This window comes from Triturus cristatus, chromosome 12 (genome assembly GCF_964204655.1).
Source record: "Triturus cristatus chromosome 12, aTriCri1.1, whole genome shotgun sequence".
Taxonomy (NCBI): domain Eukaryota; kingdom Metazoa; phylum Chordata; class Amphibia; order Caudata; family Salamandridae; genus Triturus; species Triturus cristatus.
The window spans coordinates 1,835,829-2,124,186 of NC_140595.1; the positions used below are offsets into that span (position 1 = coordinate 1,835,829).

The 288,358-nt window shown below is 48.3% G+C and overlaps 1 protein-coding gene across 2 annotated transcripts; it reads left to right on the forward strand.

The window, feature by feature from the left end:
* The first annotated feature begins 41,602 nt into the window (after positions 1 to 41,602).
* ADAMTSL5 (ADAMTS like 5) lies at positions 41,603 to 240,259 on the forward strand. 2 transcript variants are annotated; one of them, XM_085637652.1, is made up of 12 exons: positions 41,603 to 42,435; positions 67,215 to 67,287; positions 74,863 to 75,047; positions 97,137 to 97,197; positions 138,761 to 138,869; positions 157,458 to 157,585; positions 166,643 to 166,766; positions 177,256 to 177,339; positions 216,137 to 216,300; positions 223,172 to 223,376; positions 224,328 to 224,399; positions 239,170 to 240,259. In XM_085637652.1, exons 1-12 carry the CDS (start codon positions 42,419 to 42,421, stop codon positions 239,475 to 239,477), a joined length of 1,530 nt encoding a protein of 509 aa, XP_085493778.1. In that variant the 5' UTR covers positions 41,603 to 42,418; the 3' UTR covers positions 239,478 to 240,259. The 2 variants fall into 2 exon arrangements, with proteins under 2 accessions (XP_085493778.1, XP_085493779.1); XM_085637653.1 differs by lacking the exon at positions 67,215 to 67,287 and having other exon boundaries at positions 41,961 to 42,435.
* The last annotated feature ends 48,099 nt before the right edge of the window (positions 240,260 to 288,358 follow it).

Genomic DNA, 288,358 nt, shown 5'->3' on the forward strand with positions numbered 1-288,358 from the left:
GGCATCAGGCCGAACATACCCAAGCAGGGGCATCAGGCCGTACATACCCAGACAGGGGCATCAGGCTGTACATACCCAGGCAGGGGCATCAGGCGGTGCATACCCAGGCAGGGGCATCAGGCGGTACATACCCAGGAAGGGGCATCAGGCGGTACATACCAAGGCAGCGGCATCAGGCGGTACATAGCCAGGGAGGGGCATCAGGAGGTACATACCCAGGCAGGGGCATCAGGCGGAGCATACCCAGGCAGGGGCATCAGGCAGTGCATACCCAGGCAGGGGCATCAGGCAGTGCATACCCAGGCAGGGGCATCAGGCAGTGCATACCCAGGCAGGGGCATCAGGCGGTACATACCCAGGAAGGGGCATCAGGCGGTACATCCCCAGGCAGGGGCATCAGGCGGTACATACCCAGGCGGGGGCATCAGGCGGTACATACCCAGGCAGGGGCATCAGGCGGTACATACCCGGGGAAGGGCATCAGGCGGTACATACCCAGACAGGGGCATCAGGCTGTACATACCCAGGCAGGGGCATCAGGTGGTGCATACCCAGGCAGGGGCATCAGGCGGTGCATACCCAGGCAGGGGCATCAGGCGGTACATCCCCAGGAAGGGGCATCATGCGGTGCATACCCAGGCAGGGGCATCAGGCGGTACATACCCGGGGAAGGGCATCAGGCGGTACATACCCAGACAGGGGCATCAGGCTGTACATACCCAGGCAGGGGCATCAGGCGGTGCATACCCAGGCAGGGGCATCAGGCGGTGCATACCCAGGCAGGGGCATCAGGCGGTACATACCAAGGCAGGGGCATCAGGCGGTGCATACCCAGGCAGGGGCATCAGGAGGTACATACCCAGGCAGGGGCATCAGGCGGTGCATACCCAGGCAGGGGCATCAGGCTGTACATACCCAGGCAGGGGCATCAGGCGGTGCATACCCAGGAAGGGGCATCAGGCGGTACATGCCCAGGAAGGGGCATCAGGCGGTGCATACCCAGGCGGGGGCATCAAGAGGAGCATATAACGGCATGGGTTATGATACCAGATGGAGCACAGGGGAAGCAACCTTTACAACGCAGTCATAACATCGCACTACATTTAAAACGCATGTCACTACAGCGCAGCTATTACATTGCATGTAACTACAACGCATGTCACTACAACGCATGTCACTACAACGCAGGCATTACATCGCATGTCATTACAACACATAGTACCCCTACACTATCCAAAACTCACCCTACTGTTGTACCCCCTGGAGTTAGAATAGTAATTTTTACCCCTACACTATCCAACACTTACCTTAAATGCAATGTAATGGTATGCGTTGTAATGATATGCGTTGTAAAGGTATAATGCGATGTAATGGAATGCGTTGTAAGTGAAGTTAAAAAAAATTAGTTGTAATGGCATGCAATGTAAATGTATGCGTTATAAAGGATGTTGCGATGTAAAAACTGCGTTGTAAAGGCATGCGTTGTAAATGTATGCATTATAACGTCATACATTCGGAGCACAGAGGGTCATCAGAAGGGGCATACCTGGACTAAGATGGCAGAGGTCACAGAGAGGCCCAGCAGAAGCAGCATTCTTGGACTCAGACCCCGCGGGGACGCAGAGGGGCATCAGGAGGGTCATACCTGGGCAAGGATCCCCATGAGGGCACCGGGGGGCATCAGAAGGGGCATACCTGGGCTAGATCCTTGCAGGGGCACCGGGGGCATCAGAAGGGGCATACTTGGGCTAAGATCCCCGTGGGTGCACAGACAGGCATTGGGAGGGGCATGCTTGGGCGAGGATCCCCGTGGGGGCACAGACCGGCATCAGAAGGGGCATGCCTGGGCTAGGATCCCTGCAGGGGCACCGGGTGGCATCAGAAGGGGCATGCCTGGGCTAGGATCCCTGCAGGGGCACCGGGTGGCATCAGAAGGGGCATACCTGGGCTAGGATCCCCGTGGGGGCACCGGGGGCATCAGGAGGGGCATACCTGGGATAGGGTCATCGTGGGGGCACCGGGGGGCATCAGAAGGGGCATACCTGGGCTAAGGTCTCCGAGGGCACAGCAGGCTCACTATGATGGCCGTGCCCAGGCAGGTTTCTCAGGAAAAGGCATATCTGGGCAGGGAGCATGAGTGTTGGGTAAACCGTGAGAGGGGCAATGGTTCTTCGAGAGAGTGCCCCCACGGCAAGGGGCATGGGGGGCTGGGTGGTGAGGGGCATACGTAGAAAGACGGGGCAGGGGACATCAGACTGGAGGGCATTCAATGGTTAAGGACAGTGCCAGAGCTCCCTCTGCCATCACGACATTCCCTGCGCTCATGCCAGGGCAGGGTCCCTGCCCGCAGGCCGGGGCTGATGCCAGGCTCGTCCCGTGCCAGCAGCAGGCAGCGGTGAATAAACAGCCCCTTCCAGGCGGGGGCCTGTCTGCGCCGCCAGCCCCCGAGCGCTGCACATTATCAGGAGTGATGGCTAATTAGCATTTTAGATCGCCTCCAGGAAGTGACGTTACAAAGACAGCACAAGAAGTAACTTTACTGAGATGATCAAATAAATGCAACGTGAATAAAGTAATAATGAAACCCCCCTGAAGCATCTCCAGAGCCGAGTCTGTGATGAGCAGAAGCGCCCGCAGCGGGGGGAGCGGGGGGGGGGGGAGCGGGCGTCTCATTCCTGCATCCCACCCCATGTAGGGCTTTTGCTCAGGGTCACAGGGTGCTCTGTGAGCTCACACCGCGCGCCTGGAAGCCTGACACGCTGTACGTAAGTCTGGGGATGCTGGGGTCTGGTGTGTCCCCCCCCAGTCCTGCACCCTTTACTTGTACCCCTCGCTGCACAGCCTGCTCTGGGCGTCTGCATCCCCTAGAGTGCTTTGAGGGCTCAGCTAGAGCGCCTGGAAGCCCGGAGTCCGCCCTCGGCCTGCGTGCAGTAATGGGGGAATGATGGTGGGAGCTGAGCTGAAGGTGGTGTGTGGCAATCCCTGCGGCACCAACGGGCCCACACAGGGTCAATGGCTGGCACTGACGGGCGCACACAGGGGCACACACATCGGCACTCACTGGCACCACACACAGAGGCAATCTCGGGCATCCGCAGGGGCAATCTCGGGCAGACACAGGGGCAGTCTCGGGCACACACAGGGGCAGACACGGGCACACACAAGGGCAGTCACGGGCACACACAGGGGCAGTCATGGGCACACACAGGGGCACTCACGGGCACACACAAGGGCAGTCACGGGCACACACAGGGGCAGTCACGGGCACACACAGGGGCAGACTCGGGCACACAAAGGGGCAGTCTCTAGCACATACAGGGGCACTCACGGGCACACACAGGGGCAGTCTCGGGCACACACAGGACCACAGCTGACTTGTATAAACACATACAACGAGGGCCAGGACCGGCTGTGCAGCACCGACTCAGCCCTCGATGTCCGTTCTTCTGTCCGCCTGGACAGAGCGGAGTATTGCCCCGAGCGTCAGAGGGAGCAGGGCCCCGTCTGCAGCCCTGGGGGGGGCCTGCAGTGAGTCAAGTCTCGGCGCTGTTTGCTGATGCAGATCAGATGTTGGAGAGACCTCTCGTGGCCAGTACAGATTCTGCAAGCAACAGCTCTTCAGAGACAGTAACCACCCCGTCTCTTTTCATCCTCTGTTGGTTGTATTACAATCAGGACCCCCGCACTTATAAGAGGATGGGCGGAGGAACACTACAGGAAACCCCGGGGAGCAGAAAATGAACTCCGTAAAACATCCACTCTGTTGCTCCGCTCTATCCTGATGAACAAAACAGCAACTCTGCCTTTACTTGCTTAAAAGCAGTGAGGGGCATATTAACAAGGGCTTTATCTCCGCTTTTTTTGGCATTAAAAGCCAAAGAAGCGGAGATAAAAATATCGCCCTAGCAACAACAGGGTGCTAACATGCAAAATCGCATGTTAGCACCCTTTTTCACTACGCTTCTCTTTGCATCTCTAATAAGATGCAAAGTGGGTGTTCCAGAGTAAAATAATAGGAGAAATGTCGCTAAGCGACATTTCTCCTATTATCAAGGATATCGCTAACCCTGTTAGAGACAAAAAAGCAGCCGTAACCACGGTTAACGCTGCTTTTTTTACGTCTGTTAATTTTCAGATTTAGCCATGTAATCCAATGGGAGGTGCATTACATGGCTGAATCCACCGTGGGCTATCAACAAGGATATCCCTGTCCTTGTAGTTTTATCGCTGCATTACCAGCAATAACCTCCTAAAATGCCGCTATGGCTGCATTTTTTATTGCCTAGGCGGTTAGCGTTGTTAATAACGCGATAACCAGGCGATGTTATCCAGCGATAGCGGGCATTAAAAAAATTAACGCTAAGCGCCCTTGGCGTTAATTTTCCCTAGAGTTCTTTCACAAAGGTGAAGGTGGAAACTTAGCTAGCAGTGAGAGAGGCGATGATTTTGGGGTCCCCCTAACCTAGGGGGAGGACCAAGCAACTGCCTTGAACACAAAGAGCACACCATGCTGAACGATTCGGGGGTGGTCCCATCCTCCTAGGACCACCCCAAGCACAGGTGTGGGCAAAGATACAATCCCAACCAAAGGCCCCGCAAAGCATCATGGGTGAGACTCTGGAGTGCAGTGAAGAACAGCACTCGTTACACCGCATGGAAATACCACGCATGCCTTTACAACGCGGGTATTACTACGCGATGTCAATTACGAGTACCATTACAACGCAAAATTTTACCACGGCTATACCTTTACCACACATGCCATTTCAACGCCAAGGCATACGTGCTAAAGGTCTACTTATGGTAAACGTTTGCAAGGTAAGTGACTCCAACCTACCCTACCGTAATCCCTAATGTACTTCCACTGCACGAGCCTCCCCCGACCCCCAGTCCTCTCCCTACAATAACACTACACTACCCTGCACGACCCCCAACACAACCCTAAATCCTAAGCCACTACCCTACACTACACAAACACCACAACACTACCCTAAACCCTAACACGCTACCCCCAGCACAACCCTCCTCCCAGTTCTGTCCCTAAAATCTAACACTACCCTGCACGACCCCCCTATATTACCCTAAACCCTAAAACACTACCCTACACTACACAAACACAACACTACCCTAAACCCTAAAATACTACCCCTGCATGACTCTCCCCTACCCCCAGTCCGTTCCTACACCCAAATACTACCCTGCACGACCCCCAACACTACCCTAAATCCTAAACCACTACCCTACACTACACAAACACCACAACACTACCCAAAACCCGAACACGCTACCCCCAGCATGACCCTCCCCCTTCCCCCAGTCCTGTCCCTACACTCTAACACTACCCTGCAGGACCCCCTCGAAACTACCCTAAACCCAAAAACACTTCCCTACACCACACAAACACCACAACACTACCCTAAACCCTAAAACACTACCCCCGGCACGACCCTCCCCCTACCCCCAGTCCGGTTCCTACACTCTAACTCTACCGTGCACGACCCCCAACACTACTTCGACACTACCCTAAACCCTTAAAAAGTAACCCCAACCCAAAGCACAATCCCCCTTACCTCTCTCTCCTCGTGGTTCCTCTTTCCTGGTTCCAGCGTCGACAGAGGGGCGGTGCACGTGGTTGTGAGGAAACGGAACAGCCCAGTTTTCTCAAAACGATGTGGATAACCATTAAATCGCATGCGTTTTAAAAGCGCATGCGATATAATGGTTTGTGTTGTAATGGTAGTCGTTGTAATGGCTGTTTACCTGCAGCGAATATTATAGTATGGGCTCTCCCCCTGAACCCCTGGGGTTTGAGGAATAGTTTCTTCTAAGTCTGGTGGGTCTGATGGAGGTGCCCGTCCCACCGGGCACCTCAACAGTGATCCTTGGTGGAGGGCAGCTCGGGGCTGCTCTGGCGTCAGGCTGCCCTCCTACTTGCGTCTGGACTCCTTGCGTCCTCAGGACCCCATCCCCGCCCCGTTTGTTTCCTCCGTGCTGGTGTCTGAGGGGATCAGGAGGCGACCTCAGAGGGCTGTAACCAAGGATCACTGTTGAGGAGCCCGGTGTGATGGGCACCTCCATCAGACCCACCAGACTTAGAGGAAGCCATTCCTCAAGTCACAGGGGCTCCCCCCCCCCTCCCAGAGCCCATACTATAATATTCACTGCACTCTAGAATCCCGCCCCATAATGCTTTGCTGGGCCTTTGGCGGGCATTGTATTTTTGCCCATAACTTTGCTTGAGTTGTCGTAGGAGGATGGGACCACCACCGGATCTTTCAGCATGGTGTGCTCTTTGTGCTCAAGGTATCTGCCTGGTCCTCTCCCTAGGTTAGGGGGAAACCCAAAATCATCGTCTCTCACTGCCTGAAATGTTTCAAAGTTCACTTTTGTGAATTGTCTATATGCTTTTTAGCACGTAAAGATAAAGTTGCTTTACTAAAGGGATGTGGGTGCAGGAGCTAGCTTTGCGACACAGCAGGAATCGGAGGTTTTCATCGAGTTGGTAAAACTCTGCTAGTGGAGTGGAGTCCACTGCCCACCGTTACACCAGTAAGCAACTGAAAGGTGACCAGCACAGCTTTGCAAATGACCGGCATTGCAACATTATACGTTTGACCTAGAAACAGTTTTTTTTGTTAAAATCTACAAATTATGCAGGAGAGGACTGTAGGAAATTGCCTTTCGTACATGGTCACCCCCACTTTTTGCCTCGTATCTGATGTGATTTCGACAGGAAGTGCATTGGGTTCCTGCTAACCAGGCTCCCAGTGCCAGATTTCTTTCCCAGTGATTGTACCCAATTGGCAAATACCTTTAGAACTCCCTCTAAGTCCCTAATAAGGGGTACCTCTGTACCAGGGGCAAGGAGGCTAAAGAGGGTCATTAAAGGCTGCAGCACAAATTGTGCCCCCTTAAGGGACTCCTCAGCACCAACATGCAAACTACCCCTACAGGCTGCGTGTCTTGGTGCAGACAAAAGGTAAAACACGACATGGCACATATTCCTGTGAGCTACGTCCACAAACGCTGCCTTGAAGCAGGGTCTAGTTTTACCATATAGTGCCCCAGGCCCATTCTGTCCACATCTGAAGCATGAGAATCTCAAATGTCCCTGCCAGCCCATAGACAGGGTTGTGCTATATTGGCCATACTGCCTTAAGCGTTTACTGAGGCAGACGGCCTCATGCCCATCTACAAAATTAGAAGTGTCTCTCTCCTCTGAAGACCAAGAACCTCAGGTCACTACTTTTCTGCTAAACAAGTCGCAGAGCCCCTGTCCTCTGCATGCAAATCTTACTGTACATCGAGATGATGTAGCAACAGCAGGATGCATCCGTCATCTATAAGAACAAGATGAGCTAAGAGTAGGAGCGGGAGCTAACCACAACCTTTCACCTGATGTTTTGCTAGCTTTGGAAACTATGACAGCAACATGGCTCAAAAATAAACTATAACCTTTCTGAGAAGTGTCACAAATTGTTTTTGATAAAATGTCCAGCTTTTGTAATGTTCTGCGGTCAAACACCTGCTAATGTTTTGATTCTGGCGTCAACAGTTCCTCATTAAAACTGTATAATAGGACAGTGCACTGACCAGCTCATTGATCACCTCACACAGTGTAATTAAAGACGAGATGCTCCCAGCTAGCTGATTTATCTAACATTAGATAAGGCCTCATTGTATTTTGATATTCACTGATTGATGACATCACTGATCACATCATCGAGTGAGTGTAAGCGTTTTCTAAGAGTTTATGAGTGTTAAACATATATATTAACCTACCACAAAAGTTAGAGTAGTGTACTAGTTGTACTACTAATGAGTGATACTATTTCTAACATGTAATCTGAGTGGCTGTGTAACTGTCTGTATCAGTGTGTGAGTGGGTGTCTGAGTGGCTATATGGGTGTGAGTGCGTGCATGAGGGGCTGTATGGGTGAGTGAGTGGGTTTCTGAATAGCTCTGTGGGTGTGTGAGTGGTTGTATGGGTGTGTGAACGGCTGTATGGGTGTGTGAGTGGCTGTATACATGCATGTGTGAGTAGCTGTGTAGGTGAGTGAGTGGCTGTAGGGTTGTGTGAGTGTCTATGGGTGAGTGAGTGACTGTGTGAGTGGGTGTATGGGTAGGTGGGTGTGTGAGTGACTGTATGGGTGAGTACATGGGTATCTGAATGGCTTATGAGTGAGTGAAGGGGTGTGTAAGTGGGTGTATGGGTAAGTTACTGGCTGTTTGGTTAAGTGAATTGTTGTGTGAGTGGCTTTATTGGAGAGTGAGTGTGTGAATGGGTGAGTGAGTGTATATGGGAGTGCTTCTATGGATGTGTGAGTGGGTATGTAAGTGGTTGGGTGGATGTGTGAGTGCTTGTATGGTTGAGTGGGTGGGTGTGTTAAGAGGCTGTATTGGTGAGTGAGTGAGTGGCTGTATAGGTGAATAAGTCTGTGTGTGAGTAGCTGTATGGGTGAGTGTGTGGCTATATGGGTGAGTGACTGGTTGCATGAGTGGCTGTATGTGTGAATGAATGGTTGTGCGAGTGGCTGTATGAGTGAGTGGGTGTGTGAGTGTTTCTATGGAGGAGTGAGTGTTTGTGTGAGTACTTGTATGGGAATGTGAATGGGTATGTCAGTGGTTGTGTGAGAGGTTTATGGGATGTGAGTGGGTGTGTGAGTGGGTCTGTAGATGATGTCATCAGTGATATCATCAGTGATGTCACTGACCATGTCAGAAGTGATGTAATATGTGAGGTCATAAGCAGTGAATGGGGGGGTGTAAGTTATATAATTAGAACAGGTAAATATAACTACTGAATTTCAATGGTTTTGTACATGTGAAATCTCAGCCTAACCCCTTACCTCCACCTATCTTTTCTGGAGTTAAGGTCCTTATGCAAAATTAAAAACATAACCATGGGCAAGCATCCAACCAAACAAAAGCTCCAGGAGCTGTTGGCTGAGTATGCCAAGGACCACCCGTCTGAGAATGGTAATGACCAACCAGAAGGCGAAGGAGGTGAGGAGGAATGGGATAGGAACCCCCCTCCATCACTTCCTAGGAAAGAAAGGGTCCCTGGACCCTTCTTCCCAAGAATTAATCTCTGGGGACCTAGAGGCCACACAGGCGGTACAGGTCCCAGTAAGGACATTGAGGGCAGCCTCAATGAGGAGGACAGTCTTTTAGCAAGGCTGGCCAAAAGATTGGATTTAGAGTCCAAACTCCTGGCTCTAGAAAAAGAAAGAAAGGAGATGGGTTTAGCACCCACCAATGGTGACAGCAATACAAATAATAAGGACACAGAGCAATCTTATGATCCTAAAATCCCCAAAGGGATTGTCCCTAAATATGAGGAGGGTGATGATATCACCAAGTGGATTACAGCCTTTGAGAGGGCTTGTGAAGCCAGGAGGGTGAAGAAGACTTTCTAGGGGGCACTCCTTTGGGAACAATTCTCTGGTAACTGCAGAGACAGACTACTGACCCTCTCTGGGCCGAATGCTGGGTCTTATGACCTCATGAAGAGAACTCCGATTGAGGGATTTGGACTCACCACTGAGGAGCATAGAATTAGATTCGGGGGGGCTCACAAAACCCAGAACCAGTCCTGGATTGATTTTGTAGACTACTCAGTAAAGACACTGGGCGGCTGGTTAACTGGAAACAATGTGCATGACTTTAATGGAATTTACAACCTGTTTATGAAGGAACACATATCAAGTAACTGCATTGATGAAAAGTTGCATCAGTATCTGGTAGACCTAGGTCCACTTTCTCCCCAAGAGTTGGGAAAGAAGGCAGACCACTGGGTCAAAACATGGGTAATTAGGACGTCCACTGATGGTGACCAAAAGAAAGGGGTCACAAAGCCTCCCCAGAAGAAAGATAGTGAACACTTCAAAGAAAAGAGTAAGGAGTCCCAGGTAGCCCCCCAAAAACCTGTCCAGGAGGGTGGGCCCAAAGACACCTCACAACCTAAGCCAGGGTACCAAGTCAAGAATTGGGATCCCAACAGAGTCTGTTGTCACAACTGCCAAAAGGCAGAACATCACACTAAGGACCCTAGCTGTCCTAAAAACAAGGCCCCTAGTGCAGCCCCAGGGGTTACTACTGTGACTCCAGGGGTTGCCAGTGTATCATTGGGGGAAGGTTCCTCAGATGAGGAGGTCCTCCTAGCCTTCAACTGGAGTATGGGCCCAAAAAGTAAGCTGGAAATTCCAGAGGGGAGTAGAAACTTCCACCACCTAATGGTGAATGGAATCCCAGCCACTGCCCTGAGAGACACCTGTGCCAATATGTGAGAATTTGGCCTGGCATATGCTGGCCACTAGTTATAGAGGCCACCTTGCACCAGTCCAATTCGACTCTTATGGTAGATAGGTTTAAGACAACCTTTTAAAGAAAGCTATCCTATTGGTAGCTGTGGAGAGCAGCATTCAGGCTAAGTCTCTAAGGAATGTAAAGCAGCTTGTTTTACCTTATAATTTCTTGAATTACCAAATGAAAGGACACCACACAGGTATATAAATCAAATATATATGTATTTATTTCTATACACACTCTACTAATCTCTTTATGAGATTAGAAGTCAGGAACACATTCAAATATCAACGTTTCACAATAAGTTAAGCACAAATATGGCTGGAGCCCTAGGGGCGTACCAGACCATATACTAAAAAAGAAGTTTAGGAAAGTCGAGTTGCAGAATGACAAGGCCTAGGGCCTGTAGAATTGCTGGTGCTTCACTACTGCAGTGAAAGCAGGTAAGTAACAGACCCACCGGAGACGCTTGCAGTGTGTGAACACAGCCGTGGGTTCCCTATCGATTATAATGGAGCAAGTCGCTGTTTGATTTTTAAAGTTTTAGGGTACTTCGAGGATGTCTACAAGCAAGCCACTTACCAGGTAAGTAATTCGAGGGCCAACACATACTAGGGCACCGGAGTGCACTAGTTACCTCACCCAGGGAAGCCGGGTGCATAGGTGTCTTTTGGTGTCGGGTCACGTCGCTGTTTTCTATGGAGACCAAAGAAGACTTGCTGCTTGTGGCGACTGAAGAAGTGTCCGGTGGAATCCAAGGGTGGATTCGAGATGCAGATGACCTGAAAATTGAAGGGACGGTGTTCACAGTCACTTGCCAGTGACCCCGGGCCAGGAAGATGGATGCCCACGGATGTCGGGTGACTTCAGGTGATCAAGGGTGTTTTGACTCTTCGCTCACGAGGTCCAGGAAGGATCGACGATGACCAGCAGCTGGATTCGGAGTGTCCCACGACGTCTGCAGCTGACTGCGGTGTCGGCAACCGTATTGGAGCCAACAAGCCTTGGCAACAGCAAGTCTTGTGTAGAGTGAAGAAAGTCGATGGTGCAGACCAGCAAGGTCTGAGGGATTCACCCAGCAAGGGTGAGTGAGGGCAGGCCTGGAGCAACCAGGGGAGCCCTTTGAGTCGATCAGAAAGTCTTTGGGGGACCCACAAGCCAACGGGCAAAGGATCGCAAAGACGCCTCTTGAGGAAATGCTTCACAGGAGCCCACGGTCACTCGGGACGGGGTAGGCCTCTGATTTTCACTGTAAAACCTGCTGGAGGCTCGGGCCACATGTGGTCCAAAGCACAAGTTCGCAGACTGTTGTGAAGGGGTTGCACTCGACAATAGTGCACGGTACCCGAGTATTGCTGTTCCTCGTCACTCGTGGGGTCCACTCGCCTCAGCTCTGCTGGGGACTCACAATGGCCGTCGAGAAGTCAGGAAATCCACTTCCGGGGCTGCAGGGACTTCGGACTCTGGCGGGAGCGGGAAAGTTTGCGACCGTTGATTAGAGTTTCTGGTGCCTGCCAAGTAGGGGAGTCACTCCTTGACTCCAAGGGAGATTCTTCTGTCTTCCAAAGGTAGTGGAACGTCGAAGGGCCAGGATTCTTCTTTGTAGAGCGTCGTCCAGGGTTATCTGTTTTGCAATGGCAAGGTTTGCTATCTTATACTGAAGATAGGGGAGGGACTGGCTCTATGACCACTCCTCTGGGAGGGTTGGGGTAGGGGGTGGTTACACACACTTCCCTTTGTCCAGTTTTGTGCCAGAGCAGGGACAGGTAGCCCCTGAACCGGTTTGAGCTGGCATATGCACAGAGGAGCTTACCGCTCCCCCAGTGCAGGACTTCAAAGCACTCTGGAAGTGCACCCACCCAGCCCCAATACACTAAATCCTGTCTGGAAGGTAGTGACACCTCCCTGTGACAGGATGCCTATTGTTGGGCCTCCTCCACTGCGAGTTTCAGTCAGCAGCAGGAGGGCAGCCCAGTGTCTGTGCTGGTGGCATCCATTTTGTGATGCCAGGGCTCTTTCAGATTTCTACCGTGTTACCACAGTAGGTACAGTTACTGGTGTGGGGGTATGATTCCAAGTTGTTTGACACCAAACACAACATGTTTTGATGCAGTCATTCCAAAGTTAGCATTAACCGGGAGGTTATAATGCACTTAAGAGTATATGGTTTAACCGCATCCACAAACAGCCACAAGGAATAGCCCCTGCCAGCTGCAGAGGGGTCCTGCTCATACAGAGGCACCCCCTCACATTGTAAACCAAGCACCCTGCCCTCAGGATTGATAGGGCCTGCCATAGGGGTGGCTGATAGGTTTATATGTGCGTGTATGGTGAGATATAGGAACCTATACCTCAGTGAGGAGTGCTAACACTACCTCACCCAGGCTGCGGTAGCAGGCCTGTGGTGTCAGATTGAGTATGCTTCCCAGGGGTGGTATAATACATGCTGCAGCCCCTGGTAGTACCATATACTAGGGGCTCATAAGGTATCACAGTATCCAATCACTAGTGCATCTAATATGCACACCAAGTCGTTTAGAGAGAACAGAGCGACTGGGGCCCTGATTAGCAGGGACCCAGCCTGACTATAGCCAGAAACCAGTGTATACATCAGGAAAAAAGTGGGGGCAACATAAGTGCAGATCCTACTCTCCTACACAACCCCCCCCCCCCCAAACGCAGGGACATTAAACTAACCTTGACCAGTTGGGTATTCATTTTCTAAGTGGAAATACCTTGAGAGTCCATCTGCATTGGCATGTTGGGTCCCAGGTCTATGTTCCACTGTATAGTCCATCCCCTGTAGGGAAATGGACCACCTGAGCAGTTTAGGATTTTCACCTTTCATCTGTTTGAGTCATAGGAGGGGCTTGTGGTCAGTCTGAACTATGAAGTGAGTGCCAAACAATTATGGCCTCAGCTTCTTCAGGGCCCACACCACAGCAAAGGCCTCCCTCTCTATAGCTGACCAACGTTTCTCTCTAGGGGTCAGCCTTCTGCTTATGAAAGCTACTGGCTGGTCTTGACCTTCATCATTAAGTTGAGACAGTACAGCTCCCACACCCAGCTCTGAAGCATCTGTTTGAACAATGAACTTCTTTTGGTAGTCTGGACTCTACAAGATGAGGCCAGTGCACATTGCCTGTTTGAGGTCATCAAATGCCTTTTGATAGCTAGCTGTCCACTGAACCTTTTTTGGCATTTTCTTAGAGGTAAGATCATTTAAGGGGGTCACTATAGATCCATATCCCTTAACAAACCTCCTATAGTACCCAGTCAGGCCTAAAAAGGCTCTAACCTGTGTCTGGGTTGTTGGACCTACCCATTCCATTATGGTCTGGATTTTGCTCTGCAATGGTTGAACCTGACCTCCACCTACAAGGTGGCCCAGGTACACAACCTGACTCTGCCCTATCTGGCACTTAGTGGCCTTGATAGTGAGACCTGCTTTTTGCAGGGCCTCCAAAACATTTCTTAGGTGGACCAGGTGATCCTGCCAGGGGGAACTAAAGACAGCAATATCATCAAGATAAGCTGAGCAATAGGTTTCCATACCAGTCAGAACTTTATTCACCAGCCTCTGAAAAGTGGCAGGTGCATTTTTCAAACCAAAGGGCATTACCACAAAGTGATAGTGCCCACCAGGGGTTGAAAATGCTGTTTTGGCCTTGGCATCATCAGCTAACTTGATTTGCCAGTACCCAGCTGTTAGGTCAAATGTACTGAGGTACTTGGCTGAGGCCAAAGTATCTATTAGTTCATCTGCCCTGGGTATTGGATAGGCATCAGTCCTGGTGACTGCATTGAGGCCTCTGTAGTCAACACAAAACCTCATTTCTTTCTTACCACCCTGGGTATGAGGTTTAGGCACAAGGACTACTGGACTAGGCCAAGGGCTATCTGAAGGCTCAATAACACCTAGTTCCAACATTTTCTGGACTTCAGTCCTGATACAGTCCCTGACATGGTCAAGTTGCCTGTAGATTTTACTCTTGACAGGCAGACTGTCTCCAGTGTCCACCTCATGGGTGCACCAGGAAGTCTGACTTGGGGTCAGGCTAAACATATGTCTAAACTGTTGCAGAACTTGTCTGCATTCAGTTTGCTGATGCTCAGTGAGGCTGCTTGCCAAAGCAACACCATCAACTGACCCATCATCAGGGTTCTGTGAGAGCAGGTCAGGGAGAGGGTCACTCTCCTCCTCCTGGTCCTCATCGGTTGCCATGAGCAAGCCCATGCCAGCCCTGTCCACATATGGCTTTAATCCGTTGACATGGAGCACCCTAAGGGGGCTACTGGGAGTTCCAAGATCCACCAAGTAGGTGACTTCTCCCTTTTTCTCAACAATTGTATGGGGGCCATTCCATTTGTCCTGGAGAGCTGCTGAGCCCACAGGCTCCAACACCCACACTTTCTGGCCTGGCTGATAAACAGTCAGGACAGCCTTTTGATCATGGCAAGCTTTTTGTAATTCTTGGATAGCCTCAAGGCTTTTAGTTGCCTTCTTCATGTACTCTGCCATCCGGGATCGGAAACCAAGTACATAGTCCATCACATCCTGTTTGGGAGGTTTGAGAGGTAACTCCCAGCCCTCCTTCATCAAACATAATGGGCCTCTGACAGGGTGCCCAATCAGAAGTTCAAAAGGGCTGTAGCCAACCCCCTTCTGTGGGACCTCCCTGTATGCAAACAGAAGGCAGGGAAGTAAAAGGTCCCATTTTCGCCTAAGCTTTTCTGGGAGGCCTTTAATCATTCCCTTTAGGGTTTTGTTGAACATTTCAACTAACCCATTGCATTGTGGGTGATAGGGAATAGTGAACTTGTAGTTTACACCACACTCCTTCCACATTGCTTTTAGATACCCTGACATGAAGTTTGTTCCTCTGTCAGATATAACCTCCTTAGGGAAACCCACTCTGGAGAAGACTCCAATGAGGGCTCTTGCCACTACAGGGGCTGTAGTGGTCCTGAGGGGAATTGCCTCTGGGTACCTGGTGGCATGATCCACTACCACCAGGATAAGCCTGTGCCCAGATGCTGTTGGAGGGTCAAGGGGACCAACAATGTCAATCCCTACCCTTTGAAAGGGAACCCCCACCACAGGTAGTGGTATCAGGGGGGGCCTTTGTTGTGCCACCTGACTTGCCACTGGCTTGGCAAGTGACACAGGAGCGACAAAACTCCTTGGTGTCCTCTGACATGTGTGGCCAATGAAAATGAGGGACACGCCTGTCCCAGGTTTGTTTTGGCCCAAGTGTCCTGCCCAAGGGATATCATGTGCTAGGGTCAAGAGGAACCCCCTAAACCTCTGAGGTATTACCAACCTCCTGGTGGCTCCAGGGGTAGGATCTCTAGCCTCAGAATATAGGAGTCCCTCATCCCAATAAACATTATGGGACCCACTAGCACTCCCAGCAGCCTCAGCAGCAGCTTGCTGCCTGAGGGGTTCAAGAGAGGGGCAGCACTGTTGCTCCTTACCCAGATCTTCCCTGGAAGGTCCCCATGCCCCCAGGAACTCAACCTGACCAGGCTCAAGTTCCTCTGGGGCAGTTCCTTCTTCAGGCTCTGCTTCTCCTCCCTCAGGAGGGGAATCTGAGATCTGAGACAGGGGAAGGCACAGCCTTAACCCTACCGCTCCTCCTCTTGGGTAGCATCTGGTCCATAGTTTCAGGATCCAGAGCTGGTTCAGCTTTATGCATTTTGGCCTGTGACCTGGTCCCAGCAAATACCTCTGCAGGTATGCCCAACATCTCAGCATGAGTCCATAGTTCAACTTCAGACCAGGCTGAAGTCTCCAGATCATTGCCCAACAAACATTCAACAGGGAGGTCTGCACTGACTACTACCTTTTTGAGGCCACTTACCCCTCCCCAGGAGAAATTCACAACTGCCAGACTATGGTTGGTCCTGACATTGCTTGCATTGGTAACCTGGTACAATTCACCCAGGATGATCTGTGCAGGATCCGCTAGATCCTCTGCCACCATGGTGACACTAGCACCTGTGTCCCTGAATGCCAAAGCCTGTTTGCCATTTATGATAGGCTGCTGTTTGTACTTGCCCCGATTACTGGGGCTCACTAGGAAGGACATATCAAGGTCTCCCTCACAAACTAGCAATGCCTGTGCTGGTACTCTGACTAGGCCAGAGTTCGCATCAGAACCCAGGGTCAACCCTACTACACCCTTATTCTGATTACCACCTCCACCAATGACTGCACTAGGGGGAACATGTGCCTTAGGGGTCGGAGTGGTGGTGGTTTGGTCTTTGGACTTGGTACAATCAGAAGTCTGTGCCCTTTCTGTTTACAGAATTTGTACCAGGGCTTCTTTTGGCCTTTTCCCTTTGTAGACTGTGAATCCCCACCAGATGCAGATTTTTGGGGCCCTTGTGAAGACTTCTGGTCTTTTGCCTTATCCCCACCTTTATCTGAGCCTTTAGGATCTTGCTTCTTGGTGTCACCCCCTTGGTTCTGGGTTTTCTGCCTCACCCTGGTTCTGACCCATTTGTCTGCCTTCTTTCCCAATTCTTGGGGAGAGGTCATATCAGAGTCTACCAGGTACTGATGCAACAACTGGTTTTGGCAATTATTAAGGATCTGTTCTCTCATGATAAGATTATACAATCCCTTCAAATCAGTAACTCTACTACCAACCAGCCAATCTTCCAGAGCCTTGGTTGCACAATCAATAAAGTCAGTCCAATCCTGAGTCTGTTTTTCTGGGTATCTCTGAACTTCAACCTGTACTGTTCAGTGGTTAAGCCAAACCCATCTATTAATGCACTCTTCAGGGCTTCATAGTCATTAGCATCCTCTTCTCTAACAGTGAGGAGCTTGTCTCTACCTTCATCAGAAAAGGAGAGCCACAAGATTGCTGCCTACTGTTTCTGGGGGACCTGTTGAACTTTACAGGCCCTCTCCATAGCAGTTATCCATTTGTGGATATCATCCCCACTCTGGTAGGGAGGAACAGCCTTGGACAGATTCCTATGGTCTGGAATGTAATCTTTGCTTCTAGGGACACTGTTGCTGCTACCAGGGGTATCTAACCCCTCTTTTCTAGAAGCTCTCTGGAGCTCAAAGGCTTCTCTATCTAAGGCCAATTGCTTCGTTCTGAGGGCAAGCCTAGCTTCCTTATACTGGAGCATCTTGTAACTTCTTTCAGAGGAGGTCTTTCTATGTAAGTATGAGTTCCTCTGATGGACAGTGTTAGAATCCGGGTTCTCTGGTTGGCGCAGGTAGGTACTTGTGTCAAGCAGGGAACCTTTCCTCTAGTCAGGGTAGGGGGTACACTCCAACAATAACCCCTGCTCACCCTCTAGGTAGCTTGGCGCGAGCAGACAAGGCCTATCTCAGAGCGTTCAGGTTAAGCATTTGTGAACACACCCACAGTAACTCAGTGACAACCCCACAAATGGACTCCACACTGGATATAGAAAAATAATACTTTATATATATAGTTTAGGCTGAGCACAATACCAGATAACGTAAAAACGGCCCACAATACTTATTAAACAAAGAGTTCTTGGTTTTAGCGTAGTTTTAAAGTTCTGTGCGCTTCGTTCCTGTCCGTACGCTTCGTACGTGGTAAAAACTGCTTGGGAACGGGTCTCACACGCACTGTAGGCGCTTCAGGATGAAGCGTACACCATACGGTTCGAACAGGCACAGAACCTTTACTTGGTGAGTTCGTCATGGAGGCTGCGCTAACATCAAGCGCGATGTACGGTGCGTTGTCCTCCTGGTGCGATGCGTACTACGGTACGTTAGACCTTGCGCGTGCAGGGCTTCAGGGGACGGTGTGTAGGTACGGTGCTTTCAATGTACGTCGCGGCGTTCGCGCCGTACCATGAGATCGGCAATCTTGATTCGAAGCGCTGGATACAAGCGAACAGTACGCTCCGCACAGGGGAGACGTACGCAACTACCGTACGCACCGCAGCCTTTCCAAAGCAGGGGAAAGGAGCGTACGCTGGCAGTACGGTTCGTAGGGGATAGTAGCAAGTACGGTTCGCAGTCATTCCGTTACGGTGCGAGCTACGGCTCGTAGGGGCCTGTTAGTCACGTTGCTCAGGCCGGACGATACCTTCCTTTGCGGTGCGAGCTACGGCTCGTAGAGGGGCCTTAGTCACGTTGTTCGGGCCGGACAGCGGGATACCAGCTTTCAGGGGGTACGCTGCGATCAGCGGGACGTACGCAGCAGTTCGAGTCGAAGATGCGGGGAAAACGGTCCGTTTTCCAAGGCGATCTCACGCCTTGTGGACTTCGTTCAGGGGGCAAGCTCACTCACAAGCCCTTGGAGATCTCTCAGCACAAGTCAAATAAAAGTTTCTTGAGTCTTTTCTTCCTCTTCTTCAGCAGCAAGGCAACCATTGCAGGCCAATCCCCCAGGTCAGGGACAGTACTACTCCATGCAGCTTTTCCAGTTCCTTCAGGTCGGACAGAGGTTTCTTCTTGGCAGGACAGGATCTAGTTTCTTAGGAGCAGGGCTCCTACATTTATACCACAAATCCTTTGTTCTCCTAGGCCAGGGGGGCCCTTGCCTAGTTCAGTCCAGTTCTGGAGCACTTTGTTGATGCGATGCAGGCTTCTTCTTTCAGGGTGCAGGGCAGAGCTATCAGACGCTCCACAGGGGGCGGAGCCAGCATTGTGGTGGCAGAGCACAGCCCTATTCAGAGTCCAGGTGTACTCCTCCCACCCATCTATTCACCACCAGGCTACCTAGCCCTGCCCATCTGGGTTTCCCCAGCCCTGTCACTCACACAAGCCAGACAGCAGATACACATCACGCAGAGGCAGGCTGAAATGGTTAGGCAAGCAAATGCCAACTTTCTAAAAGTGGCATTTGCAAAAGCAGAATATTAAAATAAACCTTACTAAAAGATGTACCTTATTATTCTGAGTTCAGGCATACTAAACTCGATTTTCTACCATGTTCCCTGGGTCTGTTAGGATCATAGGATGTAACAATCTTACCAGCCCATTCTGGACTATGAGTACAGGTAGCCTTACAATAGTGAAAAACGAAAATGGCTGTAATTTACTATTAGGACATGCCACACACATCAGGGCTTGTCCTACCGTATGCTTACAACGCACCCTGCCCTTGGGCCTACCATAGGGGTGACTAACATGAAGTTAAGGGAAGGTTTAGGGACTGGCAAGTGGGTGCACTTGCCAGTCAGCATGTCAGTACCAGACTGCACGCAGGTTCTGCAATGGCAGACCTAGACACATTTTACCAGGCCGCTTCTGTGGGTGGCACAACCAGTGCTGCAAGCCCACCAGCGGCATTTGTATTTACACGCCCTGGCACTCCTGGTGCACTTTACTGGGGTCTGATAGTAAACCAAATAAGCCAATCATGGAATCCAACCAACATATACATTTTACATTGGGGAGAGCATATGCACTTTAGCACTGAACAGCAGTGGTAAAGTGCCCAGAGTCATAAAACAGCCAACAACAGGTCAGAAAAAATGCAGGAGGAAGGCAAAAAGTTTAGGGATGACCCTGCAAAAAGGGCCAAGTCCAACAGACAGAATCCTTGTCAGAGTGATATGAGTGGTTAGATTCCCATGAAAGGGGACCTAGGCCTCTCTCCCACTCTGTCAACTCTCTTAGGGAGAATTCCTCTGTCCTGTTTAGACCTGTCTGGGTCTGGCCCTTCAATCACAGAATCCAGGTCATCTTGATTTTCATCATCAGACCCAGAGACTATGGCTGACCCACCCCCGATCCAGATCCATAGCTCCTATAGCTAGTCTAAGATCATCTGCTACTAGTAGATTTATCAGGTGTTGTGTGGAGGGACTCTGTCCTAATCCCATATGTCTTGCAACACACATGGCCTTTAAGTCAAAGAAGGTCATGTCCTTATACTGGGGTTGGGTGGACCCACTGGCTCCATCCCTTGAGGACATTCTAGTGTTATGCAGTGTTGCACTACCTACACTAGTTTGTGGCCTACTGATCCTAGCTTGAGCTGTAGCAAGGGTGTGCTATGCCTTCACAAACAACTCTAAGTTCAGTAGAACTTATTGATACTAAGCTTGACTTTTATATGTACCTTGAGTACCTTTAGTGGTTTTCAGTTAGTAATTCAAATAGAGATTTTCTGGTAAAACAATGGCAAGCTGGAATCCCACACGCTGCCACCAATGTGAGAAGTTGGCCTGGCATATGCTGGTCACTAGTTATATTGGCCACCTTGCACCAGTACAATTCGACTCTAATGGTAGATAGGTGTAAGACAACCTTTTAAAGAAAGCTATCCTAGTGGTAGCTGTGGAGAGCAGCCTTCAGGCTAAGTCACCACAAAGGTATATATATCAAATATATATGTATTTATTTCTAGACACACTCTACTAATCTCTTTATGAGATTAGAAGTCAGGAACACATTCAAATATCAACGTTTCACAATAAGTTAAGCACAAATATGGCTGGGGCCCTAGGGGCGTACCAGACCATATACTAAAAATGAGGTTTAGGAAAGTCGACTTGCAGAATGACAAGGCCTAGGGCCGGTAGAATTGCTGGGGCTTCACTACTGCAGTGAAAGCAGCCGGTAAGTAACAAACCCACCGGAGACGCTTGCAGTGTGTGAACACAGCCGCGGGTTCCCTATTGATTATAATGGAGCAAGTCGCGGTTTGATTTTTAAAGTTTTAGGGTACTTCGAGGAAGTCTACAAGCAAGCCACTTACAAGGTAAGTAATATGAGGGCCAACACACACTAGGGTACCGGAGTGCACGAGTTACCTCACCCAGGGAAGCTGGGTGCATAGGTGTCTTTTGGTGTCGGGTCACGTCGCTGTTTTCTATGGAGACCAAAGAAGACTTGCTGCTTGTGGCGACTGAAGAAGTGTCCGGTGGAATCCAAGGGTGGATTCGAGATGCAGATGACCTGAAAATTGAAGGGACAGTGTTCACAGTCACTTGCCAGTGACCCAGGGCCAGGAAGATGGATGCCCACGGATGTCGGTGATTTCAGGTGATAAAGGGTGTTTTGACTCTTCGCTCACGAGGTCCAAGAAGGATCGACGATGACCAGCAGCTGGATTCGGAGTGTCCCACGATGTCTGCAGCTGACTGCGGTGTCAGTAACTGGATTGGAGCCAACAAGCTTGGCAACAGCAAGTCTTGTGTAGAGTGAAGAAAGTCGATGGTGCAGACCAGCAAGGTCTGAGGGACTCACTCACTGAGTGAGGGCAGGCCTGGAGCAACCAGGGGAGCCCTTTGAGTCGATCAGAAAGTCTTTGGGGGACCCACAAGCCAACGGGCAAGGGATCGCGAAGACGCCTCTTGAGGAAATGCTTCACAGGAGCCCACGGTCACTCGGGACAGGGTAGGCCTCTGATTTTCACTGCAAAACCTGCTGTAGGCTTGGGTCACAAGTGGTCCAAAGCACAAGTTCGCAGAATGTCGTGAAGGGGTTGCACTCGACAATAGTGCACGGTACCCGGGTATTGCTGTTCCTCGTCACTCGTGGGGTCCACTCGCCTCAGCTCTGCTGGGGACTCACAATGGCCATCGAGAAGTCAGGAAATCCACTTCCGGGGCTGCAGGGACTTCGGACTCCGGCGGGAGCGGGAAAGTTTGCGACCATTGATTAGAGTTACTGGTGCCTGCCAAGTAGGGGAGTCACTCCTTGACTCCAAGGGGTGATTCTTCTGTCTTCCAAAGGTAGTGGAACGTCGAAGGGCCAGGATTCTTCTTTGTAGAGCGTCGTCCAGGGTTATCTGTTTGGCAATGGCAAGGTTTGCTAACTTATACTGAAGATAGGGGAGGGACTGGCTCTAAGACCACTCCTCTGGGAATTGCGGGGTAGGGGGTGGTTACACCCACTTCCCTTTGTCCAGTTTCGTGCCAGAGCAGGGACAGGTAGCCCCTGAACCGGTTTGAGCTGGCATATGCACAGAGGAGCTTACTGCTCCCCCAGTGCATGACTTCAAAGCACTCTAGAAGTGCACCCACCCAGCCCCAATACACTAAATCCTGTCTGGAAGGTAGTGACACCTCCCTGTGACAGGATGCCTATTGTTGGGCCTCCTCCACTGCAAGTTTCAGTCAGCAGCAGGAGGGCAGCCCAGTGTCTGTGCTGGTGGCATCCATTTTGTGATGCCAGGGCTCTTTCAGATTTCCATCGTGTTACCACAGTAGGTACATGTCGCCCCCTCTAGAAGGGTGGGATCATACTCCCACACCAGTTACTGGTGTGGGGGTATGATTCCAAGTTGTTTGACACCAAACACGACATGTTTTGATGCAGTCATTCCAAAGTTAGCATTAACCGGGAGGTTATAATGCACTTAAGAGTATGTGGTTTAACCGCATCCACAAACATCCACAAGGAATAGACCCTGCCAGCTGCAGAGGGATCCTGCTCATGCAGAGGCACCCCCTCACATTGTAAACCAAGCACCCTGTCCTCAGGATTGTTAGGGCCTGCCATAGTGGTGGCTGATGTGTGTGTATGGTGAGATATAGGAACCTATACCTCAGTGAGGAGTGCTAACACTACCTCACCCAGGCTGCTGTAGCAGGCCTGTGGTGTCAGACTGAGTCTGCTTCCCAGGGGTGGCATAATACATGCTGCAGCCCCTGGTAGGCCTGTGAAGTGCCTATGCCCTAGGTACCTAAGGTACCATATACTAGGGGCTCATAAGGTACCACAGTATCCAATCACTAGTGCATCTAATATGCACACCAAGTCGTTTAGAGAGAACAGAGAGACTGGGGCCCTGATTAGCAGGGACCCAGCCTGACTATAGCCAGAAACCAGTGTAAAGATCAGAAAAAAAGTGGGGGCAACATAAGTGCAGCTACTACTCTCCTACAAAATAAGACTGTGGTGCATGTCAGGTTAATTCTCTCAAACCAGTATATCCCAGGGGAAATCAGAAGAGTAAGGACTGTCCCAGGGGGGGTCACAGTTAGGTCTGTGGCTGTAGTGCTCCTAGAAGTAGCTGGGTGCCTTAGATGGAGAAAGGTGTCAGTCAGTAGGGACCTCCCCCTTAATTGTCTCCTTGGGAATGACCACCCAGTGGTTGGTCTGAGCCAAAGAGAGGCACTGGCCCAGTGCCAGACCTCACCCGAGAAACCTGGGGGGGCTGAACCTGCAGTTAGTGCAGCCAAGCCCCACAAGAAAAAGAGGAAGCAGTGTAGGAATGGTGGGCAACTGTTAGCCACAGTTCCAGTGGGCCAGGGAGATTCTATCCCAGTAAGGGAGAACCCCAAAATTGACACTGGTAAAGTACCCGCTAGCCAACAAAAAGACCTGACTACCTAGGCAAATGTCCAGCCTGAGTTGGTGGCTCCTCAGCTGGCAGAACAGAGGGTGGAGGAAGGGTGTTCACTACCAAGAGTGGTGACCCCCCTCCCTAAAACAGCAGACATGCCTCCCCAACCCAAGGAAGCCTGTGAGTTAGCTACTTCACCTATCAGGGAGGGAAGAGCTAAAAGGGTGCCCCCTGACCCTATTGGTCATGGTGGGGTTGCTCAATTTTTGGGTAACCTCTGTGGGTAAGCTGGGCCTTGCCCCAGCTAAGTTAGAATTTGCAGAGGTATGCACCTCTGAACCCAAACTAAAAAGATGGGGTGAGGACACTAAAGAGCTAGGAGAGGAGCATTGGGGATTAGGCCCTGAAACTGTTGAGGTAGGCCAGCACCCAAAAGGGACTGACCTGGACGAAAGGATGTAAGGCAGGGTAGGCCCTGCAACTTTCAAACCACTTCCCCTACTCTTCCTCGCCTGAAAGACTCGGAAGACTCACCCAGCTGTGGCTGAGTCTCCTGGCCTTTGGGCTGGGGGGGGGGGAGGGGGGGGGGGGCTTGTGTGAGAAAGTGGGTTTCTGTTGCAGTAAACCCCCCCCCTTTTTTTTTGTTGTTGCCAGACTACTGATGCTGGACCCGCAAATCCAGCCCACTCTGCACCCGCCAAACCCGGCCTGAGCTTGAGTGGAAAAATACCACGAGGAGGTCCCCCCCACGATCCTGACCCACGATCCAGCAACCCCTGACCTGCCTCAAGCCTCCTGATGACGCCTGCAGCCTCAATCCAGAGGATCTCCTCTACCGCGACCAGAGCGGTTAAGAAAATCCGACGTCCCAAGGCACCCCTGCACCCGACGCCCCACGGCCTTGTGTGCACAACCCAGCGGTGCCTAACCAACCCTCTACATCCCAACTTACCTCTCGAAGTGGTGGTCACTCCTGGAGGATCCTCGTCCCCGAGCCTGCAGTGTTTCTTTGTCCTGGAGAATCTTCATTGAAATCAACAGGGCACCTGACCTCAAAACAGCACCCTGCACCCGGCCGCCCTAGCGCCGCTGAGGGGGCCCCTTTGGTGCTAACTTGGTCCCCAACTTGCCCTGAGCTTAACCGTACGAGCTTTGCTCCCACAACCCCGTGGCCCAGCAGCCACCAACCGGAGTCCCAGTATCCTCCATTGGATAACATTGGGCCTCAACACTCTGCACCCGGCCGCCCTAGTGCCAATGGGGGTGCAACAACAGTGCATCACTGACCCTGGGAGACCCCTGAGTCTTGCCCCAGAACCCTAACATCAAAGACCAAATACTTACCTCGAAATCGATAACCTGTTTTGCCTCATAGGATAACATTGACACTTTTTCTCCCAAAAAGTTTCCGTGTCGACTTTTGAAAACGAAGAATATTCCTTAAAAATCACACAAATAACCTAACCGAATTTTCTCAACTGTTTGCCGGACAGGTCCCAGTGCTGAACCCAGGTGTCCAGCACTGAGTAAGAAAAGTAACTAAAAAGTAACTTACCTGTGAATTGAATTTCCTTCCATAGAATAACATTGGGGGTTCTTTGTGAAAAATGTTTCCGTCAACTTTTGAAATAAAAATATTCTTTAAAAATCGTACAAACTACGAATACGAAATTACTTACCTGTTTTAAGTAAATGTCCCAGTGCTGAACCTAGGAGTCCAGCACTGGATTACAAGAGTATCGCAAAAGTAATTTTACATGCATTTACTTTAAAAAGCCATTCATTTCAATGTACTGCATTTACTAAGTATTGAAACCTACTGCATCCCCTGTAAATCAAATCAAGTACAATCTTCATTGCTTTTTAACCCCTTCCCTGCGGGGGTAATTCCCCCGTGGTGTGGGGGGGGGGGGGGTGGGTCCGCGGCGCCTTTGTGCTCGAGACGAGCTCAGCTCGTCATGACTCACAGTGGAGCTGTGCTCATGACAGGCTGAGCTCGTCACGACCCCGCACACTGATTAATTATCCCGCACAGGCGGGGAATTAATCGCGCGTGGGCGGGGCGCGGCCGTTATGACGAGCTCAGCTCGTCATAAGCACAGCTCCACTGTCGTCATGCGCACGCAACGAGTTAAAACTGTTGACAACAAGTAACTTATTACTGAAAAGAATTGAATGCTTACCTGTACCAGGCTTGCTTGGTTCTAATAAAACAACAGTAAATCTTTTTATACAAAAACAATTGGCCTAGAGTTCAGTCCTTGAGTGTGTGAATTCATTTGCTGACTGAGTGTGTACATCAAATGCTTAACACTGTCCTCGGGTACTGCCTTACTGCTCGACCAAGCTACCACTTTAGAGAGTAAGGTTCTATCTAACTGTAACCTCTGCCTACCTCTGGAGACCCTTGGACTCTATACACACTATACCTCATTTTGGTGTAGTATATATAGAGCCAGTTTCTTACAACCTGTGCACCTTGTTTGTGGGTGGCCCTCCTTATCTGTAGCGCACCCAGCTATCAACTTTACCAGCACCCTGCTTCCGGTAGAATTCGGGCAGCTTCCGAAGAACTGCCAGTGGTACTTTGGACCTTGGCCCACTACCACTCCGAACCCTGAAGGCGAACCCCCAAAACCGGCTGCACCTACCTTTATGCATCTCTGATAGCATTGTGTTTAAAGGCTCACAACTTTAAAAGCGTTACTTACCTGTAGCATTGCATTTGAAAATAGTGCTTACCTTTGAGCAAAGTTCTTGGGGGCAGATTTACAAGAAAGTGACGCATCTGTGAAGATGCGTCACTTTCCCTGTGCAACTTTGAGAAACCCTTGCGCCACTATGGATGCACCGTATTTACAATACGGCGCACCATGGCGCAAGGATTGACAGATGCGTCAGAAATTCTGACGCATCTGTTGATGCAAAAGTCGCGCATTTCTGGAGTCTCAAGCATGAGGCAACTCCAGCAATGCAGGGGGAGGCCTATTCCCACTACACTGCATCACTCCTTATGCCTGCTTCAAGCAGGCGTAAGAATTTGACGCAGTGGCATCCTAGAAGTGGCACAGTGAAATCTTGTAGATTTCACTGCGTCACTTCTATGAGGCTTTTTTTGCGTTGGAACGCCCACCATGCATACATTATACCTGACGCAGGTTTAATGCAATGCTGGGCTTTACAACGTGACGCATCTACCAAGATGCGTCACGTTGTAAATGCGCCGCATTTTTACGGTGCTGCTGCATCACAAAAAGTAACGCAACTGCGGCGCAAAAATGACGCAAGGGGCTTGTAAATCTGTCCATTGGTTTTGAAAAAAAACTTAATAATAATAATATATATATAATTTGGTCTCGGATTTATTCTTTGTGTGTCCCATTTATTGCCTCTGTAAGTACAACAAATGGTTAGCACTGCCCTCTGGTAAGCCTAACTGCTCGGCCACACTACCACTAAAGAGAACGTTAGCACTATCGACTTTAGCCTCTGTAAGCCAATTCGGGACCCCCTGGACTCTTCACACTTTACTTCTTTTTAGGACACTATATAGAGAGCCCGCTTCGAGTACCAGGTCTTCAGCTTCTTGCAGAATTAAACAAGCATTTACAATGCAACGGTCTCGGCATTGTTAAAGTTAGAGCTATTGGCATTGCTCATGACAATGCTGTTTCTTTAAATGTTTTAAAAACAAAAACATAAACAAAAATAATGTCATGAGCAATGCCAATAGCTCTAACTTTACCAATGCCGAGACCATTGCATTGTAAATGCTTGTTATTTACAGTGTTTCGTGAGACTGGCTATTAGAAGGTGCTTCCAGAGAGGCCACAATTCCAGCCTGGAACAGAAATCCTTTTTTTTTGTGCCATAAAATTCGCCTTTCTGCTGGGAATAGTTACAGACCTGTAAATCTGCGCACACTCACGGTGCACCTTTCATTATAAAAAGACGACTTTCACGCCGCTGACCTCACTTTAGAAATCTGAGACCCGCCGCTCCCCATCCCCCCCTCCTCCCCCACCTTCTGAATCCCATCCCTATATTATTAGAGCCGGGGCAAGAGGGTGTTCTTGTTTAAAAAGATTCAGCATTTTTCGCCAGTGACAACAGCACCTATCTATCTATCTATCTATCTATCTATCTATCTATCTATCTATCTATCTATCTATCTATCTATCTATCTATCTATCTATCTATCTATCTATCTATCTATCTATCTATCTATCTATCTATCTATCTATCTATCTATCTATCTATCTATCTATCTATCTATCTATCTGTCTATCTGTCTATCTGTCTATCTATCTGTCTATCTATCTGTCTATCTATCTATCAAAACAAACCTCACAAACTCATATTTGCAATACACAATCGGTGCCTCCTTCTCGGACAAAGAAATTACTCGCCTTAAAAAATGGCTATCTACCTGTGGTATTGCATTTCAGCATTCATTTTGCGCTTCGTGATCTTGTCAAGGCCGCTAAGAGCTTTGGGGCATATTATCAAACCAGGCGATATGGAATTCCAATTGAAGCCCATGTTAGACGTCCTTCACATTTAACATGGGATTCAATTGGAATTCCATAGAGCATATTATCAAGCCCATTATCGCCGTTTTAGATAATTTTATCACCTGGCTTGATAATATGCCCCTTTGTTCTTCTAATCAAAGGGAGAGCATATCTATCTCAAAGTTATAATGCAGTTTATTTTAACAATGTGTATAAAATGTATTTATTTGTTTCTTGTACAGTGAATGTTAAGTGAACAATATCAAACAGGCACGGTGCTTATTTTCTTTCAAAACAGGCCCCCAGCTTTTTCTTCTATCAGGCTCTGCTCTCACATCATTTTTTTACCACTTGAATGGTCATTTCATATATTTCCTGATGTTCTCAAGTCCGCCATCGAACTCGTTCTGCCAATCTTTTATGTGCGGCAGAAATGTTAACTTCTCTGCTTCTTTTACTGCAATTAATTAAAATCCATTGGAAAAACGTTTTTAAGTCTTTATTAACAATGGCTTAAATGATGGCGGATATCTTTTTCCTTTTTGCTTTGAAATGACGCCGGCCCTGGAGGACTGGGTCGATCGGGAGGTATAAAAATTATGCATGAAGCAGCGCTGTCGATTATTTGAGATATCGGCGGCGAGCGTTGTATTGCCTCCATCGGGTAACTGTCCGAGCGCTGCCTTCAAACGCATATTATTAATGCCGTCGATACTGTCGAAGCTGTCAGCTTTATTGCCCCGGGTCTGCAATACTCCTCGGATCTGCATAATGCCCGCTGCAGTCTTGCCTTTCTGTCCCGTGTCTGTGAAAATCCATACGTCACTTTAATCAAGGGATGTGCGTTTCCCAACCGAGGCGAGGCGTGCACGGCTGCCCTGAGTGCACCGACGGAGACTGCTTCACCCAGGCTTATGCCGTGTACCATTTGCCACCCCACCGCCCCCCCCCTCCCCCCCACCAAAAAAATGAATGGGAGGCTTTTCCAGAAACTTATGTGGTGTCTGTGCACACCTCAAAGAAGGCAGGCTGAGGAGGTGTGATATCTCCGTGCACACTGTCACCAGTACAAGAGAAGTGCGCGTGTGTGTGTGGGGGGGGGGGCGTTGTGGCGTTCAGATAATTAATAGGGGTTCACTGACTGCTTAGGCCAGCCTCCCAGCATGTGCTAACAGGCCAGTTTCCAGGCTGGCTTGTTTATAATGAGATATAACGTCACGCGTGCCCCACACCTTTCACACAAAATACTTCTTCTGTCCTTGAACTGCAGATTCAGAGAACTGGCGACATTGTGGCACCCGGTCTCGTGCTCATTGAACGCGTGACACTCCATTGCCTGCACGGGTGACATTCTTCACTGCCTGCACGAGTAACACTGTTTACTGACTGCACGGGTGACACTCTTCCTTGACTACTCGCGTGTCACTCTTCACTGCCTGCACGCGTTCACTCTCTGCACGGGTGTCACTCTTCACTGTCTGCAGGCTCGTCGCTCTTCACTGCCTGCATGGGTGACTCTGTTTACTGCCTGCACGCTTGACACTTCACTGACTGCACGGGTGACACTTTTCACTGACTGCACGTGTGACACTCTTCACTGCCTGCCGGCAGAAGTCTGGGTGCCAGAGCTGCGTACGGCGTAACAGGTCTGGCGCGGAGGGCTGCGGCTGCCACCCTAACAGCGCAGAGGGACTGCTAAAGGGACTTTCTGTGTGTGGGGTGAAGGGAGACACCACCGCCTTTCTCCGAGGCAGAGCAGAAATGCCTCGGAGAAACGCAGCGTTGTTTTCGGATTCGGGGGCGTGTTTTGCTGTTATCTCCTCCAGCCATTGGCTGGAGTAGATAATTAGACTTTCTGCAAAAAACACGCCCCCCGATCCGAAAAGGACGGGGCCTGATCGGAGTGACGGGACCTCTTCTCCAATGGCTGGCCAGCATTGAAGAGGCCAGCCAATGGAGAACAGGGGAGAAGAGGGGCGGGTTCAAGCCCCTCTTCTCCAAAACATTAAATCTCTCGACTTCCGGTTCTGCCTTCGGTCCCGAGACCTAAAAAGACGAGGAGGCTCTCAGGTGGAGTGGGGGCCGGCCCACGCTTTCGTGTGTTGCCTCGGTCTGTGTACATTGCAGCCTTTCAGAACCCAGCGCATATGAAAACTACTTGTGAGGTGCAAGAGAAATATGTCATGTCGATAATTTGAAAACATGAATGGTCTGAGCTGAGATTTTGTTTCTGTGACATCTGAGTTATTTTGGGGGTTTGTGAGTCTGTCAGAAGGTTGCGTTGTATCCAATTAGATTTCCTTTTACCAGATGTGTTTGTAGCTGGTGAGGGGGTGCCCGGTGGCTGTTTTCCAGGCCTCAGCACTACAGTCTCCCTTTTACACACAGGCGTGGCGGGTTATATAGCGCCAACACCCTGCACAGTCAACCACAGGCGCCACCACCCACCTCCCAGGCTTGGCTACTTCACAAACCACATTCCTGATGCTTCTCCTGCCGCGTAATTACCAGAAGCAGCCTGGGCACGCGTCAACGTTTGAGCAGCCCTTTCCCCTGCAGCTATGACTTTTGATTGCATTTTTTAAAACCAGCATCCTCTTGTTGAATCAGAATGCAGACCAACATGCCTGACTTAGGCAGGAGTCTGCCAATTCATCCAGCTAACGCTGTGTGTTCCTGCTTCCTTCCACTTAAAACATTCTCCGATTCAGGATAATGTGGACATTTAATTCCACAGATGTGTTTATTCAAATATCTCTCCAATACAAGGTGGAAAACGTTTTAAAGTTTGCCTAACCATACTATTTTGTTCTGAAATGTGCTCTTCCAATACAAAAACAAGCACTGGCAAAGCCAATAGGTCTTGACTATGCAAGAGCTATTAGCTTTGCCAATATGTTTTACCAGTGTTGTACACCAGAGTTGCTGCTGTTCAGCATGGCTAAAAGTTAGTGGGGTAAAGGAGAGTGGCGTGGAGTGTCGTAAAGTGGAGGAGAGTAAAGTGCTTTGGAGTGGTGTACAGTAGAATTGAGTGGTCTGGAGTGTCATGGAGTAGCGTACAGTGTCATGGAGGTAGTAAAGTTGTTGTATAGTGTAAGGGCGTAGAGTACAGTGGCAGAGTTAAGTAGTGTGTTGTAGATTGGAGTGGCGTAGAGTGTCATGGAGTGGTGTAGAGCAAAGTGGCGCAGCATAGTGGGTGTTGCGTAGAATAGAGCAGAGTAGAGTGGCATTGAGCGAAAGAGATTGTCATACAGTGGAGTGGCTTACAGTAGAGTAGTGGAGTGGAGTAGTGTGTGGCAGAACAGAGTGGAGTAAAGTGGCATGGAGTGGCATAAAGGGGAATGGAGTACAGTGGAGTGGAGTAGTGTCTGTTAGAACAGAGTGGAGTAGAGTGGCATAGAGGAAGTTGTGTACAGTGGAGTAGTGTCATAGAATCAAAAACAACAGTTGATGGACAGAATGCAGAACAATGTCATACATTCATCCCAGTACAGAGATCTAGGCCTAAATCCATCGTTTTTTTGCTCGCCATGCTGTTCCAGTTTGAACGCAGCCATATGCAAATCAGTCTTGACCCTGTGCATCATGGGAACAGTCCAGCCCGAACTGCCAAGCCAGGTCCTCCCTGGACTGGAAAGAAGCATCCTAGGACCAGTTTCGGGGTTTCGCCCCTCTTCAGCCAGGATAGCTTGATTCCAGTAGCATGGAGAGCACGGGACCCACGTCTGGGCATAACCTTCCCACTCGGGGTGACAAATGCAAAAACAACAGTTGATGGACAGAATGCAGAACAATGTCAATTGTGTGTCTTTTTCTTTCTCGCCCTAAGTGCGCCAGGTATGCCCAGACGTGGGTCCTGGGCTCACCGTGCCACTGGAATCAAGCTATCCTGGCTGAAGAGGGGTGTAACACAACATAATTTCAAGAATCACTATCAGTCCAGTGACTCCTCCTTCAAAGTGTCGACGTGACCACGTTTCAGCCTTATCTTCTTAGGCCTCTTCAGGACAGGACGTCTGCTACTCGTAGGCGGCCGCGGAGAACTTCAGTTTAGCGAGGGATTGCCAGCTGACCTTTGAAGCATTTAACCTGTTTAAGTCGGGTGTTTGCTGATGGACTTGTATTAAGAAATTCTTGAAGAGGGTGTGCCTACCTATTGATAGGAAGGTATAGCACCTTGGTCGCTGTATATTGTTTCAGCGCGAGAGATCTTGCGCCCTCCACTATTCTCTATATTATTGCATAACCCCTGTCCTGAAGAGGCCTAAGAAGATAAGGCTGAAATGTAGTCACGCCGACACTTTGGAGGAGGAGTCACTGGACTGATAGTGGTTCTTGAAATTATGTTGTGTTACACTAGAGCTAGGCCAACTAGTATATAAGCCTATTAGTGTTTCACGTTTGACTACCTCTAAGTGGTTTGCCTAGAAGTATAAGGGGAACACTAGTGTGAATAACATCTTTAGGGTTATTGTTAATTGTTATGTGTTTTATGTTTGATTGTCAATGTAATGTAATACACATTGTGATATATGTCATTTGTTTCTCCTTGAATAGGCGCCTTGCCTGTGCGTGATGTAAATTGATTTTGATATACTCATTATGAATATTAATTATTTTTGAGAGGGTAATTAAATGTGCTCTACTCATAAAATTGACCAGTATTGATTCCTTTATAACTTTCTCTTTTTGTATACAACTACGTTCCCATACCCAGGTATTTAAGGGTTATTTGGGTATACCTCTGTTGCTTATGCGTAGAGGTTTGAATGGAGCGCACATTACAAAGATGAGAACCAAATTGTGGTCCCACTGAGGCATAAGGAAAGTGGAAGGTGGGAACATATGTACAAGGCCTTTGAGGAATCTATTTACAATGGGAGACTTAAATAATGAGGGTTGGTCTGGCAGCGTCAAGAAAGCAAACAGGGCAGAAAGGTACCCGAGTGCCCAGAGCAGAGCCCTGTGAGGCAACGGTCAACATAAAAAGCAAAACCTCTGAACGGGAAGCAGGAAAAGGGTCAATAGTCTTTTATGTACAATATAATACAAATGTGTTCCATCTGCAGGCATACATGGTCTTGGTGGAGGGACGCCTGGCTGCCAAAATAACATTACAAACTTTTGGAGGAAGGTCGAATGCTATCAACTGTCGCCGCTCAATGTCCACGTAAGAAGGCCTAGAGTTGACAGGTTCGGGTGGAGAGCCCTGCCCTGCTGCTGCAACAAAAGATCCTCCTGCAGGGGCACCTTGATTGGTGGATTGATGCTCAATTGGAGAAGCTCGGGATACCATACTCACCTTGCCCAGTCCGGAGCCACAAGAATGACTTGGGCCTTGACGCTCCTAATCTTCTTGAGCACTCTGGACAGGAGTGGTACGGGCAAAAAAGAGTAAAGAAGGCCTGAGCTCCACTCGAGATGAAAAGCATCTCCGAGCGAGAGTCGCCTTGGAAGCTCCAGTGCACAAAACTGCTGACATTACACGTTTTCGGCGGAGGCGAACAGATATAACCAAGGCTCTTCTCACTGCTGAAAGAGACCTTGCGCCACCTCCGGATGGAGACGCTATTCATATTGCGCTAGGCATTGATGGTTGAGTATGTCAATCTGGCGTTCAGAGAACCTGCTAGGTGTTGAACTACCAGGGATATGCCCTGCTGTTCCAGCCAAGTCCAGAGACGCAGGGCCTCTTGACAAAGGGTCCACGACCCCACCTCGCCCTGTTTGTTGCAGTACCACATGGCGGTAGTGTTGCCCATGAACAGTCACACTAGTTTCTCCTTGATGGAAGGAAGGAAGGTTTTCAATGGAAAACAAATGGCTCGAAACTCCAGCATGTTGATGTGGAGTCCGGATTCGCCAGAGACCACAGTCCTCTGAACTCCACCTCTCCCAGATGGCCACTCCCTCATCCAAGGAGTGATGCATTTGTCACTACTGTGTGATCTGGTTGGGTAAGGGAGAGGGGTCAAGTCACGGTTTGGCAACCACGACTGCAGGTCTCGTGCAGTTCCCTCTGAGATCTGGACCATGTCGGAGAGATTACTCTGATGCTGCGCCCACTGGAACTTCAGGTCCCATTGCCGAGCCCGCATATGCCATGAGGCATGTGTCACTAGCAGGATGCAGGAGGCCATGAGGTCCTGCAGCCTCAGATTCATTCTCAACAAAATCGAGGATAGAGTATGTTAAATGTTAAAAAAAATTGTAAAGCGCTACGTATATCTTCGGGTGTCTTGGCGTTAGGTTAACGGAGAGTAGAGGTGAAACAGAAGGTGGGCCGAAGGGTAAATAGCCAGGTTTTTAAAAGCTTTCTGAAAGCCTGTAGAGAAGGTGTCGATCTTATGTGTAGTGGCAGAAAATTCCATTGTTTTTGATTGTTCCTGCAAGGAAGCTACTTCCACCCCATTTAGTTTTCTTGAATCTGAAGGTGGTAACTTTGTAGGATCCAGTTGATTTCAAGTTCCTGTTGGGAACATACCAAGAAATTGACTTTCTCAGGAAGTCTGGTCCTGTGGCATGCAGAGATTTGAAAGTGAGGTAAAGTGCTTTAAATTTGATATTGTTCTAAATCGTGAGCCAATGTAGATCTTTGATTGCTTTGGAGACTGGGTGGTGTTTGAGGAGGTCAAGAAGTAATCTGGAGGCGGAGTTTTGTAGTACCTGAAGCTTCTTGAGATATTGTGCCTGAGGATTAATGTAATGTCTATTACAGTAATCCAATTTAGAGTGGAATAGAGAGGATATGGCTGTTTTCCTAGAATTAGTAGGACAAAAATGTATAATTGTTCTTATGATTCTGAGAGTGTTGTAGGAAGATTATAGAACTATGTTGACTTGTTTGCTAAAGTTCAGCTTATCATTGAGCATCACCCGAGGCTTTTATCCTTAGTGGTGGGTTGGGGTAACATGCCCAGTTATGATGGCCAGCTAGTGCTAGACCAGAAATGGGGATTATTTCCCAGAAGAATCACTTCAGCTTTATCTGAATCAAGTTTGAGGCAGTGTTGACTCATCCATGTGCCAATTTCTCTCATACAATTATGAAGCTGATGACTAGTATAACTGGCGTCATTAGCAGCAGATACAAGAATCTGCTTATCAGCCGCATATGAGGTGAGAGAGAAAGCAAAGGATTGAATCAGAGGGGCGAGTTGCCATACATTAAGATTAAATAGGGTGGGGCTAAGTGCCGATCCCTGTGGCATCCCACAAGACAAAAAGAAGGTGCTGGAGCTAAAATTGTCCAGTTTCATGAGGTTTTCCCTGTGCTTTAGAAATGATTTAAGTAACTCTAAGGCTGTGCTTTTTATGCCTAGGTCCTCCAGGCAGGAGATCAGCCTAGGGTGGTCAACGGTGTCGAAGGCCGCAGACAGATCCAACAGGATCAGAGCCGCCATTCCTCCTCCGTCTCGGATGATTTTAGTTCATCAGTGGCTTTAATCAGAGCCGTCTTGGTGCTGTGTTCCGATCTAAATGCAAATTGTGTGGGATCTAATAGGTTGTTCTGTTTGACAAATTGAGCCAGTTGACTTGTTCAATTATTTTTGCTGGAATGAAGAGTCTGGAAATAGGTTGGTAGTTAGATGGGTCTTCCGGGTCGAAAGTGTTTTTTTTCAAAAGAGGGAGAATGGAAGCCCTCTTCCAGGGAGTAGGAAATACACCTGTACTAAAAATAGAGTTGAAAATATTTTTTTAGCACCTTGACTAGGAGATCTGGAATCAGTTTTAGCACAGACGGGGGCAGGGGTCTGGTTTGGTGGTCTGAATGAGGTTCTCAGTCTGCGTCACTGTAACTGGAGTGAAGTTGGTCACGGTGGGCCAAGGGATATTGTTAGTCATAGAGCTCCCACGAATATCACTGCCCGTGTGTGAAGTTAGGGTCTTAGGATCGTGGAATACGTTTTATTTTTGTTCAACTTAATTTCTGAAATGTTGGGCAATGGTGTTGCAAAAGGTTTGACTATTACAGGTTCCTTTGATCTCTGGTTGCCTGATGAGACCGTTTACTACCTGGAATAGTTCCCTGCAGATTCGATCTGTGACACAAAAAATCCTTTTCTTTCTTTGATCAAAAGGGCTTTGTATTTGGCTTGAGAAAGTCTGTATGCTTCTTTTTCATGGAGTTCATAATTGAGTCTCCATTTCCGCTCTTGACGCCTACAGCATTGTTTTTCTAGTCCTAGGGCCTCTGAATACCAAGGGGCTGAGGGTTTTTTCCTGCATTGTTTGATCTTTTTTTGGGAACTGTTCAGCAGAGGGCAGCGTCTAACCAATTTATGTAGTCCTGAGTGGCTAGCTCAGGAACATCAACGGGTAAAGGCAGGGTCTCTATGATTAGTATCTGTAACTGATTGTTATCTATTTTAGTCCAAGCGCTATAAGAGGTTGTGTCTGGCTTATTGTTTAGATCTACGACTGGACTTGTGCCTTTTAAATCAAAAAAGATGGCGGCGTGGTCTGACCAGGAAAGCGGTAGAAGATTGAGATCAGTGATGAAGCTGCGATTAGAGGAAATGGCATGTAGTGCATGGTCGGCAGTGTGAGTGGCTTTTTGCACAAGCTGAGAGAGAACAAAGTCATTCCTGAGTCCTATAAATGCTATGGAATACTTATCTTTTTGATATTCTAAGTGGAAATTTAGATCCACAAGAACTGTAAAGTCCGTGTGACAGATTTCATCCTATGGTTTTAAGGAAGCTGCTTCTGGGGCCAGGCGGGCGATACAAAAGGGTTCCTCTAAAGGATTTCTTTCAGGGTAATTTGAACCAGAAGAATATACCCAGATCTCCTCATTATAGATAATTACAAGCCCCCTCCCCTTTTAGGCAGGCGGTCCAGTCTATGCATGGTATGTCCCCATGGGATAGCTGTAAGGAGATCCAGGGTTGAGGCACTGTTTGCCCAGGTTTCCGTGACAAAGATGACATCTGGTTGTTTTGAGTCAATTACTTTGGCCATTTGTATAGCGTGTTGTACTAATGATCACGCATTAATTAAGGCACGTGACATTAGGAAGGCTGCTTCTGTGAGTAAAGGTCACAGTGCAGAGAGAGAAGGCTTAGCGGTGGGGAAGGTGCAGGGAGATAGAATCTGCAACACTTACAGCACGAGCTGTTGCCAGACCAAAGTGAGGTTCCTTGAGGGCTAGGAGTTCCTTACCTGAGAAGTCGATTTTTCTTCTAAGATCTGAGGGTAAACCGGCAGGTGTTCCGGCGCTCGACACAATCTGGGCGCAAACAAGCTTCCCTTTGGTGCACCTGCTGCACGAACGCACTAATCCCCATATTAAATAACCCTCCATAAGAGGGTGGGAGTGTCTACATGCCGGCGCTGGAGAGTGAGCCTAATAATAGTTGGACAAAGTAAAAAGGGAGCAAACCGAGGGCCCAGCAGCCCACTTGCCCTGCACGGGCTCCCCTGTGATGGAAAGCACTGGGAAATAATTCATAAGAACTTAAAGGTGGAAAAATGTAAAACATAAAATGAATAAAATAGGGCACTGACCCTTTCAAGATGGCGCTTAGTGAAGCCAGGCAACTCCGTAAAACCGGTACCAAGGTGGCTAACTCACCCGATGCCTACAAGGAACTAAAATTGCTGGAGACCAATGCAGAATGGCCTGACTATTCTGGACTCGCAGCTCGAGATGAAGGTCCGAAACTGCACTGTGTCCAGAACTGCTCCGATGAAAGGGAGCGTCTGAGAGGAAGTCAGGTGTGACTTTGGCACGTTGATAGTGAATCCCAGCGAATGCAGGAGGTCTGCCGTAGTCTGGAGGTGGGAGATGACAGCCTGGGGTGAGCCCACCTTCAACAACCACCAGACATCGAGATATGGGAAGGCTGGCAACCCTGATCTGCGCAGATGAGCTGTGACTACCGCCATCACCTTGGTGAAAACCCGAGAGGTGCTGGTAAGGACAGAGTGGAGCACAGTGAACCTAAAATCTCGTGGCCTACTGTAAACCGCAGGTAGTGCCTCTGAGCAGGTAGGACAGGGATTTCAAAATAGGCATCCTGCAAGTCCAACGCCACAATTCAGTCTCCTGGGTCCAGGGCAGACAGGACCTGAGCTAGTGTGAGCATGTGGAACTTTTGCTTTTTGAGGAAGTAGTTGAGGACTCATAGAGCTAGAATAGGGCAAAGACCCTTGTCCTTTTTCGGGACCAGAAAGTAGTGGGAATAGCAACAACAGTCTACTTCTGGCACTGGAACCCTCTCTATGGCTCCCTTGGCCAAGACAGTTATGACTTCCTTCTGAAGCAAAGTCAGGTGACTGTCTGTCAGCCGGTCGTAAGTTGGAGGCATTGAGGGAGGGGTAGTTTCGAAGGGTAGGGAGTAGCCCCTTCGGACTATTTGGAGGATCCACCTGTCCGAGGTGATGCTCTTCTAGTGGTGGAAGTGATGACTGATCCTGCCACCAACAGGTCTGCCATGACATCGAAGGGCAAGACTAGGAGGGTTCGGAGGCTGAGGCTGCAGAGGGGTCTGACTGGACTTCTGTATGCACAACCCTCGGGTCACAATGTGCTGCGCCCGCGGCCAAGTGGAGGTTGCTAAACTTGCATTGCCTTGTGGCCGGGATATGGTAGATGAAAGGCAGACTGGGGACGTGTGGCCACTAAGAAGCTCGAGGTCTTGGCAGTAGCCCCTGCGTCCTTGAGGTACTCCAGCACCTTGTGTGCCTTGTCTCCAAAGAGACGAGTGCCATCAAAGGGCATGTCCATTAGCGAGGCCTGGGCATCCCTCGAAAAGCCAGATGTTCAAAACCAGGCGTGGCGTCGAACAGCCACCGTCGATGAAATCGCTCTGCCCAGCGAGTCAGTCGTGTCAAGACCACAACGAATGGCGAACTTTGCTGCATCTCTCCTGTCTGATACCCTTAACACACCAAAAAGGGGTTGGCAAAATATCAAAAAATCCTGTCAAAAAGTGACAAAGGGTAGCTATCTTCATGGATCAGCGCTTGACTGACGTGGAAAAAAAAGTACTGACCTCAGCGAGCCGAGGTGGTGCCTATATAGGTCATGTGGACGTCACTGGCACAGACGATGCCAACAATGTTACGTGGAGCCGACTGACGCCGCCTACAGGCGTGCAGGGGTATTGCTCGAAGAAAAATCAACCGGATCCAGTCTGAAACCTGGGAAATTCAAAGGTAAGGAATCTGCAGCTAAATGTCTCTATTAGATGTAGAGTGCAATGGTGTAGAGTGGCATAACATGCAATGGCATACAGTAGAATGTTGTAGAGTATAGTGGTGTAAAGTGCAGTGGTGCAAAGTAGTTGGAGTAGGTAAATTGGTGTTGGGTGCATTGGTTTTGAGTAAAATGGTTTAGTGAATTATGCAAAAAGAAACATTGATGGACAGTATACTGAACAATGTCATACATTCACCCCAGTACAGAGATTTGGGCCTACATCTATCATTTTTTTGCTCACCATGCCATTCCAGTTTGGACCCAGCCATATGCAAATCAGTCTTGACCCTGCGCCCAATGGGAACAGTCCAGCCCGAACTGTCAGGCCAGGTCTTCCCTGGACTGGAAACAAGCATCCTTGGAGGGGAGAGGTATACCAGTGGGAGGGGAGGGGTGCACCAGAGGGAAGGGCTCTTCAGAGGGAGGTCTGCACCAGAGGGAGTGGCTCGTCAGAGGGAGGGGTGCACCAGTGGGAGGGGAGGAGTGCACCAGAGGGAGTGGCTCGTCAGAGGGAGGGGCTCGGATCCCACGTGAAATAACACAAGAAGGAGAGACAGAGTAACAAGTGCTTTTTCCTGAGTTCAGGCAGCGCCGCTGTGAGGAGCTGGAGGGAGGAGCGGCCTCTGCAGCTGAGGATGAGACTGTCTCTGAAAGCACTGTCCTAGCAGCATCCCCCCTCCACAGCTCTGTCCTAGCAGCATCATCCCCGCCACAGCTCTGTCCTAGCAGCATCCTTCACTCCACAGCTCTGTCCTAGCAGCATCCTCTCCACAGCTCTGTCCTAGCAGCATCCTCCACTCCACAGCTCTGCCCTAGCAGCATCCTCCCCTCCACCGTTCTGTCCTAGCAGCATCCTTCACTCCACAGCTCTGTCCTAGCAGCATCATCCCCTCCACAGCTCTGTCCTAGCAGCATCATCCCCTCCACAGCTCTGTCCTAGCAGCATCCTCCTCTCCACAGCTCTGCCCTAGCAGCATCCTCCCCTCCACCGTTCTGTCCTAGCAGCATCCTCCACTCCACAGCTCTGTCCTAGCAGCAGCATCCCCGCCACAGCTCTGTCATAGCAGCATCCTCCACTCCACAGCTCTGTCCTAGCAGCATCCACCACTTCACAGCTCTGTCCCATCATCCCCTCCACAGCTCTGTCCTAGCAGCATCCACCACTTCACAGCTCTGTCCCATCATCCCCTCCACAGCTCTGTCCTAGCAGCATCCTCCACTCCACAGCTCTGTCCTAGCAGCATCCTCCCCTCCGCAGCTCTGTCCTAGCAGCATCCTCCCCTCCAAATCCCCTCCCTCTGACTTCCTACCTCGGATCACCCTTTACTTCACTGCTCTTTCCCTTCCGAGCCCTGCCCCTCACTGCTCTAAAATCCGAGCCCTGCCCTCAGCCCACCCTGTGCTTCACTGCCCTGTCCCCGAGCCCTGTCCTCAGTCCACCCTTTGCTTCACTGTCCTGTCTCTCCGAGCCCTGCCCTTACAGCACCTCGCTATGAGCCCTGCACTCAGCCCACCCTTTGCTTCACTGCCCTGTCCCCGAGCCCTGTCCTCAGTCCACCCTTTGCTTCACTGCCCTGTCTCTCCGAGCCCTGCCCTCACAGCTCTCACATCTGAGCCATGCACTCTGCCCACCCTTTGCTTCACTGCCCTGTCTCTCTGAGCCCTGCCCTCACAGCCCCTCCCTCTGCCCACCCTTTGCTTCACTGCCCTGTCTCTCTGAGCCCTGCCCTCACAGCCCCTCCCTCTGCCCACCCTTTGCTTCACTGCCCTGTCTCTCTGAGCCCTGTCCTCACAGCCCCTCCCTCTGCCCAGCCTTTGCTTCACAGCCCTGTCCCCGAGCCCTGTCCTCAGTCCACCCTTTGCTTCACTGCCCTGTCTCTCCGAGCCCTGTCCTCACAGCTCTCACATCCGAGCCCTGCTCTCAGCCCACCCTGTGCTTCACTGCTCTAAAATCCGAGCCCTGCCCTCACAGCACCCTTTGCTTCACTGCCCTGTCTCTCCGAACCCTGCCCTCACAGCCCCTCGCTATGAGCCCTGCACTCAGCCCACCCTTTGCTTCACTGCCCTGTCCCCTAGCCCTGTCCTCAGTCCACCCTTTGCTTCACTGCCCTGTCTCTCCGAGCCCTGCCCTCACAGCCCCTCCTTCAAGCCCTGCCCTCACAGCTCTCACATCTGAGTCCTGCACTCAGCCACCCCCTCTGCTTCGCTGCTCTGTCCCTCCGAGCCCTGCCCTCACAGCCCCTCCCTCTGCCCACCCTTTGCTTCACTGCCCTGTCTCTCCGAGCCCTGCCCTCACAGCCCCTCCTTCGAGCCCTGCCCTCACAGCTCTCACATCTGAGTCCTGCACTCAGCCACCCCCTCTGCTTCGCTGCTCTGTCCCTCCGAGCCCTGCCCTCACAGCCCCTCCCTCTGCCCACCCTTTGCTTCACTGCCCTGTCTCTCCGAGCCCTGCCCTCACAGCCCCTCCTTCGAGCCCTGCCCTCACAGCTCTCACATCTGAGTCCTGCACTCAGCCACCCCCTCTGCTTCGCTGCTCTGTCCCTCCGAGCCCTGCCCTCACAGCCCCTCCCTCTGCCCACCCTTTGCTTCACTGCCCTGTCTCTCCGAGCCCTGCCCTCACAGCCCCTCCCTCAGCCCACCCTTTGCTTCACTGCCCTGTCCCCGAGCCCTGTCCTCAGTCCACCCTTTGCTTCACTGCCCTGTCTCTCCGAGCCCTGCCCTCACAGCTCTCACATCCGAGCCCTGCTCTCAGCCCACCCTCTGCTTCACTGCTCTAAAATCCGAGCCCTGCCCTCACAGCCCCTCCCTCTGCGCACCCTTTGGTTCACTGTCCTGTCCCTTAGCCCTGCTCTCAGCCCACCCTTTGCTTCGCTGCTCTGTCCCTCTCATCACACTGTCCCACTGAGTACAGTCCTTGACCCCGCCCTGCCTCTGAGCCCCCGGATGCCCTTGGCCCCTGTTCAAGGCCCCCCTCAGTTGACCTGGACGGGCCCACTGTAGAGGGGGGAGGGATCTCCGCCGTTGGATGCATTAGAAATCCTTCCACAGAGGAAGCGGAGAGCAGCTTCGGGTCGCCCCCGGGCTCAGGCGGTGGTGGATCCGTCGAGACCCCCACCCGGGGCACGCGGACCCCCCCGAGTGCCGGGATGGAGCCGTCGCACAGGTGAGACCTTCCATCATCATCACCAGTCCCCAGCACCGTCCGGACCACTCCCCATAGGGCGCCTCATAATCGCCGAGGCAGGACTGGCGCACAGGGCGCCGGGCGTTCTCCGGAGGCTGGAGGGGCGGGGGATGAGGAGCCGGGTTGGTAGCAGTGCCGCAGTTTTAAAAGCACTGCAAAGTTCCTCGGTTTTTAGGCAACGATAAAGGTGTCAAGTTAACTCTGGTGATTAATGTACCGGCTGTAGAGAAATTGAAGTGTAGGCTCATCTAAGGTAGCCCAGAGGGTTAACATGCCTGCAGCAGAGCATGTGTACTACGCAGACCGCATAACTGTAGTTTATGTGCCTAGCTCAGTGAGTTACTGCTTTTGTCATAGATTTTTTTTGTTACTGTGCAGTTGATAAGTTACATTCGTAATGTAGCACAGTGAGCTATACACTTCCATCAAAGAGCTGCACGCGAGCGCCATGTTACAGGTTAGGAAGGTGTTTTTTTTACCGGTCTATTATCCTGATGTTGCTAAAAAACAATAAGGTTTGTTTGGGTAAAAATGTATTCTTACTATTAAAGTCAACTCTAAGAAAGTCCCCCTTTTTGACACGGTCACCCTCACTTTTCCCTGGTATTTGATGCCACTCTGACTGAAGTGCGCTGGTTCCTGCCAGCCAGGTCCCCAGTGACAGGGCTCGTTCCCTAAACAAGGTAACTGTGCAATTATTGCCCAATTGGCCAGACCTTTAGCACCCTTGTAAGTTCCTAGTGAATAGTACCCCTGGTATCTAGGGCACAGGTACTAAAGAGGGCCCCTAAGGGCCACAGCATATATTATGCCACCCCAAGGGACCCATACTCAAACTGCACACAGACTGCCAGTGTAGGATACGTGAAATGGTGCAGACAAAAGTGAAAACATGACACTGCACACATGCTGTGTGCAAGGCTCAAACACACATATACTATATGTAAATCACCCCTACGGCAGGCCCTTAGAACCTTATGACAGGGTGCACTATATTCCATGTGAGGGCACATCTGCATGAGCAGATATGCCCCTATGATGCCCAGTTCTATTGCTGGTCATTGCAAGTGATCAGGAAGCCATTTTCGGAGCATGCACCGGGCACTGGACATTACGAGTTCCCCAGCTACATGATGGCTTCACTGAAACCTATGGTGTTTGGTATCAAACGACTTGTCTTAATAAATCCATACTGATGCCGATAGGGGACTCATTAAAACATGCACCGAGAGGGCACCCTGAATACCTACTAGCCTCTTAGGGCCCTACTACAAGTTTGATGGTGTGGCCGCTGGACGGCCCCACCGCCAAACCCGCGTGGAGACTGCCCGCCCAATTATTACTTTTTAAGTCATTGGCGGGCTTTTCCTTTATTGTTCCCACAGAGGTGCCATAAAATAGGCACCACGGTGGGAATATCAAAGGAAGTTCCAGCACGGCATGGACTGAAAAGTCCATGCTGTGCTGGAACTTCTGTGCATGCAAACAGGGGGGCACATGTTGTACTCCCCCCTGTCCATCCACAAGGCGTGAGGCACAAGGGGACCCTGCAGGGCCACCTTTCTTTCCTCACCACCACTGTTTTCATGGAGGAAAGATCTCCATGAAAAAAGTGGCGGTGATGAAAGTCATAATATGCTTGTCGGGACCGCCGCGGTCCCGCCAATCATATAGGTGCTTCTGGACCGCCGCACTGCCAACAGGGAACTGGAGTAGGCGGTCCCAGAGTGGCACAACCACTAGCGTTGTAATGGGGGGGTTGCAAGACCGCCACCGCCTCGCCACCAGGAGTCTGGCTGTCTTCGGCCCACCAGACACATAATAGGCCCCTTAGTGTGTTGGATGACTGGTATTGTCCAGTCTGCCACCAAAGACATGTTTCTGGCCCCCTGCAGGTGAGAGCCCCCCACTTTTTGAGACCAGAAACCCTGCCTGCTCCGGAGGAAGGTGTTCATCCCTGCTCAAGCAGGATGGATAGTGAATCTGCATACCAAAGCTAGGGACTTAAAAGCCCATGCCGCCTTTGACATGCAACCCTGGCTTCCCCCAGGCCTGGAAGATGTCACCCCGTGCACTGAGGCCCATTTGGCACCAGGACAGGCGGGAAATTAGCTGTGCTCGGAGGCGTGATGCACTACTAAGCCAGTCACACATCTAGGGTGGGCTGTCTGATGAGCCCCACGAAACAAGGGTTCCACCATTTTGGAAATAGAGGTACAAAATACAGAGAAAAAAAACAATATCGAGGAGCAGAAATATCTAGTTTGAAATATCGTGACATACAAAGATTGTGGACAAGAAAATCGATTTTAAGGTAAGTAATATCAATGTTAAACATATCTAAGTTGTTAACATTGATGTTAAAAATATCTATGTTGTTAATATCGTTTACAAAAATATAATTGTTAATAATAGCTTTATTAATTAGCTTTATGTATTTTAGTATATATTCAAATTGTATGTTATAAGTTGTTTACATAAGTATTGTTAATGTTTTTTAATATAGTTAGTACATTTTTAGTTGTTTCTGCATTTAATAGTTTATTTGTATTTTTAGTGTCATAGCGTGTTGTGGAGTTTACAGGGGTACAGGGTGAGAAGCATATTAATTATGATTAACAATTAATAATTAATTAATTGATATTAAATATTTCATTGATACATAATTATGTTAATTGTGTAAAACATTTTTTTGTTTTTATTACGTTAAGTTTTAGGTGTGGGTTGTGGGGTTTGTAGGGATATAGGTTGGGAAGTAATTGAATTATATTTGTTTAATAATACAGATTTAATTATTATTAATTATTTAATTGATAATTATGTAAATTGTGTAATTTATTTATTTTTTATTAATATGTTTGGTGTGGGTTGTGGTTTTTGTAGGGGTAAAGGGTTGAAGGAAATTAGTTATAATAATTACGTAAACTGTGTAATTAAAAAATGCTTTAAGCTATATATGAGGAGCCGGTTGTTAGGTTTCTAGGGGTAATGTGTTGGAAGTTAATTAAATATAATTAATTTATTATCAGTTAAATGTTATTAATTGTTTAGTTGAAAATTAATTCAGCAAATTATGAAATTAAGATATTTATTAAAATATATATTAGGTTTTCATTATTGGGTTTCTAAAGCTAAAGGGTGGAAAGTTAGTTAAATATAATTCTTTTATTTTTAGTTAATTACTGTCATTGTTTGATAATTATGTAAAATTATTAATTATTATGATTTCAATATATATTTTAGGTGTGTGTTGTGTACTATATAGCAGTATAGGGTCGGAAGGTATTTAACTAATAATAAACATAAAGATAGTTATTTGTTTAAAATCTTTGCTATTTATTATGTTATGTGTTAATTGTGTTATACTTCTTAATTGTAATTAACATTATATTTGTTGGTTGTTATAATTGTAAAAATATAGTGAGGTATTTTAATTACATTATTATGATTTGGTTTAATATAAAATATTGATTAAAAAATGTAATATCTGTATTTTAAAAAAATATACATATAAATATTTTCAATTTAAATATTTATATTTGTTGTTACTCAATGTAGTTGTTAAAATATTTTATTTGTTTCAAATGAACTACTCTCTCTCTACTGTTGCACAGACTGGAGTGGGAATAGTACATTTCACCTCTCCGCATCCAGCACTTTCGCTACTGTTACACAGACTGGATTGGGAATAGTAAATGTTATCCTTCAGCAATCCAACACTTTCCCCTACTGTTGCATAGATTGGAGTGGGAATAGTACATTTTACCCTTCCTGAGTCCAACCCTTTGTTTACTGTTGCACTGACTGGAGTGGGAATTGTAATTTTTACCTCTCCGCAATCCAACACTTTTCCTACTGTGGCAGTGACTGGAGTGGGAATAGAAGTTTGTACCCCTCCTGAGTCCAATGCTTTCCCTACTGTTTAACTGACTGGAGTGGTAATAGTAGATTTTAACTCTCCTGAGTCCAACGATTACCCTACTGTTGCAGAGAGTAGAGTGTGAATAGAATATGTATTATTGCTACCATTTTCTAGTTTTGTTTATATTGTTTAATGTATATTATTATGATGTTTCTGTGTATTTAAGATTATATTATTTTTGTTTATTATTGTTTGTAATATATCTTTATTAAAATGTAATTTTTTATTTTTGTTTCTAATTAAATTGGTATGTTTTTTAATTTTTTTTCCAATGTTTGTGTTACACTTTGTAATGTATTGTGTATATATATATATATATAGCACTAGAAGCCTGATTTTGGCACAGTGAGGGACTTTTAAACCATTTTAGATCGACCGCTTGGCATTTAACAATTTTAAAATCACTATTGAACCTAAGTTATTTTATTGACCTGCACAGTTTTAGGTTGCAGAAGTTGGGGCTACAAATACCTGTTTTGGCTTACAACGGCTAACATGCACTTTCTTTTCCTGGGCTGTGTTCTCTGTCCGCCGCAGCAGTTTCCTGCCGATTGAGCAGAGGGACGCGGCTCCTCCCACACGGGTCACACCCACTTCCGGCAGGGTGACACGCTAGTGGATTGCAATCTCCACTACATAAACAGCAGGCTGCGCGGGACGCACAGCAGATGCGCCGCCGGCGCTCAAAAGGCAAGACCTTCTGCGCCAGTCCACGCCCAGCGCCAGAGACACTGGCCTACAGCTTAGCCATCTGACTGACCGCCTATTCTATACAAGCAGAGATCTGCGGATTCTAAACCATTCTCCGGTCACTATCACTGGGAAATGCACATGCCTTAGCTTGGACAAACTGTCCATAAAAAGGCATTTGAAATGTGCCAACGGCGGCTTTCTGTTGAATCATAGCCTAACTGCACGCAAACATCACTTTAACAACAGGCCTTGCTTGAAAATCGCCACTAAGCCCAAGCTAATACCTAGAGGAGCATTCATTAAGGCACCATCTCTGCCCAAACATAAAGCAGACATTGCTGAGTTAATAGATGCCAGGGCCTAGACATGCTCTTCATTACTGAAACCTGGGCCGATCAGGCATCATGACCTGATTTCTGTATTGCTATGCCTCCAGGCTACACGGTATCTAGACAAGATAGGAAGCACAAAAAAGGGGGTGGTCTTGCTATAATTTATCAAGATATATATTCAGCCTCCTTTGAGACCATTTCCTCTCTAGACTGCGAAGCCTTATTCTTTAGTTTTAATATAGCCAACCGTCTCTCATTCAAGGCACTGCTACTATACCGACCCCCTGGGACTAAAAATATGTTGCTGGCTTTCTTTAATGAACTTCTTGAAACCTGTGCCCTGGAGAACAACGTTGTCTTATTAGGTGATTTCAATTTTTATCTTGATGCTGTCAGGGACTCAAACACTATCTCCTTACTTGACACCATGACTTTGGCAGGTCTAAGCCAGATGGTCAAAGGCCCTACACATCAGGCTGGCCACATTTTGGAATACATTTTTTTCCAACTATGACTCATTCAAGATTAAAGAGATTCTACCACTGATCTGGACTGATCATAGTGCCATTATCTTTGAGTTTGATAAACTTATTTAGGGGCCAACCAAGCCTATCTAATCCGTCAACGAAATCATACCGCAATTGGAAACAGGCAGACAATGACTAGCTCAATCTCCAGATCTCACGCTTACAAACAAAACTACCTCACAATGCATAACATGCCTCAATTCATTTAAATCAATGGCTCACATTGAATGCCGATAAGATAGCTTCCCTCAAAAAATCCTCGAGCAATAGAACAAATCCATCAGCCCCTGGTTTTCGGACATCCTTAGATTAAAAAAACAGGAGTGTCGAAGACAGGAGAGATGCTGGTGAAGAAATTATGAGGAACATGAACTTGTAAAGTACAAAATCCTATTAGCCGATTATAAAAAACTGATCTTGTCTGAAAAGGGCTCCTACTTCTCTAATCAAATGAAGGAGGCAGAAAAATCCTCCAAGCAGCTATTTTGGGTGGTGACTAAATTGTCCACACCACCCGAAAGAAAGGGAAATGACCATTCTCAGGAATTCTGTAATTCACTAGCACAGTACTTCCAAAGCAAGGTGGAGTTAATCTTCACCACTTTTGATAACAGGGTAAAATTAGATACCTAAGTTCCAGTGTATATCAAGTTAACATTGAAGATGTCAAACTAGAATATGTTCATGATCTCAACCGTAGTATCAGTGATCCCTCAAAACGAGTGAAGTTATAATAGACCCCAGTCGTTGTGATCCAACGCGCTCTGTTTTCCAAGCGGCGACGCGTACGTACGGATCCGATGTTGGAAATAACAACATCGGATCCGTACGTACGCGTTGCCGCTTGAAAAATAGGGCGCGTTGGATCACAACGACTGAAGTCTATTATAACTTCAATCATTTTGAGGGATCACTGATACTACGGTTGAGATCATGAACATATTCTAGTGTGACATCTTCAATGTTAACTTGATATACACGGGAACTTAAGCATATCGTCAAGACAGGTTTTATCATTATTTTTTTGATTGGCTGACTATTGCCTTGATCCTTTGAATAACATGTGGTCTTTGCATATAACAAACATCTTGCCCTGATGAAGTTCCTATTCAAGGAACGAAATGCGATGGCTGTTGTCATGCTATTTTAATCTAAAAAGAAGAATAAAGGAATTTGGTGTGACTTCATCCCTGGTGCTGCCTCCATTTTTCTTCAAATCGTGTTTCTGGATCACCAGTGAGATCTTATTGCAGCAGGTCTCGGAAGGCTAATTGCACAGGACGTTTGTTACTTTTTTGGACATTAGGATTGTAGTGCTTAATTTATACTCATCTGCAGCTCCAGTGATTTTCTTTGTAAAATTAGATCCCTAAAATACCATAAGTCCACAATACCTGAGTGCCCCCACCTTCTTAGAATTCAGAGCAGTAACCGTGGATGAGATGACTAACCATATTTTAAAAACAAAATCGGGCTTTCCCCATGATCCTTTCCCTCCTATGAGATTTAAACAAGCTCCTGAGACCCTAGGCTCAAGTTGAACCTCCATTTTTACCTCAATGTTCTCAGAAGGTGTTTTTCCCTCTATCTGAAGAGGGCCTCGATTTTATCCCTTCTGAAAAAATCCGGCCTTGATGCACTTGACCCAGGCAACTATAGGCCTATCTCCCGTCTTCCATTTCCAGCTAAGTTGGTAGAAAAAGTTATGAATAACCAGCTCACATCATATTTACATGAATATACCTTGCTAGATAGGCCCAATTTGGATTCAGGGCAGAACATAGCACCGAAACGGCCCTGATAAAAGCCCCTGATGAAATCAGAGCAGTACTGGACGCAGGGGGTGCGGCAGCTCAGGTCCTGCTTGATCTGTCGGCGGCATTTGACACGGTAGACCGATGCTGCTTAACAGTCTGAACTCGCTAGGTGACCCTTGACCCTGCTCGCAGGTCAGGTCTCTGCCCACGCCCCACGGCTCCTCCTATGCGGCCGTGACTCCTGCCCCGCTGCCGTGAGTTTGCGGCTGGCGCACTCCTGTGCTTCCTGCTTATGGTTTGTTGACTGTGGTTTGTTTTGACTGTCACTGTGTTTTTTGACTGTTTATTGTATTTTCTGCTGTTTTTTTCTTCTATTTTGGGCTCTCAAGCGCCCAGTGCCCCTGCTCTGTTCCCCTGCTCCCCGCTTCCCGCCTCCCGCTGCTGCCCCCCTGCGGCCCCGCCCACTTTACCTTCTGTGTCCCGTCCCTCATCGCCCATTGGCCGCCCCGCTCCCGCCTCTCAGCTGCTCCTCCCTCCCACTTGGCCTCTTATGGAGGGCGCCGCGTGGCAGTGAGTGTGACCCATGACCCTGCTCGCAGGTCAGGTCGCTCCACACGCCCCGCGGCTCCTCCTGTGCACCCGTGACTCCTGCCCCGCTGCCGCCGCTGCCGTGAGTTCGCGGCTGGCGCACTCCTGTGCTTCCTGCTTATGGTTTGTTGACTGTGGTTTCTTTTGACTGTCACTGTATTTTTTTGACTATTTATTGTATTTTCTGCTGTTTTTTTCTTCTATTTTGGGCTCTCAAGCGCCCAGTGCCCAGTGCCCCTGCTCTGTTCCCCTGCTCCCCGCTTCCCGCCTCCTGCCCCCCTGCGGCCCACCCACTTTACCTTCTGTGTCCCATCCTTCGTCGCCCATTGGCCGCCCCGCTCCCAGCTGCTCCTCCCTCCCACTTGGCCTCCTATGGAGGGCGCCGCGCGGCAGTGAGTGTGACCCTTGACCCTGCTCGCAGGTCAGGTCGCACCCCATGCCCCACGGCTCCTCCTGTGCGCCCGTGACTCCTGCCCCGCTGCCGTGAGTTCGCGGCTGGCGCACTCCTGTGCTCCCTGCTTATGGTTTGTTGACTGTGGTTTCTTTTGACTGTCACTGTATTTCTTTGACTGTTTATTGTATTTTCTGCTGTTTTTTTCTTCTATTTTGGGCTCTCAAGCACCCAGTGCCCCAGCTCTGTTCCCCTGCTCCCCGCTTCCCGCCTCCCGCTACTGCCCCCCTGCGGCCCCACCCACTTTACCTTCTGTGTCCCGTCCCTCGTCGCCCATTGGCCGCCCTGCTCCCGCCTCCCAGCTGCTCTTCCCTCCCACTTCGCCTCTTATGGAGGTCGCCGCCAGGACGCGCAGCTGGCACGCCAAAGGCGTGCCAAAGGCAAGCCCGTCTGCGCCTGGACCGCGCCCAGCGCCAGAACCCCTGGATCCCGAGGCCGCCACAACACCAGACTACCCTACGACTCCAGCACCCTCCACGCACTCAACCCCGGGCAAAACTACTCCTGTTACCAGGCCTCCCCAAAGCTGACCTAAGGGCCCTTCACCTGCCGGAACTGCAGCTCCACCAGCATCCGGCACACCAAACCTTCTACCAGAGAACCCAACCACCTCCGTTGCATCCTCCTCAACACTCGCTCCGCTCGCAAGCACGCCATCGAACTCTGGGACCTCCTAGACTAAACTGCCCCGACGCGCCTTCCTGACGGAGACCTGGCTGAACACCACCTCAGCACCAGACATCGCCATAGCCATCCCAGAGGGCTACAAAATCTCCCGCAGAGACCGCACTAACGGAGTGGGAGGAGGAATCGCCATCATTCACAAGGACACCCTCAGAGTCTCGACCAACACCGACGACACCCTCACCACCGCCGAGCACATGCACTTCCAGATCCACACCGACCCCAACACCACCCTCAGAGGAACACTCATCTACAGACCACCCGGACCCCGACCGCAGTTCAGCGACACCCTCGCTGACCTCATCAGCACCCACGACCTCGCCTCAACGGACTACATCCTCCTCGGAGACCTGAACTTCCACCTCAAGAACAACAACGACGCCAACTCCACCACCCTGATCGACAATTTCGCCAACCTCGAACTCAAACAACTTGTGACAACACCCACCCACGCCGCCGGACATACACTGGACCCCATCTTCTCCGCAAGCCCCTACATCTCCTTCAACCACACCACCGAACACCACTGGACCGACCACAGATGCGTCCACTTCACCTTCAGGAAACCCACCACACACCAACGCACCCAACGGCTGCCACGCCGCTGCTGGGGCAAGGTCACCAAGGACCAACTGACCACCACACTTGCCCTAGGACCACCCGCCGACCCCACCGACCCCGACACTGCCGCCATCAACCTCAAACAGTGGATCAGCGACTGCGCCGACAACCTCGCCCCACTTAAGACCTCCGCAACCAATCACACCAACAAGAAAGCCGCATGGTTCACCGATGACCTCCGGACCTCCAAGCGCACCTGCCGGAAGCTAGAGAAGAACTGGCTCCACGACCGAACACCAGACAGCTACACCACCCACAAGAACGCCACCCGCAGACACCACACAACTCCAAAGAGCTCTTCAGCATCGTGAAAGAACTCTCCTACCCCAGCTCCAACACCAACGACATTCCACCATCACAAGACCTGTGCGACTCACTGGCCACCTTCTTTCACCACAAGATCACAGACATCCACGACAGCTTCAACTCCGACACCCCCACATCAACCGTCGAGACTACCTGCTCGCAGGCCCCCACCCGCACCAATCGCCTGACCTCCTTGTCCAACGTCAGCATCGAAGACACCATCAAGACCATGAACTCCATCCACTCTGGATCCCCATCTGACCCATGCCCTCACCACACTTTCAACACAGCCAGCACAGCCATCGCACCCCACCTCCGGAAGACAATCAACATCTCCTTCGAGACAGCAACCTTCCCGAAGAGCTGGCAGCACGCCGAGATCAATGCCCTTCTGAAGAAACCCAAGGCGGACCCCAAGGACCTCAAGAACTTCCGGCCTATCTTCCTGCTCCCCTTCCCGGCGAAAGTCACAGAGAAGATTGTCAACAGACAGCTGACCCGCTACCTCGAAGACAATAACATCCTGGACTCGTCCCAGTCCGGCTTCCGGAGCAACACAGCACCGAGACCGCCCTCATCGCCGCCACCGACGACATCAGGATCCTGATGGACAAAGGAGAAACAGCCGCCCTCATCCTCCTGGACCTATCTGCAGCCTTCGACACGGTCTGCCACCGCACCCTAGCAACACGCCTCCATGACGCCGGAATCCAGGAGAAGGCCCTGGCATGGACCACATCCTTCCTCTCCGGCAGAACCCAGAGAGTCCGCCTCCCACCCTTCCGATCCAAGATCACTGAGATCATCTGCGGCGTCCCACAGGGATCGTCCCTTAGCCCGACGCTGTTCAACATCTACATGGCACCACTCGCCCGCGTCGCACGACAACACAGCCTCAACATCCTCTCCTACGCCGACGACACCCAGCTGATCATATCCCTCACCGAAGACCCCCACACCGCCAAAGCCAACCTCCACAGAGGTATGAAGGCCGTCGCCGAATGGATGAAGGACAGCAGGCTGAAGCTGAACTCAGACAAGACGGAGGTCCTCATCCTCGGCCCAACCCCATCAGCCTGGGACAACTCCTGGTGGCCCACATCGCTAGGAACAGCCCCAGAACCCACCGACCACGCACGCAACCTGGTGGTCATCCTCGACCCCGCCCTCTCCATGACAAAGCAAGTCAACGCCATCTCCGCATCCTGCTTCAACACCCTCCGAATGCTCCGCAGAATCTTCAAATGGATCCCCTCCGACACAAGAAAAACCGTCACCCAGGCCCTCGTCACCAGCAGACTGGACTACGGGAACGCCCTCTACGCAGGAACAACAACCAAGCTCCTAAGACGGCTGCAACGCATCCAGAACGCCTCAGCAAGACTGATCCTCGACGTCCCCCGACACAGCCAAATCACACCCCACCTGAGAGGCCTGCATTGGCTCCCCGTCAGCAAGAGGATCACCTTCAAACTCCTCATCCACGCACACAAAGCCCTTCACAACACCGGACCAGCATATCTCAACGACCGACTCAGCTTCTACATCCCCGCCTGCAACCTCCGCTCTGCCGACCTCGCCCTCGCCACAGTTCCACGCATCCGGAAAACCACCGCCAGCTGCAGATCCTTCTCCTACCTCACCGCCAAGACCTGGAACACCCTCCCTACGAACCTACGTCAGACCCAGGACCTGCTAGCCTTCAGACGACTCCTGGCTCTTCAATCAGTAGCAGCAGCAGCACCCCCCCCCCTCTCCCCCCAGCGCCTTGAGACCCTCACGGGTATGTAGTGCGCTTTACATATGCTTGATTGATTGATTGATTGATTTCTGAAAAGGCATTGGCACTGGTCTCCTCTTTTTTAGCTGATAGGATACAATCAGTTGCCCTGGGCGCCTACACCTCTCCGTCCTTCACGCTCCCATGCGGAGTTCCACAGGGTTCCTCTTTGAGTCCCATGCTTTTTAATATATATGCATCTGAACCGGAGGTACTAATAGGATCCTTTGGGATGGCACTGACATCCTACGCGGATGACACCCAAACCATCGTATCCATCGGTAAAAACACCCAACCGCCTGTCCAAAGATTTAAGGACTGCATGATAGCTGTCAATTCATGGATGAACTCACATTGCCTTAAGTTGAACTCAGGGAAGACAGAGGTTATACTGTTCGGTAATTACTCCCCCTCCTGGTCCCAGATCTGGTGGCCAGATGACGTGGGAACAGCTCCGATCCCGGTCCCCAAGCCCAAAATCTGGGTATAATGATAGATGAGAAACTAGACTTTGAAGCACATGTCAAGGCAGTTTTATCATCCAGTTTCTTTACACTCAAAACAATCAAGAAAATCCTACCTCTGATTCCAACAGAAAGCAGAAAAACTGTAGTTACATCCTTAGTCCTTTCCAAACTGGATTATTGCAATGGGCTATATCTCAGTATACCCATGAAGCAACTTCAAAGGCTTAAGATGCTCCAAAATGCTGCGGCTAGGCTCCTCCTAGGGATTCCCAAATTTCAGTCAGTGGAAAAGCACCTACAGACTCTGCATTGGCTGCCAGTCAAAAGTCGTATCAAGTTCAAGACTCTGTGCATCACATATAAGGCACTACACGGTACCGGTCCTCAGTTCTTGAAGAGGTCACTGCACTGGTACTCTCCAAATAGATGCCTTTGATCACAAGGGGCATAATTGATACTTTCTCAGATACTTTTGCAAATCAAAATGGGGCGGTAGAAGTTTTGTTGTGGGGCTACAAAGCTCTGGAATACCCTCCCTATTACCATCAGAAACCTGCCCTCCTTGACATCCTTCAGGAAAGCCACTAAGACCTGGTTGTTGGATGAATAGTGCTCCTACTCGCTTCTTGACTGCTTAGCGCCGAGACACCGTTGGCATTCGTGCGCTGTATAAATTTATAACATAACACACACACACATATCTCTCTCTCTCTCTCTCTCTCTCTCTCTGTATATATATATATATATATACAACACAAGTCCTGTCCCTCTGAAATACACCCAGAGGAGAATGCCACAGGTACGGACCAACGCAGCTCAACAAAGGTTCCGGAAACGCGGGATCACAGTTCCATTTCTTTATTTGATAAACGCCCAATAGAACAGACAAGTGTCCGCCCCAGACGCGTTTCGATCGCAAAGTTTACAAAAAAACGTAAATTGTCATTATTATTTTAATAATATTTTAAATTATATATGTTTAAATAAACACACACACATATATATGTAATATGAGTATGTTTTAAATAAGTATGACATTTATATATAATTGTAAATTATTTAAATATATTTAATTTACATTACATGGCTGTTTGATGTTAATATATTTAATGTTTACTATGCTTAACTATATATATATTAAAAATAATATTTTTGGATTCGATATTAGTGTATAACGGTATTGTTTTTTTTTCTATATTTACATTATAAATATAGGATAACAATATTTCTGTACTTGATATTTTTGACAAATTATTTATGCTCCACAATATTTGTGGTTTTGATATTTTGTCAGTGAACAGGAAATAGGCATTCTGGGACAGGGTTATGCCCACTGCCTACAGGAAGTGGCCACATAGGGGGTGTAGGGACCCCAAGGGTGTGTAGCCCATTGGCTACTAACTTCACTCACCTTACCACCCGTAAATTGAGTATTCAGGTGCCCTCTCGACACCAGGAACTCAGATTTACCCGACAAGAAAATAAGAAGGACCGAGAAGAGCCGAAGAAGCGAGAACTGTGGACAACTAGTGGATATTGGTGCTAAACCCTGCCTTCCTACTCCTGTCCTGACAATCGCGATAATCCAACATGTTCGGCAGCTGTGCATCCTCAAAAAGCCTCAGAGGGCCTCCAGCACTTCACCAGCCATAAGCATCTCATTTGAAGTGGAGGAGCTACTTCCCTGCAACCTGCAGGCACCCGACTGCAACGTCCGGTTCACCGTTCTGCTGACCACCAGGTCCACCGATACAGCAGACGCCCAGGAGGAGGTCACAATGCTCCAAGAAGTCAGATTCGTCACTTAACCAAGTGAGAATATGCCAGGAACAACAGGAGCAGTCCTGCACCAATACCCGGGGTGCCAGACCCTTTGCAGCAACCTAAGCTTGTTTGAGTCCAATGCAGACTCTAATGCAGCAAAGACCGAGCAACCAATGAGAGACATCCACACCGCAGAGACAAGCACCAAGATTGGCCCAACTGTCCTGTTTTGTCCCCTTTTGCAGGTCTAATCGAGAACTGTGGGTGTCTTTGACGTGCGGTCACCAGCCGAGTAAAACCATCTGCTCCTGAGCTCTCTGACCCGGGTCCACAACAACCAACGGTGCTCCTCTACTCCTAGGATCCCAATAAACCGAGCCCCCCATTGGGAGCCCCTGGACTTGTCCTCTTCTGCAACCTGTTTCTAGGTTCCCCCCCAATTTTACTAAGGTGTAGCACATACGGCTACCAACCTCTCCAGCACCTCTGCACCCAGACACTCCAGGGCAGGTAAACTGGAACTGCTGGTGGTACTTTGGACCTTGGCCCCTAACATCTTAAGTCCTAAAGGGGACCCCCTAGATTCGTTTGCAAATACCTGCATGCAGTATATGTCTCTTTCTTCATAGGAAAGCATTACTGTGTAAAAACATATTTGAATTAACATTTTTACTTACCTGCAAAAACTGATAAACCGAAACGTACTTACTGAATTACAATGTTTTTAGTGTTAAAATAAATATAAAAATGCCTGTTATTTTTCTAAAAGTGGTCTTGAGTTCCTCCTTGAGTGTGTGCCCCATTTAGTGACTGTGTTCAACAAAATGCATGAACACTCACCTCTGAGAAGCCTAAACTGCTCGTCCACAATACCACAAAAGCGAGCATTTGAGATTATTAATTAGAGCCCTCTAAGTCAAGCAGGGTTGTCTTGACATTCTACATAGGATACCTGATTTTGGTATATTACAGTAAAAACCATCTCCCTACATCAACCTTAACCACTATGTCAAGTTCTGAGTCCTGAATTTGTGCTTCTCCAGACCAAGCACTATTAAAAAGTGGCGACCAGTATGGATGGCATGGGAATCCTACACCTTATAGGTCCTCTGCCTTATGTAACATTTTCTATACACTGATTTGCACACATATGACTCATTGTCTCTGTATATGTTTGTGATGTAAAGTGCTCTGATACCCGACACTAGTATAAGAGGTGATATAAAATGAATAAAATATATGTGAGTGAGGGGCTATGAAGAGATGAGAGGCCCTGTTGGGGGGTGATAGTGAGGGAATCATTGAAGAGCCCCAACAAAGATAGTTGTATCCCGGTGGACAGTAAGGTCATCATTTTCTATGCTTTAAAGTCTAATACAATAATGGCAAAAGACTTGTAAAAAGCACCATGTTTTCCAAATCTTCTTGGGGTAAGAACCCCTCAAAACCACGCTCTGTAGTGGTCAGTGTCGCTTGCCGGACTCGCTATGCACCGTACTGGGGCTGGTCTGACAAAATTTGCCAGGGGAGCTTTGGGTTTCCAGTCCGGCCCTGATAGTCACGGCCACTGAAATTCTGTCATTTTGAGGCTGCAGCGTTTTCCGCATAAATATGAATTAGTCGCATTTGCCACGTTATCCATCATCTGCTGCATAACCTAGATTTTGACCCCAAAAAAAGTTCAAGCTCAAATTGATCAAAACTTACTAAAAACTTGGCAAAGCATGTTGCCATGCAGCGGAAAGCCCTCCACAAAGGTTGACTGGTCATCTTTCTATACCGCCCTAAGTGGCATGGGTGTGCCCAGACATGGGTCCCTTTATCACTTTTACTGGAAGCAAGGTGCAACCAGATGATCAGCCCATAATTAGTGCAAAACCTGTCCTGGGTTGCTGGTGTTCCGGTTCAGGAAGCTCTTACCTTAGCAGCTTGGGTTGGACCGTTCCCATTAGGAGGAGGTTTAAGACTGATTTGCATATGGCTGGGTCCAAACTAAGGTGGCAAGGTGAACAAAAGAACAATGAGTTGGAGTGCTAGCCCGAATGATTGCCAGCAATTACCCTTATTGAAAGCAGCTTCCCATCACCATTTTTCTGTTTCATGTATCGCCCTAAGTGGCATGGGTATACTCAGATGTGCGTCCCTTGCACACTGTGTCAATTCCTTGTTTACCGATTCAGGGAGAACTTGGCTTGGCAGTTCAAGCTAGACTGTTCCCATGAGTAGTAGGTTGACGACTGGTTTACATATGGCTGGGTCCAAACTGAGGTGACTTGATGAACAAAACAGTGGGTTGGAGTGCTAGACTGAGCGATTGCCAGTGGTTAGTCTTATAGCAAGCATTCCTCATATCACCTTTTGTCTGCTTTCTGTACCGCCCTAAGGGGCATGGGAATGCTCAGAGGTAGGTCCCTTGCTCACTGTGTCAATAGAGCCAAGCTGTACCTGGGTAATGAGCCCACAATTAGAGAGAAACTGGTCCGGGGTTGCTTGTGTTCCGGCTCAGAGAGGACCTGGCTTGGCAGTTCGGGGTGGACTGTTCCCATGAGGCACAGGGTCAAGGCTGATTTGCACATGGCTGGGTCCAAACTGAGGTGGCATGGTAAGGAAAGGAACAACGGGTTGGAGTGCTAGCCAGAGCGATTGCCAGAGGTTAGACTTATTTCAAGCAGCCTGCCATCACCTTTTGTGTGTTTCCTGTACTGTCTTGAGTGGCATGGGGATGCCTATGTGCCCCTTGCTCACTGTGTCACTGGAACCAAGAGTCCATAATTAGGGCAAAACCAGTCCTGGGTTGCTTGTGTTCTGACTTGTAGTCCGGTTCAGGGAGGGCGTGGCTTGGCAGTTCGGGCTGGACTGTTGTAGGAAGCTGGCTTTTTATGTGGTGATAACAACGTAAGGGCACACCGTGGAAAAAGTCCAGATGACCCTTATTTGGTTTACAGTATAATCCCAAGTGCTCTATTAGTGCTAGTGTGGTCGAGCAGCTTAGGCTTAACAGAGGGGAGCGTTAAGCATTTTTTGTACATACTCGTTCAAAAAATGGTCCACACACTGAATAAGAAGTACGAGACCAATTTATAAAAAAATAAAGTCCAATTTTTTATAGGAATTTAGACACCAAGATCTTGGAACAACTTTAGTACATTCGGAGATATCGATTTTGGAAGAAAAATAGGAATATTGTCCAAATAACAGTTTGGAGGCATACACCTCAAACTTTACAATGTTAACCTATGGGAGGAAAAACACCCATCCCATCACCTTTTGTGTGTTTCATGTACCTCCAGAGTATCAGCACCTAGGGCGCCCCCATCCCAAGAAACTCACTTAGAATCACCATTCAGAAAGCACCCCTCCAGAATCTCAGCCCCATAGAGTAAGTGTCCTAGTGTCACCACTAACAGAGACCCCTTTCAGCGTTACAGGGCCCTAAGGAGCCACCATCCCATGCATCTCGGCCCAATCGGGTACATCTAGAGTCAGTGTCGACCGAGGCCCTCTCCAGAGTCCCAGCTCCATAGGGTACCTCTCCTAGAGTCACCGCAAGCAGAGACCCACTCGAGTCTCAGGCCTCTAGGGCGCCCCGACTAAGGGTTGTACGGGTGGTGCTCATACTGATAGTGAATGAGGGGCATATTTATGCGCCCTTTGTGCAGCCGGAGCATCACATTTTGTGATGGCCCGGCGGCGCAAACTAGACAATCATATTTATGAGGTCAAGCAAGCCACTCTGTGGGCTTTGAATTGCCTCATAGATATGGCGCATGGAAAGGCAGCGCAGATCTCTGTCTTGCCTTACTCTGCGCTAGGGAGGCGTTCCATGGGTGTTGCGGTGGGTGTTCCCACGCAACACCCATGGCTTTTGACACTTCCCAGATTTACAATATGATGAAAACCTGGTGATGCTCCAAAACCTTACGCCTCCCCAGGGGAGGCGCAACGAGGAGAAATAACTTTTTCTCATTGTTTTTACTCTTTCCATCTGTGCTGCATTCTGCAGCTCCCGTAGGAAGAGCAAGAGGCCTCTCAGAATTGTTTCTGTGCAGTAAGGTGCCCCTTCCTGAACAAAAACCATCCTGCCGTCAACACAGCATGGTGCAAGGGTGCCTGCATTGGTGCTAGGCTGCCAAGATGCCACCAGCGCAGGAGGAAAGGAAAGGAATGCACCATATTGGATAAATACGGTGCATCCCTGCCCTTTCACTTTGACGTAGGGTAGTACAGCAGGGTGACTTGCTGCACTGCCCAATGCCAAAACCCGCTCCAAAAACACCCTCCTCGTTACACCTCCCCCGAGAAAGCATAAGGTTTTGGTGCATCCTCAGGTTTACATGTTTTTGTAAATCTGGGAAAGTGTCAAACTCCTGAGGTGTTACGTGGGTAAATCCATTTTAATGCTCATGAAACGCCTCCCGAACGCAAAGCAGCTTTGCGTAGCCTCATAGATTATGAATTTTTATGGTTTGCTCTGCCGGAGCATCACAAAAATTGCTGCTCCAGCGCTGCAAGGGGATCAGAAATGCGCCTCTACGTTACTAAGGTGTGATATGTAAGGACATCTTTATGACTCCTTGTGCTGCTGTATTGTCACTTTTTGTGAGGCTTCAGTGGCACAAATCCCAAAATCATATTTAAGAGGTCACGCACAGCCAGTAGTTCCTGTTAGTATATTACTGGAGTGTAAAACTGACTCAAACAAAATCAATTAATAATTCATGTGAACATCGAGGTTGCATTACAATTCATCTTGTATTTACTAAAATTGTGGCATAGGGCAGAACAGCAAGTTACCTTGACGCGCTGCCCTGCATTGCAGGGAAAGGACAGGAATGCACTGTATATTTCAAAAATATAATGCAGCACACATAGAAAGAGGAAAAAACGAGACAAATTAAAGATATTTTTCCTCGTTTGCCTTACCTGGGGAGGCGTGCCTTTTTTGTGCATTCCGTGGGTTGGGAAATTTGGAAATGCGTCAAAAACCAAGGGATGTTTCTTGGGAACATCCACGCAACACCCATGGAACGCCTCCCTTGCGCAGAGTAATGCAATGCAGTGATTTGCACTGCGTTGCATTACTTCATATTTATGAAGCCACTCAGAGCCACGCAAAGTGGCTTTGCATGGCTTCATAAATATGACTTGAGGCTCTGCGTCATGCATGTACCAAGGTGCGTGTTGCAAGCATGACGCAGGGCCCTTGTAAATATACCCCAATGTTATTAAGGCTTGTGCTGTAGTACTGATATCAGTAATGCTTCCACTGATAGTGACGGAGTTACTGTGGTACTGGCACTGACAGAGATGCAGTGTTTGCGTTCACCCTGAGAGAGACTGGAAGCCTCGTGTATGAGGACGCCGCGCAGTGCAGCGCACTGTCTGCGCGAGGAGGAAAGGGCAGGAATGCGCCGTATTCAAAGCAGCATGGCACATTCCTGGCCTTTCTCAAGGTTCAAGGGTGCCGTATTCAAAGCGGTGTGGCACATTCCTGGCCTTTCTCATGGTTCAAGGGTGCCGTATTCAAAGCAGTGTGGCACATTCCTGGCCTTTCTCATGGTTCAAGGGTGCCGTATTCAAAGCAGTGTGGCACATTCCTGGCATTTCTCATGGTTCAAGGGTGCCATATTTAAAGCAGTGTGGCACATTCCTGCCCTTTCTCATGGTGCAAGGGTGCGTCCGTTGCATGCAGGATTGTTTTTGTGCAGGAAGGGGCACCTTTCTGCACAAAAAAACAATCCTGGGAGGCATATTCCTCTTTCTATGTGTACTTATGCCTCCCTTGAAGGGAAGGTGTACATTTTTGGCACATCCCTAGGTTTACAAGTTCTTGTAAATCTGAAGATGCGTCTAAATTTCTGGGGAGTTGCATGGGAACACCCACGCAATGCCCAGGGAACGCCTTCCAAGAGCAGGGTAACGCAATGTAGCGATATGCGCTGTGTTGCAATATTCAAGATTTTTGAAGCCACTCACAGCCACACAAAGTGGCTTTGCATGGTTTGAAAAATCTTACATAGAGTTTGCGTCACACATGTACCACGTTTCGTGGTGCAAACATGACACAAGCCTCTCATAAATGAAGCCCTCAGTTACTTAGGGCCTTATGATGACTTTGGCTGTGTGGGAGTGGGTCCGACACGCTGCTGCCCTACTCCCACACTGCCAAAGGCAAAACAGAATGGCCACCAGATTATGACTTTTTAAGTCGCTGGCGGGCATTTCTTTGGCATTCCCTCTGCAGCGCTTTTGAAACAGGCACCACAATGAGAACGCCAAAGCATGTTCCTGCACAGGCCAAAATGCACAATGTTGTGCATTTTGTACACAACGGTCCGGCACCATGTCCATGTCGGTTTGGAAGCCGGGGTCGACGCTGGCTGGGATTCTAGCCGGGGTTGGCTGCGGACAAGGTGCCGGTGGAGTCGGCGCCAGTGGAGGTGTCACGAGGTCGACCGGCACCGATCTGGATCCAGGCCTGGATCCAAGGGGGCCCTGCGGTGCCGAGGCCAGAGCCGCCGGCATCGAAGGCCTAGGACCCCCAACTGAGTCAGTGGGGCAAGAAGACGCGCCGGCGCAGTCAGGCTGCTCAAAGATGACGTGCATCGTTTCGTAAAATTGACGAAGCCGGGCATGGGTCGCTTCCTGTCCCGGGAAGGGAGGGAAGGCCGGAGTCGACCCTAAAGGCTCCGCAAGCGGAGCCGTGGGAGTGGCACCACCCACACCCTGCGTCGTGTCGGCCGATGGGAAGTCGAAGAGTGACAATGCTTCTTCAACTTCTTCTTATGCTTCGACTTACCTGACCCTGAGTGCGAAAACTTTGAAAAGGAGTCATGGTGACTCCTCAATCGGTCCCTCAACCTCCCACGCGACCGGGACATTGCGCAACGCAGAGAGAGCCGACTGGCGGGCCTCGAGGAGCTTTCGGGACCGCTCCCGCAAAGACTTCGGGCCATGGTTCGACAGTTGGAGCAGAACAGGTCATGGTCGCACTCCAGGCAGAAGAGGCACACGCGGTGCGGATCTGTCATCGACATCAGTCAGGTACAGGAACCGCAGGCCTTGAAACCGGGCATCCTTCGTGCACCAGGAGTAGGTTGAAGACTCAAAAATGAAGTCGACAAAAGTCGCAAAAAACTGTCAAAAAGTGACTGAGGGTACTGCTCTCTCCGGTTGTGCGCTTGCTGGCGCGAAAAAAGAAAGAACTGACATCAGCGCACAAGGGCGGCGTCTATGTAGCTACCGTGGCGTCATCCCCGCGACCACGGTGCCGAACACGGAGTCGACCTACGCCACCTAACGACGTGCAGGGGTACTGCCGACGAAAACCATTTCGGATCCAGCCTGGTGCCTGGGGGTAATTCTAAGGTAAGGAATCTATAACTAACTGTTTCTTTCAGATCATGGGGGGTACATGCACACAGGGGGACACAGAGGCACCAGGGGGCTGTTTCCTCACAGTCACACTTTTCATAGCGGTTGTACCGCCATGAAAACTGCTGCGTGCAGAAACTTTTATTATGCTTGGCAGGGCTGCAGTGGCCTCACCAAGCATATTGCGGCCCTTAAGACAGCCACAGCCAGGGATCTCTGCTCCCAGAGATCCCTGGTGGTTGTGATGGTCTCAGGGTGGCCCGACCGCCCTAGTCATAAGGTCAAAAGACCGCCACCGCCCGACTCGTAATAAGTCCCATAGCCTTTCAGTGGTAATACTGGCAGTAATAGCGGATAGGGTATTATAGTATTTTCATTGGAAATGGCTGAGTTATTAAAGATTGTACTGTAGTTTTGGTATCGGTAGTACCACACTGACAGTGTTATTGTTGTATTATCATTGGTAATGGTTGAGCTATTAAGGCTTGTACTATAGTATTGGTATGGGTGGTATCACACTGATAGTGACTGAGTTACTGTAGTATTGGCAGTGATAAAGAACAAGTTACTAAAAGAGGCCCTGTTGGTGTTCACATTGATAGTGACAGAGTTACTGTTGTATTGCCGCCGACAGCAAGAGCCTTCGTGGGACAGCTCACCTCCTGGTTCTGGTCATCCTCGGTGCCTCCTGGTACCCGTGGCTGCTGCGACAAGCTTCACCTCTTCACCTGCAGCTTCATGACATCGCCTGGTTCCTTCCTGGTTCCTTCAGGGCTCCTGGCTGGTGACCTAGACTCTGTCCCCTCTGCTTGCAGGTATCCTCCTTCTTGATTCCATCCTTGGAATCCACCGGACACTCTTCACTGACTGCCTGTCAGCATCTTTCTTCAGGCATCCATAGGAGTCGATGACGAAACCCGACGCAAGTTCACACCTATGCACCCGCAGCCCGTGGGCTAGGTAACTTGAGTACTCCGGTGCTCACAAGGGTATTGACTATCCTAGTGTCTAGTTTCCAAGTCTCTAACTCCTAGTTCCTTCCGAAGTGTCCTAAAACTCTTAATTTCTAAATACTACTATTTCTATTGACTTTAACGCATTACGCGTGAGTGTTTCCACTCTGCACCTGAATCCTGTGGGCCTCCCACTGCCTAGCAACCGATAGGATAGTGTAGCCCCAGCGATGGCCTAGGCCTAACCTGTGTTCGTGACAGTGGTCCTTATACCACTTACTTAGTATATGGTTTGCGTGACCCCTAGGGCCTAACTGTATTACTTACCTGTGTGACTTATGTATGCTTAAATAAGACTGTGTTGTACTTACCTCGAATCTCATAAAGAGTGCTGAGGGTATTGTGACTAGAATAAATACATTCTATTTTATAATATATCTGTTGTGTTGTCCTTTCAATTGGTATTCAAGAGATTGCAAATGGTATAACAGCTGGCTTCACATGCCATTCAGAGTTTAGCCTAAGACTGCTCTTGTCCATGCTACCACTAGGATAGCTGGTCTATAAGGTTGACTTTACAACCAATCACCATAAGGGTTGTTTGGACTGATACAAGGTGTGCACTAGAACTAGTGACATCATATATCAGGCCAACTTCTCACACTTTGCTGTTGTTTTTCCCTGGTTTTTAATTTATTGTTTATGATATACAGGGGAGTCCTTACAGCATTATTCAGCTCTAGTTATGAAAGGCTGCATTTGCTTTTTTATTGTATATATATATATATATATATATATATATATATATATGTATATATATGGAGATACATATATGTTTATCACATATATGATTGTGTTTCCGGGGTCCCGCGCATAGGTGGGAATATTCTAGTGCTTATGAGTATTGATGAGGATCCCCTGGAAGAGAACTGTAGTTCCGGAGAGGATGGAGCACAGCTAGACAGCAGACCTTTAGCAGTCAGATCGTGAATTTCCCTCAACATTGTTGAGCGATCTGTTCTTAGTCTCTTTGCAGGTGGAGACCTGTGGGTGGAAGTAGGTCTCGACGTCGACCTCCTCAACGGCGACCGCCCCTGTCGGCGATGTGTCTTTGACGTCGAGCATCTGCCCTCCACCATCGTAGGTGAGACAGACTTAGACCGTCTGCGAGAGGGTGTCGACGTCGGCTGATGGACATGTTTAGCCGTACCTGGAGTCGTCCAGTTTGAGGGTGATATAGTTTTCGACGCCGACCTCAGCCCAGGAGATTTTGACGCTGAAGGAGAGCACAGGGGTATTTTTGACATCGATCCTTCCCTCGACGGCGGATTTGACCGGTGTCTTCGCTTTTCCCTTTTTTTCTTGCGATCTGACCTTATTTGAGAGGAGGGCTCTTTATAGGGATGTCCTTCACGGCCACTTCCAGACTCCTTTCCTCTCTCCTGCATTGCATGCAGCTTGATCCTTTCGCGAAGGGCTCTTCTGGAAAGTTGTTGACAGTAGTAGCACTTTTCAGGTCTGTGTGTAGATGGTAGGCACACAATACAGACCGAATGCAGATCTGACTTAGCCATTTTCTTCCCACAGGAAGGGCACATATTAAATAAGGATGGCATTCTGAAAGGAAAAATTGCTGGAAAGCCAGAAAAAATGATGGAAATAGTACAATAAGTACTAAAAACGTCGACTGAAGACAGAAAATCTCACTTGAAAAGACCAATTAGTGACAAAAAAACACTAACTGACGAGCTCAATGCTCAAGGATCCTCACAGAAGGAGCAGGAAAAAAGAACTGACCTAACTGTCACCTGTGGGGCATGATGGAAGCCTGGAGGTCTTAAAGGCACGGCGCCAGTTTTTTCTCCGAGTGTTCTATATGCTGCCTTCTAGGCTAATCTGCCTGATATGACCTTGCCTTTTTCTTTGAAAATAAAGGCTATGTTCAAAAACAAGTTGGAGGTACATTTCTCTGTGTCGTGGAAATGTTATTTTATATTATTTACATATTTCAAATGGAAAATACAACGCAATATTGGCATATTTGAGCCTAAAATACTTTTTTAGGCTGCATATTTATATACATGTGTGTATATTATACATATATCCATATGATATATATAAATATTTTTTTTTTATTGCTCCGAGGTCCCCGCATGTGGGCTGTTCAGAGAATCGCTGAGTTATTAAGGGTTTTACACCGGCAGTGATAGTGGCTGCCTCATAGTGAGCGAGGCAAATCAAATCAAAGAAAGCTTTATTCGATTGTGAACAAACAATCATAAAAGCCTAATAACACGGTTTCATATATAAAAATTCATATAAAATACATATATGCATTTATTTATAAATGAGCGAGTCACTAAGGTCTGTGGAAACATATTCTGCTCTGAATCATAGAACAAATGGGTCTGTTTTGGGCTGGGACGGACAAGGAGTAAGCAAGATAAGGAAATAACGAGGTAGGCGTTACCTTGTGACCGTTTTATACCCCCCCACCACCCGCACCACCACTAACTTCACTCTTTCTGCTTCCATGCAGGTGGAGTCACCATGGGAGAATCCTGCTTCTAGTCTGGTGCAGTGTTAGTGTTGGAGAAGTGAACAGTGCACAGGTACAGTCAGGGGAGAGTAGCGTACAGGTGTCAGGGGAGAGCACTACGCGGGTGTCAGGGGAGAGCAGCACACAGGTGTCAGGAGAGTGGCGTATATATGTCAGGGGAGAGCAGCACACGGGTGTCAGGGGAGAGCAGCACACAGGTGTCAGGGGAGAGCAGCACGCAGGTGTCAGGGGAGAGCAGCACACAGGTGTCAGGGGAGAGCAGCACGCAGGTGTCAGGGGAGAGCAGCACACAGGTGTCAGGGGAGAGCACTACACGGGTTTCAGGGTAGAGTCAGCATAGATGGGTATTTGGGCAAAATTGAGTTGTAAATATGGGAGATAAAAATATCGGGAAAAATATTGTGATACAAAAATATTGTGATGCAGAAATATTGTCAAGCATATTGATTTTTTTTCAAGTAAGTAATATCGCTGTTAAGTACATTGTTGCTTTTAATATCATTTCCACTAATATAGTTGTAAAAAATGTGTCTTTTCAATTATTTTTATGGACCCTATTATAAGTCTGGTGGTCCGAGGAACGCCAGACTCGTATTGGTGCAGCAGTGGCGGATCCAGCAATCGCCACACCGGAGGTCCGACTGCCCAATTACAACTCAGGCAGCTGGACCACCGGCTCTGTGAGGGAACCGTCGATCCCTGGCGTAGGAGCGGCGGTCAAAGGTCGCAATATGCTTGGCAGGACCGCCTCTTCTGTCAGCCAGGCATTTCATGGCGGTTCCACTGCCATGAAAACCCTGGCAGAGAGGATACAAGGCCCCCCTTGTGCCTCAAACATATGTGGATGCATAAAGAGGGCATAACATATGCCCCCCAGTGTGCATGCACATAGGTTCCAGCACGGCATGGACATTTGAGTCCAAGTCATGCAGGAACCCTGTGAGGCATTCCCATTGTGTTTTTTTTTAAAAGGCACACTGTCTTTGAAAAGGCACCGCAGGGGAAACCGCCACGCCACCCGCCCACTGAAAAGTAGTAATCTGGTGGGCGGCGTCGACCTTCGGTGGAGCGGTGGCGCGGCGGTTTGTACCGCTGCGCCACCGCTCTGCTGGAAGGTCGTAATAGGGCCCTATGTGTTTCAGATCACATATTAATATCATGTGTTAATATTTAGATCATTGTTAAAATTATATATATATAGGAGCTTATTTATAAGATTTTTTGATGCAGTGCAGCGCAGCAAGTCACCTTGCTGCACAGAAGTGCATGACAGGGTATGGAAAGGATTGCACTGTATTTAATGGAATACAGTAGATTCCTGTCCTTTCCCATGCACTGGCGCACAATGGGCTGCCTAGCCACGGTGCAAGGGTGCCTGCGTTGCATGCAGGATTGGTTTTGTGCAGAACGGCACACCTTGCTGCACAAAAACAATCCTGGGAGGCATATTCCTCCTTCTATGTGTGCTGCAAAATGCAGTACACATAGTAAGAAGAAGAAACAAGGAGAAATAGAGATATTTTTACCCTTTTTACGCCTGCCCTAGGAAGGTGTAATACGTTGACGCATCCTCAGGTTTACAAGTTCTTGTTAATCTGGGGGTGGGTATAAATGTCTTGGAGTTGTGGGAACACCCATGCAAAGCCCATGGAATGTCTTCCCAGGGCATTGTAACGCCACTCAGACCCACACAAAGTGGCTTTGCGTGGCTTCAAAAATCTGACTTGAGTTTTGCGTCGCTCTTGCACCACGCTGTGTGGTACAGGAGCGACACAAACCGAGTCATAAATAAGCCTGATAGTTTGTAATTTTAAGGGATTTATTATTTTCAACGTAACTGCTGAACAAGTTACTTACCTTCGGTAACGACATATCTGTAAGAAACATAGGTTAGTTATAGATTCCTCACCTTAGAATTACCCCCAGGCGTCAGACTGGATCCAGAAAGTTTTTTGTCAGCAGTACCCCTGTGCGTTGGAAGGTGGCGTCAGTCAACCACAGCAATACCAACCCCGGAGGTGGGTCTGCGAACCAAGTTCACACCAGAAAGTCCTGGAGAACAGAACTGCAAAAGAAGCCGTCTCTCCGGACTTGGCTATCTAGGCAGTAGTGTTTGGTGAACGTGTGCAGCGATGCCCACGTACCCACAGATGTCATTCAGGGGGACTCCTCGTCCCAAAGCAGTAGTAGCTGCCATCGCCTGGTGGAATGGGCGCGCAGCCCCACTGGAGGTTCCTTCTTTGTCAAAGAGTAGCAGGCTTTGATGCACAGAACGACCCACCTGGAGATGGTCCGTTTGTGCATGGCCCGACCTTTCTTAGCGTCCACGTAACCGTGTTCACCCTGACATAGGGTCTACAACCCCACCCCGCTTTGTTTGTTGCAGTACCACATGGCGGTGGTGTTGTCCATGAACACCTGCACTACTCTTCCCCGGACAGAGGAAAGGAATGCCTTGAGTGCAAGACGAATCGCCCGAAACTCCAGAAGGTTGATGTGGAGCCCAGACTCTGCCGGAGACCAAGGGCCTCTGATCTCCGCCACCCCCATGTCGCCGTCCCATCCCAGAAGTGATGCATCAGTCACCACTGTGAACTCTGGTTAAGGAAGGGAGAGGGATCTGCTTTTGATCCAATCCTGTTTCGTAAGCCACCATTGCAATTGGTGTGCAGTGCCCGCCGAGATCTGGACGCAATCAGACAGGTTCCCCTGATGTTGGGCCCACTGGAACTTCAGGTTCCACTGCAGAGTCTGCATATGGCATCTGGCATGATCCACAAGCAGGATGCAGCAGGCCATCAGACCCAGTAGCCTGAGAGTCATCCTGACCAAAACCCGGGATAGAGGCTGAAAGATCGGAATCATAGCCTGAATATTCCAGACTTGCTGTTCGGGAGGAAACACCCGAAACTGCTCGTGTCCAGAACCGCACCAATGAAGAGGAGCTTCTGAGAGGGGGTCAGGTGTGACTAAGGCACGATGATGGAGAACCCCAGCGAATGCAGAAGGTCGGCCATAGTCTGGAGGTGGGAGACGACAGCCTGGGGCGAGCCCGCCTTCAACAGCCAGTCTTCGAGATAGGGGAAGACTGGAACCCCTGATCTGCGCAGGTGAGCTGCGACCACCGCCATCACTTTTGTGAACACCCGAGGGGCGCTGGTAAGGCCAAAGGGGAGCACGGTAAACTGAAAATGCTCGTTGCCTACCATGAACCGTAGGTAAAGCCTGTGGGCTGGCAGGACGGGGATGTGGAAATAGGCGTCCTGAAAGTCCAACCCTACCATCCAGTCTCCTAGGTTGAGGGCAGGCAAGAACTGAGCGAGCGTCAACATTTTAAACTTCTCCTTTCGGAGGGCCTTTGTCCTTCTTGGGCACCAGAAAGTAGTGGGAATAGAAACCACGACCTACTTCTAGGGCAGGAACGCGCTCAATGGCTCCCTTTGCCAAGAGTGCCAAAACTTCCAGTTGGAGAAGGTCCATGTGATCCTCCGACATGCGATGATACTGAGGTGGCATGGATGGAGGGGTAGTCTCGAAGGTGACTATTTGCAAAACCCACCTGTCCAACGTGATTGTGCGCCAGTGGGGGAGGTGATGGCGGATCCTGCCACCCACTGGCATTTGGTGGCCCTGAAAGGTCGGACTAGGAGGGTTTGGAGGCTGCTACAGAGGGGGTTGTGGTGGGCTGGCCCCCACAACCACAGCGGTGGTTCCCACATCCCCCGCCACGCTGGGGCTGAACAGCTTGCGTAGCCATGAAAGGGGCAAAATGCAGACTGCGCAGGGCAGGTGGTGGAGAAGCCCAGGACTTGGCTGTTGCCCATGAGTCCTTAAAGCGCTATAGCGCGTTGTCTGCCTTGTTGCCGAAAAGGCGACCGCTATCAAAGGGCATGTCCATAATTGTGGATTGGACATCCCCCTAAAAACCAGTTGAACGCAACCAGGTGTAGCGTCGAAGAGCTACTGCCATGGAAATCGTCCTGCCAAGTGCATCAGCGGTATCAAGCCCACAGCAGATGGTAAACGTCACTGCGTATCTCCCTCCGGCAACCACTCGAGAGAGCACGGCCAGCACTGAGGCAGCACTTGCGCAACGGTATCCCACACAGAGTGGTTGTAACAGCCCAATAGACATGCGATGTTTACCGACCGCAGTCCCTGTCCGCAGGAGCCCCTGAGGTGGGCCTGGACCAGGTGCCCGAAAGGATGTCCGTGAGGGCTTCATTAAACGACAGCAGGGGCTCCAAAGAGCTCGCTGCCGGTTGAAGCACCTCTGTCAGGAGGTTCGTCCTGACTGCCACCGTAGGAAGCTTGAGGCGGAGAGCCTCAGCCGCCCAACGCAACACCACTGCATATGACGCTCCCTCCTCCGTAGCCACGGTAGGAAGAGACAACATGCCATGGTCTGGTGAGATATCCAAACCACCGGCTTCCCCCAGTTCCTCTCTCCAGTCTTGCTCATACACAAACTGGTCTGTCAAAGGGTCCCTAGTCCCCTCCCATTCCTCCTCACCCTCCTCTGGCTGCCAATCTGGTCTCAAAGAGCCAGGGTAGAATTGGGGCACAAAAGTACCCGTCGGTGTCGGATCCGGCGTCGGTTGATGCCGGTCCGACTCCGTGTCTACCTAGAGGTGGAGGCCAGGGTAGACGTCGGCTGGGGACACAGCCGATGTCGGTGGCAGACGTGGTACTGGTGGAATCGGCGCCGGGGGAGGCGTAACACGGTCGTCTGGCGCCGATCCAAATCCAGGCCTGGATCCAAGGGGACCCTGTGGCGTCGAGGCCAAAGCTGCCGATGCTGAAGGCCCAGGGCCTCCAGCCGAGTCCGCGGAGCCAAAGGCGCGCCGGTGGAGTCGGGCTGCCCACAGATGGCAGGCATCGCTTCGTAGAAACTCCGAAGCTGGGTAAAGGTAGCACAGGGTCCAGGAAAGGGAGAGAAACCCGAAGTCGACCCAGCAGGCTCCGCACGCGGAGCCGCAGGATGGTCACCACCCGCATGCCTCGTCACATCGGCCGACGGACGGGGAGAAGTCGAAGAACGATGATGCTTCTTCAGCTTCTTTTTGTGCTTCGACTTACTTGACTCCGAGTGCGAAGACTTAGAGGAAGAATGGTGGTGGCTCCGCAACCGGTCCCTCGACCTCCTTCGCGACCGGGACCTCGAACGACGTGGAGCCGACTGCCGGAGATCGAGTATCTTTCGGGACGGCTCCCGCAAAGACTTCGGGCCATGGTCTGGCAGTCGGAGCACCACTTGGGGTAGTGGTCATGCTCCAGACAGTAGAGGCACACATGGTGCGGATCCGTTACCGACATGAGTTGGTTACAGGAACCGCAAGCCTTAAAGCCGGGCAACCCTCGTGCACCAGGAGTCGATGGATTCAAATAACAACGAAGTCGACAAAAGTCGAGAAACACTTCAGTCAGAAATAACTGGGGGCACCGCTCTCTCCGGATCTTCGCTTGCTGGCGCGGAAAAAGAAAGAACTGACGACAGCGCTCGAGGACGGCGTCTAAGTAGCTACCACAATGTCATCCCGGCGACCGCGACGCCGTCGACAAACGCAGACTCAACTGACGCCACCTTCCGACCCGCAGGGGTCCTGCTGACAAAAAACTTTCCGGATCCAGTCTGACACCTGTGGATTCTAAGGTAATGAATCTGTAACTAACTGTTTCTTTCAGATAACAAGAGCGGTTTACAGGTGTCAGGGGGGAGCAGCATATGGGTGTGAGGGGACCACAGTCAACAAGGGAGGGCAGAAGAGGTGTCAAGGAGAGCAGTTTATAGGTGTCAGGGGGAAGCAGCAGAAGATTGTCCAAAAAGAGCAGTGGAGGTGTCAGTGGAGAGCAATACACAGGTGTCAGGAGAGAGCATCATACAGGTGTGAGGGTACCACAGTCAACAGATGTCAAGGAGAACAGTCTATAGGTGTCAGGAGAGAGCACTACATGTTTGTCAGGGGAGAGAAGCTTGGAGGTGTCAGGGGAGTGCAGTAAACAGATGTCAAGTGAGAGCAGCAAAAGTATCAACAAGAGCAGTTTATAGGTGTCAGGGGGAGCAGTATATGGGTGTCCAAAAAGAGCAGTGGAGGTGTCAGGGGAGAGCAACACACGTGTCAGGAGAGAGCATCATACACGTGTGAGGGAACCAGTCAACAGATGTTAAGGAGAGCAGTCTATAGGTGTCAAGGGAGAGCACTACATGTTTGTCAGGGGAGAGAAGCATGGAGGTGTCAGGGGAGAACAGTAAACAGATGTCAAGGGAGAGCAGCAAAAGTGTCAACAAGAGCAGTTTATAGGTGTCAGGGGGGAGCAGCATATGGGTGTCCAAATAGAGCAGAGGAGGTGTCAGGGGAGAGCAACACATGTGTCAGGAGAGAGCATCATACAGGTGTGAGGGAACCACAGTCTACATATGTCAAGGGAGGGCAGCAGATGTGTCAAGGAGAACAGTTTATTGGTGTACAGGGACAGCTGCATGCAGGTATCAGGGAGAGCTGCATACAAAAGTAAGGAGAGAGCAGCTGACATTCTGCAGGGGAGGGCAGCATACTGGGTCAGGAGAAAGCATCATACATGGGGCAGAGGAGAGCATCATGGAGGTGTCTAGGGAGAACAGGACATAGATATGATCATGGAGAGAGACCCAAACAAACGTTTGATGGGAGGAATGCTTCCAAACAGTGTAAACCACTAGCAATCCATCTGGGTATCATTCCAACCCACCATCTGTTGCCCCCTGTGGCACTCTGGATTGGGCCTGTCTTATGCAAATCAGCACTGCCCCAAGGGGAGCAATCCACTCCGAACTGCAACTGCAGCATGAGGCACCACCCCTAAACAGGGAAAACAAGCACCCCCAAACTGGCTTAAACCTTGTTAGGCCTCATTAGTGAGGTACAGCTTGGATCCTGGGGCACAGTGAGGAAGGGACTCATGTCAGGGCATACCCGTGGCCACTTAAATCATTGCATCAAACATAAAATGGGTGAGAGACCCCGAAAACCTAACCTCTGAGTCTGCTCCTATTCCAAACCTTCACGCCAAGTCTCTCACTAGTCAAAGTCCTAACAATAATCCTAAGCCTGACCATAAACCTAAATCTAAACTTAAACATGACCATGTGCACCCTGGCAGGGGTTGGCATAGGAGTCTACGTGACCTGGCAGGGCTCGGGCTAAGGATCTGTGGCCTGGCAGGGGTCAGTGTAAGGCTGTGTAAAACATGGCAAGGGTGGTCTAGAGGGGTCTGTGTGGCCAGGTAGCGGTCACTCTGAAAGGCCTTAGTGGTCACTCTAAGTCTCCCTGTGTCCTGGCAGAGGTGGGTTCAGAGGCTCTCTGTGGCCTTGTGGATGTGGTCAAGAAAGGTCTGTATGCCCTTTCAAGGTTGGTCAAATACCTATGTGTGCTGGCACTGGTCTTATGATCTGTGTGGGCGTACACAGGTTGGTGTAAGGCTATGTGTGGTATGACAGAGGACGGTGTAAGCCAATTCAGTGCCCCAGTTTCTGGCTGTAGTGAAATACTTAGTAAGAGAACTAAATCACAGTTTTTGGGGCCACCACAAGCCCCCAGTAAGGCTAAAGCAGCCCTAATGCTTGTCTTCCCTTTCTCTTTTTAAACAGGGGACCGATGGCTGGACCCAAGGACTATCTCTATTGCATAACCCACACCCACCAGGGCTTGGACTCGTGTCTCAACAATCCCTGCGTCCTCCTGCACCTGGGCAGTGGGGCCCCTGGGGCAGCTGGAGTGCCTGCTCCAGTGAGTGCGGTGAGGGTGTTGCTGTGAGGACACGGAGGTGCATAAGGTGAGTCTCAAGACTGTACAGCAGAGCTACTGAGAAGGGGTGACTGTGAAAGATGCTGGGCTGGCCTCCTCTACAAACGGCCTCAAGCGTGATGCCAGAAGATGGCAGGTTCGGCTCAGCGCAACACTCAAAGAGTGCCAAGCTGGCATCAAATAAATCCTCCAAGCACTGCACAGCTGGCCTCAAAGAGCTCTTCAAAGTAGTGCAAATCTGGCCTCAAATATATCCTCAGAGCAGTGCAAGGCTGGCCTCAAACACATCACCCATGCAGCGCAAGGCAGGCCTCAAACACATCATCCATGCAACGCAAGGCTGGCCTCAAACACATCATCCATGCAACGCAAGGCTGGGCTGGCCTCAAACACATCCCCCATGCAGCGCAAGGCTGGCCTCAAACACATCCCCCATGCAGCGCAAGGCTGGCCTCAAACACATCACCCATGCAGCGCAAGGCTGGCCTCAAACACATCCTCCATTGAAAGCAAGGCTGGTCTCACACACATCATCCATGCAGTGCAAGGCTGCCCTCAAACACATCATCCATGCAGTGCAAGGCTGGTCTCAAACATATCATCCATGCAGTGCAAGGCTGGTCTCAAACATATCATCCATGCAGTGCAAGGCTGGTCTCAAACACATCATCCATGCAGTGCAAGGCTGGCCTCAAACACATCATCCATACAACGCAAGGGTGGCCTCAAACACATCACCCATGCAGCGCAAGGCTGGCCTCAAACACATCACCCATGCAGCGCAAGGCTGGCCTCAAACACATCATCCATTGAACGCAAGGCTGGTCTCACACACATCATCCATGCAGTGCAAGGCTGCCCTCAAACACATCATCCATGCAGTGCAAGGCTGGTCTCAAACATATCATCCATGCAGTGCAAGGCTGCCCTCAAACACATCATCCATGCAGTGCAAGGCTGGTCTCAAACATATCATCCATGCAGCGCAAGGCTGGCCTCAAACATATCATCAAGGTACTGCTAGTCTGGATTTAAAGACATTCTGCAAGCAGTGCAAGTCTGGCTTCAAACCCATTAGAAGCCTACAGCTCCACAGACGGATGGAGAATAAAGTGTCACTTTCAGCCTCACAGAGTCAAGCACTCACACCATCAAGGGCTCTTGTGCAATGTGCAGGAATCAGCATTACGCACACTGATGAGTAGCTGAATTAATCAAATCTTCTGCAGGCCTGGGGGGTGGGAAGGAGAATAGATGAAGGGTCGTTTGCCTTGAGCAGCTTTTCCCATTCTATGGGTCAGGATCCACTGGTGGGTCAGGCCTGTACCATGTTACCAGACCTGCATGCCCAGTGGCTTGAATAATCTGCTCGATCTACCTGTAATGTGTTTGATCCACACACTTATTTATTTATTTATTTATTTATTTTATTTATTTATGTGTTTTATAGAGCGCGAACTTGACCCGTTAGGGTATCAGAGCGCTTTACAGGAGAGCAAAGCAATATACAGACAGATTTAGAGTCGATCAGTTACAGCTCAAGTAGCAGTATAGTGCAGGAATATATATACACAAAGCAGGTATTTACATTTTACATAACCGATTACAAAGAGCGACAAACCATATTTACAGAGTACATTTTCAATAATTCTGACCCGGTCCCAAGATTCTGGTGTTCCGGGAGACCCGGTAGTTAGGGGGGAGGTAGTGGGCCGTCATAGGCTATGCCAAAGAAGTAGTTGAGGTAGTGTTAGACGAGAAATTTGCCCATAAGGAAGATTTTGGCATCCTTTTTGAAGTGAGACAGTGAGGGGATTCTTCTGACGTGGGGTGGGAGAGAGTTCCATATTCGTGGAGCAGCCCCTGAGAAGGCCAGATTGTACGTTTTATTTTTCCGAAAACGTGCAGGTTGGAGCAAGAAATCTCTGGCGGATCTGGAGTTTCTGGTTCCTCCGGAGATCATGAGTTTCTGTGTCAGATATGCGGGGGAGTTAGAGTGTAAAGCTTTGTGCGTGATGCATGCTAGTTTGAGCTGTATTCTTGCCTCCAAGGGAAGCCAGTTGAGAGCTTTCAGGTGTGGGGAAATATGATCGTATTTCCTAGTGCCAGTCAGTAGTCTGGCAGCCGCGTTGAGGCAGGCTTTTAGAGGTGCCAGGGAGATCTTGGGTAAGCCCGAGAGGGTTGAGCAGCCATATTCCAGTCTAGAGATGACGAGTGCTTGAACTGCCATTTTTAGGTCGGGGGCATCAAGGAAGGGTTTCAATTTCCTAAGGTAGCTCAGATGGAATCTGGCTGTTTTAGCCATAGAATTTATGTGGTCCCTCATGTTAAGGTTTGTGTCAAGGGTAATGCCCAGGGATTTAGCCGAATTCACAATGGTCGCTGGGCAATTTAAGGCTGTAATAGCCTTGATCCATGATTGAATCTCTAAGTTGGCATTGGGAGGGGAGATCAGGAGAAATTCTGTTTTCTTTGCATTGAGTTTAAGTTGGTTGGATGCGAGCCATTGTACGGTGAGTATCAGGGCTTCGTTCAGGGAGATAATCTCTTCGAGAGAAGAGGTTTTGATGTAGATCTGGGTGTCATCGGCATACATATGATAGGAGATGTTAGCTGCGCGCAATACTTCGGTAAGCGGTTCAAGGTAGAGGTTGAAGAGGGTGGGGGACAGGGTTGATCCTTGGGGGACTCCGACTGTGACCGGCGATGGTGATGAAAGGTTGCCATCAATCAGGAATCTCTGTGACCGGTTATGGAGGAAGGAACTAAACCAATCTAGAACAGTGCCATCTAAGCCCATTCTGAGTTTGAGGCGTTCGAGTAATTTTTCATGGTTGACTGTGTCGAAGGCCGAGGATAAGTCCAGGAGGATTAGGAGACAAGTTTTGCCTTGGTCGAGGGCTTGGAGGGCATCATCGACTATGTGAAGCATGGTGGTTTCTGTGCTGTGCCCAGGTCTAAATCCGGATTGAAAGTCATCAAGGAGGTGGAAGTTGTTGATGTGGTGACTTAGCTGCTGTTGCACACATTTCTCCAACACTTTGGCTAAGAGGGGGATGTTGGAGATGGGCCTGAAGTTGTCTGGGGAGGCTGGGTCCAGCGATGGCTTTTTCAGGATGGGGAGGACTTGGCCGGCTTTTAGAGAGTCTGGCATCATTCCCTGCTGAAGGGAGGCATTGATTATTGAAGTCCAGCTGGGAATAATGGATTGGGCGACGACCGTAAGGCAGTTGGCAGGGAGCGGGTCATTGAAATGGTTGTTCGGTTTTAAGGTAGAGAGGATTTTGGAGGTTTCACATTGCGTGATCCAGGCAAATATTTCATTTCATCGAGTCACCTTGTTCTTCATTATCAAATATGAGAACATCTTTGAATGTGTGAGTCCAGAATGTCTGCTCTACGTAACTATTTTGTTTGATTTAACAGATTAAATTTTAGCTCCATGTATAATAAAAATCTAGCCCACATAAAGGGTACACGTGGCCCCTCATTTACCTCTTGGTTGTTCAATAGCATTGTCATAACAGTGGGGGCATAAATGTTTCAAAGTTTGTGTTTGAAAACTGTCACTTTTGAAAGATATATTACTAAAGCACGAGTAAAGTCACTTACAGGCCGCGCGTTTCAATTGAAATGGCCATAAACTCTCCCACTAACATGCAGCGTCACTGATAAAACTATACAGCATACAAACGAGAAAGTGGAAATTGGGTTTCAGAAAATATTTATCGTTTGCACATCACAAAGTATTTTGATTTGTTTCGATCCTATTAACATATTTGTTTCTATCACACACCAGAATTAAAACAAGCATTGGCAAAGTCAAAAGGTCTCGGCAATGTGAGAGCTATAGGGGTTGTCAATGTTAATGTCTTTAGGTATGTGTTATGGAGTGGAGTGGATGGATGGATGGATGTGGTGTGGAGTGGAATTATGTGGGTTGGAGTGGAATAGTTTGTTGTGGAATTATGTGGAGTGAGATTGTGTGCCATGGAGTGGTATTGTGTGTTGTGAAGTGGCATGTAGTTGAGTGGAATCGAAATTTGCCTAGCACCATAAAGGTAAGTTTCAATTCTATTAAGGACACGGAGGCGTGGATTACGCTTTGTGTTTCTCCGCTTTATTAACAAAAATCTCATAACTGCCAGAAAGACGTATTTATAAAAATCTTTGAATGCATTAAAAGTAACACACGAACAAAGAAAACATCAACTCCCATAAAACCAAGGGAGGTGTCCAACAACATAGTCCAAAGCTGGAAAGACAATGTCTCAAGGCGTGGCCACAATACTGTTTCAGAGATAACCTGTCACTTTGGGATAAGAGGAGGGCCCTGGGAAAGGAGAAGCACAGGGGTGCGGGAGGGAGCAAGCGACAGGAGGAGGAGGGTGACTGGGGGACAGGAAAAGTAAAACTGCGGAGTGGGGAGAGCAATTTCACAACACATGCAAAATAACAAGACGATGGGCATCAGGAGGGGGGGGGCAATCAAAGCCCCATGACGGTGCGAGAAGGACAGGGGAAGCAGCCACGGGAACCAGGTTCCAGCACAGCCCCACGCATCAGCCAACCCCGAACGATGCCAGCAGCATCCCAGCCCTGCCCCCACACCCAGATCATCTTTTCATTATTTACCAGGCCCTTTGCCATAAATGTGATACGGAAGTTACCCCCGACACATGCTGGTATCTGTTCATCATTGTTCGCGTGAATCAGCGATGATTTCCCAAACACTGTGCCGCATGCCTCGAGCGCCTATCAGTTTAAATAGTGTTGGCATCTGGTGGGCTTCTTGTTCTAAATCCGTGATGTAGTCCTCTCTGTGTCCCCGTAGCCGGACACCAGGCGAACACAAGAGTCATGGCCACGCGCACACACACAACATACAAGATGGTCGCATGTTTAGCACAGAGATGCCAAGCCTTCAAGTAGAGCATGTTCAACCTACAAGTCACTGCGTTGTTTGCGTCGCTTTCTGTTTTATGTCGCTCGAGATCATAGAGGCCTTGTTTTGCATGATCGTATTTCACGTACAATATACGTGTGAGGAGGAGGCCATGCTTTACTTCCGGATGAAACAGTTGTAAGTGAAGGAGGCGCGCATCCTGATGTGCGGAACGCCCAGCTGCTGTCCCTTTTTAGTGTCTCCCCGGTGATCTTGAAGCTTTGAAATAACTATGCAATACCGGGTATTATCACTATCTGATAGCACTCTTTTCGAGACTTTCCACCTCTGTTAAAGCTCATGACTCCTGTGAGAAATATGACTGAGTATGACAGACCCTGCAGCGGTCTCTCACCGCTTCCTCTAAAGCCTCATTAGGTTTACTCCCTCAGAGAGCACGAACCTGCAGGGATGGTAAACCATTCTGAGATTACTTATGCAATTATGCGTTTCTAGAAGTCTATCTTCCAAGCAAGTCATGTTGCAATGGATCAGCCCTAACTTTTGTAAACAGTTCTTTTGCCGAAGATGGTATTTGATCTGCCTGTCTTTACAGCCTGGCCAGAGCTCTGATGGAAATACACAAGTGAAGGCACCTACTATCTAGAGTGCCTGTCTGCGCCTGAGAAGTGCCGGTACTCTCCTACTGAATGAGGTGCGGGGTGCTGACAAGTGCAGGCACTCCGTACCGGACAGTACCTGCCCATTTAAAGCACTGAGCCCAACACTAGTCGCCGTCAGCGCCTGTCATTCAGGGTCCAGGAGGAAGAGCTCGAGAGCGGGTTCCATTCTGCTGCTGGCAGTTGAAACTCTCCACAAATCAGAGATTTTCATAATATCTAAACTGAATATATAAATTGCAGCTCAAGCCCAGGCATGACATTTTCCAGGCTGCTAATACATTACGTTGTTTTGAATTCATTTTGTAGAACAGATTAGTAACAGCTTTGTGTTGCATGGTTTTCACCCTAAAAATATACTTCTAAGGTGTAGGTGCCTAATTCAGCTCTATTTAACTAGAAAATTTGAAAAATTCATAGCCTTTTAGCATTCAAAGCACTTTTGATAAGTAATTTACAATTCAGGGCAAAAGGGAGATATGGTTTAGCACATTATTAGCGTTTTTATCAACATGGTGTGCCTGGCTACGGTTTCTTATTCCAAGACTTTCATTTACATCACAGCTTCATTAGACACGCTCAGCTTTAAAAACCCAGGGGCATATGGACAGGGTAATGGCGTGGAGAGGCGTTAGCTGTCCTGGCCTACCTCCTCTCTCCGCCACTTCAGAAACGCAAGGCGGCACCATATTTACAAGAAGATGGTGCAGCCCTGAGTTTCCCCCTGCGCTGGCGCTGCACTGAGCGGCCTAGCGGCAACGCAGGCACACTTGCACCATAGTGCAAGGGTGCCAGAGTGCAGGGGAAGATTGTTTATGGGCCGGAAGGAGAACCTTCCTGCACATAAACGATCATTGGCCTTTTGCTGCTTCCATGTGTGCTGCACAAGGCAGCACACATGAAAACAGCAAAAATGAAAAGAAATTAAACATTTCTCCTCCTTACGCCAGGGTAAGACCAGGTTTTCCCTGGTCTTAATTCTGACGCTGCCTCCTATTTACGCCTCCCATAGCAATAGCGTGAAAGGGGGCCCGTATTTACAAGGCAGCGCTAAGCCACGTTAAATGGCTTTACGCTGCCTTGTAAATAAGGCGAAGCCCCTATCGTCACAGGAACGTAGCAAAAAGTGACATTCCCGTGGTGATAGGGGCTTGTACATATGCCCCCAAGTCTGCAGTGGAACACGCCATCCCCCAGTGCACAGGGATTTCCCAGAAGCCACCGCGAGATGAACTGGCTGACGCCAGCGTCAATATCGTTAGAGAAGCCTTGTAGGCAGGAAAGCCGGGTGGCCCGGACGCATTTTGGGGCATATTATCAAGCCAGGCGATAAAATTATCGCCGCTTTAGCGGCAGAAAACTGCCGCTAAAAAGGCGATAATGGGCTTGATAATATGCTCTATGGAATTCCAATTGAAGCCCATGTTAAATGTGAAGGACGTCTAACATGGGCTTCAATTGGAATTACATAGAGCATATTATCAAGCCCATTATCGCCGTTTTAGCGTCAGTTTTCTGCCGCTAAAGCGGCGATAATTTTATCGCCTGGCTTGATAATATGCCCCTTTATTTTTAATAGGTTTCACATTACACAAACATTGTAAAATAAATAAAATCACAGGCAAGTGGCAATCTAACACCTGCACTAACGTTTTTGCCAGCAATAAGAATCGAACAGCCTCACCTGGAAGCAGCGAAGTGTTTCCGATACTGCAGGCAGCTCGCCAGGTCTGGAAACGTGGATTACCCAACCAGCCTCATCCGCGCAACTCCTGCTCCGTAAAACAGCTTCGAGGAGGCCCCGAACTAAGGGGCATATTTACAACGAGGCGATAAAAAATTATTGCCGCTTTAGCGGCCGTTTTCGGCCGAAAAGCGGCGATAAATTTATAGCTATATTAGCAAGGTCACGCTAACGCATGAAACCTTGCTTTAGCGTGGGGATCTCTAATGAGATGCAAAGTGGGCGTTCCTTACCTGACATGATAGGAGAAATGTCGCTAAGCGACATTTCTCCTATCATCAAGCCCCAGGCTATGAAGCTTACCGTCAGGAAAAGTAGCGATAACACCTGTTATCGCTACTTTCCTAACACCTGCTTCAGGACTGACTTAGCCATGATATCCTATGGAAGGTGGATATCATGGCTAAGTTTGTGAGTCCCTATCAACAAGCTAACGTGAGATTATCGCTGGGTTTCCAGCGATAATCTCACATTAGCCAGTTAGCGCTAGGATTTTTATCGCTGATGAGATAAGCATTGCTAATAGCACGCTATCTAAGCGATAAAAATCGGCGCTAGCCGGCGATAATTATCCGAGCGCTAAGTGCGCTCAGCGATAATTATCGCCGGTTGTTGTTGATATGCCCCTAAGGGGCATATCAACAAGCAGGCGATAAAAAATTATCGCCGCTTTTGCGGCCATTTTCGGCCGAAAAGCGGCGATAATTTTATCGCCTAATCAGCAAGGTCACGCTAACGCGTGAAACCTTGTTTTAGCGTCAGGATTCCTAACGCCCAGCTTTGCATCTCTAATGAGATGCAAAGTGGGCGTTCCTGACCTGGCATGACAGGAGAAATGTCGCTAAGCGACATTTCTCCTATCAGCAAGCCTAACGCTATGAAGCATAGCGTCAGGAAAAGTAGCGATAACCCCTGTTATCGCTACTTTCCTTACGCCTGCTTCAGGACTGATTTAGCCATGATATCCTATGGAAGGTGGATATCATGGCTAAGTTTGTGAGTCCCTATCAACAAGCTAACGCCACACTTCGTGAGATTATCGCTGGTTTCCAGTGATAATCTCACGTTAGGCAGTTAGCGCTAGGATTTTTAACGCTGATGAGATAAGCGTTGCTAATAGCACGCTATCTCAGCGATAAAAATCGGCGCTAGCTGTCGATAATTATCCGAGCGCTAAGTGCGCTCAGTGATAATTATCGCCGGTTGTTGTTGATATGCCCCTATAAATGCAAGCAAACCCTTCTCCTGCCTGCAGACACAGAGAGGATTACAAGCAGCAACATTAGGTAGGCGTTTTCAGAGTTTCAACAATTCCATTAATGCATTAACATGACAAAAATTACTAGTGCTATTGCATTTTGAAATACACGCTTTGCAATTTTCTTCTGGATGTCCTTGCATCCACTGTTATGCCGAAAAAGCTCTTTCAGAACGGTCCGTTTTATCGAGCGGAACCTTCAAAGCGTTTCCAGTTGGAAGTTTATAAACAAACAAGTTCAAATTCTGGCAAAAAATGAACCAAAACGAACAGAAGGACATATCTATTATTTTACTTTTACTTTGATACTGTGGGCCACGCTACACTAACTCAACGACTGTTGGCCAGCGGGGTTAATGGCGCCGCTCTGGCCTGGCTGAAGTCCTTCCTCCACCGGCGCACTCAAAGGGTGGCTTTGCAACCGCACCAATCCTCACGCAAGCCTTTGTGGTGCGTGGTGCCACAAGGGTCGGCCCTTAGCCCGCTCCTATTTAATATTTACTCTGATAGCCAAATGGGGAGTGAAGGCGATCTCTTACTTCCGTTTTAAGGATCAGACCGAAGACTCTTTCAAGCGCTTCAAAGGCTGCTTAAAAGGCATTGCAGGCTGGATGAATAACAATAAACTTAAATTGAATGGCGACAAAACGGAGGTGATGTTTTTTGGCAAATCTCATCCACCGCCGGCTGCCCTCTGGTGGCCTGAGAAAATGGGCCCGCCACCTGCACCAGCGGACCAGGCAAAAAATCTGGGCGTAAAATGGCAGGTTGATTTATCTTTCTCGGCCCAGATTCAGCAGGTTACAGCCACCTGTTTCCGCAGCCTGAGAAACATGTGGAAATTTATACATTTATCCACACTACAGTTACTGCCCGCCTGGACTACGCTAATGGCCTTTACACAGGCTTAACGGCCTACCTTGTAAAGAAACTCCAAATGGTTCAAAATGCGGCTGCGAGATTAATCAAACACGTTCCTTTTCGGCAACACATCTCTCCGCAAATCAGAGAACTTCACTGGCTACCTGTAGCCAAGAGAATTAAATTCAATGCCTTGACCTTAGCATTCCGGGCATTTCACAGATCTTGCCCTGCATACCTGAAACAAAGGTTGGATGTTTACACGCAGTCACGTGTTTTGAGATCCTGCTCACAGAATTTACTTTGTACCCCCCGAGTAAAGAAAACCCGGCTGGGCGGCAGATCATTCTCGTTTGGGGCGTCTAAATTGTGGAATTCTCTCTCCAACTCTCTACACCAGATTTCTTCTGAAATACTGTTTAGAAAGCCAGTCAAAACCTGGCTTTTCAACCTGCATTAATTTAATCGCTCCCTGTTCACCAGCCACTACAGCGCCGGGACACCTCCCAGGAGGGAGCTGTGCGCGCTTAATAAATGGCAGTATTATTATTAGTGCAACATTTATGACGAGATAAGAACAAGATTTACAGCCCTGTTTACAGAAATGGAGCAACGGAGCTAGTGAAACAAGCATTGGCATAGCCAATAGGTCTCGCTTTTGGGACCTTATAAGTATTTAGTTATGCAGCACAAAATCCTTGGTGCAACAACATCAATTGTTGCGTGGCTAAACACTTATAAGGTCCCAAAGGCGAGACCTATTGGCTATGCCAATGCTTGTTTGTAATGTGTTAAATATGACTACAACATTACATTCTACCAACTTGACTTATTCATGCAATCTAGGCTTGTAGAAAAAAATGCCTTTACTTTAACTGCATAATATGTCTTTGGGAAATAAAGTGACAACTTTCTAAAACAGATTGCAAGACAAATTGTGTGGCAGACTGCTTACAAACTGTGTGACAACCGGATGATAGACAGGAAAACACTTGAAGCTCCACATGCATGTGCACCACCGTGGGGAGCGGAGGGGGTAACAATTGTCCTGTTGGAGTAGCGATGCTCCGGGTTGGGCAAGTCCAGCTTGTGTATGCTGCTCTGTTACAAAACTAATAATAAACGAGCCGATTGGCTTTGCCAATGTTTTTTTTTCCTGGACCTCCGGAGCACTATCAAGGCAGAGCAGGAGACACAAACAAGAAAGGGGGAAGATTGGGGAGGTGGGGTACAGGGAAGGGGGGTAGATATTTCGAGACAGTGATAGAGTGAGAAAGGTAAGGATCTTTCTCTCTTAGCGGCTTCACATGTTTCACATTCCGCGCTGGGCTGGAAGCAGATCACCTCCATTTGCCAAACAGAATGCAGTCTTACCATCATCAGAGATGGCACTCGCCCGCAAGGGTCCTTTGACAGCAGCAGCTCAAACAAACAGCATTAATGGCTATTGTGATCGGGTGGGGATTTCTCCCGCATCAGTCTGGGGGAGGGCGAGAGTCCACATTCACCGACTATTATGCTATTTTCTGCAAAAAAAAGTGGTCAAATCCTGGCTGCTCATGTTATGGTTTGGGTTCAAAATCCACTGAAGCGGGGGACACACCTCAGAGGAGCAGCTTTTCACGTGAACTTGTGAGGCTGAAACTCAAAGGGGGGCCCATTTACTGCAAATATTGTAACAAAGGTAGAGGTGATAATCATACTGCCCACATCACAGCACAGAAGTGCACGCCGTCAATATAAGCCTCATGCAATTTCATACACCCCTCCCACAAATAAATCTGAACAGCTGTCTTCTTTATGCTCCACACTGGAATAACTGCCTTGTTTTATATTGACATTACTTCCACTGCTGCAACCGTACTTAAGAAGAACTGTTCAGCTGAATGACAAGTGGTGCGGTCACTGGAAATAAACTCCAATATAAATCTTTCACAGGTACCCACACAGCATGCACACAATAATCAGAGGCTCAAGTCAAAAGCAGTACTCCTGATACGCAAACAACGTGTGAGCAAAGAAAAGCATGTCTCATACAGTATTTACAGGTAGAAGCTCGGAACAATGTTAGACTTGAAGGACAAGGAGTATTGTTTCTTAACAAAATGAAACAATGGCGAAAACCAAAAAGGATTCCGATTGGAATCAACATACGGGACGGAAACAAAAAAACAAATGCTGATACGTACGTTTATTATTACAACGGCAATCGCTGCTGAACTCCCATCGGGTGAACGCATGCAGGAAGAAAGCCGACTTTTTAAAAATAAATCGCTGCTGAACTCCCATCGGGTGAACGCATGCAGGAAGAAAGCCGACTTTTAAAAAACATTGGAAGTAACAAAATAGCAGGAAAAAGTGAAAGGGGCAGCGGAGCAGAGCATTGGGGAAACAAGTACGCGAGTTGTATGCGCGCGCGCGCACTGCGAAAGGGATCACGATGCATTTAATGACCCTTAACAGGAGGAAAGACAGATGGCGGCTGCGCGCGTGCGCGCGCGTGTAACCGTGAGCTTGAGGCCACCAAAAGCCTGTGGTAGCACTTTGAAAACCCACTTACTAAATGTCTCGCAGCGCTTGCGCTGGCTCAGGCCAGACCTAAAAACGAGCACATGTATACAGTGATTCAAATCAAAAGAAAAAGTAGTTGAAAGGAGGAGGGGGCCTCTTGCCCCGCGTGTTCTCCTTGTGTCTGGTGGCATGGAGACTGCCAGTGGAGTGGCGCTATATGGCAGGGCACAGCAATATGCTATCTGCCAATGTAGAAAGAACAATTGATGGACAGAATTCAGAACAATTTCATACATTCACCCCAGTACAGAGATCTGGGCCTAAATCCATCGTTTTTTTGCTCACTATGCCATTCCAGTTCGGACCCAGCCATATGCAAATCAGTCTTGACCCTGCACCCAATGGGAACAGTCCAGCCCGAACTGCCAAGCCAGGTCCTCCCTGGACTAAAAACAAGCATCCTAGGACTGGTTTCGGGGCTTCACCCCTCTTCAGCTAGGATAGCTTGACTCCAATGGCATGGAGAGCACAGGACCCACGTCTGGGCATACCCGTCTTCTTTTTGCTTTTGCCAATGTAGAACACAAACGCTGCTGCATCCGTACTGAGGCCTGTTACTGGTGAGCACGGAGAGAGACACGTGCTATCAGAGGCCCAGAGGCACACCAGGGCTACTCTGACAAGGTGAGAGGAAACAGCAGCCAAGGCAGAGTGCCTGAGCTTTGGGACCCCGCCTAGAGACACTCCTGGCAATAAGCACGTGGCAGTGGACTAGGAATGTGGTACCGGTCCATCAATCAATCAATCAGGGAGTTTAAGCGCGCTACTCACCCAGGAGGGTCTCAAGGTGCTGCGGGGGGAAAGGGGTGGGAACAGCTCCGGTCAGCTGAAGAGCCAGGTCTTGAGGTTCTTCCTGAAGATGTGCAGGGTGAGGGCACGTCTGATGTCGATTGGGAGCTCGTTCCAGGTTTTGGTCACGACGTAGGAGAAGGTTCTCCCACCCGTTCGTGCTCTGCAGATGTGCGGGGGTTCGGCAAGGGCAAGGTCGGCTGTTCGGAGGTTCCTCTTGGGTACGTGGAAGGAGATTCTATCGTTGAAATATTGGGGTCCGGTATTGTGGCACCATAGCCCAGGTAGTGAACGTTTTTACAGTGGCCCCCTAGAGAGTGCGGTGCTGGGAGTGTCCTCCACGAGATGGTAGCGACTATATGGCACATGCATCAACAATGCCATTTGCGATTCCTTATTAGCGAAAAATAAGGATTCGCTAATAAGTAATAGCAAAAGGCTATGCATGTAGAAATCACTAAAAAAATAGCGATTTCTAAACATTCCTTAATTGCGACTCGCAAATTGCGAGTCGCAGTTAAGGAATACCTCCCCATTCATTCCTATGGGCCTAGAGGCTCATAGGAATGAATGGGAAGACATTCTCAATTTGCAATTCTCTATTAGAGACTCGCAAATTGAGAATGCAATTTCAAGGGTGCCAGGGTGTCAAAAGGACACCCTGTTGCACCCCTGAAATCTGCATATGAGCACATCTTGCACACACACATGCCCCAAGGGCATGTGTGTGTGTAAAATGGAACTTTGAAAAACGCACTTTAGTGCATTTTTCAAATATTTTGCAAATTACCATGAAGTTCAACTTCATGGTAATTTGCTTCCCCTATTAGCGAAATCGCTAGTTTTTTTACTTTAATGCATTGCATTTAAGGAATCTCAATTTGCGATTCCTTAAATGTAATGGCAATTTAAGTAATCGCAATTTAGAAATTAATTAAATTGCGAGTTTTGCATTTGGGATGATGCATCCCAAATGCAAAAATACCGGTCGCAAAGGGGCAGATTCTCAGAATCTGCCCGTTTGCGACCGGTTTTTGCTTTGATGCATGTGGGCCTATGTGGGAAGCCAAGAACACTGTGTGACGCGGAGGAGCCCCCACAATCGTATATACACTGCCTGTGCGCTTGAGGTCATACTTTCTTCCTCCTCCCCCTACTCAATCCTACTCCCCCTACCCCGCTGGAAAATGGGCCTACACTACTAGCAACCTGAACAGTTCACACTTATGGTCTTGAACCCTGCAGGAGGCACTATAGCTACCTGCTATCTCGGATAGTTTTCTGAGGGGCGGGAGTGGAGGGGTACACAAGGCCATCGTTTAGGTGGCTGATTACAGATTGGTGTTACAGGTCGCCACCTCTCCTTCGTCCATAGTTGGTCTGAACGGAGTCCCTAAAACCACACAGCGGCTTGTAGTGGGCACAGAGGCGCTCATACTGTGGGAGCAGTACAGCCTGGTAGCAGACCTGAAATCCCGGGCGGCAGAGCACGGGCAGAGTGGCGAGTCACACCTCAGTTATAATCAGCAAGCCCACCCCCCCATTGCAGAATGGGTGAGAACAAACAGAGAAGAGGCACTCAGCAAACGGAAATGCATCGATTTACTGCTCCGGGAACAAGCGAAGCACCACCCGCCATGGAGGGTGTGATCCCTGAGAAAGCTGCAGAGCCGTCGGGGCCTTGCATTACAACCTGAAATTAAATCTATGGCTCTCGACATGAACCTGCTTCACACAGACCTTCACAAAGTGGCCGAATGATCCATGGAAACAGAGACCCAGATAACTGAAATGCAAGAGAAATTCTTTCAGCTGAAGGTGTTGGTTACAGCGCTTGAAGTCCACTCAAATACAATAGAGGTGCGGCTGGAAGATGCAGAAGAGTGTCCCGTAGGTGTAATCTTAGATTCGTGGGATTCTCTCAAGGAGCTGAAGGAGGTAAACCAGAGTTATTCCTAGAGGAATGGATTGCAACGGCATTCCCAGACACAAACTTGTTGAAGTTCTTTGCAGTGGAGAGAGCACAAAGATCCTTGGCACCGCCGCCACAGACAGCAGCTCCCCCAAGGACTGTAATTGCCAAATTCCTCATCTACAGGGACTGGGACAAAGTACTCCAGACAGTCGGAAAAAAAAGGGAGACCCGAACTTTGAAAACCAAGTCATACGCATGTTTCCGGACTACACCAGGGCTGTTCAGGTACAGCAGCAATCCTTTAGCGGCGTGAAGCAAATGCTGAGAGCAATGCGACTAAAATACATGCTGCTATACCCTGCCAAGTTTAAGATGATCTTAGATGGTCGCATGCACCTCTTTGAAACACATGAAGAGGCATGTTATTGGTTGGAGATCCAGGGTAGTGACCGAATCCCTGCGACGCCATCGAGACGGGACCGAGATGTCCCAAGGTAGGGGGCTGATGGGGGATTCATACCCCCTAAGGAGAAGTAGAGGCAGACGTTGGCCACGATCTGGTGCGAGAGTGGTGGTGTGATCGGATGGGGCATTGGACTTGGACTTGGAGACACAGCGCCAAGAACGCGAAGAGGCCAGAGCATTGGTCAAGATGGTCACCTTGGCTGCGTCCTCTGGTACGGAGCCAGATTAGATGGAAGATCCTGGCCGCACAGTAGGAGATACTGTTGGGGTCTGAGGGGCGCAGAGGAGACAATATATGTGTTTTTCTGGAGGGTGTCTCAGTAACACTCTTTGGAAAGAAACAGAGACTTGTGTGAGAGTAGGAGCCAAACAAGGTTCTGAGTAATGAAAAAGACACTTATCCTACTGCGGAACCGAATACTTGACCTGGATAGCTACGGTTCCCGAGGCTGTTCATCCTCCACTGGGTCCAGCGGACAGAGATGGACTGGGGCATCATTCATGGGGCCAGGAGTCACACGCTAGGTGGCCTGACCTTTGCCCCCTCATCCCCCCCACCCAGTTTTGGTATTCTACCTTTGATCTTTATTGTTTTTCTTCCGTCCTTGTGCAGAGTGTGAGTGATTGTGTGATGAGTAGTGGTGATCATAGGGCACAAAGGAGTGGGACGGTGAACAGGACACTCTCACGGGAGTCTAACACATGACCGTTCCTACTTCTAAGTGTTAAGTACATACTCAATGCCTTACACCACCTCCAAACACACCCTGACATTATATAAAGCTGTGAGATTGGGTGAGCAGGTTAGTTTAAATGACTGGGAAGACACTAGTGTTATGGGGTGTTTACCCGGGGTGGGCAAAGGGGAGCTGTTCCGTAGTTACAGTTAAGTTCATGCAGCAGCAATTGCACATCACATTTTGTGGAAGTTGGGAGGGGACGGGTAGAGGGGACAGTGATTCCTTGACTTATTCTTGGGATGGCTTATTTAGTGCGCTTCATTAACTTTAGACCCCGGGTGGGCCAGGTCCCGGGGGCAATGACAAATAGAGATGAAATGACATGAATGATATCATCAGTGTTGTCACTGACCATGTCATGAGTGATGTAATATGCGAGGTCATAAGTAGTGCATTGTGGGGACGCAAGTCAAACGTTACATGACTCACACATGTCTTAGGAGGACGAATCGCATTCCTCCAGGAGACCCACTTACTGGAGGCGGAAGTACAGAAACCGTATTAAACATGGCTGGGGCCATTATATTCCTCCACCTATTCCTTCTATGGCCAACGGGTGTCTATATGGTTGGCTCTGGGTGTTCCGTTTTAGATGCGGGGTCAGGAGGCAGATGTACCTGGGAGGTATACACTATTACACAGCATATTAGACAGGTAAGAGCTATGTGCGCTTAATGTCTATGCCCCAAACACAGATGATGAGGAATTTTTGGGAGCCCTAGAAACTGAAGTACTATCATAGGTTGAAATGCCTATTATTTGGGCAGGGGATATTGATTGTGTGTTGGATAGTCAGTTGGACTGACACCCACCCCGGATGGGTACGAAACCTTGCATGGTGCCAGTGCTGCGTGAAACATGACTAGACTCCACTTTGTTGATGTGTGGAGGGAATTCCACCCTACGGAAAAGGAATATTCTTGTTATTCATCCGTTGACGATGCGCACAGCAGGTTGGATCGGTTCCTACCAACTAATGGGGGTGATCTTGATGAAGCCAAAGTCAGTTTTCAGGTGAGGTTCCTCTTTCACCATGCCCTCTTGATATTAGAGTGCGGCTTAAGGGGCTGCAGGCCCACAATCTCTTTGTGGAGGTTCTGGCCAGAGGCGGTGGGGTACCCAGAATATACTATAGAAATGGCGCAGCCCTCCAGGGCTTCACTGCTAGGAATTTGAAATCCGCCAATACACATGGCATAGAGTGGGGTGTTCTGAAGGTAGTTGTCAGAGGTGTAAGCCTAGGAAAAACCTATGGCATTAGAAGAAAGTTGGAGAGAGCGTTGGGAGAGGGAGAGGAACACCTAGCGGGACTGCAGACGAGTGTCTGCAGGAAGGGGAGGGAGACGAGGGGTTGCTTGCAGAGTCCCATAAAAAAGTGGCAATCATCTGGGATAGACTAGATTGCCATGTACGGCGGAGCTATAGATAATGCCTTCATAGGGATAGTGATCGATTGAGTCACATGTTGACCTGACTGCTCAAAACAGAGTGTCACCCCCCCCACACTTATTTCTACTCTCCATAGACCAGACATCTTGGTAGCTATGGGTCAAGGGACCGATCACCCAATTATTATGTGACCACCTCGCTGGGGTATATGCTGCTTGGGAACACGCAAAGGTCCCCGGAGTAGAAGAGTTCCTAGTACAAATAGACATGCTCCAGTTGACGGAAGCTCAGGCAGAGGGACTTGGAGAAATCATAATTCTGAAGGAGCTCGGCGGGGCTCTTAAAGATATGGATAGAGGGAAATCGCCAGGACCTGATGGTCTACCGGTTGAATATTATCAAGCATACTCACCCACTGTGCTCCCAGAGCTACTCGAGACCTTTCTTAAGGCACACAAAACTGGTGAACTCCTGCCAAACATGCGGGAAGCCATTATAATCATGCTCCCCAAAGCGGGTAGCGACCCTACCGATCTGGGAGCGCACAGGCCGCTTTCAATGTTGAATGTGGATGTTAAACTGCTTGTCAAGGTTCCAGCTATACGGCTGAGTCTGGTTATTACACACTTAGAGATGATTAATGTGGTTTCAACCCTGGTAGGGGAACACATATGAATTTAAGACGACTATTGCGTGTGTTTTGAAAGGCAGGAGAAATGCTTTACAGTCTTAGAAATACTTTTGTATTTGTCAATCAGAAACAGTAGCACTTGGTAATGTGAAAGATAGACAGTTGTATGCAATAGGTAAATCACAATGCAATCCTATGGGAGGGAAACAGTGTTAAGCATTAGTAGGTAAGTACTGGACTTACAATCCCAGTCTTCGGGGGTTTTGGGCCAACACTGGGCAAGGTTCAGTTTCAGGTAGGTACTGCACCTACAACAGCACTGGAGTGGCTGGGTGCAGAAGTCACTGGGCCCAGTGTAAAGTAGTAGAGCCTGGAAGCACCTCGAGGAGGCACGGATTGAAGGTAAGTACCCATGGTTTCAGGGCACAGGCCCCGGGGGTTGAGATCAGCACGGGGGGGGGATACAAGGCAGCACCAAAGCTACACCACCAGAGGCACAGGGACAGCTGGGTGCAGGGTGCAAAAGTAGCATCGGGCGCCCAATATGCTTCATTAGAGGTTGTTGGTCGCAATAAAGAGGCTGGAGGCTCGGACCAGGAGGCTGGCTGAAGGTGACCACCAGCTGGGCAGGTAAGTTGGAGAGTTGGGGGGAGGTCGAGGCACCTTCGGTTGGGCTCCCCAAGGCCGGAGGATGCAGGGGTACCTTTTGGTATTGGATCTTCTGGGTTGGAGCCGGTAACAGTAGGGGGGACCTTACGTGTAGAGGCTGCAGGTGACTTTGTGGGGTTCATGAGAGTTCAGCTACCAATGGAGACGAGGTCAGGATCACTGGGGAAACTTCACAGGACAGGTAAGCCACTCAAACTCAGGCCCTGGACTTCAGGTGCAGAGTGGGTCAGGATCGCGGATCTGCCTGGATTTGGTATCATTGAAGGAGTTTCTTTCTTGACAGGGCTGCTGTCCTCGGGAGATCTGGTCTTTATTGAAGAGTGGCAGTCTTCCTGGGGTTCATGGAAGTTGATGGCCACGGGACAGGCGTCGTCTTCTCCACAGGCTTGAGAAGCAGGAGACAGGCCGGTAGGGCTGAGGCCAAGGCAGTGGGTGTCTTCTTGTTTTGCTGCACAGCGTCCTCTTTGCCCATCTTCTTCTTAGGTTGCAGGAATCTGAGGATCAAGGTTCATGTGTACCCCTAGATACTGAATTTAGGGGTGCTATATGTCCTGGAAGATAGTAGCCAATGGGCTACTTGCCTTTAGGGTGACTACACCCTTCGAATGCCCCCCCTTTGGGGAGGGGCCATTCCCCTATCATGATTGGGTGTAATCCCTCCATTCAAGATGGAGGCTTTCCTAAGGAGGGGGTCAGCTCGGTCCAGGGCATTTTAGGGGTGGTCCTGGCAGAGAGGGGACACACCTCTCCCTACTACCGATTTTCCCGCTGACTTTGCAGCCAAAAGTGGAGCTTGGTCATGGGGGCAGGCATCTCCACTATCTGGAGAGCCCGTGGCTAGCATAATAAAGGGGAGGGAGCCTTTGAGGCTCACTACCCTGAATGCTGTTCCTATTCGGGGGTTGGTGTGAAACACCTCCTTGGGGGTAGGTGTAAGCACGTCCACCACAGCAGCCTTTGTCCCTGACCCACGAGAGCACAAATGCTCCCACCTCAGGGGGTCAGAAACATGTCTGTGTGTGGCAGGCTGGTGCAGACCAGTCAGCTGGACACAAGGAAGATGGTCGTTTTTCAGGGGGCATCTCTAAGATGCCCTCTGAGTGCATTCTGTAATAAATCCAACACTGGCATCAGTGTGGGTTTATTAGGCTGAGGAGGTTAATACCAAACTCCTTAGCATTCAGCAAAGCTATCATGGAGCTGTGGTGTTCGTAATCACAAACTCCCAGCCCATGTACTTGATATGGCCCTACTGTACCTACAATGTCTGTGAATGGCATAGACACTGTACGGACATATTGCTCATGCAGCTGTGCCCTCACCTGTGGAAAAGTGCATCCTGCCTTAGTGCTGTGAGGCCTGCTAGAGCGGTGACTTACCAATGCCACAAGCAGTGGTTGGTGGGCACGGCACACAGAGATGTGTCCCATGTCGACACTCAAGTTTGTCTGCACCAAAACACAGTCTGCAATGGCAGTGTCTCTGTTTTTGTTGAGGGGCCTCTGAGGGTGTCGCAATACAAGCTGCAGCCCTCAGAGGCCTTCCCTGGTCACAGGGCCCTTGCAACCACTGATACCTTTTACAAGGGACTTACAGGTAGGCCAGAGTTGTGCCAATTGTGGGAACAAAGGTACAGTTTTGGGAAAAACACAAGCACTAGGAACCTGATTGGCAGGGACCCAGTGCACACTCAGTCAAAGAGCATCAGCTATCAGGCAAAGAGTGGGGGGTAACCATGTAAAGCGGGGCACTTTCCTACACCAGGGCTACAGCTCTTCATGCTGCCCTGATTGCCTTGGACATAGAGATGGCGTTCAATACACTGCCCTAGACATATCTATGGGAGGTTCTCCGACGAATGGGACTCAGTAAAGGATTCCTGGCGTGGGTGCACTTACTATACAAGGCACCAGTGGCGAGAGTACGCGTAGGTATCAAAGTGTCCAATGCCTTCTGTATTGTAAGGGGTATGGGGCAGTGTTGCCCCTTGTCGCCAGTTTTATTTGCCCTGGCTATGGAGCCGCTGGCGATGTATCTTAGGATTCTTTCTGTGCTGGAAGGAGCCCCTTCCTGCACAAAAACAATTCTGCATGCAATGGAGGTACTCTTGCAACATTCTGCAAGGATGCCTGCATTGGCGCTAGGCTGACGAAACCCTGCCAGCGCCGGGAAAAGGACAGGCATGCACTGTATTGCATAAATATGGTGCATACCTGCCATTTTACTTTGGAGTAGGGCAGCGCAACAAAGTGACTTGCTGCGCTGCCCTTCGACTAAATCCCGTAATGAGGGCCTGAGTTTATACCAGTGATACTCAAAGTATGGCCCGGAGGTCGCTTGCGGCTCTCCTGACCTTCACATGTGGCCCTCAGCTGAACAACTGCATTGGGCTGTTGTTTAGTTATGAGAGCTCTAACTTTCAGAAAGATGTTAAATAAAGGGGTAAGCGTTTATTTACAAGATAACTGAAGCAAAAGAAGCAAATAAGGTATCCAGCACCATCTAACTTTGAGATCTCTTGCAAAAAACGTATACAAAAATGACAAAATCTCTTCAAAATTCAAAAACGTATTTAATTAACATGCACAAGCGTTTCGCTTTAGTACATCAAATATCGCTACATTGAGAAGTATTTTTTTTAAAGTGATAGTTTTCAAAAACTGAACGTAGAAACACTTATGCTTTCTCCCACCCAGACAACAATGCCAGTAGTAAACTAAGGGGCAAGTCAGTAGTCATGTGGGCCCCTTTGGGGGCCTGGGCTGTTATTAAACATGGGCAACATTATAGCTTTTTAAATCAAACACAAGAGAAAGTTTTGTACAGTGCATATCCTGATCACATACAGTTCAAGGTTCTTTAACATGTGATAATGAAGAAAAGGGAAACAAAGTTAAATAAAACTATTGCCTAGCATCACACAATTTGGTAAAGTGGGGAAGCCGGGACCGAACATATGTTTTCTGGTTTCTCATTCTGCAATTCTATTTTATTCCAGTTCAGCAATGAGGTTACTTCCTTTTTCCACACCTGACTCTCCAAAGGTAGCGACAGCAAGTAGAGGAGGATTACCCGAGGTATGGGAGAGGGACAGAGATTCAGATATTGCACAACACACGACTGTCAAATCTATGAATCTTCTTGAGACTAGGGGTTTATTTAAAAGGCCGTATGGAATGAAACCTTCAAAATAACTTCACGACTCCCTGACCACACCATGTACATGCTTCGCTTTCCCAACACTCACCTTACCGGCACCCTGGCCCCACAAAGCACTACTCCTACCCCGCTGGCATCAATGCGGCCCTCGGACATACCATAGACCATACGTTGTGGCCCCTGCGAAGATATTTGTGAGTACCCATGGGTTTCACTGTGTGATCCTGCTGATGAGGGATGTATAATGCAGTGACAAGCAGCAGGGTTTCTGAATGTGCCTACAAGGTGATTGCCCTCCTGTACAGATCCATCGGAACATGCCTGACTCCTCAGACTAACATGTATGTTGTCATCCTTCCAGGCTTCAAATGGAACGCCGCTGCACAGGGGACGGGAGGCAGTACCGAGTCTGCGCCATGCAGGTACACATTACGGCTTAGATTTACTAAGGCATTCACACATTTTTTTGTTGTTGGATGTGAGAAACTGTGGGGAGTGAGAACCACACACAGTTTGGTTCTTGGGGGAGATAGACACGTGAACATGTTAAAACAGGGATAGGAGCCCCCGGGTGTACAGCATTGTTGAGCCCGCAGCAGAAGTGGTGTCGCCATAAGAGGTGTGGGGGATGCTCATGATGTTTTATCCCAAGATATAAGCAGGTTTCTTTGATGAAAGAGTTGTGAGTGGAGGGCAACCTGCGTTATTTTCCTCTGTAGCTCCTACTGTGAAGGATATTGAGAATGGCGGATCAGCCGTGAGAGCTATTTCTATAAATATTTTAATGCAAGGCTGACCCTTGGTTATACACACTAAAACACTGCGGTTGACACAGCTCATGTTACTTGCTCACTGGATACGGAACTCTAGAGAATGGATAGAAACTGCTTGGCTTTCTCAGAGGATCAAATAGCATCTATTTTATCTGGTCCATCTTTACTCCCAGACGCCCCCTTGATAGGCACAACAACAGCACGGGAGGAATGGGACAAACTAAGTAATTTGAAGAAACGCCACATAAGGGTTGGGCTTCATGGCACTCTTATGACAGAGTATCTTCGAGCAGGGGCAGCACCAGCTAGTTTACTAGTACGTCTGGAGCCAAAGATTTTTCTTGAGGATAAGAGGTTCCGGGTCGATTGGAGTTACATTGCCAATAAGTGTACCCGAGACTGGCTTATTAACACGGCCAAACGGCTGAGTGAGGAACTCCTGAAGGAAATCCTAGAGTTAAATGAGGCAATTAAGGTTGACACCACCATTGTGGATGCCAGGGAACAACTTGCCAGAATCCAGAGTGATTTGGGGGAGTACAAAACTTATATGGTGAACCAAAAAATCAAAGGGCTCAAACGGAATCTAGAGCGGTACACGCACAAGTGGGCTTTTCTATATACAGAGGATAAATATTACCAGTCAAACGCTGAACAGGTATATCAACCTCCAGGTCAGAGGAGTGGAAGACGACAGGGCAGAAGGACAACCCAGAATTGGTCCTTCGATAATACAAGCAGCGAAGAAGACGAGAGTAGTGCCCAACCTTCCACCTCTAATCAGGGCCGAGTGACATTCAATCTCCAAGATAGATCAGATGAGGATCTAGGTGCATTATTTCGTTCTTTTTTAGGACAGCACCAGGCAGGCCAGGGGAGGGGGGGGGAGGGGGGGAGGTGGTGTTCAGAGGGGGCGAGGCAGGGCCCGTCAGAATTTGAACCAAACATGGCAAACCTACTCCCCGAGGATTACATGCAGCAGAGGCATGAAACCCCTGTGAATGTGGATAGAATTACCCAGGAGAATGACATAGTGGTGAATCTATCGGATTATGTGTTAACAGATGATGAGCTGTGGGTCCTTAACAAGGGACTAGGGTTTGTACCCGCAAGTGATGAGGAGGATCAAGCTGAGGAAGTTCTTTGCAGATAAGGAACATGATCCTCCCTCTGTGTTCTCCACCAATTTACACCGTCTGTCACTTTTTTGCCCCCCCGAATAGTTTGATGGGCCTACAGGTTTTTGAAGAAAAGGTCCTAAAGGACATTGACAATTTGGAGCATGCCGAGAAGAAACAAGGGTTTAGTAATATGAGCAGGGCTGAATGGACAGCAGTTAAATCCTTACAGAACAATGGATCATTGACCATCAAACCGGCTGATAAAGGCTGGGCGGTGGTTGTGATGAAAACCAGCGACTATGAGGCAGAGATACTGAGGCTACTTGGGGCACGTCAAAATTATAGGCCCCTTGCACGTGATCCTACAAGAGAATTGCAAGAACTAATAATCATACCTGTAACAGAGGACAAAGAAAGGAAATGGGTTACGTCCAAAGAAGCGGATTTTTTAATAAACTTGAAACCAAGGACACCGGCATTTTATATACTGCCAAAGATACACAAAGCGCAATGGCCCTCGCCGGGCCGCCCGATAGTTTCAGGGATTCAGTCTGTGCTGGAACCGTTGTTGCAATTCTCGGATATTTTTCTGAGGGAATGTGTAGTTACTCAACCATCATACATGCAGGATACCACGGATGTATTGAATATCCTGGAATCCTTTGACTATGACACTGAACACCAATTCCTGATTACAATTGACATTGAGTAGTTGTACACAAGCATACCCCAGGAGGCCACGCTGGTGGCAGCGGTGCGGGCACTGGGGGCAAGTGAGAGGTTTTACGACACTCCTCAGTCATTCGTACTCCAATGTGTCGAAATAGCTTTGACCAGAAACTTTTTTATGTACAAGGAGCAAATGTACCTTCAAGAATCTGGTACTTCAACGGGGGCAACTTTTGCCCCCAGTCTGGCCTGCATCTATGTAGGCCACTTTGAAGCCAATTACATTAATCACTCATCTAATCCCTTCCAGAATAACATCTGTCTCTGGAAGAGATTTATAGATGATGTGATGTGTATCTGGTCTGGCACCGAGTTGAGCTTGCAGGAATTTCTGAGCTGGCTCAATGGACTCGATGAATGTCTGAAATTCACATGGAATATGAGTAGAGACACGGCCACTGTTGGAAACAGCCCACTCCCACTCCGCAGGGTGGTGGTGGACTCCCCGAACACACTGTGGTAGCTTGGCTCGAGTGGTCAGGAAACAGGCGCAGTGCTAAGCATACAATATACCCATACAATAACCATGCGTGCATCCGTTCCAAAAACGACTCTACACCGTAAAAATTATGAAAATATTCTTCTTTATCTTTTTCTCTTAGTTGCTGATTGGGAAAATAAATAAGTCAATCACAATATACAAATTTTAAATAGTGCAGGTCAAATAAATATTATCTGAAGATTCAATAAATAGGGGTGATCATAAATACAAGGGACATAAATATCAGTGCAGGTAATACAGGCAATTAAATATTTTGAGGCAATAAATACTTTACCAATAAATATTGTACACCATCAAGTCCTGTGGACCTATAAATATAGTGAAGCAATAAATAGGTAAAAACTCAATAAATACAGTACCCCCAATAAATAATTAAAAGTATACAGCAACACTCATGTAATCAGTTGACATTTCAATTCCTAAGGGCTGATTTGGCCCAGGCACAGCTTGTAGGGTTGTGGAAGGCTTGAGGGGGGCTACTCCCTGGCTGAGACAAGGCTGAGGCCTAAACTGAGGTAGATCAAAGGGGGGAATACCAGTGCCCTGGCTTTCTCTCTCCACACCACCTCTCTAGGTTAGTCCCAGTTCACCCCAGGCACAGTCAGGTTGGTTTCAGCACCTCCCTAGCCCCTTAGAGCAGTCTCTCAGGTCTCCACAGGGCCTTAGGCGCCCTCTACTCCACTTACTGCCCTTTTTCTGATGTTCCCACGCCGCTGGAGTCGTGTCGACGCCGTGAGGCGGTTCCGGTTCGGTCTCGGCGGCCTCGGCACAATGTCAGTTCTTTGACGACGCCGGTAGGCGGTTCCGGTCCGATGTCGGCGGCCTCGGTTCAATCTCGACCTCCGATTCGACGGCGTCGGGCAGTCTCTACTCGGTGTCGACTTCGGGCGGCTCCGGTCCGATGGCGCTCTCGGCTCCGATGACGTCGGCCGGCCTGGCCTCGATGTCGACTTCCGGCGACTCCGGGGTGCGATCCTCACCCCCGACCTCCGGTGCTCCTCCTCTCAGGTTCCGGGCGACTCCGGAGTGCGATCCTCACTCCCGACCTCCGGTTCACCTCTACCTCGGTCTCCGACGACTCCGGAGGGCGGACTTCACTCCTCCGATGACGCCGCTCGCTCGACCTCGGTTCACTTCCTCCTCGACCTCTGGTATTCCTCACGACCTCCGTCGGCGCCCTCTCACGACCTCAGGCGGCTCCGGGTACGACGTCTGCTTCTTCAGTCAGCGCCGCTTCTCCACCTCGGGCTCCAGGTCTTAGGCTACTCGACGCCGGACTCCAGGGAAACCAGTTTCCAGGTCAGGATCTTGCTGCTTTCTGCTTCTAAGGCCTGTTCCTGCTGTTCAGGTCCTTAGGATGAGTTTTTCTGTCTTCTTCCCACACAGGGCTATAGGCTGGGATCCATCAGTAGGGACTAGTATCAAGGGTGGGTTTATGGACCCCACTCCAGGCACAAGTTTCCACCCCTGCTGCTTCACTCCTTCCTCCTTCACTGTTGTGCTGCTCTCTCTTCACCAGTCAGGTGCCAACTGCCAGCTCCAACTGCCAACACTCTCTCTTAACCTCCCAACATTCCAAACCGCCTCCAACTGTCACAGGGTTCTGGAATCTCCTGGAATGTTCTGGAAGGTGCTGGTAGGTTCCAGTGGATGCTGGTGATGTCACAGGTGGCCACCATTTTGTGCTCCAGGCCCTCAGACAGAAGTTTCAGGGGTAGCTAAAATGGCTCCCTGAATCTGTAGCAACACGAAAAAGTCTGGTGGTTCCCAAAAAGGAAAAATTCAAACAGGGTTTGAGGCAAAAGTGGGACAAAATAAATAATGATGAGGAGGGACCACCCAAAGGGCTGACAGGTCTAACACGCGTCCCCCCCAGCTGAAAGTGGGGAGAGCTACCCAACCCCTTGGGAGTTCTCATCACTAAGGCGGAAATACCTTGAGAGACCGTCTGCATTGGCGTGGTCCACTCCAGGCCGATGTTCCACCTGAAAGTCCATCCCCTGTAGGGAAATAGACCACCTCAACAACTTGGGATTCTCCCCCTTCATTTGCATCAGCCAACGAAGGGGTCTGTGGTCGGTCTGAACTAGGAAGTGCGAGCCAAACAGGTATGGCCGCAACTTCTTCAGAGCCCATACCACTGCAAAGGCTTCACGCTCTATTGCACTCCACTTCTGTTCCCTGGGAAGTAATCTCCGGGATAGGAAGACCACGGGTTGATCCAGACCCTCTTCGTTGAGTTGCGATAACACTGCCCCAATGCCATGTTCTGATGCATCTGTCTGGACAATGAACTTCTTGGAAAAGTCTGGGGCCCTTAAGACCAGGGCCTCGCACATGGCTTTCTTCAATCTCTCAAAGGCTTGCTGACAAGCCTCCGTCCAGACTACCCGTCGAGGTTGTTTCTTGGACGTGAGCTCCGTGAGGGGGGCTACGATGGTACCGTACCCCTTCACGAAGCGGCGGTAATATTCCGTGAGGCCCAAAAATGCTCGGACCTCAGTCTGTGTCTTGGGGGGTTCCCAGGCCATGATGGCCTCGATCTTCGCCTGGAGGGGTTGCACCGCTCCCCTACCCACCAAGTGTCCAAGGTACACTACCGACCCCTGCCCGATCTGGCACTTGCTGGCCTTGATCGTCAATCCAGCTTGTCTCAGGGCCTGGAGAACAGCTTGCAGGTGACGCAAGTGATCCTCCCAGCTGTTACTGAAGACGGCTATGTCATCCAGATAAGCAGCAGAGAAACTCTCCATTCCGGTGAGGATCTGGTTTACCAGGCGCTGAAACGTGGCAGGTGCGTTCTTGAGCCCAAAGGGCATCACACAGAACTGGTAGTGGCCATTGGGCGTGGAGAAGGCTGACCTTTCCCTTGCTCCATCAGTCAACGAGATCTGCCAGTACCCTGAAGTAAGGTCAAAGGTACTTAGATATTGGGCAGCTCCCAGCCGGTCAATCAATTCATCCGCCCTAGGGATCGGATGAGCATCAGTTTTTGTCACTGAATTCAGTCCCCGGTAGTCCACACAGAACCTCAGTTCTGGTTGGGCACCCGGTGGTGCAGCTTTCGGTACTAACACCACCGGACTAGACCAGGGGCTGCTAGAAGGTTCAATCACTCCTAGCTCCAGCATCTTAGTGACTTCACTATGAATGCTGGCCTTCACCTTGTCTGACATCCGGTAGATCTTGGACTTCACAGGTGGGCTGTCTCCTGTGTCCACGTCATGGACGCACAGGTGAGTCCTACCCGGGACAAGGGAGAACAACGAAGAGTACTGCCCCAGGACCTGGCGACAGTCCTCCTGCTGTTCAGGAGTTAGAGATGGGGAGAGAATCACTCCCTCCACCGACCCATCCTTTTCTTGAGACGCAAACAGATCAGGGAGAGGCTCGCTTTCCACGTCCTCTCCTCCGTCAGTCACCATCATCAAGATGACTTCGGGCCTCTCGTGGTGGGGTTTGAGGCGGTTGGCATGCAGCACCCGCAGGGGCTGACGAGGGGTCTTCAGGTCCACCAAGTAGGTAGCCTTACCCTTCTTCTCCAACACCTCAAAGGGTCCTGACCAGCGATCCTGGAGGGCACTAAGCTCTCCCGGTTCTATCACCCACACCTTCTGGCCAGGCTCCAACTCCACCGGGTGAGCATTGTGGTCATACCACGCCTTCATTACTGCTTGGCTGGCTTCCAAGTTGTCAGAAGCTTGCTTCCACAACTTGGCCATTTGGCTCCGGAAGGCCAGCGTGTAGCTCACCACATCCTGGGGGAGCTTTCTGGGAGTTCTTTCCCATCCGTCTCTCACCAGGTTAAGAGGTCCACGTACAGGGTGCCCATACAGAAGCTCGAAGGGGCTGAAACCCACTCCCTTCTGTGGCACTTCCCTGTAAGAAAAGAGTAAACAGGGTAGGAGGACGTCCCATTTCCTCCGCAGGCTTTCAGGCAGACTTCTGATCATGCCTTTTAAGGTTTTGTTAAACCTTTCCACCAGACCATTGGTCTGGGGGTGGTAAGGAGTTGTGAACCGGTAGGTCACTCCACACTCCTTCCACATTGCCCGCATATATGCTGACATGAAGTTGGTCCCCCTGTCGGACACAACTTCCTTGGGAAAACCCACTCGGGTAAAGATTCCCATCAGGGCCCTAGCCACAACAGGTGCTGTTATGGTCCTCAGAGGTATTGCCTCTGGGTACCGTGTGGCATGATCCACCAGGACCAGGATAAACCTGTGACCAGCTGATGTTGGCGGATCTAACGGACCCACAATGTCGATGCCCACCCTTTTAAAGGGGGTGCTAACGACAGGAAGTGGTTCCAGGGGAGCTTTCAGCTTCACCCCTGTTTTCCCACTGGCTTGGCAAGACACACATGTCCGGCAGTAGGTATCGGACGACACTTTCATCTGAGGCCAATAAAAGTGTGGGACAAGACGGGCGAAGGTCTTGTCTTGCCCCAGGTGTCCTGCCAATGGTATCTCGTGAGCCAACTCCAGAAGGAAGGCTCGATAACGTTGAGGAACTACCAAGGCTCGTGACGATCCATGTAGGGGTGCCTTGGGTTCACTGTAGAGGAGGCCATCCTCCCAGTAAACACTGTAGTTCCCTTCAACGTTCCCTGCTGCCTGGGCTTCGGCCTGTCGCCTCAGCCCCTCAAGGGTAGGGCACTCCCTCTGGCCCTGGCAGAATTCCTCCCTGGACGGGCCTCCCTCCACGTGCCACTCGGCCGGGATGGGTAGGTCCTCCAGGTTGGTAACGTCCCCCTCCGCAGACTCCTGGTCCACCACCTCCGGTGGCCTATCCGTCCTACGGGGTGGAGACGCCGAGGCAGGCTCCTCCTGTCCTCGGTTCTTCCCTTGACTGGCAGCTGGCTGGGCCTTTGTTCCAGGCTCCAGCCGAAATGAACTCCCTCTTCGGGTAGTCGCGGACCTTGTGCTAACACAGGCCCAGTCAGGTGTACCCAGCATCTCGGTGTGAGTCCGGTATTCCACCTCCTTCCAAGCGTTGTGCTCCATGTCATTCCCCAGCAGACAATCGACTGGCACGGCAGGGCTTACGGCAACTCGAAGTGAACCTGCAACCCCCCCCCATTCAAAGGGAACCTCGGCCACGGGATAGTGACCTGTTCTGCCGTCAGCCATCGCGGCTGGGTGGAGTACATCGGGAATTACCTGCTCTGGAGACACCAGTTGACTACGCACCATAGTCATACTGGCTCCTGTGTCTCTCAGAGCCTCCCCTCTTTGGCCGTTGATGGTGATCCACTGCCCATACTTTGCGGTATTTGCGGGCACCTGGATCTTAGGAACCATCTCCCGTTCTCCCAGGGACACTAAAGTGACACCCGCCCACTCCCTTCCCTTAGTTAAGGGCATCTCCTCCCCGAGCACTGCACTAGCTACTCCGGGGGTCTTTCCTCCAGTGGGAGGGGGTGGACGTTTCTGGCACTTCGGATCTCCTTTATAGTGTCCAACGCCACCGCACTCGTAGCAATGGACAACCCTTGGCTGCTGACTCTGGCCAGGATTAGGGTTTCTGGGTGGGTTAGCCTTAGAGGTGAATCCTGTTCCCTTCCCTTGGAAGTTATTTTGGGGGCCTTTGGAGAACTCCTTTTTCTTTTCCCCTCCCTCTTTCTTCTGGGGGGCGCCCTGTCCGGCCTTTTGAGTATCCCCTCCAGTCCCCCTTGTGGACACCCGGGTACTAGCACAAATGTCCGCCTCCTCAGCAAGCTTCCGGGGACTGGTCAGCTTGCTATCCACCAGGTGTTGCCGCAGTTCAGGGAAACATTTCTCGAGCAGGTGTTCCTTCAGTACTAGGTCAAACAACTCCTCGTAGTTCCTCACTTCACTGCCCTGAATCCAACCTTCCATTGCCTTCTTTGCATAGTCCAGGAAGTCCACCCAATTCTGCGTGCCCAGTTTGTGACTACCCCTGAACTTCTGTCTGTACTTTTCAGGTGTTAGTCCAAACTTTCTGATGAGCGCCAGTTTCATGGCGGGGTAGTGGGTCTGCTCATCCTCCTCGAGGGCCAATAAAGCATCCCTACCAGCTGGAGGCATGTACTTGTACAATCCCCCTCCCCAGTGCTTCTCCGGAACCCCATGGGCCCTCAGTGAGACCTCATAGGCCGCTAGCCACTTGGCGATATCGTCGCCCACTCCATAGCTAGCCACTATGTCCTTTGGCAGGTATGGTTTAGATTCCCTGGTGATCTCTTGGGTTTGGCTGCCACCATTAGGAACAGGTTGTGCCCCGATTCTCAAGATCTGAAGATCTATTTCTTTCAGTCGCAATTCATGGGCCATCCTCTGCTCCTCCTTCTCCTTTTCCAGCCTTGCTAAGTCCCATGTGAGCTGTCTTTTCTCCCTCCGGTCCGTTAGCTCCACTTCAGACAAGCCACCGCTAGAGGCACTGCTGCCCTTCCTGGAAATGGTTCTGGGCCCCGCTGACAGGTTCCCCACCTCAGGTTGGTACATCTCAGCCCCCTCGGGGTCAGGCTCTCCATCCCTGTCTTCCTCCTCAGCCTTGCTTTCCCTGCGTGCCTCCCCCCAAGCCCTTAAGCTGGTTTGGAGTGTACCCTTCTTTGCTCCTGGGGGACAGTACACCCCCTCCCGCTGGCAAAACTCCCTGAGTTGGGCCACAGTGTACGTTTCTAGATTTTCTAGTACAAACTCCATCTTGCCCACTCAGGTTAGAGGACAGGTTTTGTGCAGTAACTATGCAGGGGGGTACCTTTATTAATACCTCCTCCCACCACCAGAGTAAATTTGGAAAAAACAAAAACCCACAATTAGGAAGGCCGCTTTGAGAAAACTCCCGGTGTAGGCCTATGGACTACCCACAGTTATTGTTGAGTATACGTAGGCACAGCTCGATCCCACCACTGAACACCAATTTATGTTGGAAACAGCCCACTCCCACTCCGCAGGGTGGTGGTGGACTCCCCGAACACACTGTGGTAGCTTGGCTCGAGTGGTCAGGAAACAGGCGCAGTGCTAAGCATACAATATACCCATACAATAACCATGCGTGCATCCGTTCCAAAAACGACTCTACACCGTAAAAATTATGAAAATATTCTTCTTTATCTTTTTCTCTTAGTTGCTGATTGGGAAAATAAATAAGTCAATCACAATATACAAATTTTAAATAGTGCAGGTCAAATAAATATTATCTGAAGATTCAATAAATAGGGGTGATCATAAATACAAGGGACATAAATATCAGTGCAGGTAATACAGGCAATTAAATATTTTGAGGCAATAAATACTGTACCAATAAATATTGTACACCATCAAGTCCTGTGGACCTATAAATATAGTGAAGCAATAAATAGGTAAAAACTCAATAAATACAGTACCCCCAATAAATAATTAAAAGTATACAGCAACACTCATGTAATCAGTTGACATTTCAATTCCTAAGGGCTGATTTGGCCCAGGCACAGCTTGTAGGGTTGTGGAAGGCTTGAGGGGGGCTACTCCCTGGCTGAGACAAGGCTGAGGCCTAAACTGAGATAGATCAAAGGGGGGAATACCAGTGCCCTGGCTTTCTCTCTCCACACCACCTCTCTAGGTTAGTCCCAGTTCACCCCAGGCACAGTCAGGTTGGTTTCAGCACCTCCCTAGCCCCTTAGAGCAGTCTCTCAGGTCTCCACAGGGCCTTAGGCGCCCTCTACTCCACTTACTGCCCTTTTTCTGATGTTCCGACGCCGCTGGAGTCGTGTCGACGCCGTGAGGCGGTTCCGGTTCGGTCTCGGCGGCCTCGGCACAATGTCAGTTCTTTGACGACGCCGGTAGGCGGTTCCGGTCCGATGTCGGCGGCCTCGGTTCAATCTCGACCTCCGATTCGACGGCGTCGGGCAGTCTCTACTCGGTGTCGACTTCGGGCGGCTCCGGTCCGATGGCGCTCTCGGCTCCGATGACGTCGGCCGGCCTGGCCTCGATGTCGACTTCCGGCGACTCCGGGGTGCGATCCTCACCCCCGACCTCCGGTGCTCCTCCTCTCAGGTTCCGGGCGACTCCGGAGTGCGATCCTCACTCCCGACCTCCGGTTCACCTCTACCTCGGTCTCCGACGACTCCGGAGGGCGGACTTCACTCCTCCGATGACGCCGCTCGCTCGACCTCGGTTCACTTCCTCCTCGACCTCTGGTATTCCTCACGACCTCCGTCGGCGCCCTCTCACGACCTCAGGCGGCTCCGGGTACGACGTCTGCTTCTTCAGTCAGCGCCGCTTCTCCACCTCGGGCTCCAGGTCTTAGGCTACTCGACGCCGGACTCCAGGGAAACCAGTTTCCAGGTCAGGATCTTGCTGCTTTCTGCTTCTAAGGCCTGTTCCTGCTGTTCAGGTCCTTAGGATGAGTTTTTCTGTCTTCTTCCCACACAGGGCTATAGGCTGGGATCCATCAGTAGGGACTAGTATCAAGGGTGGGTTTATGGACCCCACTCCAGGCACAAGTTTCCACCCCTGCTGCTTCACTCCTTCCTCCTTCACTGTTGTGCTGCTCTCTCTTCACCAGTCAGGTGCCAACTGCCAGCTCCAACTGCCAACACTCTCTCTTAACCTCCCAACATTCCAAACCGCCTCCAACTGTCACAGGGTTCTGGAATCTCCTGGAATGTTCTGGAAGGTGCTGGTAGGTTCCAGTGGATGCTGGTGATGTCACAGGTGGCCACCATTTTGTGCTCCAGGCCCTCAGACAGAAGTTTCAGGGGTAGCTAAAATGGCTCCCTGAATCTGTAGCAACACGAAAAAGTCTGGTGGTTCCCAAAAAGGAAAAATTCAAACAGGGTTTGAGGCAAAAGTGGGACAAAATAAATAATGATGAGGAGGGACCACCCAAAGGGCTGACAGGTCTAACAGCCACCTATCTTGATTTGGATATTTGTGCAAAGGGTACCCGACTGTGTACAAATGTACATCAGAAACCAACGGATAAAAACTGTCTATTGCATTATAGGTCGTTTCACCCCCGAGCACTTCGGGATAATTTACCTGTGGGGCAGTTCTTGCGTTACCGCAGGAACTGCAGTTTCACTGAGAAGTTTGTCGAGCAGGCAGCAGAATTGGCAGGCAAGCTTGAGAATCGGTCATACCCTAGGAAAATTGTGAATAAAGCCAGGAAAAGGGCATTAAATACACCTAGAGCTGCCTTGCTGGAGAGAAACATCAAGGAGAAAGGGGACTACCTACCGGTGGTTACAATATTTGACCCGTTATCCACAAGGATACAACAGATTATCAGGAAACATTGGGCTCTGCTGAGTACAAACAGTTTTCTAATGCCACCCCCTAGGTTTGCTTTTAAAAGATCCAGAAACCTACGGGATCAATTGGTACATACCCACCCAAGGCAGGAATTTAAAACAACAGGGCTCCCCGCAGGCCACCATCCATGTGGTGGGTGTTCTGTGTGTGGACTAACAGGGACAACCAAAGGTGTTCAATTGGTGAATGGGAGCATGTGGTATCTAAACAAATTTACCATTTGTAACACAACAAATATAATATACCGATTGACATGCCCGTGTGGGTTGCATTATATTGGATTAACAACCCGGAAGATCAAGATTAGAATTCAGGAACACCTGAGCACCATCAAGGCGGGTAAACTGACTACCCGCTTGGTGGGGCCCTTTCGTGAACTGAAACACCACTACAAGGACATCAAGTGGGTCGTGTTAGAGAAGGTGTGGGGAGACACATTCAGTATTGAGAACAGACTGGCCACGAAAGAGGCCCGTTGGATCTACCAGGAGCGGGTGGACCAACAGGGCCTGAATGATGTCAAGTTGCAGTAAACACCTAGATGCAGGGTTCAAGTGGTTGCCTAATACTGTGAGGTATACCAAATACTGCTCATATACACATGTACGATGTTGGAGTCAACCTTCTGATGCCATGCATTATGCAGGGAAAGATTGAAACCATAGTGAAACCTAGCAACTGCCACACATTTGTCCGCTTTAAGTGATAACTAATCTAATGGTAGTCACTGCATAAAAAACAAAAAACAAAGAAATAGTGCGATATCAGGTCCTTTTGGACGTTTGATAAAGATTGAATTTGTTATTCACAAATCAAGTGCCCTAAATACATGCCTTTGAATTTTCATTCATTTTTTAATGATTAATTTCTTAATGAATCATTTTCTAATGTTTCATTTTTTTATTTTAAATCTCTTAGTAAACTGTTGCTGCCTTGTGGTAAGCCGAATGTAAAGTAATAAGGGGCATGAATGAATGAAATAAGCTTTATTTCGATAAAACATATCTTAAAAAGCACATACAGATATAACATACAGAGAAAGATTTGTGGGCCCAAAGGACAAGCCGTATGAGAACAATGTCGTCATGCTTCCCAAAATAAGCAAGAGGTTAAAAATACATGTAAACACTATAAATAAGACAATTTAAAAAGAAAAGAATATATACAAGCAATAAAAAACAATCAGCCTACTTCATTAAGGGCTGCAAGAGCTTTAGTTCTTAAAAGCCAAGACCACCTCAAAAATTTTGATAGAGCACAGACATGGAGGGATCGCGCATCTGATTTCAAGATGCGCAGAGCTGTATGATGGTCACGTGTACCCAATGTTCTACATAGGGGTTTAAGCCAGTAAGATCTTGGGATTTTGTATTTGGGGCACGCAAATAGAACATGTGCAATTGACACAACTTTGGTCCTACAGAAAGGACAGAATGGTGATGTCTGGGAAGGTGGTTTCCAGCGTGCGGTCAACTCGCGGACCGGGAGGGTTCCAAACCTGAACTTGACATAAAGTGCTCGGTCATATGATTTTTGGATAATGTCAAGATAAGGCTCGTAACACACTTCGTCTTTGAGGTTAAGAAACTCAATGGTTCTACTACCACCAAGGGAACTAGAATTCCTTTTTGCAGTCACCCAGCTCCAGTATAATTTCTTTAACTCTGCTTTCGGGGGTGAAGTTCTATTTACCCATGCATCTTTAAGGCCAAGGTCGGAAAGCAAGGCCTTCACGTCTTTCAGCCATTTGATTTTATGCCAAGAAGGCATACACAGTATTTCGGTCAGGCCTTCCGCATATTTGGCTAGCTCAGGGGTCCGCCAGAGCCGGGCCCAAAGGAGTAAGGGGCGTACTTTTGCCAAGTCTTTCATTGCATGGCACCCTAGATCCAATAGTAAGGGCACTAAAGGAGTGCTCTGCGGAAGTGCCATCAATTCCTTATAGAAACTAGACTCGGATTTGGCAAGCTCATCAATATTATTTGAGCCCCATAGTTCGGCACCGTAAAGTGCCGAACTCACACCTTTTGCTTTATATATATCCAAAGCTGGAGCTATTGGCCTAGAAGTAGAGGTACGATGTTCCCTAAGGAGGGCACCAGTAACCCTCTTGTGGGTTAAGAGCATTTTCTGTAAATGGGATGACCAGCGCATGGTGTCTGTAATGCGAATGCCCAAATAGTCGAATTCTTTTACCCGTTCAAGGGTAACCGCGTTTAAGACTGGGGGCCTCCCTAATTTTCTAGGTGGATTCAGAATTAGGTATTTTGTTTTAGTAGTGTTTATAATAAGGCCTCTATCGCTACAGAAAGATTGGAAACTATCAAGAAGCGTTTGTAAAGGAGGAGCTTAGCACGCGATCAAGATGGCCGCGTGAGCCTAGAGCTCCCGAGACCCTCGCTCCCTCCGGCAGCTATCCTGTCTATTATCCTGCTTTTGATGCCCGGAATATTGGAGGGGAGCTGTTGCTGAGGCGAGAGTCGCTGTCCGGATCGAAATCGTCCACCGGAGACTGAAGTTGTACTGACTGGAAGTTTGTGGCCTACTCCCCGCACGGTGCCCGGGCCTTGCGTTGGCACAGTGCCCGTGCACTAATTGAACAACAGCGGCCGGGCTGGGGACGGGTCGGCGGAGGGGGGGTGTTTCCACTTTCACTTTCACTTTCGCCTTCCAGTCTCCACAGCGCCCGGACGGGGCGTGCGTAGTGCCGGCCACTGGTCGCATGGTTGATTGTATGGGCAAGGAGAGTGTCTACAAGGCAGATTGCGATGTCGACCAAGTCGGACGCCGACAAACAGAAGCCCAAGAGTACCAGGCGGGGCAGTTACACCCAGACTAACAACATGGACCGGTATGCCCACCAGAAGGGGTCTCCGGGCGGATCGGGCCCGATACTGGACGCCTCGAAGGACGCGACACCTCCCCCCACAGAACTGACCCTGCAAGATATTATGGGGGCCATCGAAGGGATGAAGTCCTCGATTGGGCAACAATTTGAGACCCTGGCACAAAAAGTGGATGCCATATCGATTGACGTCAATCTGGTTCGGGCAGACCTGGGGAAAACTAATGAGCGGGTTCAGTCCTTGGACCTCAAGACTGCCGGCCTCCTGGGCGACGTCTCCGGCCTTCAGCAGGAAGTCCGTACCCTGCGGACGGCAAATGATCACTTCGCCCGACGGTTGGAAGAGTTCGAAGGCCGTGCAAGGCGCAATAACGTGCGCATCATCGGGGTCCCGGAAAATTCGGGGGAGCAGTCGGTGGACCTGTTCGTGGAGGACCTGGTGGTGAACCATCTGGCGCCCAAAGGCCTCAGTAAGTTCTTTGCTGTCGAACGGGCCCACAGAGTCCCTGGCGGGAGGCCCAAGGTGGGGGCCCCTCCGAGGCCGATTGTCGCCAGGATTTTTAACTTCAGGGACCGAGATGCCATTCTGCAAGCATCGCGGGTGGCCGGCCCGCTGCCATTCCAGAACACTACTGTAAGTTTCTATCCGGACTTTACCCAGATGGTGCAGAAGCAACGGCAAGGCTTCCTGGCGGTCAAGAGAAGACTACGTGAGATGGGACTAAAATATGCCATGCTTTTCCCGGCCAGGTTGCGGGTGGTGTTCGAAGAGCGGACTTTCTTTTTTGAGTCACCTGACATGGTCGGAGACTGGCTGGACACATTGCCCCAAGGACGGTCTGGCGTGGAACGCTCCGGTGGCGCAGATGGTGGTGGAGATGAACACTGAGCCAGGACTTAAGTACTAGGACTCCGGTTCCTCCGGGAGGTTGATAATCCGGGGGGTAGCGGGGGCAGTAGGGGAGCCTTTTCCTCCTCTGGGGTTCTTTTCGTAGATTAGTAGTTTTAAGGGGCGACAGGCACACTGCAAGTTGGGGGGCACTTTAGAGCTTACGCAGGGGTGCAGGGTGGGGGGTGGATGTGGGTTGTTGTTGGGGTTGTTGTTGTTTTTTGTTATGCAAGGCGTAAAGATGCAAGCTGCTGTGACTCGGGTCTGGTTCCACGCGGGGGGTGGTGGTCTCCTTACATGTTGGGATGGGGGGTAGGGGCCTAAAAATACTCAGTTGGAATGTAAATGGCTTGGGGGATCGTATAAAGCGTGGGATTGTCCTGCAATTTCTGAAGCGATGTACCCCTGATATTGTCTTATTGCAAGAGACGCACTTGATTGGTAACACGTGCTATGCACTCAATCGTAAAGGCTATAAATTTGTTGCACATTCCGGGTTTTCCTCGGGTTCTAGAGGAGCGGGAATACTTGTCAGGTCCTCTCTGCCATTCGAGGTTGACTCCACTACCGTTGACGATAGGGGACGCTTTGCGGCAGTAGCGGGGCGGTGGGAGGGCAGGACCCTGGTCCTGGTGTCGGTTTATGTCCCCCCTGCATTGCAGCCCTCTACACTAGCGGACTTAGAGAGGACATTGTTGGATCTCCCAGAAGGAATGTTGGTGGTGGGTGGCGACTTCAATGCGGTTGGCTCTGGCCTGCTCGACAGACACCCGCAGAGGAGTTCGGGGGGGGCTCAGAAGTGGCTTCCTGATTTTATAGATACCCTTGGGCTAGTTGACTGTTGGCGATTGTTGCATCCCACACAACGACAATATACTTTCCACTCAGGGGCGCATGGCAGTCTCTCTAGAATTGACTATGTCCTTACCCTGGCCGCACACGCCTCCTTCGTCTCTGAGGCCAGGCACATGGCACGAGGTATTTCTGACCATTCCCCGGTGTGGATCTGTATGGATGTTGGCAGAGGAGTGGGTGGTAGGGTGGCCCCAATTAACCCGTGGTACTTCAGGGACCCTGCGACTCGTAGTGCGGTATTGAAGGCGGTCGACCGTTACTTTCAAGAAAACCTTGGTTCGGTCACGTCGGCGGTGTCCTTGTGGGAAGCGTTCAAAACAGTGATTAGGGGTGAGGCCCTCTCCTTGATAACAGCGGCCAAGCATCGTAGAGACGCGGAGGTCGCCCAGCTTGAGGCGGAGATTGCGGATCTAGAGTTGGCTCTGGAAGGGGAGGTCACGTCGGAGGTGCTGCACAAGTTGAGCCTTAAACAATCGGAGTACAGGGCCCTCGTGACGGATGCGGCCAAAGCCCTGAGTAGGGAACAGCGGGGCCGTCTGTACGACGTCGGGGACAAGGCCGGGAAATTGATCGCGTGGCTAGACAAAAAGGAGCGGGCCAATCGTGTTGTGCCGGACCTTGTGACGGAGGTTGGCGTTATGGTCACGGAGCCGGACGGCATAGTCCAGTGCTTTGCGGATTACTTCCACACGGTCTATACCTCCGTGTCTGACAGGCCAGTGGAGGATTCATGTGAGCTCCTGCGCGATCTTGCCCTGCCTTGCCTCTCAGACATAGACAGAGACGATCTTGATGGTGACATCACAGTCGACGAGATTGCGGGGGCTATCCGCTCTTTGCGCCCGGGCAAGGCCTCGGGTCCGAATGGCCTGCCAATTGAGCTTTACAAACTCCGACCGGACAAGATCGCTCCGCATTTGCGGGCTATGTTTGTGGAGGCGCGGGAGATGGGCTGCCTCCCACTTGACCAGCGCCTGGCAACGATCGTGGTCATCCATAAAGATGGCAAGCCCAGGAACCGGTGCAGCTCATACAGGCTGATCTCGCTCCTTAATGCTGAGCCGAAGATCCTTGCCAAAATCCTCGCAAACCGGCTGGTCAGGGTGGTCGGGGATCTGATCCACCCTGACCAATCTGGCTTCATCCCGCATCGTAATACCGCGTTGAATCTTAGGCGCATCCATGGAGTGATCGCGAGGGTGGGGACGATGCGGGAGCCGGCCATGGTGGCTGCGCTCGACGCAACGATGGCATTTGACACGGTGGAGTGGGCATACCTGTGGGCTGCGCTTGCGAAATTCGGCTTCGGGCCCGGATTTGTGGGCTGGGTAAGGCTATTATACGAAGAACCTCTCGCCAAAGTTGCAGTTAACGGTAGGGCGTCCCGTCCCTTCGATCTGGGGAGGGGTACCAGGCAGGGTTGTCCTCTATCGCCGTTGTTGTTCGCCCTCGCCCTTGAGCCGCTGGCGGCCTGGATACGATGGCACCCAGACGTGAGGGGGATTCGTTGGTCCCCTGACCACGAAGACCGCATTTCCCTCTATGCCGACGATATTCTGCTCTATCTTACTTCACCCCGGAAGTCCCTTATAGTTGTCTGCGACATACTGACTTCTTTCGGGAGGAACTCGGGGCTAACCATTAATTGGGGTAAGTCATATCTGTATGCCCTGTGTGGGGACGTCCCGGTTCCCCCCCGCGGAATTGCCCGATCCAGATTGCCCGGGAGGGTTTCCTGTATCTTGGGATTTATATCTCTGCCGACCCAACGGTGCGGTATGAGAGGAACCTGCTCCCTCCGTTGGCGCGCCTGCGGCGGGATGTGGCGGGCTGGCGGCGGTTGCCGCTTTCCCTCCTTGGCCGTGCGGTGCTATTCAAAATGATGTCTCTTCCCCGTTTTCTCTATGTCCTGCAGAACACCCAGGAGCTGGTTCCGGCCAGCTACTTTCGGGAGGTCGAGAGTCTGCAGCGTTCGCTGCTGTGGGACGGCCGCCCGCGTATAGCGATAGCAAAATTAACTCTCCTTTGGTACGACGGGGGTATCGCGCTTCCCGACATCCGGAGATACTATTGGGCCTCCCAACTGAGCGCGATCAATCATGGAGTCTACGGTCCGGCGCTTGGCCCCGGCTTTGCTATGGACCGGTGGTTGCTGCGGGGTGGTGGCTTTTATAGAGCACTTTATTCGAAGCCATCGGCTGGGTCCCTCACGGGGCCGACCGGGGTGGCGGTGCACGTGTGGAAGATAGTCACGAACACCCTGGGATGGAAGGATAGGCTCACCCTCGCCACTCCGTTGTATGACTCGGACATGTTGGGGAACCTCTGGCACTCTAAGGGATTCGACAAATGGGATCTGATCGGCATGTCCAGGGTGGGGGACATGCTGACCAAGGGGCGGATTAAGTTGTTCGATGAGCTGCGGTCGGAATATGCGCTTGAGGGCACGGAATACTTCCGGTATGCGCAGGTGCGCCATGCGCTGCAGTCGGTCCTCGTTCAGGGGGAAAAGGTGCCTGAGTCCTCTCCATTGGAGGACCGGATCCTGGACGGCCATATGCCGGAGAGCACAATCTCCCTAATTTACAAAAAGCTTGTGAACGTTCGGACCGATCTCCTCCTGGGGGTGCGGGACCAGTGGACTAGAGACGGCCTTGAGCTGGACGATGAGGATTGGCAGTACGCGGTCTCCTCTCCTAAGGAGGTCGCAATCCCCGCCAGGTTGCGGCTTGTCCAGCTTAAGATACTCCACAGAGTCTATGTCACTGGGCCCCGATTGGTCCATATGGGTTTTTCCGAGGACGGGCTGTGTAAGAGGGGCTGCGGGATGGTGGGCACCTTTCTGCACATTATATGGGAGTGTGGTGTGATTGCGGAACTATGGAAGCGGATTCACGTTGTTATGCAGGAGGTCACGGGCATTGTATTGCACCCAGAGGCGCGGCGCTGTCTCTTGAATGTGTGGGGTCCTACAGACTACGACGCGGCGCAGACTCAATGGGTGACCCTAGGTAATATGGTGGCTAAGCGAGATATTGCAAGATTGTGGGGATCCCCTAGCCCTCCCACCCTGGATGCTTGGAAGGACAACATGGACTGGTGCATGTTCCGGGAGAAAACGGTGTATAGTGCGCGGGGTAGGCCCAAGAAATGGCATAAGGTATGGGGAGGTTGGAACCAGTATAGGGGGTACATATGTTTGCCTCCTGCCACTGAACCACTAGAGGAGCAACTTTCCCCCTAGCCTCGCATCCGACTTGGGTATCTCTGATGCACCTCTGCTAGAATGTTAGCGCCTCTGCTTCTCCCTCCTCCTCTCAATCGGTGGCTTGAACTGATGTTGGAAATGGGGCCGCCCCCCCGCTGGGAGCTGACGCGAACTTATGATGTATATTGCCTTGCTTGTTGTGTTCATTTTAAAAAATTGGAACCTTTGTTTTTATCCTGTATGAGAGCTGTAGATGACTGCACGTGTCGATTGAGGAGCTGCCGAACCTCCGGGTTGTCGGCTGAATAGCTGTGTATCTGAATTATACGAATAAAGGTTTTAAAAAAAAAAAAAAAAAAAAAAAAAAGAAGCGTTTGTAAACCCATGGGTGACTTGGACAACAGAAGGGTATCGTCAGCAAACAGGAGAGTTGGAATGCGTTCGCCCGCCAGGGATGATGCGTCAGAAGGTGTTTTTTTTTAGATGTTCCACTACACCGTTCACATAAAGTGAAAAAAGGGTAGGGGCAAGAACACATCCCTGGCGGACGCCCCTGTTCACTGGGATTTTTTCTGTTTTCTGGCCCTGAGGGCCCCAGCACACTTGAGCATAATTTCCCTCATGGAGTTTTATTAATAGGGCCAGCAAATAAGAAGGAATATTCATGTTGGCCAGGACGCGCCACAAGGTATCTCGGGGAACAAGGTCGAATGCTGTTTTAAGATCTATAAAGGCAAGATAGAGACTGCCCTTTCCAAGAAGGACTACCTTCCAATAGATGAGAAACAGTCTAAAGACCTGTTCTATGGTGCCTGTCCCTACCCTAAATCCTGCTTGATAGTCTGAGAGGATATTGTTATCATTTGCCCAGCATAAGATCCTCTCCAAAATCACTTTCCCGGTCACCTTCTGGGATGAATCAATCAGGCTAATTGGGCGGTAGTTGGCTGGGTCATCTCGAGCGCCCCTTTTAAAAATGGGAACAACCTCGGCCCCTTTCCAAGATTCGGGGACCGGGGCACCGTTATTAATAGCATTAATTAGGGTAGAGAGGAGCTTCCCCCATCTAGAAGGATCTAATTTGAGGACGTCACCAGGAATGCCATCCGGCCCAGCTGCCTTCAGGGGGACGATGGCCTTGATGGCATAAAGCACTTCCCTAACGGTGAAGGGGTCAACGTTCAGTGTAGCCATAGAAGGAAGTGCCCCTTCAAAAGGAGGCATCCCCGTCTCTTCCGGCCGAGAAGAGTATAATTTAAGAAAATGCTCGAACCAAGCCGTGCTCGTAATATTACATGTTAAAAGTGCATGCGCTGGTCGGTTTTTGGATCTAATTGTATCCCAGAAGGAGCCAGGGTCTCGATTGAGGGAAGCCTCTCTTAATGCCTGCCAGTACTGTTCTTCCCAAAACTTTTTGGCGTTGGTGACAGTGATCTTATACTCCTTCCTGGCCATCTGAATCTTGGGTATAATCCTAGTTTTAAGAGCCACAATTAAGGCAGATTTCTTCTTTCTGCAATCTTGCGTATACCAACCGTCCATAAGAGTACGTTTGGCCACACCTCTCGGTGGGCCACCTTTGGTATGTACTCGAAATAGGTTTCCCAACTTATTTATGGTGTCTTGGAAGACGAATGAAACCTTGTCGCAAGTAGTCTCATGGGTGTTTAGCAGGGTCAGCTCATCTTGTGCTACATGCAATATTGACCTTATCAAGTCGATTTTCTCGTCATCCAACCTCACTTTGCGCCACTTAAGGCGCCTCTCACAATTGGCAGGACATACCTCATGAGTTTGCATAGGGCTGGGTGCTGGAGGGGGCAGAGTCCCATGTGCATCCTCCCATAGTGATTTAATGCTAAGGGATAGCTGATTGTGGTCACTATCATATGAGGGGATTATTTCCATATCCACCTCATATGCCCAGAGATTAAGATCGAGAAGTATATAATCGATCCGAGATGTATGATTTATCCTATTGTAAGTATGTGTGCCTTGGAGGTCAGAGGGTGTTCTACCGTTTGCCGCCCTTAATCCAAATTCTAAAGTCATAGTGTTCATAAAGACAACTGATTTAGTCCATCTCTTAATAGGAGGCAATGAGAGTATTGGGATGCCTCTTTTGGTATCATCCTCGAGAAGATCAGGGAGATCCAATGAGGCAAGGGGCTCAAAGGAGCAATTAAAATCACCTGCTACCAATATATGGGATGCATGGTGGCACTTGCGTAATTCATCCTCAAGGAATGTAAGTGCAGGTGACAAAGCACCACCATTTAGGCCCCTGGCATAGACATTGAAGATCTCGAGAGACCTCCTTCCCTGGGTTCCCTGTAGGGTGAGCCTCAAAATATCAGGGGAAACAATGTGGGCCTGCCTGATGGTACACCCAAGGGAAATACTAACCCAGATCAGGAGACCACCCGAAGGGCGACCTCTTCCTGTCAACGGTGAAATGGCCGGTATAAAGAACGTAGTATAACCGACCATATGAAAGGGCATTATGCTCCATGTCTCCTGGAAAATACAGATGCTATAAGGCACTATTAAAGAGTTCCAATATGGGAGATCTAATTTACTGGCAAGGCCGGCTACATTCCAACTTAGAACCCTAAAGGAAGAAACTTCAGTGGCTACATCTTGTGTTATAGAAGAAGTAAGAGAATTAAAAATAGCCTGTGGCGAGCTATGTGAGAAATGCGAGAAAGAATAATTACTATCCTGATGAGTTGGAGTGGGCTGTAGGCTAGACTAAGGGGCATATCAACAAGGGCTTTATCTCTGCTTTTTTGGCTTTGAAAGCCAAAAAAGCAGAGATAAAACTAGCACCCTATCAACAACAGGGTGCTAACATGCAAATTTGCATGTTAGCACTGTGAGAAGTTGGCCTGATGTATGATGTACACCTTATATCAGTCCAAACAACCCTTATGGTGATTGGTTGTAAAGTCAACCTTATAGACCAGCTATCCTAGTGGTAGCATGGACAAGAGCAGTCTTAGGCTAAACTCTGAATGGCATGTGAAGCCAGCTGTGATACCATATATAATCCCTTGAATACCAAATGAAAGGACACCACAACAGATATATATATATAAAATAAAGTGTATTTATTCTAGTCAAACCCTCAGCACTCTTTATGAGATTCAAGGTAAGTACAACACAGTCTTATTTAAGCATACATTAAGTCACACGGGTAAGTAATACAGTTAGGCCCTAGGGGCCACACAAACCATATACTAAAGAAGTGGTATAAGGACCACTGTCACGGAAATAGAATAGGTCTAGGCCTAGGGAATCGCTGGGACTACACTACACTACCAACAGTTAGGAAGTGGGATGCCCACGGGATTCAGGTGCAGAGTGGAAACACTCACGCGTAATGCGTATAATTGATAGAAATAGTACAGTTCTGAAATAAGCAGTTTTAGGACACTTCTGGAGTAGCTAGAAAGTCGAGACTCGGAAACTAGACCCTAGGATAGTCACTACCCTTGTGAGCACCGAAGTACCCAAGTTACCTAGCCCACGGGCTGCGGGTGCATAGGTGTGAACTTGCGTCGGGTTTCGTCGTGGACTTCTATGGAAGCCTGAAGGAAAGTTGCTGACAGGCAGTCAGTGCAGAGTGTCCGGTGGATCCCAAGACCGGGATCAAGAAGGAAGGGTACCTGCAAGCAGAGGGGACAGAGTCTGGGCCACTAGCCAGTGACCACGTGGAACCAGGAAGGAACCAGGCGATGTCGTGAAGATTGCAGGCGAGGAGGTGAAGCTTGTCGCAGCAGCCACGGGTACCAGGAGACGTCGAGGACGACCAGGACCAGGAGGCGAGCTGTCCCATGAAGGCTCTTGCTGTCGGCGGCGTTGAAGTCGAACTAGGACTCACCAAGCCTTGGCAAGCGGAACCCACGAAGAATGGAGGACTTGCTTCTGGTGCAGACCAGGAAGGTCTGGGGTGCTTCTCTTTTGCAGAGAAGCGGGAGCCAGTCTGGAGGAGCCAAACCAGCAGTGGAAATTAAAAGGTGTGTCGTCGCAAAGGCCGCTAGCCAACGGGCAAGCAACCGGACAGACGCGGCAAGCAGGAAAATGCAGAAGGGCCCCACGCAGGACTCGTGGAGTGTGGGGGGCTGATCTTCGGTGCAGATGGCGCTTGGGGTTGGGGCTTCTCAATCCCCGGTGCACAACTTCGAGGGTACATCAGAAGCTGCGCTGGAAGATACTCGCCACTTTTCCCAGGTAGCCGGTCCCACGTCTCTCGTCGCCTCCACGGATCTCAGCTCGGCTGTGGATGTGGATCAGGGTCGGAGAAGTCTGGAAGTCAAGGCTCTGCAGTCGGTCCCTCGTAGAACTTCAGCAAAGCAAAGGGTAAGTCTCTTGATGGTGCCTGTTTGCACAGGGTAGCCACTCCTTGGCCCCAAGGGAGATTCTTCAGTCTTCTTCTTTCGTCGAATGTCGAAGGTCCAGAGTTTGTGTTCAAGTTGCAGGTTCAGGATAATCTAATCTCCTGGGGCCCAGCTACCACTCTTATACTAATCTGGGGGGCTGGGTTGCCTGCTAGGTCACGCCTTATGGGTGGGACCTGGGAGGGGGGTGGTTACACCCCCTTCCCTTTGTCCAGTTTCGCGCCAGGACTGGGGCTGGAGTGCCCCAGCACCGGTTTGAACTGGACTATGCATGGGACACCTTGTGTGCCCCAGGCAGTGTCTAGTTTCTTTCATCCCTCCCTGCCCCAATACACTAAGGCCTGTCTGGGGTGGTGCTCGCACCTCCCAAGGCAGGAAACCTATTGTCCAAGCCTCCCGTGCCGGGATCACTCCCAGCAGCAGGAGGTCAGACTTGTGTCGTGGCAGCAGCATCCATTTTGTGATGCTGGGGCTCTGGTTAACATTAACCAGGTAAGTAGATTTCAACATGTCTTCTCCCTCTAGAAGGGAGGGATAATATCCTCATCCCCAGAAATGGGATGGGGGTATTATTCCAAAGTGTTAGACACCTTACACGACATGTTTTGATAAAGCCAAACCATAGTTACCATAACTGTTTAAGATTATAAGGCACTTTAAGAGTATATGGTAGGCTATATCATAGAACAGCTGTAAGGACATGGTTCCGAAAGCTGCAGACAGGCTCAGCTCATGCTAGAGCACCATCGCACATGTTACCAAGCACTCTGCCTCCAGGATTATTAAGGCCTGCCATAGGAGTGGCTGATAGGTACACATGTGTCTATATATAAGATAGGTATAGGAATACTACACCTAAGCAAGGGGTGATTATACGACCTTGCCCCAGCTGAGTGATCAGCCAGTTGTGTCATAATGGAAGGCCAGGCCAGGGGTGGCATAATACATGCTGCAGCCCCTGGTAGGCCTAGGATACACCTATGCCCTGGGTACCTAAGGTACACTGTACAGGGGCCAATAAGGTGACCATATCCAAATGAGTTATGCACCTAAAGTACATAGTATTAATTTAGAGAGAGAACAGCAGGGTTGTGGGTCTGATTAGCAGGTGGTGTCATGCTTCATGCTTCACTTTCTTCAGGGCCCTGAAGAAAGTCCGGGACCTTCACGGCCACTATTGGACTGAAACATGTTGGCACTAGGGTCTTAGGACCATAAGACTCCCAATAAGACCCTACATTTTTATTTTATCTTAATAACCCAGACAGACCCAAAAATAAAGGGATACCGGGGATCTGTCTGAGGTGTTTTATTTCTAAGCCCCCAGGTCATACACTTCTTTCAAGAGCTCCCAACACTGTGGTTGAGCCCACCCCGACTTTTAGGCGTCGGGGTGACCCGATGATGAAGCATGACACCACTAGGGTGTGTGAGGGTAACTAAATAAAAAGGAATTATTTCCTTGCTCACCCTTGGTGAAGAAAAAACAATTACCCCATACATGTCTTCACATGCTCTCCCCATTATAGTGCACCCATACTGACTATTGTTGGTCGGTTAGAGTAATTTAAAGTGGAATTGATGTTAATTAGGAGGAGTTACTCTAACTCTGAATCCTCTTTACCCTCCAGGGATTGAAAAAATGTCTTCAATATCCCTTGATGTGAATATCTGATTAGCAGGCCCACAGCCACATCTAAGTCGAAAACCAGTAAAGCAAAAGCAAAAAGTGGGGGTGAACATAGAAAGCAGACCCTACTCTCCTACACAACCCCCCCCCCCCCCCCCAAACTTAGGGACATTAAACTAACCTTGACCAGTTGAGTCTTCATGTTCTAAGTGGAAATATCTGGAGAGTCCATCTGCATTGGCATGGTCAGTCCCAGGTCTATGTTCCACTGTGAAGTCCATCCCCTGTAGTGAAATGGACCACCTAAGAATTTTGGAATTTTCACCCTTCATCTGATTTAGCCACAAGAGGGGCCTAATGTCTGTCTGAATCTCGAAGTGAGTGCCAAACAAGTATGGCCTCAGCTTCTTCAGGGCCCAAACCACAGCAAAGGCCTCCCTCTCAATAGCTGACCAACGTTTCTCTCTAGGGGTCAGCCTCTACTTATAAAAGCAATGGGCTGGTCTTGACCATCTATATTAAGTTGTGAAAGAACAGCTCCCACACCTAACTCAGAAGCATCTGTCTGGACAATGAACTCTCTGGAGTAGTCTGGACTTTTCAGAATAGGTGCACTGCACATGGCCTGCTTCAGGTCATCAAATGCTTTTTGACAGCTTACTTGGCATTTTCTTGGAGGTAAAGTCATTAAGTGGTGTCACAATGGACCCATAGTTCTTAACAAACTTTCTGTAGTACCCAGTCAGGCCCAAGAAAGCTCTGACCTGAGTCTGGGTAGTTGGAGGAGTCCAGTCCTTTATGGTATGGATCTTGCTCTCCAGTGGTTGAACCTGACCCCCACCAACTAGGTGGCCCAGGTATACAACCTTGCTCTGCCCTATCTGGCACTTAGTGGCCTTGATAGTGAGGCCTGCCTTTTGCAGGGCCTCTAAAACATTCCTCAGGTGGACCAGGTGATCCTCCCAGGTGGAGCTAAAGACAGCAATATCATCCAGATAATCTGCACAGTAATCATCCAACCCAGTAAAGACTTGATTCACCAACCTTTGGAAAGTGGCAGGTGCATTCTTCAAACCAAAGGGCATTACCACAAATTGATAATGTCCCCCTGGGGTCGAGAAAGCAGTTTTGGCCTTTGCATTCTCAGCTAGTCTGATTTGCCAGTAGCCTGCTGTCAGGTCAAATGTGCTCAAAAACTTAGCAGCTGCCAGTCTGTCAATGAGCTCATCTGCCCTAGGTATTGGGTGGGCATCTGTCCTAGTGACAGCATTGAGACCTCTGTAATCCACGCAAAACCTCATCTCTCTCTTACCATCTTGGGTGTGAGGTTTTGGCACAAGAACTACAGGACTAGCCCAAGGGCTCTCTGAAGGTTCAATGACTCCCAGCTCCAACATCTTTTGTACCTCAACTTTTATGCAGTCCCTGACATGGTCAGGTTGCCTGTAGATTTTACTCTTCACAGGCAGACTGTCACCAGTGTCCACCTCATGGGTGCACCAGTTTGTCTGACTTGGGGTCAGAGAGAACATATGTCTGTAGGATTGCAGAACTTGTCTGCAGTCCTGTTGCTGATGGACAGTGAGGCTGTCAGAAAAGACCACACCATCAACTGAGCCATCATCAGGGTTCTGAGTCAACAGGTCTGGGAGAGGGTCACTCTCTTCCTCCTGCCCCTCATCTGTAGCCATGAGTAAGCCCATGTCTGCCCTGTCAACATATGCCTTCAATCTGTTGACATGAAGCACCCTGTGGGGGCTTCTGGGAGTCCTAAGGTCCACCAAGTAGGTGACTTCTCCCTTTTTCTCAACAATAGTGTGGGGTCCAGACCATTTGTCTTGGAGTGCTGCTGGGGCCACTGGCTCCAACACCCACACTTTCTGCCCTGGCTGGTAAACAGTCAGCACAGCCTTTTGGTCATGCCAAGCTTTTTGGAGTTCTTGGCTTGCCTCAAGGTTTTTAGAAGCCTTCTTCATATACTCTGCCATCCTGGAGCAGAGACCAAGTACATAATCCACTATATCAAGTTTGGGTTGTCTGAGAGATCTCTCCCATCCTTCCCTTACTAAACATAGGGGTCCTCTTACAGGATGCCCAAACAAAAGCTCAAAAGGGCTGTAGCCAACCCCCTTTTGTGGGACCTCTCTGTAAGCAAATAGAAGGCAGGGTAAAAGGATGTCCCATCTTCGCCTAAGCTTGTCTGGTAACCCTTTTATCATTCCCTTTAGGGTCTTGTTGAATCTCTCAACAAGCCCATTGCACTGTGGGTGATAGGGTGTGGTGAACTTGTAGTTCACACCACACTCCTTCCACATTGCAGTCACATATCCTGACATGAAGTTGGCACCTCTGTCAGAAATGACCTCCTTTGGAAAGCCCACTCTGGAGAATACTCCAAGCAAGGCCCTTGCCACAACAGGAGCTGTTGTGGTCCTCAGGGGAATAGCTTCTGGATACCTGGTGGCATGGTCCACTATCACCAGTATGAATCTGTGCCCAGATGCTGTTTGTGGGTCCATTGGTCCTACAATATCTATGCCCACTCTTTCAAAGGGAACCCCCACTACAGGTAGTGGTATGAGGGGGTCCTTTGTGGTGCCACCTGATTTGCCACTGGCTTGGCAGGTGACACAGGAGCGACAAAACTCCTTGGTATCTTCTGACATATGGGGCCAGTGAAAGTGAGGGACAAGCCTGTCCCATGTCTTGTTCTGGCCTAGGTGTCCTGCAAGGGGAATATCATGGGCCAAGGTAAGAAGGAAGCCTCTGAACTTCAGTGGTATGACCAACCTCCTGGATGCACCAGGCTTGGGGTCTCTAGCCTCTGAATACAGTAGCCCTTCATCCCAATACACTCTATGGGTACCTTGAGCATTCCCTGCAGCCTCAGCAGCAGCCAGCTGTCTGAGGGGTTCAAGAGAGGGGCAGTCTAATTGAGCCTGCCTCAGATCTGCCCTTGAAGGTCCCCCTGTCCCAAGAAACTCAACCTGATCAGGTTCAAGTTCTTCTTGGACAGTTCCTTCAGGGCTCTCAGAATCATCCTCCTGTGAGGGCTGATCCAGTGCCTGAGGCAGGGGGGAAGGCACAGCCTTTACCCTACTGCTCTTTCTCTTGGTTTGTGACTGGTCCATAGTTCCAGGATCCAGCACTTGTTCAGTGGTGCACTTTTTGGCCTGTGACCTGGTCACAGCAAGGACATGTGCATCTATCCCTAGCATTTCTGCATGGGTCCTATACTCCACTTCAGACCAAACTGAAGATTATAAGGCACTTTAGGAGTATATATAGGCTATATCATAGAACAGCTGTAAGGACATGGTTCCGAAAGCTGCAGACAGGCTCAGCTCATGCTAGAGCACCATCTCACATGTTACCAAGCACTCTGCCTCCAGGATTGTTAAGGCCTGCCATAGGAGTGGCTGATAGGTACACATGTGTCTATATATAAGATAGGTTTAGGAATACTACACCTAAGCAAGGGGTGATTACACAACCTTGCCCCAGCTGAGTGATCAGCCAGTTGTGTCATAATGGAAGGCCAGGCCAGGGGTGGCATAATACATGCTGCAGATCCTGGTAGGCCTAGGATACACCTATGCCCTGGGTACCTAAGGTACACTGTACAGGGGCCAATAAGGTGACCCTATCCAAATGAGTTATGCACCTAAAGTACATAGTATTAATTTAGAGAGAGAACAGCAGGGCTGTGGGTCTGATTAGCAGGCCCACAGCCACATCTAAGTCGAAAACCAGTAAAGCAAAAGCAAAAAGTGGGGGTGAACATAGAAAGCAGACCCTACTCTCCTACAAGCACCCTTTTACTCTACGCTTCCCCTTGCATCTCTAATGAGATGCAAAGGGGGCGTTCCAGAGTAAAATAATAGGAGAAATGTCGCTGAGCGACATTTCGTCCTATTATCAAGAATATCGCTAACCCTGTTAGAGACAAAAATAGAAGAGCTAACCGCGGTTAACGCTGCTTTTTTACGTCTGGTATTTTTCTGACTTAGCCATGATATCCTATGGAAGGAGGATATCATGGCTAAGTTTGTCTGTCCCTATCAACAAGCTAACGTGAGATTATCGCTGGGTTTCCAGCGATAATCTCATGTTAGCCACTTAGCGTGAGGATTTTTATCGCTATTGAGATAAGTGTTGCTAATAGCACGCTATCTCAGCGATAAAAATCAACGCTAGCCGGCGATAATTATCCTAGCGCTAAGTGCGCTTAGCGATAATTATCGCCGGTTGTTGTTGATATGCCCCTTTGTGCCCGGGATTACAGGGCTATTGGAGGAGCATACAACTCCAAGATGGCGCGCAAAGTAAATATCATGCGACCGGCGTCCACCGGAAGTTGATGGGTGTGTCTGCACACCCGCGCTCGGGCATATAAATACGCCGGGAACACTCAGGATGACCGCTACCCGAGGCCCATCGAAGCGCTAAACTTGTGAAACTGAAACAGCAACACAGCATCCAAAAACCCATCACTGCCTGAGGGCAAATCGCCCCGGCAGGTACCCAAAACTCATCACTGTCAGACGGCAACCGCCGCGGCAGCCATCAAAAGCTCATCACCTCCAGAAGACATTTGGCAGACGAATACAAGACTCTGCGACTAAACTTGCTGACACTTCCGCAACCCAAAATGGACCGCAACCCGCGGCCTATCACAGCGCTGACCTTGTGATCCACCCTCTACTGTGACAAAGCGTCACACATCAATAAGACAACCTAAACAGCGACTAAAAAAACTCAAAATAAATGTGGAGTAATGAGGCTATTGCCTCGGTATCCAAAAACTCACCACTGTCAGATGGAATCTGACAGGCGAAAACAAGACACACGGAGGATGGACGAGTGCGGAGTGAGTAAGCCGAACTCCTACGATTGACCGGTAAGCGGGAGAGTAAAGGCCTGATGGGCGGCAGAGCGAGATAGACTAGGAGGCTGAGAGTGTTTTTAAAGACATCGAGAAACACTTCAGTTTGAAAGGGGGCATGATAGATGCTGACCGCTGGGGGGGAGAGTTGTGAATGTCCCCTTTTGCGCGGTGTAGGTCAGAATGGTATGACCTAGGGGTCACGCTACAATGAGTCAAGCTGCGCTTCCCTGATTAGCGATGAAGGCGTGCATACATAATCTGAATACTTTTACATCCAAGGTTGATGGAGAGCAATTATGGAGATTAAAAGTGTGCATACATATTTCACATATTTTACTTCCAGGTTGATGAAGAGCAACTGTGATAAATACACGGGGGTATTGGGGACGAGTACACAAACACCGGGAAGGTGGCTGCTGGTATGCTATAAGGGGGCAACCACTGGGTAAATATCCCTGATGTTCCAGTTTTTGTGAGCAGTAATATAAAGAAGTACACGCCTTGCGTGGAGCAATCTCAATGTATGTAACTCAGTGTTTTGTTTGGTGTTGTGTGTGTCTATTTCCTTTAGGTGTTTGATTGTGATTTACAGTGTGGCGAGGATTGACCCTAGCCCTGAAGAAATTGCCGAAAAGCACCAACAGGGAATTAAATATGTAGGCTTCTTGTATCAAAATAATGGAGCACAACAGTAGGTCTTGTTTTTAATGTGAGCAAACACACAGCAGTGATTAAAATTGGAAATAGTGCCAGTGATTGTTTAGCTCATTTTTATAGTGTAGGAGCTAGAAAAATTCCTTTCTATTGCTCTTATAGGAGGGGGTCAGGTTTAATAGGCACACAAATACATTTCTCGGGGTTTACCTTTTTTTCACACTTTTATTTCAATTGAGTTGTGCACATCTTTTCACATATATTTTGTATGGTGTGGAGGCTGCCGATGATGATAAGTGGAGCACACTGATGAGAACCTATCAGTAGCTCCCTGGATGGTGTTTCCGTGAGGTGCCTCCTCACCTTTCAAACACTTTTTTGTTGTTGGATGTGAGAAATTGTGGGGAGTTAGAACCACACACAGGGGCATATTTACAACGAGGCGACAAAAAATTATCGCCGCTTTAGCGGCCGTTTTCGGCCGAAAAGCGGCGATACTTTTATCGCTATATTAGCAAGGTCACGCTAACGCGTGAAACCTTGCTTAGCGTGGGGATGTCTAACGCCCAGCTTTGCATCTCTAATGAGATGCAAAGTGGGCGTTCCTGACCTGACATGATAGGAGAAATGTTGCAAAGCGACATTTCTCCTATCATCAAGCCCCACGCTAGGAAGCATAGCGTCAGGAAAAGTAGCGATAACACCTGTTATCGCTACTTTCCTAACACCTGCTTCAGGACTGACTTAGCCATGATATCCTATGGAAGGAGGATATCATGGCTGAATGTCTGACAGAATATCGACAGACAGAAAATCGACCTACAAAAATATCGACACAAAAATATCGATGACAAGAATATCGAGATCCTATCTACAACATGGTAAGTACAAAAATATCGAAAATAAAATATAGAATGTCAAAAATATCGTTATTAAAAATATAAAGTATTTTTTAGTTAAAAAAAAAAAGTAAAATAAACCAAATAATACTTATAAATAAAATAAACATAAATAAATATATGTTATAATGTTTGAAATTAATAATTAATATATATATAATGTAATAAAACATTAATTAAACATATACATATAATATATAATATATATACTTACTTAATAATACATTTTAATAATTGTTTTAATAACTTATAACTTGTTAAAAATTATTATACATTACAAATACATCATACACATAAAACAATAACATGAATAAAAATTAAATAATTATATATAACACATTTAAAAAATTACATTTAATTTGAATATTGTTAAAATTAATTATATATTACATTAGCTAAAATAATACAAAAAATATTAAATAGCACCGACAATAAAACTACTACTCCAGCTCCAAAAAAAAACAGTAAAGAAAATGTTGGATAGCGTAGAGCTAAAAATTACTATTTCCACTCCAGGGAGTGTAACAATAGGGAAAGTGTTGGATAGCGTAGGGGTAAAAATTACTATTCCCACTCCAGAGAGTGCAACAGTAGGGAAAGTGTTGGATAGCGGAGGGGTAAAAATTACTATTCCAACTCCAGAGAGTGCAACAGTAGGGAAAGTGTTGGATAGCGTAGGGGTAAAAATTACTATTCCAACTCCACAGAGTGCAACAGTAGGGAAAGTGTTGGATAGCGTAGGGGTAAAAATTACTATTCCCACTCCAGAGAGTGCAACAGTAGGGAAAGTGTTGGATAGCGTAGGGGTAAAAATTACTATTCCCACTCCAGAGAGTGCAACAGTAGGGAAAGTTTTGGATAGCGTAGGGGTAAAAATTACTATTCCAACTCCAGAGAGTGCAACAGTAGGGAAAGTGTTGGATAGCGTTGGGGTACAAATTACTATTCCAACTCCAGAGAGTGCAACAGTAGGGAAAGTGTTGGATAGCGTAAGGGTAAAAATTACTATTCCAACTCCAGAGAGTGCAACAGTAGGGAAAGTGTTGGATAGCGTAGGGGTAAAAATTACTATTCCCACTCCAGAGAGTGCAACAGTAGGGAAAGTGTTGGATCGTGTAGGGGTAAAAATTACTATTCCAACTCCACAGAGTGCAACAGTAGGGAAAGTGTTGGATAGCGACAGGGTAAAAATTACTATTCCAACTCCAAAGAGTGCAACAGAAGGGAAAGTGTTGGATAGCGTAGGGGTAAAAATTACTATTCCCACTCCAGAGAGTGCAACAGCAGGGAAAGTATTGGATAGCGTAGGGGTAAAAATTACTATTCCAACTCCAGAGAATGCAACAGTACAGAAAGTGTTGGATAGCGTAGGGATAAAATTTACTATTCCAACTCCAGTGGGTGCAACAGTAGGGAAAGTGTTGGATAGCGTAGAAGTTAAAAATAACATAGTTATAAATAAAATAATTATTTAAAATAATTAGTGATTTAATTATTAAATAACTCAAAATTATTTACAAATACCAATAAATAATTATTACAAACATAACTACCAAAGAATAATTAATTAACAATACATTAATAATAAATCCCAATAAATATTAATTAATAAATATTAATTACCAAATAATAAATATTAAACGATAAAATATTTTTCATAACCAAAAACATATGAATTATTAAAAAGTAAATACCACTTAAAATATATTTAACCATTTAAAAAAATATATACCCCAAAATACTATTTATGAAACATTAATTACCAATTAAAAAATATTGAACTATTAAATATTTTTCATACGCCAACATAATAAATATTACACATTAATTACCAATTAATAATTACTTATTAATATATTAATTAGAAATATCAATGCATAATATTTAATTATATTTAATTCCCAATTAATGATTAATCAACAACTAATTATTTTTCATAACCAAAATATTATAATTTAAAATATTTACCAATTAATAATTACTGTCCAATTAATTAATTATCAATACCCAACAACTAATTTAATAATTACTTAAATAGATTTCAATTACTTCCAACACTATTCCCCTATAAACGCACGACACACTCCACTAATAAAATAATACACTTAACATAATTATCAATTAATCAACTAATTAAAACTAATTGCCAATTAATAAAAATTAATTACCAATTAATACTTAATTAACAATAATATAATTATCAATACCAATAAATGAAAATAAATTATTAATTAATTACAATTAAATTACTTCCCACCCTATTCCCCTATAAACCCACAACCCGCTACAGAACTTATTAATATCAATTTATAATTCCTACAAATGTATAATTAATTCCATATAATTAAATTACTTCCCACCCTATTCCCCTATAAACCCACAACCCGCTACAGAACTTAAACGCAAAAAATAATTAAAATTAATTTATAATTCCTAAAAATTTATAATTAATTCCATATAATTAAATTACTTCCCACCCTATAAACCCACAACCCGCTACGGTACTAAAACACAAAATTGACTTAAAAAACCATTGTTAACATATAAAAATTGTATACATATATGTTAAAACCAGTAGAACACTTAACTAAAAACATATAACACATACATATTAAATACATAATAAAATACATAACAATAATATAAATATCGATATTAGTAACATCAATATTAGTAAAATCGATATATTTGATGTCGATATTACTAACTTCGATATTACTAACATCGATATTAAAATACTTACCTTAGGATCGATATTCTGTCCATAGATATTATTGACATCGATATTCTGTCCCATCGATATTTAAAACTCGATATTTGTGTAGGTAGATATTTTTGTTTCGATATTTTGGCTGCTCACCATCATGGCTAAGTTTGTGAGTCCCTATCAACAAGCTAACGTGAGATTATCGCTGGGTTTCCAGCGATAATCTCACGTTAGCCAGTTAGCGTGAGGATTTTTATCGCTATTGAGATAAGCGTTGCTAATAGCACGCTATCTCAGCGATCAAAATCCACGCTAGCTAGTGCGCTTTGCGATAATTATCGCCGGTTGTTGTTGATATGCCCCACAGTTTGGTTCTTGGGGGAGATAGACACGTGAACATTTTTAAACAGGGATAGGAGCACCCAGTGTGTACAGCATTGTTGAGCCAGTACTCAAGTAGTGTAACCATGAGTAGGTGTGGGGTATGCTCATGATGTTGTATCCCGAGACATAAGCAGGTTTTTTTGCTGAAAAAAAAAGTTGTCACGAAGCAACACAACCTCTTTGTGCTGCTGTGCTTCAAGGGGGCATTCACTGGGCGGGTCAGCATACACACCCACAGGCTTTGACGCAAAGCCCGTCCTACTGCTATAAGCTTTGTATAAAAAACCAACATCTCCTTGAAGCTGCCATTACTAAGGGGAAATGTGTTCGTTTCTAAATAGATTCTTGCATTGCATGTGTGCTGAAGTGCACAGCACACGCCCAGCGTGTGGGGTCCTTCTCAGTGCTTTAAATGGGCCGGTACTCACCGGTACTGAGTACTGGCACTTCTACATTTTCGGTGCCTAAGTACCGGAACTTCTCTTTGTCCAAATAGAGTACCGGTACTTATGGGGATGTGAGCCAAGTTCAGTGAAATTGGCATTTTCAAAAAGAAGCGCAACACAGCTGACACGAGTGGATCCGCTTACGTGAAACACTCTGATCGAGTGCTAATCTCGCCTTACAATGTGCTAAGTGAGACGCCTTCAGAAGGCATTCATGCAGAGCTGGCAGGAAGTTTGGGAGGGGGCCGACTCACACTGTGATTTGCCACCGGCTGTGAATCCTCGTTCGGCTATGTCACAGATAAGCACATTAATTGCCTGCAAAATGCAGCCTGGGTCGCAAATCGTTTGAAGTGCAGTTTGCACACGCTACTTTTTACCATGCCTCTGGATATTGAGCCCTTCATTTCTGCAAACACCACCAAAGAAGACAGCAGATATAGGGGCAGATTTACAAGCCCCTTGCGCCTCATTTACGCCGCCGTTGCGTCACCTTTGTGACGCAGCGGCGGTGCAAATCCTGCGCCATGGTGCGGGGTACTTACAACGTGACGCAAGCCCTGCGCCACATGTAGGCGTTCCTGCGCAGGTGGGGGGCGTTCCGGCGCAGGAACGTCTCCTAAAAGTGGCTGAGTGAAATCTACAAGATTTCACTCAGTCACTTTTAGGCCCATGCTGCGTCAAAACCCTGTGCCTGCCTGAAGCAGGCTTAAGGATTGACGCAGCCTTAACAAGATAGGGCCCCACAGAGCATTGCTGGAGCTGCGTTGCGCTTGCGACGCAACTCCAGCAATGCGCCACTTTTACGGGACAGATGCGTCACGCATCTGTCCGTTTTTGCCCCATGGTGCGCCGCATTGTAAATGCGGCGCATCCATGGTGGCGGAACCCTGACGCACAATAACTGGCGCATCCCTGCTGATATGCAGGGATGCACCAGTTATTGTAAATCTGCCCCAAAGAGTCCATTGGCAGGTAGTACTGACGAGAAAGTACAAGAGTGATAGGAGGCTGCACTCTTGATAGAAATCCGAGGAAAGTGAATATCCTCCAGAGGAGACTCGGGAGGTGGGAGTAGAACTAAACTACTGATGCCCTCATTAGAAGTGGACCCTTAACTCCAGTGGCCCCTGTAATGACCAAGGCGCGCAAATGGACCTCCACCTTCTTCATCAAGGTCAGTGATAGCTCACCAACTTATTCTTGACACTGGAGCCCTTTGCGCTGCCCATAACTCCGCCCCCTAGCCCCACCCAAAGCCCCGCCCCCTAGTCTACATCTCAATTTGGTGAGTACCTGCACTTATTTTTTTCCATTTAAAGCACTGGTCCTTCTGAAATGTGTCTAGGCAGGGGGATTCATGATGGAAGGGCAGGCTCCAGGAGCAAACCTAGGCGGTGGCGCCTTCTGTCCTGTCTGGCAAAGCATTTCTACTGCATCGCACACGGCAGACTCGTTAGAAGTCCAGCACAGTGGCCAACAGCAGTACCGTCTGACCATCCCCGCAGATGTGTGAGAAGGGAGGGGGAGTAACTGCTGAACTGTGACGAAGCAGCAAGGTGTGCGAGCACCTGCACTTCTAAACGTAACCACTAGATGTCACTCTTGCCCTAATACGTCAACGTGTGTCTGTAACCATTACTTTTAAAGCGAAGAACTGAACTACATCCACAAGCACCCAGGTAGAGAAACGAGTGTAGTGTAAAGTAAAGATTCAGGTATCTGGAAGCAGCCGTGCTCCTCACACGGCAGGAGCCGAGCGCCTCACACGGGCAGGAGCCGAGCGCCTCACACGGCAGGAGCCAAGCGCCTCACACGGGCAGGGGCCGAGCACCCCACACAGGCAGGAGCCGAGCGCCCCACACGGGCAGGAGCCGCGCACCTCACACGGCAGGAGCCGCGCGCCTCACACGGCAGGAGCTGAGAGCCTCAGACATGCAGGAGCCGAGCGCCTCACATGGGCAGAAGCCGAGCGCCTCACATGGGCAGAAGCCGAGCGCCACACACGGGCAGGAGCCGAGCACCTCACACGGGCAGGCGCCGAGCACCTCACACGGCAGGAGCCGAGCGCCGAGCACGGCAGGAGCTGAGCGCCTTGCACGGGCAGGAGACGAGCGCCTCACACGGATAGGAGCCGAGCGCCTCACAAGGGCAGGAGCCGAGCGCCTCACATGGGCAGGAGCCGAGCGCCTCACACGGGCAGGAGCCGAGCGCCTCACACGGGCAGGGGCTGCGCGCTTCACACAGGCAGGCGCCGAGGACCTCACACGGGCAGGAGCCGAGCGCCTCACACGGGCAGAAGCTGAGCACCTCACACGGGCAGGAGTCGAGCACCTCACACTGGCAGGAGCCGAGCGCCTCACATGGCAGGAACCGAGCGTCTCGCATGGGCAGGCGCCAAGCGCCTCACACGGGCAGGAGCTGAGCACCTCACACAGCAGGCACTGGTGTGAAAAGGAGGAGACCCTCAGTTAGGTGGTAGATATTCTGTCTCTGCGGGTGGCTGCGGGGCGGGGGTCGCAGTGAGCACTGGTAACCACAGGTGCATGCTGGTGCGGGCCGTAGGCACCCTCCGCACAGGGGCAATGCACGTGTACCACGCAGTGGCGGCTCCTCCGTTAAGGCGGAGGAGCGTCGCCTCACTACTTTTAAGCTGTGTAACAAAGGAAAAATCAAATGATAATAACTGAAGGTTATTATCATTGTATTTGTTCTGCAGCTGGGGCGGGTGAGGACAAGTCAGTCACTTTGTGAGCAGTAAAGAGGCCTTTACATCTTGTTATCTTATCACATTTGCTCCACTTTTAGAGACAGAGGTCAAAAATCAGTTTCTTTCCCTTCATCTACTTTTCTTTCTGTGACTCAAGTTACAAGATTTCAGCTCGCCATAAAGGGCAAGTAGGCTCTATAAATAGCTTGTCCTGATTAAATCTGGCTCGCCATAGCGAGCGGGAGAGTGGATTTTTCGAGCCCTGCACAGGATGTTGAGCCAGCACCGGGACTCAAATCTGGGGACCTAATTATGAAATAGTCACGCAGCACTGTGCTGTGCTGCGAGACAGTGAAAGAGCAAGAATGAGCCGTGTTTCAGGCAATATGGAAAATTCCTGCCTTTTCCCCAGGGCTTGGGCCATTTTGACAGCCTTGCGCCATGGTGCTAGGATGCCTGCTTTGCATTCAGTACCAAAAGCGAACCTCGGAGGCATATTCCTCTTTCTCTGTGTGCTGCCCTCAGTCCAAGCAATAGTGGCGGCTGCACAAATCAGCTGTTATGGGGCAGACTATACCCTGTGCTCCACGCCAGGGCCTCAGATGAGGCGCTACGCCCGACGTCTGCAGGTGACCGCAAATGGATCCCCTTTCCTCTATCGCTTGGATTGTGTAAGGACCACTAGACGGTTTTGAATATACTTCACATTATTCTAAATCTTGTTTTTGAGCACTCTCACTACAGATCCTGATGAATGCCACAACACATCTTTCAAGGGTCTTAGATAGAAACATGTTGACCTTTCGTAGTTACACGAGTAAGTAGGTTTCATTTTCCCTGCAGTATCCTGTTATTTTTATTCTTGGCCCAGGGACGCACTAATAAAGAATTCTGTGTACCATGTAGTCAGTATTCTGCTCACATTTTTTCCTTGTTTATGCTCTGCTTACCTCATCACTCTGAGCACATTATAGGATGCTTATCATACCTCTCAAGATAAATCTGTAGAGCTCGTCCTACTCAGTGAGAGGGTTGTAGCTCGCACCGTGACTAGGTATCAAGGTGCGAGGAGGTTCGCGATGATAAGCATGCCATCTATGGTGGGTGAGGGAAATCCTCCTTTAAAATGAATACTCCATAGCAGCTAATTCATTTTATTTTTCTGCGTTCTCTCTATTCTGCCTTCCCAAAAGACCCAAGAGTTCTGTTGTGCTTCATAGTGGTATATTGGGGAGTTAACCCCTGCTGGTCTGTAAATCTACCCCGGCCCTCCTTTTTGTGATCTGGTAACCTGCTGCACAACCCAGGAAATATTAAACTTGTAACCCGCTACACAACCCAGCAAATATTAAACTTCTAACCCGCTGCACAACCCAGGCGACATTACACTGGTATACTGCACTGCTGTAGGAAGCCTGCTCTCTGTATAGAGTACTACAACGAAGTACACTGCGCAGAGTCCAGTGAGGGCCCAATTGGTTTACAGAGGCAAAAGTAGATAATACTAACACTCTCTTGTGTGGTAGTGTGGGCGAGCAGTTAGGCTTATCAGAGGGCAGTGCTAAGCATGTGTTGTATTCACAGAGGCAATAAATGAGACACACACTCAAAGAAGAAATCGAAGATCATATTAGAAAAATAACTGTTCTTTTTACATATGGTTTAAACTCAAGAGCAAAAACCAAAGGAAATGATGGCCGGAGTGTTGAACATTGCAAGCACTCACCCCCATTCAACTGATCTGGGTTTAATCCATCACCGTTCTTTAGCCCAATCTGCCACCCCAGTTCAGACATGGCCATATGCAAATCAGTCTGACCCTGTGCCTCATGGGAACAGTCCAGCCCGAACTGCCAAGCCATGTCTTCCCTGGACCGGAAACAAGCTTCCTAGGACCGGTTTCTGGCATTTCAGCCGTCTTCAGCCAGGCTTGCTTGAATCCAGTGGCAAAGTGAGCAAGGGACTCAACGTCTGAGCATACCCCGCCAACTTATGGCAAACAAAGCGGTACAAAAGGGGGTGGTGATGGACGGAGCATCAGAACCAATCAAACACTCACACCCAGTCAACAGATCTGGGTTTGATCCATCATCGTTCTTTAGCCCACGCTGCCACCACAGTTCAGACAGGTCCATATGCATATCAGTCTGACCCTGTGCCTCATGAGAACAGTCCAGCCCACACTGCCAAGCCATGTTTTCCCTGGACCGGACACAAGCATCCTGGGACCGGTTTCGGGTTCATAACCCTCATCAGCCAGGCTATCTTTAATCCAGTGGCAAAGTGAGCAAGGGACCCACGTCTGGGCATACCCTGCCAACTTAGGGCGAACAAAGCGATACCAAAGGGGATGATGGATGAAGCGTTAGAGCGAATCAAACACTCACCCCCAGTCAACTGATCTGGGTTTAATCCATCATCATTCTTTAGCTCACTCCACCACCCCAGTTCAGACATGGCTATATGCAAACCAGTCTGACCCTGTGCCTCATGGGAACAGTCCAGCCCGAACTGCCAAGCCATGTCTTCCCTGGACCATCATCACCCCCTTTTGTACCGTTTTGTAACTGCAGAACCCAGGCAGCGTTACACTAGCAGCCTGATGCACAACTACTGCGCTCCTTACACGATTAAACTGGCAATTTATTGCACCATTTGAGTAATATTTGACTAGAAGCTTACTGCACACTCCATGTTAACACTGAACTGGCAGCCTGCTGCATGTTTCGGGCAACACTGAAGTGGCAACCTTCTATGTGCTTCAGAAACATTGAACTGGCAGTGTACTGCGTACCTACCTGGGGAAGGTCAATATACAGACAGTAGTGCCCCAAAGGGTAAGGTGTTCTTCTGTATCATATCCCCCGGTGGGGAGGTGGAGCACGCAGGTGCATTGTCCTAGAGATCGGGTGTATTTAAGTATCATTGGCGTCGAGGGAAGATATTCTCGTGGCATTGTGCCAGAACACTCTTCCTGGTCCAGTGTGACTGCTGGCTCATATTTCGGGGCATGTTTTTTCTGAGGGCTTTACCTAGAATGTGGATACCTCTCATGCCACCCTCTCTTCTCGCTTCCCTGCAGGCATGCCCTCCAGATGTCATTCCATTTCGAGCCATGCAGTGTGCCCTCTACAATTCAAAGCCAGTCCTGGGGAGCCAGGAGAGATATGAATGGGTGCCTTTCCTTGCAGGTAACGCCTTGCAGAGACTCCACAAGCACTCAAGTACATCTTGGCTGCTGGGATAGATAATACGGAATATGTTACTTACCCTGTAGACATCTGTTTGTGGCATGTAGAGCTGTAGATTGAAATGCTGTGCATATTACTGCCATCTAGTGTTGGGCTGGGACGTATTCAACTTGTTTTTGTTCGAAGAAAGGTTTTTGAGCCATAAGGTATATTGACTCCTCCCTTATGCAGTATTGTGCATGAACATCGGCTGAATAGTTAAATAGTTTTCTTGTTCAGCGGGTGTAGGATAGAGAGTAAAGTGAAGCATAAGGATGTTCATGTAATAAGAAAGACAAAATAAAAAAGGAAGTAAAGTATCTGCAACAACCTGGGGCTTCCAGGGAGGAGGGTGGATCATGTGAATCTACAGCACTACATGCCACAAACAGATGTCTACAGGGTACGTAACATATTGCGTTTGTGGCATGTCTAGCTGTAGATACAAATGCTCTGCACAGATTAGAAAGCAGTTTCCACTATAAGGTTTCGGCTAGTCGGTGGATGTTGCAGAACAGTGAAAGAGTGTACGAAGAACAGTTTGTCCCACCTGGGACTGCTGTTTTGCTAGTACGTCCACGTGTTTAGCAAAAGTGTGTAGCATGGTCCAAGTAGCAGCTGTACAGGCGTCCGTAATTGGTATGTAGGCTAAAAAAGCCACTGAAGCTGCTTTTTTCCTAGTAGAGTGTGGCCTTGGAGGTGCTAAGAGCTACCTTTTGGCTTTGGCTGAGCATGTCTGAATACACCTGACTAGCCAGTGAGCAATTCCCTGCTTTGAAATAGCTGTCCCACTACAAGGTTTGGAGAAGGCAACAAATAACTTTTGATTTTTACAAAATGTCTGTGTCCTAGCTATGTAATACATAAGGGCTCTTTTCATATCTAGTGTATGAAGTCCTGTTCTGTTACTGCTGTTGGGTGTGGAAAGAAAGCTGGTAATTCTATGGTTTGGTTGAGGTGAAAAGAAGATATTGCTTTAGGTAGGAACTTTGGGTGGGTTCAAATAACTAACTTGTCAGAATGTACTTTGAAAAAAGTTAACACTTGAATCTCACTTACCCCTCTAAGGGAGGTAATGGTGACTAAGAAGGCTACTTTTAATGATAGAAATTGCAAAGGACAAGAATGAAGGGGCTCAAAAGGGGTCCCCATTAATCTTGTGAGTACTATATTAATATTCCAGGATGGTGTTGGTGGTAGACTGGGAGGGGTGACTCTTTTCAACCCTTCCATGAAAACCTTAATTACAGGGGCCTAAAGAGGCATGGGTGTCCCCTGTTCTGCAAGTATGCTGCTACTGCAGCCACTAGTAAAGGAGTACTTGTGTAAGCTAGTCGTGAGCGTTGCAAGTTAAAAAGGTAGCAGACAATGACCTCTACTTGGGGTTTTAGAGGATTGGTCTGTTTAGGAACACAGCAGTTTACCACCCTACTGCATAACAAGTACCAGTGGCGGGGAGATGGGCTTCTCCGAGTATATCCATGCACTCAAGGGGTATATTAAGCTGCCCAAATTCTAGGATTTCAGGAGCCAAATGTCTAAGTTGAGTTGCCTTGGATTGGGATGCCTTAGTGTTCCCTGATGTTGCGTGAGCAGGTCCATCTTCTAAGGGAGATTTGATGGGAAACTAGAGAGAGCTCAAGTAGAGCAGGGAAGCAGGGCTGTCAGGCCCATGTGGGAGGAACCAGAGTTAGTGTGAGGGAGGTTTGCCGTAGATCTCTGAACACATATGGAGTAGTGGGGGAGGCGGATAAGCGTAGGCCCATTCATCCATAGCGCATTTCCTTCGGACTGTGGGTATGGGAATCTGGAGGCGAGGCTTGGATATTTCATGTTTTTGGAGACTGCTAACAGGACTATGTCGGAAAAATCCCACATTTGGAAGTTTGGGAGTAGGATTTGAGGGTGGAGTTCTCCCTCCTGGACTTGTTGCTGTGTCCTGCTAAGCAAGTCTGCAAAGTTGTTGTCCACTCCCGGTAGATGCTCTGCTAAAAGGTGGACTTTGTGGTGTATCACCCATCGCCAAATGCTTTATGCTCACATGGACAGTTGAGGCAAGTGAGTGCAGCCTTGTTTGTGAAGGTAGTACATAGCAGTCATATTGTCTGTTTTGTGATGAGTGTGGCATGAACATATCTTGAGGGCTATTTGAATTGCTAACAACTCCAGGTAGTTTACGTGTGATGTTTGTTGTAGGGGAGTCCACAGATGTTGAACAATCATGTTTTGTAGGTGTGCTCCCAAGCCTGTGAGGCGTGCATCTGTGGTAATGTTCACCTGTGGAATAGGGTCTTGAAAAGGCCTGTTGCAAATTTTCGCTGTTCAACAACTTTACAGCATGATATGCACTGGCCTTTAACAACACTAGATCCTCCAAGCGACCGTCCGCTTGTGACCATTCTAAGCTCTGTTGGAGTGGATGCATTTGAAGGCAAGTATGCGCTACAATGGCGATGCAAGATTTGTGATTCCTAACGGCACACAATTGATGGATGTAATGCAGAACAAATCAAAACATTCACCCCCAGTCAAGAGATCTAGGTTAAATCCATCATTCTTTTGCTCACCATGCCACCCCAGTTTAGACCTAACAGGCATATCACTTTACAAACTGGTATTTGACGATTTGGCTGAAAAAAAGGCAGCAGAGACTGAAAAGCTTGGATTCGAGCGGGACAGGATTAGGCTTTCCCTGTCACTCAGTCACTGAGTTTAGGACTGTCCCTAGAAAGGGCTGAATTTGTAATGGCTGTAGATGGGATTTTCCCAGGAGTATGATAAAGCCCAGATTGTGGAGTAGCTCCAACGGTCTCTGTGTGTGAGCAAGACATTGCTGTTTGCTTGTGCTTTTTATCAGACAAAAGATGTGGACGCTGCTCCTTCATACGTGAACTCTGACTGCAACTAAACATTTTGTGAAGACCCTGGGTGCCCGAGTGACCCCAAAGGATAGAACTTTGAATTGCTAATGTAGGCCATTTACCACAAACATGAGGTAACACCAATGTGCTGGGTGGATTGGTATGTAGAAGCAGGCGTCCTTTACATCCAGGATGGTCATGAAGTCACCTTGTCGTAGGAGCGGTGTGACATCTTGGAGTGTAACTATGTTGAAATGCTCTGATTTGAGGTACTTGTTGAGAGGCCACAGGTCTAGGATGGGCTGAGAGAACCTTCCATTTTTGGGGATGAGGAAATACAGTGAGTACACCCCCTAGTTTCTGTGGCGTTGTGGCGCTGGCTCCTCTTTGTAATAGAGCTTTACTTCCTCTTTGAGAAGACAGAGATGTTGAGGGGAGAAGGAGTATGGTCTTGGTGCCATGTTTGACGGTGTTGAGTGAGTTTCTGCAATGCCAGTGCTCCACAATATCTAGGGCCCAGTGATCGGAAGTGATATTGCGCCATTGTGGTAGAAACCCCTGCAGACTTCCCCCGACAGATTTGTGTAGCAGGGCAGAATAGAAAGGAAGTCACTGCCTGCTGAGGGCGGCAGATTTAGCCGCTGCTCCTCTACCTCTGCCTGTGTTGTTAGTCCCTCTTTATGACTACCTGAAGATCCCCTAGTAGGTGGGGTGTGTGGTTGCTGCCTTTGATAAGAGGTGTGCACCTCCGGGAAGTGGTGCTGGAATCCCTGCTAAACTATGGGCGTCAAAAATTGGTTCAAGCCGATGGAGACTGTAAAGCTCCCATTGCCTTAGCAGGGTCGGTATCTTTCTTTTGATTTTCTCCAGCGTCTGCTAAACTTGAGGGCCAAAAAGATGTTCTCCATCAAACATTAAGTTAATCAGCGGCTGTTGAACTTTCAGCATAAATCCGAAGATTCAAAGACAGACATTCCTCCTAATAAGGATGCTCGAGTTAACCCCTCTTGCAGCAGTGTCTGCCACGTCAAGGCATACCAAATGGATGTATGAGAGATGGTTTGGTCTTCTAATACTATTTCCTTTGCTCTTTGTTTGTTTTGGTCTGGTAGATGCTGTGTAAGCTCTCCCATCTCATCCCCGTGGACACGATCATACCTTGCCTAGAGCCCAACAGAATTGGCAATTCACCAATGGGTTGCAGATTGTGCTTGAACTCTCTTCCCTGCTGCATCACATGTTTTGCTTTCCTTATCCGGGGATGGGGCATTCCCGATGTCTTGTGCGCTACCTTTTTTACGTGCAGCATGGACTACTAGCGAGTCTGGTGGGATCTGACCAGTAATGTATGGTGGGTCAGAAGGCAAAGGCTTGAATTTTTACTGACCCTTGGTGTAACTACTCTGGCCTTTACAAGCTCTTTGAACACTTCCTGTGTTGTCTTGAGCATGCCTTTAACTATTGGCAGGAACTGGTTGGCCCTTTATATGTGTGTGTGTGAGAGGGTCATACAAAAAAATCATTCGCTTCTTGCATTGAATGAAGGTCTACCTTGTGGAAATAAGCTGCCCTCTGACGACCTCATGGTGCGAGGTGGCGTCATCAGCGGGAGAAGGCTTTACCGGGTACAAGTCTGGATCGTCTGGAGTCTGGAGGTAACACTGCATAGTCCTCCCATGGATGGGAGGGGAGTGGGCTACCTTCCCCATAGTATGAGTGGTAAGACCACTGTGGTGATGGGGTTTGTTGTGGAGGTGGGGGAGGCGATGGCAGTGGAGGGGGTGGAGTAGGGGGTTTAGGGGGAAGCGAAGGGTAAGCAGATGGTGGGTTCTAGGTGGCTCGTACCACTGTCATGTCTTTTTTCTGCTTATGAGGTGGTATAGGCTCCATTGTTATTTGTTCCTCAAAGGCGAGTTCTGCTGGATTTGAGTGGAGGCTTGGTGATAATTTATACTGTATGAGGATGAAAACCCAGATGCCGTTGGCGAGAGTCAAGATCCTCTTGCAGACATTCAAGAATAGTCTCCTGTACCTCTGAGTCCTCTGTAGAGGGACGACTATGTTTCATAGCTGTCTGGACTTCCAAGTTATCTTCGAGCTCGATGCTTGTTTCAGTTCTGAAATCGGTTTCCCTGTCGGTGCCTGTTTTGACTCTGATACAGGTTTCAGTGTTGAGCTTAGCCTTAAGCTCAAAGCGTTTTCGTGCTGATGAGTATTTCGGCTCCGAAGTGTCTATCTGTGTCAAAGATGTTGTAGAAAATCGTGAAGGGTTTGCTATCAGAGTGCTGACTCGGTGCTGGAGTAGGCTTAGAAGTCTGTGGATCGATGCTGAGCATCCCTCGAAAGCAGTGGCAATGCGATTAATGGAGAACGCGGGCTGGAAGTCCGGCAACCCGGAGGGGCGTGAGTGCCTTGTTCAGATGCGGTACTCACTGCATAGCCACCGTATTGCTGCATCGAAGCAGACTGCGGATCTTGGTATTCAGACTCTGATATCGACTCTGGCTTCGGGCTGAATGCTGTTACTTGCCTGGCAATTATTTCCTCTTCAGCTTCCTCTTGTTAGACATCTTCTCAGTACATATCAGGGATTTCCTCGCCCCTTCGTTGCTCCATTGCACGTTGTGCGATACATCGGTCCCAACGATTCTGGGTGTTTTTCTTGGACCTGAATGCAAGGAAGGCGGAGCAGGCAGCCTCATTGTGAGAAGTTGGCCTGGTATTCGCTGTCCACTAATTAAGGTGGGCACCGTGCACCAGTCCAAACAATCCCTATGGTGATTTAAGAGGTGAAAGATAACCTTAGAAAGCTATCCAAGTGGTAGCTGTGGAGAGCAGCCTTCAGGCTTAGTCTTAAAGGAATGTAAAGCAGCTTGTTTTACCAGAATGCAACCTTGTAGTATTAGCTAAATGAAATGAGAACCACACAGTAGTTATAAAAATATGTATTTATTAATATAACACTCTCTAGTACGACACAGTATCTTCTACACAAAGATACTCACAAAGCACACAATACTGTAGCACAGAAACAATAGTAAATAGCACTAGTAGACAGTGGGCTCCAGGGGGGAGACCAGACCATATACTAAAATAGTGGTTTAAGAACCACGACTCGAGCCAGGACAGTCTCTAGAGGATGTATAATCGCTGGGACCCCAAGGAACCACCCAAGGTGAGTAAGTAAGGACCCCACGGAGGACGGGTGCAGTGCGGGAACCCGACCGCGAACTGCGTACAATTCTATGGGGAAGTCGCGGTTGAAGTACTAATGTTTAAGGACCCTTACCAATGGACTTCGAAGAAACCCCGTGGAAGTTAGGAGGTTGGAGAGATACCCCACCCGTGGATACCGTAGTCCAGAGTTACCTAACCCAGGGAAGCCGGGTGCATAGGTCTGAAGTGGCTTCGGGAACCGCAGTCGATCTCAATGGGGGACTTCGAAGAAGAGCCACTGCTGGAAGGAAGAAAAGTGTCAGTTGGAATCCAAAGGTGGATTCTTGTCGGAAGGTACCTGAAAGCAGAGGGGACAGAGTCTGGGTCACTCAGGGGTGACCAGGGGCTCAGTAGACGAATGCCCACCGATGTCGGGTGCTGCAGGTGCATTGAGTGGGTTCTTGACTCTGCAGCCACGGGGACCAGGAGACGTCGAGGATGACCTGGAGCTGGATACGAGCTGTCCCACGAAGGATGTAACTGTAACCCACGCAGAAGGTCAAGAAAGGTTACGGTTCAGACCAGCAAGGTCCAGGAGACTCACCAAAGTCAGGGGAGTCAGGGCAAACCTGGAGCAACCAGGGGAGCCCAAGAAAAGTAAAGTTGACCCTCAAATTGACTCACAGGCCGGAGTCACAGGAGTTGCAAGAGGACCTCGGGCATTTTTCACAAAGCAGCAGCCCACGGAGCACTACGTGCGAGGAGGCCGGAGTTCTTTGTAGGAAATGGTGCCAGAGGTTGGGGCTACACCGTGCCCAATACACTTGCACGGGAAACAGCAACAAGCATATGCAACTGTATGGATATTGCAGCCCCCACAAGGAATTCTGACCTCAAACTCGGTGAGAGGGCAGCTCGGACCTCGAGGGACGTAGAAACCCACCTCCTGTGTTGCTGAAGCCTTTGGAGCCCGTAGGAGCTCAGTAGCAGCAGACTGGTCAATCAAGCTGTGGTGCCTGCGGTTGCAGGGGAGTGACTCCTTCACTCCAAGGGAGATGTCTTCGGTTGTCCTTGATGCTCCACAGGTCCTGCAAGGAGCCTATATGGTGCACGGGTACAGATGATGCTTTGGACAAAGTGGGAGACAAAGTCGGGCACAAATGAAGTCCAGAGTATCCAGACAGTCGAAGTTCAGTGGTTTCTGGTTCAGAATCTTGTCCCCGTCGAATCTAGGGTCCTACAGCCAGGCAAGCACTTTTGTACCCACGGGACAGGGTTGGACATATTCAGGGGACCCTCCCAGGGTGGGGTCTGGACAGTGGGGAGGTTACTCCGATGTCCTTTGTCCAGTTTCGTACGAGAGCAGGAGCCAACGGCTCCCAGGACTGGTTTGAACTGGACTATGCACAGGGACACCAAATGTGCCCCTCATGCAGACTTTCGGTCGCTGGCAAGCGCACCCACCCAGCCCTAATACACTAAATTCTATCTGGGAGGTGGTCACACCTCCCTGTGACAGGATGCCTATTGTTCCACCTTCCTCTGCTCAAGCTTGGCTCAGCAGCAGGAGGGCAGAAATGTGTCTCTGGTTGGCAGCAACCATTTTGCACTGCCCGAGACTAGAAGACTGGTACCGGGAACACCAGGAACCCACGAAGCTTGCTTCTGAGGGCTGGAATCATACCTCCAACACTGGCTACCGGTGTGGGGGTATGATTCCACAATTTTTGACACCAAACACGATAGGGTTACTCTAAGCCGTTTTAGAGTTGATCAGTACGCAATCGCATAATGCCACCCTATTTGTCTTAAAAGGCTGATACACTGACAACCCGGTAGAATGGACTCCGTAGGCCGCAGGGGTGTTCTGCTCATGCAGTAGCACCCTCTCACTTAGAACCAAGCACCCTGCCCTCAGGATTGTAAAGGCCGGCTAGAGGGGTGACTTATAGGTTTTAAGTGCAGTGACCCCATAGTAAACTTATATCTAAAGTAAGTGGTGCAAGCACCAACTTACACAGGCTGCACTGGCAGACCTGTAGTTCCGTGGGAGGCCTCTGGGGTACCTATGCCCTGAGTACCTGGGTACCATATATTAGGTACTGACAAGGGTACCCCAGTGTCCAATCTGGAGTGTACCTAAGTACATGACATAACAGTTTAGGGAGAAAGCAGATAGGCAGGGGTCCTGATTAGCAGGATCCCAGTCAGACTAGACAAAAACAGTATCACACGAAGCAAAAAGTGGGGGCAACCATAAGAAGCAGATCCTACTTTCCTACACTCATTGTGTTCTGGGGAAACACACAGGTTGCAGACAGTGTGCTGGTCTGTCCAGGAGTACTTGGAGTGGCACTGTGGACAGTATCTGAAAGGTATCTTTTCCATTACGCTGCAACCATTCTCGAAGGCGAGCAGAGGTGAAGAAGGCCCAGTCTGAGAGTGCCCTAGCTCGAGGAAATCCCCTTCGAAGCAGAAAACGTCGACTATGGCATCGTTAATGGAAGGAACAGGTGCACAGATTGTTCTTTAACTATCGGAAAAGGAGATCACTCGGGAGGCCCGACAAAGTCTGTCACGTGACGCCGATTCAGAGCCTCGAAGTAGCAGGTCCGAACCCGATGGCGGAAGAAAACAATCTAACTATAGAGCAGATGTTCATGCGTAATACTGTATATGAGAACAGTCTCTATATCAAGTGACTAAAAATAATTTCTTTGATCAAAAACAAGCTGTACACGTCAAAGCCCAACACTAGATGGCAGGAGTATGCACAGCATGTCTAGCTACAGCTACACATGCCATGAACATATCCTTCCTGGCTTTGCAAGTACCTGAGTACTAACTCTCTGCTTGGTAACACCTGCCTGGCTTCTGCAAGTAATCAAGTATGTGCTCTAGGCTGGACAACACCCTCTCAGGTATCAGCAAGTACCTGAGTACTCACTGTTTCTGGATTAATGTCCTGTCAGCTTCTGCAAGTACCTCCATGCTCACTGTCTGTCGAATAATGCCTCACTCTGCTGCTGTAAGTATCTTGGTGCTCACTGTGGAATCATGCTCATTGTCAGTAGACCAATGTCCCACTCTGCTTTGCAAGTAACTCTGTGCTCACTGACTGGGGAATAATGCTCTGCTCAGCTTCTGCAAGTACCTGAGTACTAACTTCCTGCTGCGTAATACCTACCTGGCTTCTAAAATTAACAGAGTACTAACTTTCTGCTCCATAATACATGCCTGGATTCTGCAAGTAATTAAGTATGGGCTCTATGCTGGACAAGGCCATCTCAGGTTTCCGCAAGCATCTCAGGGCTCACTGTCCATGCCAGTCCTCTGCAAGTAGCGGGGGACACACAGTCTGTAGAATGCCTTACTGATCCACTTCTGTAAGTACCCACATTCTCACTCTATGCTGGACAGTACTCTGAGAGGCTTCTACAAGTACTTGAGTGCTCACTGTCAGCAGGATGACTTCCTACCAAGCTTGTGCAGGTAACAGAGAACCCGCTGCGGGATGAGGTCCTGCCAGGATACTGCAAGCACCTGAGTAGACACCGTCTGTGAATGGATGCACTGACCTGCTTCTGCAAGTGACTGAACTTCAATGCTGGACAATGCCTGGCTTCTGATCACTTTCAAAAGGGTATTATCCTATCAGGCTTCTGCAAGTACCTGAATACTCACTGTAGGATAAGAGCGCAGGAAGTCTGCAAGTAGGCCACTATTCACTGACTGTGGGACAATGCCTTGACCTGCTGCTCCAAGAATACAAGCACCTGATCCATGCTGACCATTACCTTCCAGGCTTCCACTTGTCAGACCTCTGCACATTACTGAGTACTCACAGTCTGTGCTCGGCTCTGCTTCGGAAAAGCAGAGAACTCGAGAACCCTGTCGACTTTCTAAGAGCATCTGAATTCTCGAGTACCTGACTCCTGCATAGCCTGAATACATGTTGCCTGTGTTATGCCCTGCCCAGCTTCTGCACATTCCCAACTATACTTATCGTCTGCTGTATAATGCCACGATACGCTTCGGCAAGTATCATGTACTCAAGTACCCACCAAGCTTCTGTAAGAATGAAAGTACTCACTGACAGTACGATAACATCCGGAGCGGTTTTCACAAGTAACTGAGCGCATAACTACCTACCACCTCCAAGTAACAAAGTATTCCTGTTTATGTTCAGGTCTCCAACGCGGCAGGCCTACTGAAAATTCTCTTTCTTCCTCTGCATTTTTATCCTGTCGAAGTTTTATTAAATATTTGAAGATATATTTCTTTTAGAGTAAATCTCCCATTTTTGTCATTGGTGGTACTGCTACGTTATAGTGTTTTTTGCTTACTGTTTTTGTTTGTGCAAGTGGTGTACAGACAGTTGTATGGTCCGAGCTCGCTGTCTCATTGTCTGAGGCTACATCCACTGAAGAAGAAGCCCAGCAAAGGCTGAAACATATCAAAGGGGAGTTTGCTGGGTAGTTCAGCTAGTAGTTTGGAGCTAAGAAACAATGGACTGGAATGTGGCCAGAGTAATTATCAGTGGCGAAGATTATTTCAAGCACTCCACCCATTCCTTGTTTTGTTTTACTGAGTTTGGTTGTGGTGTACAAGTTACTCACCCTCAAGAACGTAATATCTGATAGAGACACACTCTAGCTGCAGATTCCTTAACTTTTGAATTCTCCCCAGGTGCAAGTCATGACTCGGAAATATTTCAGCAGTACCTCTGCGCGCCAGGGGATGGCGTCGGGCAGCTCCGTGATGACGTTGACTCCAGCCATGACGTCAGTGTAGCCTTATAAGTCCCCTCCGGCGCACGGACAACAGTTTCTCCTGTGAAATCTTCCACGCCAGAACATGGAGTCACTCTAGAAACTGGCTGTGGAAACAGAGTGAACAAAAACATTTAAAACACCATTTACGAACAACATGAAATGGAATGGCTAAACCATCCAAAGGGTTTAAGGTAAAAATCCCACATTGATCAACTATGCTTAGAGTTCGTGAAGCCCTGCACCCTGAAGCAGAACCATCCTTAAAAAGGGGAACACCCTCCACTCTCCAGACCAATCTCCAATGGAAGTGAGAGCTATGGCCATACCAATATGAGACCCATGAAACAACAACAAAATGTTTTCTGAGTCTCCAGTATGTGACATAGTGACAACTGGTTAAGGAATCTGCGGCTAGAGGGTGTTTCGACCAGATATCACGTTACCGATGTAAGTAACTTGTACATCTGATAGACACATCTAGCCGCAGATTCCTTAACTTTTTAATTAAATACCATAGTTATACACCCCTGGAGGAGGGTCTGCGAACCAATCCTACAAAAGTTCTCAAAGAGAACCAGCTGGTCAAAACCAACAACTAACTTAATGTAAGTAGGAATAGTATGAAAAGAGCCAGGCTCTTAATACTACCTGTGATCACTATCACAGAATATATAAATAATAGCCCACCCTATAGTCCCCAAAAAATCGAGTCCTGAGGGAAATAGGGGGGAAATCCCTAAATAACCACCTGAGAGTTATCAGATACGACCATCTATCCCCCAAGGGGAAAGAGAACTCATGGGCCAAAAGGGTCATGAACAAGATCAGAGCCTTGTAACAAATATCAGCGAAGAAACGTCCTGATAGAATCCATGAATAAGGACTCCCAGGACTCGTCCCCATTATACTAGGATGAATGAATCTCAATACAAAACCGAAGACTTATCCATACACCAGAACAATGATACCTCCCTGGCACAGAGAATATTTACTGGAACAAAATGAGCACCGAAGGTCACATCATACATTGTAAATATGTTAAAAAATGACACCAAACCGCTTCGAATCTGGTATAGGTTTCATCAAATATGCCAGATGTATAACATCTCGCCACAAAGATGTATATATATGTGGAAGGTCTCATCCACCAGAGACTCGAGTGGCCCGACAACGCACGAAATTCCGCTGGCCAATGTCCCCTGCTGGACCGCAAAGATCGGCAAAGCTGGTCCCTGCATGGCCACCAGAGCCACGGCCCGGCAGCCTGAACATGACCTTGAGTCAATGTCACCTCGAGGCACCAAAGGGAAAGGAGGAAAGAGAAGCAACCGCATCTCACACTAAAAACCTCTTTGTGTTTTTTCCTCTCTCTTTTTTTTAAACCAGACACGTGTAACACATGCACACAGCCGTGTATACACTGAATACATAATGGCGAAACAGAACTGAAATATCAGTTCAAAACACTTCATAATATTATTGAAAAAGGAACAGCACCTAACAACAAACCACCTGAGGTGTATCACAACCACAGGTGACCTGGCCTTAAGATAATGTCTCCTGTAAAAGAGAACCCTTGTCAGCAGCAAGCGCCTGCGGCCACACCTGAGATCCGAAACAAAACGCGATTGCTATTTCACCCATACAATATATATCGGCATGCGATCAAGGCCTCTCGTGGGCCGAAACGCGTCATGGCGGTGGATGCAGGGGCTCCAATCATCAACTTAGCACCGATTTATGGGTCCGCATTTGTCTGTTCCTTGGAATTGGAAATTGAATGGCAAAGGTTGCAGTACTATATATATAATCAGTATTTTACTGGTCATTGGGTCACCTATTTTGGTTTTATCTGATCGATTTTATATCCAATAATCATTTTTAGAATTCAAGAGTAAAGTGAGGAACAATTCACAACAAAAAAACCATGAAAAAAAGCACGATGAAAAAAACGTGACCAAATGTATCAAATGGGTATTTGACTTGTATTTATTGATGTCTGTTCAAACATGCTCAATAACTGTTACTATTTTGTCTATGTCTTTGCTGGGCAGGTCATGTGATGTGCCTACGTATTGCACTAGCACTTTAAAAAATGCACTGGAATTGGGCTCCGACATGTCATGTGAACAAGGCTCTGTGGAGCTGAAACGCGTCATGGTGACAAAGGGAGTGAAGTAAAATCACCTCGGCACTTATATTGGGTCCGTGTCCATCTGTTCGGTGTGGATTTTGCCGAATGTGGAGAAGAAAGTGATATATATATATACATATATATAACCTACTGGCGGATGCCAGTAGGTAGTTATTGTTAGGACCTATTTTCCATAGGAAATCCGCAACATTCTATTCCCAATAACTTTAGCGCCAGTTGACGAATCTTCGCGAAATTTTCAAACCTTTTGGCCAGCTCCGGTCCGCTCCTATCCTGAAAGTCTCTGGGTGATTCGTCAAGCGGGGGCCGAGAAAAAAGGGGGGGTCCCAAAACGTGTTTTCCCCATGCAATTTTCCATAGGAACCTTTAGTCGCAGCTACAGCCCGAACTGCTGAACGGAATTACACCAAATTTGGCAAAAAGGTAGCCCTTGGTTCATAGTCTTGCCTTTTGGTTAAATGGCGTAATACCGTTCAGTAGTTCCTGAGAAAATCAAAAGTAAAACCACATATATATCTATGGGCGCGGTGGATCCGCGCACCCTGAGCGTACCCTGCGTGCACCCTCCCGATCACCAGCTGCATGTTAATTGGCTGTCAACTTGCTGTCAACACTCCAAACCAGGAAGTGTTGGCAGCCATTTTGTGCCTCAGTAGAACCGAGGCACAAGAAATCCTTGAAAAAACGGGAAGATGCATGCAGGGTGCGCAGATCCTGCCGATAAAAAAAACAAAAAAAAAACGAAGCGCGGGCTCCCGCGTTTCGTTGGTAATTAGCCCCCGGGGGGAGGGCCAAGTCCCGGGGGCAATATTATTGTGTGACCCCCAGCCCCGGGGACCGCCACCCCCCCGGGGCTTTATAAAATTATGTACAGGGGGCTCACAGCCCCCCCAAGTCCCGGGGACCGCCACCCTCCGGGGCTTCTTTAGAATATATGCGGGGGGGCCAAGTCCCGGGGGCAATATTATTATGTGAAAGGGGGCCCTTGAGGGGCCCCCCAGCCCCGGGGACCGCCACCCCACCGGGCTTTATAAAATGACGTACAGGGGGCTCACGGCACCCCCGCAGCCCCGGGGACCGCCACCCCCGGGGCTTTTCACGCGCAAGCGCGCGAGCGTCGCGTAAAGTAATACGTTTATGTCACGTTTGCGCCTGGAGTCGCGTACCGGTGGCATACCTTTCATCACTCATTATAAAATACAGAGTACCATATTTGAAATCATTTTATAATGAGGGATGAAAGGTTATACGAGTGTATGATGAGGTGTATCAGATTGTCACGTGGATGATGTCATCAGTGATGTCATTTGAGATGTCATCAGTGACGTTATCAGTGATGTCACTGACCATGTCATGAATGATGATATATATGACATCATCAGCAGGGGATTGCTGGTGTGCGAGTTATAGTTAGTAGAGCTAACTATAACGAAGGAATTTCTATGGTTTTGTACGAGTGGAATGTCCAGCTAACTATAACACCCCTGAAACCTATGTTTTTTTCAGTGAATTTCTAAGGTTTATTAAATGCTAATTCCTAACTATAACATGTCTGAAACCTATGGTTTTTTCAGTGAATATATATATATATATTATCGCCTGAGGGAAAGAGGAGTATTATTCTGAATACTGAAGAGAGACTTTGCGTGATTCAACACTTATGGAAACAACTGAACACCAGCTGCTTTGATGTCGTGATGTCTGCAGCCAACAATGTTTGGGACGCCACTGGGTCCAAGAAGATCACATTACTTAATGTGCCTTCACTGGGGGCAGTACTCATCGTAAGCAGCGAGCACCAATGAGAACATCAGCGTCTGCATTTAAACTCTTTGCTGGCGCAAGGACTTCCACTATGAAACCGGCACTGATGAAAGCTAACTGCTGAAACGCGTCTGCCGAGGGGTTTCATGGCTCACTGGTTTATGCCTACGATTGAATTAAAATCAACTTCGCAACGCTCTCCTGCATGTGTCGGATTCATTCTTTAAGTGGAGTGAGTAATGGACTGAATATATATATATATATACATATATATATATATAATATATATATATATATATATATATATATATATATATATATATATATATATATATATATATATATATATAATTTACACTTATTCAAGAAGCAACAGCCATGATTTCTCCGGGACTGTTAAGTACCGAAAAGAAAATTAGACACATGCCTCAAAAAGACCGGTAATATTTAACCTTAGACAGAACAAAATAGGCAAGAACATTGTAGGAGAATAATAAGGAGACCATCTCATTCTAATAAATCCCCAACTATGTAGCGCATGACTGAAAACATCCTTAACCATTTCAGACACTACCTCTCAGACAGTCTAAGGCATTGAGCTTAACTCCAGTGTTCCAAGATTGAATATAGGAATTACCTATTCCCTCCAAGAAAGGAGGGAACCACGAATTTGTGTATTCCAAGAATACAATCCTAGTGTTCCAAACATCGAAACACTCATAATACAAATGAAGTCCGCTCAAGAAGAGAAAACAAACCGCACTAAATACCCTGGTTAAGAAAAAACAGACGAGAGTGAAAGGCAGCACGGAAGAAAAAGAATGGCTATGAGCCCACCATATTGTCCATAAAGGGCATATATTATAGTCCAAGAAGGGCCAATCCAATAGTAAACAACTAGACTACGTAAGTAGTACACATACAAGCTATACATTAGCAAACCAATACTCCACCCTAAGACGTATACCATAAAAGGTATGAACTATTGAGACTAAGCTCCTCATCAGAGTAAAATAAAAGAACAAAACAGCTATGCAGCTCAAGGGTCATCCGGAGATAAAACATAGTCAAACCCGGAGGCAAATACTCTCTCGGTAAGGAAGAAGTAGGGCTTAATATTTCAACACCACAAAGCACAACAACAGCAGAGGCAGGAAATAAACCTTTACCCAACTTAAAGATACACAACGGTAACTATATAGAAGGGAAGCAAAAGACCAGAAAAGGCCATACTACAAGCGAGCAGAACAAACACCATCAAAGGTCATACTGATACGAACAGACTTGAGGAACCTCGACTATCGCAACAAAGCGCGTCTGCAAAGAGCAGCAGAACGAGCCATGGCTCCACCAATAAAATCGGTGGAGTAAAAACTCATACAGACTGAGACAACTCAGGCAAAAAAGAATGGTAACCCCATCCACGCAAATTGAAAAGGGAAGGAGAAGACAGGCTAAGGGTTTGACCCACCCCGACTAAACCGAAACCTGCGTAGGGCTGCATCCGCTTGGGCTCCATAAAGATGAGCCCCATCAAATGGCATGTCAATCAAGACAGACTGGACTGCTTCTAAAAATCCAGACGCCCGGAGCTACACGTGCCAGCGCAATGCCACAGCAGACGGCATGGTCCGCCCATTGGAGTCCGTGCAATCCATTCCACACTTGATGAGCAGTCTGGCTGCCTGACGGCCATCTGACATCAACTGATGCAACTTGCCCATGGTAGCCTCGGGGAACAAGGGTACAAGTTGACCTGAAGACTCCAACAAGGTATGGAAAAAACGACTGAGGCCGCAAACCATATTAGTTGCGCGTAAAGCCGCACCACTTGAGGAAAACATCAGCTTCCCGCAAGAATCCTGTTCCCTGGACTCTTCATCAAGGAGGTGATGAGGGAGGTTCTCCATCTCAGGGGACGCCGTAATGGCCTGGACCACGAAGCTGTGGTGGGTCTGCTGCCGAACAAGGCAAGCGGGGTCACCAAGTGCAGGGCGGTATGTGTGGACAATAATGCGGAACACTGGCACACCTGACTCCGGTTTTGCCAATGCCTCCAATTAAATATCAGTAAGGGCCTCACAAAAAGGGAGCACCCACTCAACCCCCGACTGGTCAGGATGAAGGACCTCAATAAAAGGGTCTGTAGCCTTTTCCACAGTAGGCAGCGTGAGATGCAAGACATCAGCCACTCGCCTCAAAACCTCTGCCAAAGAGGAACTAGCTTCCGAGGCAAGGCCAGAATGTGACAAAAGGGAGGAAGCAGGGGACAAATCTAGCCTGCTTGCTTCACCCATCTCCGCAATCCAGCTGTCCAACCCAGAAGGGGCCACTGGCTGCTCAAAGGCGGTCATCTCATCACAACCTTCCTCAAACAGGATATGTGGATCCTCCACAGAAATGACTGGCCCTGCAAACGGGTTCATAAACGACAATGAAAGGCGTTGAGGCGACGCTGTGCCGAGGTCCACCAGGGAAGGAGGAGAAATGTCAGCCAGTATCTGACGAAGTCGTGGCGAAACCGACTCTACAGTGCACACCGACTCCAGCTCGGAGTCTACCGGCGCTGCAACAACAGGCACCGTAATGGCCACTGACGACTTACCGGAGCCGACCAACTTCTTACCGGAGCTGACCGAAGTTGTGCCTGAGTTGACCAACACCATTTGTGGCCCCAAAGAACCATATACCGGCGCCTCAGAGACTGCGAGGCTAGAACTGCCGCCGAGGGCGAACCCGACGGTGATGATGCAGTCACGGCACCTACGGCCTCCTTGGGGCCCACAGGCGCTCCAGAGGGAAATGAGGGCCCAAAGACCAGATGGAGAGCTTCCTAGTACTTGTGCACCTGCTTCCAGGTCGCCCTGGCTCCAGGGAAAACCGGGAGGCTCAAGAGTGACGCCAGAGCAGGAGTCTCAGCACTAGGGTGAGAGACACCTTTGTGGATCCACATCGCGAGTCCAAGATGCCATAGAGGGCCGGGCCTTCAACCCCTTGCGACGGCGCTTGCCGTATGATGTAAACGGAGACTGGGAACATTGCCGTTCAACACTGGGTGAGGAGTGGCATTCCCCGGATGACCTCTGGCCCAGGAGGAAGACAGATGACGTGAGCTGGAAGTCCGCAACAACCGCACCGACAGAAGCTTCATGAGCTGCTTCCGCAGCACCTTCAACCGCTGACAGGCATCACACTCGTCATTGTCGTTGTGTTCACCCAGGCACCACATACAGATAGATGAGGGTCAGTACCCGACATTCTGCGAGCACAGGACTCACAAGACTTAAACCAAGACAGAGCACAACGTTTCAGACGAAAAAAGTTTGCTACACCAGGCCGAAAAACGGCAGAGATACGCTTCTCCAGATCTGCATTGTAGTGTGGAAAAGAAGAAACTGTTGCCCGCGTGCCAGAGGGGACTTTTATGGCTCCACTGACGTCATGACAAAGTCGATGTCATCACGGAGCCGTACAACACCATCCCCCGCATGCAGAGGTACTGCTGAAAAATTTCCAGATCCAGACTGACGCCTGGGGAGAATTCAAAAGTTAAGGAATCTGCGGCTAGATGTCTCTATCAGATTGTTACATTACCAGTAGTGACCACAGTCGCTCCTGCTTTGCCCATTACTGGTTAGTGCCTGTATGATATATTCCAGGAACTAAGGTAAGAGCCACTTAGGATCTGCCGGTCTCTTCTCACTCTGGCCCTGGCACAGTGTGAACACCCGGTTATCTGAGCACCAGGAGCACCTGTTTGAAGTCATCAGTGCCCAGCGGCATAAATGCAAACCACAGGTCTTCAATTTCCAACCATCTCCTCTTGTACTTTTCACAGATCCGAACCATTGTGACCTGATCTGCCGGGCTGTGGGACACTCCTTCTACCACACCTTTGGACGGGTACTGGACGGAACCAAGTGCTTGGCTGACTCTGAGGGCATGTGCATCAACGGCCGGTGCCTGGTGAGGATTCTGGATGTACGGGGTGCTGGATGTGGGGTCTAAATGCAGTCAGTGCCTGGTGAGGACTCTAGATACAGAAGCAAAGCCTAGTGAAGGCTCTAGAAACGCAGTCAGTGTCTGGTCAGGACTTTATATGTAAAAGAAAATATCTGGAGATGCATCTGGATTCACTGGCAGGGCCAGGTGAGGGCTGTACATATGTGTCAGTGCCTGGTGAGGGCTCTACATATGCAGTCAGTGCCTGTTGAGGGTTGTACATATGCAGTCAGTGCCTGTTGAGAGATCTACATTTGCAGTCAGTGTCTGGTGCGGGATCTACATATATAGTCAGTGCCTGGTGAGGGATCTACGTATGCACAGTGTCTGGTGAGAGATCTACATATGCAGTCAGTACCTGGTGAGCGCTGTACATATGCAGTTTGTGCCGGGTGAGTGTTCTATATCCCTGGCAGTGTCATGTGAGTGCTCTAGATACACATGACGTGTCTAGCTCAGGTTGTAGATACATGGGCAGTGCCTGGTAAGAGCTCCTCACTGCTCTGGCAAAAGCACATATGCCATACTGTAAGATGGCAGCCTTCCAATGCCTTTAGCATGTGGTTCTTCTAGAGGGTTTCTTGGACATTCTTGGAGGAGCAGTAATTGATGCGGCACAGAGTGTCTACTCGAGGTTTGCTTCCTCTGCAGGGATTGTTGTGCCGTCCTCTTAAATCACTGCATCCATCATGGACCCTGCAATCGCCACCCATGCACCAGCTGTCGTGGACTGCCTTTGTCTGCACTGGGTGTGGTCACTCTTGATTTGATAGCAGGAACAGTACAGGTGGGTACATGCTCTAACATATCGAATGATGAGTGGAAAATCTTGGATTGTACACTACCTCCTCTAACAATGAGCTGTAAATAGCTAAAACTAAAGTCCTGAAGATTGCACACGAAGTAATGACAGTCATGTAACTCCGAAACATGTCAATGCAGCATAGAAGTGAGTTGTACTCGCAACAGTTTGTTGACCTTGTGAAGGATAATCTGGGGAATGAAAGTGATGTCAGAGAGTTTTAGACAATTTTAACAACTTTCTGTTCTACCTTCTCCTCAGCACACCACCTGTCAGGTTTTATACTATTACATTAAGCTGAGACATGCCAAGATAGGGACACCGCCGATATTCATTGAAAATGTTTGGCGTAAAGATGGCAATGAAGATGAATGTAACAGTAGGCCTGGCTCCTGGAGCTAGGACAATACACTTCCTCTAACTAGTCCCACTTTTGGATAACACTACTTGGGATCGAACCACCAGAAGGGGTTGATACTTGGAGTTTGTGGACTTAAGTTCAGGACCCCATTAGGCAGTGAAGAACAAGTTACTTACCTTTGGTAACGCTTTTTCTGATGGATACAGTATCTGCCTGTGGATTACTCAACGTATGAATATCCCCTTCGCCAGCATTCCGCGGAATTTTTTCCTAGCTCTCGACGCCGACGAAGACGTCGGCTCCGCTCGCGACTCCACATGACGTCACCGGAGCCATAAGAGAGCCTCGTCAGAGTGATGACGTCAGTCCCACCCTTTTTTTCCGTGCCTCCGAGGCGAACAGGTGGACCGACAACAGATTCAAAGTATACACAGTACACAACATTTGAACCAAAATACACAGTACAAAATCAAAAAGGAAAGCTAAATAACATCAGCATTTCCTATAAATGTACCAGATAGAAAAAAGATACAAAGTAAAACAATAAGTAAAACAATAAGTCAAATAAGGCATCCTTTTAGGTATACAAAGGTGGACAACGGGGAGGAGGGTCGGTCAATGAGGAATCCACAGGCAGATACTGTATCCACCAGAAAAAGCGTTACCGAGTAACTTGTTCTTCTGATGGATACATCTGCCTGTGGATTCCTCACCTTATGAATAGATTCCCACAGCAGTCCCACTCCCAGAGGAGGGTGTCCACCTTTCCTATACCAAAAAGTCCTGCAAGACAGAGCGCGCAAAATGGCCCTCCCTCCTCATTTCGGAATCCAAGCAATAATGCTTCGCGAAAGTGTGAAGGGAGGCCCAAGTCGCAGCCTTACAAATGTCCACTACAGGAACACCTCTGGCCAAAGCAGAGGTGGAAGACTTAGCCATAGTAGAATGAGCCCTAATACCCTCAGGTAGTTTCTTACCAGCAAGGGCGTAGCAGATCTTGATGGTTAGGATGATCCACCTGGACAGAGTGCGCTTGTGCACAGCTTTGCCTTTTGAGTGCCCAACGTAGCCCACGAAGAGCTGATCGTCCAACTGTAAGTCCTTTGTTCTGTCCAAATAAAAGCTCACCGCTCTTTTAGGGTCCAGGAGGTGAAGTCTCTCCTTCTCCTTGGAAGGGGAAGGGGGAAGATAAAACACAGGGAGAGTTATGGACTGCCCCAGATGAAAGGGAGTAATTACTTTAGGCAGAAAAGCAGCCCTGGTCCTGAGGACCATCTTTTCAGCATGTATCGTCAAAAACAGGGGTTTTGAACTAAGAGCTTGAAGTTCACTCGCCCTCCTTGCTGAGGCTATGGCTACAAGAAAGACTGTTTCAAGGGACAAAAGCCTCAAAGGACAGCTATGTAAGGGTTCAAACGGGGAACCCATCAAAAAAGTCAAAACAAGATTAAGATCCCACTGGAGCATAATAAAGGGAGTAGGCGGAAACCTATTGGTAAGGCCTTTGATAAATCTCAAAACGATAGGAGACTTAAATAAAGACGGCTGATCAGGAAAACACAGGAAAGCTGATAAGGCCGACAAATAGCCCTTAACCGTGGCCGCAGTTCAACCCTGCTGAGCCAAGGAAAGAGCAAACTGAAGAACATTGGACAAGTGGGCCCTTAAAGGGTCAATGGATCTCTCTCCAAACCCTTTAACGAATCTTGACCATCTGTAGGAGTAAATGGACTTGGTGGAGTGTCGCCTGGCCGATAAAATAACATCCACCACGTCAGGCGGCAGAGATAAGGAACTCAGGTTGCCCCGTTCAATCTCCAGGCACGAAGGTGCAGGCTCTGCAGGTGGGGATGTAGAACCTGCCCCTGCAACTGTGAGAGGAGGTCTGCCCTGAGAGGGAGACGGAGCGGAGGGTGCGATGAGAGGTGAAGTAGATCTGTGTACCACACCCTTCTTGGCCAATCCGGAGCGATCAATATGACTTGGGCCCGGTCTTGGTGAATCTTCCTCAGAACCCGAGGAATCAAGGGCATGGGAGGAAATGCATAACTCAACTGAAACGCGTCCCCCAACGCCCCCTGCATCGGAAACTGGAGACTGCAAAATGAAGGGCAGTGCGCGTTCTCGGTGGCAAACAGGCCCCCGAGGAGTCCCCCATGTCCGGAAGACGTATCGAACTACCTCCACTCGTGGTCGGCGGAAAACTGCCGTCTGAGACTGTCCACATGCACGTTCAACACCCCGGCCAAATGATTCGCCATCAAGCAAATCTGATGGTCCTGAGCACAGGACCAAAGCCGCAACGCCTCTCTGCAGAGATGGTACGACCCTACTCCTCCCTGCTTGTTTACATAGCACATCGCGGTAGTGTTGTCCGTCAGGACTTGAACCAACTGACCGCGAAGGGAAGAGGGAAAGGCCTTGAGTGCCAAACGTATCGCCCGCAATTCCAGAACATTGATATGAGACAATCTTTCATCTGGAGACCAAAGACCCTTGATCTCCAGATCCCCCAGATGAGCACGCCACCCTAGAGTGGAGGCATCCGTGATCACTGTGGCCACCGGTGGAGGAAGATGAAAGGGCTTTCCTTGAGACAGATTGCCCTCCACGCTCCACCAAGACAGATCCGCTGCAGCTTCTCTGGAGATCCTCACAGACTCCCTGAGATCTCCTTTGTGCTGATACCACTGCCTGCGGAGGCACCACTGGAGGGCCCTCATGTGCCAGCGTGCATGGTTGACCAACAGAATGCAGGAAGCAAACAGACCGAGCAGACGAAGTACCTTCAGGACTGGAACGACCGCTCCATTGTAAAACAAGGGAATAATTTCCTGTATGTCGAGAATCCTTTGTGGAGGTGGGAATGCTCGACACACAGTAGCGCCCCTATCAACAGGTTGCGCTGAGAGGGCACCAGGTGAGATTTGGGCACATTGATTGAAAAACCCAAGTTGAACAATAGCTGAGATGTTACCCGCAGATGATGAATCATCATCTCTGGCGACTCCGCTTTAAGCAGCCAGTCGTCCAGATAGGGGAAAACAGGAATCCCGACATTCTGAGATGAGCTGCCACCACTGCCATCACCTTTGTGAAGACTTGAGGTGCAGTAGTAAGACCAAACGGGAGTACCGCAAACTGGTAGTGTTGCGACCCAACCGTAAATACGGAGATACTTCTTGTGCGACCTCAGAATAGGGATGTGAAAATACGCATCCTGCAAGTCGATCAACACCATCCAGTCCTCTTGCTGCAGCGCCAGAAGAACCTGAGCAAGGGTCAGCATCTTGAATTTCTCCTGCTTCAGGTAAAAATTCGAGACCCTGAGGTCCAGGATCGGACGTAACCTGCCGTCCTATTTGGGAATCAGGAAATACCGAGAATAGCATCCCTGACCCCTTTCCTGCTCTGGAACCACCTCTATCGCACCTTTTTGTAGTAATGCAAGAACCTCCTTCTGCAGAAGAAGCAAATGGTCTTCTGAGCAAAAATCTTGGCAAGGAGGGTAAGGAGGCGGAAATTCCCGAAAGGGAAGGGCGTACCCATTCTCCACAAGGTTTAAAACCCAAAGGTCTGTCGTGACCGATTTCCACCCTTGCAGAAAGTGAGACAGCCGACCCCCTACAGGACTCACATGATCCAGGATGGTGGATCTAGGGCTGCTTTCCTGCGGTACCAGAGGGAGCGGGGGAGGCAGAAGAGGAGGAGGCGAGATTGCGGGCAGAACCATGTTGGCGACCTTTGGCTCTTCCTCTATAAGATTTATAGAGCGGATTTTGCTGCTGAGGTTGACGGAAGTTGCGAAAGGAAGACCTACCAAAACCTCGATATTTCTTGTAACCGAAACCTGTCGACTGGGTCTGCAGCCGCAAGGATTTCGCAGTGGCCCTGCTGTATTTAAACCTTTGTAAGGCCGAATCTGCTTTTTCCCCAAAGAGCTTCGACCCGTCAAAGGGCAAATTAACAAGAGTGGCCAGGACATCAGGGGAAAATCCAGAAGAACGAGGCCAAGCCTGCCTTATTGTAGCTATTGAGGAGCCCATAACTCTGGCTACTGAATCAGCCGTATCCAGGCCTGATTGAATAACTTGTCTAGCCGCAGCCTGAGTGTCTGACAGAACCTCCATAAAACAGACCCTCCAGGATTTCGCGATTTGCAGCGAAATCGGCACTTTTGTAAAAATGCCGCGATTTTTACAAAGTGCCCGCGAAATCGGCACTTTCGTAAAAATTGCGCGATTTTTACAAAAGTACCCACGAAATTGAAGGGTAGCAGCTGCTGGCCCAGGCTGGAGGAGGGGCGATTACGTCCAATTTGGGCTTACTCGGTTACATCATGCAGTGGGCTAGTACAGCCAAGAAAGTGAGCCAAACTTGAACATCTAACGTTCACGCCGGTGATGTCGCTCTTCCCCGCACAATCACTTAAAATACATACATCTAAATTGGATAGGAAAGTTAGTTGAGCACACAGCACGCCACACGGAGTTTTCAGGACGTTGTCAGTTTTCAGAAGCGCTTGCGTTGCTTGATAAAGGCAATAATAATAAACTTTATTTTTCAGAAATAGTTTTGGAGCGGCTAGCAGCAATCGCCTAACTATACAGAAAAAATAGCTCATAGTGCTGTAAATGCTCAGGCTATATGGTTTAACGCACAGTATGCCCAAAAGAACCAGGATATTTAATATATGAGGAAAGTACCCAATTCATTTATGTAAGCTATCCATGTCACTATTTTTTAAACAACAAATCTGTTTTACCTTCCATGCTGGCGACTAGCGCCTTTCGTAGTTTGTTATGAGTGTGCAACATAGACAATAATTTAATACAGTTACTTGCCTTGTTGTAGTTATTTTAACACTTGTTGAAACGTATGTAGAATTGTACATTTACATACGTTTTAATTTTGGGATTCACTTTTTAACCTACATAAAATAAATTATATTTAGCTTGAACAGTAACTTGGTCGGCTGGATGCGCAGGGCCGATCCCGAGAGCCAGCATCAAGCACGAGTACCGCTGCCAATAGTCATTGTCTTACTTCCCTATACAGACCCTCCAGGATTTAGCGATTTCAGGCTGACAATGAATGATTATGAGTAAAATAAAGTGCTGCAAAAATGCCGCTAAATTCCCATATTTGTGCAGCTAAATTTGCTAAGCCATGCCGCTATATCCTGGGGGGTCTGAAATGTCCCCTCTCTTCATCAGGCAACTTGGGGGCCAATTGCTTTGCCGAGTCCATCAAAGCATGTATGTAGCAGCCCAACAGACAAGTGGCATTGGTTGATTTCAGTGCCATGCTAGAAGAGGAGAAAACCTTTTTAGCCGACTGTTCCATTTTCTTTGAGTCCCTGTCAGCTGGGTCCTGTGGAAAAGCACCTGATGATTGCTTGGAGCAGGATGCTTGTACCACCAAACTCTCTGGAGATGGGTGAGAAGAGAGAAAATCTGGATCCCCTGGAGCAGTCCTATACCTTCTAGCCACAGCCTTAGAAACAGCAGGCGAAGAAAGTGGTTTGCGCCTAACTTCGATGATAGGATCCAAAAGATCTTCATTAAAAGGTAACAGAGGCTCAACTATGGAGGAAGGTAAATGCAACACCTCCGTCAACAAATTTGGTTTATATTCAGCAGTAGGTAACTGCAAATCTAAAAGCTCTGCAGCTTTCCTTATCACCAAATGGTAGGGAGCTACCTCTTGAGGAGGTGAATCCTTGTAGAATAGAGCTTCCACTCTGGGGAGGTGTCCAATCCACTCGCCTCCTGAATTCCCTCAAATTCATCCAGAGACTCCTCCAACTCGCCCTCCTCCACATCCTCTCTACGATACTGCTCCTCTTCTAAAAGCCTCTGAGCCTCTCTCCGTGAACATATCCGTGGACGCGCCGACGGTGGCGCCGTATGCGGCGCCGACTGCTCCGGAGCCGGCATCGAGGGAGGCTCGATGGAGGCACAAGATCCACACGAGGCCGAGAGGAGGGCTCTCCAGACGGTGCCGAAGATTCTATCAACGGCGTCGAGACTCTCGGCGCCGGAAATTGCCATGACAGCGCCATCGGCATGAAGGGTGCCTGGGCATAGTATTGTGGCAAGCACAAATTGAATGCCAGCGGACCCACGGGACCAGAAGGTGCTCCGGATGGGAAAGCCGCCCGTTGAAAAACTCCATACATGGCATTTAAAAAATGCGATGGATCCGCCCCTGGAGCCAGGAATTGTGGATATGGATTCAAACCAGTATCCAAACGGGGAGTGTCCGACGTCTGAACTATCGGATCCACTGCCGAATCCACCGGTTCAATCTCAGGCACAGGTGAAGATGGAACATCCTGAACAGGCTCGGCGTTGGAAGCTGGTGAATCCCTCGGCGCCGGAGACTGCACCAGAGTGCCTCTATGCGAAGGAGACTTCTCCGGAGTCGCACGAGGAGAAGGTGAAGGAGAAACAAAGTTCTTATGGCGACGTCAAGGGGCAGGAGAAGGCGATCTCGTAGCCCTACCCTTCGTCGAGCGGCGCCGAGATCCATGTCTTCTCTTTTTCTTGTGTTTTCTCGACTTCGACGTTTGAGAAGTCGACGACTTTGACTTATCACGCTTGCGCCCTCTACCTTCTTTCTTCCCCTTGGCCAGAAATAACTTTGCTTCCCGTTCCTTAAGTGCTTTGGGGTTCATCTTCCTGCAACAGGAACAGCCCTTCACGTCGTGATCCGACGATAAGCACCACAAACAATTTTCATGGGGGTCAGTGATGGACATGTGACCCCCACATTCCCTACAGGGCTTAAAACCAGACTTCCTCGAAGAAGACATCACTTCTAGCAACAGTTAACACTGAAGAAACAGCAAAGTAACTCCACAAATATGGAGAGTGCTAAAAAATCGTTACGTGTCGCTGGCGCGGAAAAAAGGGAAATGACGTCATCACGCCAACGAGGCTCTCTTATGGCTCCGGTGACGTCATCCGGAGTCGTGAGCGGAGCCGACATCCTCGTCGGCGTAGAGAGCTAGGAAAAAATCCCACAGAATGCTGGCGCAGGGGATATTCATAAGGTGAGGAATCCACAGGCAGATGTATCCATTAGAACAGTTTGTTACAACCTCTCTGCCTTAAGCTCTCTTCTAACCTCTAACTGGTGATGGCTGGACATACTCCTAGGATCTTTCACCGGCTACTATTTACACAATGGCACCCTCAGTAGTGTAATAAGTGGAGGTTGTGTGGTGTGCAGAGTATAAGTTTGAGGTATGAGGGTATTTCCATTGGTTCTTTTCTCAGCCTCCTTCTGTTACACATGGTGTATCAGATGGTACATGGTACACAAGCGGCACTGTGGTACTAATGTAGTACTTTAAAGTACATACACAACCAGGTGGTGCATTTACAGTAACAGTACTCTATACTAGGTAGTACTCTTGCTTTACTGCGGCTTCCCCTATAGTACTGGGGGCTATGCTGGCAGCCCCAATGCTTTGCCGATGGCTATCCTCCTTTGACTATCCCCTCCCCTACGAATACCCATGAAGACCCCACAAATGGTTTCTAAGTGTTCCTGAAACATTGTAATATAGATTAAACTGGGTGAGTTACCTTTGATTTATGTCCCTCTCTCTGTACTCCTCCCTTTATGTTCTCTATCCCTTTCACTCCTTTACTTTCCCAACTTCTCCCTCATTCTTCACACACTTGTTCTGTCCCTTCCTTTCTGCCTTACTCTCTCTTCCACTCTCATTCCTTAACATGGTCTCTCTCTCTCTCCCTCTTTCCCTCTCTTTCTCTCTCTGCCTCTCTCTCTCTCTTTGTCTCTCTCTCTCTTTCTTGCAACCAATCTGTATCTAACTCTTTCTGCCTAGGTAGCAGGCTGTGATGGGGTTCTGGGGTCCAGTGCTTCAGAGGACAGGTGTGGCCGGTGCCAAGGGCGGACAGGAGCCTGCGTCTTCATCCACAGAGTCTTTCAAGCAGCCTTCCCTTCCTCTGGTTAGTGTTCTGGTCTCACCATTGGGGTAATGGAAGTCAGGGACTGCAAAAGGTGCATGCATCATATGTACGTATGTGGTATTCGTAAAGTGCAAACCTAGCCAAAGAAAAGTAGACTGGAGTACAGGGTAGAAGTCAAAGACGGAGTTCAATGACTGTCGAGGTAGCTGGATTCTAGAAGCAGGAGTGCACTGTTCCTACATCCTGATCTAGCCTTCTTTAAGGCAGTGAGTCTTCAATTCTTTCCTAAACTGGAGCAGCGTTAGGGAGGCCCTGAGGGATATGGGGATGTTGTTCCAGAATCTGGGTGCATAGACGGAGAAGGTCTACTCTACATCTCCTGGCTGATGGGGTTGTGGTAGTTGGTCTGCGCAACTGGAGATGGTCAGCTTGTCTGCCAGGTAAGCAGGGCGCTGGTCATAATAGCAATCTACAGGGTGCAGTCGATTTTGGAAACGATGGAGGCTGGCGAGAGGGGGGGGGGGGGGGCAGTGGAGTTCTTTATAGGCGGGGGTGATGTGTTCATATTTCTGCAGACTCTTGATGAGACATGTTGTGGCTTGTATGATGCCCAGAGGTAGGGCCAGTGTGGATTTCGGGAAGCCACGTAGAATGCTATTCCACTATCCAGATAGAAGAGTACAGGGATTTAAAGAGCAGGTATGAAGCTACTTTCTGGGAGGAACAATTTCATTTTCTTTTTTTATTTGTAATATGTTCTATGGGGTGAGGTGGGTGTACAGTATAAATCGAAGCAGCATGACATTTTGTAAAAGTTCGGTTTGAATCAGTCCAGATTGATGTAATTGAGCCACATTGAGCCTAGATGCTGCTTTTGAGCCTCTGGCAGGTGTCGGACGTCCATGCATGGATGAGATGATGCCACTGTTGGAGGAAGAGAGAGTCTGATTCAGAAAAGACTTTCAAGTAGAATCGGAATTTGCCTAGTAGCATGACGGTAAGTTCCAATTCTATTAAGGACACGGAGGCGAGGATTATGCTAACTCTCTCTTCGCTTTATTACAAAAATAACAACACAGCTGCCAGAGAGACATTATCATATACCAACATAAGAAAACTACAACTCTCTACAGCCAGGGAGACGATTAGGCAAAAATAGTCCATCCACAGTTTCCATGAATCCATAGAAAGTCCTCTGTCAGCCTCCTTCCTTCCTCTTTCTTCGCGCAAATCACGCCAAACAATCACTGGTCCTGCTTGGAGCCATCATTCCCTGAAAGAACCAAGCCAAATCAACAATTTAGAACCAGGAAACCGTTGATAAAATAACCACATAATGCAAGCGTAGAGAAACCAAGATCAAGCAGGCTTGACTACATTAGATAGAATCTGATTACTTACTGGCATACGGGGGGGTTCGCACCAAAGTACCCCGGGCGGGATAATCCTCGCCTCCGTGTCCTTAATAGAATTGGAACTTACCGTCATGCTACTAGGCAAATTCCGATTCTATGTCAGGACCAGAGGCTTCGGATTATGCTAGTTCAAAGCTTACTTACCACCAACTGTGCCACATTTAAAACTGGTTTAAAATAAAACCGTTTAAATGTAGAATCCGACGACCAATCCGCTGCACGCATTAAATCCTCTAGTCGCGCACCCAGCGCAAAAGCTTTCGAGGCCATCGCACCTCTTGCAGAATGGGCACCAAACTGCTTTGTGTCAATACCAGCCTCTTGCATGACCCACCGCACCCACCTGGCTATGGTGGGAGAAGAGACTGCTTTGTGTGGCTTCCTGAGAGCAATCAAGAGTTGTCTCTCGCCCGGAGGGTGAAATTCCTGCGTTAGGTCCTCGTACGCCTTTAGGCAATCCACCACACACAGTTTCGGAGAATCCCGAAAAGCCGGGTACGAAATGGTTCTCGTATGAGACTTTGTTCTGCGGCCTATAGTAAAAACCACCCCATCCGGGAAGAAAGTGCGAGCTGAGATATCCAGTGCTCGAACATCTGAAACCCTCCTACAGGAGACCAAACATAAGAGCATCGCAAGCTTAGCGGATAATTCCTTTAAAGATAGATACTTATTGGCCTGCCAAGACAAGAACAAGTTCAAAACCAAATTAACGTTCCAAAGGACAGAATAGCGAGATTCCGGGGGCAAAGACAATCGTATACCCCGAAGAAGTCTGCAAACCAATGGGTGCTCACCAATTGGCTTCCCATCCAAAAGGACGTGACCGGCCGACACCGCTGATCTGATCGCGTTAATGGAGCAGTACGCCAAGCCCTCTGATGCCAGATCGGCAAAGAAATTCAAGATGGGAACGACTCCCGCGACAATGGGATCCAGACTCCGTCGAAGACACCAACTGACCCATCGCGTCCACGCGGAACGATATCGCTTCGTGGTGCCATCTGCCCAAGCCTTTGACAGGAGGGACTCAGCCTGTTCCGAAAGTCCCGGCAACGACCATCGTCGCCTGAAAGCCGCCACGCCATGAGCCGAAGCGTTCCCTGAACGACGAGCTGGTGAAACTCCCCGTCCGGATTCTGAAGAAGATGAGGATACAGGGGGAGTAGGATTGGAAAATCCCAGGAAAGTTCCAGAAGAACTGGAAACCATACTTGAGACCTCCAAAGGGGCGCCACCAGGGTTACTTCCGCACGCTGCCGGCGTATGTGAGCTGTCGTTCTCATTATCATTGAGAACGGGGGAAACGCATAGCCGCGTTCCGCACTCCAATCCTGCAGAAAAGCGTCCGTGGCAAGAGCCATCGGATCCGGCCGCCAACTGAAAAATCGCGGGACTTGAGCATCCAGACGGGAGGCAAAGAGGTCCGCTGAAAACGGCCCCCAAAGGTTGTTCAGCCACTGGAAAAGCGGGGGGTCCAGCCTCCAAAGGCTGGAGTCGTAAAGGTGTCTGGAATACCAGTCGGCAACTAGATTGTGCCGGCCCGGGAGATACTCTGCCGTTACGGAAACGTGATGATCCAGGCAGTACTCCCAAAAATCCTTCGCCAGATTGGCCAGAGCTCGAGAGCGAGGGCCCCCCAACCGATTGACATACTGGACTGCGGAAATATTGTCCATTTTCAAGAGGACGCAAGATTGCACTCTGTCCTTGGTCCAACAACGCACCGCGAAAGAACCCGCCAGCAGTTCCAGGCAATTGATGTGAAAAACCTGTTCGTCCAAAGACCAAACCCCTCCGGTGGAGAAGTCCCCGCATCGAGCACCCCAACCTAATCTGCTGGCGTCTGACTCGATGACCAAATCTGGAACGGAGCCGAATATCACTCGACCGTTCCATGCCTCCATATGGGTGAGCCACCAGGAAATTTCGTCCTTGGCCTCCGCTGAAAGTGGCACCATATGATCGTAAGACCGACCCCTCCTGAGGTGGAACACCTTGAGACGTTGCAGGGCCCGATAATGCAAAGGCCCCGGGAAAATTGCCTGAATCGAGGACGAGAGAAGGCCCACGATTCTGGCTAAGCGCCGCAAAGAGACAGTTTGCTTGGAAGCCGTCTGTCGAAGCTCGTGGCGAATCTTCGCCATCTTCTGTGACGGAAGGCTCAAGGTCGCCTGAACCGAGTCCACTACGAACCCAAGAAAAACGACGGACTGAGACGGCTGAAGAATCGACTTCGTGGAGTTGATGACAAACCCCAAACTCTGTAAAAGGGTCACGGTCTGCTGAAGTTGCAGCGATAAGATTTGAGGGGATTGCGCCATTAGAAGAAGATCGTCTAAGTAGACGATCAGGCGAATACCCCGAGCTCGGTGAAACTCTATGGCCGGGTGAAGCACCTTCGTGAAACACCACGGCGCCGAGGCAAGACCAAACGGAAGGGCGGTGAACTCGTACACCAAACCCCCCCACCGGAACTGCAGGAATCGCCGGTGGGGCGGATGAATGGGAATCACTAAATAGGCATCTTTTAAATCCAGTCGAGCCATCCAATCGGATGGACGCAGAAGATCCCATAGTAGGTGGATTCCCTCCATCTTGAAATGGCGGTACACCAACCAAGCATTGAACTCCTTGAGGTTGATCACGGGGCGTCGCCCCCCATCGGCTTTGTCGACCAGGAATATATTGCTGAGGAAACCGTGAGGATGCAACGTTGATCGACAAATGGCTCCCTTGCGAAGCAACTCGGAGACCTCTTCGTCGATCAACTGTGCGTCTAAGGGGCTGAAATGCAGCGGACGAGGCCGCGACTCTTGATGAGGACAGTTTAGAAACTCGACATGAAAACCTTGAACAGTCTGTAGGACCCATGCATCGGAGGTTAGCGCTGCCCAAGCGTCCCGAAATCCGGCTAACCGCCCCCCAATACAAATCTGATCTGTGGGCATCACACTTACCGTTGGAATTTCCACCGCCGGAGTTGGACTTGAAACCTCCACGGCCCCGGAAACGCTGTCCTCGCGTTGGATAGAAGTTAGTATAATTCGCTGTGGAATTGTACTGTCCGCGGCTAGAGCCTTGTCCCCTGGAAGGGTTTTGCTGAGAGCCTCGGCCGGACGAGCGGCCCCTGCCTCAACCGGCCCCGCGGAAAACCCGCTGGGTAAAAACCCTTTTCATATTGGACTGCGCCTTATCTAGTGAGGTAAAGGTAGATACAAACTTTCCTAACTCCTTTATAAAGGGTTCCCCAAAAAGGCCTCCCTGGGCAACAGCCCCTGCTTCCGAAGAAGCCAAATCTCCCAGCTTAGGGTCCAACTTAATCAACAGCGAGCGACGACGCTCGGTCGAAAGAGCGCAGTTCGCGTTTCCCATAAAAATGATCGCGCGCTGAGCCCAATTGGAAAGGACCTCCGGTGAAATAGTGGAGCCAGTCACCTTAGCCTCCTCCGCCATGTCCAAGATTTTGGCTAACGGACCGATGGCGTCGAGCAATTTGTCTTGACATGAACGCCAAGATCTATCTATACCCTTCCGAGGGTCCTTCACATACTTCGCTAAGAAGGTGGCCATCTTCGAATCCAATTCCGGGGTAAATGCGACCTTATCCGGGAAGGTGGGACGTGGACACTCCACTCTGAGACAGCTGCGCGCTTCCGTCTCAAGGGGCTTTCGGAGACGGTTCGCAAGAAAACGAACCACCTTATCTCCTGGAACCCAAGCTGACGAGCGGGGATGCATAATCTCATCAGGGTTGAGCATGTCGGCATCCTCTTCTGGAACCGCCGAAGCGGCAGATGGAGTTGGGCGCCAAGGGCGAGAAGACCCCGCTTCGTCGTCCGTATCGCCTTGGGTGTCATTATCCGTGGCCGGGGACGGGAGTGCAGGCACATCACCCTCAGAAGGAGGGAGAGGAACGGACGACACCGCTTTTGCCAAAAACGCCGATTTGAGGCGCGCAAAAGCGTCCACATCCACCCCATCCGAGCGCTGCTTCTTAGCAGGGGGAAGACTACCTTCCTGACCATCACCAGGGACCGGCACGGTGTTCTGACGTGCCGCCGCCAACCTGTTACACTCCTGGACTATCCTGTCCGAAAGGCGCTGCTCCATTGGCCCTACCACTTCATTAACCACTCTATAGATAGAAGCATCCACGGCCTCAAAAAAATCATCATCACAAGGTAGGTACTCATGAACCTCCTCCTCATAGTACTCGCCGTGATCAGCCATAGTGCCAGGTAAGTACCTCAGTGCGAGCGGGACCTGAAACCCACTAGAAAGAGTGTACACGCAGGACAGTAACAATATAGGTTCAGGCCGGAGGCTGCAGGATTAGGGTAGCCCCAAGGACCACAACTAGGGCTGCACCAGGACCCTTCACGCGCCTAAAACCCTCAGACAAACTCTGACAGGGTGTCTGCCCCCCAGCGCGTGTCTACAGCAGTGAGAATGATGCCCAAAGCGGAATTCCGCCCGCAAAATGCGTGGGAAAAGGACGGGTGCATACAGCGCTAATACGCGCGTCAAACGCGGGGAGAACCCGCAATACAGACCCCTGCCGGGGCGTAAACAAAACAAGCAGGCAGTACGATCCGCTGTCCCGCGGACGTTAATGGTGAGGCAGACGTTGGGGACAAGGCTCCAGAGCTCGTTACTCTCGCGTCGCGCTCAGTGATAGAAGAGCCGCGACGCGAGAGCAACGAGACGATGGACGAGTCCCTCTAGCGGCTGTAAGTGACGCCGCAACCACAGGGGAGCCGGCCGCGTTAGGAGCGAACTAGCGTTCCCGCGGCCGGTAGGGAGCTGCGAAAGCAAACAAGCAGATAATGAAGCGAACGAGCCAAATAACACAGAAGCCCAAAAGTAAACAGTCATTCACCGCTACATATCAGTGTTAGAGTCACAGAAAGGAAGAGGGTACTTAACTAGCTGCGCAGCAGCGAAGAAAGAGGAAGGAAGGAGGCTGACAGAGGACTTTCTATGGATTCATGGAAACTGTGGATGGACTATTTTTGCCTAATCGTCTCCCTGGCTGTAGGGAGTTGTAGTTTTCTTATGTTGGTATATGATAATGTCTCTCTGGCTGCAGTGTTGTTATTTTTGTAATAAAGCGAAGAGAGAGTTAGCATAATCCGAAGCCTCCGGTCCTGACATAGAATTGTGTGTCATCAGCGTATTGTTGGCTTTTGATGCTATCATCAGTGAGTTGGGTCCCAAGAGGCATCATGCAGAGGATGAAGAAGACGAGAGACAAAATGCAACCCTGGGGACTACCGTGGGTCACAGGGATATTTGGGGACCTGGAAGAGCTCATGTGAACTAACTACTGTCAGCTGCATAGGTAGGAGGAGACTCAGTGAAACCCATTTCAGATGTCATGGTGTGGATGAGGGTAGACTGGCATGTATGTGTCTGCCCTCCATTAATGGAGGGTGCCTAAGACCTTCAGTGGGTGCTTGTGTGGGGCATGTGCAGCCTGCACTGCATGCATTCATGTACTGGTCGCCACTGCTGCAGTAGGTGCCTGCTTGTGGGATGTCCTGCTGCTCTTCACAGGTTAGTAGTAGCCATAGACTTCAGCGGGTGCTTGCATGTGGCATGTGCACCCCGCACTGCATGCATTCATGTACTGGTAGCCACTGCTGCAGTAGGTGCCTGCTCGTGGGGTGTCCTGCTGCTCTGCACAGGTTAGCAGCAGCCTTAGACCTGCAGCAGGTGCTTGCGTGTGGCATGTGCACCCCACACTGCATGCATTCATGTACTGGTAGCCACTGCTGCAGTAGGTGCCTGCTCGTGGGGTGTCCTGCTGCTCTGCACAGGTTAGCAGTAGCCATAGACTGCAGCGGGTGCTTGCGTAGGGCATGTGCACCCCGAGCGGCATGCATTCATGTACTGGTCGCCACTGCTCCAGTAGGTGCCTGCTTATGGGGTGTCCTGCTGCTCTGCACAGGTTAGCAGCAGCCTTAGACCTGCAGAGGGTGCTTGCGTGGGGCATGTGCACCCCGTGCTGCATGCATTCATGTACTGGTCGCCACTACTCCAGTAGGTGCCTGCTTGTGGTATGTCCTGCTGCTCTGCACAGGTTAGCAGCAGCCTTAAACCTGCAGCAGGTGCTTGCGTGGGGCATGTGCACCCCGCGCTGCATGCATTCATGTACTGGTCGCCACTGCTGCAGTAGGTGCCTGCTTGTGGGATGTCCTGCTGCTCTGCACAGGTGAGCAGCAGCCATAGACTGCAGAGAGTGCTTGCGTGGGGCATGTGCACCCCGCGCTGCATGCATTCAAGTACTGGTCCCCACTGCTGCAGTTGGTGCCTGCTTGAGGGATGTCCTGCTGCTCTTCACAGGTTAGCAGCAGCCTTAGACTGCAGATGGTGCTTGCGTGGGGCATGTGCACCCCGCACTGCATGCATTCATGTACTGGTCGCCACTGCTGCAGTAGGTGCCTGCTCGTGGGGTGTCCTGCTGCTCTGCACAGGTTAGCAGCAGCCTTAGACCTGCAGCAGCTGCTTGCGTGTGGCATGTGCACCCCGCACTGCATGCATTCATGTACTGGTAGCCACTGCTGCAGTAGGTGCCTGCTTGTGAGGTGTCCTGCTGCTCTGCACAGGTTAGCAGCAGCCTTAGACCTGCAGCGGGTGCTTGCATGGGGCATGTGCACCCCGTGCTGCATGCATTCATGTACTGGTCGCCACTGCTGCAGTAGGTGCCTGCTTGTGGTATGTCCTGCTGCTCTGCACAGGTTAGCAGCATCCTTAGACCTGCAGCAGGTGCTTGCGTGGGGCATGTGCTCCCCGCGCTGCATGCATTCAAGTACTGGTTCCCACTGCTGCAGTTGGTGCCTGCTTGAGGGATGTCCTGCTTCTCTTCACAGGTTAGCAGCAGCCATAGACTGCAGATGGTGCTTGCGTGGGGCATGTGCACCCCGCACTGCATGCATTCATGTACTGGTCGCCACTGCTGCAGTAGGTGCCTGCTTGTGGGGTGTCCTGCTGCTCTGCACAGGTCAGCAGCAGCCTTAAACCTGCAGAGGGTGCTTGCGTGGGGCATGGGCACCCCGCACTGCATGCATTCATGTACTGGTCGCCACTGCTGCAGTAGGTGCCTGCTTGTGGGGTGTCCTGCTGCTCTGCACAGGTCAGCAGCAGCCTTAGACCTGCAGAGGGTGCTTGCGTGGGGCATGGGCACCCCGCACTGCATGCATTCATGTACTGGTCACCACTGCTGCAGTAGGTGCCTGCTTGTGGGGTGTCTTGCTGCTCTGCACAGGTCAGCAGCAGCCTTAGACCTGCAGAGGGTGCTTGCGTGGGGCATGTGCACCCCGCACTGCATGCATTCATGTACTGGTCGCCACTGCTGCAGTAGGTGCCTGCTTGTGGGGTGTCTTGCTGCTCTGCACAGGTCAGCAGCAGCCTTAAACCTGCAGAGGGTGCTTGCGTGGGGCATGGGCACCCCGCACTGCATGCATTCATGTACTGGTCGCCACTGCTGCAGTAGGTGCCTGCTTATGGGATGTCCTGCTGCTCTGCACAGGTCAGCAGCAGCCTTAAACCTGCAGAGGGTGCTTGCGTGGGGCATGGGCACCCCGCACTGCATGCATTCATGTACTGGTCGCCACTGCTGCAGTAGGTGCCTGCTTATGGGATGTCCTGCTGCTCTGCACAGGTTAGCAGTAGCCATAGACTGCTCTTGCTTGGGGAATGTTTTCCGGTCATGCAGAAGGTTGATGCATTTGTTGATCAGTATGTTATGGTTTTATCTCCCAGTAACATAAAACAAACTGGACTAAGTAGTGAGTAAACACTGAGGCGTCCGTTTATCTGGTGCTCAGAAGTGGAAATCAGCACCTGCTCTGCCCCTGCCCTATTTCATGAGGTGAGGTGTCTGCCTTCTTGTGCCGGGTTCCAGTGACTGCGGGTGTCTCATCCCTCTGCCATGTTCCATCTCCTATGAGTTGAAGCTCTCCAGAGCTGTGCCATGCTCCATCACCTATGAGTTGAAGTGCTCCAGGTCTGTGCCATGCTCCATCTAATATGAGCTGAAGTGCTCCAGGGCTGTGCCATGCTCTATCTCCTACAAGCTGAAGTGCTCCAGGTCTGTACCATGCTCCATCTCCTATGAGTTGAAGCTCTCCAGAGCTGTGCCATGCTCCATCACCTATGAGTTGAAGTGCTCCACGTCTGTGCCATGCTCCATCTCCTATGAGCTGAAGTGCTCCAGAGCTGTGCCATGCTCCATCTCCCATGAGTTGAAGTGCTCCAGGTCTGTGCCATGCTCCATCTCCAGTGAGTTGAAGTGCTCCAGAGCTGTGCCATGCTCCATCTCATATGAGCTGAAGTGCTCCAGAGCTGTGCCATGCTCCATCTCCTATGAGTTGAAGTGCTCCAGGTCTGTGCCATCCTCCATCTCCTATGAGCTGAAGTGCTTCAGGGCTGTGTCATGCTCCATCTCCTTTGAGCTGATGTGCTCCAGGTCTGCGCCATGCTCCATCTCCTATGAGCTGAAGTGCTGAAGTGCTCTGCTATGCTCCATCTCCTATGAGCTGAAGTGCTCAAGAGCTGTGCCATGCTCCATCTCCTATGAGCTGAAGTGCTCAAGTGCTTAGCTGTGCTTCATCTCCTATGAGCTGAAGTGCTTCAGGGCTGTGTCATGCTCCATCTCCTTTGAGCTGATGTGCTCCAGGTCTGCTATGCTCCATCTCCTATGAGCTGAAGTGCTCAAGTGCTCTGCTATGCTCCATCCCCTATGAGTTGAAGTGCTCAAGAGCTGTGCCATGCTCCATCTCCTATGAGCTGAAGTGCTCCAGGACTGTGCCATGCTCCATATTTCATGCGTTGAGGTGTTCCCACCCTGAGCTATGCTTCATCTTCCATTAGTTAAGGTGACCCACCACTTGCGATCACCCATGAACCCAGGTGTCTCACTAATCTATCCTACACCCAGTCCTTCATCTAATTTATGCTCAGTCCCATAAATCTCGGCCTGCTAAAGGGAGGGGTGGGGGTGGCTGTTGGCTCATCTCCAATGAGCTTCCCTTCTGATAGTTTTTCCTGTGATATCTCTTGCAGTGATCGTCTTCTGTGCTCACATCTTTGTATTGTTTCTGCTTTAGGTTTCTTTGGCTACAAGAATGTCACACGTATCCCCGCGGGAGCCACACATGTCAAGGTGATGGATCGCAGCCGCAACCTCTTAGGTACAAAACAGCAAATCCTGTGTGTGGCTTGAAGAGGAAAATACTGTGCTGGAGGCAAGGCCTGGCCCACTAACATTCAGATTGTTTTTATATTCAGCATAACATTGTAGGAAGCTGGCTCTGTATATACTATACCAAAGTATGGTATGTGCACAGTCCAGTGGTTCCCCAAAGGTAGGCAGAGGTAAAGTTAGATAGCACCTCACTCTCTATTTGTGGTAGTTCGGTCGAGCAGTAAGGCAGCATCAGAGGACAGTGTTAAGCATTTGTTGTACTCACTCAGTGAGAAAATAAGTTCACACACTCAAAGACTGAACTTCAGACCAATTGTTAATGTATAAAAATATTCTTTTAGTTATTTTATTTCCTAGGACCAAGGAAGCCCGGCACAGGTAAGTGATTTATACTTAGCAGCAATAATACAGTTTGGGTTGTAATAATACACAGTTCGAATTGCAGTTGTATATATACTTTGGTTTGATTACAATAGGACTACAAGTAATGCAATGCTTTGAAATATTGTACATATACTTTGTATTGGCTTTGCAATAGGATGTCAAGTAGATTACTTTACAGACTACTTTTCTTGCACATTGTGGTATACCTGGATACTACACTGGGACATTTCCTGTAAATAGCTAAGTAAAAGTGTTTATGTTATTTGGTTACAGTTTTAGAGACTGTTATAGATTTTCCAACTCCACACTTGGAAACGTTTCATGGAAAAACAGTCAATGTTACCTATAGGAGAAAATAGTGTTATCGGTTCAGTGGTAAGAACTTTGTTGTAGGAGTTGGGTTTCTAGGATTAGACTCAGGGGTCTCCCAGGGTCAAGGACGCACTCTTGTCACACCCACAGTGGCACTAGGGAGGCCGCCTGCAGAGTGCTGAGGCCCAATGTTATGCAATGGGGATAGGGGGTCTCTGGTTGTTGGCTGCTTACGAGCAGGCCACAAGGTTGTGGGAGGAAAGCTGCTGGACTTAACCTCAGGGCAAAGAGGGTTCAAGATAGCACCAAAGGTACACCCTCAGTGGCACTAGGGTGGCCTGTTACAGGGTGCTGGTTTGTCGTTGGGTGCCCTGTTACTTTCAATGGGAAGTCTTCGGTTTGCAAACACACCGCAGGCTCGGGGACAGGTAAGTTGGGATGCTTGGGGTTGGTTAGACACCGTCTGCTGGGCCACCAAAGGACATGGGGGGGTCTGGTGCAAGGGTGTCTTTCAGGGTCAGATGTTCTAACACACTCCTGGTCGTGGTTCGGGGGACCTTCTGGTTTGAGGCTGCAAGTGTCGGCTGGAGGCTTGAGGCAGGTCAGGGATCACCGGATCTCCAGTCAGGATCACTGGGGAGACCTCATTGTTATGTTGGGCCACTCAAACTCAGGCCGTGGGAGCCGCATGCAGAGTGATGCAGAGTCGCAGATCTCGACGGAGCTGGAGTCTGTTGGTGAAAAAATCTGGTGTTCACGGGAGACAAAGTCTTTTCTTTGGAAGGCAGGGCAGGTCCTCAGGGTTCTTGAGGCGGCTGGCTGCAGGACACACCAGACTTTCGCTTCTGCAGGTTCAAGGTGGGGACAGGCCGGTAGGGCTGGGGCCAACTCAGTGGGCTTTCAGCACGGGTGTTCAGTCCTTCTTCCTCTTTTCTTCTTGGTTGTTTCTTGTCTGAGGAGACAAGGTTCAGGTGTGCCCCTAAATACTAGATTTAGGGGCGTTACAGATAGGTAAAAGGCAGGGACCAATGGGTACCTTCCTTGGGGTGGCTACACCCCCTATTATGCCACTCTCGAGTGCGAGGGGGGCATAAGCCTTTCCCTGGTTGGCTGGGTGCCCCCATCTGCAAGATGGCGGGGACTGAGAGTAGTGCTTCACCTCGCCTCCCCCACCTGAGGGGTGGAGTTGGCAAAGGTGGGCACACCTCCCTTCCTCACTTGGTTTTCCCGCCGGTTCTCCCGCACAAAGTGGGGGTCAGAACCGGTGGGGACCAGTTGCTGAAAGCAGCAAGTGGACTGGGGAAGCTCACAAAGGTGGCAAGCCTTTGAGGCTTCCGCTTCGTGGACCCTGCGCATCCTGTGGGAGGAGGCTTGGCACCTCGTCCCAGGATGTACATTGTTTCAGGCCCCAGAGAGCAGTAGGCTCGCAACCCAGGGGTCCAGAAACATGTCTGGTGGTGGCAGCTGAAGGCAGCTGAAAGCAGCCACTCAGCCTGGACACTAGTGGTAGGTCGTTTTTCAGGGTGCATCTCTAAGATGCCCTCTGTCGGGATGTATGTCATTACATCGCATAGTAATACCACGCATGCCATTACAACGCGGGTATTACTACGCGATGTCATTGACATTGCATGCCATTACATCGCAAACTATTACCACGAATATGCCTTTACCACGCATGCCATTACAACGCAAAGGCATGCATGGTAAAGCTATATTCGTGGTTAGTTTGCAAGGTAAGTGACTACCCTACCCCTACACAACCCTCCCCCGACCCCCAGTCCTCTCCCTACAATTACATTACACTACCCTACATGACCCACTACACTACCCTAAAACACAACACTACACACGCACACTACAGCACTACCCTAATCCCTAACGCACTTCACTAATCAAACTCTACTACACTACCCTAAACCACTACACTACACAAACTCTACAACATTACCCTAAACCCTAAAACACTACTCCACTACCCTAAAACACTACACTACGCAAACACTACTACACTACCCTAAACCCTAAAACACTACACTACACAAACACTACCCTAAACCGTAAAACATTACACAAACACTACTACTCTACCCTAAACCCTAAAAAACTACACTATCCTTTACCCCTAAAATACTACACTACACAAACACTACCCTAAACCGTAAAACATTACACAAACACTACTACACTACCCTAAACCCAAAAAAGTAACCCCCACCCCAAGTGCAAATCCCCTTACGTTTCTCCTCTCCAGCGTCAACGTCGCATCCTGCTCCCTCCTTCCTGCTTGCTTCATGTCATTGTGAGGAAACAGCCCGAGTTTCCACACAACGACTTGGATAGCCGCCGCCACCACATTACATCGCATGCGTTGTAACAGCGCATGGGATGTAATGGTATGCGTGGTTTTACCACGCACTGTAACATCGCATGCGTTGTAACTCATGCGATGTAATAGCAACACGTGGTAAAACTCGCGTTGTAATGGCTGTTCCCCCCTCTGTGGACGTTTTCCATTAAATCCCATACTGGCATCAGTGTGAGTTTAATGTGCTGAGAAGTTTGATACCAAACTTTTCACGTTTCAGTGCAGCCATTATGGTACTGTGGCGTTCGTAATGATAAAACTCCCCGCACTGCACTTACAATGTCTAAGAATGGACTTAGACACTGTGGGGGTACAGGGCTCTTGCACCTGTACCCTCACCACTGGTATAGTGCACCCAGCTAGAGGGGTGACTGACCTATGCCAGGGCAGTGGGGTGTAGGCATGGCACACAGGGATGAGCGCCATGTTGACTCTTCACTTTGTTCTGCACCAAAACACGCAGCCTGCAAAGGCAGTGTGTGAGTGTAAGGGTGCAGGACCTCTAAGGGTGTCACAATAAGTGCTGCAGCCCTTAGAGGCCTTCTCTGGTCACAGTGCCCTGGGTACATGTGGTACCATTTACCAGGGGCTGACCCGTGGCAGAGATGCCAATTGGATGTAGGCTTCAATGCAGTTTTAGGGAAAGAACATAGGCCCTGGGTACCTGATTAGCAGAAGCCCAGGGTACACTCAGTCAAAGCACATCAGCAGTTCAGCAAAACGTGAGGGCAACCATGCAGAAAGAGGGCACTTTCTCACAAACATCCTTTAATAACAGGAGAAGTGTATTTTGTAAGATTTATCAAATGTTAGCCTAAAAATAGGTACAGGGAGAGGTACCAACCACCCCCGGGCTGCTGATGAATCCCAACTTACTGGATGGAGTTTTCTAACCTGAAACTTTGCCACTATGAGCCTGATTACGAGTCAGACAGAGCATATCCTCAGGTAGGAAACTGATCGCGACTGATCCTGTGTTCCAGCATTCTGTTTTCCCTGTATTTTTGGCCTGCAAAATTGCACACAGCTTTGGCTGCACATCAGCCAAGCCTCGTCCACCTCACCACCCTTTTTTCTCTGGAGTGGGGAGAGAATTCAGTGATCCTACCTGCCAGCTCTCACTCCCCCTTTCCTCCCCTACCTCCCTCCCCCTGCTGCCTGGGTCTCCTGGACACTAGTGCTCATTGCAGGGACAACTCTCTCTAACATTAAACAATGACAGCGTTGGAGGGGCCGAGAGGTCCAGCATAACAATCCTCTTTCATGCTTCTCACCACAAGCCTCTCCCAGTTACCAACTTCAGAGGAGACCCTTTCTCCAATATTTGCACTTATGTTGATGAAAAGCCCCTGAAATTAATGAGCATTCCGTGCCTTGTTGGGGGAGTCTGAGAATTAATTATTGGCCTTAACTAGGATCACCTTTGCCAGGACACTAAGAATATCGTTAGTACAGTGCCCAACCTTTGAGTAATTCAGTTACTTGGTGGCTTCAATGCTTTCCCTAAAGATAATACATAGGGACACAGCAAACAATTTGTAAGGCGCACTCTTATATTTTGAACTACCTTTGGTGGTGGTCCACAGGGGAACCATAGTCTTTGTGAGCTCATAAATGTACCTTCTGCAATGGCCGAGCCTTTGTATGGTCGTTACCACTTTAAGAGGGGAAGGTTATTAAATGCACCTATCTGAGGACTTATAAAGGCTGGTCCTGCATACACCTGTGACAGGGAGGAGACAGTCGATCTACCAGGTCTGCGGGGTGAGACTCAACCGATGAGCTTATAAGTTTCTTTTATTTCTACTCCAGACTTACTTGACGCCACCTGCTAGGTAGGTCTGCCGGCACGTGTTGAACATGCATGAAACAATAGTATGGTCCTACCAAGTAGCAGATTGGGTAATGATCCTACTAGCTAGGAGACGGTCTGAAGTTATAACCTAACAAGAGCTGGTGTTTCTCCTGTGTGGCTTCTTCCACCCATTGTCTAAGACCTAAGGATTCCAGATGATTGCAGATGAGGTGATTATATTGCATTGGTTTTTACATTGCGCTTAACACACTCCTTGCGAGGCAGAATTCTAAGGACCTCCTACATTGGCAACCTAGGAGATGCTGAGCACCACTGTGAAAACAAAGTCAATGATTTGTGGAGTGCCCTGTTTTTGCTCAGAGGGAATCAGCTTCATGGATGAAGGATGAGGTGGAAGTGTGTCCGGGTTCAGTGAATAAGGTTCTGGGAATGAAGTTCAGCACCTTGTCCAATGTGGAGAATGAGATCCACAAGCAGGTGAAGGTATGGAAGGAGAAAAGATGTGTACGCCATCCGCAAAGAAATTATAGGAGATGGTAGATCATGAAGTAAAGTGGAGTAGAGAGAAAGAAAGATGATGCCTTAGAAGTGACACTCGTGGGACGCAAACAGGATGAGAGTGTGTGGGCATCTCGTCAAGTCCTAGTTCATGAGGAAAGAGAAGTTTGATAGACAGAGATATGGGTTTGGAGCAGAGCAAGTTATCTAGGGTAATCTGTGGTGCTGAATGCTCAGAGAAGATTGGAGACGGTGGTTAGAAGAGGATATCAATTTGTAGACAAGTCAGAGTACAGTTTGGGTTGGATGAAGGGCACGGAAGCTAGACTGGATGTGGTTGAGAAGGTTGTCAGAAGAGAGGAAAGTTGCTACCCAGTATAAAATCAGGTGTTCCAGCATCTTAGATAAGAAAGGAAGAAATTAAGTTACTTAACTGTAACTGTAGTTCTCCAGTATTGGAATCTTTCGTAGATTCACATGCTTGAATCATTCCCCGTCGTCGAGATGCGAGTCCCTATGTACTTTATAAAAGCAATGTAAGGAACGCGTTACTTACCTGTAACTGCGGTTATCCAGTATTGGTATCTTTCATAGATTCACATGCCTGAGTCATTCCCCGTCGTCGGGGTGGGAGTCACCGGTAAATAACAAAGCAATGTCTCAGTAGACATATATAGTAACAGGCCCCAAAAGGCCTTAGCTTAGTAAGCTATCCACGTCCTTATGTAAAAAAGGACTAAATTTTGGCCAGTAGCCAATCAGTTAGCACCACCCTCTAGAACCTTCCTGGAAGGAGCTCTAGTCCCTCAGATTTTCGTAAGCACAGTGCTAAGTAGTTGTATCACTGAGAGATCCAAGAGAGCCCTGTGAGAAGTTGGCCTGATGTATGATGTCACTAGTTATAGTGTACACCTTATATCAGTCCAAATACCCTTATGGTGATTGGTTGTAAAGTCAACCTTATAGACCAGCTATCCTAGTGGTAGCATGGACAAGAGCAGTCTTAGGCTAAACTCTGAATGGCATGTGAAGCCAGCTGTGATACCATATATAATCCCTTGAATACCAAATGAAAGGACACCACAACAGATATATATATAAAATAAAGTGTATTTATTCTAAGCAAACCCTCAGCACTCTTTATGAGATTAGAGGTAAGTACAACACAGTCTTATTAATGCATACAGTAAGTCACACAGGTAAGTAATACAGTTAGGCCCTAGGGGCCACGCAAACCATATACTAAGTAAGTGGTATAAGAACCACTGTCACGGAAATAGAATAGGCCTAGTCCTAGGGAATCGCTGGGGCTACACTACACTAGCGTTAGTTAGGGAGTGGGAGGCCCACGGGATTCGTGTGCAGAGTGGAAACACTCACGCGTAATGCGTAAAAGTCAATAGCAATGTTACAGTTTAGAAATAGATAGATTTAGGACACTTCCGGAGTAGCTAGGAAGTTGAGACTTGAAAACTAGACACTAGGATAGTCACTATCCTGATGAGCACCGGAGTACCCAAGTTACCTAGCCCACAGGCTGCGGGTGCATAGGGGTGAAGATGCGTCGTTTTCGTCGTCGACTCCTATGGATGCCTGAAGAAAGATGCTGACAGGCAGTCAGTGAAGAGTGTCCGGTGGATCCCAAGGCTGGGATCAAGAAGAGAAGAAACCTGCAAGCAGAAGGGACAGAGTCAAGGTCACTAGCCAGTGACCACGTGGAACCAGGAAGGAACCAGGCGATGTCGTGAAGAGTTGCAGGTGAAGGTGAAGCTTGTCGCTGCAGCCAGGAGGACCAGGAAGCGTCGAGGACGACCAGGACCAGGAGGCGAGCTGTCCCACGAAGGCTCTTGCTGTCGGCGGCGTCGAAGTTGGACTAGGACTCACCAAGCCTTGGCAAGCGGAACCCACGAAGAACAAGGGACTTGCTTCTGGTGCAGACCAGGAAGGTCTGGGGTGCTTCTTCTTTGCAGAGAAGCGGGAGCCAGTCTGGAGGAGCCAAACCAGCGCAGAAGATTTCAGGGAGCGTCGTCACAGAGGCCACTAGCCAGCGAGCAAGCAACCGGACAGACGCGGCAAGCAGGAAAATGCTGAAGGGCCCCACGCAGGACTCGTGGAGTGTGGGGGGCTGATCTTCGGTGCAGTTGGTGCTTGGGGTTGGGGCTTCTCAATCCCCGGTGCACAACTTCGAGGGTACCTCAGAAGCTGCGCTGTAAGTTACTAGCCACTTTTCCCAGGTAGCCGGTCCCACGTCGCTCGTCGCCTCCACGGATCTCAGCTCTGCTGCAGATGTGGATGAGGGTCGGAGAAGTCTGGAAGTCAAGGCTCTGGTCGGGCTCTGCAGTCGGTTCCTCGTAGAACGGTCGCAAAGCAAAGGGTAGTCTCTTGATGGTGCCTGTTTGCACAGGGTAGCCACTCCTTGGCTACAAGGGAGATTCTTCAGTCTTCTTCTTTCGTCGAATGTCGAAGGTCCAGAGTTTCTGTTCAGTTTTGCAGGTTCAGGATAATCTAAAGTCTTGAGGCCCAACTCCCACTCTTATACTAATCTGGGGGGCTGGGATACCTGCTAGGTCACGCCTTATGGGTGGGACCTGGGAGGGGGTGGTTACACCCACTTCCCTTTGTCCAGTTTCGCGCCAGAGCTGGGGCTGGAGTGCCCCAGCGCCGGTTTGAACTGGACTATGCAAGGAACACCTTGTGTGCCCCAGGCATGTCTCATTCCTTTCAGCCCACCCTGCCCCAATACACTAAAGGCTGTCTGGGGAGGTGCTAGCACCTCCCCAAGCAGGAAACCTATTGTCCAGGCCTCCCTGGCTGGGATCACTCCCAGCTACAGGAGGTCAGACTTGTGTCTTGGCAGCAGCATCCATTTTGTGATGCTGAGGCTTTGGTCAGAGGCTAACAGTTGAAGTATGATTTTAACATGTCTTTCCCTCTAGAAGGGGGGAATAATATTCTCATGTCCAGAAATGGCATGGGGGTATTATTCCCGAGTGTTAGACACCTTACACGACATGTTTTGATAAAGCCAAACCATAGTTACCATAACCGTCTAAGATTATAAGGCACTTTAAGAGTATATGGTAGGCTATATCATAGAACAGCTATAAGGACAAGGTTCCGAAAGCTGCAGACAGGCTCAGCTCATGCTAGAGCACCATCTCACATGTTACCAAGCACTCTGCCTCCAGGATTGTCAAGGCCTGCCATAGGAGTGACTGATAGGTACACATGTGTCTATATGTAAGTTAGGTATAGGAATACTACACCTAAGCAAGGGGTGATTACACGACCTTGCCCCAGCTGAGTGATCAGCCAGTTGTGTCAAAATGGAAGGCCAGGCCAGGGGTGGCACAATACATGCTGCAGCCCCTGGTAGGCCTAGGGTACACCTATGCCCTGGGTACCTAGGGTACACTGTACAGGGGCCAATAAGGTGATCCTATCCAAATGGGTTATGCACCTAAAGTACATAGTATTAATTTAGAGAGAGAACAGCAGGGCTGTGGGTCTGATTAGCAGGCCCACAGCCACATCTAAGTCGAAAACCAGTAAAGCAAAAGCAAAAAGTGGGGGTGAACATAGAAAGCAGACCCTACTCTCCTACACAACCCCCCCCAAACTTAGGGACATTAAACTAACCTTGACCAGTTGAGTCTTCATGTTCTAAGTGGAAATATCTGGAGAGTCCATCTGCATTGGCATGGTCAGTCCCAGGTCTATGTTCCACTGTGAAGTCCATCCCCTGTAGGGAAATGGACCACCTAAGAAGTTTGGGATTTTCACCCTTCATCTGATTTAGCCACAAGAGGGGCTTATGGTCTGTTTGAATCTTGAAGTGAGTGCCAAACAAGTATGGCCTCAGCTTCTTCAGGGCCCAAACCACAGCAAAGGCCTCCCTCTCAATAGCTGACCAACGTTTCTCTCTAGGGGTCAGCCTTCTACTTATAAAAGCAATGGGCTGGTCTTGACCATCTACATTCAGTTGTGAAAGAACAGCTCCCACACCCAACTCAGAAGCATCTGTCTGGACAATGAACTCTTTGGAGTAGTCTGGACTTTTCAGAATAGGTGCACTGCACATGGCCTGCTTCAGGTCATCAAATGCTTTTTGACAGCTTACTGTCCACTGAACTTTCTTTGGCATCTTCTTGGAGGTCAAGTCATTAAGTGGTGTCACTATGGACCCATAGTTCTTAACAAACTTTCTGTAGTACCCAGTCAGGCCCAAGAAAGCTCTGACCTGAGTCTGGGTAGTTGGAGGAGCCCAGTCCTTTATGGTCTGGATCTTGCTCTCCAGTGGTTGAACCTGACCCCCACCAACTAGGTGGCCCAGGTATACAACCTTGCTCTGCCCTATCTGGCACTTAGTGGCCTTGATAGTGAGGCCTGCCTTTTGCAGGGCCTCTAAAATATTCCTCAGGTGGACCAGGTGATCCTCCCAGGTGGAGCTAAAGACAGCAATATCATCAAGATAAGCTGCACAATAATCATCCAACCCAGTAAGGACTTGATTCACCAGCCTTTGGAAAGTGGCAGGTGCATTCTTCAGACCAAAGGGCATTACCACAAATTGATAATGTCCTCCTGGGGTCGAGAAAGCAGTTTTGGCCTTTGCACTCTCAGCTAGTCTGATTTGCCAGTAGCCTGCTGTTAGGTCAAATGTGCTCAAAAACTTAGCAGCTGCCAGTCTGTCAATGAGCTCATCTGCCCTAGGTATTGGGTGGGCATCTGTCCTAGTGACAGCATTGAGACCTCTGTAATCCACGCAAAACCTCATCTCTCTCTTACCATCTTGGGTGTGAGGTTTTGGCACAAGGACTACAGGACTAGCCCAAGGGCTCTCTGAAGGTTCAATGACTCCCAGCTCCAACATCTTTTGTACCTCAACTTTTATGCAGTCCCTGACATGGTCAGGTTGCCTGTAGATTTTACTCTTCACAGGCAGACTGTCACCAGTGTCCACCTCATGGGTGCACCAGTTTGTCTGACTTGGGGTCAGAGAGAACATATGTCTGTAGGCCTGCAGAACTTGTCTGCAGTCCTGTTGCTGATGGACAGTGAGGCTGTCAGAAAAGACCACACCATCAACTGAACCATCATCAGGGTTCTGAGTCAACAGGTCTGGGAGAGGGTCACTCTCTTCCTCCTGCCCCTCATCTGTAGCCATGAGTAGCCCCATGTCTGCCCTGTCAACATATGCCTTCAATCTGTTGACATGAAGCACCCTGTGGGGGCTTCTGGGAGTCCCAAGGTCCACCAAGTAGGTGACTTCTCCCTTTTTCTCAACAATAGTGTGGGGTCAAGACCATTTGTCTTGGAGTGCTGCTGGGGCCACTGGCTCCAACACCCACACTTTCTGTCCTGGCTGGTAAACAGTCAGTACAGCCTTTTGGTCATGCCAAGCTTTTTGGAGTTCTTGGCTTGCCTCAAGGTTTTTAGAAGCCTTCTTCATATACTCTGCCATCCTGGAGCGGAGACCAAGTACATAATCCACTATGTCTAGTTTGGGTTGTCTGAGAGGTCTCTCCCATCCTTCCTTCACCAAACACAGGGGTCCTCTTACAGGATGCCCAAACAAAAGCTCAAAAGGGCTGTAGCCAACCCCCTTTTGTGGGACCTCTCTGTAAGCAAACAGAAGGCAGGGTAAAAGGATGTCCCATCTTCGCCTAAGCTTGTCTGGTAATCCTTTTATCATTCCCTTTAGGGTCTTGTTGAATCTCTCAACAAGCCCATTGCACTGTGGGTGATAGGGTGTGGTGGACTTATAGTTAACACCACACTCCTTCCACATTGCAGTCAAGTATCCTGACATAAAGTTGGCACCTCTGTCAGAAATGACCTCCTTTGGAAAGCCCACTCTGGAGAATACTCCAAGCAGGGCCCTTGCCACAACAGGAGCTGTTGTGGTCCTCAGGGGAATTGCTTCTGGGTACCTGGTGGCATGGTCCACTATCACCAGTATGAATCTGTGCCCAGATGCTGTTTGTGGGTCCATTGGTCCTACAATATCTATGCCCACTCTTTCAAAGGGGACCCCCACCACAGGTAGTGGTATGAGGGGGGCCTTTGTGGTGCCACCTGATTTGCCACTGGCTTGGCAGGTGACACAGGAGCGACAAAACTCCTTAGTATCTTCTGACATATGGGGCCAGTGAAAGTGAGGGACAAGCCTGTCCCAAGTCTTGTTCTGGCCTAAATGTCCTGCAAGGGGAATATCATGGGCCAAGGTTAGAAGGAAGCCTCTGAACTTCAGTGGTATGACCAACCTCCTGGATGCACCAGGCTTGGGGTCTCTAGCCTCTGAGTACAGTAGCCCGTCATCCCAATACACTCTATGGGTACCTTGAGCATTCCCTGCAGCCTCAGCAGCAGCCAGCTGTCTGAGGGGTTCAAGAGAGGGGCAGTCTAATTGAGCCTGCCTCAGATCTGCCCTGGAAGGTCCCCCTGTCCCAAGAAACTCAACCTGATCAGGTTCAAGTTCTTCTAGGACAGTTCCTTCAGGGCTCTCAGAATCATCCTCCTGGGAGGGCTGATCCACCACCTGAGGCAGGGGGGAAGGCACAGCCTTAACCCTACTGCTCTTTCTCTTGGATTGTGACTGGTCCATAGTTTCAGGATCCAGCACTTGCTCAGTGTTGCACTTTTTGGCCTGTGACCTGGTCACAGCAAGGACATGTGCATCTATCCCCAGCATTTCTGCATGGGTCCTATACTCCACTTCAGACCAAACTGAAGTTTCAAGATCATTGCCCAGTAAACACTCTACAGGAAGGTCTGAACTAACAACAACTTTCTTGAGGCCAGTTACCCCTCCCCAGGAGAAGTTAACAATAGCCACACTATGGGAGGTAGTGGCATTGCTAGCGTTGGTCACTAGGTAATTCTCACCTAGTATGATCTGTCCAGGGTCCACAAAAGCAGGTGTCACCATTGTGACACTAGCTCCAGTGTCCCTGTAGGCCTGAGCCATTCTTTGGTTGATAAAAGGTGTCTGTCTGTACTTGCTCAGGTTACTGGGGCCTACAGTAGAGGACAAAGCTAAGTCCCCATCACAGATCAGGACAGCCTGAGTAGGTACTCTGACTAGGCCAGAATCCTCCTCAGTTCCCAGGGTTAACCCTACTACACCCTTTTGCTGGGAACCACCACTTACAGCTGAACTAGGGGGTACAGTTGCCTTAGGGGCAATGGTGGCTGGGGGCTTATCCTTTTTGGTGCACTCACTAAACCAATGTGAGGTGGATTTACAATAGTTGCACCATGGTTTCTTTTGGCCTTCTTTCTTCTTATCCTTTTTGGAACCACCCTCCCCCTGAGCCTTTTGGGGGCCTGGTGAAGACTTCTGGTCTTTTTGTTTCTGCTCATTACCCTTCTGGTCTGCCTTTTTCTGATCACCGCCCTGGTTCTGGTTTTTCTGCTTAACTCTAGTCCTGACCCATCTATCTGCCTTCTTTCCCAATTCTTGGGGAGAAGTCAGATCAGAATCAATCAGGTGTTGATGCAGTAGCTGGTTTTGACAGTTGTTAAGTATTTGTTCTCTCATGATCAAATTATACAATCCTGTATAGTCCTTAACCTTACTTCCCATTAGCCAGCCTTCCAGAGCCTTAGTGGCACAATCTACAAAGTCAGTCCAGTCCTGAGTCTGTGTCTTCTGGGTATCCCTCAACAACAACCTGTATTGTTCAGTGGTTAGGCCAAACCCATCAATCAGAGCACTCTTCAGGACAGTGTAATTATCTGCATCCTCATCACTAACTGTGAGGAGCTTGTCTCTTCCTTTCTCAGAGAAGGAGAGCCACAAGATATCTGCCCACTGACTTTGGGGTACCTGCTGTACTTTGCAAGCTCTCTCCAAAGCAGTTATCCATTTGTGGATGTCATCCCCACACTTGTAGGGAGGGACAATCTTGCTCAGGTTTCTATTATCATAGTGCCTGTCTCTATCTCTAGGAATGTTGCTGCCACCAGTGGGTTCTAACCCACTTAACTTTTGTTCTCTAGCCAGAGCAAGCTTCTCTTTGGCAAGGGCAAGTTCTTCCCTCTGAATCCTCAGATTAGCCTCCCTCATTCTGGCTGCATGCTCCTTTCTCTCAGGTGAAGTCATTCCCCTGTGAGAGGAAGCATTAGAGATGTTAGAGACATGGGAGTGGATGGATTCCCTTGAAGGGGATCTGTCCCTCCTGCTTCTCTGTGAATGTCTACTTGTGGGTCTGTATGGGGGGATCCCATGCAAACTCCCATGTAAACTTAAGTTAGCCTGGCTAAGTCTCCTTACTTGGCTCTGGCTGTCTACCTCCCCATCTGAAGCCCCATCTGACTCCTCTGTGGTGGGTAGACCCTCCTCTCTGCCTAGGGCACCTTCCTGAGATGCCCTCTGAGCATCATACTCCTCTAGGAGTTGTTTTAACTGAAGGAGGGTAGGGTTTGCACCCTGTTTTATTCCTCTGGAGCTACACAACTGTCTCATCTCCTGGAATGTTAAGGTATCATACCTAGAGGGGGTCTTCTGCAGACCTGCCCCTCCTGAGAGAGCATCTACTTGATCTCCTCCCAGAGGCATGATCTAGTGAGGGTGTGGTGTGTGCACCTACCTACACTAGTTGTTTCTACTAAACCTCTCTAGTAGTTGTAGTCAGGGTGTGTTACTCCCTTCAACCTACAACCACTAAGTCCAGTAGGACTTAAGTATTATAAACTATGTTATATGTACCTAGACAATATCTGTGTGATCTTTCAATTTAGTATCTCAAGATTACAATGGTATTACAACAGCAAGCTCAGATCCCAACCGCTGCTCACCAATGTGAGAAGTTGGCCTGATGTATGATGTCACTAGTTATAGTGTACACCTTATATCAGTCCAAATACCCTTATGGTGATTGGTTGTAAAGTCAACCTTATAGACCAGCTATCCTAGTGGTAGCATGGACAAGAGCAGTCTTAGGCTAAACTCTGAATGGCATGTGAAGCCAGCTGTGATACCATATATAATCCCTTGAATACCAAATGAAAGGACACCACAACAGATATATATATAAAATAAAGTGTATTTATTCTAAGCAAACCCTCAGCACTCTTTATGAGATTAGAGGTAAGTACAACACAGTCTTATTAATGCATACAGTAAGTCACACAGGTAAGTAATACAGTTAGGCCCTAGGGGCCACGCAAACCATATACTAAGTAAGTGGTATAAGAACCACTGTCACGGAAATAGAATAGGCCTAGGCCTAGGGAATCGCTGGGGCTACACTACACTAGCGTTAGTTAGGGAGTGGGAGGCCCACGGGATTTGTGTGCAGAGTGGAAACACTCACGCGTAATGCGTAAAAGTCAATAGCAATGTTACAGTTTAGAAATAGATAGATTTAGGACACTTCCGGAGTAGCTAGGAAGTTGAGACTTGAAAACTAGACACTAGGATAGTCACTATCCTGATGAGCACCGGAGTACCCAAGTTACCTAGCCCACAGGCTGCGGGTGCATAGGGGTGAAGATGCGTCGTTTTCGCCGTCGACTCCTATGGATGCCTGAAGAAAGATGCTGACAGGCAGTCAGTGAAGAGTGTCCGGTGGATCCCAAGGCTGGGATCAAGAAGAGAAGAAACCTGCAAGCAGAAGGGACAGAGTCAAGGTCACTAGCCAGTGACCACGTGGAACCAGGAAGGAACCAGGCGATGTCGTGAAGAGTTGCAGGTGAAGGTGAAGCTTGTCGCTGCAGCCAGGAGGACCAGGAAGCGTCGAGGACGACCAGGACCAGGAGGCGAGCTGTCCCACGAAGGCTCTTGCTGTCGGCGGCGTCGAAGTTGGACTAGGACTCACCAAGCCTTGGCAAGCGGAACCCACGAAGAACAAGGGACTTGCTTCTGGTGCAGACCAGGAAGGTCTGGGGTGCTTCTTCTTTGCAGAGAAGCGGGAGCCAGTCTGGAGGAGCCAAACCAGCGCAGAAGATTTCAGGGAGCGTCGTCACAGAGGCCACTAGCCAGCGGGCAAGCAACCGGACAGACGCGGCAAGCAGGAAAATGCTGAAGGGCCCCACGCAGGACTCGTGGAGTGTGGGGGGCTGATCTTCGGTGCAGTTGGTGCTTGGGGTTGGGGCTTCTCAATCCCCGGTGCACAACTTCGAGGGTACCTCAGAAGCTGCGCTGTAAGTTACTAGCCACTTTTCCCAGGTAGCCGGTCCCACGTCGCTCGTCGCCTCCACGGATCTCAGCTCTGCTGCAGATGTGGATGAGGGTCGGAGAAGTCTGGTAGTCAAGGCTCTGGTCGGGCTCTGCAGTCGGTTCCTCGTAGAACGGTCGCAAAGCAAAGGGTAGTCTCTTGATGGTGCCTGTTTGCACAGGGTAGCCACTCCTTGGCTACAAGGGAGATTCTTCAGTCTTCTTCTTTCGTCGAATGTCGAAGGTCCAGAGTTTCTGTTCAGTTTTGCAGGTTCAGGATAATCTAAAGTCTTGAGGCCCAACTCCCACTCTTATACTAATCTGGGGGGCTGGGATACCTGCTAGGTCACGCCTTATGGGTGGGACCTGGGAGGGGGTGGTTACACCCACTTCCCTTTGTCCAGTTTCGCGCCAGAGCTGGGGCTGGAGTGCCCCAGCGCCGGTTTGAACTGGACTATGCAAGGAACACCTTGTGTGCCCCAGGCATGTCTCATTCCTTTCAGCCCACCCTGCCCCAATACACTAAAGGCTGTCTGGGGAGGTGCTAGCACCTCCCCAAGCAGGAAACCTATTATCCAGGCCTCCCTGGCTGGGATCACTCCCAGCTGCAGGAGGTCAGACTTGTGTCTTGGCAGCAGCATCCATTTTGTGATGCTGAGGCTTTGGTCAGAGGCTAACAGTTGAAGTATGATTTTAACATGTCTTTCCCTCTAGAAGGGGGGAATAATATTCTCATGTCCAGAAATGGCATGGGGGTATTATTCCCGAGTGTTAGACACCTTACACGACATGTTTTGATAAAGCCAAACCATAGTTACCATAACCGTCTAAGATTATAAGGCACTTTAAGAGTATATGGTAGGCTATATCATAGAACAGCTATAAGGACAAGGTTCCGAAAGCTGCAGACAGGCTCAGCTCATGCTAGAGCACCATCTCACATGTTACCAAGCACTCTGCCTCCAGGATTGTCAAGGCCTGCCATAGGAGTGACTGATAGGTACACATGTGTCTATATGTAAGTTAGGTATAGGAATACTACACCTAAGCAAGGGGTGATTACACGACCTTGCCCCAGCTGAGTGATCAGCCAGTTGTGTCAAAATGGAAGGCCAGGCCAGGGGTGGCACAATACATGCTGCAGCCCCTGGTAGGCCTAGGGTACACCTATGCCCTGGGTACCTAGGGTACACTGTACAGGGGCCAATAAGGTGATCCTATCCAAATGGGTTATGCACCTAAAGTACATAGTATTAATTTAGAGAGAGAACAGCAGGGCTGTGGGTCTGATTAGCAGGCCCACAGCCACATCTAAGTCGAAAACCAGTAAAGCAAAAGCAAAAAGTGGGGGTGAACATAGAAAGCAGACCCTACTCTCCTACAAGCCCTTCCAGGGGAGGCGGGTGGGTTGCATGTGAATCTTTGAAAGATACCAATACTGGATAACCGCAGTTACAGGTAAGTAACGTGTTCCTTATCCAGTATTAGGGTATCTTTCATAGATTCACATGCCTGAATCAGGGTAGTAAGCAATGATAAGCACATTTCGAAAGGTATATCACATATCCAGTCACTAGATAATAACATATCCATGTGAAAAACAAGAAGCACTAGAAAACAAAGACTCAGCCAATGTATACATTATAGTGCGAAATGTGCGTAAAAAAGGCAAGGATGGTGGGAGGAAAGAAAGGGCTCACCTCTACTGAAATAGATGACGGAGTACCGCTTGACCCACTGACGCATCCTTCATGATCTCCGTGTCAAGGCAGCAATGCTTGGTGAATGTATGCGGCGTCTTCCATGTGGCTGCTCTACAAATGTCTACAATGGGCACCTCTGCAAACAGTGCCATGGAAGTAGACATGGCCCTTGTGGAATGGGCACGAACTGTTGATCGCAGCGGACGTCCCGCCTGTTGATGACAGAAGGTGATGGCTGAAGAAATCCAGCGGGAAATGCTCTGTTTGGTGAGCGGTAGTCCTTTTCGAGGCCTACTGTACGCTACAAAGAGCTGATTAGACTTACGAAATGATTTCGTTCTATCAATGTAAATCCTTAGGCAGCGCTTAATGTCCAAGGAATGTAGAGTTTTCTCCGCCACTGTTTGTGGATTCGGGAAGAATGAACGCAGCACAATAGGTTCGTTAAGGTGGAACTGAGATGGACCTTTAGGAATAAACGTTGGATTTGTGCGGAGAAGGACCCTATCCTGTTTGAACTGAATGAACGGGTCTTGGATTGAGAACGCTTGGAGATCCCCCACTCGCCTCGCCGAGGTAAGGGCCAACAGGAGCGCAACCTTCCAGGAGAAATACTTAAGTTCTGCTCTATGTATTGGCTCAAACGGGTGTTTCATTAGTTGAGCTAACACTGTGTTGAGATGCCAAGCTGGTGTAACAGGCTTCACTGGAGGAAATGTTCGAAACAGCCCTTTAAGGAATTGCTTAATGAGTCTATGAGACCATAATGACGGACCTGTAGAGGATATCCTGAAGCATGATATTGCTGCTAGGTGGACCTTAATGGAGGCATGAGCAAGACCAGATTTTGCCAGATGCAGGAGATATGGCAGGACTTGCTCCGGGGTGGAAGAAAAAGGGTGTAACCTGTTTGTTTTACACCAGATACAGAATCTCTTCCATTTGAGCGAGTACGTTTTGTTGGTACTATCTGCTCGTGCTAGAATTTGTCTGCAGTCCGGAGGAATGTCTAAGCCCTAAAACTCTCTGAACTCAGGAGCCATGCTGATAACCTGAGAGATGCCGGATCCGGATGTTGAACCTGCTGATTGTTGAGCGTTAGAAGCGATGGAAACGTCCTCAATCTGATTGGAGGTTCCAGGGAAAGGAGGTGAAGTTCCGTGAACCAGTGTTGGCGTGGCCACGCTGGAGCTATCAATATGAGAGTGCAGGGCTCCGCTTTCATCTTCCTTAGTACCCTGGGAATCAGGGGAAACGGCGGAAAGGCGTACGCAAAGACGTTGCACCATGCCATTGAAAAGGCATTCCCCAGGGACCCTGGTTGGGGATGCCAGCTAGCAAAGTGTTGGCATTTGGCGTTTTGCTGGGTGGCGAAGAGGTCCAGAAGAGGGGTGCCCATTGAGCAAATATGTTGCTGAGGACTAGATGATCCAGCTCCCACTCGTGGCAGGCTGCCTGTCTCCTGCTCAGATAATCTGCCAACACGTTGTGTGCACCTGGAACGTAATCTGCTCGGAGAGAGATGTTGTGACGGAGCAGCCAGTTCCAAATGTTTTGGGACTCGCGCGAGAGTGTCGCTCTGTTCAAATAGTGCATTGTCGTGGTGTTGTCTGTTCGGACAAGCACTATGGAGTTTTTGATTCTTGGAAGGAAGGCCACCAGAGCTAGATAGACTGCGCGCAGTTCTAGAAGATTGATATGAAGTATCTTCTCTGAAGGGGACCACTTTCCGCTTATCTGCAGTTCTTGAAGGAAAGCCCCCCAGCCCTCTAAGGAGGCGTCTGTGGTGATTATATGAGGAGCAGCAGGAAGCAAGAAAGGCAAGCCTTGAGAAAGGCTCTGGGGGCAAACCCACCATCGTAGAGCCTGTTTGATCCCAGGAGTCACGTGGATGATGTCGTCGAAGGACCCTGTACACTGGACCCACTGATCCAACAGTGCTTCCTGAAGGGGTCGCATCCGAAGACGGCAATGCGGGACTAATAGGATGCAAGAAGACATCATCCCGAGTAGGGATTTGAAGAGACGCACTGACAGCGTCTTTCTAGACATTATCCGGAGCGCTAAAGACCGAAGTTTGTCCTTGCGTTCCTGTGATGGGAATGCTTTTCGCCGTATGATGTCTAGTGTAGCTCCCAGAAATTGCATGCACTGAGACGGCTGCAGGACAGACTTGTCCTGGTTGAGATTTAGTCCCAGTGAATCGACAAGCCTCAGACAAGCGTTGGAAGACCTTGTCGCGCCTTCTAGAGATGGAGACTTGATAAGCCAGATGGAGACTTGATAAGCCAGTCGTCTAGATATGGGAAGACCTGGTGATGGTGATGGCGTAGGTATGCAGCCACTGGAACTAGACATTTGGTGAAAATGCGTGGCGCCGATTTGAGCCCAAATGGCAGAACCCGAAACTGATAATGTCTGCCCGCCACCATGAATCGTAGGAATTTTTTGTGGTTGCGGTGTTTTGGTACATGAAAGCAGGCGCCTTGTAGGTCTAGCGACACCATGCAGTCGTTCGAATTGAGTAGATGTAATACCTCCTGAATGGTGATCATACGAAACAACTGCTTCTTTTAAAACTTGTTCAGGTTTCTCAAGTCCAATATAGGTTTCCATTTTTTCTCCTTTTTCCGGATGAGGAAGAAGCGGGAGTAAAACCCTTTTCCCCGTTGACTTGGGGGAACCCTCTCTATAGCTCCCTTTTGGAGCATAATCTTCACTTCTAAAAGTAAAGGACGTAGATTTTTGTGAAGCATTTGGCGGGGAGGGGTTTGAGGAGGGATCTGTATGAATTCTAGAGAATGGCCTAATTGTACTAATTGTAGGACCCAGCGGTCCGTAGTTATTGCTTGCCAATTTGGGAGAAAGTGGGAGATTTTTCCGCCAATCTTGGAGGGTGGAGAGAAGCTTGAAGCCGGCTGTAGTTGACAGTCATTGCCGCCGAGCGGCGCCCTTTTGTCTTCCTCCTTTGCCACGAAAGGAAGATTTTGGGTATGAGGATTGCTGTCGCTGCTGGTATTGCGAACGGTATTGTTGGGAGGAAGAGAAGGAAGAACGTTGTTGAAATTCTTCCCTAGTGGAAGTGTGACCTCTTCCTCTTGAACCACGAAAGGAAGGGTTCCGAAATTGTAAAGTACCCAAAGCTCTGGCGGTATCAGTATCTTTTTTAATACCCTGCAATGCCTCATCAATATGAGCGCCGAAGAGAAGTTGACCATCATATGGCATATCCAGCACCTTAGTTTGGACCTCCGGCCTGAAGGAGGTTGCCTTTAGCCAACCCTGGCGTCGAAGGACTGCTGCGCCAGCTAGTTGTCTAAATCCGGTCGAAGCAATATCCATTGCGCAGTCTATAAGCTCAGAGGCAGATCTTTCCCCCTCTAGCAGGATCTTCCTTGCCTCTTCTTTTGACTCCTCTGGCAGGTCTGCCAAGTATGGCGCAATGTCCGCCCACATCTGACGATTGTAACGACCCAACAGTGCAAGGGCGTTGGAGGCACGCACTGTTAAGGCCGACATTGAGGAAAAACGTTTGCCTATGTTTTCCAGTCGTCTACCCTCCTTATCTGGTGGAGCTGTCAACAGAGCAGCTGGGTTGTTTGACTTCCTCTGCGCAGCCTGAGTAATGACAGAGTCCGGCTTTGGATGGCCTGTGAGACAAGCCGGAGCGGTGTCTGGAGCTTTATATTTTTTATCCAGCCGTGGTAGTACAGGAGGGACCGATGAAGGGTTCTGCATAATCTTTATGCCTTGTTCCCAAATGCAATCTATTATTGGAATCGCCGGGACAGACTTCTTAAAAGGCTCCTTAAAATCATAAAGGAAACAGTCTTGTTGGTGCGAGGGCATTGGAATCTGGAAGCGCTGGGCCGCTCTTTCTATGATGTTATGAAAATCGCCAATGTCTTCTGGCGGCGAGTCAGCCGCGGTAGGAGCAGGGGAAACCGGACAGGGAAGGATGTAGTCATCCCATTCATCCTGGTGAGACTGAGTGTCCTGAAGCTCTCCTTCAGGCTCCCCTTCATCTTCGTCGTCCGTGGTGGGACGAAGTGGCGATGGGACAGGCTCTGACTGCAAAACCAATGGAGGCGGTCGTGGCCGTGGTGTTGGAGGCCCAGCTGGCATCGGGGAAGGTGCCGGCGTCGGAAACTGCTGTTTATAATCCGAAATCAAGAATTGGAGATCCGTGACCAGAGACGCAGGCAGACAAACCATGGAAGGTGGGAGCTGCACGTATTCCTGAGGTGAAACCTCCTGATATTCCTGGTTAAAGTCCTCATAGTCAGAGACATCTTGATATTTTACGTGTAGTTGCGATGGACTTGTCGCCGCAGGAAAGAGACTGGCGTCATCCGAGTCTTCCTCGTCAAAAAGGTCAGTCGGAGGCAAGGTTGGGACCTTACTGGGTGAAGTGAGGGCCGGAGTCAGTTTACGTTTGGTTATTTTTAGGTACACATAAGTACTTTGCATATCAGAGTCCATATCCGACGACGGGCCCGTCGACGGTAGAGTTGTAGATGGTGAAACAGGTATCATTTGCATTTGAGACGTCGTCGACGAGGTCGTCGTCGACGGTGTCGTCGTCAGCGGCAAAGGTAATGATGATGATGGCTTCCTCGTCGACGATGGCGTCGACGATGGTCTCGACGACGGTGCTTTCATCGTCGACGGTGCTTTCATCGTCGACGGTCCTCTCGTCGTCGACGATGGCTTCGTCGACGGTGTCCTCGTCAACGAGGATGTCGACGTCGACGAGGAAGCTTTCGTCGATGGTGTCGTCGTCGACGCCCCCGTCGGCAGTTTAATCGACGACGATGATTTTTTAATGGCTAACGTCGACGAGATAGCTTTACCTGCCGTCGACGATGGAGTGGTCGTCGTCGAAGACATAGAGTGGGATGTAACCGTAGACAGTGTCGCTGTCGACGAGGTAACATAGATTGCTGTCGACGGAGATCTTCTCGTCGTCGAAGCCACCGTCGACGAGGTCCTCGTCGTCGACTGGGTGGAGACTGGTTTCTTAAAGGTATGTGGTACAGCCTTAGGAGAAACAATCCCTGGCGGAGGCAAGGCAAGGACCTCTGAAGACTTTTTGTGCGTCTTCTTTTGAGGTGGCTGCGACGAAGGATCCGGGGATGACACCCTTGGTCTTTTATGTGAGGAGTGAGAAGAGATAGAAGAACCCTCACTTTCCTCAGAGGACACAACAGTTTCCTTGTCCTTCAGCCTTTGCAGCCAGATTAAAAGGCGCCCTTCTCGGTCTTTCAGGGTCTTAGATGAAAAGGTACGACATACCTTACAGTCTTTCGAATTGTGGCTAGGATAAAGGCAATAAAGACAGTCCTTATGCTGGTCGTCCACGTGAAGCCTCTTCTTCCCACATGAAGCACAGGATCTGAACAGTCCCTTCTTTGGGGTATCAGCCATGACGAAATCAAGGAAGTTTGTAGCAAGAAACACTGGAAATCCAGAAGAAATGAGCAGAGCTCAGTGGAGACGCCCTTAGCACGACGTGCGGTAGAAAATCTGAGGGACTAGAGCTCCTTCCAGGAAGGTTCTAGAGGGTGGTGCTAGCTGATTGGCTACTGGCCAAAATGTGGTCCTTTTTTACATAAGGACGTGGATAGTTTACTAAGCTAAGGCCTTTTGGGGCCTGTTACTATATATGTCTACTGAGACATTGCTTTGTTATTTACCAGTGACTCCCATGTGAATCTATGAAAGATACCCTAATACTGGATAATGATAGGTATAGACTAGAAAAGGCCAAGGTCCCTTAGTTTAATAACCTATCATAGTAATTTTAATAAAGAGACCAAGACTAAGTCCTGACCAATTAGGTTGTATCACCCTCTAGAACACTCCTGTGAGAAGCTCCAGTCCCTCAGATTTTATAGCACAAATGTATAATATAATGAAGTGTATAATATATTAAATAGAGAGTGAGAGAGAGAGACAGAGAGAGAGAGAGAAAAAGGTGACCTTCCCAGGGTGGTTCGCCTGTGAATCTATGAAAGATGCAAAAACAATAGTTGATGGACAGAATGCAGAACAATGTCATACATTCACCTCAGTTCAGAGATCTGGGCCTAAATTCAATGTTTTTTTTGCTCACCATGCCATTCCAGTTTGAACCCAGCCATATGCAAATCAGTCTTGGCCCTGCGCCCAATGGGAACCGTCCAGCCAAACTGCCAGGCCAGGTCCTCCCTGTACTGGAAACAAGCATCTTAGGACCGGTTTCGGGGTTTCACCCCTCTTCAGCCAGGATAGCTTGACTCCAGTGGCCTGGAGAGCACGGGACTCACGTCTGAGCATACCCGTCACACTCGGGTGACAAATGCAAAAAAGAACAATTAATGGACAGAATGCAGAACAATGTCAACCCAGATCTGTGACTGGGGGTGAGTGTCTGAAACGTTTCAGCGCTCCGTCCATCATCTTCTCGTGTTTGCTTTAATCTATGAAAGATTCAAATACTGGAGAAGGAACAGTTTCTTACCAGTAGCTCCAGTTCTCTCGTAGGGGGATTTCCATTATAGTCATAAGTATTGAATAGTCCCGTCCAAGTGCTGGGACACCGGAGCACTTTTTTATAATATATCTTCTTAAGTGTCGCTGTTTGCCTTTCTTCAGGAAGACCTGCAGGGTCACTTAAAAAAGAAAAAGACTATGCAGCCTATAGGACTAGACTATAATGGCTCAATTCTTCACCTTGTACTTGAAAAAGGGGCCAGGAGAATTATATATGAGTATAATTTCATGATGTTTTAATATAACAGCATAAATCTCTTTCACACACCATTTTGTGATAGTATAGAGATGAAGGAAAGCAGGAAAGAGTATCCCATAGGCTGTCATTATATGAGTTAAAAAATAGAGGCTGTCTCTTTAAGAACCCAGGGACCACCAGTATCCCATCATGCTGAGCACGTGACACTTACTTCAGTTCTTACTGAGGCAATGCGCAATGGTATATAGATCCCATGGTTACTTCTCTTCCCTCCACCGGGAAGAAGGGAGGGTTGCTTGTGACTATAATGGAAATTTTCATACGAGAGAACTGGAGTTACAGGTAAGAAATTATTCCTTCTCTCGTAGGGGATATCCCTGTATAGTCATAAGCACTGAATGGAGTAGCAAACCCATCCCCACTTAGAGCGGTGAAGAGAATCAACGAAGGTAGCCTTTAAGCAAATAGATTTCTAAGGGAGGCGTGTCGTACTTGAGTGTCTGCTCTAGCACCAGAGTTTAGGCAGTAATGCTTGGTAAATGTATGAACAGATCTCCACATGGCTGCACTGTAAATATCCGGTAAAGGGATATTCCTCAGTGAAGAAGCAGTAGCCGCTTTACCTCTACTGGAGTGCACGTTTGGTTTAGCTGAAAGTGTCTTGTTAGATTTTTGATTGCACAATAAGATACAGGAAGCTATCCATCAGGCAATGGATTGCTTAGAAGTAGCTAATCCCGTACGGACCGGACCATAGTTGATAAACAATTGGTTTGATCTGCAGATGTCACGTGTCTTATCAAGATACAAATTCAAGACTCTTTTCTAGGGAGTGAAGCGATCTTTCAGCTGGAGTAGAAGGATTCTGAAAAAAAGTTGATAATGGCATGGTCTGATTATCATGGAAATCCAAAATAACCTTAGGGAGACATTTCGGGCGAGTTCTCATAACCACTTTGCTAGAGTGAAAAATAGTGTGTGGTTCATGACAGCATAATTCTTGCATCTCGCTAACCCTTTGGACTGATGTGATCGCCACAAGAACACCACTATTCCATGACAGATGTAGAGATGCCTTGTGTATGGGCTCAAAAGGGTCATGCAGGAGCCGTGAAAAGAAGTTACCAGGTAGGTGAAGGAGGCCTAATGAGAGGCAAAACCTTCCTCAACCCTTCTAGAAAATCCTTAATTACGAGCATTTTGAAAAAAAGAGGTTTGTGAAGGATATTTTCTGTGATCAGTAAGATCTGCCAAGTGAACCTTTATAAAAGAGAATTGCAAGTCAGATGGAGCAAGTATGGAAGAATGACATATTTCTGGCAAGATGTAGGGTCCACGTTCTTAGAGGAATACCATATGGAAAATCTCTTTCATTTGAAGGCATATGCGGAACGTGCTAAACGCCACGTAGCCTCTTTGAGGATGCCCTCGCTGTCTTGCTTCAGATGCAAGTGTCCGTATTGCACTAGCTAAAAAGCCATGCTGCCAAATTCAAGGACGAGAGATTGGGGTGTACCTTCTGGCCTCTGAACTTCTTCAGCAGGTCTAGTCTGTATGGCAGCTTGAGATGTGGAAGCAAGGACCAGTGAAGGAGGTCCATGAACCACCATTGACGTGGCCACTCCAGAGCTTATGGGATAATCTTGGCTCTCGAGTGGGACAGCTTGATGAGGACTGATGGGATAAGAGGAATCGACAGAAAGAAATCTGCAGGACCCTTTTATCCATAGGGCATTCCCCAGCGTCCCTGGCTGGAGGTACCTTGGGTGAAGCTTCAGCATTTTTGTTTTCTGCAGTGGCGAACAAGTCAATGGCTGGGGTGCCCCACAGTTGGAAGATGTTTGGCGACATCGTAGTGTAAGACCCACTCATGGTTTTCTTGTAGAAGTCTGCTGAGAGTCTGCCTGAGCATTTTGGACACCTGGAAGGTGAGCTGCGGTGATCGTTAGGTCCCTGGCTGTGGTCCATTTCCAGATTGCTTGGGCCTGGTGTGGCAAGGGCCTGGACCTTATCTCTCCCTGCTTGTTGAGGTAGAACATGGTGGTTGTATTGTCCGTCTAAACATGCAGGGAGTGTGATCTGAACGACGTGTGAAAAGCCTTCCGCGCTAGATGGACTGAGTGTGGCTCAAGGAGATTGATATGACATGTTGCCTCTCTCTGTGACCACTTGCCCTAAATTTGGGAGGTGATCCATGTGGGTTTCCCATCCCAGTAGTTAGACACCTGTTACTACTGTTTGAGGAGGAACCTCTTGATGAAATGGCATCCCTCAAAGCAGGTTGGTTGGAGAGGACCACTTTTCAGGGACAGCTTCACATGAAGGGATAGGTCTATTCTGCCTTACCAATTGCCTGTGAGTTGGTCCCACAGGACCTTGAGACATTCCTGCAGATGTCACATGTGGAGACAGGCATCAGGTGTGAGCAAGATGCAGGAGGCCATTGAGCCGAGGATACTGTTCTCACAGTTGGATGGAAGGCTTCCATGAGAGAATGATACTTCCGAAGGATCGATAAGCGTCTCTCCTCCGAAGGACCCAATCTTGCCTGGACTGTATCAATGGAGGCTGACAGATAATGTAAGCTTTCCCTTTTATCTTTTGGGAGATGTTCTACAAACTGCTGCATGGATTCCCATAGTGCCCTGTCATACCTGCCTAGAAGGGCGGTTGCACTAGCAGCTTTAATCACAGTTGCCGCCGTACTCAAAAAACCCTCCGCAGACCCCAACGGCCTCCAGAACTACCGCTCCATCTCGCTGCTCCCATTCCCCGCCAAAGTCCTGGAGAAGGCCATCAACCTACGACTCACCGAAAACCTAGAGAGAAACAACCTTCTAGACCCCTCCCAATCAGGATTCAGAGAGCCAACCACAGCACCGACACAGCCCTGATCACCACAACAGACGGCATCCGCACACTACTCGACAGAGGGCAATCAGCTGCCCTAATCCTTCTCAACCTCTACGCCACCTTCGACACAGTCTCCCACCACACAGTCATTACCATCTGCACCAGATCGGCATCATGGACAACGCTCTTAGATGGATGGAATCCTTCCTCACGGGGCGCACACAGAGGATTTTGTCTACCACCCATCACCTCATAGCCCAAGCTTACCATCTGCGGCTTTCCGCAAGGTTCATCCATCAGTCCCACCCTCTTCAACATCTACATGATGCCACTAGCAGACATCGCCAGAACTCACTTCATTAACATCAACAACGTTTTACCTCTATAGACTTGAATGCTACTGTAAAATCACAGCCGCATGAACTTGTCTGTTATAAATTGTATAAATTCATAAAATCTGTTTTACACATGTTTTAAATTGACATTTTTAATAATATGTAAACTGAAGACTTTTATAGGAAAGTGTTTAAATCATATATTTATTCCAACTGTCGATCTCAGAAGAGATCTAAATCAATAAATAAATAAATTGAATCGAAATTGACATCATCAACATCATCTCCAATGCCGAAAACACCCAGCTCGTCCTCTCATTCTCAGCGGTCCTCACTACGACAAAATTTAACTTTCAAAACTGCAAGAAGAACGTCTCCGTATGGATGAATGTCAACTGTCTGAAGCTCAAAACGGACAAGAGCAAAGTGCTAGTTTTCAGCACCCACACCTAACTCTGGAACGACTCCTGGTGGCCATCGGAACACGGACCCACCCCCACTCCAAAAGAGCACACTCACAACTTCAGCATCATCCTCAACAGCGATTTCTCCACAAAACGACAGGCCAACACCATCTACTCAGCCTGCTTCCACATGCTCCGCAGAATTTTCAAGTGCCCACCCACCAACACCAGGAAAACAGTGACACAGGCTCTCATTACCAGCGGTCTAGACTACGGCAACTCACTCTATGCAGGCACCACCGGGGAGCTCATGAGAAGACTCCAGACTATGCAGAACATAGCCAGGTTTATCCTCAACTTGCCCAAAAGAACCCACATCTCCCAGCACCTGAGAGACCTCCACTGGCTCACCATCCAGAAGAGATGCCACTTAAATCTCCTGATCCACGCCTACAAAGGACTCCATGACCAAGGACCAACAAACATGAACCGCCGCATGAACTTCCACCAACCATCCAGAAACCTCTACACCACTCACCTCGCACAAACACTGCACATCCTCCACTGCTGCACTGGAGGATGATCCTTCTTCTACCCTGCAGCCAAATCCTGGAATACTCTTCCCCTCCACCTTCGAACAGCACCCTCATTGGCATACTTCAGGAAGGGACTCAAGAGATGTCTCTTCGACTGAGATCCACAGCCCTGTGCCTGGATACCCTCACGGGTGATAATTCACGCTTTAAAAGTACAGTTTTATTTGATTGATAGTCTGCAAACCTTACGACCCATGGAGTCTAACTACATACTCTCTTTATCAGGAGGCACTGTAGAAGTGGGAGCAGTGGCATGGTGTTGCTTTGCCGCTACTACAATAACTAAGTCAGGTGTTGGGTAAGTACGGAGAAAAGCATTATTTTGCTCCGGAGGGCGATATTTCTTCTGAAGCCTGGATGGAGCTGACGTCACAGAGGCTGCAGTTAAGAAAAGATCCATAGCCGGTTCTAAGAGACCAGGCACAAGTGGCAGCAAAGGTCTTGATGCTGACCTGTGCTGAAATGTTTCAAATATTACTTATGTCGTGGGACTTGGAGTCGACATACCAATATTGAGATTTGAAGCTCCTCTCACCAATACCTCTTGAAATGTGGTGATATCATCCACCAGTGACATGCGTGGAGGTGCGGAGTATGAAAGAGATGGAGAATATCGCCTAGTAGAAGTGGAAGATGTATCTGTGATATGTCTGGACCCAGAACGTCATGACTGGTGACGAATAGGGAGAGTCAGGAAGATGGAGATGAGCTCCTTGGGCTATGACCGTGGCGCCTGGAATGATAGCACGATCTGGACTGAGATCTGGGCCTCGTGTGAGAGTGACTGGTGCCAGTAGAGGTGTGGAGGATATGGTGGCGGAGGAGGAGGTGGAGGCAGAGGAGATGGTGCTGGTGGAGGTAAACATGGTGCGACTCTAGAAGAAGGGGAGTATGTTCTGGAGTACTCCAAATGCAGAGAGGAATAAATATGTCTCCTCTTCTTTCTTACCTTCTGTAGCCTGGACGACGTCAAAAGAGTTCTTGAAGTCGACTGTCCTCGACCTGCTTGTCGACGGTGATCATTGACGATGCCTCGATGTCAGTATAGACCTTGACATCGATCTTCAACGGCACCTCAATGTCAATCTGGATCTCGACGGCGACTGTCCTGGAGGCATTCTAGTCGATGGGCTCTTCAACGTCGAACAAGGTCTGTGCGTCAATGGTGTCATCGACGTCGATACACCTTACCTCGACGCTGATCTGCTGTGCTTCCTCGACTTTGAACCATGAATTGATGGCGAACAGGTAGGCGCCATATCTCTCCTCAACGTCGATCCTCTCAACATCGACCGGGACCAATGGTGTTTTTCTGGTGTTTTCTTACTTGCACTCCTTCCAGAGACAGATGACAGAGCTCTGGTAGAGCACTGACCCTCTTCTCACCATGAGGTCCCACCTTCAGACTGCGTCTGTTGTCTACTTCGCTCCTCCCTACCATGGATGCAAATTTTCTCCCTGTCCTTCAGGGTGCGTCTTGAAAAGTTCCTGCAGTGACCAGACTCAGGAACATGACTCTCTGGGAGGCAGATAATACACACCTCATAAGGGTCTCTTTCAGCCTTTTTTCTCTCACAGGCTGGCCATTTGTCAAACAATGATAGTGTTTTTCTGTCCAAATACCTCTATTTTCTGTCAGGAAAAAACTGAAAAAGCCAGAGAGAGACCAAAAATGTCGAGTGAAATGGCTGTCAACAAGATTCAGTTGAAAATTTTGATGAAAAAAGCAAAAAATGTCAGAGCTCAATGCTCCAGGGGCCTGTCAACAACTGCCATCTGCTCAGCATGATGGGATAATGGTGGTCCCTGGGTTCTCAAAGACACAGCCTCTATTTTGTACTCATATAATCACGCTGTCCTCTCCTTCATCTCTATACTCTATCAAAAAAGGGTTATGGAGAGAGATTTATCACTGTAGCCTAGTCCTATAGACTGCATAATCTTTTTCTTTCTTAAGTAACTCTGCAGGCCTTCCTGAAGAAAGGCGAACATCTACATTAAAGAATATATATTTGGAAAAGTGCGCCGGGGTCCCTACACATGGCCGGGACTACTCAATACTTATGACTATAATGGAAATCCCCCTATGAGTGAACTGGAGCTACTGGTAAGAAACTGTTCCTTCTCCCCTACGAGAGAACTACAGCTACAGTAACTTAATTTCTAACTCCAGTATTGGAACTTTCATAGAATTACATGCTTGAATCAGATTAACCAGAATAGATATATATATATATATATATATATATATATATATATATATATATATATATATATATATATATATATATATTAGCAAACTTCAAACCCTGGCCTGACACTCTCCAGCACGATACCCAGGCACGGACCTCGTTACGCTCAAAATAATCCAAGCAGCGTTGAAATGTGCAAAAGCAGTGAAAAGTTTATTTCGGCATAATATCCACAGGATAACCAGGCATGGAGGAATTTATACGGAACGGTGGTTGATCGTGGGAGGAGCGGGCATTTGAGAAAGGCAATGTCCGAAACGCGTCATGCCCATGCTCCTTGAAATAAATCCCCTGTTTGAAGTACCCCATGGTGTCCCTCCGGTTCTTTCAAGCAAAAGCATCTCTTCGTGGCATATATATTATATATATACATACATATATATATATATATATATATATATATATATATATATATATATATATATATATATATATATATATATATATATATATATATATATATATATATATATATATATATATATATATAGTGGGAAGGAAGGTCAGGATCACTTTTTTTGGAAAAGATGTCAAAGCACTGCTTGGTACACAGCCACATCACTGTGAACTGCAGATTCCAAGCAGTACTGCTGAGTAAAGGTGTGCTGTTTGCCCAGGTCGCATCCCAGCAGATTTCAGGGAGAGACACACCAGCAAATATCGCCATAGAAGCAGACATAGCCCTTGTGGAATGGGCAAAAACTGCTGAGCACAACAGTCTGACAGCTTTCTAGTGACAGAAGTGAATGGCGTTGGAAATCCATCTAGAGATGCTTTGCATTGAGAGAGGCTCTAATGGTCTTACCAGTCAGATGCTCCAAGGGGCCTCTGCTTATCTTGCTTTCAAGATGGCAGCATCAAGGGGCCACCTGGTGGAGCTCTGGGCACCTCCCTTAGGGAGGTCTGGACAGGGGAGTGGTAACTCTCCTGTCCTTTGTGTGGTTTCGCACCAAAGCGGTAGCCAAGGGCTCCTGAACTGAAGCAAACCGGTTTATGCAAGAAGGGCACCAAATGTGCCCTTCAAAGCATTCTGGAGACACTCAGAAGCACCTTCATCCTACCCCAGAGACACATAATTCTAATGGAGAGGTGGCTACACATCTCCTCTACAGGAAATCATTTGTTCCGCCTTCCCCTGCACGAGTTAGGCTCACCAGCGGGAGGGGAGAACAGTTTCTGAGGTCGGCGGCAGCACTGGCTTGCATGCAGACCCTACAAGGCTATACAGGTAGACATGGGGGAGGGGTTCTCTAAGGAGCCCCAAGTGCATGGTATCATGCAACTAACACTGGAATCATTGTAATTGCATGATTCAACATGTTGATACCAAACATGACCAGGTTCTGTGAAGCCATTATGTAGTTGGACATCTAGAGTTTGCCAGTGTCCACTACATACCTTAAAATGGCTTCCCTGCACTTACAAAGCCCAGAGAATGGAGTCCTGGATTTGTAGGGGTGCCTCTGCTCAGTGAAAGGTGAAAGGTGCATGCACCCTTTCATGCAGGCTGTGAGGGTAGGCTTGCAGACACAGTTCTTTAAGCGTTTTTGCGGAAAAGGTACAACATACCTTACATTCCCTTGCTTTATGCATTCCTGGTAAGGGTCATCGAAGTGAAGCCTCTTTTTGCTTCAGGTAGTACAGGATCTGAATAGGCTCATTTTGCTTTCTCTGATGGTGAAGTCAGATTTGAGCAAGAAAGAATACAGATATAGAAGTATGTTGATATATCTGAAGAGATACAAACTCCAAATTCTCTGTAGAGTAAGTCCGGAACAGGAAAACTGAGCAGAGCTCAGCAGAAACTCCCTTACAGGACGTGAAGTCGAAAATCTGAGGGGCTGGAGCTTCTCACAGGAGTGTTCTAGAGGGTGATACAACCTGATTGGTCAAGACTCAAGTTTGGTCTCTTTTTTAAAATGACTATGATAGTGTATTAAACTAAGGAGCCTAGGCCTTTTCTAGTCTATACCTATAATTAAATTGCTTTTATAAGGTAACGGGGGGGGGGGGCTCCCATCTCGACGACGGGGAATGATTCAAGTATGTGAATCTATTAAGGCTTCCAATACAGGAGTAAGTAAAGGATCCTGGATAATTGACAGAGACCAAAGGTCTGCAGTGTTTCTTCACAACGGATTTGAGGATTTGAAACACTGTGGATAGCGACCATATAAAAGTAATACCAGGTACATAAGGACTGGCACCCATACCCTGTGTTTATACTGACACAATTCTCGGCTTGTTGGCACAGATCTGCCAACTCACATGGTTCCACTATGTGTCGCATGATATCAGCTCGCTTCACACATTGTCCAGGTGGAGAAACACATGGTGTGCACACGGTGAGCTGGAAGCGCCCTGCACAGAGTGGTATCGAGTTTGATGTCTGGAGGCCATCAGATGTCTCGCAACATCTCCAGGCCGTGGCCAGCAGCTTCACACGCCTTTGTGATTTGTATTGGTGGCAGGGCCGTGCTTTAAGCCCTATCCCCTCTCTGGTTGGAGAGGTAGGCTATGGTCTCAAAGCCCCTTCCCCCGCCCCTTCAAGGCCCGGTCCCTCCCCTCACATGATAAAACTATATTCATGACCCCCTCGCCCAGCACAGCAGCGTTCTGATAATCACCTTTACAGGCAGTGCTTGAAATGGAAAAATAGAAGTGCAGGTACTCTGAACCAGAGTACCTGCTTGTTTCTGAGAAGTGCCGGTACTCTCCAATTAAAAGAATAGCATTTCTCTTGAGAAGTGCCGGTACTCTCCCTCCCCAAATAAAAAAGTACAGTACCGGCCCATTTAAAGCACTGTTTACAGGCAATGCCCACCTCGGATCCTAGAAGACCCTCTCTCTGCCTCTGGGAGGGGGCAGTCGTCCTGCTAAAGCCTCAGTGGTTGCTGCTCTGCCCGCTGCCTGAGGCTTTGAATCATTGAGGTACAAACGAGCCTAAACAGTGTAGTGTCGCGGTCTAGTTGACCGGGCACTACGTCATCACACGAATGCGCGTGACGGCCGATTTGGCACGTCTGCGCATGCGCGAGTGAGCGCGAACAACGCGAGGGTGAAACGAAGCGTTCGGAGGCGGCTGCCCGGCGCTCTTAGGTGTACTTGACATAAAACTAATAAAACTTAGGTTAAAACCTGCATTGGCTGCTGTTTATCACTGGGGGAAAAGTAATACATTACAGTGGTGATGAGGATGGGATACAGAGGACCCTGAAGGTCACCCAGGACAGAGGAAGCCCCCCAACAGCAGGAGAACCGGAGGACACGACGCCCGACAGGAGCAGGAACACCAGGGGGTCGCAGGAAAGACTCCAGGACACCGAGAGAGCGCGGCAGTGGCAGACGCAAGCCAGCGGGAGGCAAGAGAACACGCAGGAGTGCCAGCCAAGTGCAAGAAAGCGTGGTAAGCGAGACAGGGGCGAAAGTTAGAAGAGGCCCTGGCGGAATCAGGAAGGGAAGGCGCAGAAGGGACCGAAAAGGCCCAGACGACCCAAAGAAAGGGACAAGGGACGGAGGCACCAGGTAGTCCCAGGAAACAGGCGGAAACCAAGATGTGCGCACAGGCATCAGCGCTAACGACGCCGGTCCCGTTCCTACCAAGACCAGGGGAGCCTCAAATGAAATGGGAGGATTGGAGAGAATATTTCAAAAATTACCTCGAAGCACTGGAAAACGAGAATGAAGAGGCGTTCTCCAGCAGCCGGAGGAAAAGGATACTCTTGCACAATCTAGGACCAGAGGGCATACGAGTATTCCAAAACCTAACGCCGGTCACCCGTCCACCAGCGGACAATAATGTGTTCAAACACGCTATTGAAGACTTGGATAACCATTATCGCCCTGCAGTCTGCACATCTATCGACCGCTACAATTTCCAGCAGAGGAAGCAAGAAGCGGGGGAAACGATAGACGACTACGTGGCAGCACTAAGGAAGCTGGCGATAACGTGTAAGTTCGGAGCTCTACACAACAACTTTATAAAGGACCAAATTGTCATGCACACAACAAGCAAAACGGTGCAGGATAAATTGTGGGCAAGCGGAGACGCAACGTTAAAAGACGTGATAGCCATCGTGAAAAGAGCAGAACTGACCAAGCGCTGCGCAGACGCAGCGAAGAGAGACCAGACCCCGAGACCAACGGTAAACAAGGTGGAAGACGCCGACCAATATGGTAGAGGAAAACCGACGCCAGGAGAAAATAAGGAAAGCCGGGACAGACGTGGAAACAGGACAAAGAAGGAACGTCGAAGTGCTACAGGTGCGGTAGCCCGAGCCACGCGGCGCACGACAAGCGTTGTACCGCCTTCAGAGCTAAGTGCGTGTTCTGCGGCCTGGTCGGCCATTACGAGAAGGTGTGTCGCAGGAAATGGAAACAGCGCGCGGTGAAGTATGTAGCACAAGACCCAGGAGAAGATGAAGAGGGCCAGGAAGAAGATGACGAAGTGCTGTGGGGGAAGACCAAGTACTAGGTATCGACGGCAGAAGAGCTCGAAAACCCCAGTGCGACATCCACATCGGAGGAGTGGAAATCACCATTGTAGCGGATTCAGGGTCCCCCTATACGATCGTCCAAAGGTCGGTGTGGGAAGCGAAATTCAAACCGACAGTGGGTCCACATCTGGAACCACCGGACATACGGCCTGTCCCGGGGGACGGGGGAGCCTATCCCAATGGTGGGATTTAGGAAACTGCTCTTCCAGTTCAAAGAACGCGGCGCCCAGTGCAAATTGTACGTTGCAGAGAAGGGACCCTCGGTCCTGGGGTGGATGGACCAAGGGGAATTGGGCATACAACTGCATCCGGGAGGAGACACACAAGTGTTAGTGGCGTTGGAAGGAAAATGGTCAAAGGCAGCGGGACTGCGAAGCGCGCACCCGAAGATATTTGGGGACAAGATAGGGAAATTGGAAAAGTTTACTCACAAAATCGTGCTAAAGGAGAACGTCCAACCGGTCACACACAAAGTGAGGAACATACCGATCGCCGTGAGAGAGGCAGTGCAACAGGAGTTACACCGACTGGAAAAAGAAGGGATCATTGAACCCATTGACAGCGCGGAATGGTTGGCGCCATTAGTGGTGGCCATGAAACCGTCAGGCAAGGTGCGCTTATGTGTGGACCTCAGAGAACTCAACAAATGTATAGTGGTGGAGAAGTACCCGCTACCACGTATAGAGGAGATGCTGGCACGAACAAGAGGAGTGAAGTGGTTCTCTACCATCGATCTAAAGTCAGCTTACCATCAGGTAGTCCTGCACCACACGAGTAAGAAACTGACGTCCTTCATAACTCCCTTCGGGTGCTATCAGTTCTGCCGCATGCCCTTTGCGTTGGCATTGGCAGCGGCGGTCTTCCAAAAGCTAATGGCCCGACTGTTCAAGGACACAGAGGGAGTACAATACTTCCAGGATGATATCCTAGTGATGGGGAAGGAACAAGAAGACCACGACGAAAAGCTGGAGGTGGTGCTCAGGATCCTGGAGGATAACGGACTAACGGCAGAATGGGAGAAGTGCCATTTCGGCATGTCGTCGGTCACCTACCTAGGGCACGAAATTGGAGAGAGTGGGATAACACCAAAGAAGGGGAACGTGACAGCCATATGCGATGCTCCTCCACCCGCCACCAAGGAGGAAGTACGATCCTTCCTAGGGATGGCGGAATACTATAGTAAGTTCGTCCAACATTTTGCCACGAAAACGCACCACATGAGGCAGCTCACGAGGGAGAAAACAGCATTCGCATGGACGGAAGTAGAGCAAGAAGAGTTCGACATAGTCAAACGAGAAATAAGCCAAGCTATCCCGCTACAAGGGTACGATCCCCTAGGGAAGTCGATCCTGATGACAGATGCCAGTGAAAAGGGGTTGGGAGCAGTGCTCATGCAAGAGAGGCAAGATGGCAAGAAGGAGACGATCAGCTTTGCATCGAGATCACTGACGAATTCCAAACAAAAGTTCAGCGTGATCGAGAAAGAGATGCTGGCAGCAGTATGGGCCATGGGGAAATATCGCCAGTTCTTGTGGGGCACGCGATTCCTGCTGAAGACAGACCACAAACCCCTGGTGAAGGTATTAACGTCCAGTGGTCATGCCGGCGCGACTCCCCGAATAGCGAAGATGACACTGAAACTATTGGAATATCGCTATGACGTGGAATATATACCAGGATCGAGGAACAAGATAGCGGATTATCTCAGCAGGGCGGCGGCAAAGGAGAGTGCCACAAAGGGCACAGAAGAAGATGAGGAGATGGTAGCCTTGACGGAGGATCCGGAAAGGGCAATAAGCAGGAGAGAATGGAAGGAAGCCTACGGAGCAGATGGAGATCTGGAGGAAGTCAAGAAATACATAATGCGAGGGTGGCCCGATAGGAGACACCAGAAGCCCCAAATTCGGCAATTTTATTAAGTCAGGGATGAGTTGTCGGTGGGAAATGATGGGGTGTTTGTATACTGAGGAAACCGGGTGGTACCACCAGCAGAGATAATACCACACCTTCTGAAGATAATACATATGGGGCACCTGGGAATCGTGAAAACAAAAGCTCTAACTAAACAAACATATTGGTGGCCGGGCATGGACCTCCAGGTGGAGAGGCATGTCAGAGACTGTGTACAGTGCCAAGGAGCTGACAAAATTCTGAAACCCATGAGACCAGCTCTAGGGAAGTTCACGAACCCTTGTAATCCCTGGGAAGAAATGGCGGTAGACATCTTGGGGCCGGTCCTCGACAACATAGGTATTCCGAAGTACATATGTGTGATAGTGGACAAATACTCAAAGTGGCCAGAGGTTCACCTTCAAGAAGAAATGGACACAGGCACGATCATTCGATTCCTTACAATGGTATTCCTCAGGGAAGGCATCCCCAGAGCCATTATAAGCGACAACGGACCCCAGTTTACCTCGGACAAATGGAACCGATTCGCAGAAAGAAATGGCATACGACTTAAACACACGGCAGTATATCACCCTGCCAGCAACGGCCAAGTAGAAAGGTTCAATAGGGTGATAATGGGCTCTATACAGGCAGCTATCTCCGGAGGCAAGGACTGGGAAAAGGAGGTACTAAGCACTCTATGGGCATACCGCATTACCCCCACTAGCACGGGGTACAGCCCGTTTCAAATTTTACGCGGAAGGCAACCCTTCACGAAAGACAATGTCGCGTGGCAGGAGAAGACAATCACAAGCAAGTGGTCCCCTGCAGTGGTACAACATAACCTGGAGAAAGCGCGGAGGATATATACTGACCATTACAACAACAGAAAGAACGTGAAGGAGACAGCTTTGGAAAAAGGGGAGTGGGTCAGAGTAAAGCTGGCAATCCTCAAGAGGAAGGGAAACAGCAAATACTCCCCACCCCTGAGAGTGGAAGAGGTGTATGACAGAGCGGCGCTACTCAGTGATGGGAATGTATGGTCCCAAGACCGCATGGCTAAGTGCAACAAAATCCTACAGTGGCCCCGAGAGGACAATGAAGGAGTGACAGCCCCAGAGAACATGAGGGACGAAGAAGGAACATCGAACGGAGAAAAGGGAGAGAGTAGGCAGGAAGATCAGATCAACGAAGAGGATGAACGAGAAAGACTACATAGGGAAGAAAGGACCCGGGAAGAGGGTGAGAAAGGAGGAAGAGAAGGGAAAGGTACCCCAGAAGGAAGAAGGGGAAGCCCTGCCGCAGCAGAGAGTCGAGAAGGACACGCTACCCCGGTAAGATATACCCGAGTGGGGAGAGCGGTGGTGAGACCAGCCAGGCTTAAGGACTATGAACTGGAGTAATAGACTATGGACGGTAACCCAGTCTCAGTTATGTAAATAGTTTTGTGTGTGGTGTAAAAAGGGGAGATATGTAGCGTCGCGGTCTAGTTGACCGGGCACTACGTCATCACGCGAATGCGCGTGACGGCCGATTTGGCACGTCTGCGCATGCGCGAGTGAGCGCGAACAACGCGAGGCTGAAACGAAGCGTTCTGAGGCGGCTGCCCGGCGCTCTTAGGTGTACTTGACATAAAACCAATAAAACTTAGGTTAAAACCTGCATTGGCTGCTGTTTATCACTGGGGGAAAAGTAATACATTACAAACAGAACCAAAGGACAGAAGATGGGATGTAATCGGAGATACTTGTAAAAGGGGCATTAGTGACAATCACCCACTCACTGGTTCAGACTAGAGTCATCACTGGGGACCCAGAAGAGTGCAAATCACTTTACAGTGGCCAGAAACACAGTTCAGTGCTCAGACAATGCCTGAAGTGAAGCGCCTCTAGGCGCTTATCCTGTTGTACTGCCACTGTTACTGCCAGCTCAGAGATGGAGCCTGCCCTCACAGGCACTGATTGCCACCTTGTTTCTGCAGCTCTGATGAACGCCAGGCGGCGCTATGTGATCAACGGAGACTGGGCGGTGAGCTGGCCGGGTGTCTACGAGGTGGCAGGGACCCAGGTGCACTACACCCGCTCCCCAGACGACCATGAGGTTATGGAGGCTCTGGGACCCACACAAGAGGACCTGCACGTGATGGTGAGGGGCGAGCTGCTACTTCAATCGATGGTCCTGAGTGGGAGTCAAGGGCTTAACACTGCAGGGGCAGAGGCCTTCATGGGGCAGGTATGGGGGAGGATGGATTAACACTGCAGGGGCAGAGACCTTCATGGGGCAGGTATGGGGGAGGATGGATTAACACTGCAGGGCAGAGGCCTTCAGGGGACAGGTATGGCGGTGGAGAGGATTAACACTGCAGGGGCAGAGGCCTTCAGGGGCAGGTATGAGGGTGGAAGGGATTAACACTGCAGGGGCAGAGGCCTCCTGGGGGCAGGTGTGGGGGTGGAGGGATTAACACTGCAGGGGCGGAGGCCTCCTGGGGGCAGGTGTGGGGGTGGAGGGATTAACATTCCAGGAGAACCTCATTGAAGGTAGGTGTGGGAGTGAATGGGTTAACACTGCAGGGGTGGAGGACATACTTGAAAAGAGGCCTGCCTGAGGGTGCATGTAGGGGTGGAGTAGACAACATTCCAGGAGCAGGGACTGCCTGAGGGCAGGATTGGCAGTAAAGAGATTAACACTACAGGATCAGAGGCCAACCTCAGGCAGGATCGCCCTATTTCTGGAGGCAGAAGGGATAGGCTGCCATCTTGGGCTGGTGTAAAAGACAGACTGTCTTTATGGGACCGAAATCCTCCCTCAGTCCCATCCACCCTCATGTTCAGTCACCTAAATGCCTTCCTTCTCCTGAATCACTGATTGCACCCACTCAAAGGGAGCTGATATCTGCTCCTGAGGGGATTTTCTAAGCACGCAATATGGCTGGGTATAGACCGGTTTATCCTTTGCCGCTCTAGTGTGTTCTTCATGTAGTGTTCTCCAGTCACCCAACCGTACCTCCAGGGTCAGACCTCAGCCCCTCCTGGGTAGAACCATACAGTATATCACACATGGACCCCCAGGATCCACATCCGTGCTTTCTCTACTTCATGATACGGTCCACAAGAAGACTGAGAGCAGCCACATGTACAATTGCATCTACGACGATGCATATGTTTAGTGATGCCCCCCGCCACCGGTCCCAGGATGCTTGTTTCCGGTCCAGGGAAGGCATGGCTTGGCAGTTGGGGCTGGACTGATCCCACAAGAACAGGATCAAGACTGATTTGTATATAGCTGGGTGTGAACTGGGGTGGCGAAGAGAGCTAAAGAACGATGATGGATTCAACCCAGATCTGTGACTGGGGGTGAGTGTCTGAAAAAATATCAGCACCATCATCTTGCTGGTGTTGCTATGTTGAGAGCACATCTCCAGACTTCACACACCCCACCCAACACTTCCCATACAGGACAAACTACAATCAATGTTGCTCCGCCAAAATGTTGTATCTAAAATATTGTTTGACACAAATAAAATATTGTGCAACAGAACAGACATGGCAGGGATATTATTTTTGAGGTACTATATATGTATATAGTTTTAATATAGATCTATATAATATCCTTTTTATTTTATTTTTGTGGTGTGTTATTAGATTTCGTTTTGTTAGTTGATATTATTTTAATGTTAAGTGTGTGTAAAGTTTTAGTATAGTTATTTTTTTTTAATTGCTAATATATTTTATGATTTTTTTATTTTATTGGAATGTATTTATTGGTGGTCTGTTGTAAAATAGGGAGGGACGTTTTTTAATATTCATTTTTAAATGATTATAAATCTTTTATATTTGTAATTTTTTTTACATGATTATTAATTATGTACATTATTAGGGTGGTCGCCCTCTAATCTGGGGAACCAGGTTCAAGTCTCAGCAATGACGCTGAACATCCTGTGATTCTGGGCAAATCACTTAATCTCCCCGTGCCTAACAAAAAAAATGAATTTGTCCTCATGTAACGTAACTGGTGCTATGTAAAGAGCTATGAAACCTGATTCGGGTCAAGTTCGCGCTATATTAAACTCTGTAAAAAATAATTTTAAAAAAAGTACTTTTTAAACGTAATTATTAATTATGTACATTATTTCTAATTGTAAAATATGTGATTGATGATTTTAAATAAAACAGTAATTATGTTGTAATTGTTTATAGGTTAACTATAATACTGGCTACGCAAATGTATTAATTGATTTCAATAAGTATTTTATCAACTGATTGTACTGTGTATTTATATTAATTACTTTTTTGTATTACTTGTTAAATTGCTGTGTATTGTTGATTATTTGTAAATATTACTTTAATTTGTTTTTGTGTGTGTCCGATTTTTGGGGTAGTAAGTTGGGAAGTGTAATTTATATATATATATATATAAATATAATTTTGTAATGTTTTAAATTGATAATTATTTTAAAGTTATTTTCCAATTCTCAATTGTTAATCTACTAATTTAATTTTGTTATCATTGTTGAGCATTTTGCAATGTAAAAAAGATATATTTACATATTTGCTCAAATATATTTATGTTAATATTTCTAGGTGTATATATATATATATATATATATCAGCAAAGGATTCCTTTTACCAAAAAGGAAAGTCGACGCCTTGTCTGTTGCGCAAAATTCTTTAATCAGTCAGCTCAAAAACGTTAAATGCGTTTCGCCTGCGATGCAGGCTTGTTCACCAACGATTAGGATAAAGTTTTCAGCCATTTTTAAAATAAACGGTGATTACGTGAAAAGTGAAGAACTACTAAATCATAGAAAGTGTAAACAGACTTGTAGTTCGGAACAGATTCAACTTAAATATAAGCTCACGGTTTCATTTGCAAAACAGTTAATGCATTCCAAGTACAATATCATTACTCGAAATTACTTCGTGACTTATACACAATGTTTGTTTGGGCATTGTAATTCACAATTTTCAATTATCAGAGATTCAAACCGTGTTCAGTACAGTAATACTAAATACCAATACAAGTGCAAAGCGCTCGCCGCCCCAGTGGGCTGAAACCACTGTCCCAGTGGAAAGATACAACAAATACAACCCTTGGTTCGAAATATCTAGCCCAAGTGGGCAGACTTGGCACTGTTCTAAACCCATGAGCAAATTCATTATATCATTTTACGAACTGTATTAGTCTGTGTAAAGTGCTTGTGCTGGTTAAAATAAGTTCTAAAACTTACTCTTGTTACATGTTAAAATCGGGATAGGGAGGCAGGCTCAAACAATAATCAGTTAAACTATCGATTTGTTTCGTGAATTTGAATAAATTCTAAAGCATCGCCTATGGGAGTCCTGGATTTCTTTCTTGGAGTGCGAGGAAGTAATTTCTGACCCCACCAAAGTGAAACGCTTTCCCTATTGTTGCTCTAGTTCAGGGGTACTCATAATACGGCCTGCGGGCCGCCAGCGGCCCGGCAAGCCTTTCTTGGCGGCCCGCGGACCTTGCAGACATCGTACCGGTGTTTGTTTTACAGTGTCAGCAAACACGTGGAGCTGCTGGGGCGCTAAGAGGTGAAATACAACAAAGCCTCGTTATCATGCAAATGGTCTCTTAAAGACCTGTGAAGTACTCGGGTGGGGCTGTGTGTGTGTCCTGGAAGGGAAGCTGCCTCAGCTGCCAGGGGCATAACGCAGCCCCCACGCTCCAGGGGCCCCCTCACTCTAAGCGAGGGAGACGGCTGCGCCTGGAAGCAATCCTCTTCAGCCTCCCCAAGTCCCCATAAATTAAACTGTGCGCGCACACCACGGTGATGGCATCTAAGCCTCAGAGTCTTCCCTCTCATTCTGTCTCACTCCTCAGTTAGTGAAAACCGAGACTTCAAGAAACGGGTATTACCCTCTCTTTCCTCCTTTCATTTATTTGCTCCCCTGTGAAATGGATCCAAAAAAGAATAACATTTTTGCTGGAAACGTTGTCTTTCTCTGACACAAGGGCAGCCTCCGGGTGGAGAGAAATAAAAAATTCCAAATGTGAAAAATAAATAACTAATTAAAGCAAGACAGAGTGGTTGCAAGATGTCCAGATTGATTTATTTACACCTAAACACATTAGTGCCACTTTACAGTGTTTGCCAGTGAAGTGATACTTTTGTTTACTCCTCTCTCTTTGAACAACATAGTTTTCCCTGTGTGGGAAAGTGAACCTTGCCTGGAGGAACTGAAATACCTGCTTGATGGGTGAATTGGAAAACAAAATGTGTACAGCGACTGTGTGTTTACGAATGTGGTCTTTTTATACCATACTGCCTATGTTTTGAAAGAATATAAGCAATGGGCACTGAAACGGGTGCCTTCCAGGCCCTGTAGTCATGGCCTTACATTTTCATGCAAAAGCACTCACTAATTTCAGAATAATGAGTATAAAAGGAAAAAGGTAACCATGATTGAGAGGGAGGGAGACGGGGAGACGGAGAGGGAGGGAGACGGAGAGAGAGAGAGGGGGAGAGAGGGAGGGAGAGAGGGAGGGAGACAGAGAGGGGGAGACGGAGAGAGACGGAGAGGGAGAGAGACGGATAGAAGGAGAGAGGGAGGGAGACGGAGGAGGGAGGGAGATGGAGCAGGGAGGGAGATGGAGGAGGGAGGGAGAAGGAGGGAGAGGGAGGGAGACGGAGGGAGAGGGAGGGAGACAGAGGGAGAGGGAGGGAGACGGAGGGAGAGGGAGGGAGACGGAGGGAGAGGGAGGGAGACAGAGGACGGAGGGAGACGGAGGAGGGAGGGAGACGGAGGAGGGAGGGAGGGAGATAGAGAGATATGTGTATGCCGTGTCCGGTGGCTCAGTGGACGAAGGCGTCCGCTGCAGGGACCTGTGTTCCACTTCATGGTCACAGTTTTTTTTGTTGCTCTAGCCCCGCCCCCTCCCCCAATGACCCCGCCCCCAAGGTGCGGCCCTCGGCCACAAACCACCCTGTAAATTTGGCCCCCAAGAGAAAGTTTGTGAGTACCCCCACTCTAGTTGGGGTACTTTCTCTTCTCCCAGGCTCCTCCAGTACTAACTTTCAGCCGGCCCTCTGCTCCTGCTCCCGTCAGTGTCCACCCTTGCCCGCTGCTGCCTCCTTCCAAGTGAGACTGACGGGCGGCCGAGGTGGCAGCGGGGCAGGCCAGTCCCTCCTCGCACCCGGGTGCTGCAGGAGTTCCTCTCTGGGCTCCCCGTTTGTTGTCACCCAGGAAAAGCGCAGACTTCCAGCACTTTCTGTGGCTCCTCCTATCGCATTGTGGGCGGGAAACAGAAACACGGAGGCCAGCTCTTTTCATGGCGCACGCTCCTCGCAGGGATTTCGCGGCCTTGTTGCGCGCGCACCACTCGCGGCCTTGTGTGTGCACCACTAGCCACCCGGCTACCATGGTTTGAAGTCTTGTGTTCAACAGTGCCGGCCGCCACCACCACACAACTCCCGGGACGCTGTCTTTGAGCAATGGCGGCCACACAGGACTCATGTACTCATTGCACCCAGATGCAGCAGATCTTTACGTGTGCGCAGGCTGGTAAGGTCTCTTTATTTCAAAGTACACTCGTGGCGTGAGTGGCTGTACTCTGGGCTTGCCCCAGGCTCTTGGAACATGCAATAGGATTGGGAGAGGCTGCACAAATCGCATCTAACGTGTCACGTCTTTGCTGCATGAAGAAATTAGTGTAATACCCCACATGTCTACGTACTTTCACAATAAAAGCACTACATCTACCTCACTTGTTCAACATCGCTACCCCAAGGGCCGTCACTCCTCGATATTCACTTCTAATATCTAGTGACCTAAGCACCTCTAACTCCCCCCCTCACCACCCCATTCTGCCATCTCACCTGAACTTTTTGTTGCAAGTGTTGTTGGGCATCATGGACAGAGTTTAAGTTGAATTGTACACTCCATCAGTCAGCTACCTAAGTGTCATCAGTGGTCCATGGTGGTGGTATCTCATCAAAATAGGAAGAGTTAATCTCTGCTCTCCACACTTGGAAATTTAGAAGCCATCAAAATGTCCTACTTAGAGCCATTAAAACAAGTATCTGCAATACAATAGGTCTCGCATTTGTGATAATTTAAGCTATTGGCACTATAAATGACAATACCTTTTATTTATGTGTTTAAGTGCATGTTTACGCACTGCTTACAGGTTTTCAAAACACATAAATAAAAGGCATTGTCATTTATCGTGCCAATAGCTCAAACTCTTGCAAATGCGAGACCTATTGCATTGCAAATGCTTGTTTTTGTTTTGTTGTGATTTAGTCTGTTATTTTTATTATAATAGCTTTGTAGTTTATCATTTTAAAAATAGTCTGTATAGTGTTGTATTATCGTTGATTATTAGTATGTATTTTAATTTTATTATTGTTTCATGTTTTTATATATGGATTATGTTTTTTAACTTTATTTTATAGCATATATTTGTGTATTTTATGTTTGTAAGATAGACAATTTAATTATTTGTATATCTATTTTTTTTAATGTAGTTTTTTAACAAAAACATATTTTTAAAAGGTAATATACTGATTAATATAAAACATTTGATACAATATTCTGGGACAAATTTATATTTTATATTTTTGCAGTCAATATTTTGTCCTTTACATTCATAGTATGGAAAGGCAATATTTTTGTCCTCGATATTTCTGGACCTTTTACCTCACACAACCAACTCCGTTTGATACCATGAACTCGGAAAGGGCAACTGGGCCACAGCAAACAAGCTTCTCTTCTAGGAGGAGGCTCCTGGTCTTGATATAAGATTCCTCGCTTCCTGTCCCTCGCATCCTGTCTCTCCCCTGCACAGGTTCTCTACGAGGAGGCTCCTGGTCTTGATATAAGATCCCTCGGGTCCTGTCTCTCCCCTGCACAGGTTCTCTACGAGGAGCCTCCTGGTCTTGATATAAGATCCCTCTCTTCCTGTCTCTTCCCTGCACAGGTTCTCTACTAGCAGTTGACTGTTGGTGTTAAGTATGAGTTCCGTCACTCACTATCCCTTCCCTGTGCAGCTTCTTTTCCAGGAGCAGAACCCAGGTGTTGAGTACGAGTACTGGTTGCCCCGTGAGCTCTACAGCAATTTCCAGGGAGGCACGAGCTCCTTGAGGCAGCCACAGCCGCGCCAAGAGGACCTGGGATTCTGGAATACTGCGCCTCCTGATCAGAAGAGGGCCACAAGTACGTCAGGGCCCCTACACACCCCAGAGAGATCTGCAGGTGAGTATGAAGGTGCATACTATGCAATCATTATACTCACACCTGGCAACCCAAATCATCTTCCCTACAGCAGACAACTTACATCACAATACTCACTTGCCACAATATGTGTTATTATACACACTACCTTTATTTAAATCACAGTCACTTCTCTATGAAACATACTCCCTCCCTGCTGCCTCCCTGCTTTATAGGCTATACTCACTCCCTGCAATACAAATCATACTTACGTCCTGCTAGATACATTATATTCGCTCCCGCTAGATAAATCACACTCACTCCTATCTAAATCATACGTATTCTCGGTGAGATACATCATACTCACTCCCTGCAAGATATATCATACTCACACCTGTAAAAATCATATTCACTCCCTGCAAGATATATCATACTCACACCTGTAAAAATCATATTCACCCCCTGCTACATAAAACATGCTCAGTCCCTGCTAGATATAACATACTCTTCCTAGATAAATCTTACTCACTCCCTTCTAGATACACCATATTCAGGCCTTGCTAGATAGCTCATACTGACTCCTATATAAATCACGCTCACTCCTATATAAACCACACTCACTCCTAGATAAACCACACTCACTCCTATATAAACCACACTCACTCATAGATAAACCATACTCACTCCTATATAAATCATACTCACTTCCTGCTATGTGATCATATTTACATGAGAAAGTGCCTATGACGTTGTCAGTGATGCGATTTACAAGAAACAGTGATTTAGTCTGTTTTCAGGAAAGCACTGGTGAGGTCTGACCAGAGGTAATTTACGATAAAAGCAGATTTGTACTCTGTTGTTCCCAACAAGTAGTATTTAACGAGGTATCCTGGGCGTGCTCGGCACATACGCATGCACTGCCAGAGAGGCACTGTGTCTCGGCCACACATATTCTCAACCCCCCGTGTGAAGTGGCCCTCTTTTCCGTTGCAGGAGGCTGCGGCGAATGCAAAAAAGTCAGGGGCAAATCCCAGCAGATCCAGAGCTACTGCCAGAGCGACTATGGTAAGACCCAGCCTCCTCTCCTGCCTTTTGCAGTTTCTTTTCATATCTTTCTAGACACATTCCTTCTCCCACCCTTCTCTACGCAGCTCTCTCCTCTTTTCACCTTTGGTCTTGTTCTTTGCCCCCAGTGGTGGCTCATCCTCTGAGGCGGAGGAGCGTTGCCCCACTGCTTTTCAGCAGTGTAAAAAAGGAAAAAGAAAATGATAATAACACAATGTTATGGATCACCTTATTTTCCACAGCTAGCAGTTTTGTAGGAGAGCGGGGCTACTCTGCTCACAGAGCAGCCAGAGGCATAGTGGGCACTCTGTAAGTGTGCATGATGGTTTCGCAGGCCATCTTGGGCCTGCCAAACAGTCTTGCACACTTAGCATGTTCTCCAACAGGCTGTATTGCACATCCTGAGTGGAGAACATGCACAGGCTCCCAGTCCCTGTCTGAGTGCCAAACTACGGCGCTCAGACCAATCACGACACTGCTGACAGCAGCGTCGTGATTGGCTTGGGGGAGCACGTGTGCTACCTGCTTACGTTACGGCCGAACTCGTTGGGAACAGATGCAGAGAGACAACGGAGGAGAGACGTGGTGAAGAGGTTAGGGTATTTTTTTTCTTTGCACCCTCCCGCCTGAACACCCCCAGTCTGTGCCAGCCGTCACTGCTCACCACTTGCCTTATCTTGTTTCTTTCCTCTTTTTATCTTCCGTTATCTAGTCTTCTTACTCTGCCCCCTTCTACCTTTGTCTATTTTCCTGTTTTCACTGGGTTTTTTTTCTTCCCCCTTTTATTCTGTGTTATTATCCTCTTTTCATATTTTTCCTTCTTTAGTACCTCCCCTCTCTCATTTAATGCTTATGTCGCCTTCTTTCCCACTATTCTTCCCCTCTTTCTTCAACCTTATTTTTTTCTCTCTTTTGCTCTCTTTCTATTTCGTTATCTCCATTTCTCTCATTCTCTCTTGCTTTCTCCCTCTCGCTTTCTTTCATTCCTCTGCATCTCTGCAGTGTCTAGAGGTTTGTAGCTAGGGTGGCAAACTGCAGCTACTGTCTCTTGGAGCTTTCATTAGCAAACAGCCAGAAACGGCCAGAAACATCAGTTTACGCTGAAGCTCTATCACTTTCTGGCATGCCACTGAACATCAGGGCTGTGCCCAGATCTTCAGATGAGTTCGGAAAGTGTCTGTGGGTACTCAAAGCAGGCGACATCGTAACAAGTATTTGTAAAGTGCACTTTCACCCAAGTCTTGGTCTCTGTGTCACATGTTCTTACTGGCTGTGGCTATAGATTGTGCCCCCCTCTGACCATCAACCAGGGGCAGCTTGTCTTTATCATATTTTGATAATGAAGGTGGCAAAGCCTCACCATCTCTCACTCTCTCTCACTCTCTCTTCCTTTCTTTCTGTTTCTTACTGCCTCTCCTTCTTCTCTATGTCAGCCTCTCTGTCTCCCTCTGTCTCTTTGGCTGTCTCTCCCTCACTCTTCCTCTCTCTCAATGTATCGCTCTCCTTTCTCCGTCAATATCTTCGCCTGTCTCTCCGGCTCTCTTATGGTATCATTTTACTCTGCCTCTCTCTCTATTTCTTTCTCTGTCTTTCTCTGCCTCCATATATCACTATCTTTACTTTTCTCTCTGTCTCTCACTCACTCTCGAGGGGCACCGCCAGTATAAAAAAATGCTTTACAAAAAAAAGAAAAAGGTTGCTGGTCATTAAGGGGTGCTCCTCGGCTGGAGCAGAGAATGTGAAATGAGCAGCTACTCCGCTCATTTCATATTCACAGTTTTTTTTTTTTTATTCGGGAAGTGGGTGTGTGGCCTCCCTCCCTGAGAAAAGAAAGGGTCCCAAGGACCCCATGTACCACAGCCGACTTTTCTTTTGGTGTGGAGGCACAACTCCCCCACTCCCCAAACCTTATAAGAGCCCCAAGAACCCCATCCCCTGAGGCACATTATTTTTTTTAAAAAAATCTTTGTTGATGTGGTGGCAGGAAATCAGATCATTTCTTTTTTATCTGCTGGATTCGCAGCTCCTTCACGGTGAGATATATACATAAATGTTGAACCTCTGACCCTGTTTACCAGGCAGGTCGCTCCCCTCACCGCCACGCAGCCCCCTGTGTGACCACTGACCGCTGCTGCATTGTGTCTGCCTGCGTTAAGAGTGACTGTGCCCTCCTTCTCTTCTGTACCCACGAGTGAGTGATTCTCCCCCACTGTACCTGTGTATTTTGCTGCCTTGATTGTTCCCCTCTCCTTTGGTGCCCAGATTGTGTCCCTTTCTTCTTCTGTCATTCCCCGCGTCTCCCCCTCGCCGCCCGTTTCCCGCCGCCGCGTCCCTTAGCTCCGCCCCCCTCGCACCCTATTGGCCGCCCCGCTCCCACCTCCCAGCTGCTCCTCCCTCCCTCTCTCACTCATATGGAGGCCGCGCAGCGGTAGAGAGAGCGACCTCTGACCCTGTTTACCAGGCAGGTCGCTCCCCTCACCGCCACGCAGCCCCCTGTGTGACCACTGACAGCTGCTGCATTGTGTCTGCCTGCGTTAAGAGTGACTGTGCCCTCCTTCTCTTCTGTACCCACGAGTGAGTGATTCTCCCCCACTGTACCTGTGTATTTTGCTGCCTTGATTGTTCCCCTCTCCTTTGGTGCCCAAATTGTGTCCCTTTTTTCTTCTGTCATTCCCCCGCGTCTCCCCCTCGCCGCCCGTTTCCCGCCGCCACGTCCCGTAGCTCCGCCCCCCTCGCACCCTATTGGCCGCTGCGTCCCGTAGCTCCGCCCCCCTTGCACCATATTGGCCGCCCCGCTCCCACCTCCCAGCTGCTCCTCCCTCCCTCTCCCACTCATATGGAGGCCGCGCAGCGGTAGAGAGAGCGACCTCTGACCCTGTTTACCAGGCAGGTCGCTCCCCTCACCGCCACGCAGCCCCCTGTGTGACCACTGACCGCTGCTGCATTGTGTCTGCCTGCGTTAAGAGTGACTGTGCCCTCCTTCTCTTCTGTACCCACGAGTGAGTGATTCTCCCCCACTGTACCTGTGTATTTTGCTGCCTTGATTGTTCCCCTCTCCTTTGGTGCCCAGATTGTGTCCCTTTTTTCTTCTGTCATTCCCCCGCGTCTCCCCCTCGCCGCCCGTTTCCCGCCGCCGCGTCCCGTAGCTCCGCCCCCCTTGCACCCTATTGGCCGCCGCGTCCCGTAGCTCCGCCCCCCTCGCACCCTATTGGCCGCCCCGCTCCCACCTCCCAGCTGCTCCTCCCTCCCTCTCCCACTCATATGGAGGCCGCGCAGCGGCCGCGCCGCTGGCGCGCAGAAGGCGCGCCTAAGGCAAGCCCGTCCGCGCCTGGCCCGCGCCCAGCGCCAGGCCCCCTGGCCCCCGCAGATGCCAGCTCACCCGCAAGATCTACAACGCCGCCACTCTCATCGCACTCAACACCGGCTGGAGCCCCGGCTGCTGCAGAGCCACCCCAAGACGCACCCACGGACCCTTCACCTGCCAATCCTGCAAGTTCTCCTGCATCCGGACCCGTACCGCACCCGCCAAGCCAAGCACCAACAGCAACCACCTGAAGCACCTGAAGTGCATCCTGCTCAACACCCGCTCCGTCCACAGGCACACAGTGGAACTCTGGAACCTGCTCGACGCCACATGCCCAGACGTCGCCTTCCTCACGGAAACCTGGATGAACGCCTCCTCAACACCCAACATCGCCATCGCCATCGCCATCCCGGACGGATACAAGATCACCCGGAGGGACCGCGCCAGCCAGAATGGAGGAGGCATCGCCATCGTCCACAAGAACACCATCCGCATTACGATCAACTCCGAAGACACCCTCACAGCCGCCGAACACCTGCACTTCCAGATCCACACCGACCCCAAGACCACCCTCAGAGGCACCCTCCTCTACAGACCCCCGGGACCTCGCACACAATTCAGCGAAGACATCGCCGACTTCATCAGCCCGCACGCCCTCCCCTCCGCTGACTACATCCTCCTCGGGGACCTCAACTTCCACCTGGAGAACAACAACGACCGCAACACCACCACCCTGCTGGACAACCTCGCCAACCTCGGACTCAAGCAACTGGTGACCACCCCCACCCACTACGCCGGCCACACGCTCGACCCCATCTTCTCCTCCAGCAAGGACATCACCTTCAGCCACGCCACCGGTCCACTTCAGCTTCAGAAGGACCACGACTCACCACCACCCGCAACTGGTCCCCCGCAGAAGCTGGAACAAGATCACTGCCGACCAGCTCACCACATCCCTGAGCCAGAACCCCCCCACCAGATCAGCGAACCCCAACCAAGCCGCCAACAACCTCACGAAATGGATCAGCAACTGCGCAGACGACCTCGCTCCACTGAAGACCCCCCCGCCAGACCCGGCACCAAGAAAGCATCTTGGTTTACCGACGAACTCAAGAGCTCCAAGAAGAACTGCCGGGCCCTCGAGAAAGCCTGGCGCAGAGACCCAACTACAGACAACATGACCACCCTCAAGCTCGCCACTCGAAGACATCACCAGCTGATCCACGCCACCAAGAAATCCGCATTCAAGGAACGACTGGACAACAACGCCCGCAACAGCAAGGAACTCTTCAACATCGTCAAAGAGCTCTCGAACCCCAGCGCCGGAAACAACGACATCACGCCCTCGCAAGACCTCTGCAACTCGCTCGCCTCGCTCTTCCACAGCAAGATCGCAGACATACACAACAGTTTCAGCACACAGCCAACGCACCCTACGACCGGAACAACGCCCCCCACCACCACCCTCCGCGCCTGGACCCCAGTCAACACCGAAGACACCATCCGCACGATGAACTCCATCCACTCAGGATCTCCAACCGACCCCTGCCCTCACCACGTCTTCAACAAGGCCGACTCCGTCATCACACCCCACCTGCAGGACATCATCAACGCCTCCTTCGACACCGCCACCTTCCCAGAGAGCTGGAAGCACGCCGAACTCAGCGCCCTACTGAAGAAACCATCAGCGGACCCCACCGACCTCAAAAACTACCGCCCCATCTCGCTCCTTCCTTTTCCGGCCAAAGTCATCAAGAAAACCGTCAACAGACAACTGGCCGCCTTCCTCGAGATGAACGGATCCCTCGACCACTCGCAGTCCGGCTTCCGGGCCAACCACAGCACCGAGACCGCCCTCATCGCAGCCACCGACGACATCCGAGCTTTGCTCGACAACGGGGAAACAACGGCCCTCATCCTCCTGGACCTCTCCGCGGTGTTCGACACGGTCTGCCACCGCACCCTAGTGCAGCGCCTCAACAACATCGGTATCCAGGAGAAGGCACTGGAATGGATGATCTCCTTCCTCGCCGGAAGAACACAGAGAGTCCGTCTACCCTCGTTCAGATCCGAGGCCACCGAAGTCATCTGCGGCGTACCACAAGGATCATCACTCAGCCCCACCCTCTTTAACGTCTACATGAGCCCCCTCGCAGCCATCGCACGCCAACACAACCTCAACATCATCTCCTACGCCGACGACACCCAGCTGATCCTCTCCCTCACCAACGACCCCGCCACCGCCAGAACCAACCTACACGAAGGGATGAAAGACGTAGCCGAGTGGATGACGAACAGCCGCCTGAAACTGAACTCAGATAAGACGGAAGTCCTCATCCTGGGATCATCACCCGCCGCCTGGGACGACTCCTGGTGGCCCCCTGCCCTTGGCAGCGCACCCAAACCAACAGACCACGCACGCAACCTGGGCTTCGTCCTGGACTCCTCCCTCTCCATGACCAGACACGTCAACGCCGTCTCCGCATCATGCTTCAACATCCTACGCATGCTACGTAAGATCTTCCAGTGGATCCCCACCGAAACCAGGAAGACGGTCACCCAGGCCCTCGTCACCAGCCGACTGGACTACGGCAACTCCCTCTACGCCGGAACCACAGCCAAACTCCAGAAACGACTCCAGCGCATCCAGAACGCCTCAGCATGCCTCATCCTGGACATTCCCCGACACAGCCACATCTCTGTACACCTGAGAAACCTGCACTGGCTCCCCGTCAGCAAGAGAATCACGTTCCGACTCCTCACCCACGCACACAAAGCTCTCCACAACCAAGGCCCAAGATACCTCAACGACCGCTTGACCTTCTACACTCCCACCCGCCAGCTTCGATCAACCAGCCACGCCCTCGCCGCCGTCCCCCGCATCCGAAGAGCCACAACAGGAGGAAGATCCTTTTCCTACCTGGCTGCCAAGACGTGGAACTCCCTCCCCATCCACCTCCGCCTGACCCAAGACCATCTCTCCTTCAGGAAACAACTCAAGACCTGGCTATTCGAGCAGTAGCGGACCCCCCTCCCCCAAGCGCCTTGAGACCCTCCGGGTGAGTAGCGCGCTATACAAATGCTTGATTGATTGATTGATTGATAACTTCACAAAAGCTACAGAACAAGTTTACACCAAACCACAAAAAGCGCTTTTTCGGGACCAAGATCTTGCTTTCTGTTAAATTTTGTGTAATTCAGTTCAGCAGTTTTTGCAGTATGGCTGCTCAATTTTCATATGGAAATCAGGTGTGTGGCCCCATTTTTTTACGCCCCTCTTGATGGATCACCTCGAAACGTTGAAGGAAGAAGCTAAGGTGTATGTGACTTTTTTTTAAAGGTTTTGTGAAGATTCGTCAAACGGTGACAACGTTGTGAGCAAAACAAAAAATATATTTCATATGGAAATGTGATCCAAATTATAGCTACCCAGTGGCGATGACATCTCAAATGACATCACTGATGACATCATCCAGTGAATATGTGTCTTTCTGAAAAATAAATATTTTTTATATATGTATATCTAAAGGTTAATGGAAGAATAAATGGGTAAATAAGTGTCGAAATGGATGTTTTTTTTTGTAAAATTAATTGTATAACTGACTTATTAACAGTATCTTAGTGAATACAGTGATGTAATATGTGACGTCATCAGCAGTGGATTGCAGTTTTTTGGGGGGTTTTCACCGTGCGCGCACGGTGCGCGCACCCCCGCGATTTAAAAAAAAATAATAATAAATTCTGCCTTCGGGGTCCTTCAGGGACCCCTGACAAAGGCTAGGGGGTCAGGAACTCTCTACCCTGCCCCCTTTTCACGTTCGCCACCTTCCTCTTTCACTCTCGCACTGAAAACAAACAAAATGGCGGCCGACACTTCCTGATTTCGACCGATTCGAACGTTGACTAACATGTAACCACCAATCAGAATTACGCTTGCGCACGTTAGGGTGCTCGCACGGTGCGCGCAAGGTGCTCGCACGGTGCGCGGCTCTAGATATGTATGTGCTTTTAACTGCAATTTTCTCAGGAACTACTGAACAGATTGACTCCATATATGCAAAAGGCACATCCCTGAGCTGAGGACTACCTCTCTGCCAAATTTCAAGTAATTCTGTTCAGCCGTTCGGGCTGTACCTTGGACTAAAGGTCCCTATGGAAAATTGCATGGGGAAAACACGTTTTGGGACCCTCCTTTTTTCTCAGCCCCCGCTTGACGAATCCCCCCGAGACTTTCAGGGTAGGAGCGGAGCGCCCCACCTATTTTGAAAATTTTGCGAGGATTCGTCAACCGGCGCCAAAGTTATTCCAAATAGAATGTTGCGGATTTCCTATGGAAACACGGTCCTAACTATAACTATCTATGGCGACCGCCAGTAGATAATATATATATTCACTGAAAAAAAACATAGGTTTCAGGGGCGTTATCGTTAGCTGGACTTTTCACTCGTACAAAACCATTGAAATTCCCCAGTTATAGTTAGTTCAGCTAACTATAACTCGCGCGCCTGCAATGCACTGCTGATGACGTCACATATTACATCTCTCATGACATGGTCAGTGACATCACTGATGACATCACTGATGACATCTCAAATGACATCACCGATGACATCACTGATGACATCATCCAGTGAATGTGTGTTTTTCTGAAAATTAAATATGTTTTACATATGTATATCTCAAGGTCGATGGAAGAATAAATGGGTATATAAGTGTCTAAATGGATGATTTGTTTTTGAAAAATTGATTGTATAACTGACTGATTTAGTGTATCTTAGTGAATACATGGCTTAGTGAGTAATGTTTAAATATGTAAATATCTCTATCAGTCTCTCACTTTGTGTATAAGTGGCTGAATGGGTTGGTGAGTAGCTACATGAGTGTCTATATAGGTTATTAGTTGGTTTTTTTGAGTATCAGTATGAGTGTCTGAGTGTCTGTATGGTTTGGTGGGGGGTATTACGTAGTGCATAGGTGCATGAATGAGTGACTCACTGTTTGTATGTGTTGAATACAGCATGTGTGCAGGACTGTATGGGTGGATGAGTGTGTGCATGGGTGTGTTAGTGAGTGAATGACTGTCTCAATAGTGTCTTTATGAGTAACTACATATGTTTTAAACTAGTATATGTGACTATTGGTGTATATAAGTGAGTATATGTGAGAGTGAGAGATTGGAAGAGTTCCTGTATGAATAAGTATGTGTTTCTATAAGTGATTGTTTAAAAGACTAAGTATGTGTAAGTTTCTGTAGAAGTAAGTGTGGTGGTGTGTGTATAACTGTATATGCAAGTAAATGGATGTTTGATTCTTTATCAGAATGAGTGACTATGTGTGTGAATAACTATGGATGAGTGGCGTTGTGTAACAGGGTGTATAGGTGTATGAGTACATATGATGAGTGAGTACATGTATGAGTGACTGTATAGGACTGTTGGTGAATGAGTGGATGTGTATGTGGATCTTAGAATTACTGAATAGGTTGTTGTAACTGGTATTGGTATGTCCATTGTTTTGAACATTTTAGTTTCTATTTTTGAATGTGTGTATTAAAGGTTATATTAGGGTGAGAGGATGTCTGCCAGTCTATCACAAGGATGATGTCATCAGTGATGTCATCAGTGATGTCATTTGAGATGTCATCAGTGATGTCATGAGTGATGTCACTGACCATGTCATGAGTGATGTAATATGTGACGTCATCAGCAGTGGATTGCGGTCGCGTGAGTTATAGTTAGTTGAACTAACTATAACAGGGAAATTTCAATGTTTTTTTTATGAGTGAAATGTCCAGCTAACTATAACATGTGTGAAACCTATGGTTTTTTCAGTGAATTTGCAAGGTTTTTTAAATGCTAATTCCTAACTATAACGTTTGTGAAACCTATGGTTATTTAAGTGAATTTGCAAGGTTTTTTAAATGCTAATTTCTAACTATAACGTGTGTGAAACCTATGTTTTTTTTAGTGAATTTGTAAGGTTTTTTAAATGCTAATTTATGTATGTATTATTATATTTTTTATATATTTATTTTACAATAAACTACCTATGTATATAGTTATAGATTGACTGTATCCTGTAATATGGAATGGCTCAGCTCTTTTTTTTTGAATTTGGATAAAGTTGAACAGCATAGTTAATATCTTCTATAAACTTATAAACAGTTTAAAATGTTTTTTTTTCTTATGGGTTTTTCACCGTGCGCGCACCCCGCGGTTTAAAAAAAAAAATTTAAAAAATTTCACCCTTCGGGGTCCTTCAGGGACCCCCTGACAAAGGCTAGGGGGTCAGGAACTCTCTACCCTGCCCCCTTTTCACGTTCTCCACCTTTCTTTTTCACTGCCACACACAAAATGGCGTCCGACACTTCCTGATTTCGACCGATTCGAATGTTGACTGACATCTAACCACCAATCAGAATTACGCTCGCGCACATTTGAGGCGCGCACGGTGCGCGCATATAGATATTTATGTACTTTTAACTGCAATTTTCTCAGGAACTACTGAACAGATTGACACCATATATGCAAAAGGCACATGCCTGACCTGAGGACTACCTCTTTGCCAAATTTCAAGTAATTCTGTTCAGCCGTTCGGGCTGTACCTTCGACTAAAGGTCCTATGGGAAAATGCATCGGGAAAACGCGTTTTGGGACCCCCCTTTTTTCTCAGCCCCCGCTTGACGAATCACCCCGAGAGTTTCAGAGTAGGAGCTGAGCAGAGCGCCCCATTAGTCTTGAAATTTTCACGAAGATAAGTCAACCGGCGCCAAAGTTATTCAAAATAGAATTTTCAGATTTCCTATGGGAACTCGGTCCTAACTATAACTATCTACTGGCGACCGCCAGTAGATAATATATATACATATATCTATATCTATCACTGAAAAAACCATAGGTTTCACACATGTTATAGTTAGCTGGACATTTTACTGATAAAAAACCATTGAAATTCCCCCGTTATAGTTAGTGCAGGCAACTATAACTCACGCGACCGCAATCCTCTGCTGATGCTAATTCTGTATTTAGACACTTATTTGCCCATGTCTTCTTCCATTAAATTTTAGCTATACATATATTACAAATATTTTTTTTTCATAAAGACACATATGTCATCAGCAGAGGATTGCGGTCGCGTGAGTTATAGTTGCCTGCACTAACTATAACGGGGGAATTTCAATGGTTTTTTATCAGTAAAATGTCCAGCTAACTATAACATGTGTGAAACTTATGGTTTTTTCAGTGAATTTGCAAGGTTTTTTAAATGCTAATTCCTAACTATAACGTGTGTGAAACCTATGGGTTTTTTCAGTGAATTTGTACGTTTTTTTAAATGCTAAGTTACTTTACGCCATACGTGGCGTGCGCGCCCTCTTTACGCAGTTAGTGCAGTGCACGCACGGTGGGCACGCGGTGCGCTACGCGCACCGCGTGCCCACGTTACGCTAGATGGGCCATGTATGCACGATGCGCTTCGCGCACCGTGCGCACATGGAGGACATATTATGCGCTTCGTTGTGAAACATACTCTTTTAACTTTTCGATTGTTCACATATGCCATGCACAAATGGTGACCTTCGGGCACCATTGGCACACGGGGTGGGGAGAATATGGATAATTTTTTTTTTTGCAAAATTTTTTACCGTACGCGTACGGTAAGCGTAATCGGCGAATTTTTCAAAAAAGAAAATTTGACTTTTTGGCCGTGGGGGGTCTTTGGGGACACCTTCATCAAGGCTAGGTGGTTAGGAGCTGTCTAAACAGCCCCTTTACATGTTTTTTGCCTTTCTTTTTCAACCCCCCCTCAGAGTGCGAGAGAGAAAATGGCGGCCGCCGCTTCCTGGTTTTGACCGATTCGAATGTTTACTAAGATCTAACAGCCAATCAGAATCGCGCTCGCGCACGGCACCGTACGCGTACGGTAAGCTTACCGTAAGCGCACGGTAAGCGCACCGTAAGCTGCCACAGATATATATATTGATTTAAATGCTATTTTCTCAGGAACTACTGAACAGATTTACACCAGACCTACAAAAGGCACTTCCTTGACCTGAGGACTACCTCTCTGCCAAATTTCAAGTAACTCTGTTCAGCCGTTCGGGCTGTAGCTGTGTCTAAAGGTCCTATGGAAAAATGCATGGGAAAAACGCGTTTTGGGACCCCCCTTTTTTCTCAGCCCCCGCTTGACGAATCCCCCCGAGACTTTCAGGGTAGGAGCGGAGCGTAGCGCCCCACCTATTTTGAAAATTTCGCGAGGATTCGTCGACCGGCGCCAAAGTTATTGCAAATAGAATGTTGCGGTTTTCCTATGGAAACAGGGTCCTAACTATAACTACCTACTGGCGACCGCCAGTAGGTAATATCTATATATTATCTACTGGCGGTCGCCAGTAGATAGTTATAGTTAGGACCGAGTTTCCATAGGAAATCTCAAAATTCTATTTTGAATAACTTTGGCACCGATTGACGAATCCTCGCGAAATTTTCAAAACTAATGGGGCGCTCCGCTCCTACCCTGAAAGTCTCAGGGTGATTCGTCAAGCGGGGGCCGAGAAAAAGGGGGGGTCCCAAAACGCGTTTTCCCCATGGATTTTTCCATATGGAATTTAGTCGCAGCTACAGCCCGTACGGCTGAACAGAATTACGTGAAATTTGGCAGAGAGGTAGCCATAAGGTCCATGATGTAAATCTGCTCAGTATTTCCAGAGAAAATAGCATTTAAATCAATATATATATCTGTACGCGCGCAGCGTGCGCGCTGGGTGCGCGCACCTTGCCGTGTGCGAGCGCAATTCTGATTGGTTGTTAGATCTTAGTAAACATTCGAATCGGTCGAAACCAGGAAGTGTCGGCCGCCATTTTGTCTCTCGCACTCTGAGGGGGTGAAAAACAAATGTGGAGAACGTGAAAAGGGGGCAGGGTGGACAGTTCCTGACCCCCTAGCCGTGGTCAGGGGGTCCCAGAAGGACCCCCAAGGGCAAAAATATTTTTTATTTTTTTTTCGAAAAATCGCCGAGTGCGCGCACCTTGCGCGCACCACCCAAACGGAAAAAAATTCTGCGAAGTTCGCGCAACGAGCGCGCGCTCCATGATTTTTAAAAAAAAATAATAATTATTTGGCCCTTGGGGGCGAACCGCTCCGTGCCCACCGCGCGTGCACGGCACTAACTGCGCTCCGTGCCCACCGTGTGCGCACGGCACGAACTGCGTAAAGTGGGCGCACGGTGCCGAGAAAAAGTTTTGTTTAAAAAAATATATTAATAAATACATAACTTAGCATTTAAAAAACCGTACAAATTCACTGAAAAAACCATAGGTTTCACACACGTTATAGTTAGGAATTAGCATTTAAAAAACCTTGCAAATTCACTTAAAAAAACCATAGGTTTCACACATGTTATAGTTAGCTGGGCAACTATAACTCACGCGACCGCAATCCGCTGCTGATGACGTCAGATATTACATCACTGATGACATATGTGTCTTTCTGAAAAAAAAAAAATGAAACATATGTATAGCTAAAGATGAATGGAAGAAGACATGGGTAAATAAGTGTCTAAATACAGTGATGTAATATCTGACGTCATCAGCAGCGGATTGCGGTCGCGTGAGTTATAGTTGCCTGCACTAACTATAACGGGGAATTTCATTGTTTTTTTACGAGGGAAATGCCCAGCTAACTATAACATGTGTGAAACCTATGGTTTTTTAAGTGATATATATATATATATATCTCTTCAAATCGCCGACGCTTTCAGTTTTCGCAGCAAGGCAACCACGGCACCATGAAGACAATCAGGTCTGGACAATTATTCCTTTTTTCCAATATTTTATTTCAACATGCGTGCAGAGATAAGGACGGTCAATATATATATATATATATATATATATATATATATATATGCTCCAGACCACCAGGAAAGCCACTGCACTCACGGTTGGGTGCTGGTCATATGTGAGGGTGGAGGCAGGCGGGCGGTGCTAGTAAGAAGCACTGCTGGGGTTTTTGTTACAGGGGGGCCGATACTGCTGCAAAACTGGCACAGTGTAGCAAAAACAATCCCCACCACTCAAAAACTGGCCCCCACCCTTCTGGCCAACTGTGAAAATGCCCAGTGTCTCCTACGGCTAGTCTGGCCTGGAATCCACCAAAGGTTAAAGGGATGTTATAGTTAGAAAATAGCATTAAGAAAATGTAGAAATTCACTGTAACTCGTGCCCTAAGGTATCTATAACTCGCGCCCCCCGCCATGCAGTTTTCTCATCAATATTTCAATGCAAATGTTGCAGTGATGTTATCAATGATGACATAGAAGATGTCTTGAGAGATGTAATATGTAGGGTAATTAGCAGTGCATGGCAAGGCCAGTTATAGTTAACTTAGGGAACGAGTTACAGTTACTTGAGGTAACCATACCTGCTGAATTTCTATGGTTTTGTGTTTGAAATCTGAACCTAACTATATCCTCCCTGTCACCTGGGTGTGTGAGTGGTTTTGTTGATGTATAAGTGAGTGTGTGACTGGCTGTGTGGGTGTTTGAGTGGGTGTGTAAATGGCTGTATGGGTGTGTATGTTGGTGTTTGTGTGTGAGTGGGTGCATTTTTTCTGTTTTAGTAGGGATTCGGATCTGCTGAACTGTTGCCGATTCACCCTGAGCGCCACGGATCCTCACACACCTCCCCCAAAAAGTATTTGGCAATTTCTTGCCAATGAGGGGTCCCTCACCGACCCCTCGATCAGTCCAGTTCCATGGGGTCAGGTTACCTCTATCCTGACCTCTTATAACCTAGTTACACTTTATTTCTCCTCCCTCCCCCCAGGAACCATGTTCCGAGTGTCAAAATAGCGGCAGCAACTTTTATCCTAGGTTGCAGCCAGCCAATCACGGCATTGCTGTTCGACCGTGGATCTGCGTCTCTAGATATACATAAATCTTTTTATTTTAATAACTCCAAAACTATTCTGGACCAAGATCTAGCTTTTGCCAAATTTAGTGTAATTCCGTTCAGGGGTTCAGGCTGTAGTTGTGTCTAAAATCCCTATGGCAATATGAATGGGGACCCCCCATGCACTGATAATTACTCCACATATTACATCACTCGTGACATCTTATATGACATCTCTGCTAAAGCTGCAACATTTGCAGTGAAATTATTGATGAGTAAACTGTGCATGGCAGAGACGCGAGTTATAGTTACCTTAGGGCACAGGTTATGGTTACTTGAGATAACTATAACTGCTGAATTCCTATGCTTTTGTTTGTGCAAAATCTGAAAATATGAATCTAACTATGACGTCCCTGTAACCTTTGTCTCAGCGAATTTCTAGTTTTTTTTTTATTCTGTTTCCTAATTATGTTCCTCTACCTTTGTGTGTGTGTATATATATATAGATATATATATATCTATATATATATATATAAATTAGTGTACTGGTCTACCTTTCTCATTGGCTCTCTCTTTGCAGTCTTCCGTGCCCGGATTGTGAAGAAAAGGCTCATTGGACACGAGACGCGCTACGATGTACGGGTGAAGCACTCTTATAAAAAACGCTACCCCGTAGTGTATCGTGAGTACATCTGGGTGCCCGATCCATGCGACTGTCCCCGCCTGATGGAACGGAGGGACTACCTGTTGATGGCACGACGCCACCTCAACTCTGAGCGCATTGTGCTAGACAGACACAGCTATATCACCCTGTGGACAACCCAAGAGGTCCTTAAACTACAACAGCTACAAAGACATTGTACCTCAGAAGGCATAGATGCAGCCTGATGGACATGAAGCACAGCCAGGCACTTTAACACCTTACAGCTCCCTGTAAATACATGAACCAGCACTCCATAAATCACTAATAACAGATAATAACCTCATCCATGCAGGCATGATGAGCAGAGTATCGAGTCTTCTGTCATTGGATGTGTGATGGCCTGTAGGGGACGAGAGGTGAGCGCTGAAACTTTGTCTGGTGTGTGGGAGGTGATGGGCTGGGAGCGAAATGCAGTCCTTGAAGATGGCTCCCAGGGATGGCCTGTGGGTCCTAGGGCAGTCAGTGGTTACTGGACAGGGTACATGCAAGTACTTATTGTTTACAACTGATTCCGAAGAGCTCTGGGGGCTACCAAGCTGCTCTCTGTGTGTCAAGAATACATACTTAGGTCTTCATTCTCCAAAGAGTAGTGCATCCAAGCAGTCAAGGCTTATTCCAGGGGTGATGGAGGCTTAAAACTAGGGTACTGTACAACACAAGTAATCACACTAAGGGAGAGTCACTGCCCCATCAGAGGCATGTCTTTAAAAAACGAAAGATTATATTTAGAACTAAAAAGAAAAAGCAGAAATGACAAGCACATTCTGAGGCCGAGGCTCAGCCCAAATAGTGTTATAGCACCTACGTGGTTAGGCACTATAATTCAGAAAAACAAGGGAACCTAATACCCAGTGTTATACCATTGGGTACAGAGCGAGTTCTCCGCTGTCCTCGAATTACTTCGGCTCCCAGTTCTTTTACAATGTGTTTGTCTTTACAATCCCCAGTCATTGAGTAAAGGTGTCTGAACAAAAGATACAGTGTTTCTGATATGGTGTTCTCAGTAGTTCTAGATTTGAAGCAAAGGGGGAAACCGCGTGGTTAAAAGTCCAGGTGGCTAAAAATATGTCAAAAAATATCATACAGTACAAAATAGATTTAACACCCCAAAAAGGGACCTATGATTCCCAGGCACATAAAGGACTACGCTACCTACCTTGTACCCTGCGCGTGGGCATCGACTCTATTGTTTAAATTGTTTTTCCAAAGGCGGGTGAGAATGGAGTAAAAGAAAGTGTCAGTGAAGAGATGTCCATTCATATGCAAAGGCAAAGGAACTGCAACGGCCACAGGTATCCGGGGGAAGGGTGGGTACAACACTACATACCAAAAAAAGTTGCTCACAGGGTAAGTAACATCTGTTTGAGGCATGTGTGGCTGTAGATAAACATGCTGTGCATAGACTGCATACTAGTGCCCTCCAAAGGGGTGGCTAGCCTGTGGGTGTTGCAGTTGTTTGAAAGAGTGTATGTAGCACTGCTTGTCCTACATTAGCTTGTCGGCGTCCTAGAACATACACACAATAATGTTTAGTGAAAGTGTATGGCGTGGACCATTGTAGCTGCTTTGCATGTTATCAGCTATTGGGAGACTGCTGAGGAAAGCCACAGAAGCCTTTATCTTGGAAATAGAGTGTGCTTTAGCGGGGTAGGTAAAGTCCTTTTGGCTTTCACATAAAATGTCTGAATGCATTTAACTATCCACCTGGCAATACCTTACTTGGATGTGGGCTTTCCTTTATGAGGGGGTGAAAAAGCAACAAAGAGTTGTTCTGTCAGTGTAATACATAAAGGCTCAATTAAAATCTAATATATATAGAGCCATTTCCGCCTCTGAGCCTGGTTGAGGTACACAGGTAACTTAACGAACAAGTTACTTACCTTCGCTAATGCATTATCTGGTTGAGCCACACTCCAGCCGCAGATTCCTTAACTTTTTACTTCTTCCCAGGCTTCAAACTGGATCAGGATTTTTTTTTAGCAGTCCCTCTGCACGCCAGGGGACGTCGCTTTACAACTCCGTGATGACGTCGACTCCGAATGTAACGTCATTGAAGTCATATAAGTCCCCTTCAGGGCACGGACATCACTTTCTTCTGTGAAACCCTGTGCGCTAAAATGCAGTGCAACTATAGAAACCGGCTGTGGAAACAGTGTGCAAAAAAGATGAATGTATCTTTAAAAGATAATTAGAAAATAGAAATAAATGGTACGATAATACCCAGACGAAGCCCATAAGGAAAGACCCAATGTTGTGACAAAGCAAATGGAAATGAAATGTATGGCAGTACCATGTCAAGATTTAAGGAGTAAGACCAAGTGGTCTGTTGAATTACTCAATTACGTGAAACAGTGATAACTGGTATATAAAAACAGTGCTGAATGAACGTTCGCAGAGTGGGGAGGAAGGGCAGGTGTCAAGGCACCGGCAGCTAGACTGTGACGCTGCCAGATAACACATTACCAAAGATAAGTAACTTGTTCATCCGATAGAGACATCTAGAAGCAGATTCCTTAACTTTTAAATTGAATACCATAGCTATACCCACCAGGAGGAGGATCTGCAAACTAATCTTATCAAAGCTCTCAAAGAGAACCAGCTGGTCGAAATTGACCACAGATCAGACCTACGTAGGAATTAAATTAAAAGGAGCATGGCTCTCCATAGAAACTGTGGCAATGAGCACAGACAGTGTAAATAAGAAACAACACTGCAGGCACAGAAACATCGAAGCCTCAAGAGGAACAGGATAGAAGACATCTGACAACAGTCAGACAATAGTATTTAACCCCGAAGGGTAAGCGAGTCCTTTGACTAGAAGGGCCAAAGGCAAAGCAAATGCCCTGTAACCTGCATTCTCTACATCAGTAAAGAAATATCTGCAGGAAATATGCCCAGATAATTCCAAAAAAAGAAGGGCTTCCACAGCCATTCCCACAAAAACCAAAATGAAACAAACCATTCATTGCAAGATCGGGAAGATCAATCCAAGTATCGAGAAAGATGAACATCGAGTCTGTCTCTAAAATATTTTATTCTTAAGAAAATGACCATCCGAAGATTCAAACAATGCATAGTGCCCGTAAAGATGGAAATTAAACAGATATGAGTCTGGTATAAAAAATGCTCCATTATACCCAGATCTATATATATGCGTTCCTGGCATACATATATATCTAAATTTAAAAGAAAGTACTATCTTTTTTATAACATATAGCAGACATATATCTCAGCATGTGTAAATACATATGTAACACCCTTATGTAAACTCTGTGTACACACGTGGTTAAACGGAACTGAAAAAACAGTATATATCACCTCCAATAATGGAGGAAACCAAGACTTTAAGTTTTCAGAAGAATACAAACCAGGCACCTTGAGTTGCCAAACATAATGTCTCCCTCAAAAAGGGGCACACTTCCATGAAACAAATCCCTAAGTGCAGGTAAGGAATCCATCACATAATAATGATTTTTATTCCATACCAAACAGGAACTACATAGCACTTTCTAATATATTGGTACACCTTGAAACAAACATAGGTCTAGACGAGAAGTCAGGGATTCTCATCGGGGGGGATTTTAATGCGAAAATTCCAGGGAAGCATCGATTAGAGGACAAAAGCTATCCGGATTCAGCAGACCGAAGAGGTAGTGAACTCGTTAAGATACTAAACGAACACATCCTTAGTAATGTAATGGAAGCAAGCCAATCTTCAAGGATGATCTGTGCCCCCACGTATAGAGGGAGAGATTTATGTTCAATGATTGATTTTATTTTCACATCCCCCTACCCAACAGACCGTGTTACAGACTCTAATGTGGTAGAGACATTATATGGAGACCACAACCCCCTTATAGTTACCTTGTATTTGGGCCCTATCCCAGTATATGCCAATTTTAATGGCGCAAGAGACATTACACCATCCGGTGATGGTCTCTGTCTAAAATGGAGGGGAATTGATTGCGGAGCCCTACTTGACCGTGTAAAAAATGATCATCTAGAATTAATAAATTCTTGCTTATCACCCGACGGGGATTGCCATAGAATAGTTACCGATTTTGGTAAACTATGCGTGGCAATCAAAACTTATTTGTCAGTCCCATTACCCACTAAGGCGAAAGACCCAAGATGGTTTGACTCTGCCTGTTCTATGGCAAATAGGGAACTACGCAGGGCATTAACCATTAAGCCAAGGAATCTAGTGGAGGTACAAACAGCTAGGAAATTTTACAAACAAAAAATAGCCGAAAGAAAGGCGGCACTTTTGATGGAACAGTGGGAGTCCCTGGTCGTTAGCGCTAATCTGAAGAGTAGTGGGCCATTTTGGTCCGCTGTCAGAAAAATGCGCGACATGGGTAAACTTTTATCCCTAATTAGCTGCAATATAATCAGTAGCACTTGGGAAGCCCACTTTTCCAAAATATACGCTGCTCCCCTCGAAGAAATAATTACCCCAGATCTGGGACAGCTGCGAGACTTGCGGATTGACCTTTCTGAGGTGGTAACAGCCGTCAGAGAGAGCCTTGGTAACAAGGCTCCCGGCCCAGATGGTCTCCCCATAGATATTATAAAGCATAGCCCAGATCTATGGGCGCCAATTTTACATAATGTTTTTAACAGTTTGTCAAGAGTACCCATCCCTAAGACGTGGTCTTTTAGCATCATAGTCCCAATTTATAAAAAGGGCGATAGGTCAGATCCAGCTAACTACCGCCCAATCTCGCTCCTGGACAACACTTTAAAAATACTCGGGCGAGTTATTTACAACAGGGTGGTAGAGTGGGCGGAAGATTCTGACCTACTGGATCCATGTCAGATGGGATTCAGGAGCGGGGTGGGTACGGTCGAGCAATGTTTGAATCTAAAATTAATAATTGATAAGTATACCGTTACTCGATCGTCCCCCATATATCTCACTTTTATGGATCTTTCATCTGCGTTTGACCTGGTTAACAGATCAAAACTGTGGACCATGCTTCCTAATTATGGACTGGACGAGGCTCTAGTGCACTTTCTGGCGTATCTTCACACTGATCTTAGGGCGCAAGTTAGGATTGGGTTGGGAGGTAAAGTATCCGGAGCTATAAAAATCGGCAGGGGGGTTAGACAGGGGTGTGTTTTAGCACCCCTGCTGTTTATCATCTACATCAATGGCATAGCAAAGGCTTTAAAACAAGTAACTAGAGATGTGCCAATTGTCCAGGGGCATCCCTTGCCAGTTCTACTATACGCAGACGATGAGGTCCTTATGGGCCGCACCCCTAACGCCCTCCGTTTGCTTGTGGAAAATTTTGTCCATCATATGGAGGGCCTAGATCTGCGTGTGAATTTCAAAAAATCTTTTGTTATGTCATGTGGACCTGGGAAACGGAAACTCAATACCATCCATATTGGGTCTGATCAATTAGATTCCGTAAACTCTTTTATATATCTTGGTGTGGCTTTCGCTGCGAACAGCTCATGGAGTGGGCATTCTGCCCACGCCATGAGCAAGTTCTCGAAGGCCATCAACTCAATATTGAGTCTTCCACGCCCTAAGAAACTAGGTGCTACCAGTGCTATTTTAAATTTTTTTAGATTGCAGTGCATCCCTGTTGCCACTTATGGGGCTGAAGTTTGGGCCCTTGCTAAAAACCCCGGTATCCAATGAGAAGAGACACGCTTTTGTAGGAAAGTACTGGGTGCCCCAATCTCGTCCTCTGAATTTATCTGTCACAAAGAGCTAAATCTCCCTTACATTTGTGATTTTATTAGAAGCAGACCAGCCTTATTCTGGTTGAGAATCTGGAGGAACAATGCAGCCTCTTTAACACAAGATATAATTAAAGATTGCCTTAAATGTGACCACGGTCTATCAATTCCTTGGCTTGCTGGAGTTTCAAAATCACTAAGTGCCGTGAACAAAGGCGATCTCTTCTCAGATCCTTCCACAATTGGATGTAAAGATAAGGTAGAGGTTAAACAAGCACTATATGCACTTTTTGAAACAGAAAGGATGGAAAGGGAATTATCCAAATCCACTATTGTTAGATACATGGAGAACGACCTGTGCAGGCAACCCCTTCCACTTTATCTTACCCTTCCCATGTCCAGCTGGGAAAGGTCTCTGTTATTTCGACTAAGGGCAGGTTCCATAAACTTTTTGCTGGGTTTTCTCCTGGGTTATAATCATTCTACTAAATGTAACCCCTGCCCTTGTGACGGTGATAGAGATCAGGGTGTGTATAATATTCCCACTACCACGGATAAAGTAATCTCACAGTTACACGCACATGCATACATCATACGCTAGGGCCCATTTCACTAACATACGCTCAAATACTCTACCAGCAATAAACCTGTGGAAGGAAAACTCCTAAACACCCTGCATCTATACCGAGGTCGATAAGACCTGGTTTTTGTGACTGTCCTTAAGCATAATCTATACAACATATACAGCAATAATCAAAAATGTAAACCCAATAATTGACAAGAAAGAATATCCAACACCATGTTTAAAATTATATTGCTTTATCTAAAATTAGTCAAAGAAAATCAATCAGAGTAAATCATTTCTCATAGTTACCTATTCTAGCTAAATGTCAGAACGGATCAGGACAAGTCTCTCGGTAAATGTCTCTCAAGACGAAGTCCCTTCAGCATCAATCCTCAGCAACGCAGATTCGGTACGCGGCAAAGGCAAAATGGCAAGTGGCAAAAACCCTCTCTAGGCTAACAATTCTTATAGTTTCTAAACAATGGAAAGATACATTGGAAACATAGAAAAAACTGTAATGTCCGCCGGACCTGCTGAGCATGATGAATACAGGCCCCAGCTAGGCCCGCAGGACACAAGGGTTCGCTCTCCTGTAATGGAATCTATAAGGAAGTTGGCACGGAAACTGCAAAGTACAAAAACAGCATTTATTAACCCTTAAGGGTGGTCCTACAATCCACACAACACTCTTCAGTATTGCATAGAGTAGCACGAAGAACTTACGTACATGGTCCCCTTTTATACACAATAGAGGGGCTCATAAGTGGGTGGATACAACATGAGGCCGAAGAACATTACCATTTATGGTCATTTTCGATACTGAATCAATATGTGGGCGGAGCTAACACACTCCTTGAGCCCGCGAAAACATGGTCAAGCAAGGCTAACTGATAACAGATGTGGTCAAGTCTGGGCATGTGCCAGATGGACAAAGGAGCTATTTATAGACTGTTACTAGGCAGATTACAAGAGCAACTAACACAGAGGTTGGACTCTTCTCGTGGGGAACACGTGGAAGCATGACAATACAAAATGGAGTCCAAACTTCGGTCAACATAACGGAGAAAACATGATCTAGAGAAGGGAATTAATGTCTTTAGTAAATGCTTAATCACATCGTTGTTTCAATTTACAACAGACGACCCTTTCAGCATTTACTGAAGACATCCGGTTTGTTAGGATAATCATCATATATGTCAATTGTCATCATTTCTTCAACTTCTTTAGCTAAACGTTTCTGGTGAGCAACATCGGCAATAGCTTTCTTATCAGGGATACAGAATGATACACATAATGAGCAGAGCAAGGGACCACATTGAACACAGATACAGCACGAAAACAGAACCGCTACAATAATGCAGAGACCAGTTAGAACCTTCCATCCCCAGGCAGTAATTAACGCCCAAAACCATCCAGAAAAGGACCAAGTGCCGTTTTCTGTATGGATCTCAGCTGCAATTTTATGCAGTTTATTGATGGCATTATAAACTGATGGCGTATGATCAGGGATAAACACACAACAGCTACCTCCAATAATTTTACATGCTCCTCCTCTGTCAGCTAGCATAACGTCTAATACCATACGATTCTGCAATGCAACAATTCTAGTAATTTGCAATTCCTCCGTAAGATTCCCAAGAGCAGCAGCAGTCTGATTTGTCACAGCTTCTACCACTCTTGTTAATCTTCGGATCTTCCTACTGTTCAGGGCAGCTCCAACAAAGAAAAACAGTCCTAAGTTAAAATCAATATACTGCTGCAGACTGGTATCAGTCTGATCTACATCGTCAATTGATAAAGTACGTTTATACCTATTTACAGTCACATTATTCAATAATTTCAGATCCTTATGATAAGATGCGGGAGCTAGGAATACAGGAGGTAATAGAAATGATACATAGCATACCCCAGACCACCCAGCCGGCAGACGGTAATAACCTTTATTTCCACACACAAAGTACGTATTATGGGAGGCTAAAAAGGTACTATTGTTCAACCCATCAATGTTCAGAACAGTAATACAATCACTAACACCAACAGGGATAAAACCCACACTCTGGACACACAGGTCCGCTTGAGCTTGTGCTACTTGAATCACAAATTTGTCCTTTCCCATAGTGTCTCTTGTGTTCGTGAAGATGTAGGGAGTGGATTCATTGTCTGGTCGGTACTCTTCCCACTCCCAAATTGTCCCATTCGCTTGTGGATACCCATTTTTGTCTTGATGGCATTCTTTATTGAGTCTGAAGAGCAATCGTCCCACTGTCGGTTTCCGAGTGGCAAAAAGCAAAGTATACCATGCTCTACAAGAGCCATTATGAGAGAAAGGAAGTGGTATAAATGGCGTTCCTCCTTTCTTCTGATGAGCTGGCATCATCCCACATATCCAACAGTTCGTAGCATTCGTAGCAACGTGGGTATGATGCAGCATCTGGATGAAAGTGTTGTTCAAGTAAGACTGTCGATGCTTCAACTCTTGATACGGTAATGTATAAAAGTAGTGCTCCTCAGGCACCGGAGTTGTCAACACAAGAATCTTCCGAGCGGGAGTTACATCCTCCACGAACCATGTGGTTATCCCAACAATGGCTACTGTCAACATGAACCCTAATGCACAAAGGATTTTCTTTTTCTCCATGTCAAAGTAAAAAAATAAAACCCAATATCTTCCTGAAACTAAAAGTCTGTCAGAACTCTTCCCCTTGGGCAGCGGTTGATTTCTTCACCAGCGGGCCAAGACGGGTGTCGCTACACTAATGCAGGGCTGATCCCCCCCCCTTGCCTCATCGGCTCTCCGTTTCACTAACCCAAGGGCCGTTCTGACAGTATGTCCCGGTACTGGAAAACTCACTTCCTTGGTCGAAGATGATATCGCCTTCCTCCAGGAGTCGCGTGGTCCGGAAAGAGCTCCTCAGTGGCGTTTGGCTCCGCAGCACGGCCTGTCTCTGCAGCCAAGATTTCTCGTTGATCGGTCAGCACGGCAGGTTCCACCAATCCGGGCGGCACCTTCCTACAGTGCAGGGAATGGATCCAATTCTTTCTGTTGGAGACTCGCACAGCCGTCCTCGTTGCGAGAAGGACCTGCTCAGGACCCACCCATCTCTGTTCCAAGCTGTTTGTTCTGTCAAATATTTTCACCATCACGTGGTCACCAGGTCGGAGACCATGTCCTTCACCGGTAGACCGATCAGGGAGCGCCTCTCGGACCTGTTGATGAATAGAAACCAAGTTATCCGTTAACTGTGCCAGATAATCGTTCATCATTACACAAGGTACATCATACACAGCCTTAGGTTTTGGTGGACCCCAAATATTCATTGGGCATCCGAAGACAATCTCGTACGGTGTAAGGCCAGTTCGAGAGTGCGGTACCGATCTAATTGACAATAACGCCAGTGGCAGAGCGTCTGGCCAAGTCAAGGACGTCGAAGCTTGAATTTTAGCGATCTTGAGCTTCAGTGTACCATTATACTTCTCGACTAGTCCTGCAGACTGAGGGTGGAATACCGCGTGAAACTTCTGGGTGATGCCCAGGCCCTTCAAGACGTACTTTATAACATCCGCTACAAAATGAGGCCCATTATCACTCCACAGAAGTCTACAGACGCCATATCGAGGGAAGAACTCTTTCAGCAGCAACTTCGCAGTGGTCATTGCAGTATTGTCTTTCGTAGGGTACGCTTCAACCCATTTGCTGAAAGCGCAGACCACTACTAGAACATATTTCAGATTATTACAGCGCTCAAGCTGGATGTAATCCATCTGCAAAACCTCGAAGGGTGCAGTAGGTGTCACAAATCCTCCTGCCGGAGTTCGAGTACCCTTTCCTGGGTTATACCTCAGGCAGATCATACAGGTCTGCACCACCCTCTTCGCTGTGCTAGCAATCTCTGGATGCTCCCAGACTTGGGTAAGCAATTTCACAATTGCGGAAGCTCCAACATGTGCTAGCCCATGTGCCATCTGAACCATAGGTTGTACAAAAGCTGTGGGTAATTTCCATCTATCCATCTGCTTATTTCTCCAGCAGCCCTCGTCATCCAGTTCCCCCTCACTAGCCCATTGTTCCCGCTCTTTGTCAGAAGCGGTCCGTTGCATTTCCCGCACTTCCTCCTTCGCATCATGCCATCTTTCCACCTGTGACTTTACTACATACACGGCAGTAGTACCGGGCTGCATCGCAGTCTCCCGTGCTACTCGATCCGCTAACGCATTCCCTTCTCAAACTTTATCAACTACTTTCCTATGGGCGCTACACTTAACGATGGCAATTTTCTTTGGGTATGTCAATGCGGTTAAAAGATTGTGAACTAACTCTCCATGCATTATCTGTACTCCATGTGACGTCAAAAACCCTCTCTCCTTCCAGAGTAGGCCGAAGTCATGCGCTACTCCGAAGGCATAGCGGCTATCTGTATAAACATTCACACATAGTCCTGTACTGAGCTCACATGCTCGTGTTAATGCTATCAGTTCCGCTGCTTGAGCTGATTTCTGTGGTATGCGTGCTGTCTCCACTATCGTTTGCAATGTGGTAATCGCATACGCTGCTGAAGTCGTACCATCTGGTAGCTTCAGGCAGGATCCATCCACCCACAGTTCTCCATCTACATCTGAAAAGGGCGTATCCTGGAGATCAATACGACCCTTTGTTTGTTCCTCAGTCACGAGAATACAATCATGCGCTTTCCCCGCCTCAGGCTGGGTTTCGGGGTATGGCAACAATGTTGCCGGGTTTAACGTTACGCACCTTTTTAACGTAATATGAGGAGCCAAAAGCGTCAACTCATATCCCGTTAAACGGGCGCTGGTCAAATGCTGCGTCTTCGTTTGATTGAGCAGGGCATCGACAGCATGGGGGACTAATACCAACAGCTTATGAGATAACACAATTCCCTCACTTTGGCGTATTGACACAGCTGTCGCCGCAACCGAGCGAAAACACCCTGGTAATGCTCGGGCGACAGGATCAAGTACAGCCGAAAAATATGCACAAGGGCGCTGCTTATCGCCGTGCATCTGCACTAAAACTGACAATGCACATCCATCTTTCTCATGTACATACAACGAAAAGGGTTTTGCATAATCAGGGGTCCCTAACACTGGTGCTGAACAAAGGGCCTGTCGTAGTTGCTGAAAAGCAGTATCACACTCATCTGACCAAGGGATTGGGATAGGCGTGTCCTTTGTCAAGAGGGCTAACAATGGCTTAGCTATGTGCGAAAACCCCAATATCCACTGTCTACAAAAAGAAACAAGGCCCAAAAATGCACGCACATCCTTCTGTGTGGACGGTCTCGGTGTGTCCAAAATTACTTGGATACGATCCGGTGTGAGTGCACGTCCCTCCTTAGACAAAAGGTGACCCAAATAAGTCACCTTTGGTCTACAGAATTGCAATTTCTTCCTAGATACCTTATGATTGTGGGATGCTAAAAAGGAAAGTAAGGATAACGTACTTTTTTCACACAACTCCAGGGTGTCAGCCGCCAGCAAGATGTCATCGACATATTGAATGAGGGCGACCCCCTCGAGCAGAACAAAGGAATCCAATTGTCTTTTCAAAGCCTGACTGTAAATGCTAGGGCTTTCTGTGTAGCCCTGGGGAATCCTACAAAAACGATAAGATCTATTATTTAATGTAAACCCAAAAAGATATCGGCTATCAGGGTGAATGGGAATGGAAAAGAAGGCATTCTTCAAATCGATCACGGAGAACATAGTCGCCGTAGGTGGTACCAAAGTAAGCAACGTCGTGATATCGGAAACCACTGGGTACTGAGGTATCACGATCTTGTTCACTTCTCTCAAATCAATTATAAACCGATAAACTCTGGCATCCGTTTCCTTTTTTAGTATGGGAAGAATCGGACTGTTACAAATGTTGTAGGGGACTTCCTCCACTACCCCTACCGCCATTAAATCCTGCACTATCTGTATGAGAGCCTCCTCACCCTCCTGGGAAATACGGTACTGTGGGAGGCGTGGCAACACCGCCCCCTCCTGGACGCTAATGTGGACCGGTGGAATCACCATTTGTCCCACATCAGTATCCGAAGTTGCCCACAAAGCACGAGGGAGGGTAGCTAACAGCGCGTCCTCCGAAATCGCACACATCCGTTCAGACCGAGGGTAATTATCGTTCAATATTACCCGCACACCAGCAGGGGAGCAGCGGATCGTAGCCCTGAAATGCTTTAACATATCAAGACCCATAATGTTGTCCGGTGTGTACGGGGCAAGCAGAAACGGACAGGGTGCAGAAAAAGAATCAACCTTAAACATGAGGGGCTGCGAAAGAGGGCTTCGGGAGAGTGTACCGTCAAACCCTACCGATGTGACCATTAAGCCGGATGGGGGAGCCCCCGGAACCAATTGCTTAGACAGTGCAATACGTGTCGCTCCTGTATCCACTAGGAACTGATCAGTAGAGCCCAAAACCTCAGCCGATACATAAGGACCCTTCTGATCGACCGGCACCTCAACTGATTCTAACCCCCATCCAACGCATCCCTATGCATGCTGAGAGTCATGGTACCCCGACCGGTCAATCCCCGACACTTGATACTGATGCTGACGATCAAAAACATTTGATCTGTCTCGGTGCTGCCCAGCAGAGTCAAAACGAGCCTGTTCGTTAGAATTCCCTCGAAAGTTCGAGAAACCCCCTCTACCTCGCGGGCCACCGTGGGTATGCCCCTGACGCGATGCATGCAACACCGGGCAGTCCCTAGCCCAATGACCCGATTGCTTACAATACGCACATTGGTTCCTATTCAAATCAGATCGGCCCGAGGGAGGACCATAAGATCCTCCCCTACCTCTATTACTACCCCGTCGGGGCGGGCCATAGACTTGTGCCAACATCACCTTTGTTTTCAAATCTTTCGATTTCTTTTCCTCCTGGCCCTTTGCTTCTTGCTCCTGACGCTCATAATACTGGGCGATAGTCAGGAGGGCCGTCGGTGTAGCGGAAGACCAAGAACTTTCACTCGCTTTTAAACGGGCCGCAACTGCCGGCAGCAGATTAGCCACATATTTATCCGCAAAAAGGTGGCGTCCCGTATCGTCGGTAAGCGACTGGCCACTAAAATCATGAAACGTCTCCTCAAAGCGCGTAAAGAAGTCCGCAACTGACTCGTCAACTTTCTGTTTACATGCAGCTAACATATTCCAGTCCATCTTTTTAGGGGGAATAATTGTCTTCAACTTAGCCACAATAGCAGCAGGGAGATCTAAAATACTTTGGGGCGGTTTCTGCGCGGGCTTCCGCTCCCTATCCTCATCCTCAAGGTCAGACCACCGGGCCTTAAAGGCAACTATATCATCTACCTTTCGGACAGATCGCCACATATCCGGTGGTAGGATAAGGCCAAAGAACAGGTCTATATCTGCTAAAGTCATAACGCAAGAATTCAAGGCCCCCTCGACTTCTTCGTAGAAGGCCGCTGGATTCTTGCGGGGGTCAGGCAGCGCATTCTTTAATGCCATAACATCAGCTCTATGCCACGGAGTATAAACCCAATTATACACAAAATATCCCTTAGCATCGGCGGAGGTAATGTCCGAGCTAGTCCCCGCTCCTTTAGGAGGAACATACAAAGGCGCCGCCTCGCGCATTGGCTTAGCATGCACTAGATCGCTCTTATCTGATTGAGAGGTGGATGAGTGGCCTTCTGCGGTACACGAACCCGACTGCGTCTCCTCCCCTGTTCGTTGGCGCGCTTTTTCTTTATGGGCCAGCACCGCGTCCCGCAAGGCGAATAGCCGCCGAGCCGTATCAGGAGCCTTAGAGGGAGAAAAAACACCATCATGCAATGCTTTAGCATCCGATGTCACTTCTTCAGGCTCAAAGACACTAGAATATTTCCGAAAAGCAGCAATCACTTCCTCAGCGAAATGACTCAAAAAATACAATCTCTCTCTATCCTGCCACGACCCCCAAGTATGGAACAATTCATCCACGGACACCTTGCCCTTAAGTGCACGGAAGGAAATTTGCCGAAGCTACCTTACCCGGACCCGGGACAGAATCTTGTGGCCTCGGAGCAGATGCGCCAACATAAGGGGGCGGAGAGCGATCTAGTAAATAAAAATCATCATCAAGATTATTAAGGACAGGATAAAGTGGCTGCCGAACAGCATATTGACCCGAGACTTGCAGCCTACGCTCTTTCTCTTGTCTCTCCGTTTGTTCTTTGTCCTCCCGACGCCTCGCTTCCTGTGCTCGCACATGATCATTCTTCCGTTGTTCTTTATCGAACAGCGCTTTCTCACGCTTCTCTCGCTCACGCACCTCCTTCACCCACAACCGCACACACTCAAACATATCCTGACGAGCACGCCGCTTACACATACACTGTTCCACATACTCAATCTTACGTATATCAAACGATCCATACAAAGGCCATCGTAACTCAGGATCTTTTTTAGTATATTTCCTCCATACTGTGCTGTACATTATGGAAGAAAGACCATGCTTCACATACATATCCCTATTAGGAGTCCCCTCTGGGGGAGCTGGAGCAGATTCCTCGAGGTTCAACCGGTTTCCAAAACAGCAACACCACTTACGGAGTGCGCTAAAAGCAGGCATGCTCAGGAATAATGCAAAATATGCAATATTATAAAGAAAATGGCACTTAATCGTTGCGCCGTTCAAAGTTACACAGCTCCGGAGAAATCTCTCCACATTACCTGCCTATATGTGTTGCAACGCATATATTTTCACAAAGACAAATACAAAATATGACTAGTCATCACAAATCAAACTCAAATAGCCGGACCAGGCTTCAAAAACTCGGAGCAAGTACCGTACACCGGTTCTTACCAATCAAGAGTCCAGATTCCAACTGCCAAGCTCCACAATCGCCCAAACGGCTTTCACGGCAGGACCGACAGAAGAGGTCTCAGTCGAGGACCGGCGCCACCCAGACGGTCAGCTCGGAAGGGAAGGAAGAAAAACCTCGGGATGCCAGGGCTAAGACGCCGCTGGCAGTGATCACGTCCCCGGACAAATTCCTCACCTTCGTCGCGACCAGTCCTTCGAGCATCCGAGTCGCCGATGAGCCCCACGTGACGGGCGCCAATTGATGAATACAGGCCCCAGCTAGGCCCGCAGGACACAAGGGTTCGCTCTCCTGTAATGGAATCTATAAGGAAGTTGGCACGGAAACTGCAAAGTACAAAAACAGCATTTATTAACCCTTAAGGGTGGTCCTACAATCCACACAACACTCTTCAGTATTGCATAGAGTAGCACGAAGAACTTACGTACATGGTCCCCTTTTATACACAATAGAGGGGCTCATAAGTGGGTGGATACAACATGAGGCCGAAGAACATTACCATTTATGGTCATTTTCGATACTGAATCAATATGTGGGCGGAGCTAACACACTCCTTGAGCCCGCGAAAACATGGTCAAGCAAGGCTAACTGATAACAGATGTGGTCAAGTCTGGGCATGTGCCAGATGGACAAAGGAGCTATTTATAGACTGTTACTAGGCAGATTACAAGAGCAACTAACACAGAGGTTGGACTCTTCTCGTGGGGAACACGTGGAAGCATGACAATACAAAATGGAGTCCAAACTTCGGTCAACATAACGGAGAAAACATGATCTAGAGAAGGGAATTAATGTCTTTAGTAAATGCTTAATCACATCGTTGTTTCAATTTACAACAAGCAGAGCGAGAAGGAAAGGATGTAACATCGCTACATTTGAAAATCTCCGCTCAGGAAAAGTTCACATAATGAAGATTACGGAACAGGAACCAAGAAAATAAAACATGTATCATATTAGTTCTACTTCTCCTCGGCAATCGAGCCATAGTTCAGAGCTTCTCTCTAAGGCTCCTTTGTTTCCCAAGGCTGCCAAGGACATTTTCATTTCACTTGGAGATCTCCCAAAACTGCTGCTGTCCTCATGGAAAGTTTTCAAACAAGCAAGCAAGGACCATGGTCAGTTAGCTTCAGGACCATTTCCAGCAGGGGTCTCCCTCGTCAGTTTTCATATTATAAATCACAGCCAGGCTCACAAGTCGGCCATCTTTTCTAGGCCAACATAGGCCTCAATAGACCATCTTAATTAAAAGAAACAAAAACAACGTTACCACAGCATAGTGATTAAACAGTGTTAACCCCACTAATACCCTTATGTGTATGCATTTATCTAGCACTTGCAACATAGGAAAGCATTAATTCGGAAAGCATTTTGTGCTCAAAAATAAACAGCACATAGCAACGTTTAAACATGAAAACACGCACGTTGTTTTTTAAACAGCACATTTATGCACACCCACGTGTAACTCTCTCTTGTTAGGACAAACGGATTGATTAATATAAACACACTTGCACAAGACAAATAATTAATTATTAATAAATTAGTACAACGAATAGACATGCCAGAGCTTCAAAAGCCACTGAATTTTCAAACTGAAAACTCTGCTCCAGCAATCCCCCCTTTGGTGATTTTATCACCAAATAAACCCAAAAAAAAAAAAATTCGTGAAAATTTAGTCCCATTTTAGGAGAAATCGGAAATGTCTTTTCCCCTTTACACAACATTAGACTCCAGTCACTCTTTCATCATCCCTTTTTGTCTCTAAGTAAACACTCTCCCTCAATTCTTCTAATTCAATTTCTTGCGGTTCTCTTTTCAACCTCTTGTTTTTCTTTTCTTTATTCAATTTCTTCCTCCCTCCCCTGTTTTTACAACACACACACACCAATCTTATTATCAATAAAGCAACAATTATACAAGTTAAGGGAAACAATATTCTACCTATAATAGTACTACCTATTTTTGCAATAAAATCCTTAACAGCTATCATTTTATTAGCTATTTTAGTCCATAAATTCTCAGCTTCAAGTGGTACTAATTCTTCATGCAAATCAGTAATATTTTTGATATAGACCTTCAGGTCTTTGCTTTCGTCTGGAATGTAAGTGCAACAATGTTGAACTTTCAGCATTCCACAGACTCCACCCTCCTTGGCCAATAGAATATCAAGGGCAAGTCGATTTTGCATAGACATGGCACGTACGGCACTTAATTCCGTATTCACCAAAAGAAACCCTCCAGCGGTATTTGTCGATAAGCGATCAACCACTGTGGACAGTTTCCGAATTCCATAAGCATTCAAAGAAATTCCCACTGCTGGAATCAAAACCCCAAAAATATCACCCACTATTTCAGACCAAGTTTCTCTCTTAAAACGCATTAGTAAATTAATATGTTCTACATCTGTTATTTTATCTATATGAAAAATCTTTGGAAAAACCAGGCCCACATAACACGTGCCATACCAATGGTCAGGCAACTTGTAATAAGCCTTATTCCCACAAACATAATATACTCCTGGAAAAATTGTATCTTCTCCACCTCTGAAACCCCAACCTGTTGCAATGAAGTATGTATCATGGCACTCACTAGTCCCGACAAAATATGTATCATATTGGGATTTCCTCCTTGAAATACAAAGTTTACCCTTCTGTGGTGCATCTAGAGCTAAAGTTGGACTAGCCCCATTCTTCAACTCTTTTCCCATCTCAATGTCCCAAATTGTCTCACTCACTTTATATTTTCCTGCTTTCTCATGCATGTTCAATCTCCTTTCTTCTACCATATCCAGGAAAGCTTTCTCCTCTCCTTTCAAACTGCAAGTTAAATTATTCTTAAAAATGTAATCTAATGTTAATCCTGTTTCTTCAATAAAAATTTCACCAAAAGTGTTAGCTTCTTTAGCTGGATTCAGCTCTTTGTTCATTGGCAAATGTCCAAAAATACTATCTCTGTTAGACATCTTATAATCTACTTTCCCTAACAAATAAAAAACACTACTTAAAATACTACAGGAAATACCATATGTAGCTGGTAAATGATGATAAGTAACACCCTCTGAAACAGATGCAGGTAATTGCATACAGACGTAGCAATCCCTTACTTCCATTGTTTTCACATATTCATATAACAATTTTGAAAAAACATTACTAGAAAAGTTATGAATTGACCTATCTTTGTGTATGTAAGTATTACTAATTCTAATTGGAACTACTTTTTGCGAATTCTTCTCTACATTTGTCACATTCTCTGTATGCATCTCAAACTCTACTTTAAAAGTAACTAATAAAACTAAAACACCCCATAGAAGCATTAATAATCCAGTACAGCAGCAGCACATCCTACACCACCTCTTAAAGAAGGCACATCTATTTCTATTATCCTCTATGTTAGCCATTTTACTACTTTAGTTTAGCCTCTACTACTCCACTACTGTTGGAACTTTATTCAATTCTCCAGCAATTCTTCAGCTTTCAGTTTATCCAAATGATCTTTTCGTTCACTTAATCCAAGTGAATCCTTCCTTTATTCAGTTTGGATACTTGTCATTCTTCACTTCAATTTCTTCAACATCAAATTGTATTAGATCTCCAACATCAAAATCCTCAGTACTCGACTCTTCTCCAATGTCAGTCAAGAGTACTTTCAGAATTTCACCAGTATCTTCCTCAACCACTTCTCTCAAGATCTCTTCCGGATTATCTCGAGTCATTGTTTCTTCTTTTCCTCCTTCAGACAGTGCCACATAAGACCATTCCGGTGATCTGTACTTTTGGTTGGGTCTTCTTACTCTTTTTATTTCTACTGGTTCGTTTGATTCCTTTGATTCTTCTCCTTCAGCTTTTGAACTTTGACTCGAAACTTCATTCACTTGTTCAGCTTTCGATGTACTTGCTCTTATTATTTTGTATCTCAGCCTCTTAACTCTGTTGTTAGGCCAACGATCTCCTCTTAACACCTTTTTCGGCTTTATTTCTTTATTACTTCTTTCTCCAATCCAAGTTCTCTTTCTCAGAACTCGACCCTCTGTTTGTTCATCCTCATCATCTGTTTCAAGTGCCTCTTGTTTCCGTTTTCCAGCAGCTTTCTTCTTTTCCACAGATTTTTTCACCACTGTTTGAGACTTCCCTACTCCTGTCCCTCCTCGGGTCTCCGACACGCAATCTTCTTGCTGTCTACTTGTCCCTTCACCTGGCTCATCAAGAATGTTCCCTACACCTCCTCGGGGGTCTTCCGCAATCTGTCCCTCTCTATCTTCTTCTGACCCTACTTCTTCAAGTATAATCTCAAGTGGTTCTTCAATCTCCTCCTCTTCTGATTCAGGAGTAGTCTCTGTGTGATTTCTCTTTTCTTTTCTTTTTCCTTCACTGCTGTTTGAAACTTCAGGCTCTCTTACAGAATTCGATCTCTTCTCTGATACTCGCAGTGGTTCATTCGAAGCTCTTCCTACTTCTTTCCCCACTGATTCTGTATCTTCATCATCACTGGAATCTGACTCTTCAAAATACTCTTTACCAGTCCCTTCTTTTGGGTTTGGAACTCTCAGAGTATGACTTGCATGTACCCAGTGCTTCACTCCAGCACACTTTACTGCAGTCGTCGTAGTCAGAATAACTTGTCTTGGCCTTCCCCACCTTGGAATCAAGCAATTTCTTCTTCTGTGGACTTTTATCCTCGCCCAGTCTCCTGGACTCAGATCATGGGCTTGCTTCTTCTCAAGTGTGGTAGCTTCTTCTCCAACCTGGTGAAACACAGAATGAACTGCGTCAGCCAGGCCTTTACAGTAATCCAAAATCATGTCATCAGTTATTGTCACCAACTTATTGACAGGCACGAATGCATGGCGCATTGCACGTCCCATTATTATTTCGTGCGGACTCAAACCAGTAGTTCTATCTGGAGTAGATCTCATAGTCATCAAAACTAGAGGTAAAACATCTGGCCATTTCATGCCAGTGGCTAAGCACATTTTTCCAATCCTATTCTTGATTGTGCCATTAATCTGCTCAACCACACCAGAAGCCTCTGGTCGGTATGCACAATGTAGCTTCTGCTGTATTTTCAATGCTTCACAAATCAAACCCATAAGCTCATTTTGAAAGTGTCCACCTCTATCAGACTCAACTGTTACTGGAAACCCGTACCTAGGAATCAACTCCCTTAACAGTAACTTTGCCACTGTTAATCCATCATTTCTTCTAGTCGGGTAAGCTTCCACCCACCTTGAAAACAAACAGACTACCACTAGAACATACCTCAGTTTGTTTACTTGGGGCATCTCAATGAAATCAATCTGCATTCTTGTAAAAGGACCTCCTTCTCTGCCTATTGTTCCCAGACTCACCACTGTCTTTTTCCCAGTGTTAAATTGCTGGCAAACTAAACACCTCTGACAGATGCTTTCTGCAATTGTCCTGAACTTTGCATTGTACCAGGTTTGCTTGAACGACCTAACCATCGCGTCCCTCCCCAAATGTCCCTGGCCATGATACATCCTTGCCATTGACGACAAGATGGAGTTGGGCATTACTGGTCTGCCATCTCTGTAGACCCAAACATGGTCTGTTTTTCTTGGAGCACATCCTGCCTTAATCCAATCTTTTTTCTCTTCCTCTCCTGCCTCATCTTGCAACTGTTTCACCTCATCCCAGGTTTCTAAGACATTAGTAAACATCACAGAGAGTAAAGACATTTCCCCTTCTCTGTCCCTGTTGATGGACTGATTTGTTTTGGCACAGTATTGCGCAACATCGTTTGCATAACGGTTTCCGACCGTTATAAAATCCTCCCCTAGTCCATGGGCAGCACATTTTACAACTGCTAACTCCTTAGGCAGCTGTATCGCCTCAAGCAATTTACCAATCATTTCAGCATTCTTTATTGGAGTTCCACTCGATGTCAAGAAACCTCTTTGTAGCCAAAGTTGGCCAAAATCATGCACCACTCCAAATCCATACTGACTATCAGTCATTACAGTTGTCCTCAAATCTTTCCCAATTTCGCAAGCTTTTGTCAATGCCACCAATTCAGCAACTTGCGCAGATTTCACTCCTTTCAATGGTGATGCTTCCATGACCTCTGAAACTTTGCATACCGCATATGCTGCACATAGCACACCATCATCATTTCTCAGGCATGATCCATCCACAAACAACACATGGTCACTCTCATTCAAGGGTAGATCCCTTATGTCTGGTCTTGGTTTTGTACAGTACTCAAGCACATCCAAACAATCATGATCATCTTCCATCTTCACACCCACGTTTTCAATATCCGGCAAAAGTGTCGCTGGATTCACATTTACACATCTCTCGAGAGTCACATTTGATGCTCCCAGAATCACTTTTTCATACTTAGTCAACCGACTATGTGACATGTATTGAATTCTGCTTCTTGTCAAAAGAATTGCCACATTGTGAGGTACGAATACCCTTACAGGATATCCCATTATGATTCCCTCACTCTGTTCCAGACTCCTGCATGTTGCAGCCACAGATTTCAGACAACCTGGTAAACCCACAGCTACAGGGTCAAGTGTCGATGAGAAGTACGCAATAGGCCTTCTCAGTAATCCATGCTTCTGAATTAACACTGAAAGTGCACATCCATTTCTCTCACTGCAGTACAGCTCAAATTCCTTTTCATAGTCAGGCATACCCAAAGCTGGAGCCTCACACATTTTACTCTTGAGCTCTTCAAATGCTGCCATTTGTTCTGCATCTAGATCCAATAGATCTGTCATTTCACTCTTTGTCAATTTAATCAGTGGCTTTGCTATCAAGGAAAAATTAATTATCCACTGACGACAATAACCCACCATACCCAGGAACATTCTCACTTCTCTCTGGGTTTTTGGAGCTTTCATTTCTCTGATTATTCTGATCCTGTCATTAGTCACTTTTCTCAGACCTTTTTCAATATTGTGTCCAAGATAATGCACCTCTTTTTTGCAAAATTGCAATTTGGCTGGAGATACCTTTAACCCTCCATCTGCCAGATGATTCAGTAAAGCTATGGTATCTACTTCACAAGCTTCACGTGTCTTTGATGCCACCAGTAGGTCATCAATATACTGCACTAGCACTGAACTCTCGGGCATGATCAAACTTTCCAACGATTTCTTCAATAACTGATTGAATATCGAAGGACTCTCCGTATACCCCTGTGGGATACGACACCATGCTAAGATACGCTGGCCAAACCTAAATGCAAAAATCGGCTGGCTATCATGATGCAATGGAATTGAAAAGAACGCATGACACAAATCAATCACTGTATACCACTCAGCATCATGTGGAATTTGATACAGGATCACTGATGGATTTGGTACAATAGGACAACATGCCACCACAATTTGATTAACTTTTCTCAAATCCTGTACGATCCTAAATTTCCCATTGGGCTTTTTTAGTCCCATTATCGGTGAATTACACGGACTACTCAGTAGTTCTCTCAGGACTCCTTGCTGAATCGTTTTCTCAATTATAGGAGTTATCCCTTCAATTATTTCTGGTGTCATTTTGTATTGAGGAATGTTAGGATATGTAATTCCCTCTTTTACTGCAATTTTCACTGGATCTACATTATTCATCAATCCCACATCCTCTCCAGTAAAATCCCAAACTGTCCTTTTCACTGTGTCTCTCAGCTCTCAAGGCAAATCCTCTGGATTAAACACAGCAAATGCACCAATTAACTCACTTTCTCTATTCTCTAGAGTCACTCGGTACAAAACATCTTCATCTGGTGTCTCAAAGGCTATTCCATCCGGTGTACAAAAAATTGTGCAGTTCATCTTGCACAACAAGTCCCTACCCAACAGGTTCACTGGACTCGTGTCACAGACAATGAATCTGTGCATGTCTGAAAATTTCCCTATCTGTACTCTTACAGGTTCAGTAAGACGTGTTCTGATTTGCGTATTGGCTACACCAACTACTTGGATTGCTTCATCCGAGAGAGGAAGATTTCTAACATCTGTTGACCTGACAGTTGATCTTGTCGCACCTGTGTCTACCAAAAAAGTAACACTCTCCTCATTTATTTTCCCATCCACAAATGGTCCTGCCTGGTCTATTTCTAGAGTTGCACCAAGTATGCACTCTTCTTCCTCTCCTCGGCACCGTCAATAATCACCCTCAGACTCACTCCCTTCACTCTTTAACAAGTACTGTTGTACTTTGTTAGAACGGCTTGGTTTGTTTACCTGCTCATCATTGTAGAATCCTGAATCCTGATTATACTTTTGTAACCCTCTATTCTGCGGCAAGGGCGGTTTTGGCTCTTGACTCTGCTGTCTCACAACTTTCTGTTGCTGCTGTTGATTATTTCCTTCGTTCTGCACCTGTTGATTTAAGGATTTATTCTCATTACTCACTAATGGTGGATTAGGACACTCCGATCTCCAATGCCCCAATTGGCCACAGTTGTGACAAGGAAACTTTTTCTTCGCTTCCTCAAGACTTCCTTTTCCTTTCCCTGCATATCTAGGTCTATTCCCTGCATTATTTCCTGGATTATTCGCCTGTTCCACTAACTGTGCTTCCTGTCTCTCCGCAACTTTCACTTGTGCCCACATTGCTTTCTCTTTCAGCTTTCTTTGTTTTGCTTCAATTTCATCACTGAAGTATTTTGCATGCCTCAGGATCTCATCTACTTTCTTACTCTGCCAATCCACTGTGTGCTCACGAATTCTCTCACCAATTTCAGGTCTAAGGCCATATACAAATCTGTATACAAAATGACTCAAATCTTTGTCACCCAGGTGTTCATCTCCACTAAATTGTTTAAATGCCAGTATCAGCCTCTCGTAAAAAGCATGAACTGATTCTTTCGCTTCCTGTTGTGTTCGATCTATCTTTACCCAGTCTGTCTCTTTTGCAGGTACTTTACTCTTCAGGTATACCATTACCTGATCATACTTTCTCATTACCTCTGGATCTGGTGCCCCTGTTCTTGGGTCTCTTGGATATTCCTCAGTAGGCCAACTCACAACTATTTTACACTCAGTCCACAAGTCTGCTGGAACAATTATATCAAACAGACTATTCAGGTCAACCCACAGCACTTTTGACAATTTCACAAACCTATCTACCTGCCTATACCACTCGACGGGCTTTTCTCTCAATCGAGGGAAATCATTCGTGAATGATAAAATATCCTGTCTGGTCCATGGAACATATACATATCCTCCTCCAGGTATTTCTCTCATAGGATAATTATCCACTGGTTTCTCCTTTTCTCTCACTGGAAATGCTGAATAAGTTGTTCTATCTTCAGCCTCATCTCTTTTCTTGTACCACCTATCCTTCCACTTTTCTACATCACCCCATCTTCGCAATAATGCTACCATTTCCTTAATCTGTCCTGTTCTACCAGTAGCATTCAAATTTTCAATATCCTTCTCTGTAAAATCCATCCTGTAAGTTCTTTGTAAAGCTTTCACTTTATCAATGTCAACTCCCTGCTCATTCGCTATTGCTCTTAGCCTGTCATGTGTATTTCTTGCTCTCCAGGTAACACTCTTGCACATAAACATTAGTTCACCATCATGATGACTCTTCAGAATCTCTGTTGGAACTGTTCCTGTAACAAGCTCTTCTATTTCTACACGTAACCTAGCTACATCAATTACTTGTGAATCTTTATCCTTTTTCTGTAGAACCTTCATCCAATCATTCAAATCATCAACTGTTATTTCAGCAGTTTTTCTCACTGGAACCACTCTCTTTTGCGGTTCTAAAATTGGCATCCCTGAACAACTAGCTTCACTAGCATCCAATATTTCACTACATGTGTCATGTCTTGATTGTCTCAGGTCACTTCTTTCTGCTCTTTTGCCTGAATCTCCTGAAGGACCAACTGAATTTGTCAGATTATTCCCAACATATGGAATCACCAGTCCATTCTCACCTGTTCTCTGTTTGTCAAACACAGGCATAACCGGACCTATTGTTACAGGCACCGTAACAGCTTCTAGATTCTTCGTTAACTCCCTAATCTTCTCTGTCAACTCTGTTGTAGTTCTGGCTAATTGTCTGGCATTCTCATCAAGGTAATGATCACTTCTTACCTCAGGTGTCTCATTTTCCGTCTCACTAACACACACTGTATCTCTTATCGGAGAAACAACTGGTGTACTTTTATCCGGTTCTGGTCTATATGGAGGTGGTCTCTTGTAAATCATGTCATTCAAGACCTCATCCTCATACTCATTAACTCCATATTTTCTCATTTCTGACTCAGGAACCCTTTCTGCTCCTCCTTCAACTGTTCTCATCGGATATAATCCCTCTGACATACTAACATCTCGCCACCTTTTCATTCGATCATGATGAGTCTCACGATCATGTCTCCTCCCAAACATATACCTATAATACCCTCCAGATCTCTGTTTTTCTCTCTCATGTACTTCCTCTTCCCATTCCACTAAAGCCTCGAACTGTGTAGGTCTCGGTTTCGGGTCAAGACATAGCATCTTTTCCCGTAAATTTCTCAACACGGCCAGATTAAATGAACCATGTTCTGGAAATGCTAGAACACCATCTTCTTTAGTATACCTAACCCAATTCTCCAACCATATACAGGTATGAAACCCATGTCTTGCAGCCATGAAGGATGCAGGTGTTTTCGGTGGAGGTAACAACTCACCCTCTCTTGTTTTAACATCTTTATCCTTGCTAAACCACTTTTTAATTTTACCAAAAAATGTCTTCTTCTTTTTCTCTTCTTGGTAATACATTTTAGCGCTTACCAAAACTTTCTACTTTTTCCGTATTATAAATATACAATACGATTTTTTCAACCAATTGCAGCGCGATTCACACTAACGCACCAATCCTGGAACGTCTACGTCACTAAATAGCCCTTCCAATCCTTGCGCGGCTCACACTAACGCACCAATCCTAGCGCGAGCACTATTCTGATCTTTTATCCAATCAGAGCGCGGTCTTTCTGACGTCAACAGTCGCTGACTGCAGCTTCTGCTCTGTCTTCTGTCACTCGTCTACCCCTCCTTTACAAAATCTTTTCAGTAGACTTCGTGTCAAAATTTCTACAAAATCTATTAGTTACAACATAAAAACATCTCCATTGTCTGCTTCGCTAACCACAGAATAGTAAAAGAGAGTCTATTTCATAAGAGACCTTTCATTGACATAGTAGCACTTCCTCTACTCTGCCCTACTAACATACATTCATTAACTGTTTCCTCTAGGACTTGTCCAAAGAGTCTTACAATCAACTAAATGTACAAACATTCACGCACATTCATACAAGAAAATATAGTACATACGCACAGAATCCTGCTTCCCGAGAATAGACAATCTGCTCCACTACAGAATTATAACATACACCAACTAAGCAAGCTTTCTTTGCCCAGTTCTTCAAACAAGCTCAGAGAATACCTATTACTCCTCCCGCGATAAGCTTTAACGGAAATCCTTACGGATCCCTGGGACTTAAGACCAGAGTTTCACAGATAACCTTCACTATCATACACACTCCATATATACCAGAAATATCTAATAGTAACATACGACGATGTCACTGATTCCGAACCCAGACAATGTGACGCGCAACTTCAATTGTCACACGTTATTCCTTACAATTCCGTCTTTCCCGAGAGCAGCATATACTTCCCTCTGCCCTACTACGGAACTGCTACAGCTTCCAAGTTCCAGAAGCACTACATATAACTCAACATTACAACTCCAACATATAGTATTAGTACATATACCAACATGAACCAATAATCAATAATCAATAAAGCAATCTTATCAGATCAAGACAATCATCAAAAACCATCAAACTCTGCTACCAGGAAATTGATAGAGATCAGGGTGTGTATAATATTCCCACTACCACGGATAAAGTAATCTCACAGTTACACGCACATGCATACATCATACGCTAGGGCCCATTTCACTAACATACGCTCAAATACTCTACCAGCAATAAACCTGTGGAAGGAAAACTCCTAAACACCCTGCATCTATACCGAGGTCGATAAGACCTGGTTTTTGTGACTGTCCTTAAGCATAATCTATACAACATATACAGCAATAATCAAAAATGTAAACCCAATAATTGACAAGAAAGAATATCCAACACCATGTTTAAAATTATATTGCTTTATCTAAAATTAGTCAAAGAAAATCAATCAGAGTAAATCATTTATCATAGTTACCTATTCTAGCTAAATGTCAGAACGGGTCAGGACAAGTCTCTCGGTAAATGTCTCTCAAGACGAAGTCCCTTCAGCATCAATCCTCAGCAACGCAGATTCGGTACGCGGCAAAGGCAAAATGGCAAGTGGCAAAAACCCTCTCTAGGCTAACAATTCTTATAGTTTCTAAACAATGGAAAGATACATTGGAAACATAGAAAAAACTGTAATGTCCGCCGGACCTGCTGAGCAGAGCGAGAAGGAAAGGATGTAACATCGCTACATTTGAAAATCTCCGCTCAGGAAAAGTTCACATAATGAAGATTACGGAACAGGAACCAAGAAAATAAAACATGTATCATATTAGTTCTACTTCTCCTCGGCAATCGAGCCACAGTTCAGAGCTTCTCTCTAAGGCTCCTTTGTTTCCCAAGGCTGCCAAGGACATTTTCAATTCACTTGGAGATCTCCCAAAACTGCTGCTGTCCTCATGGAAAGTTTTCAAACAAGCAAGCAAGGACCATGGTCAGTTAGCTTCAGGACCATTTCCAGCAGGGGTCTCCCTCGTCACAGTTTTCATATTATAAATCACAGCCAGGCTCACAAGTCGGCCATCTTTTCTAGGCCAACATAGGCCTCAATAGACCATCTTAATTAAAAGAAACAAAAACAACGTTACCACAGCATAGTGATTAAACAGTGTTAACCCCACTAATACCCTTATGTGTATGCATTTATCTAGCACTTGCAACATAGGAAAGCATTAATTCGGAAAGCATTTTGTGCTCAAAAATAAACAGCACATAGCAACGTTTAAACATGAAAACACGCACGTTATTTTTTAAACAGCACATTTATGCACACCCACGTGTAACTCTCTCTTGTTAGGACAAACGGATTGATTAATATAAACACACTTGCACAAGACAAATAATTAATTATTAATAAATTAGTACAACGAATAGACATGCCAGAGCTTCAAAAGCCACTGAATTTTCAAACTGAAAACTCTGCTCCAGCAACGGTACCAGTAAACAGAACGATCTGCATTTTTTATTCTTCTGCAAATTTTATTTAAAATATATCAACTGGTTTTTAACACCTTATTTTAGAAAACAAAGACCCCTCTCCCTGGAGGAGTCCCGTCTAATGTTACTATCCCTGGACACGGAGGAATTGACCTTTCGTACTAGTACCTTCTTAAGACTAATAATACGTGTACGTAAAACGATGGAAAACCCCTGAAAGATTGCTGTTTTAGTTCCTTTTTTAATTTATAAGCTATTGCATCTTGCACATTGTAATAATGAATTGTTTTTATGTCTGTACTTTTATGAATTTAAGTAATTCGAATAAAGGTCTTATGAATTGAATTGAATATATCACCTCCAATAATGGAGGAAACCAAGACTTTAAGTTTTCAGAAGAATACAAACCAGGCACCTTGAGTTGCCAAACATAATGTCTCCCTCAAAAAGGGGCACACTTCCATGAAACAAATCCCTAAGTGCAGGTAAGGAATCCATCACATAATAAAACTAGCATGACCCCCTCAACGGGAAGCATAACATTAAAATTATCCAATGCACAGGCTATCCATGCACCACCTGAATTCAATCCAAAGTGCACTTCGCTAAGTAGCGAAAAGGACTGTGTTGGAGAAACCAGAGATCAAAAATAACCTGAGTTGGAAATTCAGAGTATTCACAGACAAAAAGTGTACATTCTGCCTACAAGGTCAGGCAATTGGTATAAGTAATATGTCTCTTATGCCGAATTGGCCTGAGCCCCAAAAAGATGGACGCCGTCAAAAGGCATATCGACTAAAGTCGCCTGCACCGCCTCTGAAAAACCTGAAGTTCTTAACCATGCATGACACCGGAGCGCCATAAAGATGCCATGGCCCGGCCTACTGAATCAGTAGCATCCATGCCACATCTTATCAGCTTAGCTGTGTGTTGGCCATCTCATCAAGTTTTCAACTTCAGAACAGAGGCAATATGGAAGCGATGGCAACATAGTCTGCTAGGTATCCCACAGAGCGTGAGAAAAACGTCTCAGAACACAAGACGTGTTGGTACACAATGCAGAACTTGCAGAAGCAAAGATGTGTTTCCCACATGCATCGTGACTCTGAGAGTCCCTATTTAATGGAGTCTTAGGTGAAGAATTCATATCTTGAGAGGCTGTAGCCGCCTGAACTACCAGGCTACGCATGTTAGGATGTTTGAGGAGATCACCTGGATCTCCTGGAGCAGGCAGATGCCTGTGAGACATAGCACGGTCTAATGAGACCCCTGAATCAGGCTTGGCCCAAGTGACTAACAATATGTCAAACAGGGCTTCACTGTATGGGAGAACAGGCTCTTCCCCTGACTGACCCTGGTTAAGGACGTCAATTAGAGGGTTGGTGGACTTCTCCACCAAAGGTAGTGACAGCTCCAACACCGCCGCCACTCTTCTCCACATAACCACAAAGGAGAAACTTTCCTCAGTAGCAAGGCTAGCTGGAGAAAGAAGCCCCAAGGCTGGAGAGGACTCTAGCCCACTAGCCTTACCAAGAGCAGATAGCCGACTCTCCTCCACCAGGGAAGGAATAATCTCAGAGATGGGCTGAAAAAGCCCAGGCCTCCCTGCATCACCAGTTACAGGTGACCCTCCAAAGACTCACCCTGAGGAGGAAGTGAAACTACCACATCCCTCCCAATTTGCTCCACCAACTCCACACCCAAAACTGATCGACGTCGAGAAGGTGACGCTCCGACGTCGATAGGAGGAGAGACTTCGATTGGTCAGAGTCGGCTGATAATGGACGCAGAAGGTGGAGTTACTGAAGTGCTGTGCAACAGCTCGGTAGCTGAGTTGGCTGACACCGACCTAAAGAATCAAATGGCCCAACCAACACTAAGGACAAACCCACCGGTGTGGCATTAATCACCTCCTTGGGGCCCGTGGGCGCTCTAGTGGAAGTAGGAGGACCAATGAGAAGGTGTAGAGAGTTCTAATACTCCGTCATCTGGGCCATTGATGCCCGGCTCCCGGAAAGACGGGGAGACCCGAGACAGAGGCGCAACTGGCCTCATTAACTGCTGAGCAGAAGGAGCGCCAGGAGACGGAGTCTCCATGTGGCAAAATTGTTGGGTGCCGCAACTTCAAATGCCTGTGCTTACCCTTGAAAGTCTCTGAAGTACTATGCCCTGGAGATCGGCTCCAGCTCAAGGAACAGCCCCATGAACGGACCTCCATTTTGGAAGATGAAAACTGGCCTCACGAACTGACCTCCGCATGAGAAGAAGACCAGGGCTGCAAAGTCTCCGAGGACCGTGGCAGACGTGCCACCAACAACTTCATGTGGTGTTCCTTGAGCGCCTTCCGCTTCAGTCCCTGGCAGGAGCCGCAATCCTTGGAGTCGTGGTGTTCTCCCAAACGCACAAGTTACTTACCTTCGGTAACGATATATCTGTAAGAAACATTGGTTAGTGATAGATTCCTTACCTTAGAATTACCCCCATGCGTCAGACTGGATCCTGAAAGTTTTCGTCAGCAGTACACCTACGCGTCGGAAGGTGGCGTCGTGCGGCTCTGTGTCCGTCGTTGGCGTCATGGTTGCCGAGATGACGTCGCGGCAGCTACTTAGATGCCGCCCTCGAGCGCTGACGTCAGTTCTGTACACGACTTTCCGCGCCACGAACGCAGAGCCATGCAAGATGCTGACCACTGGTGCATTGAAACTAGAGCCCTGAAAGGGATGACCTTAACCCTAGAAATCAGTTCGCAGAACGGGGAGGATGGGTGGGGCGGTGAGGAATCTATCACTAACTAATGTTTCTTACAGATATATCGTTACCAAAGAAAAGCATCTGAAAGAAACATGTTAGTGATAAGATTCCTTACCTTAGAATAGATAACACAGCAATACCAATCCCGGTGGTGGGTCTGCGAACCAAGATCACACTAGGAAGTCCCAGAGAACAGAACGGCCAAAGAAGCCGTCTTTCCGGACTTGGCTGTCCAAGCAATAGTGCTTAGTAAAAGTGTCCAGCGAGGCCTACATAGCTGCCTGACAGATGTCTTGTAAGGGGACACCACGTCCCAATGCCGTAGTGTCAGCCGTCGCCCTGGTGGAATGGGCACGCAGCCCCGACGCAGGCTCCTTCTTTGCCAGAGAATAACAGGCTTTAATACACAAGACAACCTATCGGGTAATAGTTCCCTTGTGTACGGCCCGACCTTTCTTGTCGCCTACGTAGCCAACAAAGAGCTGGTCATCCACCCAGAACTGTTGTGTGCGGTTCAGGTAAAATGAGAGCGCACGTTTTGGGTCCAGGCGGTGGAGCCTCTCTTCCTCTCTGGAAGGATGCGGAGGCAGGAGGAAGGTGGGCAAAGTGATGGTTTGCCCGATGTGAAAAGCAGTGACAACCTTTGGCAGGATCGACAGACAGAAAAGGAGGTTTACAAGAAAGAGCCTGGAGCTCACTCACTCTCCTAGCGGAGGTGATGGCAACTAGGAAAGCAGTCTTTAAAGTTAACAGACGAAGAGGACAGTTGTGAAGAGGCTCAAATGGAGCGCCCATCAAATATGTGAGAACCAGGTTCAAGTCCCACTATGGCATTGTAGGAAAGTGGCTCTGTATATACTGTTACCAAATAGGTACAGTGTGTACAGAGTCCACACTCCCCAGAGGTTTGGCAGAGGCTAAAGTTAGATATAACCTTACTCTCTAAAGTGGTAGCTTGGTCGAGCAGTAAGGCAGTATCAGAGGACAGTGTAAAGCATTTGTTGTACACACTCAGTCAGCAAATGGTCTCACACACTCAAGAACTGAACTCTAGGGCAATGGTTTGTATATAAAAATATATGGTTGTTTTATTTTAGAACCAACAATAGGTATCAAAATATACTTTCTCAGAATGAGATGCTTTAGTTAAATACTTTGCAATAGGCAATTGACTTTTGAATGCAATAGTTACAGTTTGTTGCAATAGGCAACACAATTTCAAACACAATAATACATTGAGCTCAATGGGAATTTTAAGTTAAATGCAATTGATTACTTTCAGAATCCTAGATTCAGTCCTGGGACAGTTCTTGGAAACAAGGGAGTAAATACGTTTTAATTACTGTTGTGATTTTTAAGCAATATTTTGGTATTTTAAAAGTTGACAAACTTTTTCTAATCAAATTACCAATGTTATCCTATAGGAGGAAATTCACTTAGCAGGTAAGTGGGGTTATGGTTACTTTTCTCGGATTCAGTGTTGGATCCTGGATCCAGCACTAGTGTACCACCTGTAAGCAGTTGATAGAATGCGTGTAGGTTAAACAGGCGATTTTTAACGAATATTTGTAAGTTTACAAAATCGACACGTGCAAGAAATTTCACAGAAAAACAGTCAATGGTTTCCTATGGGAGAAAGTTCAAGTTACCGGTAAAGTATGTTCTCGTTACTTTTGTAATCCAGTGCTGGGCTCCTAGGCTCAGTACTCGGACATCTATCTAAAACAGGTAAGTAATTACGTTTTCACAGTTGGTACGATTTTTAAAGAATATTTGTAGTTTGCGAAAATCGACACTTCGAAGAAATTTCACAGAAAAACAGTCAATGGTTTCCTATGGAAGAAAATTGAGTTAGCGGTAAGTATGGTTTGTAATTACTTTTCAAGGTCAATGCTGGGCACCAAGATCCAGCACTGGGATCTCTCCTAATAGCAGGTGAGTATTTCCTTTTTCGTTACTTGGTTGATTTTATGTGAATATTTTAAAGTTTAGAAACTCCGCACTTAGAAGAAATTTCAAGTGAAACCAGCCAATGTTACCCTATGGAAGAAAAGTGAGTTATCGGCTTTTGGGTAAGTACTCGACTGGCAGAGTTAAGGTTCTGGCCACAGACTCAGGGGTCTCCCAGGGTCAGGTAAGTACAGTTGCTACACCCTCAGCGACACAGGGGCAGCCGGGTGCAGAGTTTGTTAGGCCCAATGTTATCCTATGGAAGGCAGGGGGCCCTTGGTTGGTGGCTGCTGACTAGCAGGCCATGCGGCTGTGGGAGCTGGGCTCCTGGTCACTTGCTCAGGGCGAATGGGGAAGTAGGTAGGAGTAGAGGTTGCACCGCCAGGGGCACTCGGGCGGCTGGGTGCCTGGTGCTTTTGAGCCTTCGGGCGCTCAATGGATTGCAATGGAGAAGCTCAAGAACGAACAAAGGCTGCAAGCTCGGGGACGAAGATTCTTCAGGTGCGACCACCACTTCGAGAGGTAAGTTGGGTAGTTGGAGGATAGGTAGGTACCCAGGAGTTGGGCACAGTAGGCCGCAGGGCGCCAGGTGCAGGGGTGCCTTTTGGTATCGGGAAATCTTACCCTCTGTTGATCGCGGTTGGGGGGGGGGTCCCTGGTTCTCAGGCTTCAGGCGTCGTCAGGAGCGTCGAGGTGGGTCCTTGGGTGCCGGATTAGGGGTCACAGTCGCCTGGGGGACGTCCTCTGGGTCTTTGTCCACTCCAGCACAGGCCAAGCTTGGCAGGTGCAGAGTGTGTAGGGTTTGACGTTCCTGTCTGATGCCAAGGGTCAGTTACTTGCTTTGAGCAGAGCCACTTCTCGTGGGAGCCCCAGATGCTCAGAGTCACAAGGTAGCCAGGTCCTCCGGGGTTTGTGAGGTTGCTGGCCACGGGAGATGCCGGGATTTAGAAGGAGCAGGTTCGAGGGTCGACAGGCCGGTAGGGCTGGGGCCAAAGCAGTTGGTGTCTTCCTCTTGTTGGCAGCTGCACGGCAGGTCTTTTTTCTTCTTGATCTTCTTTGCTGTTTCGGAATCTGGATCTAAGGAAGGAAGGTTCAGGGTACCCCTAAATACTACATTTAGGGGCGTTACAGGTAGGTAAAGGGCGGGGACCACTGGGTCCCTGTCCTGGGGTGGGTACACCCCCTATCCTGCCACTCTCCTGTGGGAGGGGGGCAGTGGCCTAAGCCTGATTGGGCAGGGCTCCCCATCTTCAAGATGGCGAGAGCCCGGAGATGTGCTTCACCTCGCCTCCCCCACCTGAGGGGTGGGGTTGGCAGAGGCTGGCACACCCCCTGTCCTTCCTTGGGGTTTCCGGACAGTCTTCCCGCCAGAGTGGGGGTTTAGAACCGGTAGGGGCCAGTTGCTAAGTACAGCAAGTGGCCTGGAGAAGCTCACAAAGGCGGCATGCCTATGAAGCTTCCCCTGCCCATCCTGGGGGAGGAGACCTAGCACCTCGCCCAGGATGTGCATTGTTGCAGGCCCAGGAGAGCGGATGGCTCTCTACCCAGGGGCCCAGCAACATGTCTGCTGTGGGGCAGCCTAGGCAGCCCCTCAGACCAGATGTGGATTGTAGGTTAGGTTCAGGGGGCATCTCTAAGATGCCCTCTGTTGTGCTTTGTACATTAAATCCTGCACTGGCATCAGTGCGGGTTTAATGTGCTGAGAAGTTTGATACCAAACTTCTCAGTCTTCAGTGGAGCCATAATGGTGCTGTGGAGTTCATGTTTGACGATCTCCCAGCACCATATACTCTTAAATGGCAGCACTGCACTTACAGTGCCCAGGAATGGATCTGGGTAATGTAGGGGCAAAGGGCTCATGCTCCTGTACTCACACCACTGGCATTGGGACCCAGCTAGAGGGGTGGCTGATGTATGCCAGGGCAGTGTATGTTGTGCGCATGGCACACAGGGATGTGTGCCATGTCGACTCTCTGTTTTTTCCTATACCCAGACACTCAGCCTGCAAGGGCAGTGTGTTTGTGTCAGGGTACAGGGCCTCTAAGGGTGGCACAATAAGTGCTGCATCCCTTACAGGCCTTCCCTGGTCACAAGGCCCTGGGTACCTAGTGTACCATTTACCAGGGGCTGACATGTGGCCAGGGGTTGCCAATTTGGGTTTTAGGTTTCAGTACAGTTTTTAGGGAAGGAACATAGGCCCTGGGCACCTGCTTGGCAGGAGCCCAGGGCACACTCAGTCAAAGTACATTCAGCAATTCAGCAAAAAGTGGGGGCATACCATGCAAGAAAGATGGCACTTTCTCACAGGCATTACAAAGGGAATAGGAGGGAAAAGGTGAGTAATGCCTTTGAGGAATCTATTTACAACAGGGGATTTGAAAAGAGAGGACTGATCAGGAAGCCTGAGAAAGGCTGAAATAGCAGAAAGGTAGTCCTTGATAGTGCCCAGAGCAGAGCTCTGCCGGGCCAAAGAAAGAAGGAACAAAAGGACTTCTGAAAGAGAGGCAGAAAGGGGATCCACAGCCTTTGCTGTGTACCATGCCACAAATTTGTTCCACCTGCAGGCGTATACCAACTTAGTGGAGGGCCGCCTGGCTGCCAGAATGACATCACAGACTTCAGGAGGCAAATCGAAGGGAATCAACTGCCGCCGCTCAATCTCCACGCAAAGAGTTGGAGACTGGACAGGTTCGGGTGGAGGACCGTCCCCTGCTGCTGCGACAGAAGATCCCCCCCGAAGAGGCAGTCGGATCGGGGGATCAATGGTCATGCTGAGTAGCTCGGGATACCAGACTCTTCGAGCCCAGTCCGGAGCCACAAGAATGACTTGGGCCCGGTCGCGCCGAATCTTCTTCAGCACTCTGGGCAGAAGTGGTATAGGCGGAAAGGCGTACAATAGACCGCAACTCCACTCGCGACGAAAAGCGTCGCCTACCGAGTGCCGCCTTGGAAATTCCAACGCGCAGAACTGCTGACATTGCATGTTCTCTTCGGTGGCGAATAGCTCTAACCAAGGATCTCCCCACTGTTGAAAGAGACCTTGCACCACGTCCGAGTGAAGACGCCATTTGTTATTTATCAGGCACCTGCGGCTGAGTTCGTCCGCCCTGGCGTTCATTGAGCCTGCCAGGTGTTGAACCCCCAGGGAAATGCCCTGATGTTCCAGCCATGTCCAGTGGCGCAGAGCCTCCTGACATAGGGTTCACGACCCCACCCCGCCCTGTTTGTTGCAGTACCACATGGCGGTGGTGATGTCTGTGAACACCTGCACTACTCTCCCCTTGACAGAGGGAAGGAATGCCTTCAGTGCAAGTCGCATCACCCTGAGCTCCAGAAGGTTGATATGGAGCCTGGACTCCGCCGGAGACCAGAGGCCTCTGATCTCCGCCTCTCCCATGTGGCTGCCCCATCCCAAGAGGGACACATCCATCACCACTGTGTGCTCCGGTTGGGGAAGGGAGAGGGATCTGCCATTGAACCAATGCCGGTTTGTGAGCCACCACTGCAATTGTTGTGCAGTGCCCTCCGAGATCTGGACGTTATCGAACAGGCTCCCCTGATGCTGCGCCCACTGGAACTTCAGGTCCCACTGCAGAGCCCGCATATGCCATCTGGCATGTTGCACTAGCAGGATGCAGGAGGCCATTAGATCCAGGAGCCGGAGGGTCATCCTGACCGAAACCCAGGATAGAGGCTGAAAGTTCGGAATCATAGCCTGAATATCCCAGACTCGCTGCTCGGGAGGATAAACCCGAAACTGCGTCGAATCCAGAACCGCTCTGATGAAGAGGAGCTTCAGAAAGAGGCTCAGGTGCGACGTCGGCACGTTGATGGAAAACCCCAGCAAATGCAGGAGGTCGGACGTAGTCTGGAGGTGGGAGACGATTGCCTGGGGAGAGCCCGCCTTCAACAACCGGTCATCGAGATAGGGGAAGACTGGAACCCCTAATCTGCGCAGATGAGCTGCGACCACCACCATCACTTTCGTGAACACCCGAGGGGCACTGGTAAGGCCGAAGGGGAGCACAGCAAACGGAAAATGCTCTTGGCCTACCATGAACCCCAGGTAACGCCGGTGGGCCGGCAGGACGGGGATATGGAAATATGCGTCCTGCAAGTCCAATGCTACCATCATGTCTCCAGGGTCGAGGGCAGCCAAAACCTGAGCCAGAGTCAACATCTTGAACTTCTCCTTCCGGAGGAAGCGGTTGACGTTCCTGAGGTCCAAGATGGGGCACAGGCCCCCTTTCTCCTTCTTGGGGACCAGAAAGTAGTGGAAATAACAACCACGTCCTACTTCTGGCCCAGGAACGTGCTCGATGGCCCCCTTGGCCAAGAGGGCCGTGACTTCCTGCTGGAGAAGCCCAAAATGGTCCCCCGACGTGGTGGAACTGAGGTGGCATGGCTGGAGGGGGAGACTCGAAGTGGAAGGAGTAGCCCCTTCAGACGATTTGCAACACCCACCTGTCCGAGGTAACGGAACACCAGTGGGGGAGGTGATGGCGAATCCCGCCGCCCACTGGCGTGTGGTGTGCCCCAAAGCTCGGACTAGGAAGGCTTTGAGGCGGATGCTGCGGGAGCGGAGGTGGAATGACCCACACGCTGGCCCCCTTTCCCGCCACAGCCTGAACCACGTCCACGGCCGCACTGAGGTTGGTTCTGCGCAGGCTCCTGGCTGAACAAATGTGTCGGGCCCCCCTTCCGTGGCCACGAAAGGAACAAAAAGCAGATGTGGCTGGGCTCGTGGTGGAGAGACCCATGGACTTGGCCATAGCTCGGGAGTCCTTAAAACGCTCCAGCGCACTATCTGCCTTATCACCAAACAGACGAGTACCATCAAAGGGCATGTCCATAAGAGAACTCTGAACATCCCCTGAAAACCCAATGGACCGCAACCAGGCATGGCAAAGGAGAGCCACTGTTGTGGAAATCACCCTACCCAGTGAATACGCGGTGTCCAGTCCACACCGGATGGCGAACTTCACTGCATCTTTCCCCTCAGCAACAGCTTGGGAAAGCACTGTCCGGACACTGAGGCAGCACCTGTGCAACCATGTCCCACACAGCGTGGGAGTAGTGGCCCAAGAGGCATGCAGTGTTCACCGACCGCAGCCCTCAGCTGGCAGAAGAAAACAGTTTTTTGCCGAACTGTTCCAGTTCTTGGATTCCTTATCCGGCGGGGCAGTGGGGAATGCGCTGTGGGAAGGGGAGGCCTGGATGACCAGGCTCTCCGGAGTTGGGTGGGTTGTCAAAAAAGCAGGGTCACCCGGGGCTGGGCGATGGCGCTTGGCTACGTTTTTATCCACAGGAACCCCCGTGGCTGGTCTAGACCATGTGCCCGTCAACACATCAGTTAAAGCTTCATTGAAAAGTAGCAGGGGCTCCATAGAGCTTGTCGCCCGCTGAAGTACTTCAGTGAGGAGATTAGTTTGAGGGTCACCATAGGCAGGTCAAGGGTCTCAGGCGCTCTAGGGAGCACCATAGTGTATGTGGCGCCCTCCTCCATAGCCACTGTAGGAGGAGAAAGAAAACCAGGTTCAGAGTAGAGGTAAAGGCCACCTGCATCCTCCAACTCTTCTGTCCATTCCTGTTCGGACCCGCACTGCCGTGCAAGAGGGTCCTCAGACCCCTCCCAGTTGTCCCAGTCCTCCACTGCCCGTGGAACAGGCTGTGGCGGCGGGGAAGGGACAGGAGAATAAAAAGGGTTGAACGGCGCCAGGAACGGCGCCGGTCCGGCTCCGTGTCCCAATTAGGGTCCAAACTAGGGTCAAAATTGTCCGGGAAACCGGGCAAGGGTGGTGGTGGAACGAACGGAACCCACTGCGGTGCTGGGAACGGAGCCGCGGGCGGTTTCGGGGCCAGAGGCGCCGCAAGGCCCTCGGCCGGCAGCTCGGGCCCCGGTGCCGCCCACGGCTCTGTTCCCGGGACCGGAGCCGCCAGCGAAGGACCTAGCGGCGCCGGGGCCGGAGCCGCCGGTGGCAAGGGAGGGCCCTCGGCTGGGACCGCGGGGCCCAAAGGCACGCCGGCGGGAGCCCTAGGCCTGAAAAGGTGGTCCATTCCAGCAAGGAAAGCTTGCACCTGGGCAGGAGTCGCCGACGGACCCGGATAAGGTGGGTAGGCCGCGGAACTCACAGGCTCCAAAGGAGCCGCGGGGAAGGTACCCCCGGCCCCCTCGTCCGCGGACCGGCAAGGGGACGTCAGAGAGCGACAACGCTTCTTCGACTTCTTCTTAAGACGTCTCTTACCCGATTCCGAGTGTGAAGACTTCGACCCCGAGGAGCAATGATGATGGCTCCACAGTCGGTCCCTCGATCGACCCCTGGACCTCGAACGGCACGGAGACGACTGCCGGGCCTCCAGCAGCTTACAGGACCGCTTCCGTAAGGCCTTCGGAGCCATGGCCAGACAGTCGGAACATTACCGTGGGTCATGGTTGCACTCCAGACAGTAGAGACAGACGCCATAGGGGCTGGCCACCGACATCGTACGGCGACAGGCCCCGCAGGATATAAACCCAGGCATCCCTACGTGGTACCAGGAGTCAAAGACTCAAAATTGAAAAACAAAAAGTCTCAAAAGTTAGTCAAAAAGTGAATAGGGTACGTGTTCTAACCGGATCTGCGCTTGTTGGCGCGGAAAAAGAAAGAACTGTCGTCAGCGCGCATGGGTGGAGCCTAAGTAGTCTCCGTGACGTCATCTCGGCACATACGACGCAAGCGACGGACGCGGAGCTGCACGACGCCACCTTCCGACGCGCAGGGGTACTGCTGATGAAAACTTCCCGGATCCAGTCTGACGCCTGGGGATATTCTAAGGTAAGGAATCTATCACTAATGTGTCTCTTTTAGATGGTGCGAAGCAACGTCGGAAACCACCGTAGACCTCAATGGAGGATTTCAGGAAAGATGCCGCTGGAGAAGACTATGCAAGAGCCCCGGGCAATCCAAGGGCGGATTCTTAAAGTGAAGAACCAGCAAACAGAGGGGATAGAGTTTATGCCATTCAGATGTGACCAGGGGGCACGGACACAATGGCCACCAATGTCGAGAAGTTCTGAAGAGTTAACAGTGACCTTGTCGCTGCTGCTGTGAGGACCAGGCAACGCTGGGGAAGACCGGAAGACCAGGAGGCGTGCACAAGCTGTCCCACGTCATATGTTGGTGACTAGGTGGTCGGTGTCCGGAGAGGGCACCATCAAGCCTTGGTAGCTGCAACTGGCATGGAAGAAGAAAAAAGGAGCAACGTTGGAACCAGCAAGGTCCAAGGGATCCACCAACAGCAGGAGAGTCAGAGCAGGCCCCGACCAAGCAGGGGAGTCCACTGAAGGAGCAGAAAACCCTCAATACGACACACAGGCTTAAGGCAAAGGAGTTGCAAGAGGACCTCGAGCAGTTCACCAAAGATGAAGACCCACAGTGCAGATGAATCGGTGAGGATGCTGATCTTGGAGGGAAGAGGTGATAGAGGCTGGGGCTTCTTCTAGCCCAAAGATCTCTAGATTGCAGAGCCAACAAGCCTTGGCAATGGCAAGTTGACACGGTGCACAGAGGTTTGGTCGCAGAGGTTCCTTCGAGGGATACTGGCCTCATAGTTGCAGAGAAGACAGATCAGGCCTTGAGAGAGTTGCAGAACCACCACCTGTGTCGCTGAGCCTCTGGAAGTCCGTAGGACAACAGGAGCATCAGACCGGTAAGCATCATTGCAATGCCTGTAAATGCAGGGGAGTGACTCCTTCACTCCAGGGGAGATTTTTTGCGATACTCTTGGTACCCACAGGTCTGTTGAAGAACCTGGATAAAACACAGACACAAACGAAGTAGAAGACTTGAAGAACAATGAGACCAGGAGCAGCCGGAGTCTTCCTTGGGGCAGTCTTGATTCCAGTCAAAGGCCAACTGTCCAGAAAACATAGTTTCAATGTTGAGTCTTGTCCTACGACAAATGTGAGAAACCACCCACAGGTAAGCCCTTCAGTACCCTAAGGAAAGGGCTGGAACAACTTTGGGGTCCCTCCCGGAGAAGGGGCTGGACAGAGGGGAGGATACTCCCATGTCCTGTGTCCAGTTTCGCACCAGAGCGGGAGCCAAGGGATCCCTAAACTTGCTCAAACTGGAGTATGCAAGGACGGCACCAAATGTAACTTTCAAAGGAGTCTGATGGCGCTGGCAACCACCCCCACCTAAACCCAATACTCTAAGTCCAGTCTAGGAGGTGGACAAACCTCCCTATGACAGGAAACCTATTGTTCTACCTACCTCTGCTCGAGCTCATCTCAGCAGCAAGAGGGCAGAATTGTGTCTGCGGTCAGCAGAAGCACTAGCTTGCTTGCAGATCCTGAAAGGCTGTTGCCACGAGTACAGGGGGATCTCCTCAGGAGTCCCCCAGTGCATGGGATCATACTTCCAACACTGGAATCAGTGTTGGGCTATGATTCTAACGTGTTTGATACCAAACATGACTGGGTTCGGTGAAGCCACTATATAGTTAGACATCTCGTAATGACTGATGTCCATTATATCTAATAAAATGGCTGACTGCACTTACAAAAAATTTACTTTGGGGTTTGTAGGGGTGTCCTGCTCATGTAAGGGCACCCTCACACTTATAACCAAGCACCTTGCCCTCAGGAACGGAAGAGCCTGCTATGGGGTGACTTATAGGTTTTAAGTGCAGTGACCTCAGATATAAGGAAACTTATATCTGTCGTGAGAGGGGCAAGCACTGGCCTCACACAGACTGCAATGGCAGGCATGTAGCCACAGTTTGAGTGGTCTCTCATGGGTGGCATAACACATGCTGCAGTCCAGCCCTGGTGGACCTATGCACTGGGTACCTAAGTACCGTATAAAAGGGACTTATAAGGGTACACCAGTAGCCAAATGTAGAGGTACCAAAATACTTACCATGTCAATTAAGGGAAGAGAGCACAGTTGCTGGGGTCCTGATTAGCAGTATCCCAGCAGACCAGGTCAAAAACACAGTGACACCAAGCAAACTGTGGGGGTAACCATGAAAGCAGATACTACTTTCCCACAGTTTGTGTTACTCTTGCACTACATTGCGTGGTACAAATGTGATGCAAAACGGGTCATAAATATATCCCCGGGGACATGGCCAAGATGGCTAACGAGGGTGTGGCCAAGATAGCGGACGGGTGAGACGCACTTTCAGCTCTCTCCGCTCCACGCCACCAGGCCCTGTTGCCCTTAGCATGGAGTTGTGCCCCCAATTTGAGCACTGGGACCCACGGAGGTGAGGGGCGCGCCTTGAGAGCCCCTCCAGCCCTCTCTGACACCAACACAGAGATCTCGAGAGCTGTGTGCAGTTCAGATGGGCGGCGGCCCACGGCCTGGAGGTCTGCCAGGGGGACGGCGGGCGCACACGCCCCACCCTACCGCTCCACGGAATCGGACCCGCTGTGACGTGACCTCGAGAGATCGGATGCCTGCCTGAGCCCGTGTGGCACCTGGGCTATAATTAGATGAATCTCAGAGCAGAATTGGGGTTGCCGTTGGAGGACCGTGATGCCGGGGATCAGTGCTGCCAGGTGCGGGCATAAACACGGAGCGCCTTCCAGACGCTGACCCCTGGGCGTAGGCCGATTTGAAGATTGCAACGTGGATGGGCGGTAAGCAGTCTTGACCCCCCTCCTCCACAGACCAAGGTCTGCACTCCTGGGGTGGCGACCTCTGAAGGGTCTCCCGGTGCAGGGCAGCCCTTGGGCCTACACGGTGGCCCAGGGTGAGACCAGTTCCTTCTATACAGCGGTGCGGCAGGCCAGCGATTCAGGAAAGACTTGGACCAGGTCTAGTTCTCTTCAGCGGAGGGGAGCTGTGAGGCCCGCCGCCGACCCTCCCCAGCCCCAGCCTTAGAGAACAGAGCAGCAGTTGGAGACAGCAGTGCAGGGCAGCACAGGGACCCATCGGGGCAATCAGGCCCCCTAATGCTGAGAACTGAACCTTGAATAGAGGTGAGGAGAGTGGAAGGGTGGTGGTTGACTCGCTCTTCACAAATGCACCCCCCTTGCCTGGGACCCTCCGGCCCCAACAGCTACACACAGTGGCAACAGCTGGACATCTCCCACATCACATGCAGATTTGGGCCCACTGAGCCTAACCACTGTGGTGAGCGGATCCTGTTGACCCCACTACAACGCGGCTGTCGCCAGTGTCTGGCCTGCCCTGGAGGAGGAGATCGGATGGGCCCTGCCCTCAACGCCCACCTAGCCTATCTGGCTCATGCTCTACCATTCGATATTTCTTCCTATCAGAGACCACAGCACCCCATATCCCGGTCTCCCACCACTCAGAGACGAGACCGCCCCCTCTGGATTGCCTTACTGACCCCGAACGGGTGATTTCTACCGGGAATGACCCCAGCTCTTGGCCCCCCTGAAAGACGGTGACCCGATACCCGGAAGCCTATTGCCGCCCTTCCTGACCCCTGAGACTTAGATCTCGGACTCTTGCGGGTGGAGTGGCGGCTCCCTCCTGCCTCCCACCATGGCCTCAGGGATAAGCAAGAGGGACAGGACGGTTAAAGAAATGCTCCTTAAACATTCAGGGACCCAGGCTGGGGACCTAGCTTTAACAACGACCACAGAAGAGCCCTCAGACCTCGCGCATGCTGAAGGGCCAATTACCCGTCCCTACCTAGAGGCGCTGTTTGCCTCCCTGCGAGAGGGCCTCCTGTCGCTTAAGACCAAATTGGCTGAGGAGCTCAAGGAGGTTCACCGGGACATAGATGATTTGGGTGAAAGGGTTTCTACTCTGGAGGACCACGAACAGGGCATGATGAGGAAATAGAGCAACTCTAACAAGAGATCCTCCGCCTCGGAGATCAACACCGGGACCTGCAGGCCCACGCCAAGGACCAAGAGAACAGGTCCGGGCGTAACAACATTCGCATCCGAGGCATGGCAGCTGGGTGGAGGGAGCAGACATTGCTACTTTTGTGAAAGAGCAGTTAAGATCAAACCTGACCGCGCCAACAGAGTTGGCCCCAGGAGATCCCCGGCTGGAACCCCCCCAGATATACTGACTTGAGTTCATGATTTCACCCTGAAGGAGAAAATTCTACAGTGTGCTAGAGGGAAGCACTCCATCAATTTTCAGGGTCATACTCCAATACTGTATCAAGACCTGGCAGCATCTACCCTCCAGAAGCGCAAAGCCTTCACATCAGTAGAGGAAATATACAGGGGTGCATGCTGTCACCCCTATTGTTCGCCGTCTATATGGAACCCCTGGCTCAGAAATGCAGTTTGATCCACCCTCTAAATTTCTACAAACAAAAGGAGAACCACCTATTCCATGGACAAGATGGAAAGAGGAATTTATCACTTATCTGAAGGCCATCGATGGAGAACGAATGTCCGCTGAGAGGAAAAAGAACATCTTTCTTCCCTGCTTAGGTTCTGAGGGACAGCTAGTTTACAGGACTCTTCCTCCTGTCAGTTCGGGAGGTGATCACAACGTGTATGATGAGGCCATTTTGCGCATAGAGGGTAGATTTAAGCCAACCACAAGTGTTGCTCTTAATAGGTTTAAATTTTACACTCGGACTTAAGATGATGGAGAAAGATTTTATGAATTTCTCACTGCCCTCCGTGCTTTATCTTTACATTGCAACTTTGGTTTGATAACTGATGAAATGATCAGGGACCAAATTATCGTTCACGTGGGAAGCAAGAAGGTACAGGAGCAACTGTGGATAATGGGCGACCCTCGTTTGGAGACTGCCATTAGTACAGCCAAAGCCCTAGAGCAGTCCGACAAGTGGATCAAGTCTCTCAACAATGAAACAAAATCTTCCACGTCCAGTGAAGTTAATACTGTCAACCTAAGCACATCAAAAAGTTACTCCAATTACAAGGGGAATCTAAAACCAAACAATTTTATTGTTATAGATGTGGTAATCCAGACCATGTAGCTTCATTTCCACGTTGCCCTGCTATTGGTAAATAATGTAGCAAATGTGGACGTTCAGGACATTCCTCAAAAATGTGTAAACATATGACAGAGGGTGCTTTGGACTCTAAGAAATCCTTACCATCTTCTTCCAACTTGGGAAAAGGGAAAGTTTCTTGTGTCTCTTGTGACCTTCCTTCTTGTGATCATTCCCAGGGTGATTTAGAGTCTGGTATTTTTTCTTCGATTCAAGATTCTTTTGATGTTTCTGAGGCAGATAAAATTTGTTCTCCTAAATTTATTGTATGCATCATGGGAAGGGAGTTGGAACTCATGGCAGACTCGGGATCGCCTTGGACTATAATCACAAAAAGGTATTGCTTAGAATCCCTGGGAGAATTAATTGATTGTAATTTGTTATGCAAACCTGATATTGTGGCATTGAATTTTGATGGCTCCAACATTGATTTTATGGGTTTCAAGGAAGTGTATATTGAATTCAAGGGTAATTCTGCCACTATCGAGTTATATGTAGCGCTCAAAGGTGTGAATATTTTAGGCTGGCGTGACTAGGCCAAGTTGGGTATTGTGTTGAATCCCAGGAACAAAGAACCTGTTTCTGTCCTTGCTCTATCGCCAGCTAGTACTGATTTCACTAATTTGTTTCCTCATGTATTCTCTGATGATCTTGGCAAACTTATTGGTTTCAGTCACAGGATCAAAATCAAGGAAGGTTCTGTTCGTGTGAAACAAAAGTTAAGGAGAGTCCCCATCAGCATTAAGGCGGAGTTAAAGAACATGTTCGACGAGATGGTTGAGAATGATATTATTGAGGAAATTGAGTCCTCCGAGTGAGTTCCTCCCATCGTTTTAGCCCAAAAACCTGATAAAAGTATTAGGTTGTGTGTAGATTTGAGGGTGTTGAATGCCAATATAGTTGCTGATTGCCATCCACTTTCTAACATTAACGAGATGGTATGCAAGTTGGATGGTGAATGCATCTTTTCCACCCTTGATTTTCGGTCAGCCTACCACCAAATTGAACTCACTGAAGATTCCATACACTATACTGCTTTTATCACGCCTCATGGCCTTTTTCAGTTTAAGAGGATGCCTTTTGGCCTGGCTTCGGCCGCATCTGTATTTCAGAGAGCCATGTACCACATTTTTAAAGATGTGAGCACCTTTGTTAATTGCTTCCAAGATGATATCCTTATATTCTCAAAAAATGAGGAAGACCACTCTCATCATGTAAAGGAGGTTTGCTTTAGGTTAGGCAAGTGTGGCTTGACACTTAAAGCTGGCAAGCGTTCATTTTTTTGTCAATTGGTGGAGTATCTAGGCCATACGCTCTCCGGTGATGGTGTAGTACCCAAGAAATCTTTGGTCGATGCCATCATCAAGGCACCCGCTCCTGATAATAAAGAGAAACTCCTCTCTTTTGCTGGCCTGTGTGGATACTATAGTAAATTCATACAGAACTTTGCCACCAAGATGGAGCCTCTCAGAGAGTTGACCAGAAAGTCTACTGAGTTTCTCTGGTCAGATAAACAAGAGACAGCTTTCAGACATATCAAAAACGAGATTGTTAACGCCCCCACCCTGAAGTCTTTCTGCCTTAATAAGAGATGCATTATCACTGTAGATACCAGTCTTTATGGGCTTGGAGGAGTTCTTAGCCAGTGTTCGTGAAAGGAAGAGTGGTGTGTGGCTTTTGCTTCTAGGACCCTTTCTGTGACTGAGAGGAGATATGCCGTGATTGAGAGAGTTGTTGGCATGCATCTGGGCCATCGAACACTTTCACAATTATGTGTGGGGAAGCTGATTTACGCTTAGGACTGATCATAAGCCCCTGGTTGGCATATTATCCCAGGGGGAGGTTGGAATTCTACTGCCAGTATAGTCCGCCTCACATCTCATCTACAAGAGTACGATTTTGAGGTTGCGTATGCCCCTGGCAGGAGCAATGTCACGGCTGATTTTCTTTCCAGATTGCCTTGCTCTGACGAGTGTGTTTCTCCTGTTGAACAAGAAGTGGAAATGTTTGCCACCATAAAGGACTTTGTCTCTCAGGAATTTGTGTGTTTGTCTGAAACTGAGTGGACAACAGAGATCAATAATGATGTTTTGTGTCAACGGATTATTGAATGTGTGAAAAATGGCTGGCCTACAGAAACTTCTGCTACTGCTGATATTGCCCCTTTTTGTTGTGTATCTGGTGAGATTGAAGACCTTGGTGGTTTGCTTTTCAAACGGGGAAAGATCATCCCTCCTGTCTCTATGCAGAACAAGATTTTGTTACTTGCCCACCAAGTACATTTAGGTATGTCCTCTATGAAACGGCTTATCAGGGCCAATTTGTGGTGGCCTGGGCTCGACAAAATGGTCGATAGGGCTGTTAGAGAGTGTCCTGAATGCATCAGCAGTGATAAAATGCTTCAAGTTTCTTCTGCCCCTCTTAAACCGGTCCCTTGGCCTGAGTGTCCTTGGCAAAAGGTGGCTTTTGATATTTCAGGCCCCTTTAAACACTTACCTTCGAATGTCCTTTTTTCTCTTGTCATGGTGGACTATCACTCTACGTGGCCGGAGGTTAAGTTAGTTGCAAATGCATCTGCTCAAGTCATTATCACCTTTTTCAAAGAGGTTTTTGCACGTGAGGGGTCCCCCGAGATTATTGTAACGGACAATGGGATACAACTCACGTCACACGAGATCGAAAGTTATTTTCATACGTGTAATATCAAACATGTGACCAAATCGCTATATGAACCAAGGGAAAATGGCCAAGTGGAACGGTTTAACCGAGTTCTTAAGGATGGCATTCACTCAGCGGGCATGTCTAGTGAGCCTTGGAAGGATGTTGTAAGAAAGAAGTTGTGCATGTATCGCATCACTCCACACCCGGTAACCGGCGTAAGTCCTTTCAGGCCTTTGAAGGGCAGAGAACCAATTTCGGAAATCCACATGGTGGATAAAAAAAGTTAATAAGGTGGAAGACAGTGTTGATGTGAATCTTGTTGCCAAACGTGTGGAAAGCAAACAAAACGACATGAAAGTGTTACAATAATTGAAGACAAGGTAGTGATGGAATTAGGTCGCACATCTATTCCCTAGTCGCTAGAACAGTATTTAAAGGTGCCCATCCGGATAGAGAAGCATCCCACTACCTAGGATGCGAAAGTCCACTAGGCCCAGGATAGGGTGCTAGTGGCTAGAACATACTTTTCAACAGGGTACTATCCCGGCACTCCAAGTACCAAAATCATGTATCACACAGTAGAGTGAAAGACGAGCCGTCTGACGTAGTACAATTGGCAGTTATAACTTCCCCCACAATCGTTCCGGAAATAAACAGTACCGTACCAATGAAGTTCAGTCATAATATGTACATAGTTTAATTAACATGTAATGGCACATACATGTTTTAGTTAGCATGTAATTGCAAAATCCAATTGTTATAACAGAAAAGCATACATAGTACAAGAACTGTCAAATATCAGAGTACACAGACAAGTGAAAAAGTATATGAATCAATTCAATATTGTGCCATGGTTCTTCAAATAACAAATATAGATACAGACGTATGCAAAATACATCAATGTAGTGATTTCAGAACAGCCGACACGTGTTTCGTTACCGATGTAACTTCTTCAAGGCTGTTAGGGTAAAATCAAAAAACCATTTAAACACAAACCCTCCTTATAGTATTTCCAGTTAAGAGTATCGGAATTAATCTCAACATTAAAGCCCATTTGGCCAAAAGTGGTGAGATATCCAAACATGCATAGGTACAGTAATATTCACAAAAGACCCCAATACTAGGGTCTAGCCAGAAAGCAGGAGAAATAGATCCAAAACACCATGTCACCCGTCGTAGTGAGTAAAATGAGCCAAACGTCCCATCGGCAATAGAAAGAGTGAAAAAAAAAATATATATATATATATATATAAAAAATATACAAATGCCCTTAGAACCCAAAGTAAGGTTTAGCAAGGTATTTTCTAGCCCGTTTAGTCAGAAAAAGAGGAGTCTCATAGTTTTACCTTCTATCTGATTTTGTCGAATAGTAATGGGTGGTATCAAGCCATATTATTACCAGGTCTGATGCCAATTCTGGGCAAGGTATACATCGAAACGTGCAAGATGAGTTAGGAGA

Excerpts from the sequence above, each read along its gene's own strand:
- ADAMTSL5 (XM_085637652.1), top strand. Across the intron at positions 67,288-74,862 it reads GAGAAGTGAACAGTGCACAG|GGGACCGATGGCTGGACCCA; the intron begins GTACAGTCAGGG and ends CTTTTTAAACAG. Across the intron at positions 75,048-97,136 it reads AGGACACGGAGGTGCATAAG|GCTTCAAATGGAACGCCGCT; the intron begins GTGAGTCTCAAG and ends TCATCCTTCCAG.